We start from the raw sequence: 288,358 nt of genomic DNA on the forward strand, positions 1-288,358 counted from the left end.
TGTCACATGCCAAACTAACCATATAGTTCAGGTTTTGAAACTTGAACCGCACTAGGTGCAATACAAGACTTGTAATGTTGGGTTCAAAAATGTAACTTGAAAGGGTTAAAAATTTCTCACTCCCAAATGGAAATGATTTTAGAAAAATGAAAGGACAAGATGACAATCCAAATGAATAGACATTCCAAGGAATAAAAACACACACAAGGGCATTCAAAAATTACCTCAAATATATACCTATAGGTGCCACAAAATTAGATTTTTTTATAGAGTTATCCCATATTTTTAACAAACCTGAAACATAAGTGGACATTAAATCCTATTGAATACCACTCTCAAATCATATTGAACACCACTCTCAACTAAATCACAATTTGAACACCTAAGAAATGTCATTAGATTTACAATTAGGATTGAACTTTGCAAGTTTTATGATTTTATTAGTGATCATTTATGCTGATAGTTAAATTATGATTTAAATTCTAAGATAAAATATTAAACACACACTTTGCCATCACCAAAATTCTTTGAAAAAGTGAAACTCTATCATACCAATGCCATCATGGTTCCCATATGATACCTTAACTTTTCCCATCCTATGAATTCCACTATTAAACTAATAATAATAATAATAATAATAGAGATTCCACCTATTCCTACTTTTAAGTTAAGAGCTATATTTTACAAGACAAATTTTAATTATAGATCTATGTTTGTCATGGTGTATAATTAACTATTATTAGTTCCTGCCACGACAGGAATACTTATGCATTCATGTCATGCTAATATCATATTAACACTGACCAATCAAATCAAATAATTTAAAAGATTATATGAAACTTTAAATGTTTATATCTTTTTTTAATTTTTCATTATTTGATAAATCACATTTTTCATTCATTCTATTGGTTCATACTATTTTTGGTGGGGGAGAAAATTAATTTTCTTGGAAAAAAATACAAATATTTTCTAACAACTTCATCTTGCATTAATGAATGCATTCATTACAACTTTATCTTTGTGACAAGTTGATAAGTTTTTTTTTTTTTTTTTTTTTCAATCATTTTATCTTCCACCTCACATAACATGTCTAATCAATATTAATTCTCAAGAGCAAAATAATTTTAATATGTTATATCTTTGTATTTGAATTTCTAAATTTTTTTAAACTTTAATTTTTTAATAAAAGTAGTTAAATTATACTATTATTTTACTTTTGCAAAAAAAATTTAAATAATATTATTTTTTAATTATATTTTATAATAGTGTTTGTAATATGTATAATTGATAAGTGTTACAATTTGTAAAATATATCATATATTATTATTAATATTTTATATTTAAACAATTTATCATTTAGTTTAAATATATTTAAAACTTAAATATATATTTTAATATTAAATTAATAATTATATTTTACATAAAAAAAATACGAAAGGAAATAACCACAAAAAAGAAATAATTCAATTCTAAAAGATATGTAAATTATTATTGAATTTTTATAAACTATGTATTAAAATTAAATAGTTATATTTTATTTCTTATTTATTACATCATATTTATTCATCAACATCAAATATATATATATTACATCTATTTTTTATTTACAAATGCACATATTAAATTATATAGATATTATTTCATAATTAAAAATTACTTAATTTTATGAAAAAATTGGAAATACAAAACATTAACTAGTAAATCTTCTCTAACTGTGTAAAATTAAACAATTAGTTTTACTTATAAAATATTTTTATATTTCAATAGATTTCATTTTTTCTTATACAAATGTGAGTTTTAATATAAAAATTAAATTCTTAGTTTCATTAATTATAATATAATGTATTTTAATTTTTCATTATAACCATGATTTTATTTTGACTATTTGTTTTATTAAGAAAAATAATTATATTTAATTCTCTCTCTCTCTCACACACACACACACACTCTCTCTTTCTCTCTCTCACACACACACACACACACACACAACTTATGTTCGTATCGCTCTATCTTACTATTTTATCTCTCTTCCTCTTCCTCCTATATATTATCTATCATTTTTTCCTCTGCATATATGTTTATGTTGTTATTGTTCTATACTACTATTTATGTCTATCTAATGATTAAAAATAGTGTGACTTCCATTTGATAATTAAGATGAGAATAATACATAGTTGGGGACTTTGGCCTCTTATTATTAGGCTTAAATGCCCAAACATACAATAATATAACATTAGAACTTAACAACAAAATATGAGTCATCCTTTCAGATCACAACTGCATTTCTAGGACGAGAATTTAACAACAAAATATGAGCCATCCTATCAGATCACAAGTGCATTTCGAGGCAAAAATTAATGCATTCACAATATTAATTTAGAACTATTTAACCTTATTCTCACTCATCTACACCTCTACAACCATTATGCGTTAGGCAAGAACTATAACGCATTGGTCTCTTGTCCTAGAATCAAATTCTTGCATTGGAACACTCCTTGGCATATATTTTACTATCACTTATATTCATTAAGCTTTATTTCGATAAAATTTATGTAAAATAGGATTCTAGACGTAGACGGGCATAGCTTGTGGGGAGGGGATAGGTAAGTGTGCGTTGAATTACAAGCGTAAAGATGATAAACGTGACCGTGGCGAATGGGGTGTTCGGATTGAGACTTCAGCAAACGCACCAAATTGTTAACCAATCATGTGATGTTGAGAGCGAATTTATTAACGTCCACTACAGCAAAATGATAAACATGAAACTCCCCTCCAAATCTCACATACACATCACCATGCAGAGGGCTTAAACTGTAACAAGCGATTTAATTACAGAGGCAGCCTCGTAAATGGAGGCGCAGCTCCCGTTGCATATACCCAAATTCTACGCGTCGTTGAGTCATTGGTTATCATTTTGAATATGTGGCCACCTTACCTTGGAAATGGTAATTGCAGGTGAGGCCGAGTGAGATTGCCTATTTCGTTGTTCCTGTGCCTCTAAAACCCACTCCAATCCGGTGGAAGGATGGCAAATTTTTCAGCGCTGCAGAAGTCGATGCAATGGAGAACCAGTGTTCATGTTTCGTCGGAGCCTTCCCGCTTCTTTTGCAACACCTCTTCCAAGTTCCACGCTTCTTTCGCTTCCTTTCCCGAGGTTCTCTTTTTAGCATTTTATTTCCCCCTTTTCTCTTTACATGCGGAATATAAAACCTTGCCTTCCATTTTGCGACTTCTGTGCTGTTGACTTCTTGTTCGAAACAAGTTTGGTTAGCAACAACGGACATTCTCACCAGCATGTATTAACTGGTTGGCTTGCCGGATTTAGCAAATTTTACAGTTAGGGATGCGCAAATATTTAGAGTGTCTACGTTTTGTATCTTTTGGAAAACAAAATATTTGAACAATATTAGACAAATTCAAAAATTGTTTTGATAGTCCTTTTATTTGAATGTTACGCAGTACAGATAGTGCTTTAATATGTCTAGAGCATCAAATTAAGGGAATCAACTGTTGTGGGCCGTAACGCTTTATATGTCCTGTAAACTTGCGGGACACAGCCAATTCTTTTCATACATGTTTGTGTTTTTGGAAATCAGTAAATTACTTGTTCGCGGGATTTCTCTGGCACTTGGTGTAGAGGTAATATACTGATCATATTTGAGTTTTATAGGGTTCGTGGTAAACCATCGGTAAACCAAATCCTTCGTGATATTTATTGGAACGACAGGGCAGAATATAATGATGAAACGACTGTACACAGAAGTTAAGAAGACAAAATTGAACTCCCTTTACCTTACCTTGACAGTTAGCTGGTGCGAATCAGCCCTCAGTATAAAATATTTTTATAGATCACTTCATTTTATTTAACTTTTACTTCTAGTCTCTGCCTCTGGGAAAAAGTCTCAGGCTCAACGAAGTTATGTCATTATATGTGTGGGTTTCAATGTGCTCTCTAGTCAAACTATACTTTTATAGAAAAGTTCAGTCATATTAGAGCCTCTCACCAGTATTTAATCGAAGTGCAACTCAAAGCCCCTTTTACTTCATCATCCCATGAAGTTGACGGGCTTTAAGAAACTCGGGTTATTTAAATGCATTTTGGTTACTTTGGGGTTCTCTTGACAGTAACACTGTTTGGTAGGGCCTTTGAGCTGCCAATACATTCTGCTGCAGCCTAATAAAGTACGCTTAACATGACGGAGAAGGGACACTGTTAATTGTTATAGGCGAAGTTCATTTTTTCAACCTTATCAACATTCCGGGTTCATTGGAAACCTCTCAAAAGGAAGACTGAAGCCAAAAAATAAGAATGAAATGGCCATTGAACGTACTTTGATACTCCTTTCGAAAAAGCTGGAGTATATGTGATTGTGTTATTTGGTTTGTGCAAATCAGCTTTGGTCAAAGTTTAATTTTGAAACTCGCAAATTGGAATGCAAGGTTCTTATAATAGGAGGTGGAGCATGCCTGAATTGTTAGCAAAGCATATTCTGTATTTGTATGTCCATATTCAGGCTTTGCGGACTATATTTCCATATATTTTTTGAGGTTGATGTTCTTTCCTAATAATGTAAGGATGATTGGTCATGCCAATCCGATAGAAAATTATAGAAAATACTATTGTTTAAGAATAAAAATGAATCTTTATAATATGTTTTGAATTTTCGATATTAGCATTCCCTCGCTATTTGAAAAGTCAGAATAGTTAAGTCTAAATTTGTGAAAGCCATTGCTCAGTACCAATTGATCTATGCCGAAGTCCATAAACAGTAACATAGGCTGTGAATTTTCCATTGACTTATTCTATCACGTAATAGTATATTGTTGCCATATATTTCTGGCAGGTTCGGAATGGTTCTCTGCAGGATGTTTCAAAGAATAACAGACTTTCCACAAGTATTGTCGCGAGTGGAGGTTAGCATGTTCTTTCACATCTTAGTAAAGTTTGAAAGCTGACTAGAAGTAGAATATGAATAGCTCAATAATTGGAATATCATAAATTGTCCTAGAACAAGCACACAGAAAAGAGCTTTACTGCATGATTATAAAAGTAATTTATTATGAATCGATCTTTTTACAACAAGATATGGTAACAGCAGAAAAATGTACTTTCATCCTTTGTTACTGCCAGTCAAATGAAAGTTTTTAGCTCACAATTTCAACAAGTTTTACCTTGCAGAGTTCAGCAGAAGGTCTCGTAAGAAATCACAGCAACCAAAGACTAAGGATGCCTTTTCAAGGGACTCTCCAGGGTCCCCTATTTCTGCTCCAGCACTGGCAAAAGATTTGCAAGATCAAGATAAGGGAAAAAAGGAACAGGGCATCAGTGATACAGACTTGGATGACGTTGACAAGACGAGTCGGGAAGCTCAACAAGTGGTGGTAACTGGTGGGAAAAGGAATCTGAAGAAGAAAAGTATAAAAGGTATTGGAAGTGGCCTTATTGAAAACAGACGATCAAAACTAGGCAGTGAGGAGTCTGAAATTGAGAAATCACAAGAAATTCGTGCCGATCAACAGGTACACATGACTCAAGATGTAACGTCTGCAATAAAGAAGAAAGAAGCCGAGCTATTGGAAAAACAGAAAATAGAGAAGGAAAAAGCTGAAGCAAGGAAAAGGGATTTGGAAAAACTCGCAAAAGAGAACTCTTCTGTTCACAATAAGATATTCTTTTATCCTGTTCCTGCAAAGTCAGGGAGTGAAATTGAAATTTACTTTAATAAAAGCATAACAGCCTTATCCAATGAACCAAAGGTTTATATAATGGGAGCTTTCAATAACTGGAAATGGAATTCTTTCACGATAGAGTTGCAGGAGAGTGAAATCAGTGGAGATTGGTGGACTTGTAAACTAAGCATACCGAAGGAGGTGTACCAAATAGATTTTGTGTTCTTCAATGGAGTTGAAGTCTATGAAAATAATGACAACAGAGATTTCTCAATAGTAGTTAAAGGGGAATTTGACAAACAATCTTTTGAAGACTTTCTGCTTGAGGAAAAACGCAGGGAGTTGGAGCGACTTTCAGCAGAGGAGGCTGAGAGGGAGAGAATGGCCGCAGAGCAACAAAGGCTGGAGAACCAAAAAGCTGCAGTGGAAGCAGATAGAGCGGAAGCAAAGAAGTTAGTGGCTGAAAGGCGAGAACAAACACGGCAAGTCTTGCAGATGGCTGTAAAATCTGTCAGTGGCTTATGGTACATTGAGCCTGATGATTTTAGAGGGGGAGACAGGGTGAAAATTTATTATAATCGAGAATCTCGTCCACTCGCTTCATCTTCAGATATTTGGATTCATGGTGGCTACAACAATTGGCAAGATGCATTGTCCATAGTTCACAAACTGGCCTATGATAATGCAGAAGATGGCGACTGGTGGTCTGCGGAGGGTATGCATGTAGTCATATTACTTTTTGTTTTTGGGGGCTTAATTCTATATGATTACTATTTTGATGTTATTTTTCAAACTTAAAAAACCACCTTCTGCACAAGCTAATACAGTGGTTTTACACTTTAAGATTCTCATCATATATTAATTTTGAAGCATTAAATATTTAGTTGTCTCATTCCTTTTTATTTTCTTGACTAATTTTTCTTGTGTTACAGAAAGGAGCTAGAAACTTGGTTTTGCATTTTTTTTCCATGATTTTGTATGCTATATGTTTCTGTTGTAAGAAATTCAATAAGTTGCACAAAATTAAGGCACCAAAGGATGTCTACCAATCAAGTTTGGGATTATAAGCTGCATAAATTGTTTGGACTACCTTTGCCTCCCGAATAATTGGAAGTCAGAGGTTTCTACAAACAAGTTCACTCTTTTGAGCAGATATTGATGTCTTATTCTGAAGTTTTATCACACATTAACTCCTTTTCCTACACCCTTCTCCATAATGATTTACTTAGTACTATCATTCCATTATATTCCTAAAATAATTGGTTGATAAATAACGTCATATCAAGGTTCGTTTGTGTTAATTCTTTGTCATCCAAATTAAATATAATCACAAACAAAGCCCTTTTCTACTAGGTAAGATAGGGACACATCTTCCTCCCTATTACCATGTTTATCATCCTTGGGACAATGAGATAGTAGGGGGTGTTCTTTATTATTGGGAAATCAGGAAATATCCTTAGGATGATGTCCATGGTGACCTCTAACTTTCTTTGGACATTTGGCCATCCTTGAGATAACTAAAGATGTTTGGGATGTCCCTCGACCGTTCTAGGAATGATTAGATATCCTTTGCCAGTACATATTTTTTTTAATAAATATATTTTGAATTGAAAAACTTTAAAAAGGTGTGTGAGCCAACCACAAGCCCTTCCTGCCTCCTTGTGTAATTCTCATCAATAGACTCATGAGTAATGACAATCTCCATCTAGACATTGGAATTCTGATCTTGAATACGTGAGATTGGTTAATGACATAGTTGTGAGACTCAAATTAAATGCAAACTTGGTAAGCTGATTTTTTGACTTGGACTCAAACTTTTTTTTTGATAGGTAATTGGCCAAAGCCTAGATTATTTATAATTCATTTTATTATTATTATTAGATTACTTATTATTATGTGCTAATCTTGAGTATATTCAAACCCAAGACCTCTGCGATGAGAGGCTCGCAATTTACCGATGCATTGTAGAATCTTGCCTGACTTGGACTCAAACTTAGTGCAGACTTGGTAAGCTGATTTTTTAACTCAGACTTGGACTCGGCAAATTGTAGAACTCAAGAACTTAGTAGATTTTCAAGGATCTAAAACTTTTTCCATGCACCCTATAACATATTAACCTTAAAATCATAGTTATAGTTGAAAAACTCGTACTTGGCAACTTATCGCCAAGGGCCCAAAAAAGGCAAAAAATCAGTAATTACTGAGCAACTTCTTGGCAACTTAAAAAATTGCTTAAATTTAATTAGTAATGCATTTTTTTGCAAAATTCGATAAGGAATGCATCTAATGAGTCAATAATGAGTAACCAAAAGATATAATTAGATATATTTAAATGCAAATGAGGTACACAATGGATTCCCATGTGGAATGTTGATGGCTATCAACCTGATAGCCTGAAACAAAGTTATAATAGAAAATTGTCTTTGTAAAACTATAAGTAAATACAAGTACAACATCAAAATAGTCTACATCTTCCTCTTCCCCTTTCAACAACTCCTTTAAAAACTATGGGAGGGGTAGGGAGTCTAGTCATAGAAGTCTGTTGTGACTGCTTCTCCTTCCTTTGCATAATTGGCTATGATTTGACCTCCATCCTGTGAAGTCCAATTGTAGTAAGGATCTTTATCGTCCAAATCAAGTGGACCAGCTGGTGTTTCTTCTACCTTCCTTATGCGCAACCAAAGGTTATATTGCACAAAGACAAGGTCATTGAGGTATTTTTACACTAACTTGTTCCTCTTCTTTGTGTGGATGGCCTGAAACAAGCTTCAACTGTACTCGTCATTGGATGAACTACAAGGCTGGCATATGATTCGGAGGGCAAGTCTTTGCGAATTTGGGACATCTCTACCCCAATTTTGCCACCAAGCATTTGCAAAATAAAATATTAAAGAGTTAGCAAGGTGAAAACATATTTTAATTTTTATTACAGAGTTTCTATAAACCTAGTTGCAACAAAGAGTGATAAAATGAATAAAATAATCAAAGAAAAAATCTGAACACTTACTCATGAATCCGATTTTACTTATAAATCCTCTTCAAATGCACTAAGAATTGATCTAAATTCTTGCAAATCACCTTTAAAAACCTTGGAAGTTTTTTTGAGCTTGGAAAACAAAATACATTTGATTAAATGCAAGATGACCTTTTTAGTTGATGCCAAATCGCATTGTACCATGCATGATAAATAGTGCACTTATCACCAATTTATCAGGGGTAAGTTCCAGCTAGTGAATATGGCAATTACTCATTGATCCAACCTTATAACGACGAGTTTGCTTATTGCTGATAAGTCGGTATTTTTTCATCCGTGGACATAGTAACATCATCAAATAGAAGCTAAATTGATCATATACACAATTTAACTAAAATCTTTTGTTGTCCCATTGTTCTAATCAAATGGATGGCCTTATATGCAATAATGATACCTTCAAGAATTGATCTCTTGTGAGTAAAACCACTCCACTCCTTCAAGATTATGGCACCCAACACACACTTTAAGTGATTTGCCACCACTTTTGAAATAACCTTATAAACCACATTGCATAACAAGATCGGTCTAAAATCTTCCAAGTTATATGTTTCTTCCATTTTGGGAATAAGGGCTATGAAAGTATAATTGAAATCTTTCAAAACAAACCCATCCTTTTGTGGTTCCTCAATCACCTTTCAAAGCTCTTGGATCACCAAATCCAATTTTGTTTGGAAAGATAAAGCTTGAAAACCATTTGGCCTAGGTGCTTGTCCCTTGCCAAATCAAAAAGAGCTTTGTGACCTAATTTCAATGACACTGGCTCCATTAAAAAAATGTTTTCCACCTTAGAAATTAGCTTTGAAATGACATCAAGAACCTCACCGTTCTCCTTTATTGAACTTGAGTCTTCACTAGACCATAAAGAGGAAAAAAAGGACAATGCTCTATAAATACATTGCACTTCAAAGACTCTCTACCCATCTAAACACTTGATAGAATACATTCTATTAATTGACTGTCTTGTCTTTACAAAACTAAGGAAAAGTTCGGTTTTGCAATCACTTTCCTTACGCCAATTCCCCTGGGACTTTTGCCTCCAGTAAATCTCTTCCCATGCTAGAACTTCTGAATATTTGGCCTGCAAATCTTTTTCTGTTAGGAAGTACACCTTATCTATTCCATCACTAATAACCTTACTATTTAGATATTCCAACTGTTCTTCGATTACCCGTTTGTTTTCAAAAATATCTTTGAAGTGAGTTGTATATCATGTTTTGAGATTGGCTTTGATAAATTGTAGTTTTTTGAAAATTTTGGAACTCTTATTCCCCCAACAAGATGGGGCATTAGCCCACCAATTAGACACTATCTTTGAAACTAAATTCTCGAAACCATACTTTTTCAAATTTAAGAGAGCATCACATAGGCACTGTATCTCTTTGCAACAAATGTGTAATATTAATCTTTACCAACTCCCAAGATTTACCTTGATCTACCGTGACAACCTTCATTGATTGGGGATGACACAACACTCCTAGTCTGCCAGAGGCCTCATTTGAACTAACAAGTATGCCATCCCAAAATCTCTATCCTTTTAATTTTGTGCTATCTTGATCTTACTTCGGCTTGGTTTCCTGTAAACAGACCACATTAAGTTTCATTTGATCAAAACACCTTTTGATCAAATGATAGTTGTCAAGGGCATTGCGACCCCTTTAGCATTCCTTGTAAGGACCTTCATTTCTGCCCGAGAGAGAAAAAGGCCTTCCCAAATCTCAATGTACTTTGACCCTTCTTATTACCTGCTATCTCTAGAAGCTTTGCGTTGGTCTAGCGTCCTCTGGACTTCTTGCCTCTCACTTTGGCATTTTTTGATTTGGATTTTTTTGGTTAATAGTCCTCCTTTGAAAGGTTTTGTCCACATTCTCCAACCCAAGGATATCATCATCTTTGGTGGAGCCCATCTTCCGCATGTTGAAGCCTTGGTAGCCTTTGTAGTAGGGGACACATGAATCTCTTTGAAAATTGGTTGATCCATACTTCCTTCCAACTCACCAGAAGTCTCTTCTTCAACAAACCTCTTAAATAATTCTTGATGCTCCAGGTCCCCAAGGGAATTTACATCCACTCCTCCAACCGAGCATTTCACTAGTCAAGAGATTGAAATTGAATTGGGCATCAATTCCACTTGTTGGATTTCTCCTGTCGCAGTAAGGATTTTTACTATTTTAAGGCTCCATATTGTCAATAGGTTGAGGGCTCAACTTCCTCTCTCCTTTTACCAATGGCTCAACCCTTTGTGTATTCTCTTCTCCTTCACTCAGACATCCCGCCAAATGATTCTTCTCTCACTTATCTGAACTTTTCTGATCTCACTTCTCCGTTCGTGACCTTTCAAAACAAAGTGAACTTGTTGAACCCTCCATCAAAAAAAAAAAAAAAAAAGTCAACTTTTCTTTCATGGCATCCTGCGCCAATCCTTTCCCTTTTTATCCATGATGCATTCAGATTCCGTATGACCCCAAGTTTTACATTTTTTATACTATTCAGTAATTTCTTTTACTTTGATCTCTTTTCACCAAATCCCTTCACTAGTCCAGATTTCAATTCCACGGGGCAGAGGCAGACGCTGTTTCCATGCAATACAAACCCAAGCATACATACTGAAATCCCTCTTTTCAATAGCTTCATGAGCTTTGATAATCTTCCCAATGTTATTCCCAATAACTTGAAGAGTATCCTCATTCTAGTATTCATAAGGAAGATTATATAGATGGGCCCATATTGGGACCTCTTGAATAGGCATTTGTTTTGGATTAAAGTTCAGAGACCAGTCCTTAATGAATAAACCGATGCCTCCCATAAGGAAAGTCCCATTGTATAAAATCCATAGTTTCTCCCGAGCGCACCCACAAATGACTCGGGAAAATCCATTAGGGGGAGTTTTGAGAACTACCTGCTTACCTCAGTTCTCGCCACACCACTTGCGGAGGCATGGATACACCAGCCATCCTCCACCCATTCCATTAAAAAGACCTTTCCTTATATAGGTTCACCAAATCCTTCCATCTTTCCGATTCTATTTGAATAGAGACAACCTGGTTGTCATTTGTTACTGGTTCTCTTTTGGGGTCTGAGATGGAGAGAAAGGGCTCTTTGGCCGTCATTATGTACCCTCAACGCTTTTAAAACTACCATTATTACCACTATAAATCTGAGCAAATCCCCACCTATTTTGAGTGCAGCCAGATTTATTCACTTGGCTTGTCCTAGAGTCCACAAGGTTTAATTTTGCGCAATGGAAAAATTAATATCTTTTGAAAACGGACTGAATATTTAATTACATGAAAGTTTAAGGAAGACATTTAAATTGACCAAAAATAATAGCAAAAAAATGCTAATCTATTAATTAGAAGGTGCTAGGTAAAAATAGGAACAAACGAACTAGGTTATCATATAGACTTTAGTGTGTTCTCTTTGTGCTGTCATCTAGTTCTCAGTTATGGTTTATTATTATAAGCGCATTTCATGCATTTAAATTCTAAATAATGTTCTTGGGTAGGACATACTGTAAAAATTTGCAACCAAGCAACTGCTTGTATATTGGAGAATATAGTTTTCTATCTAGCATCTGAAGTGGCTTTTTTTGTAAATATCTATTATGTTTTTGGAAAAGTAGGATTAGAATTTTACGTAAATAGAGTTTATTGTGAAAAACAAAAATGAACTTTTTAAGCAAAACTAACTGTTTAATTTGGACATATGCAGTGGAGGTCCCAAAGCGAGCATTTATTCTTAATTGGGTCTTTGCTGACGGACCTCCAGGGAATGCTAAGGTGTATGACAATAATAATTATCAAGATTTTCACGCCACTGTACCAAAATCTATCCCTGAAGAACTCTTTTGGGCTGAAGAAGAGAACTTTCTTTTTTTGAAGCTTCAGCAGGAGAGACAAAAAATTGAGGATGCAGCTCGTAGAAAGGTTCATCCTGAAAATTAAAAAAAATAATGCTTCAATTGATAACATAGCATGTATAAATTATATTCAGGAAATGTAGTTAGGTGATGCTTTTAAATTTTCTACTGCTCTATTTCAATATTTGCATGGCAACGAAGGCATCGGGAACTCTAATGTCATTCCTATTTGATTTGAAGATAACATGTCGCTTGCACATTTTAACTTTGTTTCATAAATCTACATACGGACTTAAAATCAGTTCAAACTGCAGGCTGAGAAAATGCAACAATTAAAAGCTGAAATGAAGCAGAAAACAAAAAAACGGTTCCTGGATTCTCAAAAACACATATTCTACACAGAACCTATGGAAGTTCAAGCTGGGAAGTCTGTTACAGTCTTATACAATCCATCAAATACTGTTTTGAATGGTAAAGCTGAAGTATGGATTCGGTGCTCTTTCAATCGCTGGACACATCGACTTGGGCCTCTTCAGCCTCAGAAAATGGTCTCTGTTGATAACAGCTCCCATCTGAAAGCAAATGGTTGGTTTATTACTTTATATGTATTTCTGATTTAAAAGCCATGCAAAAGTGATGTTGAAACTCTTGGCTCATGAGATTTAAACGAAAGCTTTTAGTCTTAGAATTCTAATTATGAAGATTTGAAATTTACTGCAAGTGTAAAGTTTAAGCAGAGAATGCATAATCAGTGTATGCTGCCAAGTAGAAGAAACATTACATTTGGGATTCATGTAGGACAGGTCACAGCTGACTTTTAACTAATGAACAAGGTTCTTTTCTTCAAGCTGTTTTCAGAATGCGTGAAGGAACAACTTGGTACAGGGAACTGCTCAAATTGTTTTACCTCAGAATATTAAATTATTGTATTCCAAGGGTTGATGCATGATCAAAATTAAAATGTCATTATAGAATTATTCTCATGGTTGTCAAAGTCAGTAGTGACTTCATTGTGATCTTCCTCATATGTCAATCTATTATTATGCAAAATACAATACACAAATATAGTCTTTATGTTGAGAAAAATTTAGGCTATAAGAGTAATTTTAAAATTTCCTCTTGTAGCAATAAGACGTGTTGGGATAGTATTAAAAAAACTGATTGTTGGTTCCCAGCTACATGTCCCTGCATTTTAAAAAATGGATGACCTGGAGGACTTGGGTTCATCACATCTGCATTGATTATTCTGGAGAGCAGGAAGATCTAGGTACTAACAATAGTGGGTCTCCTCTCCACACTTAAGTTTTTTCTAGGCTTTCTGGGGCGTCCCTAATGTTCAACAAAGAATCTGCAAGTAAATTGGACCTTCTCACTGTCAGGATTCCTCATTTACTGTCACCAACATGCCCGTGAACCAGTTTTTTCTAGGCTTTCTGGGGCGTCCCTAATGTTCAACAAAGAATCTGCAAGTAAATTGGACCTTCTCACTGTCAGGATTCCTAATTTACTGTCACCAACATGCCTGTGAACCAATTTACCTTGTATTTGCTGTCAAAACCTTAATTCAGCAGAATGGAAGATTTCTAACATCACCTAAGTCATAATAGAAACCAAAAGATTTGTCAATGAATATATTCATAAATACAAGGTACCTATGCAAGATGCAGATTTACTTACTAAATTATAATTTGTTAAAGAAGATTATAATTTGTTAAAGTAGATTAACTGCTCAGTTACATTGAAACCCTTAGTAAGCAGGGAAGAGAATATTAAGATAATATCTTATACTTTCTATAACGGTCAACTACTTGTCTGTAGTCCGTCTTTCAGTCTAGATAGGAATGTTTCCTATCCCGTCTCTTTTTTCTTCAGTCCAGATAGGAATGTTTCCTATCCTGTCTCTAGTTTTGTTTCTAATTCCGTCTTTAGTTTACGTTGTTTTTTTTAGAAACAACGTCCTTGTAATTCTTTATAAGGAACACATTTGTTCCTCTGTTTATTAATGAATCATCCGGAAATCCGTTAATCTGCCAACTCTTCTTGAATCTTGTAACATGGTATCAGAGCTATTACTTAAATTTTTTCGAAAAAATTTATAATTTCTTCGTGAAATTATTTGTTTAAATTTTTTCAAAATTATTTCTGTTGAATTTCTCTAAAACCCGCTTAGGGTTTTCGGCCTAGAGAAATTCTTGAACTCGGGTCTGCCTGTGTTTGTTCAACACACTCTAGCCCCATTCGTCCATGCACATCGATCCTTGAAAAAAAATCTGCCATTTTTATCAAGAAATTTGAAGTTTTTTCAAGCCTTTTTCAGCCAGGGCCTTTTTTTTCGAAACCCTAATTTTTGGCGTCGAAAAAATATTTTGTTTGCAGATTTTTGGTGGGTTTTTTGAGAACTCAACTGGGTTGTCATCCGTTTTTTCTGGGTGCCTAGATTTTTGTGCCTTGATTTTCGAGCCAGCGGATCTAGAAAACGACAGGAGATTCCTTCTGGGTTTTTCGAGCTCTCTTCTGGGTCATTCTTTGATTCTTCTGGGTCTTTCGTATTTTTGCCTCGAAGAACGTGCCTTCACAGATTTTCACAGTTTTTCATTGAAAAACATGCCATGGCATCTCTGACAAATATTCTGCTCGAACATAATTCCAAATTCAATGGTCGCAATTATGGAACCTGGAAGCAGCGCATCATTGCAATCTTCGAATATCGAAACACCGATCAACTTGTTCTGGGTGTTAGGCAGCGTCCGACTTCTCCGAGTCCTGATCAAGGCGAAGCTGCATATTTCGCTTTCTGAATCTGTTTCTGTTTTTTATAGGTTTGTTGATTTTCTCCTCAAAAATCATTTCAAGTTGTCTGTAATACGCAAGGTTGCGTGAGATTCTGGGTTTGTTGATTTTCTCCTCAAAAATCATTTCAAGTTGTCTGTAATACGCAAGGTTGTGTGAGATTCTGGGTTTGTTGATTTTCTCCTCAAAAATCATTTCAAGTTGTCTGTAATACGCAAGGTTGTGTGAGATTCTGGGTTTTACCCTTTTTTCCACAAAAACGAAGTTTTGTAATTGCAATCTATTTTGAGTCATAGCACTCTTCTGGCAAAGCTTCTTGATTTCAACATTCTGTAGATCCAAGGAGGGTCTCAATTATCCCAGAATGTTTTGACATTCGTACGTTGACCATTAAGGGAGGGTATTAAGATAATATCTTATACTTTCAATAACGGTCAACTACTTGTCTGTAGTCCGTCATTTAGTCTAGATAGGAATGTTTCCTATCCCGTCTCTTTTTTCTCCAGTCCAGATAGGAATGTTTCCTATCCTGTCTCTAGTTTTGTTTCTAATTCTGTCTTCAGTCTACGTTGTTTTTTTTAGAAACAACGTCCTTGTAATTCTTTATAAGGAACACATTTGTTCCTCTGTTTATTAATGAATCATCCAGAAATCCGTTAATCTGCCAACTCTTCTTGAATCTTGTAACAGAGAACATGTCATCAAAGTTTGGATTAATTTGGTACTTGGCAGACAGACACAGAGATCCACTTGGCAGAGTATTATTGAAGTCGCAAGATGATCAAGAAGATTTACTACTAATATTAGGCATCACAATACATTGGATCTGTCAGGGATCTAAATTTTGGGAAGAAATTTAGAGCCCCATATAAGTTAAAAATCTTATTTGCAGCACTTGGAATCCTATGCCAAATGAGCAAAATCTTCATGTCATCATGATTGTCACTAATAAATAAATGTGTTCACTCATTTTGTACCTCCTACAGTGAGTTCAGAAGTACTATACCATATGCTGAGCACTTGGTGAAGTGTAGACTAACTTTGACTATGAAAATGCCATATTCAGAATTTAAAAATAGCTTCAGTTGCTTAACTAGTGTGCTGCTGTAGTACACCCATCCAATATGTAGCGTCTTATAACTGATTATAATACAAGCAAACTGCTAATTTTAAGATGATATACTCAGTGACCTCCATATTCCAAATTTTGTTTCAAGTCAACAAATGGATAATCCTGTAGGCAGTGCAGCTGCTTTGTGTGTAATGGGGTTTGATCCCCATTCCACTAGCCTTGCACATCAGCACTGGACGGGAAATTTGCAGCACGGGGAACTGTAACAGTCAGATATTGCTCAAATGTTGGAACAATCACAATATGGGATGAATGTTAATCAGTACAATGATCAAGGCAGCAGAGCTTTTCATCCATCTGTATCTACAGCCAGTCTCAGGGAGTTGAATTCTGAACAGCTTTCTCATCAAAATGTGTTGTCATTTGAGCAACAGTACGGTTGTCAACAGAGGATGCCTTGTGAGCAGGTATCTCGGTCAATTCATCATCAGGAAATGTCCAGTGCATATCCTGATATATTTCAAGGAGATCACAGGGTAATGCTTCTTCATGGTGCATGCAAAGGGATTTGTTACAAAGGCTTTGAAAAGCTTTTTGCAGTTGGCTGGTACATAGCCAAATCGCACAACCTTCACCAATTTCTTTCAGCCTAAATGGGAGCATTGGAATAGTTTATAAATGTCCATCGTGGCATAATAGGAGAAGATATTAATATATTATCATATTTAGAAATGTTCAAGGATGCATTCATACAAACTGTGAAATTGCAGAGAGGCCACCTATGATGTGTTTGAGAGAATTTCTCGAAGTGGCTTCGTAGAATACAATGAGCAATTCCAGAGATTTGCCTTTAAGGATCCCAAATCATCACCATTGCATGTGCTATAATGGAAGACTGCCATTCAAACATATTTATGGTGAAGTTTGAAATTATATATGAGCATATCATAGCATATTCTAATTCAAACAGGACATATGTAAACCATAAAACAAGATGAAAGGTCTTCACGATAAATGCAATGATGGCGAAAGTTAATATATACAAGTTTTGATGAACACACAGGCAACACTTATGAAAACAAACAAGTGCACCCATGATTTAGCACAAAGGCAATGTTGAAATATATAAAATGACAGAGTATGGGGTTCAAAACTCATTACAAACTGCAAATTGAAACTGCTGTAATATTAAGGAGATATGAATTGAGGAAGCTTGTTCTGCAATCACAAAGTATTTTATGAATCAACAAAAGTTTGATTAGTGTTCAGATGGAAATCATTCCCCTTTCTATGCGATGTTATGTTCGAAGATGACTAATATTAGCTGTTTTACGAGATGCTCCAAATTTTACGCCAGGTTGACCAAGACCAGAACACCATCTTCCCTGGCAGTGGTATATAGCGTATTTAAAATGGAGAGTGCAAAGCTACACATGTGTTCGCAGATTCCAGTCTATTGTGCAGCTCATTTCCAAAACGCAAATGACTATTGTTTGGAAATTGCAAATACAAGTCGAGGATAACGATTGTGGTTAAAAAGAAGATGCAACGATTGAATGATCAAGAAATATAATTAATATTAATTATTATTGAAGGAAGTTAGATTTATTTCTGAAGCGATATAACTTTTGAATTTGAAAGGTAAGATCTTTCAAATAAGGAAGATATAAATAAAGTAAGAAGAGAAGCAATAAGACATATTTGGAAAAGAAATATTATAAGTAGCATCAAAGAGATATTAAAATTTTGATAGAAGGAATAAGGATGAGGATGCACGACTTCGTAAATATAATTTCAAATATTATATTTTAATAAAAAATAAAAGCCTTTTTTGTTTTTGTTTATTTAAAAGGCAAAGATTAAAATTACAATTTGGATTTGTCCCTTATGATTAATAAAAAAACTATTAAATTATTTCCAGCAAAGCTCATCTATTAGATATGTCATCGCACTTTTTGTTCGACAATCAGGGATATTGTGAAATAAATAGGTGTTTCCTTGATTCTGTCTAATGGGACTTCCAGCCGGAGAAGTCAAATTTCTTTTGGACTAATGGAGAATTGTGTATAAGATTTGTCTTTTCTAGAGCACATGAGTAATTGATGATATATGAAAATATATTGTCTTATAAAGTTGTACATAATAATCCTTGTTGTAGTTGACTCTATTGTCTGGATAAGCAAACACACTGGTCTTTTGAAATCATTGAAATATAGTTATTGGATTTATGGTTGAACTCAGAAATCTATATACTTTTTGCAAGCATCTAATCTATTATTGATAACCTTACATAAATACTCAACCATTTCAAGCAATCACATAACTTTATATCGAGTTTGAGGATTTTATCAGCTTGAAGAACTCACTAAATCTAAATTCGCTATATAAGAGCTTTGAACCAGGTGAATTAGGTTTAAGGTGAAGATTTGACTGCCTAGGTGTAGCGAAGCCTGAAGTACAGGGGAATTTGGATTATTCCCATTCGTTGGCCAGAATTGATTGGGCGATCCTATTGGAGAGTCGACAAAGCTCTTGGATTTCCAATCTGTGGTTTTGGGAACCAACAAATTGGTGACTTTGCTGGGGAGAGTTGCTCAAGATATGTTGTGAAGTTACCTAAAAATTCAGATTTTACAGATCAGAATCAGGAGGCAGTTGTATCAATTTGTTTGGAAGTGTACTCTGCTAGAAGCAAGAACCCAAAAGATCAACAAATCAATATATTCCTCGAAAGAGGTGGCGTCTCTATTCAATTAAATTTTAGTTGGTAGCTCTGCTAAGGGAGAATACTCTAAAGGAAATGATTTGAGAAAGAAGAGATCTTGTACTATTGAGAATGTGTACTATGAACAGGAAGAGGATCTATGTTACACCATGGAGGAAGCGCACACACATCCCTTAGACGAATTTTTCAATTTGGAAAGATATGAAGGTGAATCTACAACACATTTTTTCATAAGGATAGTGAATATTTATCGGGAAATGCCTTCAAGCATCATGCCTCCACTCAAGGAATTCATAAGAAAATCTCGTGAGTTGGAAATCTCACTAGCCGACCTTGACTTGAAGTTTCTTTTTCAGATATTAGAAGAAAATAATGAAAATAGAGAAGAGGAGGCTCATGATCAAATTGAACAAAGCCTTGTGCTTGATGGCAATCTCAGTGATGACGAAGAAGATCCAAATTACATATATTCTTTGAATGCATTTTTGAACTTGGAAAAATATGAAGAAGAATCCGTAGTACAATTCTTTATAAGGATGTTTAATGTTCATCAAGAAATACCTTTGGAATGCAGACCTCCATCCTCTTATCTTTTCAATAGGAATGCATGAATTAGGTCTCTTATATGCTCATTAGTTCCTTATTTTTCTCAAACATATAGATGATGAATTGATTGCAGAAAAGAATGAATGCAAGACTGAAGTAATATATGAGTCAAGAGAGGTTTCAGAATTGAATGGAGAATGAGTCAAGAGAGGTTTCAAATTTGAATGGAGAAGACTTCTTTGGACAGTCTGAGGAAAGATCTATCCATGATGATGCTTGTATGACATCAAATATCAATGAATATGAAAATGGGGAAGAGGATCCTCTCAGCGTGGAAGAGATTTCAGCCTTGTTAGACATAGAATATCATAAACATATTGAGAAAAACGGTCCAATTTTTTTCTCAATCCACCACAATAAACAAGTTGATGGATCAACACATATTTAGGGGGTGCTAGATAAAACAGATGATGATTCTTAAAGGATATACCATTTTCTAATATTTTATATAATGGAACACCTGGTCTAGTTGAAAGCTCTCATGAAGGTATGCCTGAATTCTCTATGTTTCTGAATCCATTGTTTGAAGAGGAAGCAGAAGGAGGTATACTTGAGTTCTCTATGTTCTTGAATCCATTATGTGAGTTAGATTTTCTATGCAATCAAGTTCATCAGTATCATGATGAAGATAGTAGACCTAGTGATGGTTCTAAAGATGATGAAACTCAAGATACATGTGGAGAAGTGTATTCAAATGGTGAAACATCTTTCGGTCCATCTTATGTGCGGGAAGTGCATTAAATATATGAAGATAAGATGAAATCGTATGAGGATAGTTATGAAAATCTTCCAAGTGTCTTATCTAATTAGATCCTTGATGAAAGAGAAGGGATACTTCCTGAATTTGAGTTATCTTCAAAACCTTTTTGTGAGAAGAAAAAATAGCTGGAGTATAGAGATGGGGCGGATTGTATGCAAGACAATCAAGCAAAAGAGACTTGTTCTAATGCTCTTATAACTAGTCGAATGCATGACTCTAGAAATCCTTCTTTCAGCAAAGATTGCAATGCACCTAATGACCTCTCAAATGCTAAACAAAACTTAAGACACCAAAGATGAGATTGATGAAGCAAAAACATAGAAGCATACCATGACTAGAAGGAGGAAGTTGTTGCATAATCAGTATTAGGTATTTGATAGAGGAAAGAATTAATGTTCACTTTGGGGGGTCGGGGGGCCACTGAATTTCAGTTTGCATCAGGTTATATATGGTTTTCTTCTCGAGAGATAGCTGGATACTCATTATGCCTGAAAGAGGCATATGTCCCCAACAAGAGCCACAGTTGGGGCTCTAAATTTTGGAAAAAAACTTAAGAGCCCATACAAGTAAAAATCTTATTTGCAGTCCTCGGAATCCTATACCAAATGAGGAAAATCTTCATGTCATCATGATTGCCACTAATAAATAAATGTGTTAATTCGTTTTGAACCTCCTATAGTGCGTTCAAAAGTGTAATACCATATGTTGAGCACTTGGTCAAGTATAGACTAACTTTGACTATGAAAATGCCATATTCAGAATTTAAAAACAACTTCAGTTGCTTAACTAGTGTGCTGCTGTAGTATACCCATCCAATATGTAGCGTCTTATAACTGATTATAATACAAGCAAACTGCTAATTTTAAGAGGATATACTCAGTGACCATATTCCAAATTTTGTTTCAAGTCAACAAATGGATAATCCTATAGTCAGTGCAGCTTCTTTGTGTGTAATGGGGTTTGATCCCCATTCCACTAGCCTTGCACGTCGGCACTGGATGAGAAATCTGCAACACGAGGAAGTGTAACCAGCATTTATTGCTCAAATGTTGGAACAATCACAATATGGGATGAATGTTAATCATTACAATGATCAAGAAAACAAAGCTTTTCATCCATTTGTATCTACAACCAGTCTCTTGGAGTTGAATTCTAAACAACTTTCTCATCCAAATGTGTTGTCATATGAGAAACAATACGGTTGTTGACAAGGAATGCCTCGTGAGTAGGCATCTCAGTCAATTCATCATTAGGAAATGTCTAGTGCATATCCTGATATATTTTAAGGAGATCACAGGGCAATGCTTCTTCATAGTGCATGCAAAGGGATTTGTTAAAAAACCTTTGATTTTTTTTTTGTAGTTGGTTAGTACATAGCCAAATCACTTAACCTTCACCAATTTCTTCAGCCTAAATGAGAGCATTGGAACAATTTATAAATGTCCATGACGTAATAGAATATATTAATATATTATCATATTTAGAAATGTTCAAGGATGCGTGCATACAAAATGTGAAATTTTAGAGAGGCCGTCTATGATGTGTTTGAGAGAATTTCTCAAAGTGGCTTAGTGGAATACAATGAACAATTCCAAAGATTTGCCCTGATGGTCCCAAATCATCATCATCATTGCATGTGCCAAAATGGAAGATTGCCATTCAAACATATTTGTGGTGAAGTTTGAAATTATATATGAGCATATTCATAACATATTCTAATTGAAATAGAACATATATAAACCATAAAACAAGATGAAAGGTCTTCACGATAAATGCAATGACGACAAAAGTCAATATATAAAAGTTTCGATGAACACACATGCAACACTTATGAAAACAAACAAATACACTTGCGATTTAGCACAAAGGCAATGTTGAAATATATAAAAATGACAGAGTACGGGGTTCAAAATTCATTACAAATTGCAAATTGAAACTGCCGTAATATTAAGGGGATATGAATTGAGGAAGCCGGTTCTGCAATGACAACGCATTTTATGAAAAAATAGAGGTTTGATTAGTATTGATTTGTCTATGGATGAAGCCATGCCCAGGTGGAATTCATTCCCCTTTCTATGCGATGTTGTGTTCGAAGAGACTAGTATCAATTGTTTTACATGATACTCCAAATTTTACGGAGGGTTGACCAAGACGAGAACATCATCTTCCGTGGTGGTAGATTCAAGTCTATTCGCAACCCATTTCGAAACGCAAATGCCTATCATTTGGAAACTGCAAATACAAGTCGAGGATAACAAGTGTAGATAAAAAGAAGATGCAATGATTGAATGGTCAAAATTTAATCAATATTAATTATTATTGAAGGAAGTTAGATTTATTTTTGAAGAGATATAACTTTTGAATTTGAGAAGTTAGATCTTTCAAATAAAGAAGATATAAATAAAGTAAGAAGAGAAGCAATAAGACATATTTGTTAAAGAAATATTATCAGGAGCAATAGAGAGGTATTAAAATTTTGCCAGGAGGAATAAGGATGAGGATGCATGACTTTGTAAATATAATTTCAAATATTATATTTTAATGATAAGTAAAAGCCTTTTTTGTCTTTGTTTATTTAAAGGGAAAAGAGATTAAAATTACAATTTGGATTCGTCCCTTATGATTAATTAAAAGATTATTAAATTATTTCTAGTAAAGCTCATGTATTAGAGATGTCATTTCATTTTTTTGTTTGACAATAAGGGATATTGTGAAATAAACAGGTGTTTCATTGTCTCTATCTAATTGGATTTCCAGCCAGAGAAGTTCAATTCCTTTTGGACTAACAAAGAATTGCATATAACATTTGTCTTTTCTAGAGCACATGAGTAATTGATGATATATTAAAATATATTGTTTTATAAAGTTGCACGTATTAATGCTTCTTGTAGTTGACTTTGTTACCTGGATAAGTAGAGGCACTGGTCTTTTGAAATCATTGAAATATAGTTATTGGATTTATAGTTCAAGTTAGAAATCTATATACTTCCTTCTTGCAAGCATCTAATCTATTATTGATAACCTTACATAAACATTCAACCATTTCAAGCAATCACATAACTTTATATCGATCGAGTTTGAGGATTTTGCTCATCTGAAGAATTCACTAAATCTGAATTCGCTACATAAAAGCTTTGAACCAGGTGAACACGTATAAGGTGAAGGTTTACCCGCCTAGGTGTAGTGAAGCTTGAAGTGTAAGGGAATTTGGATTATTCCCGTTCATTGGCCATAATTGATTGGGCGATCCTATTGGAGAATTAGCAAAGCTCTTGAATTTCCAATTTGTGGTTTTGGGAACCAGCAGGATCTTCGTGAATTCAAAATGAAAATTACTAACATTTACATTAATCTTATTTTCATTTAAAAAGATTCAATCAACTATGTCAACCCTTGCATTGATCTTAGCATATGATGATGTAGACCACTTCTCACTGATAAATATGTGCTTCAAAGTAGCGTTTCATTAAAGCACAAATTGCAATGTGATAAAGTTTGTTGCAAAGTGGGTTATTCTAGGACGAGCCAACTCTTTGTTCATATATTTTCTTAGTAGGTTGAGTACCCAAGATCTGCACATGATTTGATATATAGGATATTGCTAAGATCCTCTAATACGAGGTCACGACAATGAGCAACACAAGGAATCTACAATAAGGATGGGTCCTTATCCATGAGAAATCGATGTGAAACATGATTTTCTGCATTATTTGTAACTATTTTTATAACATTTTTCTCACACACCTTAGCGAGGACCCTTACCAAATTTCACAAAGGAATTTAACATTATTTGTATTCTTGAAGCATTAATAGATTTTAGGAAAACTGTGCCACATGCGAAAGGAACAATGAAATTTTAAATGCTAATGTTGTTCAGTAAGGTAAAATTTGAAGGTCATAAATCAGAAAATCAATTGGTTTAAGTACAAGCACATGAGGAAGGAACAATAAAATTTAGTAATGTTCAATCTCTTCCATGTATCCACCCAGTGGTCATGATGGTGCAATCATTCTTTCATGTTTCACATTGTTCATTAATTGTGCCATTCATATCAACTACCTTTAGGAGCAAAATTGAAGCCTTTCAGCTCCTCATCATTAGTGGATTTGTACCTCACCCTATGAACATTACTGTCATCTATCATATGTTGCCAATAAGTAGACTTGGAACAAACAAATAAAAAAAATAGTACTAGAAAAATGAGAGTTTAAAATTTTGATCTTTCGAATACAAACCCCTAAATTCAAAAATTCAAAAAATAGAGAAATCAAATAATATATAGTTTAAACTAAAAACAATAATTAATTTACTTGGTGACATGAATGAAATGGCACAACAAATCCAGAAAGTCTCCAAATGTACTCCTTGCCACATCAGGTTTGTCCTTCCAATCCATTGTCTCAAGCGATGGTTGGGAACTTGGAATAGTTCATGGCATGATATATGAATCTAATTTATACCCTCAAACTCTAGGCCCCACACTAGCATGACCTCTACCACTCAAAGATCTAGGAAATGAATGAACTGAAGGAAAAAATTCTCTGCTGCCATTTTAGTTTCTAGCATTCTTTTGAAGTTTTTTTGTTTTGGTTCTGAAAGGTCTTTAACTGAATTTATAATTCCAGGTACAACTTCAAGAGGTGCATTTGGGGACACTTTAGCATCTCATTATGGGGACACTTTAGCACTACCTCTACCACTCAAAGATCTACAAAATGAAGGAATTGAAGGAAAAAAGTCTTGTGCTGCCATTTTAGTTTCTTGCCTTTCTAAAAAAGTTTTTCTTTTGTTTCTGAAAGGTCTTTAATCGACTTTGCACTTCACATACAACTTCACGAGGTGCATCTAATGACACTTCAGCATCTCATCATGGTATTCGAATTAATTAATGTTCCTCCAAGCTTTTTTGTTTTACAATGTACACAACTTTTCTCCTCTCATTTTGCTCTAGGATGGCATCTTTTCAAAGAGGATCTCTTATGATTGGGTGAACATTAGAACAGTTTACAAAAATAAAAATATGTTGAGATAAAAATAAGTAATTTAATATTTATGATTTAGTTAAATTAAGATGATAAACCAAGAAAAAAATAAAACTAATTATCATGCTGAGTCATAAAATAGGAAAAAAATAAAATAAAAATATAATTGGGTTTGCTCATGAAAAATTATTGCCAGTTTTTTTTTAATAATGGATCTTCTAAAAAAGGCAAATGCAAACGCGGAAGACAAATGAAATTGAGAAAAAATGATAACAACAAAAAAACTCAAAATAGAAAATTAAATTACCTTTTCAAACTTGTGATGGATGGTGGGCTGCTCCAAATTAATTATAGACTCTCTTAAATGCTCAATAGGATCCTTTAGATGCATCAAGGGCTTCTCCAAACTTGCCCAAATTTAGATCGATCACTAATTCTTGCTCAACTTGCTGTTGTTTTTTCTTCAATGGAATGTAATTTTGGCTCCAATGCTTGTTTCTCCTTCTCCTTGTGCTTGCAAATGGAATGAATGTGCTTTTAGAATGTAGAATCAAGAGATTTGGTTTGATGTTTTTTATTGGATATTTTTTAAGTTACCGGTTTGAGTTCGGTTCCAAATTTGTAGTTTGAGAACTGGTTCGCAAGTTCGTCAAAATTTTGGAAAGGGGTTTGGGTTCATTTGGGATCATTAGTTCAAAAACATATATATATATATATATATATATATATATATATATATATATATATATATGAAGCACAAGTTAAAATTAGAATGTAGCATAGTAGCATAAACACATTTAGACAAAAAAATAGAAAAGAATGTAGCATAGTAGCATAAATAGAGTTCAACAACATAAACACCATAAACTTGTAATCATAGTGATCATACCATCATATAGTTCAAGTAACAAGTTCAACATCAAAGATTTAAAACATTAAAAATAAATCACGACATCAAGTTCAAGTATCATTGTTTCACGTTCATTATTCAACTAATGGAATAAAAAACTATTAATATTTTAAGTTCTGTAATCTTCATGTTCTTCTCATATTCAACTTCTTTCTCTTCTTTTTTTCCGACATTAGTTGACTCAGCAATAGAGCTAAGGTCAATGGGATCAGCAGCAGCAACAACAAGGGTATTGGCATCAAATTCTTCAAAATCATCTAGTGTAAGCCGAGCAGTGGAAGCATCTGTGTTCATAACCTCTGCACCTACATCCCACTTCTTTGTGTTCTTTACTCTTGTGTGAAACAAGGCGCAAGTTGTATTGCATAAATACCAGGTTCTCTTCTTTTTTTGATTGCAACCTATTGTGCTTCATCGAGTGTATGAAAGAATAGGTGCTCCAATTTATTTTTGATGCAAAAGAACTAGCAACCTATGATGACAACACACGATAAACAATTAAAAACGAATTAATTCAATCTTATAAATTTTTAAAAATTACTTTCTAGTCATGATTCTTTTCAGGATAAAATGAGCTAATTTTTTAAAAATAAAACTTACTTGTGATATAACTTTGATTGCAAGAGGCTGCAATGTTCAAAATCTTTGGCCATGGAGGTATCACCAGCTAGGAGCATCCTTCTTGAACCGATAATGAAGAGCATCGTTACTTAGACCTCTAGCATTCACAAACTCTATGAACTCATCCGTGATTACATCTCTCATATCATCATTACGAAAGAGTCTTCTTAATGCTGCGTGGTACTTGTCAAACACTTCTATATCTCTATAGGGTGGCAATTGTCCTAGTAGATTATTATATTGAGAGCTATAGTATTTGGGCATCAAGGCATAAGCAAGCAAATGTAGCGGAGTGGTCATTTTGTTCCATCTTTCAACAATAATTTCTTGCAATTGTTTGAAGAAGGTCTCTTGTGGATCTTGCTCCTTGTCATTTATAATTTGCTTGATCTTCTCAAGCATTGAATCTATGCCATTATAGATCTCTCCAAGGAAAGGCCTATTCATGTTAGTGTACCTAAGCATGCTCATAATGGGCTCAGTGAACTTAAGGAGATATTCCACACATTCCCACCATGAGTCATCCAATACCCTTTTCTTTATTTTGTTTGCCCAATCAGTGTTCCTTTACTTCCATGCACCCCAATTGTGGCTGGTTGCCATACCTTGTAGTACCTCTTTCACTTGCACAAGTCGTCTCAAGACGATTATATTTGATGCAAAACGGGTCTCAGTAACCTATGACATAAATTAGAGTAAAAAAACAATTGTTAGATACATATTTTAGAAAAACATATACATTGTACAAGCAAAATATGAAAAATAAAAAATTGTCAAATATTAAAAATAAAATTACTAACTTGAGTTCAAGTTCATTTACCTTCAGTAGCTGAAATTTTGAGTTGGTTCTAAAAAGGGATTGAGGCATGTGGTGGTTTGTGACAAACATTTACTCGTCCTCAGCCTCTTCATAAACAGTTTTGATCTACTCAATTTGGTTCCCAATCTTTTGTACATAAGAGTGAGTGAATGGGACTGTACAAAGTGTCCAAAAGATATGTTGATATTGCTCTTCAACCAACAAATCAGCAGCTCTACCATTCTATACATTGTCCATTATGACTTGGACAACGTTTCTAACACCCACTTGTTCAATGGCCTCAACTAGCATATTAGCAATAAATGGCCCATCTTTTACTTGGCCTTCACAATCCACCGCTTTCAGAAACATTGGTTCTTTAGAGGACACCGCAAGAACATTGATCAAGGGATGGTTCCTGGAATCCTTCCACCCATCTGAAGCAATTGTCGCCCTTATCTCAACCCATGAATCCTTTATGGGCTTCAATTGATCTTCAATCAGTTGGACCTCTTGATCCAACAAGGTGGTGCGAACTTTCTCAAACTCAGGCCCACAATACCCTCCTGGAGCTTCATTGGCAACCCTCAACATGTCCTTCCAAAATGGAGCACGGACATTATTAAAGGACAACCCATTTGCATACATGCATCTTCCCACCTTAATGTCAACAATCTCCTGGCTCTTATTTTGAAAGGTAGTTTCTAGTAGTCCCTTTTTTTGTGTGTAAGGGGTACAGTTTCAGTCTTAGTGTCTACTCTAGTACTAAAAAAGGGGTGGTCTTGTACCATAACATTTGGGGGAGTTGCATTCCCTTTGCTCTTTTCTTACTTTTACTGCTATAGAGTTCTGTTTCCTTATGTCCTCTCTCTTCTGTTGCCTCATGCTCTTAAATATATTTTAACATGGTTTCATTTGGTATAGGGCACCTTTTTTGCTGGGGCATTTCTTGACTCCTCTTCCATTGTATACGTACAAATGACATACCACACGATAATAGGAACTATTTCCTTCTACACTACAACCTCAATCTCCAATGGAATACACCACCTCTTGGAAGGGGTTTTATAATATCTACATACTTCTATAGAGGAGAATTAGAGTGGGTTTCTATTCTTTGTTTGGTATTGCCTACTGATGCAGAGGTAGATGCCATTGCGGTTCTTTTTCCTATGGCGAGAAATTGTATACATGTTCATTTTATAATATATTGCAAGCAAATGAAAAATTCTGAAAAAAATGGAAAGATCTTACAAAGAATGAAAGGGAAATGGAAAAATAAAAAAACTAGAACAAAAACAAAAGAAAATGGAACAATAACTTATCTTTTTGAGCCATTGTAAGCTTGCAAATGTGTAGGAATGAGGCAAAACACTTGAAAAACACTCACAAACCAATCTTCAAACTCCTTGCATAACCAAGCTCTTGCTTAATCACCTATTTGCTCTTTCTTAAGACAAAATAACTTGTGTGAAAACAAAAAATGACAATGAGAGGCCACCAAAAGCATTTCATAACAACCTTTTCGAGTTGTGGACACCAAAAGCTCATTAAGTTTTGCAATCAAAACACTTGATTGCCGTCCATAGGGCTCATAAATGATGTGGCTTGAATGTGGTTCGACAATTAACGACATGGTCTGCTTGGGTCGAACCAGCTTGAACAAGCAGGGAAAATATTGCACCCTACCCGAGCCAAACATCGAACTGGACCCGAACTTCGAATCAGTTCGAGTTTTTGTTGGTTCGGGGGGTGTAGGGATGAACCATGGTAACTAAGGATTTTTTAAAATCTTTTTTTAACCTTGTTGATTGAATATCAATACTTATTAGGATTGGTAGTTTGATAGACTTGTAGGCTACTTGAGTCACAAATCCCTAAGACCCATTTTGGCTTTCCTATCTTTGGACTTGTCCAGTCTTGCCAAGTTTGATGAGTCTTCTAAAATAATTATTTTCAATGGAGTTTTGATTTTTTTCCAATGGAGTTTTGATTGATTGATGGGTTGGCCTAGTAAGGAAGTAGCTCACTCGTAAATTTTTGCAAAAATCCTTCAAAACTGACTTTTAGCACAAATGAAATCCCAAAAACATGATTTCCTTCCATACACTTGGTAGATCTTTCACTAATACAAATGCGATGACCTATGAGGGTTTATGCTTCCGGAAGCTACTCTAAACCCTGAGACTTAGCCATGCTCCTCACAAGAGGCAAAGAGGAAATAATCACAAAAACATATCTCTAAATGAGTTAAAGTTGCATTTATAAGTCTCCTATTTGTATGCCTTGCCTTGACTAGGGTTTTCTCTTTTTCCAAACACCTCTTTATGGTTTCTCACTTAAATTTGACTCAATTATTTTTAAAATTATTTTCAACTAATATGTCCTCCAAGCAAAGTGACTTTTCTTTTCTTCTGTTTTTTAAATTATAAAGTTAAATTTTTTCTCCTCAAAGGTCGCCCAACTTATAACTCTCTCTCCAAGAAAGTTGCCCAATTCATAGTTCCTCTTTCTCTCTCATATCATAAGTGCGCTTATTTGATAGAGTATTACTTAGGCTAAGCTATTGCTTTAACTTGGCAACTTAAATATCATCAAGTAGTGACTGATACCTCCCGCTTCATTTTGGCAAGCTGTCTGAAGCAAGAGTGAACCAACCAATTCATTGGTCCTTTACAATCCTGCTAGTCTATGAGGACTTGGTGGTAGACTAACTTTGATTTATTTATGCAAAGCTAAGAAGGGGATCTTACAATCCATCTCCCTAAGATTGTTTGCCCTTAAGCAATGCTAATGTAATCCAAAAAGCCACAGACTGAACCAATCTGAAACGAAGAGTGATCCTAGGGTTCCATGTTGTCCTTAAAAGGTGATCACCATTTGAGACTATTCCACTCTGATATAAAGATCGCTATGCCTAAAGTTGTGAAGCAACTCTCATGATCCCATTGAAATCGTGCACCAGTCAAGCCAATGCTAGAATCCCAAACTATTCTACATCCCACATTCTAAGTGAGGAGATAGATGTATCTCATCATACCACCAATGCCAAATGTTATTTGCACCTGTATGCTAGTCTGAATACTTGGGTCACATATCAATTTCAGATATATGGCTCCACCAATGTGCTGCACCATTTTGACAGAACTGTCATTGATTTGCAACAACCTAGGAAACATTCCATCTATCATGTGAATCTATGGATCCCAAGTGATTGTGCTATCACACTCCCTTAAATGGAAGAGATAGATGTCTCTAACCATGTCATTGCCAACTATCCATCTAACTCTAATTGAATCCGCCAAAATGTGATGAATGTCCATCAAAGGTGCAAAAGAGAACATATTAAACCATAATAGATCACTTTTATGATTCAAGACAGCATCAAACGGACTGAAATTTTTACCCCTAACGGTTTAAGAATTTGTCTACTGTTGTTTGCTGCTGGACCCTCATCACAATGCCAATATCCAACATTGGAGTAATCATTCAATCTATCCCAATAACAGCTGTCATCAAATTACAATCTGAAGCTTTTCGTAAGTAGCAATGTAGATAGCTTCCCAATTACAATGATTGAATAAAAAAACACTTTGGCTGCAATACTCTATGCTCATGATCATCTCCATAACTCGGTGCATAGATCTGCTGGAACTCACCAGTTCCAAGCATATGCCAACTCAAAGCAAGGGACTTAGTGATATTTGTGTTGAATCGTCGAGCTCTTCATACATAGCTAGAGGCCCAATCAAATCTGAATCACCCATGTCTCCATCTTTATTTTTGGACATAACACTAGTGACTGATCCCCAAGGTCAACTACCCCATCCCTGTCCATGATTTGAACCTTCAAATGACTCTTTAAAATAACTCATAATCACCATGGTGTAACGTGTGTATGCTTAGTAATTTCAGAATTATACCTTTTCTCAAGCCCATACATATCTGTAACTCCTCATATTTCAGACACACATCATCCCAAGGCTTCGGAAGCTTATCCCTCCTAAAACCACCAGGGTATTGGTTCGGGGCCTCATTGCCTCTAAAGAAACTAGATAGGCTAGCTTCATCCACCACCTTCGTAATCTTCTACCATTTCCTGCCCTTAATGTCTATGCCCGTCACCATGGCAATGGACTCCTCATTCACTTGAAACGTAATGCCATTGATAGTCACCCGCCTATCCTTCCAGCTAGCAACAAATTGTTGCAAACAATTCTTGTTGTAGCCAGCCATGGCCTGCATGTAGGGGACAAGCCCTCCTTCCTTTAACAATATCCAAGTGGCTTGCCTTTTGGAAAAATCCTCCATCTTTTTGGGCTCTAATCTATTAAGGTCCCCACCCATGGCAGCTGCCTCCTCAATGATTATCTCCTTCCTCAATCTCAGTAATTCTCATTTGCACCTAGAAAATCACCAAGGCAGGGCAAAAAATGAAGTAACCGACAGTTAAGATGCTTTCTTTCTTATGCTTCACGAAATTGCGAATTCTAGAACGTACTAACCCGTTAAAAATATCATTACAGGGAGTGCAAGAAATCCACACATAACACCTTAATGATTTGGCCTTGGAAATAATGTGAATTTTTTCTCATAATCTTGCCATAACACCGAATAATGATGGCGTTATTTTTAAAGCCGATGTTATTGCATCCCCTTTTCTGTGCCTTTTCGTGAAGCGATCCACATAGTTGATCCTTGCAAAACGTCTTGTCAAAATCAAGGTGATCTTAACTATCATAAGAATAGCAATGCTGCCAAATTCGCCCATTCTCCAAAATTGGAAGGTCATCAAACCTGATTTAGAGGAGTCTTTTCCCTACTAATGAGGGAATTTATATAGTTAGGTAACATTTCAGCACTCTTCCAGCTTTCTATGTTCTCGAAATGAAACCCCAATCCTGCCAAGGCATCTACCACCACATTGCCTTCTCTGTAAGTGTGCTATAAGTCAACGATGAGTTTAGAGTCCCCTTCTATGGTTAGTCTTCTAACCTTTAATTCCAAACAAATTTTAGCACCCAAAGTAAGGCAGTGGCCTATGCCACGTTATTGGTTCCCTAGCCCAAATGTCCCGAGTAGGCAACCAACACATCACCCTTTTCATTTTGCAACACACCTCCGGCTGCCGCCTGCCCCCCCGACACCATCAAAGGTGAGTTTGATAGTGGACCCAGTGGGGGGGATCTAATGGGTATTTTTTCTAGCTACCATTTTTTAATTGTCAAATTTCTGGAAGTCAGGGAGAATATTCTATCTCCTAGCAATATCCTCCTCCTTCTAGCTCGGGGGTTCTTGTGGCATTCTAAATTTAGCCACCATAACATTCTCCGTGATGAGCTTTCCCTAAATCTCTCCCACCACCGCCTCACCCCTTTCCTCTTCTCGAAAGACCCAGTTATTTCTCTCCTTCCAAACACCAACAAACATATGGGGGGACGAGATTCCAAGGGACTTTGAGACGTGGGTGGTAGAAGGGGCAGCTCCAGTTCTCCACAAATTGTTCCATATCTCTGTTCATGAACCAAACCAACAGGAATTTATTCTAGATGTAGGACCAAACCTTTAAAGTACAGTTTAAAGGGGCATTCCAAAAAGAGGTGAACAATACTTTCCTCTTCCTCCTTGCGGAGGTAGCATCTATTGGTGATCGGTATACCTCTCCTTTGGAGGTTATCAGTAGTAAGGATCTTGCCGTACATGACAGTCCACCAGAAGAAATTGATTTTTGGCAATAACTGACTATTCCAGATCTTACTCCACCTGATGGAGGTCTGATCTTTCTCAAAAATAAGCTGGTAGGTAGAATTAACCGAGAATTGACCATTAGTCCTCCTTTCCCAAACCACTTCATCCAACTGGGTATGCAAAGGAAGTGTATCGTGGCTGATCATGTCCTCCAGTTCTTTAATCAAAGGGTCCTCTCTATTAGGAACATCCAAAGTGGATAACCACCTTCATTTCCTTTGGTCATCAATATAGTGCTCCACCTTCATTCCAACCCTTCTTTTCAAAGGTTCTTGGAGGCCATTGAATTTGTTGTAGATGAGTGGTTTCCCCCCTATCCAGTTGTCTTCCCAAAATCTTATTTTTTTACACCTTTTCGAAGAAGGGACCTGTTTTTTAGGATGCTGTCCCAAATCTTAGAGCCACTAGGGAGATCATTATTAAGGAGATTATATCTCAAGTGAGTGTTGGCTAGGTATTTAGCCCTCATGATTCTTCCCCAACTGGTCTTATTTTCAACTAGTCTCCACCCCATTTTAGTGAGAAGTTCCTTATTCATATCAACAATTCTTCTTATTCCCAACCCCCCTTTATCTTTGGGTTTGCACACAGTCTTCCAATTGACAAGGCTCCATTTGTTTCTCTCCTCTGTGCTAGACCAAAGGAAGTTCCTTTGCAGCCTTTCAAGTTTGTCCCCCATATTCTGATTAATCTTGAATATTGAGAGGAAGTAGATTGGTATTCCCTGTAGAGCTGCCACCAAGAGTTGTAATTTTCCCGCATTGCTAAGTAATTTACCCTTCCAACCAACAAGCTTTTCTTGCATTCTCTCTAGGATTGTGTTCCAAATGGTGGTAGAGACCTTGATACTTAGGGGAAGACCAAGGTAGTTGTCTAGGAGGTTCTTCGATTGGCATCCAAGTATATTTTTAACCTTAACCTGCAAAACCTCAGGTGTATTAAAAAAATAGATCTTACCTTTTTCCAGGTTAATTTGCTGACCTGAACAATTCCCATAATTGGTGAGGAGGAACCTCTAAGCTCCAGCTTCTTGGGTGGAGGATTCTCCAAAGAGGAAAGTGTCATCAATGAATTGTTGAATAACCTCAGGTGTCAATGTGGTAGCTAGTTTGATAACTTTCAAGTTGCCTGACACAACCAATCTGCTAATCGACCTTCCTAACACTTCAGCCACCATAATAAAAAGGTAAGGGGATAGAGGGTCACCCTATCTCAGGCCTCTGCCAGCAACAAAGTTGCCCTAGGGGATCTCGTTAAGCAACACCTCAAATTGTGTCGTTTCCATCATAGTTTTAATGATATTCACATTGTCCTTATTGAAACCGACTTGTTCCAGTGCATCATAAAGGAAGGTCCAATTGACTCTGTCATAGGCCTTAGATATATCAAGTTTAAGGGCCATACCTAGTCTTCGACTTTTCTCCATGGAGTGGATGATTTCATGAGTGGTAATCACAGCGTCTAGAATTTAATGACCTGGGACAAACCCCTTCTGAGGGCTCCCAATAACCATATCCAGAAAGGGTTTAATCCTGTTGACCAGCACCTTGGAGAAGACTTTATAAATGGTCTTGCAGGGCTGATCAGCGTAAAATCTCTTATAGTTTTGGGTGTTTGGATCTTAGGCACAAGGATTGTAAAGGTTTTATTGATTCTTCTTAGCATCGTCCCTGTTCTGATCATGTCTCTAGTGGTCCAAATTAGTTCATTTTTTATCACTTCCTAGAAGTGCTGGAAAAACGCTAGCGGAAAGCCATTGGGGCTCGGAGCCTTGAAGGCTTTCATAGAGAATACAACATTCTTCACTTCCTCTTCTGAGACTTTCTCCTTTAGCTTATTATTTTTCTCATCCCCCAAGACTGTTGGGATGTTATTGAGCATACTTCTCCTGATTAAATTGTTTCTCCTCTTGTCTTCTTTTTTATAAGCATTCGTGAAAAATCCACCACATGTCTTCCCATTTTCTCCTGCTCCTTCAGGGTACTTCCTCCTTGCTCTTCCAGTGAGGTAATGGTATTACGTTTTTTGTGTTTCGAAGCAGATCTATGGAAAAGAGAGGTATTCCTATCACCTTTAGTCAGCCAGGAAATGCGAGACCTTTTCTTCCAAAAGATCTCCTCCTTGCTAATAGTATCCTTCCTCTTCTTTTTGTAGTTCTCCTCCTCTAGAGTGGTCGCCTTAGTGTCATCCCCCGCTACCATGGCTGTTTGCAGCCTTTTGAGCTCCTCCTCTATATCTTTTTTGATTTTAAACACATCCCCAAAGGATCTCTTAGCCCAATCCTTAGCATTCCTCCTTACATTATCTAGTTTCTGAGTCAGCCGAAACATAGGAGTCCCATTCACTTTGATATTTTACTATACTTCCACTTTATTCCTGAAGTCCGGATGGGATTGCCACATGATTTCATATCTAAAGGGATTGGGCCCACTCACAAGTTCATTATCCCAATTGAACAAAATCGGGGAGTGGATAGAAATAGTTCTTGAAAGATTAACTAGGGAGGAGGGATGATATGAGGCTAGTCCCTAAAACCAGGAGTTGGTCCAACCTAACTTCGATCAAGTTTTGGCCCTTCTTGTTGTTGGATCAAGTAAAGAGGTTACCTTGTAGGTCCACATCCAAGAAATCATAAGTGTTAATGAAATCTAAGAGATCTTGCATTCTTGGGTGAGGGCCCTATAGCTCGGTTGGCTAAATCTTCCCTGTTGCAGGGGGTTGGTCACGGGTTCTAGTCTCCCCCGTCCCCGTGGTACCGGTGGGCGTGTCGCGCCAGCGCTACCAGTCACGTTAAAAAGTTTACCCGGCGCCCTGCGGTTTATGGGGGGGCCGTGTTGCGCCTGATTCCTGCAGTCTAAAAAAAAAAAGAGATCTTGCATACTTTTTGAGAAGCCATTGATCCCCCCGAGCTTTTTTGAAGGGTATAGGGGGGTGTTGAAGTCCCCTATACACAAAGCTTTTGTCCTTCATATTTTCCACCTCTCTTCCAACCCTTTCCCAAACTTCACTTCTTCCAACCTTGGTATTCGAGGCGTAAATGTTCACCAGATTCCACACCATTTTGTTATTGCTGAACTCCATAGCCATGAAGTTCTCTTCTTTATGGACCTCCCTAACCATTAGGACATTGGGGTTCCACATAGATGCTAGGCCCCCTGAAGCCCCTTCTGCTTTAGAATGAAAGAAAGCAGCACCAAGTCATAACATTTTAGCCAACTTATTAAAATTTTGGTTGGTCATCTTAGTTTCTTGAATGAGGATACAGTCAATCCTTTCAATAAGGATACATTGTCTAAGAGCATACTGTTTTTGGGTGTTGTTCAACCCCCTAATATTCCAGAAGAGGAAGTTCATTTCTTACCTTTCTTAATTGTCTCTAGTGTAAGTTGTCTTCATTGGCCACCTCCCTTTCTGCTTGCTTCGTTCGATTCATTCTACTGTTAGGGCGACCCACTGTGTTAGCTACCCACACATCTAGTTTCTTGCCACCCCTAGTTTTCCTCTTAGGAAATTCCCACTCTCTTGTGATGCTTGTTTGCCTTCCCTCAGCCTCCTCAATGCTTCTCATGCCTTTGGCTCCCGCTTCCTTAGGGGACACCAATTTGAGTCTTTTCGGGGTAAAAAACCCCAAGTGACCCAACGTATCGGGTTCACCATTGTTGGAACCCCTCACCTCCATTAGTGGTAGGGAGTTCTTAACAAGAGTCACCAACACTGTGGTCTGTTTCCTAGCCAATGAACTCGGGGTCTCGAAAGGCTTCCTGGTCGAGCTCACTTGGCCCCTAGTAGAAGTGTTCCTTGTAATTTCCTCTTCCATGGGGTCACCATCGAGGGTTCTAATTTCACCTTCCTCTAGACCATGGTTCATTGAAATATCCCTAACCATAAATTTACTTGATTTCCTTTTCAACAGTATATTCAGGACTAAACATTGCAGATGTGTTACGAACACAATCAAAACAAGTAGAAATTCCAATAGATGTTTACCTAGCTTCTTCTTGAATATAACATTCAAAACTCAAACATAGGCAAATGTAATACGACACAACAATAAAACCAGAAGATTCTCCACAAGATAATAATCCATTCTTTCCAAAATAACATTGAAGATTCGAGCATATAACAATGCGTTACAAACTAGTAATATAAAAACCAACAAACTCTTATAACTTCTTAAAATATGTTATTGCATTATACAACAATATAATAATCAACACTGACAAATCCAATCTTAAATACAGTTTAATAGTTATGAAACACTTGAATTGATGTCTCCCTGGATAATGGGTTTGCATCCAGTGTCTGCTTGTACAAGGGGCTACGTCTTCACACTGGCTGAAAGCTGAAGCTTTCCGAATACTTTCGCAAGAGAGAACTGAAAACTGAATAATAATATCAAGCATGCCCAGGAATGAGCCTCTTTCCCTTTTTAATACACAAACAGAGACTCTTCGACTCCCTTTTGGCTTTCGTCTTATTCCCCTGTGACTCTAAAACTTCCCCCTGGCTCTTAATCTTATCTTTCCTTGGCCTCTTTAGCCCACTTTAAATATTAAATTGACCTTTTATAATAAAAGTCCACTCTTTCATAGTCAATTTTAATATCATGTAGATGTGTCCTTTAATATTTCTAGTGTCTCTAAAAGGGGACATTATGAATCTCCCCTTCTTGAAATTGCTTGTCCTCAAGCAATTAGTACGAGGATCCCATACGAATTTGCAGGTAGCTCTCCAGTCCAATTTGAAAATAAATCTGGTCATACTCGCGAAACAAAGTGTCACTCTGTAATCCATCCATCAACCGGATCCTTGGATCCCATAAAAATCTATGAAGTGATGTGGCACCTGTAAACTATACAACTTTAATCATCACTGCATCAAACCTAAAACTGAGTAGAACTACAACAAAGTCCTCAACAAGCCACATATAGACACGATCAACACCTGGATCGCAAACCCATGATGTACCAATCAAGCTAATACCAAGATCCTATATTACTTCATATGCATAATTTATCATCTCAACCAGCCATGTGTTGCTAACATATGTGAGAAAATTTTGAATCCAACTGAGGGCTTTACTCCAACTGAGATTACAAGCACTGCTAGAGTCAAATAGGGATGGGAACTCAACATCACACCAACCATCTCCTTGAAACAATACTGACCATGTGGCCGATCCTCCTAGGTCCCAGAAACAAAAAAAATCCCCCTCCCAAACTACCTGGAATATCCTGTCATTCCATGCTAGAAAATAGTGGAATGTCCAAAATATCAAACTGCCACCATACTAATCGTCTAACAGGTATGTTGCATCTATAACTGTATTGAAGAAGCGAGCTAGATATGGCTTCCTCCTTCACGAAGGGAAGTGTAACAAACCAAGTACCCACATTATGTTTGACATTTGTGACAGTAGAGTAACTATAGGCCCTGTTAGCAAAATCAGCATCATGTCCCTTCATCAAATGTAATAAATCAGTCACCACCTGGTTGCAATCAGTATCAATCGATGACTGTTGGTCAACAACAAAAGCTATTCCCTTCTCAAACTCAAATAAGGGATTCTCAAGTATCCAAGTAGCATCCATCTCAAAAAGTGAGTTACTATGTTCTAACCAATCAGAATTATGTTGGTTGAAGGTATTATTATCATAAGAAGAATTATCCTTAGGTTTTGCTATACATTCAGCTGATGCAAAATGATTCATCAATCTTATAGTCATCAACTAATGAACATGATGTCATAATGCATAGAGACTCCTTTGAATTCCTAGGTATCTGATCCATGGTTTTATCTTTTTCAGCCTTGTGGTCCTGCACAATACCTTTAGCTTCACCCCTGTTAAGCTGCCCATATGACTTAGTTTTGTCTTTCTCTTCATCCCTCATTATAGGCTGAAACAAATTTTCTTCCCTTTCTCCTACAATCTTGTACCTTGATAAGAATGATTTCAATTTTTGTTCACATTGTTCGACCATATTGCCGACCAACCTGTAAGCATCAAAAGAAGTGACATGTGTTTGTTTAAGTTCAGCCAATATGGTAGATAGGAAATTTCGTGAATCATCAATTATCAAGGACATAACAGACTGCATAAAGGATAAAACATCTCTCTTGACGTCCCCTTTAATAGCAGTCATGAACTGATGGAACATACCATGAATTAGGTCTTCACACTAGAGATCCAACATAACCACAGAAGCACGAAGTTTTGCTACTATTTCTAAAATATTGACTGCCTTACCAAAGGATGGATTATGGATGATACACAATTTTTGAAAGCTTTCTACAATCAATTGGAATACTTCTTTCATCACTTTATATGGATCATAGGGTGCACTTATCCTCATAACCTGAACAATAATACATTGTGCGACTGCAAGTCTTACTTCCCTGTCAGGATGTCTCAGCAATGCTGGCTTAGCCAAAGGAATCGTAGCAAGTAGGATGTTCACATGATTATTCTTTGAATCTGGTTGTTCCGTTGTGGATAAATAATTCTCCATTGCTTCCAACTTGCGAAGTAACCCATGTTTTGATTGAGGCAAACATGCAAGTTTTCTTCCTATATCGTAGAGCTTTTCTTCAAGGTTTTGATCCTTGTCCCTGATGATAAACTTGGGTAGCTGCCTAAACATGTTTGCGAAATTCAGCTGCAACTCAAGCAACTACTATTTCTGAAAATGTCCACCCTTATTCTGATGTGTTTTGAGTCTTCCACACACTAGATTAATTGTTCCCAAACCGAAGCAAATTCAACTCATGGGAGTTTCTACAAATAATTGTCTTATTGTAATAAATTGTCTTGTATGTCTAATTTAGGATGAGAGGACAGTGGTAATGATGCACTAGAGTAGTAACATCTGAACACTAAATCTCTCCAGCTTAGTCATTTACTCAGAACTTAAATGAATTCAAAGGTGAATTAACATTATCTGCAAACCTGGGTTTTTTTCCCTCAAGCACCCAATACTCAGTAATTAAGACAACTGTAACTTGATCCTGTAAATGCTCCAAATTCGATTGTCTCCTGCAGCACAAAACTCACCCAGCTATTACTTCATTCAGACAGGCATAATCTTCAACGAGATAGTCTTTACTTGTATTCCAGTTACAGCAGAAATATCATCAAGTTAAGAATGATCGTTAAGAATCAACTGTGATATAAAATGTCATTGTAAATACAAAACGTATTCCTCCAACATTCAGCTGATCATGCAGCACTAAAATCTATCAGCTTCACTTTCCCTTCCTTTGTCACCACCAAGATGGCAAGTTTGATATCACGATGTACAATACCTGTGTCATGAATTTTCTTTAATGATGTAATAATCTGTCGCATAATTTTATTAATGATAAGAGGATTTCTTCCAAGGGAATCTACGCCTTTCAAACTTTGCCTGAATATTATCTGCTCTAAATTCATGGGGAAGTTACGATCTTTCATCAAGTCTTCTAGAGCTGAGTCCCCCCGAGAGCTAGTAATTTGTATTTGTGAATATCAGATATGTCCGGAATTGGGCCAACTTCAAACGTACACCAACCATTTCCACCTTCTGTCTTATTCGGGTCAAATCTCTGCCAAAACCTTGATGTATTTGAAATCAATAATTTTGTTAATACGGCCACGTATTTTCTAATTCCCGGTAAGGTAACGCTTCGTGACAGGTGGGTTCGGAAATAGTTTTCGCAAAGAATATTTTTCGCAACTCCAAAATTAGTATTCAACGTGTTAATAGGTAATGACAACAGAGTAGTAATGTGTCCAGCTTTCCTCTTGCACTGACAATATATCAGGGAACAAATCTTGTAATGGCAATGAGTTACTTATTACAAACACGACTCATCCCTGCATACAACAATTGTCTTCTGCTTCAAAGACTCTTCATAACGCTCCAGATATTCCATGTAACCGATTTCAAATACTTAGATGATATTTGTTCTCGACATCATTGTTTACTTTTATGTGGGCTTGAAAGTTCTGACATATATGTCCAACTCTGTTCACCTGAAACGTGTTAATTTGTTCACATTATAGTGTCTGCTCATTACTGAGTGGTAGGAGATATATCATGACTCAAATTATTTTCAACTAATACTCCATCTTCTGTATCATAGTTTCAATCCTATCGATGGGGCATTGTCTTTAATGAAGTAGAAAAAACTCTTTTGTTGCTCCAACTTACTGTGCGACTTCAACAAAATGTTGCAATGTCTCTTGTATTCAACAACAAGTATAGTGTCCGGCTCCTTACTAGTCTCTGACTACAACACCCTCCTCCAAATCTCCTTCAGAAGCCGTTAATGCCAGACATTCCTCTGTCAACACTGATTGGTGAAACCTACTTGGGTGTGAATGCCTTGACCAGTTGTCTTCTTGACCCGATGTTTTTTTAGTTATCTGTGGCTGTTGGTTAGAAGAAAGGATGCTTGTGTAGCTATGTCGTGACCCACTATTAGGATATCAGACGTCTTCACTATCAACACTGTTCCTTGCATGCAGACCCTGCTATTGTTCCTTGTCGTCACTACTGGAGTGAGGATATTTAAGTGCAATGTTCATTGTGGAGGAAATCTGAGTTGTCGTCCAGCTATAATGTCCCCTTTTTGGGACATTAGAAATATTGAAGGCATTTTATATATAACTTTAGAATTGATTTGGAGAGTTTGAACTCGAAATATAAAGGGGTCAATTTAATATTACAAAGTGGACAAAAGGACAAGGAGAGATAAGACGAAATACCAAAAGGGAAGTCGAAGAGTCACAACTGGGGGGTTAAAAAGGGAAGAGACTCTTTCTTTTGGGCATGCTAGATTTATGATTCAATTTCAATTTTCTCTCTTGTGAGAGTTATTTAGAAAGCTTTAGCTTTTAGGTAGTATGAGGACGTAGCCTCTTGTGCCGGCAGATAGTGGACACAAACCTATTGTCCGAGGAGACATCAGTTCAGGTGTTTCATATACGCTTATAGGTTCTTATTCTAGTATTCCAATCCGATTGTTAATTTGTATTTAAGATTGGATTCATTAGGGTTGGTTATTGTAGTGCTGTTGTATAATGCAATAACATTGTTTTAAGGAGTTGTATGTGAGTTTATTGGTTTTACGCTGTTGGTTTGTAATGCATTCTATATAATTGAATGTTTGAATATTATTTGGACAAGAACGGGTTATTATCTTGTGGAGAATCTTTTGGTTTTATTATTGTATCGTATTACATGTGTCTATGATATTATATTCAAGAAGTAGTTGGGGTAAATTTTTGGTGGAGTTTCTACTGATTTTGTTTGGGTTTGGTAATATATCTACACATTTTAGTTTTGAATATATTGTGGATAGAGAAATCTAGTAAATATCCGGTTAGGGATATTTCAATGGTATCAGAGTTGGTTTTTTTGCCAGCCTGTCGAACATATTGGAGGAAGAAACTGAGTATTTGCATTTGAGAAATAAAAATTGCAGCATAATCAGGGTTCATTGGAGCTAGTACAAAATCTGAGAAGGCCTTGGCTAATTGTTCAAATTGAAGAAGCAAATACTCTGGAAGTTTCCCTTTACCTGGATAATTTTCATTGGGTAATGTTACAAATAACATTGAATTTTTGGACGAAATACTCTTGCCGAGCAGGTGGATAAACATGTGAGAAACTCAGAGCATCAAATTGTACACAAGCATTGATTTAAGAATTTATCAAGAACAAGTCACTAGTTGGCTGATTCATGCTTGGACGGTAGGCAGGAAGTACAATCATTCCATAGCAGAAGGATTTTGGAGGTTATTGCAAGGACATCTAAGCATCCTAACAGTGGCTCATGAAACAGTTGCACGGGTCTCCACTCTTCCAACCGATGACCATCTACAATTGTGGAATAATCGTCCGTGATCTATCCTACCTAGGTATAGGTAGTGGAGTTAATATGAAGTTGGGAGTGATAGGTTGGCCCAATGCATGAAGCGCACAACATATGCAACATGAAGGTTTCTATAGGTCCGTCAACTAGAGATCAGTAAAGCGGGTTTAGTAGCTGATACAATCACCATTTCGAAAGTAGCACCCATCCGGCATATGCATACACAACAGTGAATTCTGAAGTTTACGTAAGTGTAATCTTTGGTACAAAGACGTCGGGTGCCAAGACTAAACGACATCCCAATGGTCGTAACCATAGTTGTAGGAGAGACACACAACCTCAATCTTTCAATCATGTTGGCCTCACGAAGGGAATTCTGACTGTTCGAGTGTGACAAGCATTTGGTTAATTCTTTGAAGAGTCTTCCGACCAATTTCGAAACTTAGAAATTATTCCATTGAGGGGAGAAACCATTGTCGTGAGAAACAAGGGACCCTCGCACAAGACCGAGCAAAAATTTGTAGTCAATGTAGAGACAACATTGGCGTTGGTGCAGGGAGTCATGAAATTCGGAATATTACTTCTTGTACGCAGACAGTAGTGTGGCAACGTTTATTATGCGATATCAGTTTGGAGAATCAAGTCACAAGCGATGACGGGAAATTTGATTTCCTTTCCTCTTGGTCTAGGCAGAACGTTCATCTTCCACGGGTGTCACGTGATGCTTGAATAGTGCGCTACAATATTAGAACTATTACTGGGGGTAGGTGTCAAAAGTTTTGTAGAATGGTGAAGTGCCAGAGCTCTCCCTAGCTATCGTGTCTGGTGTTAGTGATGCATGATCCAAAAGGCAGAGATGCTTCACATTCACTTGATAATTAATGGGAATCATCGAGTCCCTTCACGGGAATACATAAAGCCATCAAAATTTTAGAGCGGAGCTCGCCAAATAAACTAGTAAAGAATTATTATGCCCAGTGTTTTGAATGGAGTGGGGAATAATTGACAAGAGTTAAATAGAAAAGGGAGCCATGTTTGACTTGTTTGCCGTATGGGGGTCCATAAGAGTAGAATGTAACCATCATTGCTGATTGGTGTTTATGTAATGTAACTAAAGGGACTATAGAAATATCCGATAGTATTGAGGTAAACATGTGCCCTCCACATTATTGGCAAGGAGCTTGGGTCATGCGATTTATGAAACGGAATTACGTGTCACTTTGAATAGAATATATATATATATATATATACTATAGTCGGGATTTTTCAAAGGTGAAGTGTTTATGAGATGGGAGTTACATAATCACACCGAACAATATCGTTTGCATTTATAGTCAGTGACAAATGAATTACTAAAAGTCATTGTGGCAATGATCACAGTGAGACTCGCCAAGGTTTGATGCCTAGAAGAAATAACAAGCACAATGAAAGAGAATGTGGACTTTAGTGGAATTGAATATCTTTCAGGTGTAAATGACAATTTGAAAACTCTTTGCAGTTAGGAAATCTTGGATCTAAATGATCACAATATGTCTATTCAGACATTTGCAAATTCTAATGTCATAAAATTGAGACACATCACAGAATGTACAAAACTGTTGGACATGTCCAGTTCATCTGAAGTTTATGCCATCAGGTCACCTATGCAAAAAAGGAATGAGCAGTAACGGAGGTCTTGGAGACTAAGTAGAGTGCCTGCAAATTAATGTTATAAAAGAAATTCCAACTACCATTGGGAAATTCTGATGCATATAAACATAGAAGGATCGTAAGACTCTCGCACCCCATGCACAATGGAATATAAGTTTGGAACCGACAATGAGACTTTATAATTCTGGGAGCAATTGCAGTTTATATCTGAAATTCTACATTTTCTATCAATACTACTTTCTAAGTAACATTAATATTTGGAACAAGGCCTAGCATGAACTCTCGTGACATTTAAAGTAACACTGCAGACATATTCTTGCAAGAAGAATCAAGACTTTATATCAGATGACCAAGTTCTAGAAGGTCATTCTTGACCCATAACTTGAGAGTTATTTTTCTAATAGCATTATTAATTGGCATCACACTAGTAGTGACAGAGCAGTTGTGTGCAAATACTCTGAATTTGGAGATCAAGAGTCTATTGGCAATTGTGTATTGATAAGTTCATCATTATTCAAAAATTATTGCAAAAAACAAATAACCAATGCCAATCTACAAAACTTAGAGGTTCAGGAACATCAAGGCAATTCTGGGACAGAATATAGCTGTTTGTCCGACTCATAGTAATGGGAGAACAACTTTTAGTAATGGGAAAAGATTTGAACAAAATCTTGAAAGGTACTATGAAACTACAAGAGCACTTAACCCAGAATTAAAAATCCGTTATAAGAGCATAAATACTCAACATTTATGGAGAGAATAAAGAACTTTGTAGTTATTCAATGATTACTTGGATTTTCATCTAGAGCAGCAAAATAAGACTGAGATGGCAAAGAGGAAGTATTTGGAATTGGTTTAGGATCTTCTTGCAAGGGTCTAGGGCAAAAATGTGTACGAGGAATTTCCAGAAAATCATGATCAGCGAAGAGAGGTTCTTGAAAAAGTAGAGCAGTCAACCACCATTGTTTTATAGCCTTCTAGTGACCATGTAGAAGATGTTACACAGGGTGCAAGATTTTATGTTGGTGAATTTGAGGCTAGTGTTGACAAATACGTTGATGAGGACGGTTGCACATGAGGTAATAGCAGATTAAAAATTTTGTGTGATGAACCATATATTTCCTACGCCCATGACAGGAATTCAGAGGAACAATCCAAGATGATGTTGAGTTGTATCAACATGATAATGAAATGCATGCATTTAGAAACCAACTGAGGGTTAACGAAGAAATGGTTGTGGCATCTTTGGTACGTTATGACAAAACTCACAAGATGGTTAAAGTTCTCTACTGGAAGGCTCAAAGGGAAGTGGAAAGAGTTTGGCTTGTTGCTGATTCGCAAGTGGTCAAAACAACTCTTGAAGCTATGAAAGTAGATTATTTATATTTGCTATTTGATAGGGATCATATTCTTAAGGTTGCTGAAATACATGCTAATCAGTCAAATAGAGAAAATAATGAGATTGAGGGTCTCAACAGGGAGCTTAAGTATGGTCGTGAGGCATTGAATGAAACTCAATTTTCTCTTCAGAAAGTAGAAAATCAGATCACGGTCATGAATCACTCTCGGGAAAATGAAGAAAAAGTGAGGCAGGAGTTTTTCCAAGAATTCATTGACGAACATGATAGTATTCAGCAGACATATGACTTGGATAGCTGCCCCAAACGATCAAGTATCAATACTTCATATCGCAACCAATTTGTAGACAACCCTTTGTTCGAGGTAAATGCTGTTTTGTTTTCTGATAACCCACTTTTTAAGGTAGAGGAGAGAGTTCCTCTTGGATTCTAGGAAGAGGATGATCTTAACTTAAGAGATTCGTATCAAGCTACAATTCTTTACGGCGAAACTAGGTCATAGGACAGGATTGGTGATTTGACTATGTTGTGCATCATTGGATTAGTTCACATAGGGTTCCTAATTTCACACCATATAGTAGTTGGTTGGATTTTATACATCAACCTTTGGGTAGTTTTTGGTATAGTATTGAGGAGAGTTAACCTTTGGGTAGTTTTTGGTATAGTATTGAGGAGAGTTATGTGTTGATCATAGGGAATGGTCTTTTAGCTTCATTCTTATTCATAGTACCTATGTACCGACAGGTTCTCCAAATTGATGATGACAGTATGGTATTTGATGCGCCTAGGGTGTTACTTTCAGTTTTTGAGCGGCTTGTGTATTTCATCATCTATTTTGGTCGAGTTGTCACCATCTACTAGGTTATGCATAGTACATTGATACATTTCTACCTTATCTTATTGACTGGTTATCACAATAGGGTTTGGGATCCGGGTGTTGACAATATTCAGCTATGGCTTATTGAGGAGTTGGTTATAATTCTGCTTAGTTTGAGATTGGATGCAAGGATAAGTAGAGTTGTATAGTCTACAGGTGTAGTGATATTTCATAGTTTTATATGGGACCCAGGGATTGGGTTGATGGATGGGTCGCAAAGTGACAACTTGCTTTGCAGTGTGTCTGAATTTGCTTTCAGTTTGGGCTACAGGTCTACTTGTAAATACATATGGGATCCTGGTACTGATTGCTTGAGGATAAGCAATTTTAAGGAGGGGAGATTTGTAATGTTCCCTTTTTGGGACATTAGAAATATTGAAGGCATTTTATATAAAACCTTAGAATTGACTTGGAGAGTTTGAAATCAAAATATAAAGGGATAAATTTAATATTACAAAGTGGACAAAAGGACAAGGAGAGATAAGACGAAATGCCAGGATGGAAGTCGAAGAGTCACAATTGTGGGGTTAAAAAGGGAAGAGACTCTTTCATTTGGGCATGCTTGAGTTATGATTCAGTTTCAATTTTTTCTCTTGTGAGAGTTATTCAGAAAGCTTTAGCTTTTAGCTAGTATGAAGACGTAGCTCCTCATGACAGCAGACGGTGGACACAAACCCATTGTCCGGGGAGACATTAGTGTAGGTGTTTCACATGTGCTTATAGGTTCTTGTTCTAATATTCCAATCCGACTATTAATTTGTATTTAAGATTGGATTCATTAGGGCTGGTTATTGTATTGCTGTTGTATAATGCAATAACGTTGTTTTAAGGAGTTGTATGTTAGTTTATTGGTTTTATATTGTTGGTTTGTAATGTATTCTATATGCTTGAATTTCTGTATATTATTTGGACAAGAACAGGTTATTATCTTGTGGAGAATCTTCTGGTTTTATTATTGTATCGTATTACATTTGTCTATGATACAATATTCAAGAAGTAGCTGGGTAAATTTCTGGAGGAGTTTCTATTGATTTTGTTTGAGTTTGGTAATATATCTGTACATTTTAGTTCTAAATATATTGTGGATAGAGAAAATCTAGTAAATATCCGGTTAGGGATATTTCACCAGTTATCCTCATTAATCCCATGCTTAGCTACTGTTGTTTTGAAGCTAGTAAAATATGACAATGTATAGCCGACACCAAAGGGAATGTATCTCACACAAGGTACTTCGTTTTGTTGTGGTATGAATGAACTCACTGTCTATGATAATAGATAGGAGTCTTACTCAGAATGTCAACCCCAACTATACATGTATAGTACTGCAAGATCTATTGTGATGTATATATTCCATTGACGGTTCTTGTTGTGTATCATGCAAGTCCTCACAATATTCTCCCAGGTCTATTCAACTTATCGTTGATATTCACGGTGGCCTTTGACTCTTAGGAATTTTTTTGAACAATCTCTTGTCGAGACTATATACACGTACACAACTTCAAGAAAGCTCCGTTAAATGCCAGAGAAATACTAGCTTCTTAGCTGCACATGCTCTTCTTCAAATGATATCGTCTAACCTTGTCAACTGTGTTATCAAAGGTTCCTATCTCAATTGAGACCAGAAATAGTAAATTTCAACCTCAAATATACTGACCATCATCATGCACTTGAAGACTGTTCTTTTAAAAATATCCTGATATTGAATGTGCCTCCTATAAAGATGTTTGTAAATAATTTATCAAGCTTCCTAGAATTTCAACGATTCTTATGTATATAATTTTTAGAATCCCTCTCATGGAGCCCACAAAATTTATCTGTAAAATATTGCGACTGAATGGCTGAGGATTCCTTCAAACTGCATAACCATATAAATTAATAACCCTACAAGCTGGTAGAATACACCAGCTTTGTTACCACTAAAATATCCCTAACCAGATATTTACTCGATTTCCTTTTCAATAGTATATTCAGGACTGAACATTGCAGATGTTTTACGAACACAATCGAAACCAGTAGAAATTCCAACAGATGTTTACCCAGCTTCTTCTTGAATATAATATTCAAAATTCAAACATAGGCAAATGTAATATGATACAACAATAAAACCAAAAGATTCTCCACAAGACAATAACCAGTTCTTTCCAAAATAACATTCAAGATTCGAACATATAACAATGCGCTACAAACTAGTAATATAAAAATCAGCAAACTCTTTTAACTCCTTAAAATATGTTATTGCATTATACAACAACAATACAATAACCAACACTAACAAATCCAATCTTAAATATAGTTTAACAGTCCGATTGAAATACTAGAATAAGAACCTGTAAGCGTATATGAAAACCTGATTTGATGTCTCCCCAGACAATGGGTTTGCGTCCACTGTCTTCCTATACAAGGGGCTACGTCCTCACACTCGATGAAAGCTGAAGCTTTCTAAATATTCTCACAAGAGAGAACTGGAAATTGAATAATAAAATCAAGTATGCCCAGGAATGAGCCTCTCTCCCTTTTTAATACACAAATGGAGACTCTTCGACTCCCCTTTGGCTTTCGTCTTATTCTCCTATGACTCTTCAACTTCCCTCTGACTTTTCCTCTTATCTACTTTGAATATTAAATTGACCTTTTATAATAAAAGTCCATGCTTTCATAGTCAATTTTAATATCATGCAGATGCATCCTTTAATATTTCTAATGTCCCTGGGGACATTACACTAATAGTAGCCTCTCCCACCACTAGGGAATTCAGTAGATCATCTATCTCCTTCCTAAACGGGTATTCCTCCATATCCGTCCCGTTCTTTGCTTCCACACTTGCCACCTTAGTCAACTTTTCAACTTCCTTAACCTTGCTTTTCTCTTTGCTTTCCTCTGAAGACTAACCACCAGGGCTGTCCTCCTTACTTTCAACTTCTAGTCCCGTAGGAGTAGTCGATGGTTCCCCTAACATAGTAGAGTCCTTAACGATGCCTAGCAAGCCCACCTTTTGTTTGTCCTTCAGAGACGGGGAATTGCAAGCCGACAACACATTGCCAAAATACCCACATTTTTGGCAATACAGGCTGACATTCTCATGTTATATCGGTTGGACCTTTTTCCCCCACTTAGTGGACAATGTGACTGTGGTCGGAAGAGTCCTATTACTAGTAACGTTCACACAAAATCTAGCGAAGATAGGTCTAGATTTAAGCAGAGTTACCTGGTCTGTAGCAAAAAAATGTCCAAAAGTGTTCCCAATGCATCTTAGAAACTTTTCATCCCAAAACTCTAGCGGTAGTCCTGGCAAACGGATCCAAATTGGGGCCAGGCTTTGGAGCTCCAAGCTGGCATCAAAGCCAGGGTGCCATTTCGCCAGGGCCAGACAATGCCTACCATAGTGTCAAGTCCCAGAAAGGATAGGCACCAGGTCCTCAGCCGCTGTGAAGTGGAAGCAGAAGAGGCCACTGGTTATGGCTGAGACACAAACACTACCCTTCACGAACCTTTTTTGTACCACCCACTTCTTGGTCATCTCAGTCAATGGCTTGAATGAAATAAAATGACCCACAACCCAATTTTTGAGGGAGGCAGCAGCAGTGTCCACAACACTATTTGGGAATGAAATTTCCAGTTCGGTAATACCGTGGGTGACTTTGGGACCCAGAAGCTTGGTGTTCCCCTCCTTACCCCCCACAAGAACATTTTTCTACCCTCCCTTGTGGGTGGGGCAAGAATTAGTGGATCCAACCACAAATCGAGCAGAGTCAACTCCGAAAACCGACAAAGGGGGCTCAAAAGTGCTGGTCTGACCCAACACATTACCTGACAAAGAGGGAGAACCTTCTTTGTGTAGGTCCAACACCATGTGTTTTTAAATGCAATGATCTCTTTAATTTATATGAAGAATAAACAAAGAAGAGACATGTCTTATGAAGGGACATCTCTATTCATTAATATAATGATAATTTAATTCCAGTTATAGTTATATATAAATTTTTCTATTATCATTATATTAATTTCTCTAATATAATAATACTTAGATATATAATGAACATATATACAAATTATATCTCATAATAAATACACGCACACACACACACACACACACACATTAGTATTGTCTTATATGTTTATCCAATTGAAGCTATCAAACAATAACAACTCCCAGTCGATGCCAGTAAAAGGTTTTTGATAGAGGCAAGAATAAGAAGATTTGTATTCCTAATCTGGTCGGTACTGTCTGTCTTGAATTCTGAAATGAATAATCAGCTGAATAGCCCTGCTTAGCTTATACAATTGCAATCTGATTGTCAACAAACTCCTCTCGCTCAGCTAGTTTGTATCATGGCTCTCATTTTGGACCGATAACCTAAACTATTCTGCCAATACAAAACAATTCCTAGACTTAAATCTGACAAGAAAATCCTTCGAACACGGCTACCATATGATTCTTCGATAGTGAAGTCTTAACAAAAATTGATTTGCACCAAGAGAGGACTCACACCAATGAAATAACCAAAGTCCCAAATGCTTCCTTTGCACGACCAATATCAAACAATATTCCTTCCGACTATGTCAATGGTGAATACATTCATACTTCAATGGTCATAGGTAAAAGTTTTCTCCCAATTACAATCTTTAAGAAACACAACTTGGCACAACAATACATGGCATATTTTTTTGTTTTTGAAAATAACTTCTTCTCAATGAAGTCGCATCAATAGTATTGTTCTCTGCTAACGAATATAATCAGATTTTAGTGTTCTACTAATTTGTGATATAGCTCTGTTAAGTTGTTAAAGAATTTACAATATTTTAAATCTTTTTAGTTAGAGGCACAATTACACCATGCAACTTGATTCTGGGATCTAAGATATCCTCAAATTCAACCCAAATCAAATTCCAAAGAGAAAATACAACTTGATATTCCAAGAGTCAACAAACACCTGGAAAAAATTGGAAAAATATGGAAACGCAAAAATACTCCTGACAACAATAAATTGCAAGCTTCATACACTGGTTCCTGTTCACTAGGAGTCTCACACAAACTTGGTATTTCTTTGTTCTGAGATAATAATCACGTTGTAAGAAATATTTCAATTGCATCACCAAATATTTCAATTGCACTTTATCATGCAACCTTTCATGACAATCTCAAGTATGGAGACATTTAGGACAAATATTTCCAAGCGAACTATACATTAGATTCAATTATATGAGAAATGACTCCATAAAGATTGTCACTGGAGAGTATCCAAGCCATTTGATACTTTGTTCGACAGTATATAAAGTTATAAACCTTCTCATGAATAATAGTGATTGTCACTGGAGGGTATCCAAGCCATTTGATACTTTGTTCGATAGTATATAAAGTTATAAACCTTCTCATGAATAATAGTGTAATGACCCCTTTTTGGGGCATTAGAAATATTTAGGGCATAATTTATAAAACCTTAGAATTGACTTGGAGAGTTTGAACTCAAAATATAAAGGTTCAATTTAATATTACAAAGTGGACAAAAGGACAAGGAGAGATAAGACAAAATGCCAGGAGGGAAGTCGAAGGGTCACAATTGTGGTGTTAAAAGGAGAAGAGACTCTTTCTTTTGGCTATGCTTGGATTTATTATTTAGATTTTAGTTCTCTCGCGGTAGAGTAATCGGAAAGCTTCAGCTTTCAGCTGGTATGAGGACGTAGCCCCTCGTGCCGATAGACAGTGAACGCAAACCCATTGTCCTCGAAGACGTCACATCAGATGTATCATATGTGCTTACAGGTTGTTTTCTTAAGTTCTCCAATCTGACTATGAAACTGTATTTAGGATTGGATTTTGGAAGCTAGTTATTGTATTGCTGTTGTGTAATGCAATAACGTTATTTTAAGAGTTTTTATGAGAGTTTACTGGTTTTATTTTATGGTCTTACGAGAGTTTATTGGTCTTCTGTCTAGTTTTGTTTCTTTTCTGACACCGTTTTGGTGTTTCTGGTGTGGTCAACTCTTTTGTTTGTATGCTCGGTCCCATAAACCTTTTTGGTTTTTTGTTGAACATTAATATTATTATCTTATCTTATCCTATCTCATGGGTCTGTAATGCATGTTTATATGCTTGAATCCCAAATCACGTTTTGAGAAAGAGAAGTATCTATTGGAGGATATATTGGGTTTTATTGTGTTTCGTGATGCATCTACCTATGTTTAAGTGTTGAATATCCATTTTGTTTCTAGTGGGGTTATCTCCTAGGATTTATATTACTGGTTTTACAATGCAACTTCATATGTTTATGTTTTGAATGTTAATAGGGGAAGAAATCAGTTAAATATTTGGTTTGGGACATTTTAGTGGTATTAGAGCTGTTGAACCTACCATCCTCAAAAGCAAGTTTACCAGAGAGATTAGCAAATTTTTGAATAGTGTTGAAATCTTCTCAGTGTTTCCATGCAAGTCTTGAAAGATTATCTTGAAATTGGATTCTGAAGTTTATGCATCAAGAGCAGTGAGTGGACAATACTACTATTACTGTGTGAAGTAATTGTAGAGATAGAATATCTACAGATCATAGTCCTTTTCTCTAAGGATTTGGTATAAGGGTTGGAAATTTATTTACACATTCCCATGAGACGATGATAGCTTTGGGCTTTAATGTTTCAAATCCATAATGGAAGTTAGAAGTGACACTTTGAATCAGTATCGAAGCTATGAGCTTAGATGACAGATAGCAAAGTTTAGGCAATCAAAGTGAAAGTTTTATGGTTTGTTTGTGGATTGAATCTTGGTACATGGGTATCAATACAACAGATAGGAGATTGGGACGATAGACAGAGGAGACAGTCAACCTTCAAGCAACTTGGCAGAAGTTAATGCTAAAACTTTATTGTGGTATTGCGTGAGTGATTTGTGCTGAAGTGGTATCCACTTCCTAAGGTCGGGACCAGTTAGCAGAGTAGCGTTGGATATTAAATGTGTAGAGCTGAGTGGGAGAGTAACAGGCACATCCCCGTAACCTTCCCCAACTTTTTGTGAGTTGCACTGACTCTAGCACAGACGTCTATAGGCCAGGGCCTATACGGACATGGTTTGGTAGTATTGTTTGAGCAATGTTGAGAACAAGACAATACAGGGAGTTGACACAAATTGCTACTATCAGGAGTGCTACCGGTGTCAAGAAGGAGCCATTTTTAGTAGTGTGTGGTGGACAAGATGGTGCTTTAGAATGCTTTGACCTGAGATAGAGAACTGCTGTTGGGAGAATTAATATTGTTGCTTCACTGGGAGATTCTGAGTAGAAAGTCACAACAATATGATTTGATCAAACGGAAGGATTGCGTGTTTCAGTTGGAACAAATTCAGGATAGGTTATCTCAACATCTAATATTGTGGAAAAACAATACGATAGTCGGGGAGTTCCTTTCATATCCTCTAGTACTTAATGTCTGCCTTTATAAGGTAGCACAATATGCGTTGAAAATAATTTATTCTTGAAGCTTATGTTGCCAATTTAATATCATCAGGCTTTAGAATATTTTATTCCTTAGACTATATGTGAGGAAATTTTTGTGTACTGAATCTTTTCATTGTGGTTCTTATCTTGTAACTCAAAGAATCGCGGGACCGATAGGAGCATCATTGTTCCTCAACAAAAGAAAATGAAATGCAAGTGTGGAGTGTTTTTACACGATTGGGGAGAAGTGGTAATTCCAAGAGTTAGCATCAGTGTTATTGAAGGAAAGTTGTACAGGTGTATCCTTACTTTTCAGAAATTGCTGGAGGAATATTAATCGATGTCGTTTGAGGAGGTAAACAGTTGTCATTGGCATATATTGTAAGAACCCTGATAGTTGGGAATACTGGTGGGTAAGCTGGAGTAGGTCAGTTACAATTCGATTGCAAATACAGAGAATAAAATTTCGCCAAGTTGGGTTAAAAACAGAGTGGTACGTGTTGAAGAATAAGAAGTTCGAAGCCTTCAAATAAGACAAAATTGGTCAATTTTACCTGTTGGGAATGATAAATATAGCAGGTATTATTAGTTGAGGAAAAGCTTTCATATTATTAGACAAAAGTACGAATTGTATTTGCGCTGTCCATAGGATGCCCATGCAGAATCTTATCGGAATGCTTGCAGGAAGCTAAAGCAAAGGAAGGAGTACGGATATGCATATTGACGTACAAGGAGGTTGCTCTTGCATTAAAGATTAACATTATCTACAACAAACACTGTCTTATTAGCATTCACAAGAATATGAAGGAGGCCTGGATTTATGTTTTGGCCGATATGACACCTCGATCATATAGTGACTCTTCTCGTCATCCTTCTTTGTAACTGTTTGAAGTTGGAGTCGGAATCAATCTTGAGATATGTGTTGTTGTTTGGATTTCGGTGATTAGATTGCAAGTATACAAGCTTCAATAGAACGAATTGAAAGGAAACAATTGGAAATAGAGACAGAGTTCATAAGAACTAAAAAAAGGAGCCTGAGGAATGGCAAAAAAGGCAGCGGAAGTTGAGTTGAAGGCATCTCAAGCAAAACAGGATCTACAGAGTTTTGAAGAAAAGATTGCTAGTGTCAATCATGAGAAGCAAGTGTTTAGGCAACAATCTATAGCAATTTCACTGAACAGTGGCCTCAAAAATATTAAAATATTTGAACTTCATTAGCTCTCAAATGAGGATCAGAGATCTCGTTTGATTCACCCATGTCCTCTCAGACTTTTAGAGAGTTTAGTTGCGCGCCATTGGAATCTAGACGCTCTAGATTACTAGTAGAAAGACAATAGGAAAATCAAGTTCTTCTGAAGTGTATTTCTAAAAATTTGGGTTCTAGCCATCATAAACATGTTGCTTGTGCTTTCTTCATAGGCATACATTTGAGGCTTAAAGGACAATTATGTTTGATCATTTGATTTAGATTGCTTCTTGTAGAAAAGAGTGCATCAGGAAATATTGGGAAATACGTAACCCTAATAGAAAGGAAAGAGAATATTTTATTATCAATTTTCAAGATTTTTGTGTATGTACGTCTTGTGCGAAGTCGGCTTGAGGAATGCCAAACACTGTTGATATTGTCAATTGATAAAGAAATCAAGAAAGTTTGACTACTTGAAAAAGGCAATTTTGGGGCAGAATGTAGCTGTTTGTCAGGCTTACACTAATAGGATAACAAGTTCAGCAATGGGAAAGATTGGGATTAGATTAGGAAAGGTACTATGAAGCTACAAGAGCAGTCAGCCCAGATTTTTGACATAAGAGCAGAGATATTCGACATTTATAGGGAATATAAAAAACCTTCTAACCAAGTTCAGAATGACTTACCATTCATCGATTACATGGAGCATCATCTAGAGCAGCAAGATAAGACGGATATGGCAAAAAGAAAGTACTTTGAATTGGTTTAGGATCTCCTTGGAAAGGACTAGCGCAAAAATTTGTATGAAGAATTTCCAGAGGGCCAAAATCATTTAATTGAGGATCTTGAAAAAGAAGAATAGTCAACCACCATTGTTTTGCAGTCTTCCCGTGATCACGCAAAGCTTGTTACACAGGGTGCAAATTTCTTCGTTGGTGAATTGGAGGTTAGCCTTAACAAGAAAATTGATAAAGTTGGTTGCACACAGGGTAATAGCATGAGAAGGCCTTGGTATGATGAGCCTTCATTTACAAATGATAACATGGTGACATTCGGGTCTTTGCATACAAATCAAGAGAATCGGGGAAAGAAGGCCTATGATTTTGAGGGATGTGACGAACCACATATTTCTGATGTCCATGACATGAATTTGGAGGAACAACCTAAGATGACATTGCAAGACGATGAACCATTCCAACATGACTATAATAAAGTGCATACATTAAAGAACCAACTGAAGGTTAGTGAAGACATGGTTGTGGCGTCTTTGGTACGTTATGATAGCACTCACAAGATGGTTGAGGATTTCTACACGAAGGTTCAAAAGGGAGTGAAAGAAGAATGGCTTGTTTTTGATTTGCAAGTGAGCAAAACAACTCTTGAAACTATGAAATCACATTATTTCTATTTGCTTTCCGACAGGGATAACATTCTTAAGGTTGCTGAAATACATGTTGATCAGCTGAATAAAGAAAGAAATGTGATTATGGAGGTCAATAGAGAGCCTAAGGATACTCATGAGGCATTAGATGATGCTTGGGTTTCCCTTCAGGAAGCAAAAAATGAGATTCATAGCACAAATCATTTTAGGAAACATGAGGATACAGAGAGGAATTTTTCCTAAAGGTAATTGATGAACTTGCTAGTATTCAGTAGACATATGATTTGGATAGATGCCCCAAGCGACCAAGTTCCAAAACTTCAGATCACATTTAGCTTATTGATAACCTCGTGTTTGATATAGATGTTGATTGGATTTCCAATAATCCCCTTTTCGAGATGAACAAGGACTCTCCTTTTGATTATCATGAAAAAGATGATTTTGATTTTAGGATATGGAATCCTGGTATGATTCCTAGCAATGAATATGGGTCACAGGATGGAAGTGATGAATTGACTACGGTTGTTCATCATTGGATCAATCCTAGTAGGGTTCCCTATTTCACGCCATATAGGAGTTGGTTGGATTACATACATCAGCCTTTGGATAGATTTTGGTGTAGTATTGATGGGAGTTATGTTTCAATCTCAAGGAACAAGTTTTCAGCTTCATTCTTATTCATAATACTTATGTACCCGAAGGTTCTCCAAATTGATGATGACAGTATGATATTTGACGCACGCAGGGTGTTACTTTTAGTTTTTAAGCGGTTTGTTTATTACGCCATCTATTTAGGTCGAGTTGTCACCATCTACTGGGTTATGCATAGTTCATTGATACATTTCTACCTTATCATATCAGCTGGTTATGGCAATAGGGGTTGGGATCTGGGTGTTGACAATATTTAGCTATGGCTTGTTGAGGAGTTGGTTATAATTTTGCTAAGTTTGCGATTGGATGCGAGGATAAGCAGAGTTGTACAGTCTACAAGTGCAGTGGTATTTCATAATTTTATATGGGACCCAAGGATCGGGTTGATGGATGGGTCGCAAAGTGAGACTTTGTTTCATAGTGTGTCTAGATTTGCTTTCAGTTTGGGCTACAAGTCTACTTGCCGATATGTATGGGATCTTGGTACTGATTGCTTGAGGACAAACAATTTTAAGAAGGGGAGATTTGTAATGTCCCCTTTTTGGGACATTAGAAAAATTGAAGGCATATTATATGTAACCTTAGAATTGACTTGGAGAGTTTGACCTCAAAATATAAAGGGTCAATTTAATATTACAAAGTGGACAAAAGGACAAGGAGAGATAAGATGAAATTCCAAGAGGGAAGTGGAAGGGTCACAGTTGTGGGGTTAAAAGGAGAAGAGACTCTTTCTTTCGGGTATGCTTGGATTTATTATTCAGATTTCAGTTCTCTCGTGGGAGAGTAATAAAAAATCTTCAACTTTTAGCTAGTATTAGGACGTAGCTCCTCGTGTTGACAGACAGTGAACGCAAACCCATTGTCCTCGAAGACATCACATCATGTGTCTGACATGTGCTTATAGGTTGTTTTCTTAAGTTTTCCAATCTGACTGTGAAATTGTATTTAGAATTGGATTTTGGAAGCTAGTTATTGTATTGTTGTTGTATAATACAATAATGTTATTTTAAGGAGTTTTATGAGAGTTTACTGGTTTTATTTGATGGGTTTGTAATGCATATTTATATGCTTGAAGTAGTTATATGCTTGAATCCTGAATCACATTTTGAGAAAGAAGAGTAGTATCTATTGGAGGATCTATTGTGTTGTATTGTGTTTTCGTGATGCATCTACCTATGTTTAAGTGCCGAATATCCATTTTATATCTAGTGGGGTTATCTCCTAGGATTTATATTACTGGTTATACAATGCAACTTCATATGTTTATGTTCTGAATGTTAATTGGGGAAGAAATCAGTTAAATATCTGGTTTGGGACATTTCAAATAGATTACAATGTCGAACCATTGGGTCTTCACATAGTCTGTAGGATCGACCCAGTTACCATATACAAAGTCAATAACAGTTACAAGAATGAGCCTTTACATTTTGTGATTACCTCGCCTGATACTTAATTATGTAAATAGTGAAATTCAAATTACTGCAGTTTCTGTGTAATATTTGTTCAAAACGGAAGTGTTGGAAATGGTATTTGCTTGCTCTATATGATTGTCGATGCAGAAAGAAACCCCCATAACTTTATCGTCAGGTCACTTGAATGGAATGTTTTAGTTCATTGGGACACCTGTTGAAATAAGTAAACAAATGGAAGCATCGAATATCCAACTGCTGTACTGACAGTCTACAGGAAATGAATTAATGTAACGCCCTTCTATGGAAGGGATTAACTTAACACCTCCAGAAAAACAGATTCCTCTATGCAGAATCGATAAAAATGTGTAGTCCTTTGGCCAATAAGGGAGTCCCATTTTCAAATATTTCCTCTCCAATACAGTTTGGCATCAACATTATATTGGATGTATATAGTCTACCAAATTTATATACTCTTTCTTGTCCACGTGGATAATTCAACACATAAGAAAACGGTTTATTTTCATACACTAATCTTTACCAATAGCACCTGACTTACTTAAAACTGCAATTCATTCAATTAAAATTTGCACCGGACGTCTTAATTGACCATAGTTTAAGGCAAATATTATTCCTAAGCTGCTATGAAAATGTTCAATGCCACTCTTTTATTTGTCAGAATTATCAAATATCCCCTCCGAATAATGGTTCCAGCACAAATTAGGCAACTTTATGCAAATATCACTCATTCTAACCAGTCAAACCGCTATAATCAGCTTAATCCAATTTGTAAAGTATTCTTGTCAAATTGCAGTGTAAAGTTTCTGCAAATTCTATGACTGAATATAGGCTAGATTTGATCTTCTTCCTCTCCTTTGCTTTTGCTAAGAATAACTTCAAAGTATTGCCTTCAATTGAATTAGAGATATAATTCATGATTTTGTCTTTTAATTCTGCAATTCGAATGTGGGCAGTATTGACTAAGTAGCAGACTTGTCTTTTTTCTTGTGTGCCCTTAGACTTCAACCTTACCCTCTATAAACAAAGAAATCAAGGGACATCTCCTTTCTTCTTCCTCTCCTTTGCTTTTGCTGAGAATAACTTCAGAGTATTGCCTTTAATTGAATTAGAGATATAATTCAGAATTCTGTCTTTTAATTCTGCAATTTGAATGTGCGCAGTATTGACTAAGGAGCAGACTTGTCTTTTTTCTTGTGTGCTCTTAGACTTCAACCTTACCCTCTATAAATAAAGAAATCAAGGGACATGTCCTTAGAAAGGACATGTCTCTTCCAAAATCCATTTATGCCTAACCTCTAGAAGTCGGCAACTTTCCAAGGATTAAATGAGTTTAACACAAACATAAACTAAGGAGTTTAAATTAGTCTTAAACTATTACACAAGGATAGACGCCGATGTCTTAAGGAGAACAAGGCAATGATTTAAATCAATATTTATTCATGCTATATCAGATCAAATCGATCTGTTATCAGATTAGTATGGTTACAATTACAAAATTTAACACTTCCTCTTAACTTGATAATCATATTGAGAGATATCATATCTAGAAACTTCAATAAAGATGAACAAGAAAGAATTGATACTCTATATCTATCTGAATCCTTTTAGCATGTGATATCATAGAACACATGATACAATGTCATATTACTAAATCTGTAATATGACAAATCACTGCTACTAGTGATAATAGTATTGCAAAGAATACAATGTACAAGATAAATCTGAAGAGTTATTTAAGTTCTTCATTTCTCTAAGTTATGACTCATAGATACTGGTATTCCTATATCACAACATGACCCTGAGTTTAAGATCTACCAGAATATAGGATAAACCTCGGAGAAAAATTCTTCTTTTATCCAATTTGTGACTTATAGATATAACAATGTCTACATCACAATACGATCTTGAACTCACCTAGATCTTACAGTAGAACTCTACTGTTCAGCACATTATCTAATAGATCGTCATCTCTCATAATGTCTTTTATACAAGTGTTCATTATCTCAGAGATCGTCACCTCTTAAATAATGAACACAAATGGTGGAGCCCATAATAGTCAATAGCCTGACAAAAAAATTATTTTATTAATAATTTAAAGAATACAAATGGATTACAATTCAACCATACCAAGTCTTCTTCTGAAGTGGTCTATCTTCACTCTAGATAGAGGTTTGGTGAGTATGTCTATTGTTTGATCTGTAGTGCAAATGTATTCTAATTTTACAGAATTTTTGTCTACCATATCTATTACATAATGGTAAGGAATTTCAATATGCTTAGACCTGTCATGAAAAACTGGATTCACCAAAATTTTGATGGAACTTTGATTATCACAATGAATAATCGTAGGATTCATAGCTTGCCCAAATAATTCCACAAGTAACTTCTTTAGCCAAACTGCTTCTTGAGAGGCCATTGCTGCTGCAATGTATTCGGCTTCTGTGGAGCTCTGAGAAGATTGCTTTTTGCATATCCAAGATATCATTGCTGATCCTAAACTGAAACAGCATCTTGAAGAACTTTTTCTATTTTTAACACTTCCATCTCAATTTGAGTCGGTGAATTCATGCAAATCTAAATCAACTTTCTCATATTTGAGTCCAAAATTAAGAGTGCCTTGTAAGTATCTCATTTAACTGCAACTAGGTGAATCTCCTTTGGCCCACACATAAACTGGCTGAAGGCATTAACAACATAGCAAATAGCAAATAGCAAACATGTCTCTTCCCATTTGTGCCTAACCTCTAGAAGTCGGCGACTTTCCAAGGATTAAATGAGTTTAACACAAACATAAACTAAGGAGTTTAAATTAGTCTTAAACTATTACACAAGGATAGATGCCGATGTCTTAAGGAGAACAAGGCAAGGATTTAAATCAATATTTATTCATGCTATATCAGATCAAATCGCTCTGTTATCAGATTAGTATGGTTACAAGTTACAGAATTTAACATGCAGCACATGGCCCTTCTAATACCGCACCCGAGCTGCCACAATTTCTAACACCAGCCAAAAGATCAAAAGTCCGTTGCTAGGGAAAGAGTAAACACCCAGCTAGGTATTCATGCACAAAGACACATACCAATCTGCCTTAGGGGTGTAGAATGAAGACCACTAAATTATTAATCTTAGTGACTTCTTCTACCATAATTCCCACAAATTTCGATCATGCAAATAACTGAATCAATGGTGACGTGTGAACTGACCTTTACATGAAAGGGCATACTTGTTGATATTCAAAAATTTCCAACGCAAAACATGCCATTAGACTCCTTGTAGTTATAGATGGCACCCTATATGAATTCTACATGTGTAACTATCTATAGAAAATATCCATTCAAGCACCATCAACTTCATTAAAGTTCTGAGAGTAATATTCAGAATATAAAACCTTAGATAAAAACAATATTAAATTCTTTAGTAATATCTCTCAATCAAACCAGCTCCTTACAAATTTGTCTGTTTGATAAAACCTTACCAAACTCAGAGCTTCTATATTTATTTCTTAACCTCACAAGTTGGCAGGTTTGATGCTCTGATACCACTGGAATATTCCAAATGGATATTTTCCCCAAAGTGTCTTTCATAGTAATTTGCAAAATACAAACAGATAGTTCATGCAATAAAATATCAGATTTAAACAGCAAATGCTCATATAGAAAACTTCAGAAGTTTCTATTGTATAATAAAATTCCGCAATACAATAGTATGACCAGAAAAGCTCATATAAACTCTTCAGAATATGTTATTGCATTATACATCTACAATACAATAACCAACTATCAAAAATCCAATCTTCAACATAGTGTTACAATCAGATTGGAAAACTAAGAAAGAACCCGTAAGCACACACGAGAAACCTAGTGTGATGTTTCCATAGACAATGGGGTTGCGTCCACTATCTACCGGCACGAGGGTTTTCATCTTTAGGCTGGATGAAAGATGAAGCTTTCCAAATAACTCTCCAAGAGAGAAACTGAAATGTGAATCATAAACCAAGCATGCCTAAGATGAATGAGACTTCCTCTTTTAATGCTTAAGAGTGACTCCTCAAATTACCGTTCTGTCTTTCCTCTTATTTCCCCTTTCTCACATTTTTCCTCTTTTAATTAAAAGAGACTTTTTAAATAGTTTTAATTTTAAAAGTCACTATTAATCCTTTTATAAGTTGGGCTGGTAATTTTCTAATGTCCCATTAAAGGGAAATTCAATTTTCCTCAAAGGGCACCCAACTCATATCTCTTTCACTCTCCAAGAAAGGCAGCCAACTCATAGCTTGTCTCTCTCTCTCTCTCATATCGTAAATGTACATTTTTGAGATTGTATTACTTAGGCTAAAGTATTGTTTTAGCTTGGCAGCTTAAAACATCACAGAGTAGTGACTGATACTTCCTATTTTGTTCTGGCAAGCTGTCTGAAGCAAGAAGGAACCAACCAATTCATTGATCCTCTATCGATATTGTGAGTTTGAGGACCTGGTGATAGACTTACCCCAATTAACTGATGGTAGGTAAGAAGGGGACATTACACACATGAAAATCAGGGTACAGTATTTATCTCAATCTTTCTGTCACATCCAACAGTGTGAAAACTCTTTGTTATTAAAGTAGGTCTTCCAATTATTTAAAATTACAATCATACTTGAGTATCATTTTTTTTTGTGCTAGCTGTTTTGAAGGTTCTTTTGAAAATAAGGCATGATCGTGTTTCAAAAATAGGAAGGAAAAGGGATAGCCCAATATGCTTTTTGATAGGTTAGTAGGTCTTTTATTTTAATTATTTATCTGTCAATTTTATTGCAGTAATTAGTACTTTGGACTTTTTTCATGGGTACTATCATGTTGCGTGAATTAATCTTTAAAAATAATTTATACCACAATTTCCGATTTTTTGTATCAGAATATATTTTTGAGATGAGTTCCATCGTAGATTAAGTGATTCTCTAGATGGAATGATTCGTAGATGCAATTAGATTTTGACTACTACAAACTATAGATGACTTTATTCAAACTTCAAATATCTAATGATATGGTTCCAAGGTTGAGAAATATTTTGACAGGACTGAGCTGGAACAGTAATTGGATTTTGGGAACTGATAGTTGTTTGACATTAATGAATACATTGTTTTAATTTTATTTTGGTATGCTTATTTAGGAAACCTGACAAAAATAGTTTTCTTTTGCAGTTAAGGTTCCTCTAGATGCATATATGATGGATTTTGTATTTTCTGAAAGAGGTGATGAGCATGGTGGCTTATATGACAATAGAAATGGGATGGACTATCATGTTCCTGTTGTTGGAGGAGTTCTGAGGGAGCCACCGATGCACATTGTGCATGTAACAGTAGAGATGGCACCTATTGCAAAGGTTATTTTGAACTGTATGTCAATTTTGAAAAGTTAATGAGAAATCAAACAAAATTAAAATGATGTCCATGAATGTTTTCTCTGTCCACGATTATTCTGTTTCAAATATTTTCCCCTCTCTTTCTTGTTAGATAGTATATTACAACATTGCATTAGACGAGTAGAGATCCTCTTTTTTTTGTTTCTATCCATGATTAGTGTGCTTATTATTAATGTTTAACAGGCTTTCTAGATTCTCAGTGTTGGAACATTGCTCCTTGATATATTTCAGAATAGTGCTGCTCGATGATATATTTCCATGGATTTTTCGATCTACTATATTTCAAACTGGTTTATTAAGTGTTGGTTTTACATACTATTGTAGTGAGTGATGAGCATCCAGGTCCACAAACAATCCTACATCATGAAAATCCTTGGCAAATGTTTCTTTTAACTGCTTGCATTTTCAGTGTGTTTGCTGTTTGCTGCCTTGATCAACTAGCTTCATGGGAAGATCTACAGAAAGCTTAAAGTTTATATTTGAGAAATCTCTCACAGAGGACTGTGCACTTTAAATGATTGCCTTGGTGGTCAGATGTGATATGAAATATAAGGGATGGTATGTACTATGGATATTAATGTAAATTTATATGTTGTTCTGATATGATAAAACAATTATTATGATTTTATGCAATATAATTGTTTATAAATGGATATTTTCTATCTCGTAAAGCTGTCATCTATCTCATTTAACGGAAGCTTTTATTATAATTTTCAAGATTTGAAGACATAAGTTGATCTGTCACAATTGGCTATAGCAATGTGCTCAATGTTCAGAAATTATTTCCCTATGATTCAAGGCAGCTAGTTTTCATTCCTCTTAGCAATAGATTTTTGAAGTCATATTAATTGACAAAATTCTAGCTGTCTTTTATATTTCCTTTAGATTGAGGGTGATTCATCTTGTACCTACTTGGATCAATTTCTTGGTTCTTAGGCTACATTGGTCAGTCTCTGACAGTAAGGTGGCATTTCATCTTTTTTCTGATTGCTCATTCATTTCTTAAATGGAATTATACTCTCTTTGTCCACATACTCTTTTGGCAAGCAACGGATTATACATTTTCTTGCTCTAATGGGCATCAATTTGTTCATCCATCCTCTTCATTCTTGCTAGCTATTTTTTTGGGTGTTAGACCTACTTTTTGTGCAATTTATTATTTGAGGTATGTGTGTCTATCAATTTTTCTAGACATTTCTTCTTTGTCCACATGGGTAATCAATGCACTTGTTTTGGTTGTGCTTTCATTTTGAGAATGATGTTTTAGCTGAATTCCTCTTATTGGCCAGTGATAGGATTTTACAACTCTTTCTTGGCCAGGCTGCCATTGCTATACATTATTTAAATTGTTGGCTATGAGGTCATAGGGCTAAGCAAGAGAGAAGAGTAACTTTGTCAATAAAATAAGAAGGTATGCTTGGCACAAGAGAAGAGAATAAAACTTTGCTGAGCAGAACTGAAGATTCCTTGAGGGTGAGGGATGTGTTGAAACTTGAAGCCTTAAATTGAAAGTGAGATAGAGGTGACAAAAATTTGTAGCGCAATATAGCATAATGTATTTGAATGCAAGTTGCAATCAGCTAGAGGTAGCTAGTAAGTTTTTAGTACTGCAATTAATTGCATCTGTTGTGCATGGTGTGTGGGGCCTACCAGATTGGGTAGTCCTTCATTGGATCCCTTCATCTAGACTCCATCATGTAGTTTTGTATTACTAACTTTCAACTTAATGTTGACAAGGACTAGGCTTTGTTTGTCTCTTTGGATGAAGAGTTGAAAGATTCCTTCCAAGAATCTTTGAAGAATTGATGTGTTTGTAAACTTGGCTTTGATCAGAGAAGAGGTATTTGTTTATGGTTTTGTCTGTATTCTGATTTTTCTTTTTGTTGTTTAAATTTCAATTTTTATTTTTTTTATTTTTGCAATATCAATGACAATGAATACTAAATTGAATGCACTGAACAAGAAGGCTGGAATACTATGATGATTCAATGAAAGTACTTTCAACTTCAAGAACTCAATGCTGAAAGAATACAATAACAATTCTAATTTCAACTTTCTCAGATCTACGCCCTACAATGACTTATAGAAGTCGTATCAGGTAGAGGAAGTGAGTGTGCAGGCTGAAAGATGTATTGATCATCCAATTAAGGCTTAAGACCAGAAATGATGAATTCTGGCAGATTCGAATGATAGTTCTGTAGTGCTGCTGCTCGAGGAATGACATTAAGACTGGTTTTCTTTCTTGGCAGCTGAACAATACGACAGACCTCTGCAGCACTAACAGCAGCTCGTAATGCCTGAGATAAATTATAATTGGGCTGCTTCTTCTTAAATCGAACCACAGAACAAGATCAGCATGCAGACCCACTACTGCTTGGCCTTTTGAAGGCTGAATGGATACTATAAGATCACTGACCTGCTACCAATCTGCTGTAGTTTGTACACCCAATCTGAATTATATAATTTCCCTTCTATCTGTTGTCTTTACCTTCTACAGGAAGAAGATATGATCTATGAGAAACCCACAAATGATACACTGTTAACTCAACTCCCCAGATCTGCACTTTGAGAACAAATTTCCCCTTTGTTGCAGCCCAATCTGTTTTTAAGATGATGCCGACCCTTTACAAAGCTGAATGGTGTGATTCTTTGGAGAAATACGGCCCAGCCGTGAATAATATTACCTTCAATTTCTCCATGTGCTTCTTAGATTGCATGTTACCCCTTGGTCTACGTCTGCAAATCTGCAATTCCTTAACAATTTTGTACTATAAATACTCTCCAAGCTGGAATGACAATTGAGATTTCAAAATCTGTGAATAAACCAGGCGTGTGTCTAACCTATCTCCTTCAAGATATTTCGTTATTGAAGGGCAATTCTACTGCAACTCTGCAAACAGGGCCTTGCCTTCAATCTCAGATGAAAATATTATCAACTGGATGTTTAAAATGGCCTTCCAAATGCCCTTTTAAAAGGCTCAAATCCCTAGGTTGTAACTTTTAGGTCCATGATTTCACCTAATTATTTTTAATAAGATAGAAGCCTTCACATAAAATTTGATCCCTTAGGTATTATATATTATCATTATAATGTTTTCCTCTTCTTATTAGAACATTTTATGCCTCAAAACCCTAGGAAAAGGGGACCGACTTATTATAAGTTATTTTATTATATCACTTCAATTTTTATTTATGTTCACAACTTGAGAAATATAATATATTTCCTTATTTATTAATAAAATCCAAGGAGCTCTGAATCAAAATCCATTTGAAATGCAATGATCAGCTCTTCTATTTGAATTTTGAACCCCTACAAGCAAACTGACTATTCTTCCTAGAAAATAGGAACTCGCCCAAAAATTTAGGAGCTTCACCCAATGTACCAAAACTATCCAAGGGGTCCCTAGTTAACTTCTGTGCCCCCTGGTTGGTGAACCCGTTAACTGCCAGTTCTCCTTCAAATCTAGGGATGCTCATTAACTGAAGAGAAATGATCCTATCAACCCTAAACTGAGATTGTGTGAATCTCCTCCACTACAACTACCCTTGGAGCCACTACCACTGAACTAAGAGTTCCTCAAAATAGGAAGTGCATCCAATGTCTTCAAAATGTCCCCCATGGCCTTTGGACGTCTCCTATACAACTACCAATCAATCCCTAAAAAATAGGGATTGCTCCTAAATTTTAGGAACATGTCATCAACTGCTTCAAACTTACTGAAAAAGATTGTGTCTTGCTCTCTATGCCTAGAATGAGTCCCCTTCACACTCTGTTGGCCTATGGTAACTCCAATAATAGGTGATGCAGGGGAGGTAGTACTTAACCAATTCTTACTACCAACCGAGATCATGACATTCACTAGGAACCATTCTTGGTATTCCTACAACCAAGCCTACTCCCCTTAAACTTGTTTTAGTCCACCTCCTAGTGGCCCTTTCAACCAAATAAATCAACTTTACTTAGTGGATTCTTCATTGTCCACAATCTCTATTCCACAATCCTAGGTTACCAAGTACCTCTCCTTGCAATTCAGGATCTTCCCTTGATTTCACCACTAAGGCATGAAAAGTTGTTACTTGACCTTCTTATACTTCAATTAGAACAATTAGACTCCTTGATTCCAACCCTAACTCCATATTCCTTATTTTGCATAGATTGGTCTAGTTAGAGACCTACTAGTAATTAGAGGCCTCCTAAATCCTAGGTTACTAAGTACCCCTCCTTGCAATTCAAGATCTTCCCTTGATTTCAACACCAAGACTTGAAAACTTGTTCCTTGACCTTCTTACACTTCAATCAAAACAATTGGACTCCTTGATTCCAACCCTAACTCCATAATCCTTATTTTGTACAAATTGGTCAAGTTAGAGACCTACTAGGAATTGGGCCTCCTAATTGGTATTTTTGGAAACCTCTCCAAATCCACCTACACAACATCCTAAACAAATTACTCTTTTGGACACTATTTTTCTCAAACTCTCAGATTACAAACTTTTGCATTTGGGTTCTTCCTCTTTGATATCAAACCACAGAACCCTCATCAATGATACCCTAGTAGGCCTAATTGCTTGATTTACAAAGCAATCCCTTCTTGCTTTGGTTATCTAGGCCAACCAATGGCACATAAAGTTCTTTATACTCAATAGGATACCCAATCCACCTTCAGATTGATTGTCATCCGAGTACAATCTCCTATGTACTCCAATTTGCAGATATTTTAGGCTAGCCACAAAGATGTCTACCCTCAAATCCCTCCAAAATTCCAAGTGCACAAACCAATCGATCCAAAGCCAACAAAATATCTATTGCTACTTGACAACCCTTCATTTTACTAAAGAGCAGAATTTTGTAGCGGTGAAATGAAGAAATATGCATTATCCTCCTCAAAACCCTGGGTGATTAGGGTTTCAGACCTGTCAACACCAATCGGGTAATCACTTCTTGTATCCTTCACCAAATTCGATGAAACTGGACTTAAAAGAAAGGTAATTCAAACCACTAACATCTCCAATAGGTTGTAAGACAAGTTCAATGCATATATGATCAGTGCAATCACTGAAACACAGAAATACACGTTTGGCAAATGAATCAATTGCTCCATTCAATGCTTCTCCAACAATAACCTGTTTCTTACAAGTTCAATTGGCCATATAGGCCTTCCCTCAACTGTCCAATACCAACCCCAACTGGCCCAAACAGAATTTCAAACCATACGGCCAATGGTTACAAAGTGACAAAATGTTGTCAATGTTGCTAAGGCAACCTTTCCCTACACCTAAGGAAACCTTTCCCTTACTCTATTAGTTTTGTAACAAGACCCGCTATATTGGATTGCTCAAGAGGAAATTCTTCTTCACAATAGCCACTTATATTCAACACTTCCAATCTCTGATCACCATCCAACAAGACAACATGAATACCAACTCTTCATAGCCCTGAGTGTGCAACATTAGCCATTCCAAAACCCTTCACTTTCCAAACAACAAACTAACATTACTTAGCCATGTCAGTAACATTCAGCAACATCTGAACCATTACCCATTGTCCATATTCAAACAAGATCAACAACCTGATTAAAACTCTTCAAAACATGAATGGACCCATCAACCACATTCAACACATCAATCATCAAATTACTTTTGTGATCAAATCCCACGAGAGATCAAAGACTTAAGATTGACTGTCAATACTTGACAGCTATGATAGTGCTGCACTTTGTTGCTTGTAACTTTCAAACCAGACAATATTATGGAAATCGTTCTAGTGAGGATTTGAAAAACTAGGCTTCTAACAACATATGAAAAATTAAGCAAGATCCAATCGTTAGAAATCGAGTTATGACCTCTGCACAAACTTTTTTGACTGTCTTAAAAAAACAATAATTCTGTATGGTCAGTCTGCCTAGGCATCCAATTTCTCCCACATGCCAACATCATTTGACACAAAACCAAATACATTTGAAAAGTTGATGAATCTACTTCAGAATCGCCAATTTGTAGATTTTTTGGACGGTTAAAACTAGAGAAACAATCAAACCCTTGTTAACTACTCTTTTGTGTTTGGGTTTCAGACCTGCAGTTACCAAAAAGGACACAAATTTCTTAAATCAACATGTCATGTCCCCATTTTTGGAGGCAATTTGATTTAATTAATTTAATTAATTAGGTTGTCCAAAATAATGAATATTTTATGAGGATGACTAATTAATTATTTTAATTAATTAAATAAGTGGTATTAAGTTAATTATTTATAAAGTTATCAAATAAATAAATATTAAAAGGTAACTTTATATCTAATTAATTTAATAAAGTGACTTGAATTATAAAATATTTTATAAAGTCACTAAATAGATAAAATAAAATAATGTTCTAGAAGCTTCTGGAGAAAGTGGAGAAAAAAGAATAAATAGGCACCCTGGGCTTCATTCTAATCATCCAATTGTTTACTTCTCTCTTGATATCAAATTGTGATTCAATCACATAGTCTATTGTGGAGCCAAGTGGTTTCAGGTAGTCAATTGATCTTTGGGAACGAAAACTCCCCTGGATTAGCATAACTGAGGAAGTGAAATATCTTTTGAAGGGTTGCACATTTGGAGGTGATCTTTGGGAACGAAAACTCCCTTGGATTAGCATAACTGAGGAAGTGAAATATCTTCTGAAGGGTTGCACATTTGGAGGTGATACTTCAGTCACTTCAGCTAGGGCATCATTGGGCCTAAGGCCATTTTCAGCATTTCAGCATTTCGAGAGGTTTTTAAGCAGGCCGAAAAAATAGACCCGAAAAAGCAGGCGGAAAAAGCAGTCCGAAAAAAAGCAGGCCGAAAAAGCAGACCCGAAAAAGCAAGCAGAAAAAGCAGTTCGGAAAAAAGCAGGCCGAAAAAGCAGATCCGAAAAAGCAGGTGGAAAAAGTAGTCCGAAAAAAGCAATCCGAAAAAAGCAATCCGAAAAAGCAAAACGAAAAAAGCAAATTCTGGAAAAAAAAGCAAGCAACAAGGGTAGCAGCTAGAGAGGCACGACTTGGGCACTTGAGGAGGTTATTTTCTGTTCAGTGGTATTGCAATTCATCTATTTTCTAAGGCAACTTCATATACCAGGTGTGATGTGTATTTTTCATAGTTGCCTTTCACTATAGGGTGCTGTTGTAATTGTCATTTTATATCAGACCTATCATTCATTAATAGACACATCATTCATTGTTGCATTTCTCACAATGGTATCAGCAATCCATGGCTTTAGTTATATTTAATCATGCATGTGATTAGTGTACTGCTGTAGGGGAGTATTGAAGTTAGATATTTAGTTTTGCATTAGTTTTCATTGGGAGCTGTAGGTGCATATTACTTACCCGCAATCAACATATTTTGATATCTTTGTAAATGCCAAGAGTCTTGGCTAACTTAGTATGAATATTATATTGGATACTCATTCTCAATCAAGGAGATACAATTGTTGGTCATTAATAGTTGTCTTTGAGCATTGATATATCATTTCTTATCAGCCAGTTAGTTGCATACCAACTGTTTGTTAAAATACCAGTTGGCTGTAGGTGGTCATTTCCATGATTAGAACTCATATATGCATTCACCCAAAATTAGTTGCATATTTATGTTAGGTCATTGATTAGACAATTTGGAATCTTTTGTAAGCATTCTCTTTGAGGCAAATCCAAACAAGAATCGCTGCAGCAATCTGAAAAGTTATATCAGTCAGATGACCCTTGCTTGCAAAGTGTTTGACGAAATGTCAAACAACTGAAGTATAAAGATTTTTTGGTGTTGGAAGGAGTTATAACCTGTTGGGGTTATTACACAACATGAAATGGACCCAAATCAGTTGCAAATGAAAGCAGACTCACCAATCTTTCCATCCATATAACTTTTATAACGTAAGAAATTCATAAAAATCCGTACCAATTGCTGCAACATGACTGTTGTAAGAAAATTTGGAAGTTTCACCGACCAAAATCAACATTACTTATAAAACTTCATGAAAATGATTGAAACAAAGACCAAAAGGAAGTATACTCTTGAAAATTTAATTTCTAGCATGTTTCATGTCGAATCCAATCAGTGGAGGAGAATAATGGATGATAAGAAAATTAGACAAGAAATTTACATTAAAATCAACATTTCCATTAAAGATCTTCCCTCAAAATTCATCCTCTGCCTTACCTCCGACTCAAAGAGGGGTTTTAAGCTCTGACAACAAGTTTTTAACATTTCCAACTTACCTCAAATCAACCATGAAGTTGGTTGATGAGTTTTGTCTACATAATTGCTAGAAAACATGGATCAGTTTCCACAAATGTAATTACACTGCCATTGCTATGGGTGTGTTCCAAATGCAGATTTGGATCTCATATAAATATGAAAGGAGGAAACATGTCTCATGAAGAGACATGTCTCTAAGGTTTAATCATCATTTAATTAATATATTTAATAATAATTTGTATTATATATATATGTATGATTTATATTTGTATTATATATAATATAATACATGTTATTATTGCATGAATATGTATATATAGGAAATGATGATTTACCAATAACAATAATGTATATCGAATCAATCTGATTGAAGTTACAACTTTAACACTCCCTCTTAGTTAGGAAGGATTTGTAGAACACATTATGTTCTCAAGTATATGAAGAGATGTCATCTCAGTATGATATTCAATTCACTGTAAGGCTAAATTTCTCAACACTCTCTCTTTAGCAAAAAAAAAGAACTGAAGCAATTATAAATCAAATTTGAACACTACTTTAAGTGTGGTCTATGATAGATTTAAGTTATGGTGTTTGGCAAGATCAGGTCCAAAGATCCATAACAATTCATTTTCATGGTGTCTGGCAAAATCCGGCCCGAAGAACCATGAGAAGTTGGTTATCAAGGTGTCTGGCAAAATCAGGCCGGAAGAACCATGATAACACTTGCTCTAACACATTTTGGTGTTAGGAGATAGATCAACTATTGATAAACTCGTCACCTTACAATAGTTACCTTCTGGTTGATACGTTCATTATCATGACTTCCAACACTCTAGGACAACAATTTAATGAAGTCTGTCATGATAATAGATCTACCATTTATAAGATTGTCACCTTTCAATGATTACCTTCTATTTATATATGTCAATGAAAGATCGTCACCTTTGATTACATGTCATATGTGAAATAGTAACCACCATGAACCCAGTCAAAGGGTGGTACAAAGGCTTTCACCTCAATTCTCTTTCACAGAGAAAAAAAAATGCATTACAAGGAATTTCACTTAGAACTTCTCCTTATAGGGAAGATATTATTTAGAAAGGATTGCATCTCAAAATTCTCCCTCTAAACAATGGTCTTGGAAAGTCAGGTCCTTTAGTTACTCCCTTAGAGTCTCTCTTCCCCCAAGGATTCTTGTCAGACTTACTCTGAATTTGATATTAATCTTTCGATTTTCTAGTGATAAGTTAAATCTAGAGGCCATAAATACATGGTGATAAATAGCAATAAGGAGCCAAAACTGAACCAAAAAACACTAGAAATATCCTGGGAAAACCCTTCGAGAAGGAAGGGAAAAACCCAACCACACAACAAAAATATATCTTTATTCATAATGAAATGTTCAAGTGTACAATGCCTATCGCTTAATACGATATAAATAACTTAAGGAGAGACTCTTCACATTCCAACCGAAGGTCTCTCCAAAATCCCAAAACGAGACTCTCTATTACAAATACAATAACAACTCTTTGAGTTTCCATGCCTCAATGCATGTCAAATGACACATGTCATTATATTTAATATTACAATTTAAACATAAGTGTCCTTTTCAGCTGAATGTAACAATAATGGTAATAACATTTATATTTCTAGAGATAAAGATCTTTGTCACAGCTACCATCTTCAACACTCCCTCTTAGCCAGAGAGAGATCTTTAGTTGAACAATCACACAAGACTGCAACCAAAATGGTAACTATAAAATCTCATCCCATATATCTTATAAGATTCATGAAAATTTGTAACAATCAATCATATTCATGGAATCACTCAACATGAAATCCTATAACAATTACTCATATTCATGGAATCACTCAACATGCAACCCTATAACAATTACTCATATTCATGGAATCACTCAACATGAAAAGATTTGCAAGACTCGCAGCTAAGCCTTTATTCATACTCTCTCAACGTGAACAGTCATGGAATCTCTAAACATGACATCCAACTCCCATCACGGAGTCTTTCAACGCGATGACATCATGGACTCTCTCAACATGATGTTCATTATCACATAGTGAAAGAGTTGTCATAGCTGATGTTACAATCTTTTTTATTCACACAAGAATAGAAATATGCATAACAAAATAAGACTTAGTTCCATTTAAGTAAAATTTTACACATACCATAAGCATTACAAGCATATATGAGAATGATGGAGATTTCGTAGGTACTCCCTCTTAACTCTCACAAGAAGATAGCTTATGAAGCCTCCCTCTGAAGCTGAGCCTCTCCCTCTAAATTCAAAGCAACCTCATGTCATTGCTTCATCTTGTAACAAAGAGAGATCAACCCAATATATAAAGATGCAAATACCAGTTTATGATCAATTAAAAAATAAATAAAATACTTATCTTCATGATGATGCCAAATCATAATCCATTAAACAACCTTTGCAATCATATCTCCTACCATCATTGGAATCTCAAGAGCCAAATGTTTCCCCCTTTTCTATTAGCTTGCTTCCTTAGAGATGCCTCGATGCACACAAGATCACTATAGAAGGAAAAGATGTATTATGAGTAGGATAATACTAGCTCTTTTGGCATTTGATTACTCCTTTCTAAAATAACTGGCGCCACTATCTTTGATCTCCAAAACATGAAAACCAACCCAGTTGATTTGATCTTGATTTATTTATCTCCATATCACAATTTTATTTACCAAGAAGAAGAGGGCGAGGACAATTTCCAAGGCATTGAAGCCAATAGATAAGACTAACGTAGCATACAAGTATGATATGACACAAAAAAAAAAACCCATCAAAATTGATGTGATAACATGAGCTATAGATATACCACCGAAATGATTTACGTTTCAAGACTGGGAGATGAAGAAGCTTTCTTTGCTTGCCGATATTCTTTTTACCAGGACAAGGTAAGACCACCTATTAACATGAAAAAAAAATCCCGTGTACTATAATAACCTCGCTTCTTCCTTTGATGAAAAATATGACACTTCTTAATCCCTTCTTATCATATTCTTTACAATGAGTGTATACACAATTACAATCACCAGAGTTTTTCAATGGTTATAGGAATAATCTATGATGACTAACCACTATCTTCTTTCATCATGTGGGTCAAGGAGTTTCTTTTGAACTACCTCAGATTGGGCATGATTATGTGGTGAATTGAAGTATGAAACACTCATCTCACTTATTACTGGTTGCTTTGCAAGCACACCCAACTAAACATGGAATGATGGTTCCAAAACAAATGAGAGTTTTTGAAAATGTTTACTTGGGGGCATCCAACATTCAGACTTACACGACTAAAATTGCACATACATTGCAGTCACTGCTATCTTCTAGCTAATAATCACAGATGATATAATCTCGATACACAGAGCTATCTAAGGGATGAGAACGAAGCAATAGCCGAGAAGCTTTGAGTGATGACAATCTTTGCCCTTTCGTTTGTGAAGGTGATAAAGAACGATACTCTTGAGACCCTTGATCAATTATGCAATCTCTTTAACCAACATATTATTAGAAGGATAATCCGCAGAAGGTGCATTCATGAGACTATTTCATCTTGACTTGAAAAACCCATGCATGCGTTGCAAAGGAGGTGTTGGTTCCTCGATACTCATGCAAAAGCATTTCACAATGAATACATCAGTGAATAAATGCATAACAGATAATAAGCATATTGAATATAATAAAAGAGTCGATTCTTTTGTCAAATCAATCAAGGATGAAGCTATGTCTGACAAAAAAAATTTACCTATGAAATGTCTCCATATAATATTAGGGTTACCTGTCTTGATCATAGCCTATACAATTCATAATGAGAGAAAACTATCTCATAAGATTCAAAACAACTCGATACGCATTTCTTGATGACGGTTCCTCTTGAGAGGCTGAAAAAAAAAAATGTGATCTCCAATGTTGTAGGGCAATGTTAATTTTCCTTTTCCTTGACGATCGTCTCTAGAGGAAGAAACTCCTTTAAAAACTCAAGGAGCTCTCTAACAACGCAATCCAATATTTAGTGAAGCTCTTTCACTTTACTCATAAAATCATCGATGTACAACCTTCACTGTAGGTACAACCACGATGATTTTGGTTTGCTACTTCCACAGTCCGAAATAGATACTCACACCAAGAAATAAGACAGATAACTTTATTGCTATTAATATAAACTTAAAAATTTAGCTCTAACACCATGTTAAATCTAGAGCCCAAAAATCAAGGTGATAAACAAGGAGCCAAAACTGAACCAAAAAACACCATAAATATCCTGGGAAAACCCAGCCACACAACAAAAATATATCTTTATTGATAATGAAATGTTCAAGTGTACATTGCCTATTGCTTAATGCGATATAAATAACTTAAGGAGAGACTCTTCACATTCCAACCAAAGGTAAACAATTGAGGAAAAATCATAGATAATAGATAAACAATAATAGATAATGCATCTATCTTTTTGATGATGTGCTTGAGCTAGGTAAACATTTGAGGAAAAATCATTGGTACAGAGTTACAGATAACAATGATTTAGCAATTTCAAAACCTTAAGGACAGTTGCAATAATTTTAAATAAAAATTAGGAATGATGCATAGGAGACTGATAGATATCTAAAGTATACCAACATTATTCATGGATAGTGGAATTCAGAGTAAAACAGTGCTGCTGTAATTCAGAAACTATACAGGAAATCAAAGAGAATGGGGATATCACAGAAACAATACTTTAAGTCAACGCTATCAACAAAGACTTTTATTGCCAATATTGATGTCACCAATCTGAATCTAATCCGTATAGGACTGAGTGTATTGATATTGTAATTCCTAAATAAAAGAGTACAGAAGTTCATTACCAGTTATAAGAGTCTTTATCGTTGTTTCCAAGTCAAGGTATTCAATCCAAAGATCTCTGGTCAATTCAAACGTTCGCCTATAGTTCTCTTTCAAATTTCTTCACTATAATCTCTTTCAAGAATTTCCAGTGTTCACTCACATTTTTCAAATGGAACGAGAGGATATACTTATAACCCATGTCAACGAAGGTGTGTGCTGGAGTTAAAAGGATCGACAACGAAATATGTGAAACAGTGATTTTGATGGGTTTTCGATAGCAAGCAAAATAAAGGCCATGATGCATAGCCAGAAGATAATCACGCCTCACCTTCGAGACCTTCGATCTAATCATATAAGATGTTTGCGGACATCATATGGTAGGTTGATTCAAAATACTTTGTAGGTGCTCAATATTTGTAGAAGGCATGCAATACACGGGAATATAATTCATGGAGAAGTTACATATCGAGAGCGTTGCTTCAAACCAAAGTATAGATGAATATTTGAACCCTAATATTGCTTGAATATTACTCAGTGGATAGATTGAAATTTCACAAAAGACGACATTCAGTCAAAGCTCTAGCAGTTTCATAAGCGTCTATCTTGCTAAGACAAGGATGCTGTCAAGAATATGTTATTATCTAAACAGAGCTCTATCACCATGTGCACAAGTGTATGAATCAAGAATACAAAATATAGTGGATGATATAAATGATTATGAAACAGAGAAGGTGATGTGATTAAAAGTCTATAGATGATTATCGTGGCAAATTATTTGTTCCATCCATAGCGAAGACAAGAGTACTGTCAGATATTCATCTTAATAAAAGTAATGTCTGTCAAGTGTATTACAAAACTATGAAGATATAATTCAAATACAAGTTTCTAAAGCCAAGCTACACTGGAAAGTAGGCTTTGGTAATAGTTACGATTTATATGCATTTCAAAAAGAATCAAAGTCCAGGTCATAACCAATGTAAAGAATAATAAAAGACAAAGGCCCACTTCAGATTATGTTATGAAGGAAAGTATTTTAATTACCATCCCCAATAAAAAAAACAATAAACAAAAATAAAAGGATGTAGTTAATTAAAAGTAGTTTATATTTTAAGAGACATGACGATTCATCTTGAAAAGTCCATTTCCTTCATCAAATAAAGATATAAAGGAGAGTTATTTCATTTTAGAACAAGATCCAAGACATATTCGAACAACCATATTTTGAAGAAGCATTTTATATTACTTGTAGGGAGGGATAAGGAGTTTAATATAACTTTGTAATATAATTTCAATTATTTTATTTTAATAATAAAATAAAAAGTCCTTTGTTTATTTCTAAATGGCATGGAGAATTAAATTGCAAATGAATCATTCTTTGTAATTATTTTTTGGAATTCTATATACAATTTAAATATCGGATAAGCGAACATGGTCATTTAGCATTTAAAATTTGATCATCACAGATATTGTGAAATATCAAATTATTTCCGTATTTGTATCTAGCTTGTCTCCCTACCAAAGGAGTTAAAACTCAATCTGGACTAATTTAGGATTGCATAATATTTGGTCTGTTGCATCTTGATTATTTAATTGTTGGCAGTTCAAGTGCATAAGAACTTTATAAAGTTGTACGTAAAAATTCATTGAAGTTGACTCTATTGCTCGGATGAGCAGAGACATTGGTCTTTCTATTATTGAAGTCAGAAAATCTATAACTTCCTCCCTAGAAGAATCAAATTTATTAGTATTCAATTATACAAAACATCCAACCATTATTTAGTATTCAGTTTCAGTTTCATTGAGTTCAAGGACCTTGCAAGCCAAAGAAATCCAAAGCTTAAATTCGCTTTAGAAAAGCTCTCAACCAAATGATCAAGTTCGAGGAGAAGGTCTACCTGCCTAGGTGTAGCGGACCCTGAAGTGCAGGGGTACCAAGGTGATTCTCATTCATTGGCCAAAACTGATTGAGAGATCCTATTGGAGAAGTGGTGGGCTCTTGGATTTCCAATTTGTGGTTTTGGGAACCAACACACTCAAGAGTAGGCCCATCAAAATCATGCAATCGCATACATGTATTTCTAGATTCCCTTTGAGTATCAATCTTCTAAGCTCTTGCATTGCCTTTGAAGAGGTGTCATACTCCCTCTTAATGTGGAAGTATACTCATAATCTCAATTGTCAAAGATGTTTGCTTCAAGAGCCTCACAACTTCTTTCGAGCTACTGTCATAAGATTGAGTCTACACAATATTTGGTAGCATGTGTATGGTACCAACCATCTTTTCCTGCAAGAACATCCTCAGACATAAAAGGAAAAGATCAAGGAACAAGAGTACATCAAGGTACATGACTTATTATTCATACATATAAGCAAGAAATTACAATAAAAAATAAGTGTAATACTCAAAGATAATAAATACTTATCTGTACATCAACATCAAAACAGGAATGGAACATTGCTTATTATTCCCCCCACAATGTAAAATTCCCTCTTAGTCCATTTTATGCATTTGCAAGACCAAAAACTTCACGTCTGATCAACAAACAATGAAATGTCTCAAATAATAGATGCGGTTCTTCCATTCATAACATTCAAGACCTTTTTGATGAGACTCCTCATGGGTATCATCCCCAAAGACACCCAATTGACAGTGTTATCCCACTTTGAGGAAATGCTAAGATAAAAGCTCTCAAATGAAAGAATCAAGCTTAGGGAAGCATAGATGGAACAGGGCCAAATCAGAGAAGTAAAGACTCGTTGTGGTTGCATGTCCAAAAACATTACCACTGTAGATTAATGATTCGATATCTCTTTCTATTGTCAGATACACTAATGATACATCGTTTCACTACACCTCAGAAAATGATGTTTTGTTGTGTCTCATCAATCTCAAATAGATGTCCCGCCATATTTCTCGCATCAATAATAATTTCTGCCAGCAACTCCTGGACGTCGACGTAGTCTTTCCTTGTCCTTGTTTATTGGCATGATAGCCTTGTCATGTCTTTATTGATATTTTCCTTTGAAGTACGTGGATGCCGTGATTTCTCAGCGAACGGATTATTTATCTGCCTTCTTAATATCTGCTACTTTGGATCACATGTCGTAGTTCCTATCTTTTCATATCCTCCTATCATATCAGGTTTGTGATGTTAACAAATTCTCCAACAACTACCTGCAGCATTTCCTCCTCCAACTTGGATAGTCATGTGAGCTACCTTTGGAAGTACAAATGCCAATGCCGTAAAACTGTCATGCGACTCTACGCTTATGAATGTTGTATCTCCTGTACATACACCCTCAACTAATGAACTTCACCACACCACTAGTTCAAAGGTTTTCTAAATAAAAATCTGTTAGCATTTGAGTTAAGAGATGTGGCATATGGAAAGCTATTTTAGTGATTTTCATTTCAAGATTAAAGCTCGTAGGATAAAACTCCCTTATATTTCTGTAATTATATGTTATTCATTCATATTTCCCATCAATATATAATAAATCTGTATGCTCGATGTTCGATATATTTTCCTAATTCCTCTTTCCAATCACTGGCTTGCTATGGTTGTCAAATATCACCTTGATATTACTCTTGTTAATACCTGCTGGAGATATATATCCTTTTAATAATTGACAGATAACTAATATGAAGATTTATGTCATGATGATAATGAATTGAAGGTAAAAGAAAATGATTTAAGTGATCAATCTTTGATGCTCATATTCTGTTCAATCTGAGATTACAACTCATATTGATTATACTCTTCCAAGTTATAGTGATGTCTGAGTTTGATTGTATTTCCAATATTGAGTGATTATAATAATCTTAATAAACCATCCTCTAACTCTCATGTTAGAATACTTATGGATAGCACTAATTTGGTGATGGTGTTTGTCCATTTCCATCTATCTCTTAATTCCTTATTTATGTTCTCTTGAAATTAATAACCAATCTATTTATTTCTCATCTATACCTTGGTTATGGTTCTGATTTGATACTTTATTGTTTTGTATGTGGGGGTTCTCTCTCTTTGAGTCTCTGAGTTTGATTGTATTGCCAATATTGAGTGATTATAATAATCTTAATAAACCATCCTCTAACTCTCATGTTAGAATACTTATGGATAGCACTAATTTGGTGATGGTGTTTGTCCATTTCCATCTATCTCTTAATTCTTTATTTATGTTCTCTTGAAATTAATAACCAATCTATTTATTTCTCATCTATACCTTGGTTATGGTTCTGATTTGATACTTTATTGTTTTGTATGTGGGGGTTCTCTCTCTTTGAGTCTCTGAGTTTGATTGTATTGCCAATATTGAGTGATTATAATAATCTTAATAAACCATCCTCTAACTCTCATGTTAGAATACTTATGGATAGCACTAATTTGGTGATGGTGTTTGTCCATTTCCATCTATCTCTTAATTCTTTATTTATGTTCTCTTGAAATTAATAACCAATCTATTTATTTCTCATCTATACCTTGGTTATGGTTCTAATTTGATACTTTATTGTTTTGTATGTGGGGGTTCTCTCTCTTTGAGTCTCTGAGTTTGATACCATACCCAACGGTACCCACCAATTCTAAATGAAGGAAAACCAACCTTTTCTCCGTGCTCTATCTGTCATCTTTATTATTCCTTGTGCCATATCTTAGATATGTTTTATTAATTGTTCACTGGTCTCTATTCGATAACTATCCAAGTTCATCAGATGTTGATTTTTATATGGAATGGTGATGCAAATCTGCTACGTAGACATGATCAAATCATCTATCTGGTTGGTGATGTCCTTATAAGATCATTGTGTGCTACGGATGAACCTTTATATAAGAGTGGCTCCCTCATTGCTATTCTTAATCTATATCAATCTTGTCAGTAATCTGTGCTGCATATGATGGCTTGAAATAACAATCAATCTGAAATCTATATCACTGTCTTTGCTATGATTATGATGGCTTATGTAATAGTGTATCTGCATAATAATATGTTCCCTCATATGGACTGCGCTCTTTCTCTATAGACTGAAAACTGAGATAACTTTGTTTATCGGATGTTTCAATGTTGGTAAGTAATTGTAGGAATTTGATAATCCTTTATTAATATAATCCTTTATTGATCCAGTGACTATGTATGCTGTATTGCTGGTAATCCCATCGTCTCCAAAATGTCTTGCTAAATATATAGGTTGATTGTTTTTAATCCACAGCATAGTCTTTTGTCCATATCACTCCTGATATGTGTATCCTGCAATGGATGTTTATTTATTCCCTGCTCTCTTGATTCTATTTTTACACTTGCAGTCTAGCTCTGATACTCATGTTAGAAAACATGGATCAGTTTCTGCAAATGTAATTACACTGCAATTGTTATAGGTGTGTTCGAAATGCAGATTTGGATCTCATATAAATATGAGAAGAGGAAACATGTCTCGTGAAGAGACATGTCTTTAAGGTTTAATCATCATTTAATTAATATATTTAATAACAATAATTTGTATATATATAGGAAATGATGATTTACCAATAACATTATTAGTGCAAAGTTGTAAATTGGCACTTAATGCAATTTCTTTTCAAATAACTGTCCATGACCACAAAACTTTGCCAATATATCAAAAATGGCGAACAAACATGACCTGAATCATTTTATATTCCCTTGGACTTGTTATACCTATTTTGACCACCTTTGACCAATCTAGGGCCTTATAGGCCAAATGATTATAGAGCGGCTCATTGGGGCTTACATAATGACTTCATTTGACTATATTTGATAGGTAAAAGTTGTAGAAGACCTTATTAGATGATTTGATTTTGCATAACTAGATACAATATTAATCATAGGTTGTTTGACCCAAGGGTGCTCTTGCACCAACAGGCCAACCCTCAACTCCAGTTCTTGTTGCCTAGGAAGGGGATATTATAGTCCTCCCTTCTTGGAGATGGCTCAAGCAATGAACCACCATACCACCACAATCCTGAAAAACCCGGATAAAAAGCATTGATTTCTTCTTCAGCTCTACTCTAATATGATTGATGATATTTGATGCTAACCTACACACAACACCACTACATCGGAAATGGTGAAGCAATCCCATGGGATGCATCCAACCTATAATGCTAACCTTGTCACCACTTGGATCCCATAATAAATGAAACTCACATTCATCCATCACAAGGATGTACGAATATATGTAAGCATCCGCTACTCTAGATCTCACACTACACTGCCAATATCCCATGGATGTGAGATCCCATCATAGCATCATGCCTATTGAAATAGTGGCCTTCCTTTATCTAAGCATCTTTGAATAATAACAATGACATAGGAGTAGCAATCTTTGTTGAGTACCTGATCAAATGATGGGATACCAAAGACTGAACCTGTGAGTGCTTATCTACAAACAATTGAAACAGATATTTGTAACCTCTAATCCTGACTTCTATAGACGGAAAATATCCTCTCAACAAAGGATGGTGTAATCTCAAAGCCAATGCACATTGATGCATAATCAAGTTCTACACACTTGGATTGAAATAAAAACAATGAACACTCCTCACTATGTAATTATAGTAGAAGGCTCCAACCTCAACCAATGGCTCATCACTGATAACTTGAGAATCGAGAGATGGATCCAATCTCTGACCTCAAACAACTGATGGGGTAGGGGCTCTGGTAACCCTTTCTACAAATCCAACCATAAAATATCTATGAGGAAGCATTGTAGTTAGAGTATCTATAATGTTTCCCACCAAACGCTGACCACTATGAGAATCTTAGATGAGAGTGTCCCCCGTGACTCCATTTGGACCCTCATGAAATTCTAGACACTCAAATAGGTGCTCAATAAACAAGTCTCTATTGTAAAAACAATAAGAGGCAAAACCAACCTTCTCTTTTCAACCTTAATATGACCACCCTGATTCTGTAACACGAGAAGTTGGTGTCCAAAATTGCTTGGGATGAAGCAACAAACTTTCTTCTAGGAGAGGGAAACAAATCTACTTGAGATCCATTATCCCAACCAGATGACACTCCCCATGTCCCCTCAAAATACGATGGAAGTGTTGTAAAGTGACACAACTTTTTGGAGGATCCATCATAGCCACACAAGAGCTATCAATAATCTGACCAACATCATCTATCATAGTACTAAACTCGGCAAAACGTGATGTACAAGTGGTTTATTGCTGCTCTCAACCAAAATACTCATCCTATCAAAGACCATTGTGCCTGTATCTGTAATGGATGTAGTTGCATTCTCAATACATCCATCACCACAATCCGTGGCTATACGATCACCACCAACTGTCACTGTAGAAGTCTATATTGCATCCGTAGTTGGTGAAGATTGTACCAAAATCAACTCCACATTGAGCTCCCCAATCCATGACCAAGACTCCCAAAGGGCCAACTGTGCGCTCGCCAAGGAATCCATAGTCACCTCAGCTCTTGAGTGAGCTCATCTTCTTCCTTCTCCTTTCTCCTCAGTGCATCATAGTAGTGCAATCGCACTTGAGAAGATAATTCCTATCGGCAACTAGCTATAAGTAGTTACGTTTCATTATTCCAATAGCTTCTTGAAGTGTGCGGAACTTTCCTAGGGAAAGGCCACTATCACTATGCTTATCTATCAAAGGAGTACTCCAACATTAGGTAGCTAACTAATGCAGTCTAGAAAATACACTCCAAAAAATGATAGCAGAGACCAAAAGACTCACAGAAAAAGAACTCAAATAAAACAGTTGGATGTAAAACAACAACTTTATTTACATTATGGTTTACCATACACTACTTATCATTCTTGCAAGCTGCACTGAGGCTTATTTTATACTATAAAATAGGCTAAGTTAAGCTTGAAACTAATCTAATGACATCCCTATAATGTCTCAACTTCCTATTACATAATTGGAACTAATCTATTCCAAGGTTTGTGAGAGCCTCACCACCTCAGATTATTTATCTAGAAGTTTCTTGATTAACAAACAAGCTTAAAATAAAGATTGCGCCTGCATCAGACTCCCAAGAAACAAAAGATTTGTTCATGAACTCCTGTCCATGAGGTCTTCAATATTTGTACCATGCTTGGATAGTTCTGAAGTTGTCATCCATGTGGCATCCTCAAGTGGATGGCCCTTCCATTTGACTAGGTATTGAAAATATTCTTTGTCTCTGGTTTTCTTGACCACTTTCTTGTCCACAATTTCCTCGGGTTGCTTGGGTGTTTCTTTGGGTAATTGTTGTTTCCACTCAACAATCTGTCCTTTATCTTTTCCAGTTGCTTTAATTGTTTGTTTTCAGCTTTGAAAGGGTATAAATCTGCAACATTAAATATAGGAGAAATCACAATTCCTGGTGGAAGTTCTATTTCATATGCATTACTAGAAAACTTTCTTAAGATCTTGCAAGGGCCAATTTTCTTAGCCTTTAGCTTATTATACTCACTCTTTGGAAATCTCTCTTTTCTAAGATGAGTTAGAACAAGGTCACCAATATTAAAGTTGACTTCTTTTCTTTTCTGATCAGCTCTCATTTTGTACTTGATGGCACTTTCTTCAAGTTTCCTTTTTACCCGTTCATGCAAATCTTGCATTGCTCTTGCAAAGTCTTCACCATTGGCACTTCTTGTTTCCAATTTACCCAAATTCCTTAACTCATATACTCCTCTAGGATGCATACCATACAAAATCTGAAATGGACTCATACTCGTGCTTCTGTTAGGTGAGTCATTGTATGCGAACTCTGCTTGTGCAAGTACCAAGTCCCACTGTTTGGGATGCATATTGATCAAACTTCTCAAGATGTTCCCAAGGCTTCTGTTGACTACTTCTGTTTGACCATCTGTTTGAGGATGATAAGCTGAGCTAAAGCTTAAATTTGTACCCAACTTTTTCCATAGAGTCCTCCAGAAGTGTCCTACAAATTTAGTGTCCCGATCAGAGACAATGCTTTTAGGCAGTCCATGTAACCGAACTATCTCCTTGAAGAACAAATTGGCAATATTTGTAGCATCACTTGTCTTTCTACATGGAATAAAATGAGCCATTTTGGAAAAGCGATCAACTACTACAAAGATTGAATCATGCCCCTTTTGAGTTCTTGGTAAACCAAGTACAAAGTCCATACTTACTGAATGCCATGGCCTATTGGGAATTGGCAATGGCTGATATAAACCTGCATTTTGACCACCTCCTTTGGCATGTTGACACACTTTACATCTTTCTACAAACTTCTTAACATCTTTGCTCATACCTGGCCAGTAATAGTGTGCACTCAACTGAGCTAGTGTCTTGTTTTGCCCGAAGTGTCATGCTAAACTACCACTATGTTTTTCTTTCACCAAGTTCTCTCTCATGGAACTTCTTGGGATGCAAAGCTGACTTCCCTTGAATAGAAGACCTTCTTGTATCATGAAATCCATCCAAGGACTTCTATCCTTACTAAGAGGATTCACACATGCTTCATATGCTTCTTTGAAGTCTATGTCTTCCTTGTACATCTCCTTTAGATCATTAAAACCCATTATGCTTATTTCAGCGCTCTGCATGATCAAACTTTTTTTGCTCAAAGCATCTGCAACTTTGTTAGTTTGACCACTTTTATGCTTGATAACAAAGGTGAAATTTTGAAGAAATTCAATCCATTTTACATGCCTTTGATTTATTTTGGTTTGGTTACTAATAAACTTTAAAGCATGGTTATCAGTATACAACACAAATTCTTTGGGCATTAAATAATGCCTCCACTTTTTCAGAGCTTGAACAAGAGCATAAAATTCTTTGTCATATGAAGAATATTTCTTCCTTGTATCATTTAGTTTTTCACTATAGTAAGCAATTGGCTTACCTTCTTGACTTAAAACAGCACCTACAACCATTCCACTAGCATCACATTCAACTTGGAAGAGTTTATCAAAATCAGGTAAGGCTAGAATAGGTTGTTCAGTAATCTTTTTCTTCAGTAACTGAAAACTTGTTTCTGCTTCTTTAGTCCATTGGAAAAATTGTTTATTTCCCTTGATTGTTTCAACAATTGGAGCACAAATACCACTGAAGTTTCTAATGAACTTCCTGTAAAAACTAGCTAGTCCATGAAAACTTCTGACTTCAAAAACATTTCTTGGAGTAGGCCAATCTATTATGGCTTTAACCTTTTTAGGATCCATTTTCAATCCATCTTTAGATATTACAAAACCCAAATAAATTAACTCATCCTTCAAAAATATGCACTTCTTAAGATTGATTAAAAGTTTTTCTTGCTTCAACTTACTTAAAACCAATCTTAAGTGTCGAAGGTGCTCTTCCTTTGATTGACTATAGATTAAAATATCATCAAGATAGACTATTACAAATTTTCCTATGAATTCCTTAAGCACTTCATTCATTAATATCATAAAAGTGCTTGGAGCATTTGTTAAACCAAATGGCATTACTAACCATTCATAAAGCCCATCATTAGTTTTAAATGCCGTTTTCCATTCATCACCTTCCCTTATTCTAATCTGATGATATCCACTTTTAAAATCTATTTTAGAAAAATACTTAGCACCACTTAGACAATCCATTAAATCATCCATACGAGGCAAAGGAAATCTATACCTGATGTTGATTTTGTTTATGGCTCTAGAATCTGTGCACATTCTCCATCGTCCATCTTTTTTTGGACTCAATACTGTAGGAACGGCACAGGGACTTAGACTTTCTCTAACCAACCCTTTGTCAAGCAAATCTCGTACTTGGGCTTTGATCTCTTCATTCTCTCTTGGAGTCATTCTATAGGCTGCTTTGTTTGGCAAGTTAGCTCCAGGGATAAGATCAATATGATGGCTGATACTTCTTATTGGTGGTAACTCATTAGGCAAATCATCCACAACAATATCAATAAATTCATCTAACATATTTTGAATTTCCAAAGGTAAATCAACCAATTTTGTACTTGTAAGAATTACCTTTGGTTTCCCAATTAGAGCAAAATTTACCTCCTCCTCCTTGATTTGATGCAAAAATTCTTTCCCACTTACCATTAATACCTTAGGATTGACCTCTTCAACTACATTTTCATCCTTAAGAGGTATTAGTGTGTGTTTATGTCCATCTTTTTCAAAAGTATACGTGTTACATCTTCCATCATGGATTGCCTTCCTGTCGAATTGCCAAGGTCTACCTAAGAGAATATGACAGACATCCATAGGCATAACATCACATATTACTTTATCTTTATAACTCCCTATTTGAAATTCTATTTGACACTGTTCCGTTACCAATGCCTGATGTCCTTTTTGCAGCCAAGACACCTTATATGGGGTTGGATGAGTTGTCCTTTTCAAGCCTAACTTATTAACCATTTCAGTGGATTCAAGGTTCTCAGTACTCCCGCTATCAATTATAACTTTACAACATTTACCTTTGGCTTTGCAGGTAGTTTTGAATAATGCTTTCCTTTGTACTGGCTCTTGAATTTCTTTGGTCGGCTTAAGTAGGACTCGTTTCATGAGCAGTGATTCTCCAACCTCAGGTACATCTGTATGAACAAGTGAGTCTGCAATCTCCTCCTCAGCTTGAGCAATATGTGCACTTTTTTGGCTTGTCACAGAGTTCTCTGGACACTCATAAGATCTATGTCCATACTTATTACATTTAAAACATTTGCCAACAAATCCTCTACCTCTACCTCTTGAATAGGGTCTTCTGATTCTAAAGGAATCATTACTTGGGGAAGATTGTTCCTGGTGATGTGAACTACTAGCTTCTTCCCTATGAGCTTGCCATTGGTTTCTACCACTTGATGATCCTCTTCCTCTATAGCTCCTACTTTTCCCTCTCGAGCTTTTCGCTTGTTTTCTAGACAGCTTCTCCTCTGTTTTGAGAGCATACTGGTATGCTTCTTCCACTGTTCTTGGACATAAAAGATTAATTTCATTTTGAATATTATATCTCAATCCATTGAGATATCGAGCCACTTTTTCTGTATCATCTTCAATATGACCAGCTCTAATGGTCAACTTATAAAATTCCTCTGTATAATCTTTAACTGACACTTCCTTTTGCTTAAGATTTTGTAATTTCTTAAAAAGATTAACCTGGTAATCTTTAGGTAGGAATTTACCTTTTAGCTTTGCTATCATCCGATCCCAACTCTTGATCTTTAATTTCCCTTTTTGTCTTCTTTCATCTTGTACTCCATCCCACCAGAGGGATTCATGACCTTCTAGTCTTGTTACTGCAAATTTTACTTTCTTGTCATCGGCGACACTTTCATACTCGAAGTATTTCTCCATTGCACTGATCCAATCGATCAATTTCTCAGCATCCAGGCTACCTTCATACATAGGCACTTCCAACTTGGGTTTGGAAGTCGCAAATCCTTCTTCCTCAGGGTCTACCTCTACCTCCTGAGCTTCTTCTTTGTCACTGATCTCTTCCATAGTAATACCTCCTCTTTGTGCAAGTTCCATAGCTTGCAATCGTGCTTGCATGCGTCTCATCTCTTCTAGGATTTCTACATTTGCAGCTGCTCCTCCTCGACCCCCTCCTTGACCTCCTCTTCTTCCACGAACTCTGAATGCCATCTCTAGGCGAAGGTCTTCTTTCACACTCGCTGGGACTTCTTTATTTTCAGACAATAATGGCAGGTGGCTGAAGAATAATCTTTTTCTCATACAATTTTTAAAAAAAATTCTTACTAAGATCAAAATGTCCTCCTTTATAAAATGGATCACTTAGAAAAGAGATTTCAAATATGCAAACAGTATTAAATTTAAATTCATAAAACTTACTCCTATATATTGTAGTAAAATCTGTCACCTTGTGATGAAAGTTGCTCATTCGCTGAAATGAATTATTCAAAATAATTTCTGGGTTTGATGCTCCTCTCTCCCAGCTTTCCAAAACAGTTTGAATTTCTGAATTTCGTTGGAAAACAAGAAACTTATGAGCATTTTACCGGGACTGATCTTTTATGTCTGCACTTTCACAGTGATGCCAGATAACTTAACATTTCTCTTTTTTTTCTTGCACTGATCTCTGCGTTGGGTCCTTATAAAAAATTTTCCATACTGCAAAGACTTCCTTCTGTATGCTATTCACGTGGCTGTGAATGTATTCCTCACCCAGCAGCTGTATCAGACTTGCTCTGATACCAAACAACAAGCGGTGACTTCAACGACAATCTGACTTTGAATCAGCACCTTATGATCTCCTTAACTTGGCATCTTCAACAATCAAAATTATAAGTCCAAGAAGATTTCCTTCTATTGAACAATGGTTATACTTTATTCACAATGTGACCTCATGTAACAGTCTAGCAAACACTTTGACTAGTGTGATCAGCTGCAGCCTGGAGTAGATTACTACGCAATCGTCTAATCTCATCAGAAGCTATTGATAGGCTCTGATACCAACTAATGCAGTCTAGAAAATACACTCCAAAAAATGATAGCAGAGACCAAAAGACTCACAGAAAAAGAACTCGAATAAAATAGTCGGATGTAAAACAACAGCTTTATTTACATTATGGTTTAACATACACTACTTATCATTCTTGCAAGCTGCACTGAGGCTTATTTTATACTATAAAATAGGCTAAGTTAAGCTTGAAACTAATCTAATGACATCCCTATAATGTCTCAACTTCCTATTACATAATTGGAACTAATCTATTCCAAGGTTTGTGAGAGCCTCACCACCTCAGATTATTTATCTAGAAGTTTCTTGATTAACAAACAAGCTTAAAATAAAGATTGCGCTTGCATCACTAACATTTGACAAGCAACATCAAAATGCTTTATGGCTGTGGCAATTATTTTGTCATCAACCTTAAGCTGCCCAACCAAATGACGAGGTCTCTGTAAATTGTAACTCCCATGCAAGTGTTCTACCCCAGAACCTGCATTGTGGTATGACACTGTGTCTTCATCGCTCTCCTCATGATCAATTGTTGCATATGTGCTGTCATCAGTGGAGTCATCATCATCCAATGGCATGCTGCTAAGAACATCAATGAATGGCTCATCCATTAAGGCAAAAGCTGCTGATATGATAGAATTTTCACGAACCTTTACTTCACAAGATGCTGCATTCCAATCCAACACGCGATCTTGGGATTCAGTGCCACTAATTGAACTTTCTAATTTGTTTTCTAGGGTCTGATTTGAGAAATCAGACTCATCAAGACATGATTCATCAACATATGAAGCATCATTGATAGCCAATTTTCAAGTGCCTTCATGTGACATCCCACTGGTACCATCCCGCATGTGAGTAAACACTAATATCTCAAGCTGATGCAAAATTTTATCACTACTTTGTGTCATGCTTTTAACATTCCTAAGTGGCTGCCCCTCTTCTTGTGCAAGTAGTTCAAGTGCTATGCTGTGATATTGTTGTTATGCCAAATCAGTCTTGTATACTCTTGGATGTAAGTCCACATAAGTAATGAAGGATAGTTCTCTAAGAACATATATGTGAAGAGTATCGTATTCCTAAAAAATGGTGAGTATTTCTTCTCTTTATCTTGTTGTGCTCTCACAAGATCCTTCATGAACTTTGTCATACTAGGTGTCCTACCCAAAAATGATCTAACCTGCTGTTCACAACCAAAAGCTTAGGTCAGTTGAAATGGAAACCACTGCCTGTATCCCTACAGTTTGGCAAGATCGTGCTTTGATACTACTGAAAGATCTTGTCCAACAATCTTTGAAGAATTGATGTGTTTGTAAATTTGACTTTGACCAGCGAAGAGGTATTTGTCTAAGTTGTCGAATAGAGTGCAAATGCAGATGTGGATGTGAGAATCGGGTTCACAAATGCATGATTTTTGTTGGGTTTTGGATGTGCATATATATAAGCAGAGAAATGCAATAAATATACAAAATTAAATAATTTGATAATATGATACTTCATCATTGATCAAGATATCTAGTAGCTCACAAATATTCAAATCAAATAACTAGTAAGCCATATATACATCTATGTTCACAATTCCAATTCAAATCAGAAAATCATTACCATTACAAAATCAAAATATAGTTCATGATTCAATGTTCATTAGTCCAAATCAGAATCATATTGATTTGCAAAAAACTCCTCATCATCTCCAACTCCTCCAATTACTGTATTTTTAAGTTCATTTGATCCTCAAATGATTCCACTTGTGCTAGATGCATTGTGTCATGATGTTAGCACCATCATCATCCATGATTGTAGTAAGATCTTGAATCATTGCCTCCAAGCTTGCACACTTTGGTTCTACATCCCAAACCTTGGCTGCCGCTTCTATATAGTGATTCTTGTTACGTGACAAAAGATGCAAGTTGGTATAATTGTAAACCAAGTCATTGGTGTTTTTAGAGTCCACCTGATCCAGGAATAATAATGTTTTCTCATAAATAAAATCCATTTTCCAAGAGGTCCATTAGAAATAACTCTTCAGCACTTTTAATATGTATTGTTAGTCTACTACACTTAGTCGTCACATGTATTAATTCCAACTTTACACAACTTAAAAGATAGTTAAATAACTCAATACTATAACCAAGTTGCAAAAAGCGTCCAAAAGATATAATTTTGCGATTCTGGTTATACCAGTGTGATATTGAAGATTAGTGATGATGATTGGAGTCAATTTCTAAAAATAGCTTGTTCCTCCAAGAATTTTGGAGAGCACCCAAAATCGCAAATTTCACAAGCATCAAAGGGCTCCATCTAACCAATTGAACTCAAACTCAAGAACATGCTGGAGGTCTCCACAATGCAACTAGAGGCTTGTGAAAAAACCTGGAAACTAGTCAAACACACAAGGAACAACATTTTGTAAAAATGGGGACATTACTAATACAGACCATTGTGGATACAAAAGAAATGAGCTCTATATGTAGAATTTTGAATGTCTCGTGTTCTTTTTTCTTTACTATTTACGAAATTGATTTTCCTTTCCACCTATAAATGACAGGTCAGAAGTTCCTTGTAACCTTTCTACATTGATCGACACAATAGAAATAAGATGTGATCCAAGAAAGTGGAGTAGATAGTAAATGTTGTGAGGAATGTTGGGTTGTTTATAATTTTTTGTTGATGTCACTATGTTTGCATCCAAGGAAGAAAATGTTAAAAAAACCACTGAGAAAAGATGCTGAGCTCATTAAGTTCAGCATAATCAATTGTAACCCACTCACCACTAGCTTGAGCAAGAAGGGAAAGACTAGCTTTAGGTGAAGCTTAATGGCATGGAGCATTTAAGAGATTTATAGTAGAAAGGTTAGTGGAGCTAGGCCGATAATTAAAATCCTTAGTTAGCTTGGTTCATTGGTATGGCCTCCAGACCAGGTCCGAGTTCAAACCAATACCTAGTTTGGGTCCAAATCACCAAAAATTTGACCAAGGTTCAGTTTTTGCTAACATGGTTAGAACTGGTCCCAAGTAAAAATGAACCCGAGCGAATTGGTCACAAACATATTGAATTTGCAGCAAACAATGTCAAACTAGGCCCTGTGAATGACATTTAAGTCATTTTTGGGACATATTTTATAATTTTTTGAGTGCCTAAACCCTAAAAAGTGAATTTTTTTGGACTATTATTGCTGCTGCTGATCCCATTGGCCTTAGCTTTACTAATGCTGAAGAACTAGGAGGGGAGAAGAAGAAGAAGAAGATTAATATTAATACATTTTTAATCCATTAGTTGAAACTTGAACTTGAAACAATGATACATCTTGCTGTTATGATTCATGAATCGTGATTTAATTTTAATGTTTGAATCTTTGATGTTGAACTTGAAATATGTGATGGTATGATAACGATTCATCATGTAATAACCCCAATAGGTTATAACTTCTTCAAACACCAAAAAATTTTATACTTCAGTTGTTTGACATTTCGTTAACCACTTTGCAAGCAAGCTCTGATACCACTGTAATGACCCTCCTCAAATCTGCTCTCAAAAATGCTGATAAAAGCTCAAGGAATTTCATCAAACAATTCACATGCATGGGACATATGACTGATATAGTATTTCAGCTTGCTTTAAATGACTTTTTCTTCAATTTGCATCAATGAGAATCTTGTGCTAGAAGACTCAAAATGGACTACACAATGACCTAACATGAATGTGCAACTTATTCTGACAATATTCAATGCATATATGTGATTGAAACTACTTGCAATATGCAGCTACAGCAACTAGATTTTTTGACAGACACTTGGGATGTAAAATTATAACATTATTTATGCCAAAAAGAGAACCTACAGCCAATTGACATTTTGTCAAACAATTGGCATGCAAACTAATAAGCTGATCATGAATGAAATGAACACCTACAGCCAATTGGCATTTCTGCAAATAGTTGGTATGCAAACTAACTAGCTGATAAATAATAATAGTGAATTGCTCAAATGACACCAACAACTATTATCTTCTTAATTTGCAATGAAATTTCTAATACAATGCTCATGAAATATGGCCAAGACTTTCAGCATTTACATGGATTACAAAATGATAATGCTGGTATAATGCACACTTATAGCTGAAACTTATAACACCCTAAAAAAACAATACTAATAAAGGAACCTGGTTGTAGATGGCTGTAATAATTTTCTTCAATGCTGCCCCTTCTGCTTTGTTTTTCCGATTTTCTTTTTCGAACTGTTTTTTCGGACTGCTTTTTCAGTTCTGCTTTTTCGGCCTGCTTTTTCGATTCCGCTTTTTCGGACTGCTTTTTCGGCCTGCTTTTTCGGACTGCTTTTTCGGCCTGCTTTTTCGGTTCCATTTTTTCGGACTGCTTTTTTCGTATCTGCTTTTTTCAGACTGCCACCCTATTGAATCTCAAGACCATATCTTTCAATGGCGTCAAGATTTCCAGCTTGAAGGGATTTCGTCCTTCAAACTATTGAGACATAATCTTCAAAAAATTTTTCAATTTTTTTGATATTTCCAACCATGCATAAAAGAAGCTCTTCCATTTCTTTTATAGTGTTCTCACAAGAGCTCCATCTTTTGTTTTCTCAATGTGGGATAAAACATAACTCCCTTTATGTAACTTATGTCTCCAATGTGTTATAAAATAAAGGAAACTTTTAATTTAAATATTTCCCACAAACTATAATCTATGCATTAATAAAGTTAAATATTTAGATTTAACTTTATAAAATAGCTTTATCAATGCATAACAAATCTTGTCAATGATAAACACATCTTCTTGTCGATTTTAAACAATTACCATCGACATACCGTTGCCACTGGATGTCCACCCATGCGCAAGATGACTTACTATAAATAGTAAGTATGCTCAAAGTTGCCTCAAAACCCCTTAGAAAGACCTGCAACTGAAACTATCTAGGCCAAATGGCCTCTAAGCCCTTTTAATGTCCTGGTTAGCCTACGGGACCGTGGGGAAATAGGGTAATGACAACATCATGCTATGAATGCTAAAAAAGGGGACATTGCAGTCCGCCCTTCCCAAAATTGCTTGTCCCCAAGCAATGGCCGAACAACAACCCAATCAATCCACCTGGATCCCAAATGTAGTCATGAACTATACTGCTGTCAGTCAACATAGGCTCTTGCAACAACCTCTGAAAATTAAGCAAGAGGAATCCATAATCAAATTGGCGAATACAACTCACCCAAACTCCAAAGTCAGGAACCCATGAGAAACAAGCTCTTGAAATATCAGAACCCAAGTAGAGTACATAACCCAAACTGCCAACACAGTAAATACCATCAACGCATCCCACTGGTCTATATGGAATGTACAATCCAACTCTGCAACAATGGTGACCACTCCCACATGAAAATGCACCAAATACAAAGAATCCACACACTGTACATCTACTGCAGTTAACACAACTCTGTAGATTACGGGCCACTGTCTCATAACCATAACTCCCATGCACCGCTGATGGTGAAAAGACATCACAAGATAAACAACAAGAAATGGAACCCAAACCAAATCTGCCTTCCACCAACTCCTCAACACAAGGATCAAATGCTAACTGATGTACATACCCTGTAGTATAATGCTGATAAAAAGAACCAACCCCAGTCAACAGCTCACCATGAACAAGTGATACAACCCACTGTGACTGATCACCAGCTAAGTCAGGAGATGTCATAGCCAAAGGAGTAGAATCAATAACAACAACCGCTGAAGCATCACTCCCAAAATCCTGCTCTTAAGTCATGTATTATCAAGCTATCAACCGCAAAACCTATTGCTATGTCATGCCCATCACAACTCTCATCCTGTGGCGTCAAACCATCCCATAACTAATGACAAGCACTAGGAATCAAAGTATATCTCCATATCATCATCTCATCAACATGGTCATCAAAGGTAAATTGATGAGCATATCTCACAGTGTAATGCCGATAGAATGCGCCGATCTTAGTCAGTGGCTCAGATTGCAACCCAGATGAAACTAACTGCAATCGATCACTAACCAAGCTGGAACTGACTACTACCTCTGAAGACATCGCCAAGGGAGTAGTATCACTAGCAGGAACCATGCCAACTGCCGGCTCACCAACATCACACATGATCTTTGATACAACATCTCTAGTCTCTGAGCCATCATTACTAGAGGCCACCACCAAGTCAGGCATACCACAACAATCTGCTATAGCACCCAACTCAACTGAACCTGACTCTAGTAGGAATGGAACCGATATGCCAATGTTAGTATCAAGAGTGGATGCATTCCCATCTCCACTGTCTCTGACAATCTCGACCATGGACATCCTCGGATCACTAGACACCACAGCTTGTGACTGTATAGAATCTGGTAAAGACTGCAGTCGCTCTAACTCCATGGTCACCTTAGCCAAATGAAACTGTGACTCCTCGAAAGCCAATTGTGCACTCTCAAGAATCTTAGAAGTCACCTCGAGCTGCTGAGTAAGCTCACTCACGTCATATTCCTTGGCCAATAATGCATCGTATGCTGTACTCCCCCACTCCATAAGATAATCTCTGTCGGCTACCAACTGCATATAATCCTGTCTTAGAATCTGAATAGCCTCCCATAAAGAGTGGATCTCTGTCAAGGAAAGATAACTACCTCCCTGCTCATCACTAGTAGGACAACCCCATCCATAAACTGCTAACAACTGACGAGTAGCGTCGAAATGCTGGCAAGCGATAGAAATGTCTCGCTCACTAACTCTCAACTGACTAGACACATGATGGCACTGGCTAGACTGTCTCCTACAAACCTCCTCTGACGCACTATCTAAAGGAGCATCCTCAAAATTACTGGTCTCTAGACTATTACCATCCATATCCTGCAAATCAACTCCAAAGCTCATATCAACATATGTAGTATCAAAAACTGTAGCATCGCTGTCCAACCCCTCCGTACCATAAGAAACTGTTGAGGAAACTAAGTCCTCAAAACTATCAACAACATCCCCCTGGGTGTCGTCTGTAATAATTAGATCCTGGGACTCTCCTGTAAACTCTGTCATGTTTGAGAAATCATCAACATGTGACCTGACTGTAAAAGAAAACTGAGTCCCTGCTATAAGCGCTAACTCCCGAACTAAGCTCACCTCAAGACAAAGCTCGTCCACATGTCTCTCAGAATCCTGGAGAGCCAACTGAATACACACCAAGGAATTCCGAGTATCCTCTAGCTCATGAGAAAGCTGGTCAACCTCCTCCTCCTTCTTCTTCAATGCATCTAAATAGATCCCTGCAAGATTAAGGAGATGATCGCGATCTGAAAGTCGGTGTATGTAACTTACCTTCATTGCCTCCATGCCTTCCTTGATCTGCTGTAAGTCGTTAGAAGAACCTGTTGTGACTCCTTTCTGTCTCTCCTGCAGTTGAATCATCCAAATGTGATTCTCAATCAATCCATACATCCTGTCATGATGAGATAAAGCCACGACAATATCCTTGTCCCTTGTCTTCAGCTGGCTTGCCAAACCAAGTGAAGAGCTACTAGCCTCTATCTCATGTGAAGAAGCATCCAACTGTGCTTGATACTCATTTTCTGCAAAGTCCTGAATGCTCACTTTCTAATCAACTGTACTATCCTCAAACATGACAGTATCCTCAATTGCTGTAACTTCATCCAGCCCAACTATACTGGAATCACTATTTGTGTCAATCATGCAATCCGGTGTGCCTATGATATCACCTTCTGATGCAACTGGCTCAACCTGCACAACATTTGAAACCCCTTCTGCCTGTGAAGATGATGCAGATAAACCATTACCTGAAGATGTGCTGAAGTCTCCCTGTATCGAATCTGCATGTCTGTTAAACTCCTCATACAAGTTTCTGTTTGTCATAGGGAAGGTATGATCCTTAGGCCTATCAAAGCGTTCAATCAGTCTCTCCGAAAACTCCACATATGAGGTAATGTGTGTATGACCCATAGTGACCATACCATGATGCCACCACTTGTGTGCTAACCCATCCAGGTGAATTGCTGCATACTTAATAGCTTCTTTCTCAGGCATAGGGTTCATTTGAAAGTATGTGTCAAGCTTTTGAACCCAAGCTCTTGCTGTAGACTTTCTCGAGCCATCATAATATGGTAACTGAAGTTTCCCTACTTTCTTCTGTAGCTCATAGCTCTGGTTCTTGTCATGTCCACGTGGCATATGCTTCATCCGCACATCTATATACTCCCTAAAGGTAATTGCAGCAATAAAATCTGGACCTCCGGCTTCCCAATCTCTCCTCAGCTGGTCCTGTATATCAGTGATCTGGGGCTCTGGTACGGGCTGCTTTGGAGCTCTAGGAGGAAATATGGGAATCATGGGCCACGAACTCACTGTCCTAGTTTGCTGGGGTGCATGACCGAAATTGTTCCCAAGTTGTTCACCTCCATTATGTGCCCCATCCTGATTATTACCATTCTGATTATTTCCTCCACCCACATTAGCATTCAACCCCATTTGACAAGCCATCATCTGCATCATAAGCTCAAATCTCTAACTCTGTTCCTGTGCTCTTTGATCTGCTGATCGCTGTCCTTGTGCTAAGGTGTCTAATAATTGTAAGAATCTTTCCTTTCCCTGATCTGGACTGGCATTCATTTTGTCAAACATTTTTCTCTTTATCTGGCTATTCCAAATTCCCTATAAGACCTCCACAGGATGACTGGACTTATAGCTCTGATACCACTGTAATAACCCCAATAGGTTATAACTTCTTCAAACACCAAAAATTTTTATACTTCAGTTGTTTGACATTTCGTCAAACACTTTGCAAGCAAGCTCTGATACCACTGTAATGGCCCTCCTCAAATCTGCTCTCAAAAATGCTGATAAAAGCTCAAGGAATTTCATCAAACAATTCACATGCATGGGACATATGACTGATATAGTATTTCAGCTTGCTTTAAATGACTTTTTCTTCAATTTGCATCAATGAGAATCTTGTGCTAGAAGACTCAAAATGGACTACACAATGACCTAACATGAATGTGCAACTTATTCTGACAATATTCAATGCATATATGTGACTGAAACTACTTGCAATATGCAGCTACAACAACTAGTTTTTTTGACAAACACTTGGGATGTAAAATTATAACATTATTTATGCCAAAAAGAGAACCTACAGCCAATTGACATTTTGTCAAACAATTGGCATGCAAACTAATAAGCTGATCATGAATGAAATGAACACCTACAACCAACTGTCATTTCTACAAACAGTTGGTATGCAAACTAACTAGCTGATAAATAATAATAGTGAATTGCTCAAATGACACCAGCAACTATTATCTTCTTAATTTGCAATGAAATTTCTAATACAATGCTCATGAAATACGGCCAAGACTTTCAGCATTTACATGGATTACAAAATGATAATGCTGGTATAATGCACACTTACAGCTGAAACTTATAACACCCTAAAAAAACAATACTAATAAAGGAACCTGGTTGTAGATGGCTGTAATAATTTTCTTCAATGCTGCCCCTTCTGCTTTGTTTTTCCGATTTGCTTTTCCGAATTGCTTTTTCGGACTGCTTTTTCGGCCTGCTTTTTCGGTTCTGCTTTTTCGGCCTGCTTTTTCGATTCCGCTTTTCCGGACTGCTTTTTCGGCCTGCTTTTTCGGTTCCGCTTTTTCGGCCTGCTTTTTCGGTTCCGCTTTTTCGGACTGCTTTTTTCGTATCTGCTTTTTTCAGACTGCTAGCTTGTTGAATCTCAAGACCATATCTTTCAATGGCGTCAAGATTTCTAGCTTGAAGGGATTTCGTCCTTCAAACTATTGAGACATAATCTCCAAAAAAAATTTCAATTTCTTTGATATTTCCAACCATGCATAAAAGAAGCTCTTCCATTTCTTCTATAGTGTTCTCACAAGAGCTCCATCCTTTGTTTTCTCAATGTGGGATAAAACATAACTCCCTTTATGTAACTTATGTCTCCAATGTGTTATAAAATAAAGGGGACTTTTAATTTAAATATTTCGCACAAACTATAGTCTATGCATTAATAAAGTTAAATATTTAGATTTAACTTTATAAAATAGCTTTATCAATGCATAACAAATCTTGTCAATGATAAACAAGTCTTCTTGTCGATTTTAAACAATTACCATCGACATACCGTTGCCACTAGATGTCCACCCATGCGCAAGATGACCTACTGTAAATAGTAAGTATGCTCAAAGTTGCCTCAAAACCCCTCAAAAAGACCTGCAACTGAAACTATCTAGGCCAAATGGCCTCTAAGCCCCTTTAATGTCCTGGTTAGCCTACGGGACCGTGGGGAAATAGGCTAATGACAACATCATGCTATGAATGCTAAGAAAGGGGACATTACACATGAAGCTATGATTACACGTTTAAAGTTTATGCCTATGGTGTTTTTGTTGTTTAAATGATTAAATCATATGATTTTATTATATACCGTGACATTCTAATTTGAACTTATGCTTCTAGGCTTCATAAATATGTATATATATAATTTTTAATATATTTACATGTTTTTTTACGAATGAACCCAAACCCCTTTTCAAACATTTTCTGTACCAGCGAACCAGTTCTTCAAATCAAACTCAAACCGGTAACTAAGCCTGAAGCCCATGGTCTCCTTGTGGATCGTTTTGTTATTGGAAGTGTTTAGAAAGTTTTTAATACCTTAGTTTAAAGAAAGATAATTACTTGTAAAGACATTATTTATGAAATGCCTTTGTTGTTTCATCCATAATAAGTAAAATCCCTTTAAAGTCAAACAGGTATCTTTGGAAGCTTTGAGCTGGTGTGCAAGTAGCTGGCATAAGTAAAAATTTCATTTGATTCGTACTGTGCCTTATTCCTCTAGAGAATGGATTGATGAAATATCAAATAGTACCAATACTAATTAGAGAAGACTTTTCAATTTTCAATTTCTCATACTAGCATAATGAGATCCTTTTCATGATGGAGCTGTGTAATATGTTTCCAATGGCAGCTTTAAATTGTTCATTGTAATTTACTCTATGACTGAATTTTCTTGAATTCTGATGAAAGAAGGAATGTTTGAGTTAACAAAGAAGGACATTTTGTAATATCCACAATAGGATATTTTTCTAAATGTCTGGTTCACTGCAAATTTCTGATCTTTTGCTTCTACTTAGTTGCTAAGGAATAATGTCAAACAGTTTGCTTACAATGAATGGTTCTAGAATTGAATCAAAACAGTTTACTTGTGCTCTTAATTTATAGATTGAATTCTGATTGGCTTACAAGTTCAACATGAAGTACTTTTCTTAATATCAGCACACGAAGACACTTGATGAAGAAATCAAAATCAAACTTCAATCAATGTTAAATAAACAGTTTCAGATTTAAATGAATTTCTGACCATTCAAGCAACTCAACCAGAAATGACAATCGCAACACCCTTCAAACATATGGAAGGGATCAAAATTATACTGCACCTGGTATTGAAACCAATTGCTAACATATATTTAACGTACAGTCTGACATTCACACTGGCAACAAGTAACTACCTCAGCCTCCAAGAATGAACATATTGTTTGGCAATGACAAGCAGGACACCTAATAATGTTCTCCGAACTCAAGCTACAACTTGGAATTAATTAAACCTGATACCTCTCTTTCCAACAGAAAAGCAAGAACTCACAACAGGGGCGGAAGGAACCGGATAAGAGCACAATGCATGAAACCACAGTATGCCATTTCAAAGCTCAACATATGAAAACACAGTATGCCATTTCAGATTTCTGGAAATCAAAAGTTAGAGGAAATTTCATCCAGTGATGCTCATACACCAACGATTAGAGACATGAATATTTGCCAAGCCTCCTGTGCTTGTGATCAAAACCCAGAAATTCTTCCTTTCTCTGCCACAGTGCCCGTCAGTAGTAAAGAAACAATGCAGATGTTTAAGTCTGGGTGTGTGAATGGCTGGAGTCAATAGGAAGGTTCGATTTAAACAAATATTGCTTCGAATGTAGTCTCTTTTCAAATATTATGACAATTTTTGTTTTCTTCTTTATGGCACTTTGGCAAGGCTGCATCAATGTCTTTTTTTAATAATTTCCACCTCAGGCAACAATAATATTTTCAGCGGCAGAATATAAACTTTGCCCCCCTATGATAATCACAAAGTACTTCTCTTTCATAGAATTAGAACATTATTAAATAAGTACTGGGTCCATATTTTGCGAGGCAATGCTCAGAAAATATGAAATAATTCCATGACTTTCTACAGATGCCCATCAATCATATAAACCTCAGTTTTCAAATATAAGGTAAAATCATAAATTTATACAAATAGCCGATGTCATTCACAGTAAAATAATAATATTTTCCAAAACCTGATTTAAGATACTTAGTAGTGCAAAAATACCTTTCTTTTCTGTAATTTTTTCCTAATATAAAGACTTCACATATTTGGCACAACTGTGATTTCCATTGCAAATCCACTCCCAAGAAACGATTTGGGTTTTCATACAATCTGCTGAGAAAATCCCAAGGGTTTCTATCCTCAGGTGACTGGAACTGTAACAAGAAGCTCCCATAGCTCTGATCAAGCATGAACAAACTGAAGCTCATGCCGTCTTTTTATAATCCTTTACTGAAGATTCCAGGAAACTCTTGAAACTCCCTTTATTTGTCTTTACATTTTCCCTCTTTTAACTTTTAATTGAACTTTAAGGAAAAATATGTATAAAGCGACTCTCAATAATATTTTATTATTTTACTTTAACTTAATTAAACTCATTAATACTATATTATTAAGTCATCATTTATATATTTCATTTATTTGTGACAACTCTATAAAAATTAAAATAATTGTCACTTTAATAAATTGGGGACACTACACATTACAGTGTGGCACATACATTTAATTTCTTATAGAGGTTCTTCAATTGTATATTTTAATTGAATTGTTTTCGTACATGAAGTTTGATAACAACACATCAAATGAGTTAGCAATCTTTTTGTGTTTTTTTATATTTTTTTAAAATGTATATTTTGATTGAATTACTTAATTCATAAGTTTTATAACAGCTCATGCAATGAGTTGGTAATCTTTTTGTATTTTGTGTTCTGCTTTTTTGAATTTATTGGTCATTTGGGATTTTTGTTTTGCTTAGTAGATGTGAAAAGATCAGTGCATGTCATTTTCTGTTTGTGAAAAGTTTATGAACTATTCATGACCATGATGAGTAATGTTATTTAATCTGATTCAACATCTGCTATGTATAGATATTTGATTTGTGTACAATACTATGATCCAGGTAGGAGGCTTGGGTGATGTGGTTACAAGTCTTTCTCGTGCAGTTGAAGACTTGGGACATAGTGTTGAGGTTATTTGTCCCAAGTATGACTGTCTTAATTATAGCCATGTAAGAATTAACTTCTCTCCCTTTTCTGACTAGGGTATTTTAGATTCATTATAAGGATTCTTTTATCTAAGATTTATTGATAAGATTATGCATTAACAATTCTCAATGTAAGTGTACATATCAGTAACTAGCTGTTTCTTGACTTCTTGCCGTTGAAGCTGAAAGGTGTCAGGCCAGGGTGAAAACTGGAAAGCAAAACAGAATGGAATTCTTTATTATTATCAAATGAAGCTTTGCAATCTTATTTATAGGCAGTACAAAACAGTTCAACTGGCACAAATAACGTGAAAAAAGAAAACTACAAAATTCACACAACTGAATGCCTCACTCTCCACCTTAATTGTAGTGGCTTTGGCTAAAATAAGCATTCCTCTGAACTTCTCAAACCTATTTTGTCCAAGTGCTTTGTTGAGAATATCCAGTGGCTGGTTTGGAGTTGGACATACTTAAATGACACTGCTGTCTTTCACAACTGATTTTGATTCAAATGAAACTTTGTCTTAATGTGTTTGGTTTGTTCATCAAACCTTTTTTTCCCATTGTGTTTACAAATGCATTTTCAATTCGGAAAAGTGTGGAATAAACTTGTTCTTGAAAATGTCAAGAATCCCTTTGAGCCATAATATTTCCCTAAATGCTTCAGAAGCTGCCATATGTTTTGATTTTGGTGAGAGAATTGACATTCACTGCCTGGTTATTTCCAAGAAATGACTGACAACCTTAAATGGATTGAGAAACCTCAAGTAGTTTTCTCATCTTCAATGTCACTTACATAGTTGGAATTTGAATTTCCAATTAATGCGAAATCTGTTGCTCTGGGTATTTCAGTGCACAGGTTTGAGTTCCCTTGAAATACTCAAGAGCTCTCTCTTTGTTGCTACTCAATGATTTTCAGTAAGCTATTATATGAATCCAGAGAGGAATCCAACAACAAATGAAAGTTTGGTCTTGTTGCGCTGCCTAGTCTTGACTTAAAACTAGCTTTTTGTCCTTAGTAACATTAACAAAATGAACATTTTCATCTGATTTCAGTTTCAAACTTTTATCCACAGGGTTAAAGTGTTTTGCAGTTTGATATTTAGAATTCTCCCTTTATATTTTTGTTGGTTGATGAAAATATATTTGGGTTTTTTGAATCACTTCAATACCCAGATAGTAATGAACATACCCCAAGTCAGTTGTTTCAAACCCTTTCTTCAATTCTTCTTTCATACTTGTAATTCACTTTTCATTGTTACAGCTTCAAATAAGTGATCCACATAAAAAACAGGGTATACAGCCATCATGCCAACCTTTTTGAAAAAAGAGTCCGATCATCAAATTCAAAGTGCTTCAATCCATTTTTATGAGGTGCTTGGAGAGTCTTTATACCACTTTCTTGGAGCTTTCTTCAAATCACACAGCAATTATATAAGCTTGCACACTTTTCTTGACTTTTGACTGCATATTCTTTTTCTTATCTCATATCATTGTTTCCTTGAGATTACCATTTGACAATGCAGTTTTGATGTTCATTTGATGAAACAGTCCATCCATTTTTTGCTAACTGGGCTAACAAAGCATGATTGGTAGTCCACTACATTGTATGTGCAAAGATTTCTTCATAATTATTTGCCTTCTTTTGGGCACATCTCCTCATGACAAGGATTGATGGATGTTTGTCAAGTGATCCATTTTCTTTGTACTTGTTTCAAAAGATTCACATACAACCAAACAGGTTTAAAATATGGAGGATCATGTTTAAACGGTGAGCACATAACAGGGGAAAATAAATTGGATCATTTATATTCAATTGAGATTTCATTTAGGATTTTAACAAGATAGATATTGCATGACATTTTCAATGGCGTTTGAAAGCCTTAACTTTTTCTTTATGAAAACTATCTACGGGAATATCTTCCCAGACTAATGTACTTACTATTAATGTAAAACTAAACTAATTATTGTAAGTCAACATTCACCCCCTTATTACATTAATTTAAACGAGTGGAACATCAAAAGGGTTTTAAACCCAACCCTTCTAGAGACTTTGATGAAATGCCTTCACCAGGCCTCCTTGCTTATGTATAAAATATTGAACTGATTGCATTAGTGGATCTCTTGACTGTAGAATCTAAAACCATTTGCACAACATGAGAGAATATAAAGTGTTTCCTACACCCATGCACAATGAGCCTTTCCCTCTGAAATTCCTCATCTCCTCCGAGTGTGTCTAATGCCTCCTCTAGTGCTGCACATGGGACACCTTTCCTTTGAGAGTCTGCATCTCATCCACGTGTGTCTAATGCTTCCTCAAGTTCTGTGGACATAATCCATGAGTTGTTTTCACATAAAACATATGTATACACTTGGAATTTACTCCAAATCCTCCTTCATATGCTCTTGCAGTGTGCATATAATGTCTTACAGGCCAAGACAGCATATGAAAGGGTTTTAGGAAGTCAACATGTGAAGAATTTAAAATGCCACAATCCCTGTTTTGGATGCTGATGAAACTGTTACTTGGTGCAGCTAAGAATTGTGTAATTACCTTGTTGGTTACAAAAATGTCTCATTTTGGAACTGGCGGTTGTGTAATCATTTCCTATTAGAATTGTCCGTCTCTCAGAAAGGCCAGAAACACTTATATGTTCTGCCCAAGAATCTCTGCCTCCTTGATAAAATGTGTCCTACAAGCTGTGCTCCATGTTGTCATGGATTCAGATTGCAACTCAATTTCTGATCTGTTTTCAGATCATGTGTTGAGTGAGTAGCCATTTTCCCACTAGCTATAATCATGTATGTAGATATGTCTTTCATACCATTTGATAGTTTTGTTCTATTGAAAGCAGTCGATATTTTTTTCTTGTTCTTTTAGACAAAATTTCTCTGCCCCTTGAAACTAACTGCATAGGGGTATTCTAGAGTATAATATGATCTTTAATTAATTCAGTCAGGTGGTTGAATGAACTAAATTTTGTGTTTCTTTGATAATGATCTGATGGATGTGTGCGCTATAATAATCAATATTTTTACCTATTGAGCTGCATTAGATCTTCTATTACACTGTTCTGCTGTATGGTTTAATTCTTTTGGTAATTTCATGCTTGAGAATGGCCACATATTAAACACATTATTTGGAAACATGAAGCATTAGCAAAACTCATGCAAAAAAGTGATAAAATTCTGAGTATTTATCTTGATAGAATAGTCTAATGCAAGTGTAAATCATATATGAAAAGTTATTGTCTCTTAAATCAGCGTACAATCATATATATAGAAATTTCTTAACCATAGCTTGGTTGCTGATACAAGGATTCTTCCATCATTGTGTAGGTGCGTGACTTGCAGTTTAGGCAAGAATTTTCTTTGGGAGGTACTCAAATCAAAGTCTGGCATGGAAAGGTGGAAGGTTTATCTGTATATTTTATTGAACCAAATAATGGGTAATTTGCATTTTCCTTTTCATTTAACTTGCCTTCTCCTTTCTTATTGTTTTAGTATAAATATTAGACTTTATTTGAAAAGCCACAGCAATATTGAACTTCTTTTGGGCTACAAATATGTAATTCATATCTGAAGTAATGATTGAAGGAAAATATTTATTTTCCTTTTGATGTAGAAATATTAGTTAACAGCAAAACTTAACTTTCAAAAATGGTTGCGTCACAGTTCAAATATATTAAGATCAATAACATGTCTCTACAGTTATACTAAAAGAGCATTCTGTTAAACAATGAAGGATCTCTGCAAATGTAATATATCTCTGATGGTGATAATCAATATAGAAGGGATATGAGTTAATTCAATACTGAAAACTGTTTGCCATGTCTGAAAATATAATTCGATCACTGATTGGAAGTGCCAATCTGAAGAGATATAATCATTTATGAATTTTCAATGATCTATCTCTTGTGATCGGTCAGAATCATTTATGAATTTTCGATGATCTATCTCTTGTGATCGAATTAATCTATTCAGAATTATTTGCTAAGCCAATTTCAACATTAAGGCCTTTGAGCTGAATATAGAGGATCATAACTCGATCCCATATGATTGTCATTCAATCAATGTTGATCAGGGATTTACTGCCTGATCCAAGAGATCGATATAATCTGATTGCTCAGATTTTTGTACTTAGTTTGATAATGATAATATCAGTTCAATACAAGGATGATCTCGGCAAGATAATCTTAATGTATATGCTTATGTGTGTGTATGCATGTATATCATTCACATGGTGAACTCATATACATACATGCACACACATGTGCACATAGTCGCCATGCTGGTATATCCTTGAATGTTGACCAACGATATCATATCTTAACACATTCTCTCAAAACTTAATTTCATAGAACATGTCTTCATTTCTGTGTTTGTTTTTGCAAAATTGAATTAGTAACTATATGAAACATTACTTTGAACTGTTATAGCATTCTATAATATGCAAACTTAAAGGAAATTGATTTTTCGTCTTAATATGCTTTTCAAACGAGGGATGACAGTGGGTGTGTGGTGATGGGAGGATGGGGTATTAATTGTTTAGTTTACATTGGATTGGAACAGTAGGTAACTGAATTCTTCATTTCGTGTGGATTTAATGTAGATTAGAACTATATTGGATTAGCATGGAACATGCCAATTCATGGTTGTAGCCTGTGTTGGGATGCTAAAAATCCTCAACTATTTGAAGGTGGCAATAACACAAATTTAGTGGAGATCCTTTCTTTGCCACCACAATTTCCAATTCTTTTCCCTTTCATTAAAAATCAAGCCAAAAGTTTTGAGTCATTGTATACTTTTTCGTCACCATGTAAGCGTTGGATAACAGATGATATGTCTAGTAATGTGTATAATTGCTGGCAGTTCATACCTTGATGTCGCCAGTGGTGATAGTTTGCATGGCAATTGGCATGGCAATTGACATCATTTCTTGTACCATATAATGTTGACAACTCATCATGTGTAAGGTTTTTTTGGGTGATCAAGTTGTGGAAATTTTCTTTAAGTCAATCATATGAGGGATTGCTAGTCTATGTGGCTCGATTAATAAACCCTATGTAATGTCCTTTGATTGGGTCTAGTCCAAATTAACATAGATTGGGGACAATACTATCCATGATCATTGCATTCATGCTAACCTTATTATTATTTAACTTTAAGGATGTTTGGATGTAATCAGGTTGCTTAGACACCAATCGTCAATAGGCTTTCCCTCAAAGTTTACATATCCAAGCCCTTAAGCCTTTCTTAGTACAATGCCTCCAAAGTGCTCAGGGTCGTTGATCCCCACCCTATTTTGGGAATAACCAATTGATTGGAATTTACACTAGCCTCTCCCTGAATGCATCGTTGGTTACCTTCTCCGATACTAAATAATAAATAACCTTTAGCATGTGTATCTTATGGTATATTAATTATGGTTTTTCCTAAGTTGTTGGATTCGGACCCTGGAGCTCGGGTCCGGGTCCGCATTCATCCGGGTCTGGATTCGAGCTTGGGTCTGCGACGGGTCCGGCCAAGGTCCATATTTTGCCCTGTGGGTCCAGGCGGACCCGTAGGGCAAAATACAGACCCGTCGTGGATTCGGGCTCGAATTCGGGTGGACTCGTGGCAGTGGGACCAAAAAGTGGCCCAAAAAAGCATTAAAATTATATATATATATATATATATATATTTTTGCCAAACCCTAAAGTAAGGCCTATTAGACGCATTTCATTCATCTAATCTCTTATTTGCTTTGTCATTTCGCTCTCTCATTTTGGTGTGGCCATTTTGCAAGTTTGAAGAGAAGGTTGTGGAGATTGTTTGTGGAGTCTCAAATCCTTCAAATAATCAATGCTGAGTGTTCCAGGTATGCATTTGATCCTTCCTTTTGCTTCTTTCATAGTTTGTTTTTAGTTTTTTTTTAATATTCTAAATTTTTATCAAGTTTTGTATAAGTTTTGAAATATTTTTTGAAATTTGTTTTTATAGATTACAAGAATCCAAGAATGAGTAGTTAGGGTTTAGTGGGTGGGGTTGGATCCCAAAGATTTAAAATTGATAGAGACTCTCCTTTGTGGAAGTATACAACAAGAATTGAGCAATCTGTTGGAGGGGGAGGGTATATATGGAAATGCAATTTTTGCCAAAACCAATATAGAAGCTCCTATAACCGGGTTAAACATCATTTGATAGGTCCACCAGGTCAAGGGATTTCCATGTGTGAGGGCCCTCTAGAGGGAGGTAAAAAAGGGTTGCCGGCTCGTCAAATAGCAGGTATGTTAAAAGAACAACAAGAGGCTGATAGGTTAGTGTCAAAGGCAAAAAAAGATAAGTCAAAGCAAAAACCACCAACACTGCCCTCTCAAACAACCAGTAGACCACATCCCTTCCTACCTACCCCATTTGTGGATGAAGATGAAATAGAAACACCCCCATCCCGCAAGAGACGCCCATTATGTACGGCATTTGAAAATGACAAGAGAGAAATTGCTAACATAAAGATTGGGCGTTGCCTCATTACAAATGGTGTTTCATTCAATCTAGTGAGATCGCCTTATTGGAGAGAGATGGTGAAAGCAATAAATGATGCACCTCATGGTTACCAATCCCCTGGATATGAAAAGTTGAGAACCACCATATTGCATAAGGAGAGAAAGAATGTAGAAAACCTCCTCAAACCAATAAGAGATTCTTGGATCCAAACGGGGGTGAGCATTGTCTCTGATGGATGGAAAGATTGCAAAAACCGTCCATTAATAACTGTGATTGCTGTTTGCACTGAGGGGGCAATGTTTTTGAAGGCGGTTGATTGTGAAGGGCAAGTAAAGGATGCAAATTTTATTGCCCAACTTCTCATTGAATCCATAGAGTCCGTGGGAGCTAACAATGTTGTCCAAGTAATAATGGACAATGCTAAAGTTTGTAAGGCTACAGGTGCTTTGGTAGAAGCACGATATGAGCATATCTTTTGGACACCATGCACTATCCACACCTTGAACTTGGTGATGAAACCAATTGGCAGCCAAATTGAATGGATGAAAAATGTGTATGAGGAGGGTGAGCAGATCCAAATGTTTGTGACAAACCACCATATGTCGAGCAATTTTTGGAATTTTCTCCCGCTTGGAATTATTGAAGGTAATTTTAAAACTTTATTTAGCTTCATTTATCATTTTAATTTTTGTGTCATACTTTACAAAAATTAATACATATTCTTAAATTTATTTGTTATCAACTTATCATATTAACTTACAATTTGAATTAACATGGTAATAGGTTGTTGAAATAAGGTTTGCTTCACACATAATCGTCCTTAGACGACTTGTGTCAAATGGTTATTAGCAACAAATGGGGTGGATCTAAGCAAGTTGATACAGAAAAGGCCAAAATTGTAAAGGATTTGATTTTGAGTGATGATTTTTGGAATAGGGTGGAATATGCATTAGAACTCATCGAGCCTATCATGTCTATGCTTCGGTATGCCGACACAGATGAGCGTTGTTTGGGGAACATATATGATGCCATGGACTCCATGCTAGAAAGAATGAAATCTGTAAGTTTAAATTTTTATACAATACTTTATCCTTATTTATTGAGAGATTTTGATTTTTGATTTTAATTAAGTTATTAACACTACATCAAGATAACTTACATGTACATCATTTGACATCCCAGGTCATTTAGAGGAGAGAGTAGGATCCTGATACATTGTACAATAAGGTGGAGAAAATTGTTCTACATCGTTGGAACAAGATGACTACACCTTTATACCTCTTGGCATATACACTTTCTCCTAGATATTATAGCAATGAGATACTTGCTATTCTTGGTAGAGTGGCACCATATAGAGATCCTGAAGTTGCTGCTGGGTATAAGAGGGCACTTAACAGGCTCTTTAGTGAACCTGATGTGGCATCAAATGTTAGGAGAGAGTTTGTAGATTTTGTCTCAAGCAAAAATGCAGAACCTGATGCAATCAATGACCAAAGTAGATTGGATGCCATTGGATGGTGGTACTTATATGGGGAAAGTTACATGTACCTCCAACCTCTTGCCATTAAGATCTTGGCACAAGTATGTATTTAAGTTTTTTACCTTTTCTTATGGCCACTTAGCTTGTTGAATTAGCACTCTTAAATTCCTATTGTATTGTAAAATTACTTAGCTAATTTTTTAAAATTTGTTGGTTGTCTCTCTAGGTTGCGAGCTCTTCTGCTGCTAAGTGGAATTGGAGTACATACTCCTTTATCCACTCAATGAAGCGTAACCGGTTGGGTTCGAAGAAAGCAGAGGACTTGGTATTTGTTCACAACAAGTGGCGCCTCCTATCATGCAAGGATCTAGGATATAAGAAGGGACTAGAGAAGTTGTGGGATGAACTACCTGAGACTTCTGACTTGGATATGACTGTTCAAGATATATCTAGAATTTCCTTGCTAGATGTTGAGGAGGACAAGGAGGAGGATGTGGCTGCATCTGGGGCTAGTGGAACCGGTTTGGATTCCAATGATGGGGAAAATGTCAATGATATAGATGAGGATTAAGCTATTGATCCCTCATATTTTGATGACCCATTTGACCCTTGAAGGGCATTTGCATCTTTGATAAACCATGTTTAAACATTTGTCATTGAGTCATTGAGTCATTTATGATTTATTACCATGGTTCAAACTTTATTAAGTCATAATTTATTATCTATCAATCTAATGAAGTAGTCTATGTTTTGAAATTCCATTTTTGCATTTTAGTAATTCAATGTATGATTTTATTTACAACATTAACATAGATTAATGAGTGAGTATTTAATGTTTATCTTTGACATTTGGCATTGATCAATAATCAAGTAACATTGATATATTCATACTATGGAATGACTTAGTTTTACTTTTACAACTATGTGAGTTTTTTTTTTTTTTGCACACACACATATATATATATACACACACACACACACACACTCACGAACCCACCCACAAACCCAAATGGGGAAATTTTTTTTTGCCCGAACCCACGAACTCAAACCCTGAACCCAAATCCGTCCCCGAACCTGAATCGGCAACTTAGGTTTTTTCTTATTTATTTGACACGAGTTTAAGGTCTATATATACCTGATATGGATTTATATATATTAATATATATTTATAAACACATGGCTTGTGCTCTGTTTTATACTGTGGACACCTGAGAAAGGAAAATATATATATTTTTATACATGTTCTTTAGTTTACTGAATCTCTATACTATTGTATAGTACTTGAAGAGATATGGGATGTAAGAGTGGTGCCTTTGTTGGGTGTTGAAATATTTTTATAGCAAAAAGGGATTAGGATCTTGCTAGTCAACAAGAAATTTCTTTTGGAACCTAGGAGTGTAAATAGAAAGAAAGTAGAGTAGACAAAAATATGTGACAATTTGTGAAATCACTTTGTTTAATATGGTTAAATAGTTTTCTCATTTGCATATGCACCTTCTTGCTTGAAATTTAGATAATATCATGTTGCTCTTTGGTTCCTTTGACTATTCTTCCTTGGAGAAACCTCTATATTCTTGAATCTCTTGATTATATGAATCTCATAGTTAAAAGATTCAAAGTTTTTATCCTTCCATATTTTCACCATATCTTGCAAAAATACTTTTTTTTTGGCTCTACGAGCCAGCTTAGGTTCTTTTAGGCACATAAACACATTTTTCATATCCAAATGCCCTAAGATGTGAAACAATAGGATTTTTATCTTAGTTACCAAGTATGCCCTTAAGGCATTCCCCATCCGTCTTGGGCACACCCGTGTATATAGGAATCTTGATATGCTGAGCTATGTACCTAGATGTACCCATAGGGATGAAGCACCAAAAAGTAACAAAAGAAGACATCTCAACTCCAAACACCCTCGCACCCATAAATGCTTTATTTTGCCCAATACAAAGTTTTATCCTTGGGTTTTTTCACACCTCTAACACCTTGTGCAACTTATCATTGTTGCCTCTCAAGCCCATTAGGATCTCTATTAGTAATCTTCAAATTTAAAACAGTAAAATACTAGCAAATAATAGCATCAACAAACAAAATGATTTCATTCTACTTTTCAAAAGTAGCATAAATATTCAGCAGTAATATGATTTCCCAAAATGAATATTACAATCAAATTCTTTAGTACAATAATATTCAGCTCCAATCATAAATTAAAAAACTAACAATTAGATTGGAGAATAAGAGATAAAATTGAAGCACAAGTGAGACACTTGATATGATGTCTCTCACAGACAATGGGTTTTTGTCCATTTTCCTCCTGCTCAAGGGTTTTCGACCTCAAACTGTTTGAAGTTGAGCTTCCAATTCTTGAAGAAAAGGAATCTGAAATCCAATCCATATCTAAACATATGCTGAAATGAATTAAGCTTTCTTCTTTTAATGTCCAAAGCAATGACTCTTCTTTTTCCCCTGCTCGTGTCTTCATCTTTTATTCCTTTATTAAAATGCTTGTTTTCCACTTAGGAGAATAAATGGTCCTATAAAGAGTAAAGTGACATTAATATGTACCTTAATTAAATAGTCACTTTGTTAAATAACCATTGGTGTTTTGGTATTAAAGTAAATAGCCAATCGAACACTGAACGACATGTGTGATAGCTCATTAGAAAGGTCTTGGCGAGTTGCACCAAGTCCAATATTGAAATGCCAAAATGTAGAACCCTATTGACTTACTATAGATAGTAAGTATCTTGGAAACCTTGCTAAATCACCCTGATTGGCTTGAAACTGAAAATGCTTAGGCCAAAACTCACATTAATCCTTGTAAAGTCCTGGATAACTGGCAAGACCATGGTGAAGAGGGCTAACAATGCATCATGAAGTCATGGCCTAGAAACGGGGACATTACATAGTCCATACTCATGTACTTGTGTCATACCCGTATTGACAACTTAGAATCTTTTTGGTCAATATGTAACAGCTGGTTTTTCTACAATCTAATTCCATCATTATACTAACTAAATCTGAGTATCTTTTTCACATGAAAAAGATTTAAAATCTCTAAAAACTGATTATACAATCTATAATACTTTCCTATTAAAACAAGTTTATCGTTAACTATTAAATTGTCAAAATTAGCTGAATTAAACCTAAACTAATTTCTGAAATGAAAGTACAATTACTATGCTTATGAATAACTAACTAACTTTAAAGATAACATCCATCTTTTCCGTAAAATAAATCTTTCAACTGGAAAGGAAAATACTATCTAAAAGTTAAGAAGAACATACTAATTTAAATTAAAGTTTGTCCAAATTGGTTGTTCAAGCTTTGACTTTGGTGAGAGGAGAAGCATTATCATAGGCTTAACCTCCCAACCGCGGACCTTTTAACTTATCCCAACAAGTTCTAAATTAATAGAACGTCTCTCCTACCCCGAGGTCGGGCATGGGACGTTCATTGACCTAGTCATCGGAGTATTCAGGTGGGTTGAGGTCTCAACAACTATTCAGAAGAATAATTGAAGCATCCGGACAACAACGCGATCTATTTGTTGTGGCAAGTTTGCCTAATTACCACCCTGGCCAAGGATTTCGATTGTGGGTTTATAACCCGATCACCACTCAGCTTGACAGCTAATTTCAAAAGAGGAATTGGCATGAGCTAAATGTATTAGATTTTATTTTCAAAAAGAATAAGATTACTGATTTCTTGTATTTTCTCTTTACAGGTTCATCAACACCTTATCACCATTTTTCAGGCCATCAGGCCGGTGATTCACTGGTGCCTGAACATTTATCTTTACAGTTTTACTTGCAGCTTCATCACCTTGTTCTGTTATTATCCAGATGATATCTTGGGTGCCTTCATTACTGTTTATCAGATTATTACCATCTTCTATGGATTAAAGAAAATAAAAGTTAAATAAAAGAAAAAAAACATCTTCAGAGAATATTTATGAGACTCTGTCCTCTCATGACTCTAGATTGTTTTTGAATTATGGTATTGGGTACCATATATGTCAATCTAAGATCAAGTTACACTGCAGTATTACATGGTCAAATTCATAGATTTATTGATAACTTTTATAACAATTTTCAGAGCACATAATATTTGGCTAAGGTTTACTATCTACAGGCTTTCATGAAATATATTACAGACTATTGTTGGTTTTCTTATCAATTTCAAGCAAATGATAGATGGCTTAGATTTTATTACTAGCTGCATTATTACATGAAATAAACACAGTCTTATTGATGATTTACATCTATGTCTGACTATATATAAGACGGTTTGACAATGATTGGAAGAATACATAGTTCGAACCTCAGAGTCGACTCAGCTTAGCGGGTGAAATAAAGAAGAGAAACAAAATATACAAACTCATTCTTACATGGCTCACAGTTATGCAGTCGATTTGGCTAATTCTTTGACTCAGTCGTCTTCTTCGGGTTTCCACAGATTGCCCTTTTGAATGAGACAAACATAAGATTTCGTAGAACCTTGGTACAAAGGACTTGTAGCAGAGCACGGGAATACAGGGAGTAATTTGCTAGACGATAAAGAAGTTTGAATTCTCAGATGAGCCGAGAAAACGACAAGACCAACATATAAAGATTTTAAGATGACTATTCGGCTTCCTGCCATTACAAGATCCTTAATCGACTTCTACTTTAATCGGTTTGAAAAAGTTGAATAAAAGAAGAGGGAAATATTGAACGGAAGAAGGATAAATGAAAAATTTATTAAATAATATTATTTTATATTGTTTCATATTCTTGGTTAAGCTTATAAATACGTAATTGCAAAGTGGCATCATTGGATTATTAATTCTAATGTAATGGTGCCACTTTGTAGTTATTTAATTATAATCTTGATCGAGAGTGTAAAATAATATTAAATATTATTATTTGATAAATTTAATTAAGGTAAAAATTTGTTTATTTTTAATATTCATATATATATATTTTTAAATTTAAATTTAAATTTTAGCTCATGCGGATTCCACCAAGAAATCAATTGTCAAGTCCTAATAAACTTGCCAGGGTGATTTTTAAGTCAAACTTGTCACTCCCAAAGACTGAATCTTATGACCATCCCATTCCGATGACCTCGCTTCGTAATGCTTCCCCTCTCTCTTTCTATTCTTCATCCTGCAACCTTAAAACCACATTCTCGACAAAACATCAATTCATGATTCATAATTTGTTAAATAAAATCGTTAGGAATTTCATTATAATACTAACTCATTCATCATAAACGATCAATGACTAAATTTAACTGACTTAATTTCACATGATCACAATGGCTAGATTTAACTGACTTAGTTTCATTTGATAATCAAATCGATGCAATGGCTATAATTAACTGATTCAATTTCACATGAACATGAAGAATTAAATAACGAATATAACTAACATGATATAACAACGGTTAGAAAAAATTAACTGTTTCAATTTCACATGATCATGAACAAATGAACGGTTATAACTACCTTGATATAACAACGACTCATTATAAACTAATTTCACTTGAGTATGAAAGATTATCTTGGTTTAACGACTACATTTAGCTTTACAATTTTAGGGCAAAAATTGGGATGTAACACAATATTTCATATGTTGTTTTATTTTTAACCACTTTTTCCGGATCTTAATTAACAGCTATCATATCAAAGAAATATAGTTATTACTTCATTTCCATAGGAAGACAGTCATATCAGTTATGATCATATGAATGAGATTTAACAATTACAATTACTTAAAGGGAAAAATCATAACTAACATCTGAAAACGCCATCGATAAACTTACTATGGAAGTTAAAATCTACATACCATGGAATTCAAAACCGAAATCAATCTAGGGTTGCTCTTGCAAACACCCAGGTTAGTCCACAAATACCACTATATCAAACTCAAATGTTGATTACCATCAAATACCACTATATCAATTAGGGCATCACATACCTCTGTATTAATTAGGGCATCTATCATCATTAGATCATTTAGGGCATCGCATACCTCTGTGCTAATTAGGGCATCAATTACCTTTGTATCGTTTAGGGCATTAGATACCATTGTATCGTTTGGGGAGTCAATACCACTGTATCATTTAGTGCTTCAGATACCACTGTATCATTTAGAGCATCAATTACCATTGGATCATTTAGGACATTAGATACCACTATATCATTTAGGGCTTCAGATACCACTGTATCACTCCTTTCCTTTCAATTTGCTTAATTGTGGCAATAACATAAGATTAGAAAATATGCTTATAATCATTATTCTTATAAATGAAAGACTGAAATAATATTCCATCAAATAAATCTATCTCTCGCAAATAAATATATTCCACATTCAGTTAGATGATCAACCGATCTAACCGGCTTCCATTTATATTGACGATAAGAGTTGCTTTCATTTAAAGAAATAATTGTAATCATGGTACAACTCAATTAGTCTTACCTTCTATTGAATATACATCATAAAAGTAAAAAACCCTGTCTTTGACAATTGTTTGAATTGCTCAACTTATCTTTATCTGATGCGGGTTTGACATCTTGTGGAGAGGGGAAACATTGTCAAGGGTTTAACCACCCAACCTCAGACCATAACTTATCCCCACACAATCTTTAACGAGAAAGACCCTCCCTACTCGAAATAGACATGGAACACCTCTTCATCAACTGAGCGTCCTAGTTTCTAATCACACTGCTCGACTTAGTAGCAGGAGAATACAATAAACATGATCAAGCATGAGCTATTAAGTAAGATTATATAATTTATTTAATCATATCTGATTTCCACTTTTGTATTCTTGCAAGTTTCATCTCACGTCTTCACCTTTACATGGCTATACAGTTGGTGAGTCCCTAGTGTTTGGAACTTCTGAGCAATCTGCTCTATGCATAAATTTTAAAAGGATTCATTGATTAGTAAATCATATCACAAACTGTGACTTGGAAGAATATGTTCTTGAGACCAGTTGAAAATATTATTAAATTCTGATTTCCAAACAAAATATTTCATTTAGGTTTTATTGCATTTAGAAAGCTCTCTCTTAAGAGGTTCTATTCGACTTTATCTATGATGATTTTGGCTGTTATGAAAGTTAAAATAAATCAATAGCAAATGACAAGGAACATTCAGCAAAGCTTATAACATAACATGAGTGAAATCTGAAAAGGGAAGAAGTCTTTGAGCCTAGCTGGCCGCTATGGAAATTGATTTAAAACATTGGAATAACACAATCTGGAATGATTAACACATGACCTGATATAAATTGGAACTGTCTGAAGTTTGCAAGTCGATTTGTAATCAGCTCCTCTCCAGTTACTTGTAGACATCACCACAATGTATAAAAACTTATATCCTCAGCAAGAAGACCATATACGACAGAAAGTATAGAATGGCGCTGCCATGATCAAGGTTCTTAATCAGGTATTTGCTAGGTCTATTGCAGAGAATTGATTGGGAAAATGAATCGAATAAACAAGGAAGAATTGCAATATTAAAAGGAAGATGCGGAAATGAGTGCTCTCTTGCCACTTTGTCTCTCCCGACTCAAGTAATAAAAAAAAGTCTAAGGAGACTCTTTGGCTTCCGTAACTTAAAGAATATTAGCCAATATAAAACGCTAAGTGTTCAATCGGTTTCAAATAAGGAAAAGAATAAAAGATGGGAAAAGAGTTGGAAGGTTATAATTCGAAAATTATTATGATTTATATTTATATACGTGCATGTAAATATATTGGTGAGGTGGCATCATTTGATTGTAAGAAAATAACATGATGATGTCACTGCATTTTTATATGTATGTGTATGTACATAGGTATAAATTAAAATAATATTGAGAAAGATCAATTAAACCTTTAAGGTACGTATTATACTTGAATTAATTTATTTTATGTTTTAAATTGTTTATTTAATAGCTCATGCGTTTTCATCGATTGTATCTTGATGTTCAAGTCGCTAGGTCCTCAACCTATTTGCCCAATGATGATGATGCTCATATGCCTAATTCTTTTTTGACAATGCTTCCACCCCTTCAACGTGCTTCCTACAAAGAAATTCTCCGCAGTTAAATCATATTACCAATGAAGTTATTTAATCATAAATAATCATAATGGCTAACTACTTTTTCAATTTCACGAATTCATAATAAATAATCAATTGGCATGTTGTCTTCACATGAAATTATAACGACTAACCATCTTACCATTTCGCAGTATTTTAACCAATTAAATTGTCAACTGATTTCATGTGAACCTCAACGGCTATATGAACATTTTAAATTAGGTCAAAAATTGTGATGTAACATATTTTCAAGGTTAGAAGTAGAAGACATGTTTATTAATTAGCAAATAGCACTAACAACTTAGTTTTTTGTTTGTAATGTCCTCATTTTATGCCATTTTTTCTACAAGGATTAGCCAATTATCAAGGCTTTTCATACATTTCTAGATGTGCTAAGAATCCAATGCCTCAGGTGATCTCTGTCTCAATTTCGGTGGGTTTCAATAGTAATTTCTATTTTTAGTAAGATAAGCTCACTCAAGCTTTTGGGTTGAGGACAGTAACAATAAGAGATGTTTTTGGTATGGTTGTACTTTTAAGGCGTTTTGATTTTTTAGGTATGATAGGGGATAAATGTCAAAATAGGGAAATCTTTAACAATAGAGAAATTTCAAATTTTCATATCAAAAAATTGATAAAGAACTTATGATAAACATTATAGAAGCTTAATACAATAGCATTAGATTTGAATTTTAATTTCTCATAAGAATCGACAAACAAATCAACAAAATTCAAATGCTTTTTGTTGGGTGGATATTTTTCCAAGTTACCAGATTCTCTTCAGCAAGCCTCAAAGTCTGGTTCAATTCTATACAAAACCTGGTCCTTGTCAAATTCCTCCCAAGTTCGCTTATAGAGCCATAGATTTGTTGCAAGTTCTGTTAGAGGATCCCGCATAGAATTTTGAACAAATTTTGAAGAATTTTCTTCCTTGCAGCTAGACCCGAGCCGAACATGGTCTCAAACCATTTTAATTTAATTTTTAAAACTTTTCTTTTGTCTAATTTGGTCTATTTGATCCCTCCAACCTTAAAAGTGACCACTATAAAGGCCAAAAAAGATGATTTATATATGTGATTTATGCGTTTGTGAATGAAAATAAAACTTGCTTATAGAGGAAATCCAAATTGACAATAGGTGAAATTCAAATTGATGATTATAGAGGAATATCTTGAAAAAAGCAACGATATCTTTGAATCCAGGGATTAAAATTTGAGTCTCAACTTTTGATCTAGCCTGGTTGAAATCCTAAAAGCAATACAAAATAAAAAATAAAAATTTAGATAGTTGCACTTATCTTTTGATGATTACTTTCATTCTCAAACTGTCCCCTTCATAAAGAAATATGCCACATGCACGTGGCCAAGCAAGTGCATCATGTTTTATGTATGGCTAAATGATCCATTTAATATCCTATTGAATTGAAACATAGATATGGTGGTGTATTTTGCGATGTTGCTTTACTATTAGCAGAATGGTTTATGGAATTATTTGTTGTTGCATATACATAGACATATTTATTAAAAACATATTTTTGTATGGATGAACCAAAAATGAATCTCATCCCAAACCAAAAAAAAATCTGGATGAATTTCGAACCTAAATCTCGAACTCGCATCCATACCAGAATTTGAACCAACAACTTAGATATTTTGCAACTGATAGTTTTAAGCATAGTTCAAAAAATTGGCGTTGTATCGCCTAACTTGCAATATATCACAAAAAAAAGAAGCTCAAGATATAATCTTTGAATATTTGGGCAACAGTTTTAATCAAATATCGCTGCGATGTTTCCCATAAATCTTGCCGATAAAGTTAAAAAATCGCCAAAAAAATCGTTGGCAAAGTCTGAAGAAACCTGTTTAGGGTTTTAATAAATATTTTAGTAGCAATTTGTCTTCATATCATCGTTGCAAGATACCTTATTCCAAGACGAATTGCCAAAATTTAACAACTCCTGCTCGCTCACTGTTCTTGCTCGTTGCTAGCTGCTCCGCTTGCTGTTAAGAAGTTTGATTCATTTTCAATAAATAAAAATTGTAAATGTAAATATATTTCATAAGATTGTAAAATAAAGTTGGGAATATATTTTAGAACTCTTAGTAAAATATATGTAAATATAAATCGTGGTTCTTATGTAAATGTGCTTAAAAAACTTGTTTGTAAAATAAAATATATTTATTAATATATTTACTAATATATTTTAGTATCTTTGCAAATTGTAGAAATTGTAAATGTAGTTATATATGGAAATTATATGTAAATGTATTTACTAATTTAGTATTTTAATACTTTTGGATAATCTAATTTTATTTACTACAAAATAAATTAGTTATCATTAGTATTTTGATTCATCAAATAAATTTTATGTAGCTGACAAATGTATTTACTAATTATATGTAAATAAAATACAAATGAAAAACAAACTGATTTATTTAGGACAAAATAAATTACTAATAATGAATATAACTCAATCTTGATTAGTATTATGATGGAAATCGCAAATTAGTATATATGCTACAAATTTGATGTTATATGTTTGTGGTTTCTAATAATTATATATTTTCAAATGTTCGATAAAAGTGCCGATTTATTGCCGTTTTTTCGCTGAGTTTTTGGCGATTTCGAGTTTTTCAAAATATTTGGGTCGGCCGAGTTATTGCTGAGAATGAGTTTTTCAACTATGGTTTTAAGAATCAAGTGCAAAAGAGTCGTTTTAGCCACAATGTGTGAGATTGAGTCTCTCCTAATTATAAGGGAAGGCTCCTCCTTGTTGCTACCAGAATCAACAAACACTTAACTATGATTTATCGTAAGCTAAATCATGGTGGGACATCCATCCTATTCTCTTATTTGAGAGTAAATGTTACTATTACCATGCAATCCTCTATAAATGGTGTATTTTTCTTACAAAGTAAATATTGGAGCAATAATCTTGATAAACAGAAGATTAGACGTAAGAATAACCTTTAGTGTACCATCAACTTCTAGTAATTTAGGAGTTCACAAAAGCTCAAAGACTTCACTCTTATGTGATTATGTGAATTAGAGTGGAAGACATGCACAACTTAAAGTTTCCAACACATATTTCACCTTGCATGCACAATGAAAAAAAAAGCAACACAACGTGGAAAAAAAGATAAAATGAGAATGTCAAAGCACGAACATCTTTGAAAATTTAGAGAAATTCTGAATATTTATATCATAACATTGACAAAGAATCCGTGATAGACATTGTAGAAGCTTAATACATAGCATTAAACTAGAATTGAGATTTCTCATAAGAATTGAAAAAAAAATTAACAAAATTCAAATGCTTTTTGTTGGGTGGATATTTGGTAAGAGACAGTTTTAAGGATCAATTACAAAATAATGGTTCTAGCCATAGTGTGTGAGACAATCTCTCCTTATTATAAGGGAAGGCTTCCCCTTCTTGTTGCTACTAGAATCAACAAAACACTTCTATTTATCGCAAGCTGAACTAGGGCAGGGCATTCATCTTATTCTCTTATTTAAGAATAGGTGTTACTATTACAATACAATCTCTAATCAATGGTGTATTTTGCCTACTAGCATTTGTTGCAGCAATAATCTTGATAAATTGACTTCAAGAATTTGACCATTGACAAAGATCACTTAAAATTTGCAGTTGTAGATTGAGCAATAACTGAAATTCTTCGTGTCAGCTTGTTGAAATGAGCAACAAATTCATGCATAGGCATGCGAGAGGCCTTCTTCAACTGGGTGAGTTGAGCCAATGCATTGGCATCTTCAAGAGGCTTGAACCTTTCTTCAAACCTGGTTATTAGAGGAGCCTAGTTTGTGATAATTCGTGGTGCAAGATAGTATAACCAAACAACAACCATTCCTTGGAGAGTTTCCACAAGCAACCTCACAAACACGTCGTCATGGTCAACACCATGAACATTTGCAATGTAAAAAACAACAATATGTTCAATGGCCATTTGAGTCTTCAAAGCATTCTATGCTCTCAACCATTTTATCACTTTTCCATCTCCTTGTGTTGCTTCGTTTTGTTCGTTTGTGTATGCAAGGTGAAATACGTGTTGGAGACTTTGAGTTGTACATGTGTTTCATTCTTATTCTCATAATCTCATAAGGGGTCATTGAAAGACTTTGAGCTTTTGTAATTCCTAAGTTAATAGAAGTTGCTAGTGCATTGAAGGTTATTCTTACACCTAATAATCTGTTTATTAGGATTATTGCTCCAACAAATACATTGTAAGTAAAATATACCATTGATTTAAGATTGTATTGTAATAGTAACATCTATTTTGAAATAAGAGAATATGATGAATGTCCCTTCTTGATTTAGCGTAGTGTAAATAGGAGTTAAGTGTTTTGTATAAGAAGAAGGGTGAGCTTGCCCTCACGATTAGGAGAGATTGTGTCTCATGAACACATTGTGGCTGGAACCATTGTTTTGCAATTGATCCTCAAAACTGTCGATTGCAAAATATCCACACAACAATTTTTTGGCAACTTTGCTAGCAACACAATATGCATGCTAAAGGCTCACGCTTTCGTTTCATGTATACACATGTCTTATTCATTATATTTTCCAAGCTTTCACCAACGACATTAATGGCTGCCCAAAGTCCTTGGACAAATTCTTTTGGTTTGTTGAATTTTAGTCTACCTCTACATGCTCTTCCTGTGAAGAGCACACGATTATATTGAGAGGGGGGCGGATGGGTGTATTAGAATTTAATTTTTTTATCAAAACAGTTAACTTTAATAACTGAAATAAACAATTATGCATATGGACACAATGACACAATGTTTATGTAGAAACCCAATGTGGGACAAAACCACAACAAATAATCACTTTTTATATTAACTTGTTCCTTTTAAATTATTTGTAGGCACCAACCTACTAGAGGCTACAACCTCAATGTTAATGAGCACCAATTCACGGGAAGCTTCCAACTTCCACACTTTGCATGCATCGACCTACTGAAAGCGCCAACCCCCACTATTTTTCTCTGTTAGCACCAACCCGCTGCAGAAAAATTGTTTTCCAACCTGACTATGTTGCTTGCATCTTTGTTTCCATTGTTGTAACCTCTTCTTAGAATCATTGTTGTAACCTCTGCTCTGAATCATTTTTGTTTGTATTATTTTAATTGCTGCCTTACTTTCAAACATATTAATTGCTGACGCATCCACTTGTGTATGATTTGGCACCTTTTGCGTCATACACTGACTTATTGTTATCGGGCCTTCACAAATATATCACGAGCATATTTTACTCTATTCTTCTTTGTCGGCTCTCTTCTCTTTAAACATACATGCATTCGAATATGTAGTCATTGCTTCAAAGATTACTGACCTGTGATCTATATATATATCATCAACATATTGCTTTCAAATAAATGTTGGGGTTTGTGCCTTCAGGAGATCACAATCACATCTTCTCTCTGTTGCCATAGAATGGTCTTAAGCGCAAATTGCTGTAGTGTAATATCGCACATCTTATATGATTCTGTATATGAATCATAAATAGTTCTCATAACCATTCTTTTCGTAGTTTTATTTTGAGATTGAGGATTCCGGTCTTCTTTGTTTATGTTTTTCCATCTATTCATCTTTGTGTTGTCATTATAGTTAACTCTTAATCAATGGTATGCCACCTCTAAGTTGATCATTATAGTTCCTTCGTTAATCAATGTTATGCCCAAGACTCTTTGGGGCATGACTTTAACTTTTCGTCCCTTTTGACATTAATGATACTAACACTTATGATCTTGCTCATGCTTTCGACATCAATACAATGCTTCCGTCATCCTGATGGCTCATGGGAGAATTTCCCAAGCTTTTAGTGATGGACAGCAACATCTTAATGAACATATTGCTTCATTTTACATTGCACACAATGTTCATGGTGTTGAACATGAGGATGTGTTTGTGAGGTTGTTTGTGGAAACTCTCCAAAGTGTAGCTACCGGTTAGTTTTACCATCTTGAACCACAAACCATCACAATCTGGGCCACTCTAAAAGCTGAGTTCGAAGAAAGATTCAAGCCTCCTACAAATGCTCATGCTTTGTTGGCTCAACTCACCGAGTTGAAGAAGGCATCTCAGATGCCCATGTGTGAATTTGTTGCTCATTTCAACAAGTTGACATAGAATTCTAGTTGCTAATCAACCTACAACTGCAAATTTGAAGTGTTTCTTTGTCAATACTTAAATTCTTCAAGTCAGTTTTTTGTTAAGAAGAGTATCCTTAGCTACTCTTTCAGCCGCACAAACTTTGGTAATTGAAAGCAAGGATGATGTTATTCTTTCTGAGCAAATAAGAATAGAAGCAAGTGGGTTTGAAGAATTTTCTTTTTCTTTGGAATCATTTTCTTCCATTACAAGGACAAATCCTACGGTGCAAAGTTCAGAAAATGAATTTGATTGCCCTCAAAAAAAAAAAAAAGCTCAAGGTATGTTCTTTGCTCCTCATTAGGATGTAGAAAGGAGGCCTCTCTCAAATTTTTCTCGTAGTTTTGCTGATAAGAATCAACATAAGTTAGCTTCATCACCAAAGAAGCTTGCTATTGAGGCACCATCCGTGAAGGCAACAATAAAGCATCTTGAATTTGAAGCTAGCGATCTTGCTATTCTCTTCCAAGAAAAGGAAGCAAACATAGTTGACGACTTCCAATTTTGGTTTTTGCATTCTGAGAAAGTCGTTGATGAAAAAAAAGATGGCATTCATTTTTCCAAGGTTCAAGTAAATGAAGACAATGATGCCATTAGATGTGAAAAGATGGACATGGATAAAAGTCCTAGTCAAGCTGAAAATAATGTATCTTCCTTTCAAGATCATGAACTTCAAACAAGTGATGCATGAACGTACTACCCCAAAGCTTGAGGACAACCTTGTCGTAAATATTTCAGATTTTCTGAAGTCTGAATTTTGTGGACAATGTGCTAAGGTATGCAGTGTGGTCGTGTTTTCATTTGAATCGCATGAAGGAAATTATTTGATCATCCTGAGGTGATGTGATTGATGGACTAATCATCAATCAAGTTTGTATCTGTCAAGAAAAGATCAGTGTTTGTTCAATCAAGGGGATGTCCAATTAGACATCTTTCTTGGTTAGAAGTTAATAGAAAGGCATATATTCCACTTGTACCTGAGCATGAAGGTACAATTGAAGAAGAGACAAAACATGCATTTATAGTTCAGCAAGCACAGTTTGAATCCATGGATTCATCTTTGGGCAGAAATACATTTGCTTCAGGATGCATTTGTTCATCTTTTCGACAAAGTGTTGCATCAAGCTTTGGTATCATATCTCCAACTATTCATTTTTCATGTTTACAAAGTTGTTTGTAAACATGCAAGGTACTGCAAGCTGCTGAAAAAGGTAGCTATTTTGTTGAGTTGGTGAATGGTTATGTCAAAAAGGTTTCATTGTTGGCTAGTTAAAATTGGGTGGGTTTTCTCTTTTAAATAAGTGTGTTTGCACAAGTTTTTGTTTTGTTAGAAGTAGTTTTTCTTTGTGTCAATTGCATCACCTGTTTCGTTTTTTGTCATTTTGGTTGCTTGACTCTATATCCCAATGGAGTAGATAAAGGTACTTAGAGATTTGCATTCTATCATTCTTGTTGTTTCCAAGCTCAAATGAGCTACCATCCCCAGTCAGAGCCAATTGTCCGTAATTTTTACATTTCAAGATTAAGACAACACTATAAAATCTTTTTAAAATTTGTAGTTTTCCTTTCTAAGATAGGCATTTTGAGATTAATTCTCAATTACAATGAGTCATACCACCCTTCCTACACGTCACTTCAACACTTAAATTGCCTATTAGTACGCCATAAGAAGCGTCTCCACATCTCCCAACACAAAAATTCCTCCCTTGCCTCCCTCGACTATTCTCCCAAGCTCTTCTGGCATACCCTCTTCCCTCCCCATACCCCCTGTAACAAACAGTTTTTCATATCGAAAACAAAGATGATTTAAACAAAGAATTTCCAACATTCATAAATAGATAACTGAATTCCTTTTCCTATGACATTAATTGTTCTTAGCAATTAATTGAAATAACCATAACCATATCAATGTTCATCTGAAATTAACTTGTTTAATGATTAACTAAAGATAACTGTATCCATAATCATCTGAAATAACTAGGTTAATGATTAACTAAACTTAATTGTATTGTTGAGCAACTGAAATAAATAATTTAACGATCAACTGGAAACAACTGTATTTATGATCAACTGTAAAAACTAATTAAACGATCAACTGGAAGTAACTGTACTTATGATCAACTATAATAACTAATTAAACTATCAATTGGAAATAATTGTATTTATAATCAACTGTAATAACTAATTAAATGATCAACTGAAAATGACTGTGTTTATGATCAATTGAAATAATAAGATCGAGCATCCTTTCTTCATACAAGTAAGTAATGCTTAACAAGGAAAGAAGGAAAGAACATACAAGATTCATTCGGAGGGTCTTTAGCTGGTTGTGCAAGTCTCGGCTTTGGTGAGAGGAGAAGCATTGACATAGGCTTAACCTCCCAACCTCGGACCATATTTATCCCCACACATTTTATTAAATTAGAATGATCCTCCCTACTTTTGGATCAGGCTTGGGATGTTCTTAGTCCAGCCACCTAAGCATCTTGGTGTTTAGAATGTTCACATAGTTATGAAATGAACATGCTTGCATAACTGACACTACTGACATCAGGTGATCATTAGATGGCAACCATGCTTTAAACTACGTTGGCCAAGGATTTCAGATGGGTTCATTGACCCGATCACCACCGCTCGACTTGACAACAGGTTTCATTATAGGGATGAGCATGAGCTATTAAGTAAGATTTATTTATTTTATTTTGAAATATCAAGTCTGATTTTTATTCTCTTTATCCTTGCAAGATTTCATCTCACCTCTTCACCTTTTCCATGGCTAAACAACCGTTGAGTCCTAGGTGGTCGGGATTCTTAGAGCAATCGGCTCTATTATTAATTTATGGCAATTCCAACATTTTACATTTCTATGATTAAATACTTACAAAAATTCTTTGTATTTTAACTTCCATTGGCTAAATATTTTATGATTCGATGACTTGGTACTTTACTATGAATCATAACAATGTTTTACTATGATTATTCAAGATTGAATATAGCTTGCAATCTATTGTTATGGAATTGGAAAGCTTTACTGATTATGAAGGAAATAAATTTAGCAACATGGAAAGACTGATCATTCACATGACTTGGTATATTATCTGAAGTTGCCTGAGCTTTGTTGGACACTAGATATCTACCCTTCTTCAATCGTTCTCTTAGAGTATAAAGGCAGCTTCACTTCCAAAGAAAGAAATATGTGCGGAAGCATGCACAAAAATGTCAACACTTATATTTATAGAAGGTTCCGAGTTGATAGTATTTCGAAGGTTATGAAAATCGGAGCTAAGAGCATGGAGAATATATGACAGAATGAGGAAAGGAGTTGGGTTATGGCATTCGAGTGTATAGGCGGAATGTTATCACACCACAACAAGACAGTCGGGTGCTGAGGGTGGTAGAGAGAATAAGAAACGTAGCCGAGTGTATGGAAAAATATGATCCCGACTCCTCGCACAACTTCCATATAAAGGAACAAGCCTTGACTTCTTCTTCCACTGGTTTAAAAGATTATATGCCAATTCAAATTGCCAAGTGTTAAATCGATTGAAAAGAAAGGAAAAAAATAAAAGGTTAGAAGAAAGAGTTGGAAAAATTATAATTCAATTATTATTATAATATATATTTACATATGTTCATGTAAGTATATCAATGGGGTGACATCATTTTATTAAGTTATTATAATATAATGGTGCCATTTAATTTTTTATATTTATATGTACGTATATGTATATATATATATATATTATATTAGTATGATGAAAGATCAATTAAAATCTCTTGAAGTATGTTTTTTATATTTTAATTAGATTATTTTATGCTTTCTTAGATTATATTCTTAATGGCTCATGCGGGTCCCACAAATGTATCCTGTGTTCAAGTCATTGTGTCCTTTCCAAAGAAGTTTAAGGTCAGACCTGCTGATTTTGATGATTGAACTAAGCTAGCATCCCATTCCGATGATCTCGTTTAGCAATGCTTCCCCCCTTTACATCTTCTCCTACAATCACCCATGAAAACACTTCCGCCATAATAACAATTCTATAATAATTTCATATGAACATTTTAAAAGACTTTATATTATTAGTCATAATTTCAAATGAAGCAACTGCTAATCATCTAATAACAATTAATGGTTAACGACCATCTTCATTAACAGTTAATACAACATATATAAATAGCTACCTATTTCACATGATCATGAAAGAATAATCCGATAATTCCAACGGTTATGAACAAGTTTTAAAATTAAGTCAAATTTTTGGGATGTAACACCCTTACCCCCTACTCTTGATCATAGTCGGTTGGTCTCTCACACCTTTGAGCTTTACAATATCCCCAATGAACCAGCTTTCTAGGTTACACTCACCTCCCCTTGTCACCTCTTCACCTACAACACGATTAGGGAGGTAGTTAGAATCATGCATACTAGCAAAGTTGTTGATGAGGAGGGTTTTTGGGCCAAGTTCTTCAAACACATCACAATTTCAGGGTCCTACTTGGTTGATCTCTTCATCCTGGTTGTTCGCATGGGCTTCCCCCCTTTTGGTCACACCAAATCATTCATTTGATCCATAAGGCGGGTCCTACAATGGATCCCAATAATTTTAGGACCATCATGGTGTGGCAGGCCTTTTCTACGTTATATCCACGACTCTTCATATTCTTATCTCAAGGGAACTAGATCAACATCATATCTGTGCCAAGAAACAAGCTAGTGTCAGATAGAATTATCAAACCATGTATCACATCTTCACTCTCTAAAGTATTATCAAGGGGATACACCATCGCTCCATAAAGGTGTAGTGTTGCTTTGTGAATTTTTGTAAGGCCTTTTACTCTACCCCTTGAACGACCCATTTTTGGAGGCTTTAGGATATAAGGATCTCTCAAATTCTTCTGGTGGCTATCATGAGGCTCTATAATATGGTCTTGGGCTGACCTAAAACCCCTTCTGGGTTCTCAAACTTTATCAGGAGCACCATCGGGGTCAAGCAAGGCTTCCCCTTGTTGCCTACCCTTTTTGGTATCTACATTGATGAGCTTGAGAGGTATCTTTTGGGCCACACTCTTCTCAAGGATTGTTGTCTTTTTCACCAAGCTATGATATCTATTCTACTCTTTGCGAATGATGTTATTCTTTTGGGTTCATCTACAGAGGGTTCATAATGCTAGTTGGACAGTCTTGCTCCTTTTTGTGAGGAATGACATTTGACAGTTAATCTAGGGAAGGCTAAGGTGGCAGTCTTTAATGCGCTGAAGACTTCTCAATTTCATTTCATCTTTACGGGCTTGGAGGTGGAGATCTCGTCCTCTTATACATACTCAGGTGTTAGGTTTTTGGGACCTTGCTTTGCTATGAGACCCACTTTCTAGCTACAGATGAATAAGGGTTATGGTTCGTTGGCCCTCCTAGAGAGATAGTGTTTCTGACACCATTTTTAGGAAACTCTATAGAAGATGACACTTATAGATACAGTTATTAGATCTAGGGTCCTCTATGGTTTAGTTCTACAGGGTCCTTTGCTAGACCATTATTGGGTCTTTGTCGAGTGGACTTAGATTCTTCTACTTCGAGACATTATTTGGTTCAAATAGTCCATCCTACTCAACATAATTCTTATTGAGTTTGGGGCTCATCCCTTTAGGCTTGAGGCCATCTTTGATCTTCTTTTGTACCTTTACAGCCTTTGAGGCTTTTTGATTCATTGAAAGGTCATTACAGATATCCATTCTTAGCCTATTGCTCATCAAAGCTTATTGCTGCTACTGCCTTCCCCCCTAGGCAAGCTTGCAGTTGGTTTGTGGAGGCTTCGACCCTTCTTGGCTCTATTGGGATTGAGATTGATTGCCTCCCCCTTCTAGCATTCTGGCGATGCACCCCTTCATCTTCTTCCTCCCGACCAGGAGGTGAACAGGTGCATTAGAAACGACATTTACAAGGTGTTCATTTATACTATATGGGTTAACCAGCACGAGGAGCACTTTCTGGAGTTAAAGGATGGTCTCATTGTCCATCCTTCCTAACTTTCCCTTCACTGGTTACAATTCCTTAGGATCTCGCTTCTCTCCTTTAGTGGAGGTTCCCACAAACTCTGTTGTAAGACAGATCACCGTTTGGAAATAGAGCACAAGATTTGTTAGCTTTGCAGCATGGGGGCAGCAGAGTCCTAGGAGCATTTTATATTTCACTTCTCCCTATACTATGATATCAGCGAGGGTTTCTATTTTCTCTTCAGGGAAGCACAATCCCTTTGCACTTTCTTCATATATATAGATCAGAGGTGCCTTGTCTTGTATATCCAAGAAGCCCTTAGGCTTCAGGACCACACACTCTAGCATCGTCGTACTTTGACATCTCCACCTTGTCAGCTCATTACTTAATTCTTCACAGGGACTCACTCAGTGCAAGGTACCAATCATTTGCTCACTACCGTCCCTTTTTCTAGATCTATGAGACCCAAAATGAAGTCCCATTTGCGAAAGACTTCCTCTCCCAAGATAACCTAGAAATGACCCGAAGTTATGTCTAGCCCAATTACTTATCCTTTGGTTTGGAGATTCTTTGAAATTGCTACTTGGAACCCTTAAGTGGGCATGGAGGATTCTTTCTTTCCCCCGCTTTTGTTTCTTTTCTTGCTTTAGTTTTTTATGTTGTTGTTGTTGTTTCTCTTCTTTTTCGGATACCATTTGGTATCCTTGCTGCGGGTTGGCACCCTTTTTGTAGTTCTTGGTAGTCCCTTTGACACTTTGTGGTCTCTTGTTGGACAATAATAAATTTATCTTATTCTATCTAGAACCAGTAAGGGCTGAAATAAATTGATTGGAAATGTACGCTCATTCTTGTTTTGCTAGCATATTAGATATTCCCTCACATACTTTTGAATTTCATTCGTAAGTCTCTTCCATGTGAACCTCTCCCAGATCTGCCTGTATGTTTTGAAGAATCTTGGATAACTGACTGATGAAGCATCATGGAATGTCCTTAAAATCACTTATATGAAGTGGGAAGAAAGCACAAAGTAGATTGTGTCTTTATAGAATCATAGGTTACCAATCATTATATACCTTTCATCCCAAATTGTACCCTCAATCAAACTTGCTGCTCATGAATCCTTGGCATATTCTGCTACAATTTTTCGTTCCACCTAGCAGATATCTCCATTAAAGAGCATATATGTAGCCTTTGTGAGAGTGCATACAACAGTACATTTTCTTTCCTTCGACATATTCTTATCAAAGTCACAGGCTTGCAATTTAGTTACCCACCAATGTTGCCTATTGTCTCTGGGCCATGAAATACTTAATTCCATTATGATCTGTTCTAGTTTTAATTATAAATCCACCTCTTACATTATAAGACCTGAATTTGGTCAACACATGCAAGATGGCCAACATCTTCCGATCACAGATAGAATAGCTCTCTTCCACCCTACTCCACTTCTTGCCCTCTTATGCTATGGGGTGTTTTTCCAGCATCAAATTTACACCAATACACATCTCCTGAAGCATCACACTGTAGTTCAAATAATTTGGTGAAATCAAGAAGAGCTAATACTGGGCAAGATGACATCACTTGCTTGAAATGCTCAAACCATTGTTGTGCTATCTTTGACCACTCAAAGGGTCTCATCATCGTAAGATTTGTCAATAGAGCTATTCTTCAGGAAAACTTACGTACAACTGTCCTGAAGAAGCCACACAATCCAAGGAATGTCATGTGCAATTATTTAGAGTTGGCCAACAAATATGACTCTAATCTTCTCTACATCCAACTTCACTCCATCTACACCAATGATATGTCCACGTTATGAGAATTGTGCCATGCCAAATCACATTTTGATTCCTTGGCAAGTAGTGACTCATTCTCTAGTATTTTTAAGACCTCTGAATGCTGCAAGTGCTCCTCCCATGTCCTACTAAAACTAAGGATATAAGCAAACAAGCCTAATACAAATTTCTAGAATTGCTTTTGCAACACTCGATTCTCAAAGTGGTCGTTTTGAGAGTTGTCCTCATTATGTCCTCAACTGTCATCTTGATTTCGTGATAACTTGACCATAATCTTGGTGAAATAACTGACTCCATGCAACTCATTACCAAGCTCATCTATTTGTGGTATTGGGTATCCTTTCTTGATAGTTCTTTTATTCAATGCCCTATAGTCTATGCACATGCACATAGTTCCATCTTTTTGCTTTACCAAAGCTATTGCTGATACAAAGGAATTCTTCCACATAGTTCATTCTTTTTGCTTTACCAAAGCTATTGCTGATACAAAGGGATTCTTGTTGGGCTTAATGTGTCTCATCTCCAACAACTTCTCAATCTTATCCTTGTGCTTCTTTGGATGCCTGTGTGGAGCAGTGATCACTGGTTTCATCCCCTCCTAGAACTCAATCACATGTTCAATTTTCCTCTCTAAAGCTCTTATGCCTATCAAGTCTTATATGAGGATTCAGATAATAGGTGGTGTCATATGCACTATCCCTAAATGACATCATGTTAAAGCCAATCATCACTTAAAGATTTTAATAAGTGATGGCTGGTATTCTAATATATCAGTCTCTTTTATATTATAGCTTCCTTTCACTTGAATATAACTTAAGAGATTTATAATGTTGAAATACTTTTGCTCGAGTCTTGTGCCCATGATAGATTCAATGTGCTTCTCTCTTTGGAAAGAGTAGAATTTTGTGGAAGGAGTATAGTAACTTAAATTATTATGTAGTAAGATTATACTGTTACATGTATGCACTTGAAATTCTTCCATGAATCTTCAAAGTCATATTGATTCAAGATCTATTTTCATACTTCACCCTTTTGATTTATGGAAAAAATGAAAGGTATCCTTTTTATATAAGTATTACAGCATCCATGTAATCGCAAAGGCATAATCTAAAATAGTATAACCCAAATAGTCCATAACATAGTAATTAATGTAACTTGATTTTTGGTCGAGAGAAAAAAACAAAGTATTGTACATTTGTCATTTCCCAAAGATTCTGTAGTATTGGATGGTTGAAAACTTGCCCTCCAACAATGAAAGGTATCCATTTTATATAAGTATTGCAGCATCCATGTAATCGCGAAGGCATAATCTAAAATAGTATAACCCAAATAGTCCATAACATAGTAATTAATGTAACTTGATTTTTGGTCGAGAGAAAAAAACAAAGTATGTACATTTGTCATTTCCCAAATATCATGTAGTATTGGATGGTTAAAAACTTGCCCTCCAACACTCAGTCAATTATATGACATTCTCTTAAATTTTAAGTTAATAACCATTAATGTTTTTTTTGCCACTAATTGTTCTTCCTTCCATTGTATTTGGTGTATGTTAAACATCTTTCCTTTTCAAGTTGACTCAATATATGTCAAAATTTCCAATCCTCTATGTTTACCTTTGATTTCTATTGTTCATAATTTTGTCAACAAAAATGAGCTTGAGATTGCTATGAACTTTCATAATGATATCTCGTTCTAGAACCTTAAATTAATATATAATTTTTATGGATGCAGAATGTTTTGGGTTGGTTCTATTTATGGACGTAAGGATGATGGACAACGATTTGGATTTTTTTGCCATGCAGCTCTTGAATTCTTACTTAAAAGTGGATCAAATCCGGTAAGCAATTGAAGTTGAGAGGTGCAACATTCTTATACTTTAGTTCTGTTATAAAACTAACAATAGCTGGTCAACAACATGGAATTGGGGTTCACTTATCCTGATAGAAAAATAACATTAGACATATTTAATCCTAGAAAAGAGATCATAAAAAATCAAAGATCTTTTTGTTGTATATGCTTAATTATTTCATCCTCTTGCATGTGGGTAATCAGGAATATTTGGAGATTTAATAAGCATTTAATCTGTTTTTCATACATTTCACCTTATTTTCTTTCTAAACAACGAGCCACATTAGTTTGTATGTATCCTGAAAGTGTTGAATTCTTCATTTAAAAAAATGCAAATTGATAATGGTGCTAAATTTAAAGGCTCTGTTTTGCAGAGGAATTCCTTTTCATTGGTGTCATGGACTCCATTTGCTAATATCATTCTTACATGGATACTTTTGTTTGTAGATGTTGTTTGACAACATATTGCTGTAAACTTGTATATAAAGATGTTCAATATATGCACCTGTCTAATATTCATACACTATACAATTAGGGACTTGTATACCAAAAATGATTTACATATTTTTTTGTATATTAAATCACATGGCTTCGCTAATTGTCAGATTGCAAAGTTCTAATGTCAAGTGTATCTTCTCCAAGCTATACCTTCGCAAGATTTGAAGGCTATGTTTCCATTTACCAAGGAAATTAGTTTGGATTCACCACAAGTTTTATGAGAATGCAATATGAATGCATTTTTCTAAAATTGTTTTCAATTGAAAGCATCTCTTGCAATGAAGGATTATAGGCCCTCATTTTCAAATGTAAAATATACTGTTAGTAATTTTTGCTCCCATTGCAAATATAATTTTATGGATGTTGTAAGCAATTCAAACAAGTAGTCTCCATCACATTTGGAATCTTATTGAATAGATAGAGGATTGAGCCTGGAATGAATAATCAATTTCATATAGATTTCAATGGAGGTTAACTGCTAAGTTCTAGGAAGAAGGCACATGAATTGAAAGGTCTTTAAATAAAATCAAAGAAACGAATGTATTTGACATTCAACTTACTGATTGAGAAAACTCATAAGGGTTGATATTGATAGTTATCTTCCAAGAGAATAACATGTGTAGGCCTTCTAACATTCTTTGATGTTTTTCTTCGCTAGATACTGCCCTTTATTTGTGTGGGCAACTAGGGATAGCACTTGCCCCTAGCCTAGATGTGGTAGCCTTTGAAGGATGGGTCTTTGAGCATTTCAATGTTTTTATAAGTATATGGCACCCCATAAATAGGGAGTCTGGCAGGCGTTAGACCACCTTCTCACAAAGTGAGATTCGTTTTTTCATCACTCAACTTTGAAATTACATTACGACACAATGAAGAGGTGCTACTTTTGTTGAACTCACATTTAATAGGCACACTTATAGTCCGTTTGGTTCGTGGAATTGTAGAAATCATGATTTCCACAAATCTTGATTTAGCCAAATCAAAGATTTGCAAATCTTGAAAATGATTTTTGCAATTTTAGTAGAACCGTTTGGTTCACCTGGAAGATGAGTGAGAAGATACATTTTTTGCGTTTGGTTCCTCAAATTAGAATTGAAATTAGGTTCCAGCATAGAGAAAAAGTCACGTGACCTCCAATATATTTCAACCCCCAATCTTGACAGGACGTTACTATTATGCTAAGGCAGAATATTCAATTTCTATGTCCTGTGACCTCCAACACTCGGGCACTCTCTAAACTTTGCATTTTCTTCCTCGTTCGATACTCATGATGCTTACATCAACGACACCCACAATGTCATCCATTCTCTACCACAGTCAATTGGTTGTCTCGAGTTCATAATCTCCATAATGTCGTATAACATTTATACAACATCACTTTGAAATGGACAAAACTCTCTTGATTTGGTCTCCACCTTCCTATCCCAACCATATAGATCAATCTATATACACTAATCCCCTTTTCATGGCATGGGCGAGCCTTGCACAATCAGCAATAATACCATTAATTAATCAGTTTTTGGTCGTGCTCGTACCAACACTCTGAACTGCTACATTTTGGATATTTTGAAAATCGCTCAAACTGGGAGTGAGTTCATTTCAATATACAAAGAGATTATTCCCCAATAAGTATATCATTTAATAATTCACATGCTTAATTATCTTCAGCTCTGTGCATCAACTGTCAAACATTCAAACAAATTGACCCAGCATTGCTTTTGTAGTCTTCAGATTGTTCAGGAATCAGGACTCACCTTGTAGTGTTTTGTACACCAATTGTTCAAGAATGCAGCAAACTGTTCTGATTTGGATCTTAGGCTTTCTTTATGGAGTGTGACATTGATTGATGAGGTCCAAGGACGTAATTGTTGAGCACTGAACCATGGTATCATCACGTTTTTTGTGTGCTTCAAGTACGAGCGGACTATAAAAAAGAGTAGATTATAATTTTTACACTCCTCAAAAAAGTTTAACCAGGTTTTGATTTTCAATTCCAGGTAGCTAGTAGGAAGTCTGATAACCTGATTTTGAGGTAAAATTAGATTTCTACAATTCTAATTCCATTTTGAAATTTTGGACACAAACTCAAAATTTCCAAATCTTGTTTTTGTAAAAGCCAATTCCGGTCTAATTCCACAAACCAAAAGGACCCTTAGGGTCAGTTTGGCTGCGGGAATAGAAAAATGGGAATTGGAATTGTTATTCTGGAATAGAAAATGGGGATACATATTCCTATTCTTGTTTGGTTCAGTCAGAATTTGATGAGGAATTCACAGACCCAAAAATTTATGTTTTCTAAAATAAATAAAATAGGAATATGAATACGTATTCCAGTTCCACCTATTTAGGTGGAATTGAAAATGCTCATTTTTGGGCCAAAACTGAACTATGTATTCCTATTCGCAATTCCGATTTGGTGCACCCAAATGGAGAATTCAAAATTTTAAGAATTTACATATGCCTATTCCACTCATATTACTGCTGCCAAACAGACCCTTAATGAATACCTCTTCATAAAAAAGTCTATAAGATGTTCAATTTGTATTTTGCCAACCTGTTGCTTGTTAAAGCAAAATTTTGTGGTCTAAAATATGTTGCCTCCTGATGTGCATGGGATGATTTTACCTTGTTTTCCAAACATCTCATTATCTCACAAGCAAGAAAACACATATTAAAAAAATGTAACGTTAAAAGCCAAGAAGATGCATAAAATGGGCCATAATTTTAAAGTCAAAAGAAAGATAAAATGTCCCTTATTTTAGTGGTACCACATAGCTGAATCTAAAATCACCTAGAGAATATATGAGCTATCTTCTTGTTAAATGAGAAAGTAGAAGATTTTTTGATATTGTCATCTATTATGTTATGTAAAAGGCAAGAAAGGTTCTGAGGGCATCTGACAACTACATACAGGAATATCTGAACCATTTGCCATATTTGGTTACTGCCAATAATAGAGGAAAACAAATTTTATCATTTTGTTGGTTCAATATGTAGACATAAATAGCATAACAATTTCTATTTGCAGACCATGTAACCTCAAAGCTTTAGTAAAACTTCCAAAAGAGAACATATAAATTGCAGTAGGGTAGAAGATACATAAGAAGCCATCTAGAATTGAATTCACAGAAATTAGAAATACCTGGTTTGGCTTGGCAGACCCCAAATTTAAAGAACTGGTGAAAATCTGCACAAAGCTCAGTAAAATTCTTTAGCTTAAGTGATTAGTGAATACCCAAATTGAGAACAGCGCAACACTTGGCCAAAACTCATCATTTATGAATTTCTTCTAAAAACCCATTGAGTACCAGCCATGAGTTCGGTGCTACAACCTGAGTTGAACTTGTGGAAACTTGCAAGGCAAAAACAAATCATGAGTACTCGGTTACTTTTTGAGTGCAGTATAGTTGTCTAAGCTGGTTTAGCTGAAAAGATAAATATAACATATTTAATGGGAAGAAAATTCTGTTATTCAAGGTAGAAACAATGAAATGTTTAATTGTGGAATAATTAGATATATGTTGAATAAAAGTCAGAAGTAAAAAGTTAGTGAAATTGTACAACAAAATACAGATTCTGAGTGTAGCAAATAAGTTCATACACCACTTAGTTCACAAATACACAAATAACATAAAACCACCTTTTTCGTCTTTTTAGTGATCACTTTAGGGCTGGAGGGTTGAAAAGACCTAATTTGGAAAAAGACTTAGAAAAAGTCAACAAAAGGTGTTTTTGGACCAAATTTGCTTAAAATTCTGTCTGGATTCTTCCACTTGAAACAAAAGTTGCCCAAAATTTGTCTAACTTCTGCCCAGTTTCCTCTGCAAGAATTTCCAGAGAATTTCATTCTTTGAGGCAGAATTATGACCGAATCTAACAAGGACCAGACCTTGGAGGAACTGAATTGGGAATTCCTAGGTCCAGGAGCGAATCTGGTAACATAATTATTTTCATAAAAAGAGTTGTTTGGAGCTAAATGGAATTAATATTAATAAAGTGAATTTAAACTGGGCTTTCTAGAAATTTGTTGAGAAAATGTATAAAAGAGAATTGAGAGGCTAATTTGACATTGTGTAGATTATGATACTCTCTAGTGAAATCCTTGGGGTTTTGATGGAGGTTGGAAACCTTCTCAAAGATCATCTATGGTGGTGAAGTATCCACACTGATTGATGCCATGAGATTTAGATGGGATCTTAGCAACCAGCTCTCAAATCCATGGGATTCAGGTGTTTTTGGCACCTAAATATGATGAAGAACCAATTTGGGATGAATTCTCTTTTCAACTAAGTGCTTTCCTAACTGTTGAGCCTAAATCATGTGAAGATGATATTGTAGTAAGTTGATGTTGAGTGGCATAATATCACAGGCAAATCAGGAAATTTAATGCATGGATCTGATTTTGATCTAAGGCTTCATGAATCACATAGTTTGAAGGATCATCTACCATTAATCAAAGAAGAAAAATACAATTCCAAAGACCAATAATACATTCAAGACCTGGGTAAAGCCATGGAGACAATTGCTGTTAGGTATGAAGCAAATTCTACTTCTTGCATATATGATAATAATAGCTCATTAACCTTGTATGATCTTGAGGAAAGTTGGAGGAAAAAATAAATATAGTAGCTGGAAATGAAGTGCAAATGCTATCCAAGTTCGATGACATGAAGAATCTTGTTGATAAATTTCATCCATAAGATACCAAGAAATTGTCGTGCACTACGAAAAACTTATTTTCCCTCACCAATTTGCAAATTATTAAGAGCACAATGGAGGAAATAAAATCAGCATAATTGCACATGATCCATGATAGAGATATTTCCACCAAGCTTGCAAACTAAATTTTATTTGTATCCGAGAAATAAAGGCTAAGGTTGATGAACTTAACTTTTAGCTAAGGTTCTATGAGGGGGAGTTGCCTTATTTTCTTGCGCTGCAAATTAGGCAAACAGCTGATGGCATTTTTATTTCACAAGCAAAATATGTTAGAGAGTTGCGTAAAAGATTTAAAATGGAGGACTGCAATCCGTTCAACACTCCTATTGAAACTGGATGCAAACTAAGTAAGGATGATGTTTCTCCCTTTGTTAATAAAACATTCTACAGGTCAATGGTAGGTAGTCTGTTGTTTGTTACAGCCACTAGACCTAATATTATGCAAGCTCTTGCTTATGTTGCAAGGTTTCATTCATCAGCAAAACAAAGTCGTGTTAATGTTGTTAAGAGGATTTTTAAATATTTAAAAGGAACTGTGGAAAATGGTCTCTGGTTTACCAAGAGTTTTGGTTTCTTTCTTACAGTCTATATAGATGCAGATTAGGGTGGCTCGGTGGATGACAAGAAGAGCACAAGTAGCTGTGTTTTCTTTCTAGGTAGCTGTTGGGTTTCAGGGCTCAGCAAGAAATAGTCGTGCATTTCCTTATCTACTGCTGAAGCGGAGTATATTGCAGCAGTTTCATGTTGCACTTAGGTAATTTGGATGCAGAATGCCTTGATTGATTACAAGATACACTTTGATAATCCCATCTGCATAAATTGTGATAATACGAGTGCCATTGATATTTCTAAGAATCCTGTTATGTATTCCCGCACCAAGCACATTCCTTTTTAAGTATTACTATCTGAAAGAGCAAGTTGCTAACAACGTGGTCAAGCTAGAACATGTTTGTTCAAAGGAACAAGTTGATGGAAATATTGTCATTGATGTTGAAGGCACTCTGGAGATTGTGATAGACTGTCATAAATATTAGTCCAAAAAGTCAAACATACAGTCCTCATCTCAATATCTCAATATCTACTTAGACAAAGGTTTATGGTCAAGATATTGAACATTTATACAAGCATTCACAAGTAAAAATGATAGCAACAAGATTTTAGGAGTTCGCTGTGCCATGAGAAAGATATTGATACAACAAAGTGATATACAGTTTCTCTAGCATAAAGGGACAAATACAATAAATTTGCATAAGCAATCAATGAGGTCAAGAATTCATCTGCATAAAGCGGTGATATATTCTTTTGAGAAGCATCATTTGACTGCAATATAAAAGAGAAGACATTATTGTATTAAGTATATGTTACGCACAACAATACTTATACCTGTTTTAATAGCAAGTATACCAAAGGTAGTGTGACAACAACATAGACAAGATCAATGCATTGCAAAGTAGTAAGGAATCAATATATGAAACATTGGAGCTGCATCCTACAGGAACATAACATCTACTCAGCCATAATGAAGGAGTCTTTCTATAAAGCTACAACCTTAACAGGAATCATTGTATGAGTTCAATATACAAAAGGAAAATAGAGAACAGAGCAGTGTTAATTACATAGAAATAATCTGTATAACAGCGACTACATATATAGATATGAATACAACTGATGGAGCGCAGTCATATCGGGAGGTGTTTGTGCCTGATGATGCCTTTTGTAAGTTTGAAAGTTCAAATAACAAGTGATAAAGTCTCAGCGATGATAATATGCCCCATAGACCAATTTATAAAGAATAGATTATGATTTAAGCACTTTACGACAGATAAAAAAGATACTTGTCCTATATGAAGACAAGATAGCAATAATGATTTTGGAAGATCGATAAAAAAAAGTTTAATATCTTTATTATGGACCTCAAACATTAGTAGAAGTTTCAAAGACATTAAAAATGATCAGATGTAATATATACAAGAAATAATTATGTATAGCAAATGGTAAGACTCGTTGAAGAGGAGCCACCTGTTTTTTGAAGGGAACAAATCTATACTTTTTTAGCGATATATCTGAGGGATCATATATATGCCGTCAGCTCTTAGAAATAACAGAACCATTTGAAGACTCGTATGCAGCGACAATCCTTGATATACAAGGATGGTGATGGAATCATCACACAAAATTATGTAATAAATAACAGGTCAAAAATATTGTACAATATCTCAAATTCTAACCGATGCCAAAAATCAGTATGTGGCATGATCAAACAATTGAGGTCAGATATATCCAGAAGTGGAAGATGTTTTATTAATATACAAAATAATGTTACAGTATCATAACCAATGAAGCCAAAAGATGGAGCATACGAGGCACCATGATATAATACAAGCTACCAATAGACATACGAATGACGCAAGGCTCGATGAACAAACAGTGACAATCAGATAAATAAATACGAATCAAGGGGCTCTATGTCAGCGTAGAGAACTACACAAAAATATTGAGCAGTTGACATCTATGACTATGTAAATGCCGTATCATATGCCAATGATAATATGAAGACAAAGATTTTGAAATATACATAGTCCAAAGTGTTCTATGGTTAGAAGATTTGAAATATATCTTCAAATATTCAAACAACTTCTCAATGACCTTTTGCACTAGCTCGTGCACATTCTTAAGCTCATTTGCAGACCTCATAGAGCTTTCTATAAAAAACTCTAAGGATTGTTTCCAATGAAATAGTGACTCCTTTCCCGTCTTGAGGATCCCATGAGTAATGACCACATTTGTCTTTATGTCATGACCTCTTGCAGAAGGGCCAACTGCTATGTCAGCTTGTCTTATGCCTTTTGTATGGTGGTTTGATGATTTGAAGGTGCTTCCTTGAGCTTATGAGCATCCAACACTAGGCTTCCTAGGTTTTAAACTAATGGGGGGACCTTGAGTGCTAGAACATGTGGACCTTGAGCTAGTTGTTGAATCCACCAATGAAATGTTCTAGTCTTCCCAAGTTTTCAACTAATGGGGGGACCTTGAGCTAGTTGTTGAATCCGTAGCCAGTGCAACAATCCTCTTCTGCTTCTTTGTCTTCTTTGATGGTTGAGACAGTGTGACTTGTGTGATCAAGTCCTTCAATGGAGCTGCTTCCTCATATCTCCTCTTCTTCCTATCAATGGTCTCTTCGAGCCATGACTATAGAGAGCACATTGATAGCAGATTGCAAGGCAATGGGATGGGATAGCTTCCTTGAAATTAAGGGAGTTTGCTTGCTCTGAGAAGCAATAGCAGATTGCAAGGCAATGGGATGGGATAGCTTCCTTGAAATTAAGGGAGTTTGCTTGCTCTGAGAAGCAATAGGGAAAGCAACGACTTCAGTCACCGAGAGGGCTAAGGTATCCCCTTGCTTGGAGGCATCTTGTTCCTGGCCATCCATGGGGTTGGTATTGCCATCCAAATTGATGACTTGGACAGGGGAAGATGGCTTGGCCATTGCCATTGATTTTTCTTGCTCTTTTCCATTATCCTTGTCATCCTCCTTCTCCCCAACTTTCCCGGTGTTTAGAAGATAGCCAACTCCACAAGTAAGAGTGATTGGCACATTCTTCTCTGGAGGTTGGTCTCCACCTTGACCAATGGACTATGATGGCCCTGCAGATGTTGATCGGGTGGCTGCAGTGGATACTCCACCGGTAGAACCAGTGCTCCCTGTTCTCTTCTTCCTTGCTCGAGTCCACTCCACCCATTTATCTGTTCTTTTGATTATCCCTTGCATAAGAACCTCCATAGTATCAATGATTGGACCTGTAGGTGGGGCAGACAAAATTGGGGTGCCTTTGATCTTCTCGTAGGATGTGGGATGCATGTAGGCTCCATCATCGGCAAGCTCAGAAACATCAATAAAATCGTTATACAATTTAATTTCATTAATTGTTAGCCGCAACCAAAACCTCTCCCAAGTTTGGTACTCATTGAGTCACTCGGACCAAAAGTCTTCAATATCCGGAACATGCTTGTATGCATATCCCAACTTTAAGTGATCTCTTACAAAGTTGATTGGATCATATTGAGGCCTGAGTACCTCATAGTCTACCAGTTTGATTTTGCTCTCAAAGCTCTTCGCCATATTCCTAGCATCAGATTTAGAAGCACATGAATACGGTCCAACCACTATAGGGAAAGGAATCTTGACTATCTCCTTCACATTAGAACACAAGGTGTTCACTTCAAGGATCTGTCAACACAATTCCACTAGAACCACTGTGTCTTCTGGATACCTTGGGAGCCTCTTAGGAAAGCCGAGGTTAGCTCCTATCTATAAATAAGAGAAGCTCAAAAATTGGATGAATGAGCATCTGAATTGGCTGATGGCTGAAATTGTCTTCGGTGAAAATCTTCTTTCAGGGCATCCTTGCGATTCTCGACATAGCCTCATTGTGAAGGCATCATTTTCAGCCACATACTCCTTAAAACTTATTTGCAACTATAGATGTGGGTAGAATTTATATACTTTGGTGTGCTCATCATACTTCGGGATGCTAGGGAGGCCGGGCCACAAGTGGCGATTTGCTAGGGCATACATCAAATACGAGGACATGTAAAATTGCTTGAATCCTCTAGCCGAATTCAACTATGAGGTGAGCTCATCACAGATGATCTGTGCCCAGTCAATTTGCATATCCTCAGCACATATTTCTTGTACTAGGAAGAAATGGTGCTCGATGAACTCCAAAATCTTCTCTTTTCCTTTTAGTTTGAGGAGTGCAAGGATATCCACTATATCTCTTTTCAAATTTGTGCTAAACAGGAATTCGGTATTTTGCTCTTTTTTGAGCAAGTAGTCTAGAACCATGTCCTCTACATATCTTCTTGTCTGAGGGTCTTCTTCTCATTGAACATAGATGCGAAAGAGCTGAAATCAACTTCACAATATTGCTCCTTCGTGGAAATGCCAAACACGGATTGCATCAGTGCCTTGTTGATTGAGATGAGGATAGATTGGTCAAGAAATAAAATTTGCTTTGTTTCTGGGTCGTATCTCTCAATGCATTCTCTCACAAGCTTAGGTGCATGAACTGTGATTGGAAAACCAACTGCTTCAACTAGTCCACTCTCCTTAAGCTTTTGAGTGATTAGGTGAATGGGTTGAGAATTGAGTCTTCTATGAAGATCCCCCCAATTCATAGAATTTGAAAGATGTGTCTGTTAGCTCTTTTAATTCACTATCTGAGCCAATTAACTTATTGTAACCAGCACAACTCTGATTGCCATTCGCTATGATTGCATAAGATACATTTTTCGATAAATAGCTGTTTTAATATACTTGAAGAAACCAATTGTAGGTAATTCCGATGAAATAGGTATAGGAATTAGAACGTTGGCACCAGATGAACGAAATTAAGTTCGGCCAACAATTATAATGGTAGGATTTGCATTTAATTCCATGATCAATGGCTATTTAAACTTTTCGTTCATTTGCATGTAAAATATTAAATTTCCGAAAGCTCTATTACTTTACTTAAAGTAAAGTGATATGACTAAGAATCACTTAACAACACAAAATGCTTTAGCTTTACAAGAAGTGCCTTACTTTGCTTCAAAATTCGGAATAAAGATATACTTGATAATGTTAACATATGCGGGAGAGAGAGAAACTTAGCTTTTTCGCAAACCCATTTTCCTTCTATTCGGGATTGCAACACAGGGAGTAATCCTTAGATGGCTTGCACACTTTATCCTTGCACTTTCTACACTAGGCATGCAACACTTGTTTTCCTTGTGTTGGGGTCGCATTTTCATCACTAACTTTTCCGGAAGTATCTTTTGGGCATCTCCAAAGGGTATTCACATTTTAGAGTAACTTGACTTTCTATTTTCATAGGCTTCAGAGAAGTGGCCTTGTGTGTCACCTAGAGGCGGAAAACCCTTTTTTGAACAACATTTCCTGGAAAGAAGTGAATCAATAGCACTCAACCTTTTGATCACAATCTGATGGCTGCGAAGTTAGATTTCGAGCATCCCTTATTGATTACGAGTCCAAAATGATTCATTCAACATTGTGTTCACACTATTTGATCATTGAGAATGGGATTTGGCTCAAGTTATTACAGCTTCGGAAGCAAAACAAAACAACTTCATTTCTATGAGTAAGCAACAAAAAACCCATAGATCCATGTTCCCTCGTAGCACTTGATTTTATCTCCACATATTTGAATGGGATTTATTCTAACTTTGATCCACAACTCCGTAGGCTTTCCAACATCACATAATCACTTTCACGACTTCATCTTTCAGATACGCACTCGATATAGTTTGCTCAAGGGAAAATCAGCTCGAAAGCTCAGAATCCATAAAGAAAGGAATGCTGAGGCAAGACAACAGATTGTGAAACATGAATCACTTACTTCTCATTTGGAAGACGCCATAAGACATCCCAACCATGCCTAGATTACCTAGATCCCTTGCACGCCAAAAAAATAGAACACTTGCACAGCATGATTAGGAGACCTGGAAAGCAAAGAAAGTGAGGTACTCCGGAAAGATGAGAAGTAACCTAAAGGATACTTAGACATTAGACTTGAACAGAAACTCACTTAAATACCAATAACTTCAAGCTTGTAAGGGTAAAACTAAAACTTGGCAACACGATGTCCGCGTAAAATCTAGTGTCCATTGTTCCAATGTACCTTTGCTTTAATGCTTATCTTTTGGTGGTGCACTTTTGTGCTTCAATTGAAAGATCTTAAGTAGTAGTGGAGTATGTTAAGTGTTTACTAGTAGTTGGAAAAGTCTTTATGAGTGTGGAATAACTCATTCATCCCCCCTTCTTAGTTATTCGTCTTGTTCAATAGTGTGCACTTGAATGTAGACAGAGTATAAAGCATATAGAATACTCATAAGGCATAAGTATATATGTAAATATACATAATGCATAAGCAAGAGTTCACATAAGTCATAAAGCATACATATGAATACATGTAGTGTATAAAGCACAAAGTATACACATGAATCCACTTAAATCGTGAAGCATACATATAGTGCATGAAGTATATAGATGAATTCACTTAAGTAATTAAGCATACATGCATCACACAAAACATGAAGTATACACTAGAATACATGTATGAATCATACAAAAGTTGTGGAGTTGTCATAAATGCACATAAGGCATGAAACAATAAATACATGTCAAACATGCAAAATATGAAGCAGTACACTTAAATACACATCAATTATGTAAGGCATGGAGCAATACATAAACACAATCTGACATGCAAGGCATACACATCATACATGTAAGGCATGAAACAATACATAAATACACATTAAACATGCGACGCATGAAACAAAATACACGTTAGACATATTGAGGCATGAAGCAGTACACACAAAAGCACAAAGTATAGGTAAGGAATGCTCTTATGTAGTAAACATGTTGAAGTGAATTAGTCATGAAATCAACATAATGCATATATGCGAAGAGCATGCGTATGGAGAAAGAATGTTTATATTAGACTTGAAGTAGTTAAAGTATATAGAATTTGAATGTTGACCCATTTGATTTTTAGTTCTGACCTATTTAAGGAAAGGGTTAAACTGTTAATCCTAATTTGACGGTGGTTGAATTAGGTTTTGTTTTGCAGGCTGGCAGGATTATGCTTTGATACCATTTGTAGTGTCCCCTTCCAAATTTACTCTAGAAGTTTCCCTAGAATCACAATTGCAACAAATTAGGGTTACATCTCTAGCAAGTAAAATATCTCCTTAAACAACATGATCTTGGATTTGAATCTAACACTAAATAGATATTTCGCTCTCAATTGTTAGGTTTAGACAAGAACACATAAGACTCATATAACATCTATAATATTATATAAACACATTAGGGGTTGGATGAAGAAATCTGAGGTGGCCTCTTAGTGGGATTTTTGTGCCTACTTCTCTTATCAATGCTTCAGTCCCCTAAAACCAAGAGGCATCTTTGTAGAGTTGAATGTAGGTTGTGAAGGGGTTTCATGGCTCTTTCCTCTTAAGTCCAAGAGCAGATTGATGACAGAACCCTCTTAGCCCTAGGAGTTATACAGTCATCTCTAGGGTGGCTGGCTTAATAATCCCACTTTAAGCCCTCCTCTTAGATCCCCAATCCTTCCTACAAGATAGGTTTCAGATAATCAAGCATATTTTATATTCCATCATATAGATATACACATAAGATATAAGCATTATCTATTTATGTATAAACTATATGTGTGTGTATGTGTGTTTATAAACACTACGAAGGGCAGATCTGGAATAATATCAGATATTTTTTTAAGCCTGATCTGATTATCAGTTACTTTGATGTGTTTTCTGATTGAGGAATAGAGGTTCTATCTGAAATTCTTTACTTTATCAGAATTGCTTCTTGCTGATCTGCTAAATGTCTTCTTGACATGATTGTACTTGTGTGATTTCTTGATTATATTCTTAGATGTGATTGTGTGTGCTTGATCTGCTTGATTGTTTGTCTTCTTCGATGCCCCTCTCCTCAACTGTAGATCTATCTTATATAGCCTTCAAGAGGAGGTGTAGAGTTGTCTCTCTCTCCAAGGACATCTTTCTTCTTAAGGAGGTGTCTCTTCGACTTTCGATTGCTTTCTCTTTAACACATGGCTGCCTGGAACCAATTTATTAAGTCTAATTTATAATTTGTTAACATTCATTTGTTTAGGATTAACATCTCTTGGCTTCCCAAGTTGCCAAATATGATAAAAACCTTTTTTAAAGGAAAAGAGTACGTATTGAATTTCCCTTGATAAGTATTCCCGAGAATTGATGCATGTTTGAATTATTTTCTTTCTAGGATACATGGGAGGAGTTATCACGGCGGGTCTAATTATTTCTGCTTCTAATATTTGATCTCTGTATGATAAATGGTTGTTTCTATTAATCACTGTTCCTTAAGTGATTACCTCTGCTAATTTGTCTGATCACTCATTCTAAGAAAATCATCAGGTCTTAGAGATAAGAGAATATTCTAGGGCATTGATTTCTCCTTCATTTGTGGGAGCATGACAAACTCTCTCCCATGTATCACATCCTTTTGTCATGAGAAAACTTGTATTTTGTGATGAAGTTTAGCATCTCCTTTGCACCATGTAAACTCTGTTTTAGCATTTGCCAACTTGGGTCATAGTACAACTTGAAAACATACAAACAGTCAAGGATCGAGTGTACAAAGCTGCAAACTCTGATAGTCTCTTTATTTCTAATTAATATATCCTCAATCTTGTAAATTGTGAGATGTGACTTAGTTTGGTTAGTGAAATGGTCAGATATCACTTTCAACTCATGGGCTCAAAATATTTTGATATAAATTATGAAAGTGGCTGATCCCATCTATCAATTCTTTCAATAATTAAAAAACGTGCAAGATTATTACTATAACCAACAGTGAGTTTAATATCAAAGGAGCTCATCATAATAAATGTTCCATCAGTTTCTATCTGTTTTTAACAAAGTTTGTTTGCTAATCAGAATGAAGCTATAAGAAAGTACAACAGTGGTTTCTGAAATTTATCTAGTTCAATTTACAGATAAGAGTGTTTAAAATGGAAAAAGAAATATAAAACTCTGACTATAAAATTGGCAGATGACTTTTCAATTTTCTCCATTGTAAAATAAATATCTTGAGGATTTTAGTGGATTTTTTTCATTCTATTCCATTCTATTCTTTTAAACTACTTGAACAGAACATCAAGAAGAATTTGGTATTTTTCTGAGCATATTTTTTTTAACATTGTGAATTTGACAGGACATTATACATTGCCATGACTGGACAAGTGCGCCAGTTGCCCGGTTGTTTCAAGAACAATACAAGCATTATGCCCTAGCAAATGCCCGTATTGTTTTTACAATTCATAATCTAGAATTTGGTGCTCCGCTGATTGGAAGGGCAATGGCACATGCTCACAAAGCAACCACGGTAAATAAGGCCGACTATTCCTTGGTAGTTTTAATCTTGGGACTGCTAATTGTGAAGTCCTTTTCCTTTTATTGATTTTTTTTTCCATTGTTTCGAGCGAATGTACTAGAAAATACTCTCCTCTGTTTTGCCTCAAACAATATATATAATCTGTGTTTTTGGCACAGTGCTGATTTGTTTGAAAATCAAGTACGTCATACAATCACATTGTTGTTCTGTTATAAAATTATTCCCAATAGCAGTTCTGTATTTCTCTTTTTCTTGTTCTCGACAATGTTATTATTCAATACATGCATGTTTGTGTGTACCATGCATAAAGTCAAGTTTGTAATAGAGCTTGATGTGCTGGCGGCCAATAACTGTTGTGGCACATTTGTAAACAATATAGACTTTATCTTAGGAAATGAGCAATGAGCACAAAACCCAATAACACAATAACATATTGAAAAGTTGGATTGAGTATTACAAGGAATTCAGTTCCCTACATAGAGTTCGAAAGATATGACTATCAAAAGCATGATGCTTGTCCACAACCTTAAATCTAATAATAATATAATAAATAGCATTAATACACACCACTAAAATCACTAGGGTGACCTTTTCTACAATGGTTAAGTCTTATATTCTAACACCTCCTTTAAGTCTTGCAGAACTAAAAGCGTAACATACCAAAGAAAAAATATGCTGACTGAAAACTAAATCAATACACCCAAATAGAAATATGAATTCTTTAAAACTATTTTCTGAGAGCAATTATTTGACCAAGTAGAACACCATCAAGTTGCCTCATAACTTCCATAAGTTGTAGTTCCTATCTTCCTAGATTACATCATGCCAACTTGTAAAACATCAATCTCTTGAGTTATTGGACAACTATCCATTTTAGCTACATAAACCCATCAAGATATATCATGACCCTTGTTAGGATATAATTACCAAGATGCTCAAAAGTCCTCAAATTATTTGAATAGCCATTCATATCGAGTTTCATCCACTATATCTTTTTTCGTCTCCAAAGAGTGGGCTTCTTGAAATATGAAAACTTCTTCTCTACTAAGGTAATCATATGTATATAAAGACACATATTCGTTAGAACTCTCTCTCTCTCTCTCTCTCTCTCTCTCTCTCTCTCTCTCTCTCCCCCATTATCCTCCACAACTGGTCACTGGTCTGTTGTCCCTTTGTCTGTGTACTGGAGATGCTATGGAACATACGTTTTTGTTTGAGAGTTGCACTTGGCATTTTATTTTGCAACTGTAGAAATTAATGCTAAAATATTCTGCTAATGGTATTCCTATTCTCCAAAAAAGAACTAGAAAAATATAGATTTGACTTCAAAGAATTTCAAACCCTTTGAGATTTTTGAGATTAAAAAAAAATGTTTTTAAATGCAGATATGAATATTAGCAATTACACTTCTGATAGACAAGAATGACAACCAGGGTTTTCAAGCAGCAAACTTCCCACCTAAAGATCAAAGCATCCTTCAAACTTAACAAAAATTCCATGAACTTATTTTTTTACCTACCTAGTCTGATGTCTCCTGCCTAATTTCCCTAGAATTTGCATCACAATTGCAACAAATTAGGGTTAGGGCTATATCTAACTGGATATATCTTTCCTTCATAATACAATCTTGAATTTGATGGATCCTACAATCACAACATGAAAGACTCTAGGTTAATACACACTAAGTTGCCTATTCGGTTTGGTGTTTGAGTTTCGGGTTTGAAATTTGTTTAAAATAACTTTTGGGCAGTTTAAAGTTTGTTATGGGTTTATCCATACAAAAATACGTGTTAATATATATATATGTATGTATGTATGTATGTATGAAGCAGCAAATAAGTTAATACACAACTTTGCTAATATTAAAGCAACATTGCAAAATACACCACCATATCAACGTTTCAGTTCAAAAATAATAAATTCAACATTTGCAATCAGCCATTACTGATCAAATATCTTAAAAAATCATCAAACATATCATCATCATCCGACTGTGGCAAATTAAAAGCACAAATCTCTATTGGCATTGGTATTAGAAATGTTAGCCTCGACAGTTGCCTCAGTATCACTAGGTAGCTTATGATTCTCATTATCAACTATAAGTGCATGAAGGTGGGTAATCAAACCTCCCAACTCTACACACTTTGGTTCAACATACCAATGGTTTGCCTCCTTTTTTTTGTAGGTATTTTCTTTGAGTGTTATGAGCCCCAAGTTTGAATGCACATAGACCAAGTCTTTTGCCTTCTTGGATTGTAGAAATTAGAATGTTGCATTTTATTGAGTGGATGGAGTATGTGCTCTAGTTCCTCTCAGATGATAATGAACTAGCAACCTATCAAGACTTCCAATTTTAAAAATATAAATTTAGTATCTATCAACAAGAATTTAGAAGTTAGAATCATAAGAGTTGAGAACTTACCTGTGGTAAAATTTTGATGGCAATGGGCTTTAGGTGCTAGCACATTTCTCCACGAAAGTACGACCGTTTAGGAGCATCAACATTGTTCTTGCCTTCAAGAGCCTCATGACCACAATTGTTGGTGCTTGCTAGATTCATGAATTCAACCCTCATTGTAGGCCATATGTGATTGGGATAGAGTCTACAGACTGCTGCCTTGTACCCATCAACAACTTCACAATCTCTACCTGGGGAAACTCGTGTACTCTCCTTGAGGACCAACTGACTATAGTACTTGGGGCTCAATGCAAAGACAAGGAGATTCAAAGGCATAGTCATTTCGTTCCATCTCTCTACCATGATTTTCTATAGTTAATTGAAGAGTTGTTTTTAGGATCTTGCTCTTTCTCATTTATGATTTTTTAAATATCCTCAATCATAGAGTCTATGCCATCATATACCTCACCCAGAAAAGGCCTATCCATGTTAGTGTATTGGATCATGCTTAATATAGACTCACTGAATCTTAAGAGGTACTCAACATGATCCCACCAAGAGTCATCTATTATCATTGCCTTAATGTCAGCTGCCCTTGTACTACTGGATTGTCTCCATATGCTCCAATTAGCGTTGATTGCGGTTATAGACAATGCCTCTTTAACCTCCACAAAGCATCACAAAACAATAGCGTTGTGGGCAAAATGGATCTCAAAAACCTATTTCAAAATCAAAACAATGATAAATTAAAATTAAAATTAAAAATAAATTTTTTTAAACATAGAAAGTTTACTGAAGTCTAAAAATATTTAAATTTCAAATGATTTGACTTACCTTCAAGAGCTCTAATCTTGAGAATTGTTTAAATATGGCTTACATCATTAAATAGCTCGTGACAAACATTTGGATCTCCTAGTGTAATGTCCCCATTTTTGGCAAGTCTGTGCAGTTAATGGAGTTAACTCATCATAGTGACCCTTGTGAGCTGACAGGGTGATTTGGGGGTCTTAGTTGTGGGCTTACTATTTTTAGTAAGTCTATTTTTGGTAGTTGTCATTTTGGCAGTGTAGTGGGTGGCTCTAGCAATTGGTCGTCACCTGCAAAGGATGTGGTTATTTGTTGATGAGCTCATATTTATTAATTAATTATTAAAGTCACATTATTATAATGATCTTTTATTATAATAATGTTATTAAGAGATATTAATTAAAAGGAGTTCAATTGTGTTGGTAAAGTTTCTGGGTTGAGTTCTCTTGGGTAATGATTGCCAATAAGGGATTATAAGTACAAGCCCTCGTCATTGGAAAAAGAATCCGATTGAATATTATTTGCTTTTGTTGTCTCAGTGACATTTTTGAGTTTGTGAATCTGATGCCCTTGCTGAGATATATGGGTTTGGAGTTTAAGTTCTGCATTGATCCCACAACTGAAGTATTGTGGATCAACTTCTGAGTATTGCATCTTCCATCTTTGTTATTTCTGTTACTTTGGAAGAAGCTTTGGCTAGGAGGCATTCTGAGAGCTGACTATTTGATTTGGTATTTTGGAAATTTCGCATTTATTATGTTCTATGGAAGGTTTGAATTGGGCCTGAATTGCAAAGCCTGGAATAAATTATCCTCTATGAAAAGGAAAGAGATTGAATTCAGTAATTTATATTTGTGTCTGGGGGTAGATTTCAAATTATTTTTTTGGGAATAAGCTGTGACTGTGAAAGTGTTTTGGGAGGCAGTTTGGTGACTGAGAATTGCAATAAAACCCCATGGTGTTTCCCTTGTGTGGCGTCCAGATGCTGAAAGAGTGTCATCACCTAATTGGGCAGCATTTGGAGATTTCTTGAGGCCTGCATTAACCAGTTGTGGCCTGTGCTTGTTTGTTTCTGAGTTGTGTTCTGACTCGGAAATCACAGTGGCATTTATTAAGGTTCTTGTCCATATATATAACAGCAGCGTTTGCAATTAGAGAAATCGCACCAATTGAAGGAGGACAACGTGACTGCATCTAGGGATGGCGGTGTATATATGGGCTGCATTTAATTAACCCCTGCTTGTTGTTAACTCCCAGAGGCCTGCATTATATGCTGGAGGGGCTGCAAATTTCTTTCAGGGCCAACATCTGTTCATGAGGCTTACAAATTGCTCAGTTTGGACCTGTGACATTGGTACAGGTTCTGCAATTAATTTGGAGGACCGTGGGAATCCAATGTGGCCTGCTTTTGTGAAGAAGGGACATCTTTTCAAGCCTGCGATTGAAACTGGATAATTTCCAGAGTGTTGCGATTCCAATTTCAGTTATTAAGGATCAAGAACATCTCTTCAATTTCTTCATTTTAGGTTTTAACTAATTATTTCAAATTACTTCCAATTGTATTTGAATTGTAGTGTATACTGAAAAATTCAGAGGTCAATAAAATTCTAATTCTGCATTTTGTCTCTTTCAGTATTTGGCTTATGGTTGTGAGTTATCCATTCATCTGTCAGCATTTCATTTCATTAAAACGTATTGGAGAACAATTCAAAAAAGGTCTCAAGTATAAACAATAAAGAATGAGCATACTTTTGGCTATATCAAAGAGCATTTAAAATATCTGCAATTCCAATTTACTTTGTTGGAGGATATGTTTGCCAAATGTTTGACAAAATGTCAAATCATTGCTTTGTGGGAAAAAATTGATATTGGATTAAGCTATCACTAGTTGAGGTTATTTCAGTGGTATTAGAGCGGTTTCTTGCCAACTTGCAAGATTTGGGTTTAGAATTATTGATCAGTGGTTTGTGCAAGAGTTGTTAGTATTTGTTTTGCATTCAGTATCATGGGAGATGATAGATGATTTGTGTTGGGTATGCACTGTACCTGTATAGGTTGTACCACTCCACCTAGGGAAGGTGAGCTTGAGATACAGTTTGGGTCTATTAGTAGTCTGGGTGGTTCAGCCGGATCAAGAGTTAGAGACATTGACGCAGAGGTCGACAAAGCGGCTATATAGACATTTAGGAACTTGGTAGTCGAACAACAACATATGACAGGGGTGCTATAGCAGCTTTCTAACACTCTACAACAGATAGCTCTTCCGCGAGAATGGAGTATGGAGTGGGCTTGAGATGGTTCTGTTGGTTCTAATGGATTTCAAGGCGAGGATATAACTTGAGATGGTAACAAATATAGAGATGCAGATTGGGTTCGAGTTGAGGATCGAGTAGGGTTAGCTAACAGAGCTGATGGACATACTGACACTCATGATAGGTTGTATAGGCCCACATTTCTGAGACTCGAGATGGATGTGGTCAGTGTTGAGTCTGAGGCCGCTCCTTTTGTTGATGACATGGTAATACACTTTGCGGAGTGGGATGCTTTATCATAGCTGATTGAAGAGTATCTAGATTTTGATAGGTTCCTAACTCAGAAGTTGGAGCATTCCAAGGCAAGGCCAACACCTAAGAGTCAAATGCCTCGACAAACAGAGTTACAACAAGTGGCTAGTAAGATGACATTGGAACACTTTGATGGTAGTGGGAGAGTTAGCGTTTGAGCTTGGATGCATAAGCTTGACATGTGTTTGGCTTGGTGTCCTATATCTGAGGTGGATGCTATCAAGTTTCGAGTGTTGGATTTGGATGGAGCTGCCCATGACTAGTGGTATCATGGGTTAGTTTCTCTATGGGATGATCAGATCACTTCCTATCAAGAGTTTGTGGATCACTTGATCGAGAGATTTGATAGGAAGGACCCAGAGGTATACATCCGTGAGTTGGCTCGGCTAAAGCTGTTTGGTGGATTAGAGTTAGAGTTACATCAATGAGTTCTAGAGGCTTTTAGCCATGGTTTATGATATTTGAGAGCGTAAACAAGTGATGTTACTTATGTTGGGACTGACTAAGCCACTTCGTGGATGGGTGAAGTCATTGGACCCATCTTCTTTATAGGTAGCAATGAGGAAGGCATGGGACTTAGAGACATCTTCTCGAGGCAAGGTTTCTTCAAAACCTTTTGTTCCTCTGCTATTTGATGAGGAGTCCCCACCAATTGTTGAGTACAACGACAAGGCGATAGGGAGGTCTGATGATGCTTCTAGAGAGGATCCGAGGAGCTGACAACTCTTCTATTGGTGCAAGGGCCTTTCTCTAAAGGTCATACTTACACGCTGAGCTTGGAAGGGGTAGCAAACTGTAGCATGTGGGTTTACAGTAACGTGATTGAGGATGACACATCACAACAACATGAGGATGATCATGGGGATGATCATGGTGGTAGTAGAGTTTATACTGTGATGAGTGTGTACAGTCTTATGTTTGACTCACATGTTTAGGATTTGCGTTGGGTGCAGAGTTGGTCTATGCCTAAGTTGGATTGTTTGCAAAATGATTGGGTAGTTAGAGTGAAGAAGAATGTGTTGAGATCTCCCGTGGACTTGTCTTCTAGTGATGTCCTAACTTTTGCATCATCAGTGCAGGTTTTGGGTTACAAATCATGTTATTGGCTATGATGATGGTTTTGGATATAGTTGGTTTAGTGATGGTAGGGATGTCACACGCTTCTTATGGGATCTTTGTCGAGGTTTCAATGTGATGCTAGATTGCTTGGGGACAAGCAATCTCGGGGAGGGAGGACTTTAATGTCCATGTTTTTGGCAGGTTTGTGTAGTTAATGGAGTTAGCTCATCATAGTGACCCTTGTGGGCTGATAGGGTGATTTGGGGGTCTAAGTTATGAACTTACTATTTTTATTAAGTCTATTTTTGGCAGTTAACATTATTTGCAGTGCAGTGGGTGGCTTTGGCAGTTGGTTGTCATTTGCAGAGGATGTGGTTATTGATTGCATGAGATCATATTAACTAATTAACTAATTATTAAATTCACATTATTATAATGCTATTTTATTATAATAATGTTATTGAAAGATATTAATTAAAAGGAGTTTAGTTGTATTAGTAAAGTTTCTGGAGTTGAGTTCTTTTGGGAAACTTTTCCCAATAAGGGATTATAAATACGAGCTCATGTTATTGAAAAAAGCATCCGATTGAATATTATTTGCTTTCGTTGTCTTGGTGACATTTCTGAGTTTTTGAATTCTGATGCCCTTGCTGAGGTATAAGGGTTTGGAGTTTGAGTTGTGCATTGATCACGCAGCTGAATTATTGTGGATCAACTTCTGAGTGTTGTAACTTCCATCTCTGTTATTTTTATTTCTTTGGGAGAAACCTTGGCTGGGAGGTATTCTGAGAGCTGAGTATTTGATTTGTTATTCTGGAAATTGTGCATTTATTAGGTTCTATGGAAGGTTCAAATTGTGTCTGAATTGCAAAGTAAGCCTGGAATAAATTATCCTCTGTGAAAAGGAAAGAGTTTTAATTCAGTTATTTATATCTGTGTCTGGGAGTGGATTTTGAATGTTTTTCTGGGAATAAGCTGTGACTGTAAAAGTGTTTTGGGAGGCAGTTCGGTGACTGGGAATTGCAATAAAACCCCATGATATTTCCCTTGTGTGGCGTCCAGATGCTGAATGGGCGTCATCACCTAATTAGGCAACATTTGGTCTTGAGGCTTGTGTTAACCAGCTGTGGCGTGTGCTTGTTTGTTTCTGACGTACTTCTGACTAGGAAATCACATTGGCATTTGTTAAGGCTTTTGTCCATATATATAACAGCAACATTCACAATTAGGGAAATCACACCAATTGAAGGAGTGCAGTGTGATTGCATCTAGGGCTGGCAGTGCATATTTGAGCTGCAATTAATTAATCTAGGCCTGGCATTAATTCCCAAGGGAGTGCATTATTTGCTGGAGGACTGTGAATTGCTTTCAGGGTCCAGCTTCTGTTCACAGGGCTTGCAAATTGCCCAGTTTGGACCTGCGACATTGGAATAGGGTCTGCAATTAATTAGGAGGACCTTGGGAATCTAATGTGGCCTGTGTTTGTGAACAAGGGACATCTTTTCAAGCTTGCAATTGCAACTGGATTATTTCCAGAATGCTGCAATTCGTATTTCAGTTATTAAGGATCAAGATCATCTTTTCAATTGCACAATTCTAGGTTCTAATTAATTATTTCAAATTACTTGCAATTGTATTTGAATTGTAGTGCATACTGGAAAACTTAGAGGTTAATAAAATTCCAATTCTGCAATTTGATTCTCTTTCAGTATTTGGCTTATGTTTGTGAGTTATCCATTCATCTGTCATTATTTCATTTCATTAATATGTATTGGACAATGCATTCTTTTGGCTAGATCAAAGAGCATTTAAAATATTTGCAATTCCAATTACTTTGTTGGAGAATTTGTTTGCCAAATTTTTGACTAAATGTCAAATCATTGCTTTATGGGGAAAAATTGGTATTTGATTAAGCTATCACCAGTTAGGGTTATTTCACCTAGACACCTTCCTACATTTTTTTGATCCACTCAATGTTATTGCTAATTTTTTGCAGGATTAGGTTAAGTGAGTGGAGCACAAGGTGCTCAAAAAATGTGTTTGAAGCATTCCTCAACCAATAACCCAACAACCCTACAAGTTTGGTATTGTCAGTTATCACATGAACAACATTTTCAGGGCCAACTTGCTCAATAGCTTGGATGGAAATGTTTGTAGTGAATGGATCGTCCTTCATTTCCCCTCCACAATCCACAACTCTCAAAAACATTGCACCTATCATAGACACTACAATAACTTTGATCAAAGAGTGATTTATTGCATCTCTCCATCCATCAAATACTATGGACACCTGTTTTTATCCACTCATTCTTGATGGGTTGTATGGAATCTTCTACACATTTCACCTCTATGTCCAATAAAGTGGTGTGTACCTTCTCATAACCCGGGCCCTGGAATCCCCTTGGAGCCTAATTTATTGATGTCAACATTTTTAGCCACTATGGTGAATGAACAACATTAAATCCCATAGCATTTGCATAGGTGTGTCTCACTTTGTCTTGTTTGACAATGTCTTTAGCCTCATTCTGAAATGAAATTTCCAAGAGGGGCCCTTTCATCTCTTATTTATCACTGGTTCTTGAGGAAAACACAAGAATGGATGTAGGTATTTCGTTTGAAGTCAAAACTGAAGCCAGAAATAATTTTTTAGTTTCACTTCTAGACTTTTGCAAAGGATGAGCATTTGCATTCCCAGCTGCTTTGTCTGCTTGTTTTTTCTCTTGAATATATTTGTTCACACTATTGTTTGCAGGAAGAGTTTTAGGTGGTTTCCAATCAATTCTTGTTTTCCCTGTGCAAAACTTAATGCTTTTTTAAGGGATATATCACCAGTGTGCTTTTACTCTACTATAAGAGATACTATGTTCCTCTTTGCAATGACTACAAATCCAAATGTAACGTCCTCCACTTGGCATTTGGTGAATCGTTTCCACATATTTTCATAGAGGAGAGCTTGGGTCTTTTTGAACCACTTGGTTCTAGAAGCACTTGCCATTCTATGAACCTACAAAAAACATCCAAAACCGCAAACCAAAATGAAAAAAGAAAGTAAAATTAGAGAACTCAATTCCTTTTGTTAAAAAAAATGTAAAGAAAACTTTAAAAAACGAACAAAACAAACAAATTCAACAAAACCCTACCTCTTTTGTTGAAGACTTCCTCTTCAATGTCATTGAGAAGTTCTCCACATTTGCAGCCACGTAGGAATAACTCCCAAACAAGCTTAGAGCATGCAATAATCACTTTTCAACACTCTTTGAGCAATGCCAACGAAAAAAGAAAGTTTAGCAATGGAGGCAAGGAGTTTTCTTCATTCACAAATTGAACAAATGACATATAAAACATCCATTTCTCCTTTTAAGTGGTCTTTTTCAGGGTTGGAGGGTTGAATACATAAAATTAGTAGGAAAAAACTTTTAAAAAGTAAAATAGACATGTTTATAGCCAAAAGTCAGTTTGGGTCCATCTAATGGACCTTCGGATGAATTTGTGGGCTTAAGGCAAAATTTGACACGAATGTACATTTTCAGTGAATCAAACCGAACTTTGCAATGGTGAGGCAAATCTAGTAAAATAGTATATACATACCTACATACACAGACACACAAATATATATATATATATTCATTAGCGTTAGTCAATTTTCATTATATTCATAAACACATTGGCAAAAGAGATATGATGGATCTGCACAAAGCCATTTGTAAACCAAGCCTATATTGGATGCCTATCGTAACCCTCTTGTTTGTGGCTTGTACCTACTTTCTGCAACCATGCCTTGTCTCCTTCAAGACAATTACCATCTTGTGGAGTTGGGTAGAGGTTGTAAGGGGTTATTTGATTGTGTAAGGCCCCTCTTTGACCTAGGCTGTAATAGTCTTTCTAGGATGACCTACTTAAAAGTTTACTCACCACCCTTATACTTTTAGCCCTCTCTCTTGCAAGGTGGATTTCAAATAGTATGCATATCTATTCTCTATCATAAAGGCATACCTTTAAGCATTAATCTCACGTGCAAAGATGCAAATATGTATTTATTAGCCAATAGGCTATTATACTGCAGACTTTGATCAAAAAGTGTGATGTCTTCCCTGGAAATTGTGTGAGTGGTGAAAAGTTTGTCAAAAAGTTTTGAATTCCCCAGTTGTCATTCACGTGCCAGGTCTAAGGTCCATGTTGACATCACTGTTGTCAATTTCATATTGGATGTTGATGGGTTACTTTATTAATTTCTTAAACCAAAAAATGTTTAGCTTGAGTAATTTATAAAGCGACGAATGATAATAGCAAAGAATGCAAAAGTGATTTGCACTGTCATTGTGATTTTAACAAAGATTTTGTATATTCAGGCTTATTTAAACAAATTAAGCTCACACTCGAGAAAAAAGTCGTCCAAATTTTACCATAGGAAAAAAATTGTTCATGACAATTTTTGCATTGTTGGAAAAGGTTATATTCAGTTATTGAAGGAAAACGTTAATGGCTAATATTTGCCAATTGGCTAATCTCACTCATCAAGGACTCCAAATTTGGCTAATTGTTTTGCACTTTTGAGGTGGCCACATCGACAACACTTTACAAAAATTGGGTCCCACGCTTAGGCCAATAGCTAATAATAATACAAAAGTATTTGTATTTTAGTGATGACTTTGCCAATGGAATCTAATTTTTCTATGGTAAATTACATATTTTCGCCTACAATTTCCAAGGCTTGCCTTAATCAATGGTCATAATTGCCAATTTCTGTAAAAATTTAAGTTAGGTTATAAGGTTAAGTATGTAGATTTGACTTGTGTTTCTATTCGAGAGATTCCAAAAATAGATTTGATTGGGAACATGTGTCTTTATTTTTGGGTATTGTTTCAAAACTTGGTATCCTTTTAAAAGTTTGGCCCAAAATAGGATTTAGGCCATTGATTTAGGATTGTCCAAAAGTTATAAATAACAGGGGCGCTGCCTCCAAATCCACATTCAATAACTTGGAGTGAAACTATACAATAATAAAACCGAACTAAATTTAACCTTCAACTTTGATAATTAATTATGCTCCATATAATAATAATAAAATTATGGTTTCTAGGTATGTGTACTTTTGTCCAATAATGAAAGATTCGCCTGGATTTTAAATAATTTTCATACGATTGAAAATAATCATCGATAAAATAAAAAAACTCCTCAAAAAAAAAAATTTGCCAGTGGAAGTTAATTTTTTTTCTCTTGAACTAATTTCTAATTTGCCAAAATTTTATACTTTTTTTCAATGGGAGGTTTCTTAAAGATATCCTTGGGACTCAAAATGTAAGCAAACACGATAAATGTGTTGTTGTACATAAAAAGATCAGAAATGATTCTGTTTGTAGTTAAAAGACAAACACACTATAAATGCCTAGAGTCTTAGATAAGCTAGAATCACACTACACCGCCATAAATCTGAGCAAAAATGAGGATGGAAGTAAAATAAATGTGGGGAAGAATGAGTAACTAGGATTTGCTAGCAACACTCTGTTTTGGTTGCAGTTAGTAATTTATATAATGTTTCACTCCATCCACACATATTGATCAACTTAGTCCATCCAATCAATACTTATATAAAAATATAGATCAGTATTGTAAATATATATTTACAAAGTCCGATCTTTGATTCTTTTAAAATTATCCACTCAATTTGTAAAATGGATTTCCTTAAAAATTAATTAAACCCCTGTTAAAACACAATTTGGAACGAATTAGGAATCTCAGAAAAAAATTCTCCTCAATTTCAAGACTTAAATTTTGAATTTTTGGCTTTAAAAAATATCTCAATGCTACAAATTATATACTATAAAAATAAATGAAAAAAAATATTACAATGGTTCAATTGCTTCAATTTAAAATTAAAAACATGTTTGCCAGCTTTTCAATATAACCACCGAAATTCTTTACAGAATTAACATTTAATTTAATTTTTTAAATTTTAATTTCAAGTTTTATAATAGTTAATAATTAATTACTTTTTCAACTTTAAAAATTATATATGTAAGCACAAAATCATTTATATTTGCTTTCTTCAATTTTTAGAAACTAATAAATATAATGATAATTTAAAATCCTTTAATTTACAGTATATTAATATATCTTATAACATTTTAAAGATAATCATATTTCCAATTTAAAATAGTTATTTAAAAAATATTTTTTAGATCAATAATATTTATTATAAATCACATATTAAATAAAGTTCTCATTTAAATTTCAAATATTTTATGGAATTCCTTTTACTTTAATTTCTTATTATGAATTTAAGAACAATTTTTTGCTTTAAAAAATAAGTTGATTGAAAGTAGTAATTGATTTAAAATTCAATATATGAATGCTATTACTTTTTAAAGATAAACTCATGCATAATTATATTATATATTTTCTATTGATTATAAAATATATAAAATTATTTTACTACTTACCATCATTTGAAGTAGGTTGCTCACTCTAATGTAAATTTTTAATTTTATACATAAAAATTAATTAATATATATCATCTTTCAATGCTATTAGGGCAAGAGTTGGTTATGTTAATTGGTTAAAAAAGGGTTTCCATTTTAAGATAGATAAGATTAGAGTTACCATTACCGTTAAGTTAGAGTTAATTATTATACTATACATATATGTTAGAAAATGTTAAAAATATTAAATTAAAAAATATAAATTATGGTTTCAATAATTTTTGGACAAATATCATTTACCATCGTCATAAAAGAAATAAAATTTATTAATTTGACCACAAGATATTATGATGATTTATATTTAGAAATATTTGATAACATTTAAATTGCTATTTAGTTTAATGTTAAAGAGGAGGGCACAAAGATATAGTATAAAAAGGAAAAATGAGGAGGAGAAAAAAAAAGGAAAGGAGGAGGAAAGAGAAAAACAGAACGTGAAGACATTGAAGGAGAAGGAGGAGGCAACAAATGAGAAGATCAAAGAGGAGGGAAAGGGGAACATGACATGGATGAAGAAGAAGAATTGGAACCAGAAGGAGAAGAAAAATGAGGAGGGGATGGACGCATGAAAGAAGGGGTAAGGAGGAGGAGGAGGACAAGAAGAATAAGAAGGGGAAAGAGAAGAAGGAAAAGAAGAAGAAGAATGTAAAGAATAAAAAAGGAGGAGAAAAAGAAAGATTTAAGGTAGGATGAAGAAGAAGACACAAAACAAGAAGCGAAAAAAGGGCAAGGAGAAAGAGAAGGAGAATAAGGAGTCAAAGGAGAAGGAGACAAACTAGAAGAAGAAGAAATAGGAGCAGCAGAAGAAGAAAGTGAATACACTTGGTTTTGCCTCTCTTCAGCTCCATAATATATTAAACAAGATATATCTTTCTACCAGCGTAACAATTGCACCTCTTTTAGGTGCAAATGCTAGTATTTAGAAATGATAAATTTGATGTGAGTTTTATTTGTGCCATGATGTTGAATGCATAGTTAGATAGCAATTCCTCAACTGCTATTTATTGATGGACCATATAATCTTGTCTAAAATGAAGTTTGCAAATCCTGATGAAGCCCAAATTTTTGGGCCCCCATTTGAGCATTTCTCAGTTTTTTTGACTTGAATTAATGTTATAAATTAATGTCTTCACAGATTTGTTTTCTTCAGTCTAATATGAAGGTGGAACTAACAATCACTCCAGATTTTCAGTGGGATGAGAAAATTCATGGATATGTTTTGCCTTTCTAGATTATAATGGAAGAAAATGATGCTGAATTTATACTTCATCACGAATATTTTATGCAATATGTGAAGGATGATTATAACCTTAGCTTCACTGTCCCAATAAATGAACCTCTCACACCCCAATATTTTATTTTTGTTGTCTTAAACAAATGGCTAGGATCACAGATTGTTTTGCCAGTTTCATTTAGACATCTTATTCTGCTAGAGAAATCCACCTCCAACTGAATTACTAGATTCACAACCACTTCATGTATCTGCATTCAGAGATCCTTCATATGAAGCTTTGTACCAGCAGTTCAGGCACTTCAATCCTATTCAAACATAGGTGGAAAGAGTACATTTCGATCTCTTTACATTGCACCTGTAGCTGCACTTCCAAAAGAAAATGTTGTGAATGCAAGCAGAAGTTTGGGAAAGGTCTTGCATGGAAAGTAGTTGAATTGACAGATGGAAACAAAGTAAGCAGGACGTTGTTGACTATCTGACTTGGACATTCTTCTATCGAAGACACACACATAATCCAAATTACTATAATCTTCAGGGTGTCAGCCAAAGGCATTTGTCGGATCACTTTTCTGAGCTTGCAAAAAAGTTAACTGCGTAGGTACCTGCGTGTGTGGCAAGTCCAATTACAAAATGAGGTTCTGAGCATGAAATAATTATGGTAGAGGTCGATATGAACCATTCAAAATACCAATAATTATTCAGATATAAAGGTTCTCTTATGAACATATTGCAGAAAAACAGTGAATTCATGTTAAAAATTTAAAAAGACACCTTCTTTGAACAAACTGTTTTGATAAGCATACATACAGACAACAGAGGATATTTGACAGAGACAGAGATTCCATATCACCTTGAAGAAACGCTGTCTCCTATTAAAGTAGAGATATGGGAGAAAAAACAGTCTATGAGAAGAATTGACACCTATGATAGTTTAAGCGATTATATGATAACATGGTTGCAATGATCATAAGTCAACTTCATTATTTAAGGATCTGTTTTGTATCCAAGCACTCCAAATGATATATGCAATAGTTGCAAAAACTAAAATATGTAAGTATTGATAGTGGAGATTTATAGCTGGAGAGATTCGATGACATAATCTTCCTGTCTCGCACATATATTTGAAGAATACGATACATATTGTAAAAGAAAATATTCAGAAGTCTTCTGAATAAACAAAAATAAAGTGAGAACAGTGAGATTGATGGAGCCTGCTGTAAGACTAAGACACAGGAAATGGGAGATGTTAGAAGTCAAATCGGCTACCATGGCATCATCCAGCCAAGTGTGATGGCCTGGTTCGCACTAACCTGGTAGAATACACAATTGATGACAAGGATTTTTTTAAAGAGTTATTGTGACCAAACGACTCAAAATGGTCATATCCAGCACTCAAATCTTCAAGCCAACCATATGAAGGAGTTGTACGATAGAGAATAATGACAATTATATCAAGACACCGCAAATTGATGCAAGCATCCTGCGGTTAGGAGAGACAAGAATGTCGTCTGTTGATGAAAGGTCACCACGCAGCCTTCTACAAAAAGATTTTCATTGTCGAATTTTTGGAACACAATGGTTTTCATCATCCAAGTGAAATTGAAAGAGCTTTGAGAGGTTTGACAATGACAGTTAATCATACGAAGACAAATTTATGTTCATCACAATGCAATGAGAGTTGGGAAATGCCATGTATTCCTGTGCCGAGGGTGAGTTGTTTCACAAAATTGAAAGCCGCAATCCTCTTTCCCTTCAAGAGCCAATGGAGATGGCAAGTGGATTGTTCCCAAACAAGGAACCCCTCTTTGTTTCGCAGCACAAGGTGACAATATAAATCGAAATAGAACAAGTATACTGAGTACACATGATTTCTACAAGGATGATGCTTTACTATCTAAAACACAAAAAATTAAAACGAAAGGCATCATCATCATAGCATGATCAATGGCAGTAATATAAGTATGAATCGCAGATTTAATATTCAGGAAACTAGCAATGACATTCAGCAGGAAATAGCGACTCAAAGAACAAACAAAACACATCAACAAGAAAAATCATATAAGACTAATTGGATTAAGATGTGAGTAGAAGGCGGCCACTCACTTTAAAGATCAACATATTGTCCCAAAACCTTTACAAAAGAGGAAGATGATTCCGATTGGCAAAGTTTTAATGACACAAGAAAACCATGCTACTTTCCAAAACTCTCTTTTGCGGCTGTCTAGGGTTTCGGGAAACCATCCCGAGTTTGATAAACAACATGTCATGGACAAGGATAATCTTGTTCTTACTATCATTAAAGCACTGAAGGAGTGTAAAAGATCTAGGGCCACAAGAGAAGCCAAGAACACTTTTCCGGCCAATCTGTGGTTTGATGAGGAATGCAAAACAGCAAAAAGAAATTGGAAAAAGAACATAAATAAAGAAAGTAGAAAGGAGTATGATCAGCTGATTAAAAAGAAGAAAGGAGAGTGTGTAAACAAGAGAAGAATCGAGTTGATTAATCTTGGTAAAAACAACCCTAGAAAATTTTGGAAAGAACTTTAGCAGAGAAAAACTAAGATAGAGAACAACATAACAGGAACCAAATGGCTGGAATATGCCAAGACTCTCTACGAGTGTGATCTAGGAGAACGTAGAAACATGGAAACAGAGACTATAGGGGAGTTATTCAGTGAAAAGGATATTATCCAAAGCATAAGAAGGTTAGCTGCCGGTAAAGCGCAAGATATAGATGGGCTTCAAGCTGAATACTTAAAATGGGGTGCTGAAACCCTTACATCACACATCACTAAAATTTTCAACAGTGTCAATAGAGATGGTTTCCCTGTAAAATGGACAAGTGTGGTGATCCCACTCCACAAAAGTGGAGATATAAATAATCCTTCTAATTACCGAACCATCATGATCAATCCACTATTTGGCAAGTTATTTGACAGCTTGGTAGAACAAAAAATTAGCAACTGGGCTGAAACAGAAGGCAAACGTGCAATAGGGCAAGCAAGCTTTAGACCGAAACACTCTACTATAGATTATGGCATCACTCTTAGACACTTGATTGAGAAAGTTTGGGACACTCTAGGGAACGAGGCTTTTTGTTGTTTCGTGGACTTTAAAAAAGCATTCAACACAGTGCCACGTAATAAATTATGGGATAGAATGAAAGAGTTGGAAGTTTCTAAAGAACTTAGGTCAACGGTTTATAGATTATATGAGCAGGTCAAAGCTAAAATCAAAACGACAGAAGGGCTATCAGAAAATTTTGACAGCAACATCGGGGTTAAGCAAGGGTGTTCGCTATCTCCAACATTATTCGAGCTCTATATTGACAAGTTAGAAGAGTGGATAAACAAGACCAATGGTGAGGGGGTGCAGCTGGCCCACTTTGTGATAAGATTGCTCTTATATGCAGATGGTCTCATAATTCTTGCTAGAACAGCTAAAGGTTTGAAAGAGCACTTGACAGCACTAGAAATTTTTTGTCATGAAGTAGGAATGCAAGTTAACACTAGCAAAACCAAAATTATGATCTTGTCGCCGAAAAAGAATAGAGGCATACAAGACGAGTTTCTATTTCAAAATAGCCCACTTGAGATTGTGGAAGAGTACAAATACTTGGGCATCGATTCTCATAACAAACTCAATTGGGATACTTGCAGATCAAAAAGGATCCAAGGGGGCTGGAAGGCGTTATACTCTTTACAAACAAGTGCAGGAACGCAGAATTATGGGATTGGACGATCATGAAAACTCTTTTTGGTTTGCTGGTCACTCCGGTTATTCTATACGGATGTGAAGTGTAGGGAGGTAGTATGTCCAAACAGAAATGGTGGCAAGTAGAAAGAATTCAAAAACACTTCATCACATGCAATCTTAAAGTCAAGACCACAGTTCCGTATGAGATCCTTTTGGTGGAGGTGGGTTCCTTTCCATTAGAAGCCGTTGCTTTGGTCCGGATGATAAGCTACTTAAAGAAAACCCAAGGTCTGGAAACACATCGTTGGCGCAAGTTGATCATAGAGGAAAAACTTGTGAGGCGGAAAAGCACATGGATGAAGCAAAATGACAAATGGATGCGAAAATGGGATATCAACATCCAAACTTGCCCGAATAACATTACAGAAATAAAAAAGTTTGTCAATGAAAAATTTTGCAATATTCTATGGACACGACGCATAGGGCAGAAAAAATCTTATTACATTAAAGAATTTAATCCCACTTCTAGTCATGATGAAAAGGCCTATATAAGAGCACCTATTAACTGGAAAGCAAAAATGTTGATGGCACAACTTAGAACTAGTTCACATCAGCTGCGATGCGAAACTGGTCGGTGGCAAGTTCCAAAGGAAGAGTGGGCAGACAGAACATGTTTATTTTGTAATATGGGAATAGTTGAGACAGAGCAACACTTTGTCAAGGACTGCCTGGCTTACAATGACATCAGATCTGGTTATACAAAAATACTGTAAAACAAGGACTTCAACTATTTATTCGAAGAAGATCAAGTGAAGAGAGCAACGGATTTGATTATCAAACTTCAAAGAAGGAGAGACAAGTTAACCAAAACTTTACAACTGACTAGTTCCGCTCCTGACTCAGGAGGGTGATTGCATGGGTCCCATAACTACTTTAGTCTCGTGGACCTCATTAAAATCTATCATATCATATCATATCATATCAATCGTGGACAAATTAGATACATGTCATCGAGCAACAAGCATTGAGGGTCACGATGAAGAAGCAATCACTTGACAGCGATAAACATAAAGGTTTGTTAAAATTATATGCTGGTAAAATACCATATTCTTTGATGAAATCCAAGCTATCGGCTTTATGCATAAAATTATTATTTGAAAATAATAAGTTGTTAAGTGTAATAAAGCGCTGCTATTAAAAGAAGAAATATGTCTTGAAAAAACAACCATATACAAGTATCATAGAAAGGATCAATCATTTAGGACAAAATGATATATAGAAAATAACGAGACATATTCGACAAAAGCATTTGAAGAAGAAATATTTTATTTTTACTTGTAAGGAGGAATAAGGAGTGAAAAGATGATTTTTTAATGTAAATTTATTTATTATATTTTAATGATAAATAAAAGCCTTTTGCTTTTTGATTATTTAAGAGGCAAGGAAATTTAAATTGCAGTTGATTCGTCCTTTATAATCATTTTTAAATTCTGTAAATAATTTAAATGTCAGATAAGTGGACATGGTCATTTAACATCTTAAATGTGATCATCGTAGATATAGTGAAATATCGAATTGTTTCCATATTTGTGTCCAATTTGTCTCCCTACCATTGGAGTCAAAGTTCAATTTGGACTAATTTAAGGTTGTCATAGATGTTTTTTTCAGTCGCATCTTGATTATTAAATTGTTGGCAGCATAAGTGTGTAGAACTTTATAAAGTTGTACACGAAAATCTTCATTGTAATTGACTTTGTTGCTCAAATAAGAAAAGGCACTAGTCTTTTGAATCATTGAGGCATTATTATTGGGTTTATATTTGAAGTCATAAAATCTATATCTTCCTTCTTACAAGCATCAAACCAATTGTTTAGAACCATATACAAAACATTCAGTTATTTCAAGCAAACATTCAACTTTATTCTGATCAAGTTCAAGGATTTTGCCCATCGAAGAACTCACAAGGCTTCAATTCGCTATAGAAAAGCCTTGAATCAAGCAGTCAATGTTTTGAGGCAAAGGTTTACCCGCCTAGGTGTAGTGATGCCTAAAGTGCAGGGGAATCAAGGTCATTCCTGTTCGTTAGCCAAAACTGTTTGTGGAATCCTGTTGGAGAATTGGCAAGCTCTTGGATCAAATCTTTGGTTTTTGGAACTAACAGATTGGCAACTCTACTAGGGAGAGTTGCTCACAATATATATTGTGAAGTTACCTAGAATTTCAAAGCGCGCAGATCAAAATCAAAAAGCAGTTCTATCAGTTTGATTGGAAGTGTACTCTATTGGATGTGAGAACCCGGAAAAATCAACAAAATCAATAAAAAAATTGAAAGAGGTAGTGACTCTATTCAATAAAGTTTTCGTTGGCAGCTGTGCTAAGGGAGAAGACTCAGAAGGAAATGGTAGATAGTTTTTCAAATTTATCGAACATTTGAAAGAAAGCCTTTTATTCCAGATGGCATCAGGCCATTGGATTTCAGCAATTTTGATTATGAACCTAGCAAGTTATCCGCAAAACTTTCACAGCTTGTACCATAGTTCCATGTAGAATGGGATGAATCAGCACTTCGGCATTTGGACGAGTTTTACACATTTGTAGAGGATTATGAAATTTGTGCAGAAGATCAGGTGATGAGGCTATTTGCCACGACATTGAAAGACAATGCAAGACAGGCATATGAATTGCTAGCTACACAAAGTATCTCATCTTGGAAAGAGTTTGAACAATGGTTCATATATGAATTTAATGATGCAAGGAAGGAAGATGAGTTGTGTTATGAACAATATGAAGATCAAAATTGCAGCATGGAAGAAGATCTTGACATGTCTCCACTTGATGCTTTTTTTAGTTTAGAGACATTTTAAGGGGAGTCTTCAGCGCATTTTTACATGAGGATGACAAACATTTATCATGAGATACCATCAGACATCATGCCCCCATATGTGGAATTCATAAAGAAATTTTTTGAGTTCGGAGTCTCACCAAATGACCTCAATTTGAAGTTTCTTTTTCAGATTTTGGAAGAAGGTGATGGAAATGTAGAAAGATATACCGAAGTGCTACAAGAACGTAATGATCATTCAGATTTGAATGGAGAAGTTTTGGTCAGTTTGAAGGAGAATCTACCCATGATGATACTCATATGCCAATAGATGACAGTGAATTAAAAAATGAGGAAGAGGATTCTCTCAGTGTGGAAAAAATTTCAGCCATGTTAGACAGAGTATCAAAAACATTGAGAAAAATGGTCCGAATTTTTTTCAATCCATCACAATGAACAAGTTAATGGATCACTACATATTCAGGGGGTACTAGATGAAGGAGATGATAAATTTAAGGAATCGAATAGTGGAGATGGAATATAACAGCATATAGCATATGAACTGGAGGAAGTTTCAGATGAAAGCTCTCGTGATAGTGTGCCTGAATTTTCTATGTTACTGAATCCATTGTTTGGAGAGAATTTGGATGAAGATATCTCCTAGTTATCCATGTTCTGGAATCCATTATTTGAAGAGGATTTTCCATGCAATCAAGCCCATCAGCATCATAATGAGGATAACAGGCCTAATAATTATGATTTTGAAGTTGATAAAACTCATGATATGCATTCAGAAGGTGAGACATCTTTATTTCATCTGATGAGCAGGAAGTAGAACAAATGTGTGAGAATGAGATTAAATAAAATAAACATTGTTCTGAAAATTTCCGAAGCATCCTAGCTAATCAGACTCTTGGTGGAAGAGAGGAAATGCTTCTTGAATATAACCCATTCTCAAAGCCTTTTTGCGAGAACAATATCCGAAGGAAACAAAGAAAATAGTGTGCAAGAAAACAACCAAATGAAGATGACTCATTCCAATGCTTATATGACTGATCATATGCAAAACTATAGGGATCCTCCACCTCCATTCAGCAAAAAATTTAGTGCACCAAATGAATGCTCAAAGGCTAACTATAAGTCGGCTATTGAGGACCACATTAATCAATTGGAACCAATAAATATTTTCCATGAGGATGATGCGTCCAATGCAGCGAGGTTCAAAGTGTTACATGATCAAAGTCGGGTGTTTGATAGAGGAAAGAGGAGTGTTCATGTTTGGGGGGCCTTGGGCCACCCAATTCTACCTTTTTGCATCATGTGAAGTATAGATGCTCGGTCTGCTTCTCCAGAGATAGTTGGAGTCTTATTATGCCTAGAAGGGGCATGAATCCCCAGTGAGAGCCACTGCTGGGGCCCAAATTTTTGGGCCTCCACTTGAGCAGTTTCTTATTTTTTGACTTGAATTAATGTTATAAATTAATGTCTTCACTGATTTGTTTTCTTCAGTTTAATATGAAGGTGGAACTAAAAATCACTCCAGATTTTCAGTGGGATGAGAAAATTCATGGATATATTGAGCTTTTCTAGATTATAATGGAAGACAATGATGATGAATTTATACTTCATCATGAATATTTATGCAATATGTGGAGAATGATCATAACCTTAGCTTCACTGTTCCAATACATGAACCTTTCCCACCCCAATATTTTATTTGTGGTGTCTTAAGCAAATGGCTAGGATCACAGATTGTTTTGCCAGTTTCATTTAGACATCTTATTCTGCTAGAGAAATCCACCTCCAACTGAATTACTAGATTTGCAGCCACTTCATGTATCTGCGTTCAGAGATCCTTCATGTGAAGCTCTGTATCAGCAGTTCAGGCACTTCAATCCTATTCAAACATAGGTGGAAAGAGTACATTTTGATCTCTTTACATTGCACCTGTAGCTGCACTTGCAAAAGAAAATGTTGTGAGTGCGAGCAGAAGTTTGGGAAAGGTCTTGGATGGAAAGTAGTTGAACTGACAGATGGAAACAAAGTAAGCAGGACACTGTTGACTATCTTACTTGGACATTTTTCTATCGAAGACACGCACAATCCAAATTACTATAATCTTCAGGGTGTCAGCCAAAGGCATTTGTTGGATCACTTTTCTGAGCTTGCAAAAACGACAACCGCGTAGGTACCTACGTGTGTGGCAAGTCCAATTACAAAATGAGGTTCTAAGCATGAAATAATTATGGTAGAGGTCGATATGAACCATTCAAAGTACCAATAATCATTCAGATATAAAGGTTCTGTTATGAACATATTGCAGAAAAGCAGTGATTCATATTAAAAATTTAAAAAGATACCTCTTTGAAACAAACATTTTTGATAAAGATACATACAAACAATGGAGGATATTTGACAAAGACAGAGATTCCATATCACATTGAAGAAGCGCAGTCTTCTATTAAGGTAGAGATACGGTAGAAAAAACAGTCTATGAGCAGAATTGACACCTATGACAGTTTCAGTGATTATATGATGACATGGTTGCAATAGTCATAAGTCAACTTCATTATTTAAGGATTGGTTTTGTATCCAAGCACTCCAAATGATATACCCAATGGTTGCAGCAACTAAAATATTTAAGTATCGATTGTGGAGATTTATAGCTGGAGAGATTTGATGACATAGTCTTCTTGTCTTGCGCATATATTTGAAGAATACGATACATATTATAAAAGAAAATATTCAGAAGTCTTCTGAATTAAAAAAAAAAGGTGAGAATGGTGAGATTGATGGAGCCCACTGTAAGACTAAGACACAGGAAATGAGAGATGTTTGAAGTCGAATCTGCTACCATGGCATCATCCAGTCAAGCCTGATGGCCCAATTTGCACTAGCCTAGGGGAATACACGATTGATGACAAGGATTTTCGAAAAGAGTTATTGTGATCAGGCGACTCAAAATGATCATATCCAACACCTGAAATCTTCAAGCCGACCATATGAAGGAGATGTGTGATAGAGAATAATGACAATTATATCAAGACACCAAAAATTGATGCAAGCAACCTGCGATTTGGAGAAACAAGAAAGTCGTATGTTGATAAAAGGTAGCCATGCAACCTTCTACAAAAAGATTTTCATTGTCAAATGTTTTTTAACATAATGGTTTTCATCATCCAATTGAAATTGAAAGAGCACTAAGAGATTTGACAATGACCATTAATCATACAAAGACAAGTTTTATGTTTGTTAGGATGCAATGAGAGTTGGGAGACGAACGTATTCCTATGCCAAGGGTGAGTTGTTTCACAAAATTGAAAAGTGTGATCCTCTTTCCCGTCCGGAGCCAATGGAGATGATAAATGGATTGTTCCAAAACAAGGAACCCATCTTCGTTTTGCAGCGCAATGTAACGATATAAATTGAAACAGAACAAGTATACGGAGTACACATGATGTCTATATGGATGATGCTTTACTATCTAAAACAAAAAATCATAGAACGAAGGGTATCATCATCATAGCATGATCAACAATAGTAATATATGTATGAATGACAGAGTTAATATTCAGGAAACTGGCAATGACATATTCAATAGGAAATAATGACTCAAAGAACAAACAAGACACGTCAACGAGAAAATTCATATAAGACTAATTGGATTAAGATGCGAGTAGAAGAAGGCCAAATCGTGGACAAATTCGATACACATGTCATCGAGCATCAAGCATTGAGGGTCATGATGAAGAAGCAGTCACATGACAACGATAAACATAAAGGTTTGTTAAAATTATTTGCCTATAAAATACCATATTTCTCGATGAAATCAAGGCTATCAGCTCTATGAATAAAATTATTATTTGAAAATAATAACTCATTAAGTGTAATAAAGAGGTGTTATTAAAAGAGGAAATGTCTTGAAAAGACATACCCGTATGTGGTTATAATATAAAGGATAAATCATTTAGGACAAAAAGATATATAGAAAATAACAAGACATGTTCAACAAAAGCAGTTGAAGAAGAAATTTTTTATTTTTACTTGCAAGGAGGATTAAGGAGTGAAAAGATGATTTTTTAATGTAAATTTATTTACTATATTTTAATGATAATTAAAAGTCTTTTTCTTTTTTATTATTTAAACGGCATGGAGATTTTAATTGCAATTGATTTGTCCTTTATAAACATTTTAAAATTTTGTAAACAATTTAAATGTCAAATAAGTTGACGCGGTCATTTAGCATCTTAAATGTTATTATCATAGATATAGTGAAATATTGAATTGTTTCCATGTGTGTCTTGTTTATCTCCCTACCATAGGAGTTAAAGTTCAATCTAGACTAATTTAAGAGTTCATATATATTTCATCTATCGCATCCTAATTATTAAATTGTTGACAGTATAAGTGCATAGAACTTTATAAAGTTGTATGTGAAAATCTTCATTTTAGTTGACTTTGTTGCATGAATAAACAAAGGCATTGGTCTTTTGAATCATTGAAATATTATTATTGGGTTTACATTTAAAGACATAAAATCTATATCTTCCTTCTTACAAGCATCAAACCAATTGTTAAGAACCATATACAAAATTTTCAATTATTTCAAGCAAATATTCAACTCTATTTTGATCAAGTTCAAGGATTTTGCCAGCCAAAGAAATCACAAGACTTGAATTCGTTATAGAAAAGCCTTGAACCAAGCTGTTAGCATTTGAGGTGAAGGTTTACCTGCCTATGTAATCTCCCCATTTTTCCCAGCATTGGAGTTTCAGGGTTAGCCTATTATTGTGATCCTCGCAGGCTAATGATTGTGGATAGAGGGTCTCCTGTGGTAGTGGGTTAGCTTGGGAGGGTCTTGTCTTCTCCATATCTTAGTAAGCTACAGGTTGGTCTTCATTTGGGCTTAGCTTTGTGTATTTACTATTTGTGGTCAGTTGGTGTTGATCTAGATGGACCCTTTCTATTTTTGGAAAGCGCATTTGATCACATGGAGAAATAATAGGTATGGCTCCTATTTTAGACGACATATTTAAATGATGAGTATTTTGGGAGTCATTATATTTTTAGTGGCCAAATTATTATTATTTATTAAATGGCTTAAAAGTTATAATTTTACTTTATAATTTTACTTGAGTTGAGAGTTGAGTTATCATTTGAAAGTGTCATTTATAAATTAGTTAAGCCAAGTCAAGTGAGAGAATCTAATGGAAGCTTCTAATTAATGTTGTGTGGTGAAGCTTCTTGAATGAAGATACATTTTGGCAACAAAAGAGAATCTGGAGGTTATAAATACAAACCCATTTGTTAAGGAAAGCATGCTTGAATACATATTTTCTTTTATTGCCCTTGTGGCTCCTTCCTAAGTTATAAATCCTTCGCCCTTGCTATGGTATAAGGGTTAATTCTGAGAAGTGGCAATTCACAGCTAAGGTATTTTGAATTAGATTTCTGAGAATTATTAATCTTCCATTTCTATGTTACTGTTGCTTTGGAAGAAGTCTTTGTGCTGGGAGTTCTGGTAGATTAAATTCTGAAAATTGTGAAGCTTGGGATTGTTGGAGTCTTCCTACTGTTGACCTATGGCTAGAAGACATCTATTGTGGGAAATTTAATTACATAACCGCCTGCAAGTTGTAAGTGTTTGATCTGAAATTATTGTGAGGAGTTTTGTTGTGTATATCGATGTGATTGGAAATAGAAGTTGATACAAATCACATTTGATACTTGCGTTTTATAGACTAAAAGTGTAACAACCACTCTTCTCGAGTCTTAACTAACAATTAACATGTCAAAGAAATACAGTTATTACTTCATTTCATAGGAAGACAGTTATATCAGTTACGTTCATGTGAATGAGATTAATAGCTACAATCAGTTAAATGGAAATTCATAACTAACAATTGAAAACACCATTTATGAATTTACTATGGAAATTAAAATCTACATACCATGGAATTCGAAACTAAAATCAATCTAGGGATGTTTTTGCAAACACCCAGGTTAGTCCACAAATACCACTTAGGATCAAATGACGATTACATCCAATACCCACTATATCAAAATTAAATGACGATTACCATCAAATACCACTATATCAATTAGGACATCGATTACCATTGGATCATTTAGGGCATCAGATACCACTGTATCATTTGGGGCGTTAGATACCACTGTATCATTTAGGGTATCAGATACCATTGTATCAATTGGGGCATCGATTACCATTGGATCATTTAAGGCATCAAATACCATTGTATCATTTAGGGTGTCAGGATACCTCTGTTTCATTCTTTTTCTTCCTATTGCTAACTGTGGCAATAACATAAGATAAGATGATATGCTCATAATCATTATTCTTATTAATGAAAGACTGAAATGACAATCCAATAGATATATTCCATATTCAATTGGAAGGTCAACCGATCTAACTGTTTACCAATTACATTGACAAGAAAGGTTGCTTTCATCAAGGGAAATAATTGAATTCAATGATATAAATTAATCCATCATATCTTCTACTTGTATAAATATCATAAAAATAAAAATACCTGTTACCAATAAATGTTTGAATGCTCAACTTTTCCTTGTTTGATGCACGTCCGGACATCTTGTGGATAGGAGAAACATTGTCAGGCGCTTAACCTCCCAACCATGGACCTGTCATGTCCTCTCTTTAGTTGTGTCTAGCAGTGACATGACAATTAGCCTATTATGGAGTCTTGTAGGCTAGTAGTGGTGATTAAGGACTCAGTCAGGGTGTTCAGTTCCGAATTTGGTATTTCAAGCAATAGTAGATTAGTTGAGAGCAATTTCTTGATTTTACGAGGAGGTTATGATGTTTTCTAGAGTTGAGGTTCTATGAGATCACCCCTAGTCTCAATTTCAGCAAATTTGGGTGTGTTCCTTATTTGTTAGGAGTATCCCTAGATTTGAGGGTGAGACTGCCAGTTGGCCCAGGTTGTCTGGCATCAGTCATAGGCCGATGACAATCGCAATTTCATGTTATGGAGGTGTTTGGGTTGTTCCTTGGCTACTTGGAAAATATTGTAATATATTTTAATAGTCTCCTAATTTGGCATTTTAATAATTTAAATAAGGCTAAGTGTTTAGCCATTTTGGAGTAATAAGGAGTTTTTTGGCTCCATTTGGATCGATTTGCCTATGTGTGATAGCTTGTTGGAAAGAGCTCAGTCTCTACTATTTGATTATCACTTGTCAAAACTTACTTGACGCTTGGAGCTATTTGTCATTAATAAAGTAATGATTTCTCTCTATTTGGGCGCTTTTATTTTGAAAATAATGTTATATTATAAAATTCAAATGAAATCCACTTTAGGGTTCTTTTAGGGTTTGATTTGCCTTGGAGAGGGGATATAAGGAGATGGTAACCTAAAAGTGAGTATCTTTTATCATTTTGTCAACTTGTCTTGGACTATAAAGAACCTTTGTTCACTTCTGCCAACCTAAGTCGGCCAAAGACAAATTTCTCTCTTTTTTTGAAATGTATAAACTTTTTCAAATTATATAAAGGATGAGAGGTAACATTAAAATTTAACAACTCAGAAATTGCTTTGCATTTAACAATTAAGTAAAGTCAAGAATTTATTCAATTCCACAACCTAATCTTTTATTTATCAAAGAACCTAATTTTTGTTGTGGTCCCAAACAACTATTGTTGATTTTAAGGGTGCTCAAAATAATTTGATGATGGCCCCACACACAACGCCTGCTGCTCCCAGTTCAAACGCCAATTCCCAACCACCAAAATTCCAATGTTGAATAGATAACTCCAATACTGATTAACACAAGCAAGCTGAATGATAGACGTCTGAAGAAAAATCAGACTTGGCAGGAAGCTCACGTGGATGGCAAAATGTTATTATTGACCCTACTAGCCATATGCAATTACCCAACTGGTTGGGACGATTTTGGATGAACAAATTGAACCTTATTGCCTCACGTGTTTTTCAGATTTGCTTCCACAGCTGAAACTAAAGACAATCAACTTCCTCCAATTATTAAACAATTTGATTTCAGCAGCAATTGAATTACTTTCAGAATGCCAATCTCCTTAACCACAATAGTTACAGTCGGAGATTATAACAACTGTATACCTTAGCACAATTGTTTATAAAAATCTCAGAAAAATACTTCCAAACCGTCGCCATATTATCAAGAGATAAAATATATGATATTCAAGATGGTCTTCTCTCCGAATGAAATCATATTTATAAGATTTTCTGTAACTTGGCTTCACTTTGACACTTCTCAATTAAATAACTATTTATATTATAAAATCCACTTACTTTATAATATAAAGCTCATTAAATAATCATTAAATCTCGAATTAATCGCAATAACCATGACATTATCTAATTAATTCGTCCAAAGCCCGAACGCAGAGTGATAAGTACCCAATATTGTCAGAACTACTTTTACAAAAATAGAAACTAGTCAGAAGTGACTTACTAAAAATAGTAAGTCCAAAAATAGCAAAACCATATCAAGGACCCCCAAAACCGAACGTCAACTCACGGGATCGTGCTAATGAGATGACAAATCAAAAATCCAAGAACTTGCTATATCGGGGACATTACATGGACGCCATTGCTATAGAAGAGCATTCCTCACCTATGATGCAAACCCTAATGCTTAGAGCAAATTTGTTGGGACGTAGCCCTAAACAAGATCAGATTCAAAGGTTCTTATGCATACAGTTTGATCAAGGCAGAGGATCGATTTCTATATTGCAATCACACTTTGCAGGCAGTGGATTTCTAGGGAGGGCGGGAGCTTTGGTTCAGCTTGGCATTTCATTATAGCAGCTCACCTGGATCCCATTTTCAGCTGGTGTCAACCTTGTTTGAAGCACATTTGTAATGGCACTATTCTGAAATAAATTAGACTCTGTTGGTATGGTTTTAGAATCATTTCCAGATTAGTTTGTATTGCTGCATATGATTTCTATCACTTCTATTTTATCAATTATTATTATTTATTCATTGTAATACCTATATTCTGAAAAATACAAAAAGAAACTACATTCTTCTGCAACTTTTGTCTAGCTCTATAAGATCAAAGAAAAATCTACAAGAAAATATAATTTATATAATCACAAAAAGAAACTACATTCTTCTCCAACTTTTGCTTAGCTCTATAAGATCAAAGAAAAATCTACAAGAAAATATAATTTATATAATTTATATAATCACACATTTTAGCAGCAACAGATCAAATATCCATTTGGGATATTTCAGTGGTATCAAAGCTAAATCTTGCCAGCCTGTGGATTTGATTACAAATCTATGTATCCAAGAGTTGAGATACACATATTTTACACGCGCAAGAGAGCTCAACTTGACCAAGGTTTTGGAATTGAATAGGGAAACACTATGGCATATGAACAGAGAGGAAACAGACTGTTACATCCCGATTTTTGACCTAATTTAAAATGTTCATATAGCCGTTGAGGTTCACATGAATTCAGTTGACAGTTAAATTTGTTATAATCCTGCGAAATGGTAAGATGGTTAGTTGTTATAATTTCATGTGAAGATAACATGCTAGTTGGTTATTTATCACGAATTCATGGAATTGAAAAGACAATTAGCTGTTATGATTATTTATGATTTAATAACTTGTTATGTTAATATGATTTAACTGTCGAGAATTTCCTTGTAGGAAGCACGACGAAGGGGTGGAAGCATTGTCAGAAAAGAATTGGGCACAAGAGCATCACAATCATCATTTGATTTTGAGATAATGGTATTGGATGGTAATCGTCATTTGATCCTAAGTGGTATTTGTGGACTAACTTGGGTGTTTGCAGAAGCATCCTAGATTGATTTTAGTTTCGAATTCCATGGTATGTAGATTTTAATTTCCATAGTAAATTCATTGATGGTGTTTTCATTTCTTAGTTATGGAATTTCGTTTAAATGATTGTAATCGTTAATATCGTTCACTTGAACATAACTGATATAATCGTCTTCCTATGAAAATGAAGTAATAACTGTATTTTTTTGATATGTTAGTTTTTAGTTAAGACCCATAAAAAGTGGATGTTCCATATGGTATCAGAGCGTTGGGTTCAATGGTGAAACCTTGGGCCCAACTCCTGTTTTTGAGAAACTAAGAATGTAATGTTGAAACGGTATATTTTATGTAATTGGATATTTTACAATCAAGATGGAAAAAAAATTACATTGTAAAATTATCCAGAATAGCTAGGGAAGGGTTGACATGATGGTGTGGTCTATATGAAATGGACATATGAATATACTGCAATATCATAAAGATGAATCAGAACTCAGAAAATGACATGATCGGCAAGTCGAGCAATGGTGATCGGGTTGTTCGTTTGCCCATTTAAATCCTTGACCAAGGTAGATTAAAGGCATGTTTGCCTAAAATAGATCACTAAGAGGTCGGTAGTGCCGATAGAAACAAGGGTTGGTGGAGGTATCTTCAACTTTGACTGTTGTTGAGTGGACACTCTAACACCAGGATGCTCAGGTGGCAGGACCAAAATGGTACATGTGCCTTATCCTAGGAGGGAGGGTCATTCTCAGTAGAGAATGAAAAAATTAAATTGGGTCCAAATGCCAAGGCTTGCACAATACAAACCAATTGCTATAACCTCAATAAGATGTTATCTAAACTTTGATGGTGACTAAATATTTCTTTTCAGTTGAATGTTCCCAGCATTTACTTTATACAATTATATTCTTGTTCATATGAAATGATAGTAATATTTTGTTATCTATTTTGAACTTAACATGAAGGAAAAACAAAATTGTGAACCGTGATTTTGAATAGTAATCCTTTCTAATGGCGATTAAACAACAAGGTTATTTTGTGCTCCAGTATGGTGAAAACACATTTGTATAATTGAAACTATCAATGCTTATTTACAAATATAAACTTTTGTTTGACTTGATTTTTTCCTTGAAACATTACACTGACAAGATGGGCATGAAAGCCTAAGCCACACAAATGGAAAAGATAAATTTCCAAATATTTACAGCTGAATGATGAGTTACTCGATAAGAACCCTATGTAAATTTGCTTCTGATGCTTATGATTAATCCATGACCCAAGGGTGGGTTAAGCTATATATATATATGTATATATATGTATATATATGTATATTTCAGAATGAAAGGTAGAGTTCTATAGAAATGTAAGAGTTTTGTGGACTCAGAGTCTAAACCACAAACAAAATATGGTAGACAAAACATTCAACCTGCACCCCATCTCAAAAATTGTGTGTGGGCATTTGGATACATATAGTGTGTTACCATGTTGAACATAACCTCTATGATCTTGATTAGATGTATGATGATCTTTCATACTATATCATGTTTTTACCCTTTAACACACTACTACACATGTATAATACACATGCATTACTGACTTTATATGATAATGAAATAACAAGCCATACTAAGCTGTTTATATTGTTTAGAGATGAAGTATGTGTTCTATCATGAGATGATTATTCTAATGAGATGTTATTGTGATAAGATGGGCATGAAGGCCAAGGTTACATAAATGGAAAAACATGGATCCACTAATCCTTTTCAGGTGATCTGTGAAGGATGATTTACTAATTAATGAGTACCATATGCCAGATGGTATGTATGAGTGACTTAAAATATATGATCCAGCTATGATCTAGAACATGTTAGTTGGGGGTTTATAAAATTTGAATACTTATCTTACTCTCAGATATTGAACACTGAAAACTCTTTTATATATATATATATATATATATATATATATATATGTATGTATGTATGTATGTATGTATGTATGTACGTACATGAGTATGACAAGAATATGAAATAGAATATCCTACAACATAATCAACTCAAGTGATGTTGAGGTGACCACAAGTACAGTAAGGTGAACTTAGGTGAATATGTGTTTAATTTTATGATATCATGCAAGAATCTTTTTGGAAACTTTGAAGTAAAAATAGACTTGAGTTTTGATCATGATTTAGATTTTGATCCAATTTTGAAAAGAAATGATATCATGATACTATATATACATCTTGTATTTGGAATATTCTTTTAGTGTCTAAAATTGTAGAGATCATCAAGGACGATGAAATACAAAGGGGAATGGTACATTATATTCCAATTTTAAATGCTCCTTTTTAATGTTCGTTACAATTTCAAGCTCATCGAGGACAATGACGCACAAGGGGAATGGTATATTACATCCCAATTTTTGACCTAATTTAAAATGTTCATATAACCGTTGAGGTTCACATGAAGTCACTTGATAATTAAATTTGTTATAATCCTATGAAATGGTAAGATGGTTAGTCATAATTTAATGTAAAGATTACATGTTAGTTGGTTATTTATCATGAGTTAATGGAATTGAAAAGGCGGTTAGCCATTATGATTATTTATGATTATATAACTTGTTATGCTAATGTGATTAACTGAGGAGAATTTTCTTGTAGGAAGCACGACGAAGGAGTGGAAGCATTTTCAGAAAAGAATTGGGCACAAGAGCATCACTATCACTGAACAAATGAGTATGAATCATGAATCACCATGGTTGAGGACCTAGTGACTTGAACATCAGGATACAATTGATGGAACAATATGAGCTATTAAATAAACAATTTAAAACGTAAATTAACTTAATTAAAATATAATGTGTACCTCAAAGGTCTTTGATTGATCTTTTCCACCACATCATTTTAATACATATTTATGTACGTACACAGATATAAATTAAAGATGACATCATAGTATTATTTTATACAAGATTTTATCTATTTAATACGTACATTTAGATGCATGTACAAGAAGATAAAATAAATCTTCCAAGATGAAACATGTACGACCTTGGATAAACATTTAATATGTGCCATCTCAATATTTTACCTGCAAGTAAATAAATATGTTTATATTATTCTTTTGATTTGTAACCTTTCAAATTCTTTTCCTTATCTATTCAATTCTTTATTTAAAACCGATTGAAACACTTGGCATATTTATTTGGAGTCCAAGAGCCAAGACACTTCTTCTATGTTACAACGTCTTGGAAGCCAAAGAGACATACTATCTCTTTTTATTAAGAAGTCGAGAGAGGCGGGAGACATCCATATTTTCTAGCATCTGATTCCTTCTTCACCTATGAACCAAGTACTTCTGCATTCTTTTACACGTTATTCTTGCTATATACCGCCTTATTTCTAATGCATTTTCCTTGCAACAAATGGTTTTTTTATTGATTTTCACTTAAGATGTGATTGTGATTTACATTGGAAATCGCAGCTAAAGATTCATTCCGTGGAAAACTTGATTATTAGCGCCTAGCAAGACTCCATCTTATTCCAGATTTCTACCAAGTTATGTGGATGTCCAAATCCCAAGTATTGCAATATGTTTTATAACAGTTTTTGCTGCAATCTGATTTTTATAGCAGTTAGATACAAATCCAGATTATGAAGCAATCATCCTTGTTTATAATATCATTGGTTAAGATGAATAAAAGCCAAGTATCCATGACATGATTTCATATTTATTTATATCGTTGGAAGACATAATTAAATGATATTATTCTGCAATGCTTATAGCCATTATTTCTTAGATCACATAAATGTGATAAGCTAGAGACATATAATATTCTTTTATCAGGTGAGGATCAATAGAAGCGGGTTGCTCTGAGATTCAAACACCTGGGACTCACTCGGCTGTATAGCCAAGGAAAAGGGTGAAGAGGTGAGAGAAAGAAATCTGCAATAACATTAAATAGAATAAGATGTGACATAACAATGTTTTTCATTTTTAAAAAGAATCATTTAATAGCTCATGCATGATCATATTTATTGTTTTTCTCCTGTTGTCAAGTCGAGTGGTGTGATTATCTACTAGGATACTCAGTGGCTGACAAGGTGTTCCAAGTCTATTCCAAATAGAGAGGGCTTTTCTAATTAAAGAAAGTGTGGGGATAAGTTTAAGGTTGGTGGTTGGGTGGTTAAGCACTGACAATGTTTCCCCTCTCCACAAGATGACAGGATGTGCATCAAATAAAGATAAGTTGAGTATTCAAACATTTATTGGTAATAGGTATTTTTACTTTTATGATATTTATACAATTAGAAGTTATGATGGATTAATTTATATTGTTGAATTTGGTTATTTCCTTTGATGAAAGAATCCTTTTTCGTCAATGTAATTGGTAATCATTTAGATTGATTGACCTTCCAACTAAATATTGAATATATCTATTGGATTGTTATTTCAGTCTTTTCATTTATAAGAATAATGATTATGAGCATAACTTCTAATCTTATCATATTGTCACAGTTAGCAATAGGAAGAAGAGGAATGAAACCAAGGTATCTGATGCCCCAAATGATACAATGGTATTTAATGTCCTAAACGATACAGTGGTATCTGATGCCCTAAATGATACAGTGGTATCTGATGCCCTAAATGATACAGTGGTATCTAACGTCCCAAATGATACTATGGTATGTGATGCCCTAAATGATCCAATGGTAATTGATGCCCTAATTAACATGGTGGTATGTGATGCCCTAAATGATCCAAAGGAAATTGATGCCGTATTTGATATAGTGGTATTTGATGGTAATCATCATTTGATTTTGATATAATGGTATTAGATGGTAATCGTTATTTGATCCTAAGTGGTATTTGTGGGCTAACCTGGGTGTTTGCAAAAACATCCCTGGATTGATTTCGGTTTCAAATTTCATGGTATGTAGATTTTAATTTCCATAGTAAATTCATTGATGGTGTTTGCATTTCTTAGTTATGGAATTTCGTTTAATTGACTATAACCGTTAATATCATTCACTTGAACATAACTGATATAATTGTTTTCCTATGAAAATGAAGTAATAACTGCATTTCTTTGATATATTAGTTGTTAGTTAAAACTCGAAAAAAGTGGATGTTATACAAACAGAACACCATTGATGAGGATGGAAGAGAATTGATGAGGACTCTCATCAATACTTAGCCTATAATAGTCCAGACGCTTGAGAGGTTATAGGGAAATTTGGATCGGATGGAGTTGGATAGGTGGAGAGGCAAACAGGGACGTAGCAGATCTTTGTCAGTTGTTGGAAGTCATAGATCCCATGCATCGGTTGGGAGCTCCCTTCATTCCCAAAGATAAGAACGACCTCATATACTTGCTACAGATAGACCCTTGCTTCCACAGTTTTTACCTGGTGAGTGGCCAGCGCAAATTGATCCACCTGCGTTGGGATTCTAGGAATCCGTCATGACAGCCACAGTTGAGTGGAGAGCTCTACCCCCAGAGGTTAGGAATGTTTTCCCTCTTCCCCGGTATTGTTCACAACGCAGGGATACTACTAGGTTCAGAGGAGACAGAGGCAATAGGCCACAACAGAACAATGATCTTAGTAGAGCTACTAGGAAGATTTCATTGGCTACTTATGATGGTACTAGTGATTCGAGTGCACGAGCTTGGGTACACAACCTGGACATTTATTTATCCTTACGATCCATGTTAGAGAGAGAGGCTATACATCTTGTCGTATTGCATTTAGATGGGGTTGCCTATGACTGGTGCCACCATGGTTTGGTTACCCAGGATCATGCCTTAATTCATTCCTATGCTAAGTTCACTGAGCGGCTAATTACCCTGTTTGACCAAAAGGACACCGAACTCTACTATAGGGAGTTGGCGCATCTTAGACAGACTAGACATGCAGAGGCATATGTTAATGAATTCCAATGCATTGCAATTATGGTACCTAATATGCCCTAGAAGCATAGTGTGATGCTATTCATTGAGGGATTGCAGGACAGGCTTAAGGGATTGGTTTGCGCTTTCCAACCAGCCACTCTTAAGGATGCTATTGATGTGACATTGAGACAGGACACCACTCCTACTTATCCATTGGATAAAAGGCCATTTAGAGATTCACGACCTCCACAAAAGACCAACATCTCACAACTTAGGGATGGTTAGTCAGCTAGACCTCCTAGGATGGACCCAGAGACACGGAATGATTTGAGGAAGAAACTATGCTTCTCATGCAAAGAACATTGGGAGCTTGGGCACCGTTGTGTGGGGAAGGGCAAGGTTCATTTGATTGAGCTGACATCTGAGTATGGTGATGAGGAGATACTTGACACTGACACTGAGGATAGTGCCAAGGAGACTCATCAGGAGCAATCTTAGTTGGAGTTGGACATGCCAAAGTCATTGGTGATAGCCAAAGTGACTATGGCTACCTTATCTGGTTATCCCAGATTCCATGCCTTTCGACTGAAAGGTACATTACAGGGCCAGCGAATCATGAGCTTGGTCGATACAAGAGCTACACATAACTTTATTGAGCAGAAATTGGTTGAGAAATGCGGGCTGCATTTTGAAATATTTGAGGGTTTTGGAGTAAAAGTTGTAGATGGTGCAATTTTGGGCTACATTAAGAGGATCTCACAGCTTAGTATTCAAATCGAGGATTTTACTTTGACAGATGACTTCTATATTCTACCCTTGGAGGATTATAATGTTGTTTTGGGTATGCAGTGGCTACAAGGTATCGAAAGGTATATTATTAATCACCACCGCATGCAGTTAGAGTTTCTGTCTGGTGGGAAGAAGGTGATCTTGAGAGCAACTTCAAACGGTGGACCTAAGGAGGTGGCTTCTCGTAGGATGGAGTCTATTATTAGACATGATGATATGATTTGGGCTACACGTTTTGTGAAGTCCAAAACACATACTCCTTAGGATGACAAAACATTTCATGTTGATATTCAATCAATAATAGACCGACATGGCAGAGTTTTTGGTGACATACCCCTTGGTGCACCTCCAGATAGAGGGTTTGAGTATGGGATAGAAAATGGAGGATGGAGCTAAACTAGTGATCACCACCCTATATTGTCATCCTAGGGCATACAAGGATGAGATTGAGAAGACCATTCATGAGTTGTTGGACGTGGGCTTCATAAGCCCTAGCTCTAGACCCTTTGCTTCTTCTGTGGTACTTTTCAAGAAGGATGGGACCTTGTGGATGTGTATAGATTACAGAGTACTGAACGAAAAGACAATCAAGAACAGATATCTAATCCCATGCATTGATGAGTTGTTAGAAAAGCTTCATGGGGCTATCTACTTCTCTAAGATTGATCTTAGTTTAGGTTATCATTAGATTTGTGTACGATCAAAGGATGTACACAAGACTGCTTTCTGCTGCCACTACGAACATTATGAGTTCTTGGTGATGCCTTTTGGCCTTACCAATGCACCAGCCACCTTCCAATCATGCATGAAACACATCTTCAACAAGCAGTTGAGGAAATCAATGTTGGTATTCTTTGATGATATTTTGATTTATAGCCGTACTTGGGAGGACCATCTCAAATAGGTGGAGGAGGTACTTAGTATCATGGAGAGTCGGTCTCTATTTGCTAAGTTATCCAAATGTGAGTTTGGACTTAGAGACGTTTTATATTTAGGACATGTGATCATTGTTGTTGGAGTGAAGGTGCATGAGGAGAATATTCAAGCAATTTGTGACTGGCCCTACCCTCATAACATTATTGAGTTGCGTGGATTCCTTGGTTTGTGTGCTTATTATTGGAGAGTTGAGGAGTTTCTCTTAGTTGGCAGCACCACTGAGAGACCTCACAAAGAAAAGAGCTTTCAGATGGATAGAACAAGCATAGGGGGTCTTTGACAAACTCAAGGAGGTTATGAGTACTTGTCCAATTTAGGCACTTCTCGATTTCTCGTAGCCATTTGTGCTGAGTGTGACGCTTCAGGCATGGGCATAGGAGCAATTTTTATGCAGAACAGGCACTCCATCGCCTATGAGAGTAGGAAGTTGCGAGATAATGAGAGGTTGTATTCCACATATGACAAGAAAATGTTGGCTATCATGCATGCATTAGTCAAGTTCAGATAGTATATTGTTGGTAGTAAATTCATGGTAAGAACAGACCACAATAGTCTGAAATACTTCCTTGATCAAACGGAACTCAATGATAGACAACAAAAATTAGTGAGCAAGATCCAAGCTTATGACTTTGACATTGAGTTCATTAAGGGCAAAAACAATACAGTTGCTGATGCACTTTCCAGGAAACCCTCAGTTACCACCCTATGTTCATTGAGTGAGATTTCAACAAATTGGAAGGCTCAACTTTTAGTTGAGTACTCCAAAGATCAGCATGCTTGTGAGGTCATGGATGGATTAGTTTCAAATGATAGGTATAGTATGGTAGATGATGTCATCTATTACAAAAGCAGAGTCTTCCTTGATCCTAGTTCTCAATTGAAGAAACAGATTTTGTAGGCCTACCATGATACTCCTTTAGCAAGGCACCCAGGGCATAGTAAGACTTACAGGGCAATTCTAGAGAGATTCTCTTGGAAGGGTCTCAAGGATGACATTCTACATCATGTTCGGGAGTGTATGACCTGCCAGCAGAATAAGTCTAAGCATACTCACCCTTCTGGTTTATTGCAGCCCTTACCCATACCGAAACAAAAGTGGACAGGAATCTTCATGGATTTCATTACAGGTCTCCCTTGAGTACAAGGAAAAGACTACGTATATGTGGTAGTTGATAGGTTGACTAAATACACCCACTTCTTTTCTATTGTGGTTGACTTCACAGCATCTCAGGTGGCTGAGTTATTTTTCAGAGGTGTTTAGGCCACATGGTCTTCCCAAGACCATAGTGAGTGACAGGGATAGTAGGTACATGAGTTCTTTTTGGCAATAACTTTTCAAGCTCACAGGTACAAAATTGACAACTAGTACCAGCTACCACCCACAGACAAATGGGCAAGATTGAGATTGTTAATAAATGGGTTGAAGGGTATTTACGCAGTTATGTGTCAGGGCAGCAAAGGACATGGGTGCGTTGGTTGCACTTGGGCGACTATTGTTATAATATTACGTACCATATGTCAATTCTTATGACTCCATTTAGAGCCCTCTATGGTTATGATGCTCTATCTTTTGTTGATCTGGCGGTTAGTGACAGTAGGGTTCCTCTAGTACAGGATTGGGTGCAGGAGAACGAGGATATCATGAGATCTCTCAGAGAGAATCTTTAGCAAGCACAGAATCAACAAAAGGTCTATGCTGATCGAAACAGGATTGAAAGGATATATGAGGTGGGGGATATGGTTTACCTACGATTGCAACCTTACCGACAGAGCACCCTTAAAGGGGTTGGAGTTGAGAAGCTCAAGCCTCGATTTTATGGACCATACAAGATTATCAAGTGTGTTGGAGAGGTTGCACATGAGATTGAGTTACCATCTAGCAGTAGGATTCATAATGTAACATGAGGCATTGAGACAACATATTATACCATCTCTAGTTCTACCTCCATTGGATGAGGAAGGTAAGCTGGCATTTGTTTCTGAGGAGATCTTGGAAGAGAGGGAATGCCAGCTGAGAAGCAAGGTGATTCGAGAGTATCTGATTTGCTAGAGAGGTCTCCCTATAAAGGATGCCACTTGGGAGGGCGAGACTATTTTACAACATCCAGCTTTGCAGTTGCTTGTGGGCAAGAATCTTCGAGAGGGAAGGACTGTCATGTCCCCTCTTTAGCTTTGTCTAGCAGTAACATGAGAGTTAGCCTATTATAAAGTCCCGTAGGCTAGCAGTGGTGATCAAGGACTCGATCAGGGTTTTCAGTGTTCAAATTTGGTATTTCAGGCAGTAGTAGATTAGTTGAGAGCAGTTCCTTGATTTTAGGAGGAGATTCCTACCTTTTAGGAGGTTATGACCTTTTCCAAAGTTGAGGTTCTATGAGATGACCTCTGATCTCAATTTCAGCAGATTTGGGTGTGTTCCCTATTTTTTAGGAGTATCCCTAGATTTGAAAGTGAGACTACCAATTGGCCTAGGTTGTTTGGCATCAATCACAGGCAGGTGACAAACTCAATTTCATGTTTTGGAGGTGTTTGGGTTGTTCCTTGGCTACTTGGGAAATATTTTAATATATTTAAATATTCTCCTAAGTTAGCATTTTAATAAAATAAATAAGGCCGAGTGTTTAGCCATTTTGGAGTAATAAGGAGTTTTTTGGCTCCATTTGAATCGATTTGCCTGTGTGTGATAGCTCATTGGAAAGAGCTCGGTCTCTACTATTTGATTATCACTTGTTGGGACTTATTTGATGCTTGGAGCTATTTGTTATTAGTAAAGTAATGATTTCTCTCTATTTGGATGCCTTTATTTGGGAAATAATGTTGTATTATAAAGTTCAAATGAAATCCACTTTAGGGTTCTTTCAGGGTTCGATTTGCCTTGGAGAGGGGATATAAGGAGATGGTAACCTAAAAGTGAGTATCTTTTATCATTTTATCAACCTATTTTGGACACCATTGCTCTGGAAGAGCATTCCTCACCTAGGACACAAACACTAGTGCTGAGTAGATTTGTTGGGACATACCCTTGAATAAGATCAAATTTGAAAGTTCTTATGCATACAATTTGATCAAGGCAGGGGATCAATTTCTAGTATTGCTGTCACACTTTGCAAGTAGTGGATTTTTAGAGAAGGCAGCCATTTTGGTTCAACTTGGCATTTCTTTATAGGAGCTCACCTAGATCCCATTTTCAGCTGGCATCAACCTTGTTTGAAGCACATCTGTATTGATACTATTCTGAAATAAATTAGACTTTGTCAGTATGGTTTTAGAATCATTTCCAGAGTAGTATGTAATGCTGCATATGATTTCTATCACTTCTATTTTATAAGTTACTGTTATTTATTTATTGTAATACCTATATTCGGAAAAATACAAAAAGAAACAACATCCTTTTGCAACTTCTATCTACAGGAAAATATAATTTATATAATTACACATTATAGTAGCAACAAAGCAAATATTTATTTGAGATATTTCAGTTAAACTTATCCCCACACTTTCTCTAACTAGAAAGGCCCTCCCTACCCAGAATAGACATGGAACACCTTGTCAACCATTAAGCATCCTGATACTTAATCACACCACTCGACTTGATAACAAAAAATGAATTGGACATTGAAAGATCCCCGATGGATCTCTTCCGCTAATCTGCCGTAATTTTATATTTTTAAATCTGTTTTCTTGTTTATTTATGTTTTCTTGCAAAACTAGATAGAAGTGCAGAAAGGTTTGTTTGTTTTTTATGGTTTTATAACATAGAAAGGAATAGGGAACAACAACCATGAAACAAGACTGAAATAAATAAGGTATTCAGTAAAAATCAAAGTTATTGCAAATCGTACCAGGGAGATTTGTCTGAATTATAGAGCCAAACAATAAATCCAATGCATTTCCCAAAGCTCACATACAAATTTGATGTCAAACTAGAAGGTGAAGATTGTTTTTGAATCCAGCATATATTTGGAGGTGAATACAAGCAATACTCTATACACCACGTGGTGTATCTACTGCAAATGGCATCCCATAGGCTGCAATGAACTACTTCCCAACTGGAAAGATGATATGCCACGCTGAAACCTCAATGAGAATTGATGCCTTTGTCCTTAATCACCACGCACAATGCCTAAGAGATTCGGTGCCAAAGATTGCTGAGGGCTATGTCCCAGCGAATCACTAACCTAGGGTTTGCGTCCCAAACTAGAAATTGCCCATTCAGAGAAAATTCATAAACAAGTTGTCAAATATGCAAAAGATGATCTTAGAATGAAACTTCTATCTCTTTATAACCTCTCTCAATTCCAAATCAAACCCTAAGTGTTTCCAAGTGGTGTTGGGTAGTGAAAGTGTTATAATTTCTTATTTTAAAGTGGTCATGTTACTAGAAAATGACCTTTTTCCTCATAGACAGAAATCTGTTCACTGAATTGCCCCGAGACCAAAGAGAAAGATTTAGAGAATTTTGAGACCTTTCCAACGAGCTATTACAGCATAGGATGCGCATCCAGATGAGGCCAAAAACCCCATATTACTCCAAAATGTCTAATAACTTAGCCTTATTTAATTATTAAACGCTAACTTAGGAAATATTAAAAATATAACCCAAATAGCCACAAAATGCCCAACTGACATCACAAACCATAAAATCATCCTGTCACCTGTCTATCAAGGATCCACTAGCAGTCCCATCCCAAAAATCTAAGGATGCTCCTAAAATTTAGGAAACAAGCCCTATCCCTCTGAAATTGAACCCAAAGAGTAATCTCATGGAGACCCAACCCTGGGCAAGATCATACCTCCTGAAAAGTAGGAACTGACTCCTTAAAACAAGGAACGTCTCCCAACTGATCAATAACTACCAAAACATCAAGTCCCCAATACTGAATAACCATACTGGGTCTCTATCCAACCCTATTAGCCTACAAGACCCCATAATAAGTTGACTCACATGTCTCTGCTAGACTGAGCTAAAAGAGGGGACATGACAGACATGCATTAGCTATCATATGATTCCTTTTAAATTATATAATTTGTTTTGTCACATCTAATTCTGTTTTCATGTTGTTGTAGACTCCTTTTTCACCTCTTCACCCTTTTTCTTGGCCATATAGCCGAGTGAGTCCTAGGTGGTTTAAATCTTAGAGTAATCCAACTCATTTGTTGGGCCCTGCTGGGGTAAGAATATTGCAATTTTCAGAATATCAATATCAGAGAAAAGATCTTAATGAGCTTGCAAGGAAATACATTTTGATTCGGATATACTTCAACAAAACAGAGATGTATGAACATATCATGCACATTTGGTCTTGATTCAACAACATAGAGAGATTGGACTATCAAATATCCATTTGATTGTAATTCGGAAGTAATGTACAAAATTTTCATGACACATTCCTTCATGCTGCAAATACAAAAATAGCTTAAGAAAGACATACAACAATACGAATATGAAAGTCTGACCACATAACCTGGTCTGAAAATTGAAGACGTGAGCCTTGGCTTGGTTTCAATTAACCGGTTCCTTAGTCGTGAGTAATTCCGAATGGAAAACTTAGAATAGATATGGACTACGTCTGGTTTGAATTACATGCAATATACAGGTAAAAGAAAAATGTAAAGAGCAGGGTGAAATCGGGGAAGGAGAATCTATCAATGGCCTCACTCGATTTCCATAAATAAGAAGGCATTTGAAATACCAAAGGCTTCCAAGAAGCCGTAACTCATAAAGAGTTAAAAGATTTGTCTTCTTGAATCACCAATATCATTTGCCAACTGTACATTTCGTCCTCTAGAAGAAAATAAAATAAATATGGAAAAGAACTTGAAGGATATAAATCAAAAGGATAATTTATAAGCATATTTATTTACTTACATGTAAATATATTTTATTGATATGGCATCATATTAAATGTTTATCCAAGGTCGTACTTTTTAAATATGTATATCTAAATACATGTTTCATTTGGAAGATTATTTTATCTTGTACACGCATTTAAATGTACCTATTAAATAGATAAAATCTTGTATAAAAATAATGCTATGGTGTCACCTTTATTTTTATATTTTTATGGACGTACATAAATATTTATTATCATGAAGTGGTAAAAATGTCAACCATAATCTAATAAAGATATGCACTTTAATTAAGTTAAAATCATTAATGTTTTTAAATGTTTATCTAATAGCTCATGCATGTCTATTGGGTATATCCTGTTATGTAGTCACTAGGTCCTCAATCATGGTGATTCACGATTCATACGCATTTGCTCAGCGATAGTGATGCTCCCGTGCCCAATTCTTTTCTGACAATGCTTCCACCCCTTTGGCATGCTCCCTATAGGGAAATTCGTCGAAGTTAAATCATATTATCATAACAAGTTATTAATCATGAATAATCATAACAACTGCCTTTTCAATTCCATGAATTCATGATAAATAATCAACTAACATGTTATCTTCATATGAAATTATAACGACTAACCATCTTACCATTTCACAGGATTATAACAAGTTTAATTGTCAATTGACTTCATGTGAATTTCAATGGCTATATGAACATTTTAATTTGGGTCGAAAATTGGGATGTAACAAAAAGCTAATCTGAATTTGTGACTGCGAAATTTGCATTTTGGTGCCATATTTATGCATGTTGTTGGTGTCTATTATAGCTTTGTCCTAGAGCATACAGCTTTTGTTCTTGGCATCAAGATGAAGGGTTTTTTTGAAGACATTGATCGATGTTCGAAGGTGATCGGGAAATATGTTGTTGCTTCCCACTAGTGGCGTTGGGTATTCTTGTTTGCATTTGTCAATTACTACAGGGTGGGCAGCATTTAACATTGAGTCTGTAATTAATAACAAGCTGTGAGGGGTTTCCTTTATCAGTCGCGGGTGAATTTCCAAGATAGGTGACCATCATTTTGTACTTGGGATCTACATATTGGATTAGCGAAATGCTTGTTCTGATCAGCATCCAATTGCTACCACCTGTGATTTGACATCAAGCAAAGAATATTGCATGATTAGCGTTAATATGGAGCAAAGGGGTGACTGAATATTTCATTCAAAATTGTATTCTGCAAATTGGAAGATTAGATCGAGAATCTGGACTGGAGAACAATGTTATTCAGTTTGAAAGATCTATTGTCTTGCCCTTAGAAATCAGGTTATAAGTGTTGCATTTTTGCTACCATTATTTTATGCAATTAGATTAAGCAATCATTCTGACTTTCAAATAAGAGAAACATTGCTCAGTTCAATCAGCTTTTGGATAGAGACAAATTCAGAATTCAGTAAATTGGTTTGTCTTCATCGTGGTTATCTAGAAAATTGCCTCTATCTTTTAATATTTAGGGTGTGTTACTTTGGAATTGAGAAAATTGTGAATTGACAAACATTTGGAGTTCCTTAATATTGTTTGCTAAGTGTTTGACTAAATGTCAAATCTCTGATTAGTAAGGAAAGTTAATAATTGTTTAAGCCATAACCGACAAGGGTGTCTACAGTGGTATCAAAGCAGTTTCATGCCAGCTTGCAGGAATTGGGCTCAGTTATTATTTTGATTAGTTCTTACTTCATAGATTGTCAAATTGATTTTACGATTTGGTTTTCTATGTTATGGATGGTGACAGGAGGTTTGGTACTCATTATGCTCGCAGAAGGCATACTTCTAGGGATGGAGAATTAGAGATACGAGGTATTGTGAAACTGTTGGATGTGCTAGTGAATGAGCTAAATCAAAATCACAAACAGATGACCCAACTGATTTCAAATCTGAGATTTAAGCAAAGCATGATATCACTTTTTCAAAGAGCGAAATGTGATGATATAGTTACGGCTACAGATGTGTAGGACACTTCTTATGAGTCACCGTATGAGCTGGGCACAGTTGAGATGGAATGTGATGAGAATTCATGTCATGTTGGGTTAGATGATGCAGTTGTTGGCATGAATTCCCAGGATCATGTATTTGATAGTGATGCAATGATAATGGGAGTAGGAGCATGCGATGATACAGTCATATCGGCTTTGGCAGCTACTTCTGCACCAATTGAGCCATCTATGGAGGAATTTAGTGATATGCATGCAGTTGTTGATTTGTGTTCTGATGATGGTCCACATGTTGATGATTATGAGTTTTCATCAACTGCAGATTTGGTTTAGTTTTCTGTTGCAGCAGTTAGTGTTGTTCTTGTTTAATGTGGCTACACCTATTGTTGACACAACTGGCATGAGTGCATATGGTTCGCCTGCAGCTACATCTTTTTCAACGAATGTTTGTGATGATTAGGACTCCAGCTCAATATATATTATGTGGGTGGATACAGGGAAGAAGAGGTTGCATAGATCTTCTACGGAGTTGCCTTTTGGTGACCTTCTGACTTCTACATCATCTGCACAAGTATTGGGTTTTAGGTTGCAAGACATTCGTTTGATCCTAGTGATGTTGGTGTGTAGTTGGTTTAGTGTTGATGAGGATGTCACACACTTCTTCATTTGGGATCCAGGTGGAGGTTGGAGTTCACTATGTTACCGGATTGCTCAAGGACAAGCAATCTCGGGGAGGGAGGACTGTATTGTCCTCATTTTTCCCAGCATTGGAGTTTCAAGGATTAACCTATTACTGTGATCCTCGTAGGCTAATTATTGTGGATAGAGGGTCTTCTGTGGCAATGGCTTGGCTTGGGAGGGTCTTATATTCTCCACCTCTCAATAAGCTACAGGTTGGTCTTTGTTTTGCTTAGTTTTGTGTACTTACTATTTGTGGTAAGTTAATTTTGATCGAGATAAACCCTTTCTATCTTTGCAAAGTACATTTGGTCACATGGAGAAATAATAGTTATGACTCCTATTTCAGATGACATATTTAAATGATTGAGTATTTTGGGAGTTATTATATTTTTAGTGGCCAAAAAAAAAATTTATTAAATGGCTTATTATAAAATTATAATTCAACTTTATAATTTCACTTAAGAGACTTGAGTTATCATTGGAAAGTGTCATTTATTAATTAGTTAAGCCAAGTCAAGTGAGAGAATCTAATGGAAGCTTTTGTAATGTTTCCATCATAAAATAAATCATTCATCAAACTTTTGTAACGGGCCGATTGATTTAATGTATCTCGGACCCATTTTTATTTTTGTTTCTGTAGTTTGTGTCACCGTTGGCTATCTTTATACACCCTCGGAAAGTTTCCCGACGGGTATTTAAGCATGGCTTGCAGGTAATCTTTAATCATGCTTTTGAATTATTTTCTATGTACTACAAATTCCTATTGGAGTTCTGGATTGTTTGCCATTTCGGAAGTGAAAGATCTTCTCTATTTGGGCTTGCGATTTCGGTGGGATTCATTCCTCACCCTATTCCGTGTTGCATGTAACTCTTCGCTCGAACTTGGCAAATCAGACCACCATCTTTCAACAATTATTATTCGCATTCAAGTTTCTATTATTGTGTGGATTTTATCAAGATCTATTGTGTTTTGTGTATGAACCAGATTGTAATCGGTACTGGGTTCAGATACCTAACCGTGTGGCCTCTCGTCATTTCCGTACTACTTCTTAGACATTGTTGTACATTGTCTTGTCGCTCATCCACACCAAGTACGACCTGCCATACAGACGTCCAGCCTCCACCGTACATCCTCCTCTCTTCCCCCACCATACTCCTACAGCCATCCGCATAGCATTCACAAGCCAACCGTACGGCCTATACAAACCTGTTCGTATAGTCCTTCCTGAGCCATCATACGACATATCTACTACTCTCCAGCATACTGTACGAATTATCTTGTACGGTCCTCCAATTGTTCGTACGATGGCCATTGCCAACCGTACACCATCCCAACTCTCTCAGTATTAGCACCAAATCATTGTACGAACTCCATTTGGTCGCCAACGTTGCCTGGAGAGCAATTTTCTTATTCATATACGGGAGCGGGTCATTACAGTGGTATCAGAGCTCTTTGATCCGGCCAACCTGTGGACAATAAAAGAGTTTATAGCCGGAAGAGGACACATTTCGTTAATCGAATGGTTGTCGAACTGGAACCAAAAACTGCCGAACTTGTGGCACTACTAAGGGAACTTGCCAGGAACCAGGCACAAATCACGGATACGCAGCGACTCATGGAAGAGACTCTCAAGAAGTTGGCGGACAATAAAATATCTGGAGAACAAAATGGTTACAGCACGGACTCAGTGTCGGAAAAATCAAACTCTCATCTAGCATGCTCTTGACCTTCCATGCCAACTTTTCCTTCACAGACAGAGACACAACACGGAGGGAAACAGCAAACCTTTGAAGAGATGCAAGAACAACTGAGAGAAGACTAGAAGAATGCAAATTTTGAGGAAGATATATCCTACAAAGATTACGCGGATCTAAGAATGAGATATTCAGGAGGCAAAAACAGAGGATATTTTAACTATGATCTCAGAAGAAAGTTGAGTAAAGTAAATCTGTCTCCATTTGACAGATCCAGTTCCATATTTGCACTAGCATGGGTAATGAAGGCCGATACTTACTTCCAGCTGAATCCAATGCCAGAAGAAGAAACAATCAAATTTGCGGCACTACACTTGGAAGGAGTTGCGCATGAATGGTGGCATCATGACACATCACATTAGGGCATGATCAAATAAATAGTTATGCGGAATTCACGGAGAGATTGATAGAGCGATTTGATGGTAATGATCCAGAACTCAATTTCAAAGATTTGGCACAACTAGGACAAACTGGATCGGTTGATCAGTTCATTGTAGAATTTTAGAAGCTCTTTGTTTTGGTCACGGACATTTTCAAAAGAAGACGGGTAGTGCTCTTCATGGACTGACTGACAAAACCTCTGAAAGGTTGCGTGAAGGGGTTCAATCCTGCCACCCTGTTGGAGGCAATCAATAAAGCGCGGAGTATGGCATTGTCATCGGCATCCTCTCAAAGTTACTCACATTCCAAACCACCTGTGTTTCTGAGGGAATATAAACCTCCGCCCAAGAAGTCGTCGTTGGACGAAGCTACCAGACAGGAACTCCGAAGGAAGAAACTGTGTTTCAATTGCAAGGGACCTTGGGAGCCTAGCCACAAATGCCTCGCAAAAGGGAAGATCCATTACATTGAGGTCGTGTCCGATGATGAGGACGAATAGAAAAAAATGCCTGCCGAAGACAACCAACCTTGCGACAACACCAGCATGGTCAGTTTAAACCGTAGGGAAAGAATTCCAGCTTTGGTACAGCGCAAAGGAACCATTGCCCTAGCCGGAAGCTCGAGGTGTACAGTTTTTCGTGTATGGGGAACCCTCCAAGGACAACGGGTTATAGTGATGCTGGATAGCGGAGCCACTCTAAATTTCATAAACTCATCCTTAGTGAAGTGAAGAAGTCTACCTACGGAGATGCATGCTAGCTTTCAGGTCAAGTTTGTTGGAGGGACTCTTTTACCCTATACACACCTTGTTCCTCAGCTAAGTATCACAATGGCAAATCACACAGTGACTGAGAATTTCTTCATAGTGGACCTGGATGACATGGAAGTTATTCTAGGCATATAGTGGATTGTGACACTTGATGAATACACTCAGAGTTTCAAACGAATGGACTTCACTTTTTTTGTCAATGGAAAGAAGGTTGTCCTCCGTGGAATGGCAAATGAAGGTCCAAAGGAAGTTTATGTGCATCGGATGGAGGCAATTTTTTGGCATAATGACGTTGCGTGAGCTGCGCATTGTTTTATCTCGGCAGAACCTATAAAAGGGCGTTGAACACCTCCACAGGATGATGAACTCCAGAATATTTTGAGTAAACATGATAAAGTTTTCATTGTCATTCCTCCTAGCATACCACCTCATCGAGGGTTTGAGCATACTATCGAGTTGGAAGCAGGAGCCAAGCTGGTGATATAACCACACCATACCGCCATCCGAAGAAATTTAAAGATGAGATTGGAAAAACGATTCAAGAACTGCTAGAGAAAGGATGGATCCGACCTAGTTCCAACCCTTTTGCATCATCTGTGGTTTTGGTCAAAAAGAAGGATGGGATGATGTGCATGTGTATGGACTACTGTGCATTGAACAAAAAAATAACAAAAACTAGATATCACATTCCAAGGATAGATGAGTTGCATGGCACAGTCTATTTTTCGAAAATAGATCTCTGTTCCGGATACCATCAGATTTGCATGAGGGAGGAAGACATAGAAAAGACAACCTTCCATTGCCACTACGGACATTATGAGTTTCTGGTCATGCTGTTCGGATTGACAAACGCACCTGCTACATTCCAATCATGCATGAATTGCATTTTCAACAAACAACTGTGTAAGTACTTATTGGTATTTTTTGATGATCTTATTTATAGCAGGACATGGGAGGAGCACCTAAAGCATTTGAATGAAGTCGTAAAGATCATGGCGGAGCAATCTTTGTTCGCCAAGCAATCCAAATGTGAATTCGGCATGACAGAAATATTGTACTTGGGGCATGTCGTTAGTAAATACGGAGTTCAAGTGCATCAGGAGAAGATTCAGGCTATCCTTGATTGGCCTCCCCCAAAATCACTCACAAATTTGTGAGGATTTTTTGGGCTATGTAGTTATTATCAGAGGTTCGTCAAAGGATTCTCTCAACTGAGCTCATCTCTGGCGAATCTGACAAAGAAGAGGTCTTTCCAGTGGAGCGAAAAGGCACAACTCACTTTTGATAAACTGAAAGAGGCAATGAGCACTTGTCTTTTACTTGCATTACCTGACTTCACCCAACCATTTATTTTGGAGTGCGACGCGTCCGAAGAAGGCATTGGCACAGTACTGATGTAGGATAGACACCCCATAGCTTATGAGAGCAGGAAGCTTATGTAGACAGAATGCCTCTATTCCATCTACGACAAAGAGATGTTGGCCATCGTACATGCACTAACCAAGTTTTGATAGTATCTGGTAGGTGCCAAGTTTGTCATATGCATTGATCACAATAATTTGAGATATTTTTTGGAGCAATGGGATTTGAATGAGAAGCAATAGAAATGGATAAGCAAGGTTCAGGCCTTTGATTTTGACATTGAATATGTAAAAGGAAAGAACAATGTGGTTGCAGATGCTTTGTCCAAAAAGCCTGCCTTCTGCTTACTAACCTAGATTTCAGCTGATTGGAAAGCACAATTGTTGGTAGAATATTCCAAAAACACATTTGCCTATGAGTTAATGGATGGCATCGCCAAGGATGACAAGCACAAAGTAGTAGATGACATCATTTACTATAAGAGTCGGATATTCCTAGTACCTGAATCTTAATTGAAGCAGAAAATCCTGAAGGGGTTACACGACTCACCCTTGGCAAGACACCCAGGATTCCTCAAAATGTACAGAAGTCTATGGGAGAGGTTTTCATGGAAAGGATTAAGAGAGAAAGTGTTGCAGTATGTAAGAGAGTGTGTGGTCTGTGAGCAGAACAAATCTGAACATGCTCTGCCTGTCAAGTTACTGCGATCGCTGCCAATTCCAAAACATAAGTGGGAAAGTATCTCGATGGATTTCATAACAAGGCTCCCCAAGGTGAACGGGAAGGATTGTATTTTCATGGTGGTTGACAAGTTGACAAAGTACACACATTTCTTCGCCATCCCCTCAAAATTTTAGGCTGCACAAGTTGTCGAGCTGTTTTTTAGAGAAGTTTTTCGTTTGCACAGGTCAGCCCAAAACATTGTCAGTGATTGAGATGGGCAATTCATCAGTATCTTCTAGACAAAACTGTTTTGGATGGCAGGGACAGAATTGTCACCAAGCACTAGTTACCACTTGCAGAGAGACGGACAAACGGAGATTGTGAACAAATGGCTCAAAGGTTACCTCCGGAACTACATTTCGGCACAACAACGAGCATGGGTCAAATGGATCCATCTGAGGGAATATTGCTACAATACCATGTACCACATGTCCATCGGAATGGCACCATTGTAATGTCCCCTCTTTAGTTCGACATGACATTGATCATGGATTTTGCCTATTCCAGACTCTCGTAGGCAAATGTTGTGGAGAGAGAGTCAATTCTGCGGATCAGATGGTCATATCTTGCTCTTGAAGAAGTGTTAAGAGGTTATATTTTATTATTATGTGTTATTGGGGCCTACATGTTATAATTTTAAGTTGAGTTGCACTTTTTATTTTATAAAATTACTTTATTATAAAAAGTGCATTATAATGAGATTTTATAAAGGATGTTTCTAGAAGTTCTAGCAACTTCTTAGAAAAGTGAATAAATAGAGGGCTGGGCCTCTCATTTTGGACATGCTTGGATTTGAGATTTCTTCTACTTCTTCCATTGTGGAGCAAATTTGTAGTCTCTTGGGTCTGCAAATTATTTGATCTTTGGGAACGAATCACTCCCTTGGATTGGCGACTTTGAGGGTGTGAAATATCACCTGAATTGTTGCATTTGAAGAGTTGGTAATTCAGCCATCTCATTTGGACTTCATTGAGATTCAGTTATAAGGGTTTACTTTGGTTGGAATAAGGGTTTCAGTTGTGCCCTAGCATTTGTGGATTGATTAACAAGGTTTGTAGACATAGTTGTGCATTGTTTTCGGACTGCCAGTCCAGGGTTTGGACCAAAGAAACGTGAATCGGAATCGGATCGGAATCGGCAAGGTCGAATCGAATCGTGAATCGGCAATGAATCGGCAATGAATCGGCAAATTTGAAAAAACCCGTTAAATTTAAAGATTTTAACAATTTAAAACTTATTTCATGCACCCTTTATTGAATATAACTTAAGCACACTATAACATCATCAAATAGAAGTTAAAACTTAACATACATAAACATGAAACATAAAATCCATCACATACGTAACTATGTTATCTAAGATTCTAAAATGTAAATTGTAGGCTAGCTGAAGTAAATAGAAATCAAATGATCATAATGATTTAAATCATAGAATGTATGGAAGATGATCCATAAGACATCAAATCATAAATTTATGTAAGAATCTAAGATGAAGATCCATGAAAGTTTGAAACTTTGAAACATATGTCTATCAATGATTCAGTATCAATATCTGTAAACAAAATATAAAAACAAGGCTCCAACTCAAGCCTCAGGCTCATAGTCATCATCATCCTCAACATCATCCTCAAGCTCGGCTACAGCCTCAGCCTCAGCCTCTGAGTATCCAGTCTGCCTAGTAGCAAGGCGTCTAATGTAGGTCCTAGAGGACTGTCGAGCCATATCTCCCGCATATAAGATGGGCTCACGAATGTCGCTAGGGCCTGTGTCTGTGCGTGCACGTGTGCGTCTACCAATGCCTGAAGAACGTGCTCTAGCTGCCTCAGCCTCTATATCCACCTGGTCAATCCACGCACGGTCTTCCTCAGTGAAGACTGGATCTTCAACCTCTGTGAGCCACTCTGATTCTGGATCAATCTCCTCCAGAATGATCGGAGAGGAGTCAATGCCCAAAATCTGTCTGATCCTAAGACGGAGGTTGTAATGAACGAAGACAAGATCATTCAACCTCTGCACTGTCAACCTGTTTCTCCTCTTCGAGTGGATGTGCTCGAACATGGACCAATTGCGCTCACATCCAGAAGCGCTGCTTGGCTGACTCAGAATACGAATGGCAATTTTTTGAAGTTTTGGGGTTGTGGCCCCAAACATTTGCCACCATCTATCTGAAATAAGGGAAAATAAAAATAATTAGTCTCATTTACAAATTACAAATTACAAGTTAACTCTAAAATTACATAATCAACTTTAAGTTTAGAATCTAGATTCATGAACATTGAATATATTATTTAATTTTTACCTGGCTGTATTGTTTCCCGAGCATCTATGGCTACCCTGCTAGAGAAAAGTGGCCCTTCTTTATTATTGAACTTATCAAGCTCAATAATTGCAGCACTGCTATCCTCATCAGTACTCAACCTCTGGATCACTGTATATAATCCGGTGAGAACCTCCTCATCCGCCTTGAAGTCAGGACGGAAACGAAATGCCGAATTCAAAAAGTAAGCTGCTGCATGGATGGGTCTGTGGAGCTGATTCTGCCATCTCCTATCAATGATGTCCCAAATAGGGGCATACTTCTCCTGCACTCCTGCATACTGAGCTTTAATGGCCTCCTTGGCCCTATCCATGCCCTCATATATGTAGCCCATAGAGGGCTTCTCCCCATCAGCAGTTCGTAGGAGAGATACAAGAGGCTCAGTGGCCTACATATAAAGTAAAACAAAAATTTGAGTCAAAACTTAAACATAGAATAATTCAATAATATAAGGTAAAACTAAATCATTAAACAATTAGCATAGTAAACTGTAAAATATTAAATGTTAAATTGCAATAAAATTACCTTAAGTATTTCTCTAGCAGGTTTCCAAAAACCATCATCATCAAATATGCAATCCACCACATCTATCCCTGCAGTGATCGTAGCATAGGAAGATGAAATCCACTCCCGCCCAACAAACATGCTCCTCAAATCATCCCTTGATGTCAACAAGGACTGCAAGGTGATGAAATTCGAGGCAAACCTCGTGATCCCTGGACGAGCTAACTCTTTGTCTCCTGTGTACTTCCTCATTGTGCTAAGGACAAATGAATGATTATAAATAAACTTACATATGTTTTTTGCCCTTTCCACACATGACTTGACCCACTCAAGTTTGCCAATTTCCTCCAACATGAGGTCAAGGCAGTGTGCTGCACAAGGGGACCAAAATATGGTGGGGTGCCTCTCCATCAAAAGTTTGCCTACAACAATTTTAAGATAATTAGAAATTCAAATTTCAAACATGTTAGAACTTAGAACTTAGGAAACTTAGAAATTCTAAGTTAGAATTAGAAAAAGTTCAAAATTCAAATAAATTTATTTTCAAAACTTAAAAAGTTAAAAGTTTACCTGCAGCAACATAACTTGCTGCATTATCCGTCACCACTTGCACCACATGTTGTTCCCCCACCTCTGCTATAACTTCCTCAATAACCTCACATAAGTATGTGGCGTTTTTTACATGAGCAGAAGCATCAATGGATTTGAGGAACATGGTATATCCTACAAGTAACAAAACAACGAATTATAATTACTATTAGCAATCAACAAATCAAAATTTGAAATAGTCAATCACGATTCAAAATTATGTATGTAGGAAAGTAGAATGATCAATCACCTCCACAGGATACAAGAAAATTGAGGAGTGTTCTTCCCCTCCTATCTGTCCAACCATCAGTCATGATGGTGCAACCCTTTTCGATCCACTCCTTTCGGTTGTCCTCAAGCTCATGCCTCATATCCTCAACCATTTCCTCCAGGAGGTATCCACTCAACTCAGCCTCAGTTGGGGCTTTAAACCCCGGACCACAAATGGCAACTGCATCTATCATGTTCTGCCAATAAGGAGTCCTGTCACAAATAGATAATGATATTGATTAGAAATCTAGATGTCAAAAACTAAAATCATAAAACAAGTAGATATAATTAAAGTTTTACTTTTACTTTTAACTTTAACTTTGAAGATAACAAAGAAAAAAGAATCAATTACCTGGCTGCAATAAATGGAATGTTGCAAAAGTACCAGAATTTGCAAATCTCTTTTCTGGCAGCATCATGAATCTCCTTGTTCAAACCCATGCCCTCAAGCGTGGGTTGGGAGCCAGGAGTAGTGCGGGGCACAAAGTAACTATCCATTCTGCTTTTCCGCACTCTAGGCCGCAATAGGTTGGTGTTGGACTCTGTCTCAGTATGAGACCGACTACCACTAACACTCACATGAGCACTAGCACTAGGATGAAAAGGAGGCCTAGAAGAACCCTCCCCAACACAACCTACGGATGCGGAAGCTGATGCAGATGCACTTGCAGATGTAGATGCGGTTGCGGATGTGGGAACACGGGAGCCAATACCTCTTAACCCTTCAAGTTGCATTTTCTTAGTCAACTTGTCTTGTTCAATTTTTTCTAATGCCACTAAACAAGAGCGTTTTGCCTCAGCGGTTTGTTGAGTGCAAACTGTGACATCATGGCCAGGTATGCCAGCAATGTGGTATTTCAATCTATAGATACCTCTCGAATTTATTTTTTCTTTGCAAAATATACATTTTGTTTGATATTTGGTTCTCCCAGGAAACTCTTCATTATATTTCCAGCATTCATCTTTTTTACCCATTGTGGAAATTGGAAAATGAAAGCAAAGGGCTGCTGCAATAAAAAAATTCATGTAAAAAATCAAAGTTTGCAACTAATAAACAAAAACTACAAAACAACAAACCCTAGTTTGCAATTTAGTAAAACTAAAAATAAAAAACATTCAAGATTTGCAAATGAACACTAAAAAAATTTAACAAAAAATGCATACTACACTAACATGCAAAAAAAAAACCAACACTTACCTCTTGCAAATGAGTTGAGGAGTGTTGATATTGACTCCTTAATGCTCCCAATGCAATTTATGGCCTCCCCAAATGGACTTCTGATCTCTTTGGTGCTCTTCCTTCTTGCCGGTTGGAAACCTATGGATTCTCTTTTCTCTTCTTCTCTCTCACTCTTCCTCTCTTCTACTCATACTAAGCAAATAGAAGGCTCTTTAGGGTTATAACAAAGAGGAAAGTCAACTTAGAAAGCAAATAAAACATGTGTTTTTTTTAAAAAATTGAACTTTCTATCCTTGCTGCCGCGGCCGATTTCTGGCGATACCCGATGGCGATTCTGGCGATTTTTTCCATGAATCGCCGATTTTGGCGATTCAGGCGATTCATGCGAAAAAATCGCCACCAGCAATTTCCAATTCCAAAAAAATCGGGAGCCATGAATCTTATCGCGATTTCGGCGATTTCGGCGATTTCATGGCGATTTTTGGAACTATGGTTTGGACCCACGTTTTTGCTCATAACTCCTAATTGGCTTGACGGATGAATTTCATATTTTAGGGGGTTATTCAGCAACCCTAGGCGCCCAGATTTATTGCTTTTGGAGTGACAAAAAACGCTGCAATATTTTTATCTAGCAGCCGTACCAGGCCGTACCTGTACGGCCCTGTCAGTTAGGCAGTAGCAGCAATTTTGTGAGTTGGTTTGGGGCAGATTGTGAGGTCTTCGTGTGGCATTAATTCAGCATTCATATCCGGCAAAATTGGAGCTATTCCAGGTGCACAAACTGAAGTTTTGATTGCCAAAATATTGCATGTTCTGGATTAGAACAGTCAGCACTGTCATTGCATAAATAGTTATTTCCAGTCATTAATAACTGTTGTAAAAGTTTCGTCATTTGCATTCCAAATCTGAACTGGGTTATTGTTCATGTCATAACATTGCATTGTCAAGAGCTTGATGTGTTAGAAGTGCATAGTTGTGACAGTCTCTCATTGTAATCAGTTCTATTTGCTGTCATAAAATCAGAATTGCATTGGACTTCATATTTGAGTTTCATATTGTCATCTATCTCTTAGATTGGTAGTGTTATAATCTGGAATTGTTGTTCATACATTATTGGCATCATATATTGAGGTTTTGTTGTACAACAATTAGTAATATTGTAGCCTTATTCGATTACATGCCAACTGTTTGACAAAATTCCTAAGTCCAGTTTGAGGGTTTCAGTGGCCTTTATAGTAAGGGTCATTACAACCATTCAAAGCTCTGTACAAGTACGAACCCCTTTCCTTCATCGAAATAGTTCTGGGAGACAATCGAGCACCAAGGGTGAGGGACTGGCTTCAGGAGGGACAAGACATTTTGAGATGCTTGAAGGACAATCTACAAAGGGCACAAAATCAACAGAAGATGTACGCCGACAGACACAAAATGGAGAGGAGTTTCGAAGTAGGGGATTTGGTCTATGTTCGGCTCCAGCCCTATCAACAATCCTCATTGAAGGAGAAAGGAAAAGAAAAATTGAAACCCTGATTCTATGGCCCCTATCGTGTAACTCGTCGCATTGGGGAAGTTGCATATGAACTAGAACTTCCAAAGGGTAGTTGTATTCATAATGTCTTCCATGTTTCTTGTCTAAAGAAAGCTATAGGGCAAAATGTCACAGTTGCTACCGACCTCCCACCACTCAATGAAGAAGGCAAATTCATATTGGAACCGGCCGAGATCATCAAAGTTCGTGAGAAGACTCTGTGGAACTGCACTGTGAAGTAATATTTGGTGCATTGGAAACACTTGCCATTGGACAACGCGACATGGGAGGGCGAGCACACTCTCCAACACCCGGCATTGCATTTGGTTGAGGACAAGCAAATTTTGAGATGGGAGGACTGTAATGTTCTTGTTATAAAAATAAATCATTCATCAAACTTTTGTAACGAGTTGATTGATTTAATGTATCTCGAACTCATTTTTATTTTTGTTTTTGTAGTTTGTGTCGCCATCAGCTATCTTTGTACACCCTCAGAAAGTTTTCCGACGAGAATTTAGGCACGGCTTGCAGGTAGTCTTTAATCATGCTTTTGAATTATTTTCTATGTACTGTGAATTCCTGTTGGAGTTCTGGATTGTTTGCCATTTTGGAAGTGAAAGATCTTCCCTATTTGGTCTTGCAGTTTCGGTGGGATTCATTCCTCACCCTATTCCGTGTTGCATGTAACTCTTCGCTTGGACCTAGCAAATCGGAGCACCATCTTTCAGCAATTATTATTTGCATTCATGTCTCTATTATTGTGTGGATTTTATCAAGATCTATTGTGTTTTGTGTATGAACCAGATTGTAATCGGTACTGGGTTCAGATACCTAACCATGTGGCCTTCCGTCATTTCTGTACTGCTTCTTACACATTGCCATGCATTGTCCTGTCGCTCATCCACACCAAGTACGGCCTGCCATACAGACGTCTAGCGTCCATCATACATCCTCCTCTCTTCCCCCACCATGCTCCTTCTACAGCCATCCGTACGACATTCACAAGCCAACCATACGGCTTGTACAAACATGTCCGTGCAGTCCTTCTTGAGCCATCGTACGACATATCTACTACCCTCTAGAATACCGTATGGACTATCCTATACGGTCCTCCAATTGTCCATGTGTTGGTCATTGCCAACCGTACACCATCCCAACTCCCTTAGTACTAGTACCAAATCACCATACGAACTCCATCTGGTTGCCAACATTGCCTGGAGAGCAATTTTCTAATTCGTATACGAGAATGGGTCATTACAGCTTCTAATTAATGTTGTGTGGTGAAGCTTCTTGAGTGAAGTTACATTTTGGCAACAAAAGGAAATCTGGAGGTGATAAATACAAGCCCATTTTTTGAGGAAAGCACACTTGAATACATATTTGCTTTTGTAGCCTTTGTAACTTCTTCCTGAGTTCTTATTTCTTCGCCCTTGCTGTGGAATAAGGGTTAATTCTGAGAAGTGACAATTCACAGCTGAGGTATTGTGAATTATATTTCTGAGAATTATTAGTCTTCCATTTCTATGTTACTATTGCTTTGGAATAAGTCTTTGTGCTGGGAGTTGTGGCGGATTAAATTCTGAAAATTGTGAAGCTTGAGATTGTTGGAGTCTTCCCTACTGTATGACCAGTAGCTGGAAGACATCTATTGTGGGAAACTTAATTACATAACTGTATGCAAGTTGTAAGTGTTTGATCTGAAATTATTGTGAGGAGTTCTGTTGTGCATATCAATGTGATTGGAAATAGAAGTTGATACAAATCACATTCGATACCTACGTTTTATAGACTAAAAGATTAATCTGAATTTGTGACTGCTAAATTTGCATTTGGGTGCCATATTTCTGCATCTTGTTGGTGTCTATTATAGCTTTGTCCTGGAGCATACAGCTTCTGTTCTTGGCATCAAGCTGAAGGGGTTTTTTGAAGACATCGATTGATCTTTGAAGGTGATTGGGAAATATGCTGTTGCTTCCCACTAATGGCATTGGGTATTCTTGTTTGCATTTGTCAATTACTACAGGGCCGGGCAGCATTTTATATTGAGTCTGTAATTAATAACAAGCTGTGAGGGGTTTCCTTTATCAGCCGCAGGTGAATTTGCAACACAGGCAACCATCATTTTGTACTTGCAATCTACATATTGCATGAGCGAACTGCCTGTTCTGATCAGCGTCTAGTTGCTACCACCTGCAATTTGACATCAAGGAAAGAATATTGCATGATTGGCATTAATGTGGAGCAAAGGGGTGACTGAATATTTCATTCAAAATTGTATTCTACAAATTTGAAGATCAGATCAAGAATCTGGACTGGAGAACATTGTTATTCAGTTTGAAAGATCTATTGTCTTGCCCTTACATGTCAGGTTCTAATTGTTGCATTTTTGCTACCAGTATTTTATGCAATTAGATTAAGCAATCATTTTGACTGTCAAATAAGAGAAACATTGTTCAGTTCAATCAGCTTTTGGATAGAGACAAATTCAGAATTCAGTAAATTGGTTTGTCTTCATCGTGGTTATCTAGAAAATTGCCTCTATCTTATAATATTTAGGGTGTGTTACTTTGGAATTGAGAAAATTGCAAATTGAGAAACATTTGGAGTTCCTTAATATTGTTTGCTAAGTGTATGACTAAATGTCAAATCTCTGATTAGTAAGGAAAGTTGATGTTTGTTTAAGCCATAACCAATAAGGGTTTCTACAGCCTAGGTGTAGTGAAGCCTAAAGTGCAGAGGAATCAAGGTCATTTCCGTTCGTTGGCCAAAACTGCTTGTGGAATCCTGTTGGAGAACCGGCAAGCTCTTGGATTTCCAATCTGTGGTTTTGGGAACCAACAGATCCAACTCCTATATTTCCACAGATGTAGTGACCTTCTGAGTATGTTCAAAGGGTTGGAATTTTGTTGATGCGATGGACTGCTGTGTGCATCTAATTGTTGGCTGATAGGGACTACTGACCGTATTTTGTTGCCTGAGTGATTTTATTCTCTTGTTCGATGATCCCTTCTGAAAGGTCGGTGTGCTCCATATATATCCCTATGACATGAATGGGAGACTATGTCTCTCCAAGCGGTCACAGTTCTTGCAACAGTAGTGGCCCTTTGTAAATAATCAAGTGCTGTTATATCATATGTGACCCCATATTAAATGCATGTATTACTTCTTTATAATGATCACTGTCTGTAATCTTTAATTAGTATCAAACTATTTATCAAGTGGATCACTGCCCTTCACTGGATCATTGTTCATCAAGCACATTTGATACATTGTTCTCTAAGTTAATCACTACTGTATATTGTTAGTGGTAGTCTACTCACATAACTCACTGTCCACTTGATACTGGTAATAATTATTTTAATCGTTGCTCTTATTTGTGTTTATTATTATAAACACGAGCTTTTGTACTTGTGATGAAATAAGAACATAATAAGGAATAATGTGATGCAGGACATGTGATTTCCTTTGGGTATATATAATATGTGAAGTCCATTCTATTGGGTTACAGTATTATCTGCAATCTGAATCAATGTTATTAAAATTTATTTTTCTTTTATTGCGAGTAAGAGGCATTGTCAATCACATGAGATTTTATGTTTCCTTTCAAACTCTTTGTCAGTCCATTAGCTAAGAGGTTGTTTTTCTATTTAAAGTAACATGGGTTCCTTTGCAGGTTTCATATACATATGCACATGAAGTCTCAGGACATTCAGCTATTGCTCCACACCGATATAAGTTCCATGGCATTTTGAATGGGATAGATCCTGATATTTGGGATCCTCTTAATGATCAATATATACCTGTAAGTAATTTACCTTTGGATCATTGATATAATAATTAGAATGATGTTGGATAGGGCATCCTCTAATAGTGCATCCTGCTATTTTTTCTCTATTAATTGGGCATTATGGATCTATTTTATGTGCATTTATTCCTTGTGTGGTCTGCAGGCATTTACAAAATGAGATGTGTCTTCTAGTTATTATTTTCCTATGGGTAAATGATGACCGTTGAAATTGTGTCCATTATATTATAAGATTAAGTTATAACCAAAGTAAGTGGCTTCTTTGTATCAGTCATGGGCAATTTCAAAAGGCTCAGATGTCTTGACTCTCTACTACTGGGGAAAAAAACAAAAACACATGTTCTGAACCATTCCTTCACATTTCAAAGTGTTTAAAATGTTGATAATAGAAAGAGACCATATTGAACAAACTGTGAGATAGAGAAGACCATAAAGGAAAGTGCTGAGCCATGAAATAAACCCCATTTCTTGTTTAAGAAAGTTAGAGCCTGCAGATTTCTTTTGCTCAGAAATAAAAGTGCTAAGCCATGAAATACATTTGTGACAATAAACCCCATTTCTTGTTTAAGTTGGTGTCTGCAGATTTCTTTTGCTGCTTGCAAACCTTGTTTTTAAGAAGTCTAGGATCCACCACCATTTTTTATTAGTAAAGTCCCATTCAATGGTAATATTATACAACTATTAGCAGCTACCAGAATTACATTGTACAATCCTCCTAGAAATTGACACTTTATCAATGTTACCTGAAGTTTCTGGGTGGGAGCAGCAGGGGACAGGGGGATAAGTTTCTGGTACAACATTTCTTTTTGTGAAGTTTGGGGATGACAAGGGGACTTCACAGGGACAGCTATATAAATATAGGGAAATTTGCATACATACATTACAATCATATGAAAACATGGATAAAGCATACCATTTAAACATCATACAACCTTACATTTCTATAGTCAAACTCAATACTCTATGCATTTATAATTTGGAATTCATTGTCAATATGCATGTAATATTAAAATAATAACATACAAAATTGAAATACACTCTGTTGGTTCCAAAAACAACAGATTGGAAATCCAAGAGCTTTGCCAATTCTCTAATAGGATTACTTAATCAATTTTGGCCAACGAACGGGAATAACCTCCTGATCCAATTCCCCTGCACTTGAAGCTTCGCTAAACCTAGGCAGGTTGACCTTCACCTCAAACCCTAATCACTTGGTTTAAAGCTTTTTATAGTGAATTTAAACTTTGTGAGTTCTTAAGTTGACAAAAATCCTTAAACTCAATCAAAATAAAAGTTATATGAATGCTTTGAGATATGTGTTTTTGAAATGAATATTAAATGAAAGCAATAGTGTTTATGAGTTATGGATATGGCAAAATATTGAACTTCAAGGTCTCAGATATCAACCCACTTCCACAAAATAAATTGCAGACCAGTTCCTTATCCAACCTTGGGTAAATATAGTCAAACTTTCTCTATGTCCTTATATATAACCCTGAGAGAGAGTGCTATGCCATCCACTACTTTATAGACTAAAGCTTCAATTGGCAACACGACCCCTAGTCTAATTGGATAAAATTTCTTTGGGAAAACCAATTAGATCAAATTCACATAGACAACATTTCATAGTCAGATTTTGATAATCAAAGACTTGTATTGAAATCAACTTCTTCACCATTAGAATCAATTAATTTTAAAATCAATAATCACAGGGGATATATCTGAACAAAATACTTTGAACTTCGATTTTCAAGATGAATAAGAAAAATCAGGGCTCTTGAGTTAATTTTGAAAATGATTACAATACATCTGTGCTTCAGTTGCACTATCCTATCTACCAGAAATCGCATTTCTTCTTCTTATCTCTCCATCTCTATATTTCTTTTCTTTATTCACTGCTCTCTTTTTTCATGACCACCAGAATCCTTTGGTGATAGACTTGATATAATATTGGTGAGTGAATATGTCTGTCAAGTACTTCTATGTCTCAGTATGTGTTGCCAAACATCATTTTAACATATTAAAACTTGAATTACAGACCTTTGCATATTTCTATGATATTTTTTGGCTTCTTTGCTCTGATTATTTTTTTCTTGCCACCTTTCATCTTGTGTTATGATTTGTATATGTTCAATTTGAATTATAATATGCTATGAATTTGCTCATATATAATTTTAAACTTCACCATAAATATGTTTGAATGACAGCCTTCCATTAAGGTAGATTAGTGTTCTTCTGTCATTTTTTGTACAGGAGTATGTTGTATATTGCTGTATAGTTCTCGTTTACTCTTCCTTGTAACCATTTTACTAATACTGCTATATGTATCATTGCTAAAACTTCACTACTTTCTGTATATTTTAAATGACATCAATGACAACTTTTCATCATGAATCTCCAATATTATTCCAGAAATGGAGGCCCTAATTTTTGCAAAAATTAGGGCTCCATCACACTTCCCCTTACGAACCATTGCAATGGTTTGTCTGATAAGTTATTTAAGAAAACTCAGGGTATGAAAGTCATCATTGGCCTAAGTTAATCACAAAGGTAAGGATTGATTGGAGGAAAGGCCCGCGGATGAGGCAAAACAACAAGTGGATGGAAAAATGGGAACATTCAATAGTGCTCGATTGGTAATAAAGAATCAAGAAAGTTTGTTTATGAAAAGTTTTGAAGTACCATATGGACTAGACACAATGGGTGGAAAAAATCCTATTATATCTAGGAGTTTAACCCCACAACAAGTCATGAGGAAAAAGCGTATATAGGAGCAAATATTAAATGGAGATCACAGATGCTCATAGCTCGGATTAGAATGGGCTCCCATTAACTAAGATGTGAAACAAGTAGATGGGAGGCTCCAAAAGAGGAATGGGAAAATAGGACTTGCCTATTTTGTGACATGGAGGTTGTTGAGATAGAGCACCACTTTATCTTGGACTATTCAGTGTTGATGTTAGTGTAGTTTCAGTTGGATAGAACTCACTAAAGATTATTTATTTATTTTAATTCAAAAAAAGGGTTTTGAAGGGCCCTTGAAATCCTGTACATTAAGATTCAAAGATATAACATCAAGCCCAATAGACAAAACAGAGAAAAGAAGAACAGAGCCAGCAACTGAACAAAGGCCAGCTACTTACATAGTGCAAGGCAAGAGAACCTCCAAAGGAGATGTCCTAGCCCCCAGCAAATAACCACGCAGCAGAATATAAATAATAACACAGAGATTTAGGTCCAAAGCACTGCCAATCTCATAATAGAATCATAAGATTCACATCAAACATGCCCGGCTGTAAGGCCTTACAGGTTACGGCCAAATACGACGTAATTACAATAACAGTTCTGTAAGACCTCACAAGATCCAAACTCCTAGCTAGCCTAGATCCACAACTTGATAGAGAACTCCAAGAAGAATCTAAACGTGTGTTCATAGGCCACCAAGCAACTTTCTTGTTTCCCAAGCCCACACTTAGCTACTAGCTTTGCTAAACTTTGCTACTCCGTGCTGAAGGAATATCACTCTAGACTTCACATGACCCTCTACTTATGCTAACCAAGCCACAAGTCGACTTAGCAACCCTTACATTAAATAAAAACTCACATTAAATATACCCTCTAACCACAAGTCGTATTGGCAACAGACATTAAATACATAAAATAACAAAATACTTAGGACAGGCCCCAAGTTTACGATGCATAACTAACTCATAAGACCAAATAACCATACACGCCCTTAAGCATAGGTCCACATGCCATCCAACTATACAAATTCTACATGCATATATGGTTTGTAGGAGTGTTGGGAGTAGTACAGATGGTGAGCGATATTTAAGAAAGGTGCTTTGCAAGCATATGAAAGATAATACACTCTAGCTTGTGGATAGAGTAGAAAAACCCTTTGACTTAGGGTCCCAAGAGATTTGCCAGCTCTATGATTTTGCCATTTGTCATTGGCAAGCCATAGTTTCTATCAGGTTTAAATTTGCCTTATTTTTCCCATCCACCCTATTCATTTGTGTACCTTTGGGAGAAAACAGAAACATTGCACACTCTATCCATACAAAATTGCATGCTTGCAGAGATTAATTGGACATCTGCATGTGTTGGGCAGTGTATCCAATAAAGTTGGGTATTGAATGGAGCCATTACCCAAACCATCTCTAATCTACCCAGTGATGACTCATCTCATGTTGATTTCAATTCCTAATAGACAGTGGCCCACCCATCTTTATTATAGATCCACTGATCAAGATAGGATCAGTCATCAAGAAACAGATTTGGTTTATTTTTTGCTAACTGGAGTCCTAGATTTTATCAAGTATGGTCTAATCGTGAGAGATGATATTTGCACAGTTTATATTAGTGATTAAGATTGCTTGCAGATCATAGCTGTGAAAGCATTCATCAAATCATTTCAGACAGACCATTTCAATGCACTAAATATGTACACACACACATTTTAAAACAAAAAATGGAAGATAATTAGTTACAAAATGCCTTCCCACTGCATGAGCACACATCATTTTGATGAACAGATGAAGTTTAGATATGGCCCTTGAGTTCTTTGCACGTTTGTATTATTTTTTTCTTTTTGCTTCAGTCACTCCCAAACCACAGTTCAGGGGTTTGGTACTTTGGGTGATGAGAGATAGTAAGTGGTAAACAATTATTTCATAATCTGGATGATTTTGAATCTTGATCCTTACAAGGGTAAGATATTTTGGTTTTCCTTTTGCAGATGGCTTACACTAAAGAAAATGTGGTTGAAGGTAAGAGGGCTGCGAAAGAGGAATTGCAACGCCGCCTAGGTTTGAAGCAAGTTGACCGCCCTTTAGTTGGAATTATAACTCGACTGACCGCTCAAAAGGGTGTCCATCTCATCAAGCATGCCATTGGGCGTACACTTGACCGCAGTGGTCAGGTAATCACTGTTTATGTTATTCTGTAGCTTATTATTTTTAATTTGAAGCCAAAGGGGAACAAAGCAAGTTCTCTTACAGTAATAAAATCATGATAAAGGAGGCTTCCAAGGGTGATATGCAAATCAACGGCGATTAACATTTTGATTAATTCATTTGAACTTTGGTTGTATCTTTCAAAGATTTTGGAAGACCTGTAATTCTGAAACACTTTGGGCAGGTAGTGTTGCTTGGTTCAGCTCCGGATCCACGCATACAAAATGACTTTAATAATTTAGCAAAACATCTACACAATACAAACGGTGATATGGCTCGACTTTGCTTGACCTATGATGAACCTCTTTCACATTTGGTAAGAATTTATCTTCCATTAGAATCGTCACCCTTAAATAGTAGCACACCCAACTTATTGTGTTCAATTTCTTGGTCATAATGATACTTCAGTGTGAGAAACACATCTTATTTTGGACATTTTTTAGATATATGCAGGTGCAGATTTTATTCTTGTGCCATCAATATTTGAGCCATGTGGCTTAACCCAGTTGACAGCAATGCGCTATGGATCTATACCTGTTGTCCGTAAAACTGGAGGTGGGTTCTTGTAGTGAAGTTCAGCTTTAGACTATTTAATATCCTATATGTGTTGATTATTCATCACAACTGGAAGAGGAATCGGTACAATTTAGATTCTCGTGAGGAGATTGTTTTTCTAATAGAAAAATATATTTATCTCTTACAAACAATCAAATTAGACATGGCCAAAGGCAGAAGTCATTAAACAAACCCAATTCAACAATGATACTCTAATTTCTGCTGATCTTTATAACATAAACTGCAACAAGATTACATGCTAGCTCTGAACTTTCCATGTTTCAAGGGGCTAGTTTGTGTGCAACTATTTCAATTAGTTGTCTTACAGTTTAAATAGAAGGCAGAACCTGGAAGGAAATAGCACTGCTCAATTTATTTGTAACATAGAATAGTTGTTGGGATGCTTTATCTAATTTGTTAGTGTAACCAGTTAAAAAAAATTATATTTTCAATTTTGAATTCTTCAATATCTATTGCAAAGTTTGTCCATGAAAACTGTCTTTGTATCTGTTTCTTTGTTCTATTTTGGAGTGTTTACAAAATTTTCTAATACGTGCTCTTATTTCTTTATTCTCAATTAAGGATGTCATCTGGTGAAATGTAAAGTAAAATTGGCTTCTACTATTGTTTCTTTATGACAAGTGTGAATATGATATATCTTTATGCTAGAAAGTTAAATGATTTGAAATATTCATTTTACTGATAATAACATTTTAATAAAACTTGCATATACAAAATAAAAATTTAGATCAGAAAATAAAAAGGCCCTGGCTATAGTTACAAATTTGTTCCTGTTTCAATGGATTACTCTTCACTATTCAGCCCTTGTGTTTTCTAGAAGTTGCCAGAATATATGGATTTTGTTAATATGCATTGCGTGGTAATAATTAGTTGTATGCATTTTTGGCCCTTATCAGAGTAAACATTCTTTATCACTTATTTGGTATCAGATTTAATGCTAAATCATTTTACCTTGCACCAATGTATGGCTTTATCGTATAAGTCATAGTTTGACACCTTAGTGAGTGCTTGGTAAATCATCAATTACTCGCCAATTTTTCATCTTCAGAGGTTCTGTTGCATTTACTTGCCAAGTTCAAACAGGTTCCAGTTTCTTAGCAAAATTACTTAGCAAATTTTTCGCCTATGGAGTTTCTGTAGGATTTATTTCCATGTTCAAACAGGTTTTATGCAACAAAAGAAATGTCAACTGCTTGCCTAGACTGTCTCTGCCACCTATTCCACATTCTAGACATGGGATAACTAATAAATGCATCGAAAACAAAACTTAGATACTAAAAATCGCATTTTGGTTGCTTTAGAAGCTCTATTTGCTGATGTTCGATAAAGACACTTTGTCCCAAATTTAGGATCTAGAAGATATATGATTTGAGAAATTTTAATTAAAGATTGAAACTTATTAAAATAAACTTCCACCATTTATCGGCAAGCATAATGAGGGAAGCTCCTAATGTCACTTAATGCAAAAGATAAATATTCCTTGACTTGAATTTGTTTTATAAATGATCATCACCAATAAATAATACCATGTATGTCCATCATATTAAAGGTAATAAGTATTATGTCAAAGGACTGCCTATTCTATTACCAGTTTCATAATCGATAAATGTGGCCAAGTATGGTGTGATCAGATTGAAGAAATATTCATGAAGGGATATTGGCTAAGGCATAAATAGTGTATCCTATCAATGGATGTTAACAATGATAGCCAAGATTGATGCAGTCACGGTAGGAGTATCCCCAATAAGAACAATCCAAGTCATGTAGCGACAGTCAGACAATGGAAACAACAAGGAACAAAGAGAATGCAAGGTCAGATGTTCGCAATATACTGAAAGAAACAGAGAAATTGAACTAACTTGAACAATTGAGAACAAATTTGTTTTTTGGTTGATACAGGATTGCCAAGAACCAAGGATGCTTCTGTATCAAAGATTGATATCAAACAAAAAAGTATGATGAACGCTAAAAAACAATTATATCTGATGCATTAAAACCACCAACTTGAAGACAATCAGTAATGGCAACTATGAAGAAATGATAGTAAGCCAAATCAGCAATTTGCGATATTGACTAAGTGTGGATGACTGGGCCAAATATAGAGTTAACAATGAATATTTTGAACACTGAATGATATCGTGGAAGAAGACATAGCACCTCAACAATCAGTTCCCTGTGTTTACCAAGTGGTCCAATACAATAAGTTTGAACATAACAGAAGGGAGCAGTTAAGAATCAATGAATAGCCACATAAGCTACATCTCGGCATGAAGAATACACAATGATGGGAAGCTATTGATTTTGAAGACAACATGTCCAAGGATGGTCAAAGACAAATAGAGCTCAATTCTTCTGCCATCATCAGAAATAATAATTGTCTTTAATCACCAGATCCACAACGAAGCATACCGTGGTCTAAGAAATATTCAAAGTGCAGAAGACCAAGGAAGATATTTAACTAACATCAATTATATTATTTGATAAGAGGGGAGCGGTAATTTGATTTTGATTTGTGATATGACTAATTGTATAGTATAACACACCATTATATGTGATTAAGATGAGTAATACAGCTGACAATATCAATGATGAAGGAAGCAATAAGTTTTTTAATATGAAGAAGCACAATCATAAGGATTTAGCAATCAAGGCAGTGATCCTATTGTGAAGGGGTGAATAATGACATTTTGTAAGATAAAGACAACAATTGGAATGACTATTTGTGATAACAGCTATAATTAAAAGTCATAATTGGTTAGTAAAGGACGTGGCTCTTATTCATTCAAGAGTTGCTACCAATGGATGGTCAAGGTATAAGAAGGTCTAAGACTGTGATTTCCCCAATTCAGCAGGTTTCAGGAGTATGGTTATGTTAGCTCATCATTGCAACCCTCATGAGCTAACAATTTGGCTTGAGGTTATCTGTTTGGTCAACTTGTTATTTATATTAAGTCAGTTGAGCTAGTTTCTGTTTTTAGCAGTGCATTTGGAGATGCCTTTGGAAGAGCAATATCTGCATCTGGAAGAAAACTTTTACAAGTTCATGTGTTTGGAATATAAAGAGCTGTTATTTAGGTTTTACTTAACTAATTACTTATGAGATTAAGTCATTACAAAAGTGCAAGGATTTATTATACTTAAAGTTGCATTATGCTTCCTAATGCAAAATCATAATCTAAGTGAAAAGTGTAATGATGAATCCTTTTTAAGTGAAAGATGTGAGCAATAAGCTTCTATCCATTGGGTATGATTGAGAAGCTTTGAATTAAATGTTATAAATTGAGCTCCTTGCAAAAGTTTGATTCATCTCATTACGCATTTTATGTATGTTGAAATTGTGAGTTGTGAGCATTCAAGGGTTGCTGCTGGAGAACGTTTTCTCTTGGCAACAAGAGCACTTTGGATTGGCAAATTTTTCCAATGAATTGTGCAACATTTCGATATTACACTGCTGAAGTGATGTGCCGTTTTGACAAGTCTGTGACAGATTGGCAATTTGTTGGGCATCCCTATTGCTTAATGTCAAGTCTGAAAGGGGCTGCAACCAGTTCTGGGCATTCAGGGTTATGGGCTGCAATTAGATTTACACAAGGCATCGTGGGTGCAAGGGAGTCTAGAGACCTTTATACCAGGCCCGCATTTCATCTGCTGAAGGGTCTTCATCACTGCTGGTAGTTATATGATAGTTAGCAGCCAATTTTGGAAACCCACATTGCATACCAACATTACCAGTTTCCTCTAATTTTTGTAAAATCTCAAATATGCATCATTAATCAATTGTCATTGTAAATATTTGCAAGTATTCTTGTAGCAAATAAAGTTGATGTGCAAGTTGTGATAGCTTTCCAATTTATGTGCATTCTTATCTTATATTCTGAAAAAATTACAAAAAAAATCACATATTGAAAAACTCCAAAAAAATACAAAACTTTTCAAAAAGAAAAGGACAATTCTTTGGCATAGATAGATAGAGAACCAGCAGTGCTCATTACAAAGACATTCATTTTTCAGTCATCGATAAACCTTTTATATATAATCCATTTGGATCTGCTCATATTGAGAAATTGTCTTCTCAGGCATTAACCGGTTACAAGCACATAAATCCATATCAGAATAGCACCATATATATCACATACGGCATCGGACTATTGTTGCAAGGTTATAAATCCACAGTAGAGACAGCAACTATATCACTGTTAAGGGATATTATTGGACATTGCAAGTATTGAAGATTCACATTTGAGACAACAATATCATCTCTCTTAAGTGATATGTCAGTCATCATTGCATATAATACAAAGATCAGATCAGAGATAGTCATCTATTTAAGTTTTCCTATACCAAAATGAAGGGAAATACTGCTTTGCTGCAGAATGACAAGTAGCAAGCCTCTACGATTTTAAAAACACATCTTGATCTAAGAGTAGATGGTCACCAGTAATTTCTGCTGTTGAAATATGTGGAGTCATTAATAATGCTAAAAAAGACTACATCTTTAACCTGGGAAGAAAATCTCAAGAAAGCAGACACTTTACAAGCTGTTTTTGTGTCTGCAGGACTCAATGATACAGTATTTGATGTAGATCATGACAAAGGTCGAGCTGAAGCAGAAGGGCTCAAGCCAAATGGATTCAGCTTTGAAATGCCAGATGCTGCCGGACTTGATTATGCTCTCAATAGGTAAGCAAATCTTACTCTCTTGTACTCTATGTTTTACAATGGTTTGTCTAACAAAAGCTTTGAACAGAATGAAACATGATTTTCGTGATTTATTTGGACATCATTTATGATATTTCCTAAATGCGTGTCTAATTTGAATGTAAGAATAAGTAAGCCTGTAAGCAATTGTTGAGTCTATTTTTAAAGATGAGGAAAAAGAATTTAGGCATATTCAGAAAATATTACAAAATAATCCCATAATATATATGTTCAATAATATGTAAATCTTTTTGCACTTAATTCTATTTTATACCAGTTTCGTGTGACTGTTGAGATAATTGTTTGACACTTTTTATTTAGATTTATCTCCATGTTGGATTTTAACTGTCACACCACGCCATGCACCAGTCTTGGTGCAAGTTGAGGTCAAACATAACTTGAGAGAACCTTTTTTATCTTCTCCCTCCCTCACTGGCTCCATATATTTTTCAGTAGAGGGCATTGAGGCTTCTTAGTGTTTGAGCTTAATTTAGACTTGTAATCATTAACAGGGTTTTGATGCAATTATTTTGCTATTGCAAATTTGCAACCTTGAAATACCTTTGAATATCAATTTTCTCATATTCACTTTGTTGTACCCCTGCAAAAAATTGTGTAGTGGAGTAATTTTGCATGATTTAAACCGAAGTTGCCAATCCTGGTTCTGATTCAGATGCTGCTTTGGACTCGGGTTCCTGGATTCGGCAATTTTTTCCTTCGATAGGTTCTGATACTGCAGGTCTATATGTAATAAGTTGCTGATCCTGGTTCTGATTCAGATTTGGGTTCGGACTTAGCAAAGAAAAATACATTTGGGCAGGTTTTGGTACTGTGGGTATATATAGACATTTTCAATAAGTGTTTGTGCACATCTATGTATGTATATTCATAGATTCATACATGTTCTATATTCTATGTTCATAATTGGCTCAAAAATTTCTAAAATATAATGATAAGAAATAGAAATGCAATACTCATAAATCCATATTCGCCAATAAAATTATAAATGAAATACCTCATATATCATATTCATACTTTGTAAAAAGTTTCAATATGTCATTACACAATGAAAATTTAAATTACAATCCATATTTTACATTTAATATCCAAATTAATCTTCATTATCTTCATAGGAATCAAGGTCAACATTTTGTCAAAATTAGGGGTCTAGATGCTTTTTAGGTTTTTTTTAATGGCACATGGGGCCCATTTTTTGGTGCCCACAGCCTTGGGTGCTTGTGGGTTTTTCTGGATTTCAACAAGATTCTGATCAGGCATTTGGATTCCCTCAACAGAACCCATACAAAATCTAGATGCATGTTATGCCTTGCATGCCTGTCCCTACACTTTCCCCCAAGAAAATGTTGGGTCCCCTCTTTTGCTTTTCCTTTCTTTTTCCTTGCTTTGTTTCATTTTGCTCCAAGGTTTGCAATCTTGGAGTCCACTCTCCTTTTATCTCAATTTTAGTTGGGCTTTGAGTTCCCAATTTTTCGAGGGCTTTCTTTAGCACAATGAAGATCAGATCCCCAACACTTGGAATGCAAAGCCTTAGTTGCCTAAAAACATACAAGGCATTAAATGCATTGCCCCCTCGAGGCTATAAAAGAGCTACAAGTCATTTTTACTAACCAATTGATAAAAAACCTTTTTCCAAAGCGCTGTTACAACTAAGTCTTCAAACCATAGTAACATGGGGACGCATTCCCCCTTTTTGCCCCACACACCGTGGACTTGGGGATACCGTTCCCCCCTCCCCAACAGCGCCACCAAATTTCACCATCTCCACTGAGAATTGGGGGACATCTCAATGTTAACTATTTGCTGATTTGACTATTTATGTTCAATGTTCAATGTTCCAATTCAATGCAATGTTCAAGTATTTACTCTTTTACATCTTTATATCTTATATTGCAATACATCTTTTCATAACTAGCATTTTAAGTACCATATGTATAGTATATATAAACCCCCCTACTCCCCTACTGTCGTCCCCCTGCGTCCTCCTGCCGTCCCCAAATTAAGGCCCCTTTGTCCCCCCGTCCCAGAAACTTGTTCCCTAGGGCAGTGCAACTATGCTTCAAACCTACAATTCAAGTGCTTTTGAGAGGATTTGGTTGCAAGCAAATTATTTTTGAGAAATCCCTTGGCCAATATATCTGACATTTTGTTCAAGTAGGTTGCTTTTCACATTTTTGTCAGTTAAGTTAAGGCTTTCTTTTTCCATTTTTTGTTTGTTTGTCTTGCTTTTCATCGCTTAGGTTTTTGCCATAAGATAGTAAATAAAGGGTTTTTTCGTACAAATTCCCTAACTCTTAACTCTATCTAGGGCTAAGTTACCGGTTCGAATTTGGTTCCAAGTTTGAAGTTTGAGAACAAATTTGCAAGTTCGTTAAAATTTTGGGAAGGGGTTTGGGTTTGTAGTACAAAACTGAAAAATATGTAAAATTTATATATAAATACATATTTATGAAGCATGAGTTAAAATTAGAATATAGCATAGCAGCATAAATACATTTAAACAACAAAAACACCATAAACTTGTAATCATAGTGATCATACCAGCATATAGTTCAACATCAAAAATTCAAAACATTAAAAATAAATTAAAGCATCAAGTTCAAGTTCCATTGTTTCATGTTCATTGTTCAACCAATGAAATAAAAATCTATGAATATTCTAAGTTCTTCAATCTTCATCTTCTTCTCTGACATTAGTTGACTTAGCAATAGAGCTAAGGCCAATGGGATCAGTAGCAGCAACAATGGTATCAGCATCAAATTCTTCAAAAAATGACAATGACGATGAGAGGCCACCAAAAGCATTTCATAACAACCTTTTAGGGTTGTGGATGCTAATAACTTTGCAAAAAAAGCACTTTATTGTCATCCGTGGGGACCAAAAAGCATGTGGTTCAAACTGCATTTGAACTTGGTTTGAACCAGATTGAACCAGTAGGAAAAAATTGGAACCCTACCCGAACTGGACCCGAAATTTGAACCAATTCGAACTTCTACAGGTGTAGGGGGTAAGTTAGATGTAGAGGTTGTAACTTTTGTGTTTTGGGGTTCTTTTGGGCCTTAGTTATAGGTGTCGAGCATTTGACATCTCTACCTTGGTGACTGTACAATTAGTGCTTTTGAATTTTGTCAATTTTGTGCCCTAGGTTATTAATTTTGAAACATTTTGTGAGTTGCATTGTCGTCTCAGTGTCAAATCAGGGCCTGTCATGGTTTGTAGCCATCCCCTACCCTATTCTGGCCTAATATGTGGGCCACATGCCAAACTCTTATGTCTCAAATCTCTAGCTTGTCCCCCTCCCCTTCTTTTTGTCCAAGTATTCACTATTGGCAGACTAGTTGTTGGCCTTCACGGCTCGGAGTTTTGGCTCCCACATTAGTCACTCTCTTGGCAAGAATTCAAATTTCTATTGAGATTAGCATAAGTGATGTTCATTTTTGTTACCAATCGTTCTTCAAAACCTGTACTTTAGGGTTGTAGCTAACTCCCCAAAATTCTTTATGGTAGAAATGTTGAAAATCACTAAGTAAGCTTCAGACTTTGTGTCTTGAGATTCCTTTATACTATCTACCACCAAAAATTGGGAGATCATGTGCTAAATCGGTGAGTTATTATTCACAATTTCTATTCCTCATAAAGCCTTTAATCAAGTTGTCAACTTCAGACTTTGGGTCCAAGAAACCTTATGCTTCCCTTCACAAAGGAAATCAACACATGGATATCTGGTACTTGGTCCCCAGGATATGTTTTGTTGTTTGAAATGTTAATTGTATTGCACATGAATTAATTAAGTTTCTTGATTTTTTAGATAAATATGTTGAAAGCAATGACATCATCCTCGTCAGTTCAAGAAGTTGAGGTAAGGCTCACTACTTGTGGTCTCATCCAAAAGGAAAACCGAAGAAGACAAGGAGCCAAAAAAGACACCCACTTGTCGTCGGTAAATATTGTGTAGCCAGTGTAACGAGACTCGGACTCGGCTCGGACTCGGCAAGGGTAACTTGACTCGTGACCCGGCTCAGCGGTGACTCGGCAAAGTGAAAAAACCTCGAAATTTTGAGATTTTTTAGGATTTAAAGAACATTCCATGCACCCATTATTGAATAAAGCATAAAGACACAATAACATCATTAAATAGAAGATTAACATCGATTACATATGTACAATACTACAAACTACAAAGTTTCAAACTTACAAAGGTAAATTGCTAAAAGTAAATACTATATTACTAGTAATTAAAGTCAAACTAAGATAAATCCATGCAAACCATCAAAATGTATATGTATTATCATTTATGCATTATGAAATCCAACAGATCAAGATTCAATAGTCATCATCAAATTCAAATGTTCCAAATGCTGATCATATATTAAGTTACTGTTAAACTGTTAAACAAAAAGTTAAAACAAGACTATAAGTCTACAGCTATGGCTCCTAGTCGGAGTCCTCATCATCATCGTCATCCTCATCGTCATCGTCATCCTCATCCTCATCCCCAACCTCAGCCTCAACCTCAGGCTCAGTATAATCTACAAAATGCCTCTTAGTAAGGCGTCTAAGGTAGGTCTTGGATGTCTCAGTAGCCATAGCATCAGCTTGTGAGGTGCCTCTAGGATCAACTGTACTCTCTGCCTCTGGCTCTGCCAATCTCTGTGAGCTGCCACTAGGAACAACTGGAGCTCTCTGGTCCTCTGCTGCCATAGCCACAGCCTCAGCCTGGCCCTCTCTGTCTGCTTGGTCAAGCCACTGTAGGTCCTCATCATCAAAGACAGGATCAGTAGCCTCAGTGATCCAATCAGACTCTGGATCAACCTCCTCTAGAGTAATCGGAGAGGTGTCACTATCCAAAATCTCCTTAATCCTAATGCCCAGGTTGTAGTGCACAAAGACTAGACTATTCATTTTTTGCACAGACAACCTGTTACGCCTCTTCGAGTGGATGTGCTCTAACATGCTCCAATTGCGCTCACATCCAGAAGCGCTACTTGGCTGGCTCAAAATGCGGATGGCGATTTGTTGAAGGTTTTTGGTTGAAGGCCCAAACATTTGCCACCATCTATCTGAATTTTGGAAAAAAGAAAACAAAAAAATATTAGTCTCATTTCAAAATTTGAGCTTTAAGTTTAAAGCTAGAAATTTATAAACTAGATTGTATAAGGCTTAAGCTGCAATCTTTACCTGGCTGCAATTTTGTACGACCTTTTTTGCAAATTTGACTTGAAAAAATGGGCCCTGATGCATTATTATAGGCATCCATCTCAAGCAATATATTTGTGGAATTAGGAGACATCTTCGATACCACTGTGTATAGGGCACTAAGAACCTCCTCATTTGCCTTGAAATCATCAAGGAAACGGTATGCCGGATTGAGGTAATAGGCTGCTGCGTGGATGGGCTTATGAAGCTGATTTTGCCATCTCCTACCAATTATGTCCCAAATAGGGCCATAGTTTTCCTCAACTCCTACATATTTGGCCTTAATAGTCTCCTTGACCCTATCCATGCCCTCATAAATGTAGCCCATAGAGGGCTTCTCGCCATCAGCAACTCATAGGAGGGCTACAAGGGGCTCAGTGATCTACAAAACAATTAAACAAAAAAACAATTTAGTGAATGATGAAACTTTGCAAAGTTGCACAATGAATATAAATCAAAAATATTTATGAAACAAATTAATTTATAAAATTTTAAGACTTAAGCTTTTAAAATTTTAATTTTAAATTTTAAATTACCTCCACAATCTTCGAACATGGCTCTCAAAAATCATCATCATCATAAATGCATTTTGTTGCATCTATCCCTGCAGAGCTGCTCGCAAAGGAGGAGGAACTCCATTCTGGACCAACAAACATGCACCTCAACTCTAACGTTGAACTCAACAAGGATTTTAGTGTGATAAAGTTAGAGGCAAACCTTGTGATACCAGGACGAGCCAACTCCTTTCCCTTCGTGTATTTCCTCATAGTGCTAAGGACCAAGGCATGATTATAGATGAACTTAGAAAGATTTTTGGCCTTGGTAACACATGATTTCACCCATACAAGCTTGCCAATATCCTCTAACATGAGGTCAATGCAATGGGCCGCACATGGAGTCCAAAAGATTTTTGGGTGTCTCTCCATCAATAGTTTTCCTACAACAATTTTAAATTAGTTAGTAAATAATGAAAAAAATTTATGTATTAAAAAAATTTTAATTTTCAAAATTTAATGAAAAACTAAAACAATTCTTTTAGAAGTAGAACTTAGAAAGTTAGAAGTTCAAATTTTACCTGCAGCAACATAATTAGCTGCATTATCTTTCACCACTTGGACAACATTGTCTTCCCCCACCTCCCTTATGACCTCCTCAATAGTCTCACATAAGAATTTTGCATTTTTCACACATGAGGAAGCATCTATGGACCTCAAAACCATGGTGGATCCTGAAAGTGAAAATTAAACAAAATAATTATCATTCAAGAATGAAGAATCAATACTTAATAAAACAAAATTTTCGTTATTCAATAATAGTATACATTAAATTTTAGACTTCAAGAAGTAGAGCATGATGAATTACTTCCGCTAGAAACAAGAAAATTTAGGAGGGTTCTGGACCTCCTATCTGTCCATCCATCTGTCATGATGGTACACCCCTTTTGGCTCCAAATCTTTTTGTGGTCCTCCAACTCAAGTTTCATCTCCTCAACCATATCTAGCAAGAGGGGGCTACTCAACTCATCTTCAGTGGAGGCTTTGAACCTTGCACCACAGATGGAAACTGCATCAATCATCCCCTGCCAATAAGGAGTCCTATTACATTTATAAAAACATTTTAATTAACATATTTCAAATTTTCAACATCAAGTTAAAAGTATAAAATTGAATATAAATTTTAAAACTTAAAACGTAAAACAATCAAATATAAATGAAGTTGAAAACTTGAAGTACCTGGCTGCTATAAATGGAATGTCGCAGAAAAATCAAAATTTGCAAATTGCTCTTACTCCAGCTTCATGTATCTCCCTATTCCAGCCCATGCTCTCAAGTGAGGGTTGCGCACCAAGAGTGGTACGCGGTACAAAAAAGTTGTCCAACTTACTAGATTTTCTGACTCTAGGACAAAGAAGAGCAGCACTACTAGAAGGGGCAGCAGCAGTAGCATCACTAGAAGTGCAAGGAATAGATGTAGAAGAAGCACGAGCAACAGAAGCACTAGGACGATAGGGGGGACGAGAAGAACCTTCTCCAACACAGCCTACTGACTCAGAAACATTTGCAGATGAGCATGGAAGGGAACTAGAACCAATCAAAGCTAACTCTTCTAATTTTATTTTTTTTAATTCTTTTTCTTGTTCATATTTTTCCAAGGCTACATAACAAAAACGTTGAGCCTCAACAGATGCAGCTCCACAAGGCTCAATATCATGACCACGTAAGCCAGCAATATGGTATTTTAATCTATTTATCCCCCCACTATTAATGGTTTTGCAAAATAGGCATTTTGTTTGAGTTCTCTTTCTACCCGGAAATTCTATGGTGAACTTCCAACACTCATCTTGTTTGTTGCCTTTAGAGAGCTTGGGTTTTTTACCTCCAGAAGCCATTATGACTTAATTAAGGAACAATTAAGGAACAATGTAAAGGTTGCTGCAATAAGACATTTTAGACCAAATATTACCATTTCAGCATTGCATTTTATGAAGATCTAAAGTTAAAAAAAACTCATAAACAAACAAAAAAAATTCATGCAAAAAACCCATAAGCATAGACAAAAAAATCATCAAAATCTAAACAATCAAGTTTTACCTCTTTCAAATGCTTTGGGAAGTGTTGAGAAGAGCTCCTATAAACTCCTTGATGATCTAAATGCAAGCTCCAATGTCACAAATGCAAGTTTTTCTCCTCCTCCTTTTAGCTGGTTGCAAAACAAGAAACCTCTATTTCTCTTCTACCTCTCTCTTTCTTCTTTTCACTATAGACTGTTATGGGAGCCCTTTTAGGGTTATATGAGTGAGATATGTAAAAAAAAAAATGCAAAAAATTATATTTTTATGGCCCAGTTTCTTGCCCGTCGCGGCCGAGTCAAGAAGGCCGGGTCACGCGAGTCACCGAGTGACTCGCGAGTCACTCCTCGTGACTTGCCGCTCGCGAGTCACAAGTCATTGTGACTTGGCGAGGTCAGCGCGGCTCGCTGACTCACTTGACTCACGTGACTCGCCACGAGTCACGTTACCCTGCCTAGAGCTGTTGCAGGCATAGTGTGCCAGAGTTAGAGAGAGCACTAGAGAAAGCCTTTCAAGAGGGGTGATACGCTTTGAGGCACTTGGAGTAGGTGTTGGACGCGAAGCTGTCTTGATGGATGCATAGAGAGCTAGGGAGGAGCTGATCATCCAATTGAAGGCAGCTCAGCGACACTTGGCTCAGGGTACCCAGGAGTTGGAAGCAGAGAAAGCAACATAGGTGGCTATCAAGGTCAGCTTGATTAAGGGACAGTATTGTGTTAGCAGAGGCTACAAATGCAATGTGGTTTGGAGACCAGTTTGGTGCAGGCACGGGACGAACGTGAAAGTGGTGTGACAAAAATAGATCTATTTTGTTGTAGTTAGTCAGTTAATGTATCCCGTTTTGTTAATCTGTCTCAAATATTTTGTAATTATCGTCCAGAGACGACTTTTTCTTTTGGGGGGGATGATGTCGTTAAATATTGTGTAGCCGACAGGTTGATGCCGTTGGTAAGAATTGTGTAGCCGACGGGCCCCTTCGAGAAGGTTCTTGTTATGTAGCTGACGAACCCCTTCGAGAAGGTTCTTCGGAAAGTATATATACACCCTCTAGGATCATTGTAATCATCATCATAAGCATAATGTAATGTCTTCGGCATATGCAAATAATAAAAGGAGTACTACTATTCTTGTCTATCGTCTATGTGCATTAATCTATTTACCCCATGTGGTAAACATCACCATAAAGTACATATATGAGGGTCAACCTAGAATTTTTGAGTTAGAAATTAGAGTAAGGAACATAACAAATATAGACATTGGTGGTTGTGACTTACAAGGAATAAGGACCTCGGTAGAATTTGTGCAACTTTTACAAGATCAAACATGCCATTGACTTGTTGGATTTGGATTAATGCTAGTTGATTGCTACTCGCTACAACTTCAGGTGGAGAAGTTCCCCTAGGCATTTTGCATTGTAAATGATGCTTTTGTATATAATAGGAAAATAAGGCTCACATGCAATGTAGGATATCATTTGTCAAGTGCAGAAATGAACCTGATCAAGCCATAAGAATGTTAGTTTTTGCAATTTTACCAACACACCTACATTTGCACATCTGAGTTTTCCAAGGGCCCATACCTCCTGCAATGTTGTAGTAGTTGGATGATTCTGCTTGAGTTTTGTACGCAAATTTTGGAGACAACTCCAATGAGCCAAAAGCATAAAACAATGGTTAGATTCCCTTTTTCATGCAAGGATTACAAATGCACCATCACCAACACTAAAGAGGTTGAGAACAAGTTGAAGAGTCTACACTTAGAGAAATTTGATCTAGCATGGTCACAGTGTGATTCACAAAAGCAATATAAGGGTTTTAGGCATAATTATTCCAATGTTGGGTAGGCATAATTATTCCAATGTAGCATATGTAGACCCATATAAAAATCTCCCAATATTGTGGACTTAAAAAAAAATCTTTCTTTCTTTCTAGTTCTAATGAGCCAATTGCCGATTTAGATGCTCTTGGTGAAAAGAAATGTGATAGTGTGTTCATGTAATTCTTTTGTGTAATAATGACCACATAAAGTCACAAATTTTGAGTTCATGCTCGAGTCCAGTATGAAAAAAAATTGAAAAATTTCGTCAACTAACAAAATTGGAGAAAAAAATTGGGATTAAGTTCAACTAATTTTTTTTTAAATGAATATAATTTAATTACATGGATTATTATAAATATAAAATGTTATAATTCCTATATCTTATTTTAAAATTCATGATCTTAGAGGAGTTGGGGAATAGTACAGAATATAGAGATAGGTATTGGTGCATTTTATAAAAAATATTGAGTATGGAGACCAAAAACAAATTCAATATAATAGTTCCTAAACTCAGCAGTTCAATCTCGTATTTGATTGATCTTGGGAAAGACTCGCCAAGTCTGAGTGAGTTTGGATGCTTAAACTTGACAAAAACTAACTATTTTCCGTTTAAGTTTCAAAATTTTAATGTTTTTTTGGTTTATGATTCCAAAATATACATGAAATGTAAAATTAAACTCTCCATCTCTCTCTTCAAATCAGATTCATTCTCTTCATTTCAGTATGATGTATACATGAAATATAACATTTATCATTTAAGTCACATTTGAATATGTGTTTTTCCTTTCTTATATTTCTAACTTATATTTTATGTATATATTGTCAAGATGTTTGAGGGTCCTTTAAGATCTCTGTGAGTTACAATGCAAATTCTAGGTTTTTAAAAATCTTATAACTAATCAAATTTCAGTAATCAGCAAGCTCATATCAGCATTCTCTAGCTTGCTTTATTTGACTCTCTTTATCTACTTTGAAGCCTAGACCTCTCTCTCTCTCCCTATCACTCTTCCTCTATCCCCTCTCTCAACCTCTCTTTATCTTCCTTGTCAAATCTCTCCTCCAAGATCTAGACCTATCCCTCTACCTCTTTCTCTCACTGTCAAACCTCTCTGCAAGGGGTACTACCTTCAACCTTGCTATGGTGTTCCATCAAAACCTCCTCAAACTATAAGCGAGAAAAAGGTTAGTGTTATATCATGATCATAAAATTCCACATAATACACTAAGTCACAAGGTTTGAATTCGAGTTTGTCAATCATAAAATTCAGATTAAATTTGGCAAGGGTAAAAGGAAAAAATCAACATTAAATTTACCTTATATAAATTTATTTATTTTTAAACATAAGAAATTTATTTACAAATTATCAAAATAGTTTGACATTGCTAAATAATTCAACTAAATAACTCATTTTTTTTTCTTTTTTTTTAGTTTTTTGATCGTTAAAACCTAAAAGGTCAAGGTCAAATAATTTTTATTAATCAAATTAAATTATACAGAGTCTTCATTCAGTGTAGGCACTAGTAGGAAAGAACGGACAAGAAAACCTCCAGTCTTACCTGAGACAGTGTCTTGAATCCATACAAGGCTTAAGGAGGCATACCTCTTTTTATAGAAATTCATAAGGGCATACCCTTATTTATGAAAGCTATCTCAATATTTCAATTTAGTCATATTACATTGTTCGTGCCCAGTCCATTCATTTGATAGAATTGTACCGCTTCAATGTGAATGAGTCCTTCCCCTACCCTATCTGTAAGTATGACGATTGTAGCTACAAAACTCAACACATCTTGACCAAGATCATAGTTAGACAAAATACATATAATATTCAGATAAAGGAAAAACATGTCTATTTTAGACGATTCAACAAAGGATGTTAGATAAATTCCTTTGGTGCTTATATTAATTATTGTTTTCATTAGTTGAGAGTAAGTTATTAGTTATTTGGAAATCATTTTTGTAATAGTGAGATATGTTAAGTAAACATTTAGTATTTTGGTTGTAGTAGAGTTACTTAACGGATATATAAAATTATGATTCTATACTCATAATAAATGTATTTATGTTTTTATAGTCAAAATTTGACCCTCTAACATTCCCTATCACAATTATATGGCTCTATTGATAAAAAAATATAAATAACGTCTATCTAGGAATAATTTACATTATTCTTAAATCTAATAATGTTTTGTTATTAAGATCTAATAGTTAGCAATTTGGATATCATATACTATTTATTAAAATTGAATTTGCAGACTGCTTCAATAGGGTTAGTCATCTTCTGACTCTGAGTCATCCATTTCTTAAAAAAATCTATTTGTCATCTCTTCTCCAATATTACCTCTTCACTATTTACATCTTCTAATTTAGAATCAAAATCCTCAAAAAGATCGTCAACTAAGACCCCATCATCGAAAGAAGATTTTGAAGCTAAATCAAAGATGAGTTCAAAGTTTATACTATAATTTTTATCTGACTTGTCTATCTTATCATAGTTACTTATAGTGGTCTTGATCTCAACTTGACAGATGTCTAGGGATCTATCCGGAGAATTTAATCGTAGATCTATTGACTTTTTAGTGGTTTGATTTGAAGAATTAAATTTTTTAACAAAATCTACCTGACTAACTATGGAAAGAGTAGAAAAGAAGGATAGGGGATTGGAGGTTGAAGACGGAAGATTTGGAGAAGGAGTCGGGCTGGGATTCTGAATCATATTCTAAGGGTGAGAGGATGGGGATGAAAGAGTAGAAAGCGGATAGGAGGCAGAGGCAATAATGAACTTGCTAAAAGGAGAGGGGGAGCCGGAAGTGAAAGGAGGACGAACAACATGAGAGATAGAAGGTAGTTTAAGTCGGAGAGGAGGGGAGGCAAGATGGGGGATCTCGGTGGAAGGGAACGGAAGCGCAGTTGAAGGGGATGAAACAGAGATCATAGGTTTTGGCATTTGAATCCAGAGGGAAAGCAACATGCCGATCCAATAGTGACAAGGGGTTGGATAGGCTACTAACAGTGGTTTGAGAAAAGTCGCCAATTGTCTCAGATTTAGAACCTTTATCCTTCTTAGAGGCTTCTTTGGGTAGAACCAACTTGGAGTTAAACTGGATCAATTTAGTAGGACTCTTCACTGAGGGGATAGAGAGGAAGATGCATGACTGGTTAAGGAAGAGAGACACTAAGAACGAGCATTCATAGATGGCCTAGGGTTGGATTCTTGAGAAAGGATGGGAATGGGATGAGCACACAAGGGGATAGAGGGACTCGGGATTTCCCCCTTCTTTAGGATCGAAGGGAATAAGAAACTAAGCGAAGCCTATGTTATCTAAGAATTTGAAATGAATATCCTTATTGACTGGAATCTTACCCCTATTTAATGGCTTGTAAAATGCTTCTATGAGATTAGAATCCATAAAAGAGATTTTAGATTGTACACAACCCTTGAAGAAGTTAAGAGCGCAAAACATAAATGGAATTAATAGTAATAATCTTGACAGGCTTAAGGGATTTGTTCATAGGAAAATCTGCCAGAATTTTCATTGAGTCGAAGGCTAAGAAATTCTTTGTTAATCCTCCAAAGCCCCCAAACTTATCTCCATTTTTTTCCAGAATGGAAATATTCATGAGTTCCACTAGAAAGTTGCGAAATTCAATCCATTGATAGATAGAGGGTAATGGAATTTTTGATAAATCCATGTTTGTTTTCCATTCACAAAAAGTAATTGTGAATCCTTTAGCAAATACAATGTTAACATTTAAAACAATTCCTTAAACAATTTGAATTAAGCATTTTGCAAAACCAAAATTATTCTAGAGTTTAGTTGTAATTACCTCGCCTTTGAAGGAAGAAGAAAATCATAGGGCAAAATCGAAATCCAAAATGAAGCTTCTGCCCCAAAACGCAACCAAGCCAAAATTGTGACATTCAGTCCAAGGATGAGTAGAGGTCAAATTGTTGATAATTAGGTGATCGTCCCAATTCAATTGGTTATGACACTGATCTGCGTTCAATGTGAAAAACCTTGAATTCCTTTTGTTCGTTCTAAATAATCCTTCTCGCTAATTATTAATTAAAAAATCCTTCATGCAAGGGGATGAGGAAGCATATTGCATTGGCTTCCTATCAAGGGCTTGTATGGAAATCGAATTTCTTATTTCTGACAAATCGTTTATAAAGTACTTGGTTCTGTGAAAGTATGGACCTGAGGATGAATATGGAACTGTGTTATTGCTAAATTTCTTGATTTGGCTTCATCCCAAACCCTTACCTGTACCATACCATTACTTGTTATTTCATCCAATTCTCTTTCGATTGCATATAGTAGTCCATCCGATCTCCGGGTTTGGAGTAATAATCCTTGGGCATTCTATGTCTGATGGCTGTTGGAAATGCCATGAGTGATATGAACTTCCTTTCTAGTCATTTTCACCGATTAGGGCATCTAAGTTATTAGCCACTAGCATAGAATACTTAGTTTTGAAGAAACAATTCGTGTCACTTCTTTTGCTTCTCTATTTTTTGCAATCCATCCCACATGATAGAAAATAAATAATCTTAAATAACTCAATATTATTTTAAAATAAAATAATATATTAAATAGCAATGTTATACTCAATATCATAAAATTTGGATGAAGTAGGAAATGGTAAAAGTTTGGTAAAATTCAAATCTCATCAATGAAATTTGATGTATCTTTTGACTTAGATAATACATATCCCTTGTTGTCTTTTCATATTCGTAGTTTAAAAAAATAGTATGGCTGCTATATCACCCAAGACCTAAGTTAGATGCCTTTGTAGGAAGCATTCTTGCTCCTTTGAGTGGTTGAGCCATAGATGTTGTTTTTGTTTCGATATTTGTTTGGAACATTTGATGCCATGAATTTCATAGTCCATGAGTTTTTTATATATTTGAGAATATTATATATCAGTTGTGTTATTTCTTGAAGCTACATTTTATTGTTTATAGTTATACTAATATGATTGATGCAAACTTGTTTATGTAATCAAATTAGCTTCTATTTGATGATATTAGTGTGCTTTAAAGGTTTATTTAATAAAGAGTGCATAAGACAAGTTTAAATCCTTAAAAATCTCTAAGTTTCTTGGGGTTTTTTTTTTCACTCTGTTGAGCTTTACCGAGTCCCTATCCGAGTCTCGAGTTGGGGTTAGCCTTACCAATTTCACACCGAGTCAAGGCCTAGGAACTGTGCAAAATACATGTAAAGTTTAAATTTAGAAAAAAACCATTATGTAGTGGCATAGCAACTTAAATAAATGTAACATGTTTAAAAATACAAAAGCTTTAAATCTGAAGTATTGAGATAACTGTCAATAAGAGCAAAGATTAAATAATAATGATTTTTTGAAGAACAATTTACAGATGTGGATCTTGCATCTGTATTCAACACCCAATGCAGCATTTGCAAAAGTTATGTACACTGTATTATTGGGGAAGAGCTTCTTTCCCCAATGGCTCGATGTCTCATTCTTTTGAGTCAACTGCTTGTCATCTTTGTGTCCAATGCTGCTGATTTGTTACAATTCCTAATAAATGATTTAGAAGAAATTGTTGCTAAATGTGTGTCCAGGGGTTGTTCATTCTGATGAATTGTTCAAGGCTGTTTAAAATTATAATTTATGGAATGGGGAGGCATTCATAGGGGGTCTTTTTTCAAGAAATGTTATTCAAAACGAACCAGCTATGGTCTCTATTTTTTATAACATTAAATTAGCTCTGGAAACTAGGGCTTCTACGTTTGTCAACAACTTTCTGCATAGGCGTCAAGGGCTTTTAGGCATACCATTGTTAAATCATATTAGGGCGAAAGCTAGTGCCCTGTTTGTTCTTCTATTCCAGCACACGGATGATCATATTCCCATGGACCAGAATTTACAAGCACTGGATAATATTCACGATGATGAGGATGCACATGGCAGGGCTATCCAGGTACCTGATGTAAAAGCAGACGCGGTTCAAGGTGAGGATGGAGGAAACATGGTTGCAGCTGAACAGGAATGGTATGATTCCCCTGTTCGAATGGAAGAATAGCATGGCCAGAAATGGCAGTAAATCAAGTTTTGACTGTTATGCTCATCCATCATATGCACCTGACATAGACCTATATGGGGTTTTTTGATATGGGATTGGTGTTTCTCAGTTTTATGCGTCACTCAAGTCAAGCTTCCCATAGATTAAGTTACCAAAGTGAATAATTCAGAAGCAAAGTAACTGTTGTCAAGCCACTCATCAGGAATTTTAAAAAAATTCAAGAATATAAGTATCTTCCAAATTAATGGTTACGCCGATGTTGTAATGACAGTTAATTGGATTAACTATCTAGACTTTTTATGTGATTGTACAAACATTATCAGGCTGATCGAAGCCTTGTGCCAAAAATAAAATAAACTAATAATGAGATTTGATTGTCTGAAATCATCATGATCACATAAACAGTAAAAATTCAAATAAAATAAGACTGGTTGTACACTTAATTGTGGGTATATTTATGTATTTTATGAAACACTTTATTCTATCTAAATAACACCAAATTGTGTTCTAAAAGAATATAAAAGATATAGATAACTATTTTAACACTTCAATTTTCTGGAATCACCTTATTGTTACATTGTAATTATCATGGCAGGCTATTCATTAGTCTCACTGCAAGTTGAGGTTAACTTGAAATAGTATAAATGTTTTTGCCATCTTTTCCACTTAACCACCTCATTCATTTATATAAAACAAGGCAGTGTCGTTTCATGGTTTATTGAACTGGAAGGGTGGACTTGCAAATCATTGTAACATTTATGTTCTACCGAATTCCAAGTTAGCTCTTGTGGGCTAATCTTGTTGAGTTCAATTATTGTGTCCCTGTGCTGAATCTTGTGTCTTGAGCTCATTTTGTTAGGTTCTAATTCTAGTGCAACTGTAGGCAGTCTAGTGCATTTCAAAATAAGAAGGAAATAGAAGTCTCAAAATTAGTAAAATTATAAAAGTAGATGGCAGAAGGCTGCATTATATGACACCATCTAGTGATCACTAGATTGCATATAATGGATGGATGGTTATGTCCTCAAGTATTTCTATTGTTCCCTGGGTAGCTTATGTTCTAGAATACTAGACATTACACAAAAGAAGTGCAGAACATTTTCTTTAGTGTGATTTCATGTTATGCAAACTGTTAGCCTAGACAGATTCACACATGATACTGTACTGACCCTTTATCCTACTTTTCAGGGCATTGTCTGCATGGTATGAGAAACGTGATTGGTTTAATTTACTGTGCAAGCAAGTAATGGAGCAAGACTGGTCCTGGAATAGACCAGCACTGGACTATATGGAACTTTACTACAGTGCAAGGAAATGATATACAAAAATTATGAATGTATTTCAAGTGTATACGCTCTCCTAAAGTATGTTGTGAAACAATTGATGCTGAGTATTTTTAAAGGCGTATTTTCATTTAATCATCCAGTTTTGCATTCTGCAACTATTCGCGAAAGCATTCTTGACCCTTACATCAGTGTTAAATATTTCCTGCTTTTCTTCAGGAGGTATGTTGACAACCTCGTATATGATAGCAGTACCTGGTAAAATGAAGTTTCAAAACCTTCAATTAATGATTAACCAAAAGCCAGCTTTGATTGCAGCCTATTAATGGAAGGTTTTTGCCAAGGACAGAGAAAAGAAGAAAAGCTCTTCAATCAATAAGTAAACAACAAAAAATTAAGAATAAAATTGTTTAGCTGTTTATGATGGAGTGACAATAAAAAATTGTATAATGTAGTCCAATATATTAAAGATATATTTGTCATCTTTCAGCCTTCAGATAACAAGTTTGTGAAATCAGATCAGTGCTCTGTTATGTGAACTTTGTTTGGGAAGAAGCTCTCAAATCAATGTTTTTTATGAGTTGGTGGGTTGACCATCTTATCTCTGTATGTAAGTCCTGTCTATGTCAGACTATTGGAAAGCTAGAATGTAATCCAAGTTTACTCATCCCACCAAATCGGGTTTGTGTATTATATCATCTCCCAATTTATTAATCCTATTCTCTTTGCTACAATTAATGGCGTACTCCAAGTTGATTGTCTCCACTCCATCTGATTAATGATATATTTTTTGGTAACAGATTGGCTTGACCACATGTATAAATGTCTCCTGCAGTAATGGATCTTTCCTTTCATTCTTGCAATCCACAAGGGCAACTAATCACTACACCCAACAGTAATTGAATAAAGTCATGGAAAGCAGAGATGCAAGCACTGTTCAGATTCAGTTTGTTTTATTGATTGCACCCAAAAAACCATTAATAAGAAAACGTATTATTGTTATAGTGTGTTAAATCAGATTCTCTTTGCTACAAAGTAATAACACATTCCAAGTTGATCGTCTTCTCTCAATCATCCGATTAATGCATATATTTTTTTGTAACAGATTGACCTGTCCCCATGTATGTGTTGCCTCCTCCAGTAATGGAGCTTTTCTTTCGTTTTTGATGAAGGGCAGTTAATCTCTAAACTCAACTTTATTGAATAAAAGCATGGAAAGTAGAGATAAAAAGTATTGTTCTTTCGTTTTTTTTTTCTCGAACGAGCACACAAAACCATTTATTAAGATCTAAAATTTTCATTATCATTCTCGTGTTTTCTTCAGTTTCATAAAGATGTAAGACATACAATAAGGCCCCGTTTGTTTGCTGGAATTAACTTGGAATAGGGAAACGGGAATAGGAAAATTGGAATAAATCTATTTCAATTTTGGCCCAAAATGAGAATAAATCGAATTCTAATTTTTTTTGGAATTCGATTTATTCTCATTTTGGGCCAAAATTGAAATAGATTTATTCCAATTTTCCTATTCCCGTTTCCCTATTCCCGTTTCCCTATTCCAGGTTAATTCCAGCAAACAAACAAAGCATTGGCCCATGTTGAAAAATAGTGTTATTGATGGCAAAAGGCGGAGTTAGTTTGTGCAGCACAAGTGGCAAGTTATATATATTTATTTGCATAATTATTTTTGCATGTGCTGACCCAAGTTTTGGTGCAATTAAGGATTAAAATGAGAGGTAAATAAAAAAAAAATTCATGACCCTCACATTTGGGCCGACCTCTTTTGTAGAGGCAAAGAAAATTATTTAACTACCACGTGCAACTCAAAGATGTGCAAGGGGTGCATCAATAGATCTAAGCTTAAAGGAGAGATTTCAAATTGATAATATAGAATTAATTTTTTTATATAGAATAGAGGTATATACACATGACTAACCTCTTTGAAGGTTCAAGACATTGTACAACTTTAATACTTATTTTTTTGTACCTATAAATGTGATTAATCTTGATTTCACTAAACATTCTATAAGTCCAATAATCTTCCTAGTTTAGAGTTAATTTTTTCAATTCAGAGTTTTTATAGTCCTTAGTCTTCTAGAATATTAGCTAACCCAATACAAATTAAATTCTAATAAAATAATATAACACGCAATGCATAAAAGTCAAGTAACATTGTTGCATATTTGTAATAGTAGCAAGAAGTATTAAAAGAATGAATCTCCCTTGCTAATCAATTCAAAGGTATTTAGCAAGTTTAAAGAAAGTACAAAACTTTAAGTAAATAAATATCTATGTAGTTAGTACACTTATTCTACTACAAACTCTATTCAACATTTTCTCATTTAGACAAAGAGAGAAAAATTAGTTTCAAGTAGAAACAATTGATTTTTAATTGTAATTTATTTATACTATAGTGTTTTACTTGTAATGTTTATATTGTATCATACAAAAGTTTCAATTTAATAATATGTTTATCATTTATTCTAAATAAGTAAATTTATAATTTTAAAAATATAATTATATCTTTTATGATTATAAATTTTTAGTATAGTAATAAATAAATCCTCTTAAATTTGGATACATGAAAAAAAAATTAAAAAATTGAAGAATGAAATAAAAAGAAGTCAATTACACATCATAATTAATTAGAAAATACTTGGTTAAATATAAATACAGTCTAAACATATAAATCAAATTAATTAATAATAGATTTTGCAATTTAAATTATATTGACAAATATTGTTTTTCAAATCAAGTATGTGAAATTCTCTAGTATCAATGATCTATCCTCTGGAGAATATTAAGCACAAGAAAACTAAATTTGATGAACATAACACTTGCACATTGGCTTCTTAATAATAACATACCATATGCAAATGGTTTCAAATAAAGTTTTTTTTTTTTTAAAACAGAAAGCCAAAATGGTGAAATGGTTTTGCGCCCAACCCTTTAATTACTTTCTAAATAAAAGTCAGACCTCAATTGTTGACATGGAACCTTTTAGTTTTGGAGATTTATTAAGATTCTAGGGGCTAACTATATGTTCTTCCCATAGTTTAAGATCTACACAGTCAGGCATTTTGTCATTGGAATAAGGAAACCCACTTTCATACAAAGATGTAACCAAATCAGTGCCATACATAACTTCCACCTCTCTCCACCTTTCCTTAGTACTTGATCATTCTACAATTTTCTAGAAGAAATCTTCAATTTGACCATGACTGGCACTGTTAGTAGCTATTCCAAAGCATTAATGCTCAAACTTTTCGGTGAAATCTCAAAAATAGAGGTGAGAATAGAGGTCTCCTTAAGTGAAGCCAAAGATATTGGATTTTAGATTGAGGCAATCGAAGCAAAGTACCAAATCCCCTGTGGCGCATCCTTCAATGATGGCCATGGACAATACACATCTCATCCCCAGTCACACTTATCACACATAAGCATCTATTTGTGTTGCCTGCTTGCATATCTGATCTGTTGCCTTCACTTTTGTAATCTGAACTCCTCTTAGTTTGTGGCAAGTTCAAACATGTTTCCCCTCCCCTTCCTTCCCTTTCTCCTACTTTGTCTTTGCACTTGCCTCTCCTCATCCTTCCACTCTCACTTGGAAACAATCTTCCAATCACCATATCATAAATTGATTTGAGTAAGGGGCCTTCCAACAACAAAGGTAGTGGCTTCGCTCATATCATATGCACCCACTTTGCAGATGAAGCACAACCAAAAGGAGCTCATAAAGGCCATATAAACCTTTACTAGGTACTTATGGTATAGATAGATATTGATGGTATAAATAAATGGTGTGTATGAGAAGACAGATTAGATGTTAATGCTAAACTATGATCAGATAAATTATGATGAAAAACAAAAAAAATGGTCAGAAAATTGTTTATCAACAGTAGTTATTGAGAATGAGACAATTTTCGGTTGGAGGCAACTTTAGAAGGAAAGCCTATTGAGCTAAAAATTGCTTGCATAAAACATAAAAGGAAGAAAGGAATACTCAAATAAAGATTGTACACTTAAAGATGCAAATATATGCCACGCATAGCTTCGATGAGTTGAGGTTCTTGTGGGTAATACAAATACGAATAGGATAGGTGAAATATGAATAGAAATTGATCAGTATTTAAAGATCCACTATGCAACCCAAACAGTTATCTGAATGCAAAGTTGTTAAATCATGGATGGATTCATTAAGATCAGATGTGTCTATCATTACTACTTCAAATTGAAGAATGTATCTTTGTTGAATTAACTCTTCAAGTACAAATTCAATGCATGTAGTTCATGTAGCTCTATTCAACCAAACCTATCAACTCTCCTTTTACATTAATAAACAGGTAGACAAAAAAATGGTCAAATGAAATCTTATTGGAGATCGAACACAATCTCTAAATTCAAGTTTAAACGTAAACGATGAAAGATTTAGTTAAAACTAAATCTTTCTTCAAATCATTCTAGGGTTATTAGAATTCAAATTGAACAAGATAACAAGTTTTAACATAAATGATGAAAGATTTAGTTAAAACTAAATCTTTATTCAAATCATTATAGGGGCAATAGAATTAGAATTAAACACGATAACAATCATGATGACAAATTGTGGTTAAAAAAATCTACTTTTAATCATTCAACACAATTAAGATTACATAGCTTGAAACCATTTATGCGTGAGTCAAAAGCCATTTATCAACAGTCATTTTCTCGTATGAGTCGAATTTTGATTGCAAGCAACCTCATAGGAAAAGCCCATCGGCTAATAAAAAGTATAAGTTGTTGGCACACCTAGTCGAGGGTGTTGAAAATGATAGCTTTGGTCCAATATCATTTCATCTTATTTGAGAATCCAATTATCATCCATAAGACAAATCAAATTATCATTTATTTTGTACCAAGTATAATTTGGATTTTTTGGTCTACATCATTATCGATATTGATTGAACATTATCATTACAATATGTAAGTGCCAATGTCAAATTGATAGAGACAAACATAGCATTGACCAATAATCAAATTTGAATCTGATTAGCACTATGATAATGTCGACAAACTATCAGACTTAATAGAAATGGTTATCTATTTTGAAATGGTGCATATTTACCACCAATAATGGAAGAGTATGTTTATTAGTGGATAGACATGGGTATCCACTAATGCATCTCTCCATACATACATACATACATAATACTCTATTAGTACAAGTCAAAGCATTTGATTTATATATTTAGAAATTGTTCATCAATCTAACATAACTAAAGTGTCATCAGATCAAAAGTAATTGTATTGTGAAAACCTTGTTGCATTCCCATTATGATTATAACCTACATAAGAAATTTAGTCAGTAAGCATATTGTTCAAGAGACAAAGAAAATTAAAAGATATACATATTATAATCTTCCATAAGTCTAATCAACATTAAAACAGTATTAAAGCCAAGTTAAGGAAGATCCAATTAGATTTGAGAGTACAAATTACTTAAATTATAATTTTTTCTTGAAAATACAATCACACTCCAATCTTATTATGTCAAGTGTAATCACATTTGAGGATCATCTTAAAGGAGCATCCAACTTTATATCATGAAAGTTTAGAGTTATGATGATATTGAAAGAAAATGAACTAGGTTTTTTTTTAAAGGAAACACATCTGAACCACAAAATGATCATGAGAAAGCTCAATGGATCAAGAACAATGAAAAGGTTATGAAAATATTTGTGGATGCAATTAGGAACCATATAGTTCCTATTCTATCAAAGTGTGATACTACATATCAAATGTTTAAATCTTTAGAAAATACATATGAAATAAACAATCCTAGCAAAATTCTCGCACTGAAAAAACAACTTCACCATGAGAAGATGAATAAGGGATAGAATATCATAACATACTTTATGAGGATCACTGAATTGAGAGATCAACTTTCGACAATTGGTAATCAGATTGATAGGAAAGATTTAACATTGATAGCTCTAGGTGGTCTCCCAATATCATGGGAATCATTTATTCAAGGAAAGCATGCACAGTCAAAACTCTCTAAATTTGATAGGTTAAAAGCATAGCTTACAAGAAGAATCCAAACTAGTCACCACATGAAACAACCAAAATGCCATAAATGAAGATATTCAAGTATTAAACTCTAACCCTCATAAGATAAGATAAGATAATATTAATTTCCAACAAGAGACCACAATATGGGTCTATGGGACTAGGAGATTACAACCAAGAAGATATCACCAAACGATGCCAATAAAAGAGCAAGTACAAAACCTAAAATAGAAGATGAAGAAGAGAGAGTCACCTCCAACAAGATTAGGGTTTAGGGATCCTTCCTCAAAGGGAAGGACAACAATGAATGAGAAGGATAGGGGCGACTAGGGGCTTTGTTATGTTGTTGAGTGTTGTGGGAGGAGTGTCGCTAGTAGAGAGGAACACTACGAGTTTTCACTAATCTAGAGTAGCCAGTGTCAGGGAAACTATACAATCGCTTCATATCTTGGGTGGGAGATGAGGGCGACAAGAAGGACGTGATAAGTTGTACATGGGTCCAACCTATGGGAAAAGATAGTTGCAGAGTGTGGTCGCAAAGCTATATGGCTTCACAAAGATAGAGTGCAAGGCAAAGTTGATTTGTATACCTAAAGAAGTCTAAGAGGGATCTGCACTCTCTAAACAAACAATATAATCTCCCTATAATCTCATTGTATATGGGGCATCTAAAAAGGAAATGGGTCTTAGATTTTGCCTCTACCATGGTACAAAGTCTACAAACCCGATCCTCTCTATGTATATATGGTGGTCAACTTGAACCTAGAGTTGGTGAGAGCCCACCCTTAAGGAGTCAAGAGAGATACATAGGGCATGGATCCACTATCTATGTAAATAGTCCAGGCACCAAATGATCCCGTCTCAAATATCCAAGAAGTGTTTAACATAGAATGCCATCCTCGGGCATAAACCCCTTAGAGGATTGACCTAGGTCCGGATAATATATTGTCTGTAGATGTCAAATCTAATATATCTGTTAAGCTCATGTCGAGAGGGAAGGAGGTGAGATAGAGCGTCTAGTGAGAACTAGTAGGGAGGGAGAGGGTTGATGTTTATCCTGACCAATGTTAGTAGGATAGTAGCCTAAGTGTACCAACAATAGGCCCTAGATGCGGGATCAAAGTCTGTAATAGCAACTGAAGAGAAATATGCTAAGTGAGGGTATCTGTGTCAGCCTTCAACATAGTTTGTAAAGCCACAAAGGTGGTGGAGGAACCAGATTAGACCAAAAAATGTCACCAATCTGAAAGGGTGGGCACCAAACTCAGCCAAAATAACACTGTGGGGGTGGATCTATGGCATCTAATAATCTGGTGGAGGAGCAAAATCTAGATACGCTCAATCGTAGCCCAATCTAAGTCCAAAAGGGAAGGCCCCCATACAACCGAACCATAGAGAACTGTAGGTCTAACCAAGGAATTTGGGAACTTAGTCGAGGTGTCCTAGAAGTGATGTGTAAAGCACTGTCTCTCAAGCATGGCAAGGGAACTTAATGCTTTTCAAATCCAAGGCTGAATGGTTGGTCACAAGTTGAAGCGAGGCCCAAAGAACTTAACCCCAAGGTATGTGTAAGATGAAGCAATCTCAACTTCCCAACCTCGGAGGTGGAAATGGAGATGTGAGGTCTTCATACCATTGAAGAACATAACACGGGTCTTCTCCAGGGTTACAACCAGTTGTCTCAATTCACAAAAAGATGCAAGTCTATCAAGGAGCCTTTGAAGCCCCTCAGGAGAAGAAGCTAAAAGAGCCACATCATTAGCAAAAAGGAGGATGAAGGTCAGTACCTCGTGTAAATGGCAATCATCACTTGGGGAAGAGGAGTCACTAAGAAAGATCTCGAGCTCATCAATGTAAATCTCGAACAAGGGGGGTGAGAGTGGGTAACCCTACTTCACCACAGTGGTGTTCCGAATAGGATCAAAGAGGCCCTCGAGGGTCTTGAGTCTACCAACCACCTTCTCATATAACCTCATGATTTTTGTTAGTAGGATCTCGAAAATACCAATATCTCTAAGCCTCTGAAAAAGGGTCGCATGGGGGATGGAGTTGAAAGCCTTACGAAAGTCCACAAAATAGTAGTAGACTTTCATCTTGCAGTGGTTGGCCTCCTCAATAATAGCTTTCAAGTGTGAAGATATGGCCCATGGTCTGGTAGTCTTCCTAAAAGTCTTCCTAACCCTTGTCCTTGCACCCTCTCATGTCTAGCTTTCTAGGTACAATGGTACCCAAAGTTGTGGCATATAGTTTGGCAAAGGTATGCCCAATCATGATGATCCTGTAGTTGCCAAGGTTTGTAATCAACCCCTACTTATGGAATGGGTGGATAGTGTGCATCGACCAAGAGTATGGATACCCATTACAAACCACTCTATTAAAGAGTATAGAGAGGAAAGGAACCACGATCGAGGCACCGAACTTGAAGAGCTAAGTGTGAAAACCCTCCTCATCAACTACCCTACTGCATCTCATAAGTCTGTTGGCCTCATAAATGTTGGGGGTGGAGAACATGTGACAATGGGGAGGCAGGATGGGATGTGGAGCAAGCTAACCATGGATGTCATAAAGTATGGAAATGTGGGAAGCAAGAGAGTGAAGGTCTAGGGTGGATGGGGTTGGGAGCAATGAGGGAACATGATGTACCAAAACAACTTGGGACAATGAGTAAGCATGTCACAGAGGGACCTACACTACGACGTAATGAATAACCACTTCTTATGGTGAAGAAAGTGATAGTAAGAGAGTTGTAAGTCTGTGAAAGTGGGGGAATGAGCATAGAGAAGAGAGGGGCGATGGGGGATAGAGAGGAGAGCTAACTCCCAAATCATGAAGGCAAGCATATGGAACATGGTGGACACCTAGTTGTGATCAGTAAAACTATCAAAGCAGAGCAATCATCTCAGATGGAGGATGAAAAGGTCTTGGTCACTCTCATAGAAGCAGAAACAAGTAGGGGGGTGGAGCAAAGAAGTGGGGGAGTGAGAAATGGGAGGTAGAGGGTGCGAAGAAGAAGACATGAATTGAGAGGCTAAGGAGAGCCTGATCAACCCGGGGGAGGTAGGAGATGGTAAAGTTGTGGATGAGAGGGATGAAGGATGCAAAACTAAGAATGTATTCAACCTCACTCGCACCTCCACTATGAGGCCAACAAGTCAAAGTCTCTGAGCTCAGGAAATAAGATAAGTCATTCAAGGTCACTAGGTCAGAGAACTTGCAAAGATGGAGAAGGTCGCGACTGTGGTAGGAAAGAGGCCCACTATCATCCTTAGATAAGCATTGAAGCCCCATACTGGTAAGATCTCTCTCTGAAATACAAGTCAATCAAAACTATGGTTGTTGTGAGGAGTCTGAAGACCTCTACTCCACGCATTGAAGTCCCTTAAGATGATGATGTTTCCTATAGCCCCAAACTTGGAGATGAAGTCATATAAGTCAGTAAAAAGGTACCCATCCTCCACATTGTGCAAGGCGCAAGGCGAGGAAACTAGCAAGAAGTAACAAGCAATAATGAAAATATCTTTGTGGTGGTGATTGGTGTGACCAATGTGAATCCACATAAATCCAGTAAGTATTAGAATGAACCACCAATGTAGTGTTGAATAGATCACATCTAATCAAACAGGAAATTCCACTAGAGCCCTGTACACCTCGGAATCACAGACCTCCTCCCTACAAACTAAAAGCCACTAATATCTAGCGTAACCTAGAAGAGGAGGAACAAGACAACCAAGATATCTATAGAACCAACAACATCATGGAGGAGACCCAAGAGGGACAATAGAGAGCTAGTACCATTCCAGAAGTTGATAAGAAGGGAGTCAGGGGAGGGTCCATCCTTCACCAACTTCTTTTGAGGGCGTCATGCGACCTTGGGAGCCTGTCTCGATTCCTAGCCACTAGGGGGAATCCTGTATAACTGCCCTGAGGTTGCAGATAACCGTCCACTTACCATTGCGCCTCACCTCAACCATAAGGCTCCTGGAATGCTTCAACTCTGCCAACTAGGATTCCATGAGATCCTTATCTAAGTAAATCTTAGGGGAAAGAGGGAATAACTTCCTCTTCACCCTAAAAGCTTGCAACCTATCAAAGAGGGACATAAAGCGGATAAATAGAGTGTCATCCGGGCCTAACTAGCATCTGTCAAGTGTGATGTCTGAGACGCCAAGCTAGTCCTTAAGGAAGGAGTACTCAACCACTGAGGGGTTAGCATTGGAGGGGAGACTACGAACCCTTAGGAAAGAAAATAAGAAAGGAAAGAAAATAATTTCAAAAGGAAGAAAACTGTCTATGGAAAAGGTTCTTCCAAGAAAAGGAGTTACATATCTCAAATGCAATGTTTTTTATGTGATCAATATGGACATTATGCAATAAAGTACCCTAGTAGAACAAAACAACAAGCCTTCTTTCCCAAAGTCAAAAAAGCTAACATAGAAAAAAATTCAAAGAAATTTGTTTTCTATTCAGTGTTATCAAGCCAAGTTTCAAATAAACTCAACACTTAGGTGATAGATAGTGGATCTTCATGACAGATTACAGGATTTTGAGAACATCTAGACACTTTGGTAGAAAATTATGAAGTAACTATTGGGCATGACTCTAACTACCTAGTAAAGGGAATTGGAACTTGCACCATTAATTTGAAACTAGGCATACGCCTTCAACTCACTGGAGTATTTGCTTGGGATAAAAAAGAAACCTAATCTTTGTTTTTTCTCTTGAAGATGGAGGGTATAGAATAAACTTTATAGATGGAAAATTTATGTTATGGCTAAAGAATTCCACTATAAAGAAAGCACATAGTATAAGAATAAGACAAGGATGTGTTTAGAAACTTTGCACTGATTCAAATCAAGCCCTAATCCATGAGACTTCTAACTCAAATGCAATTTGACACAAAAGTCTTGGGCATCTTCATTTTCGTGCTCTACCTTCAATAGACAAAATAGTGTCTAGGTTGCCCAAACTAAATCAATCCAATGAAGGAGCATTCAAAGGTTGTGCTTTAGGAAAGTATACAAAGGGGACCTTTCAAAAATAGTATTAGTAAAACTAAAAATATACTAGAACTAGTCCATTTTAATTCATGCAGACCCGTGTTTGTAACCTCTATGGGAGGATTCCTTTACAATATCATTTATGTAGATGCTCTAAGAAAACTTGGATATACTTTCTTAAGTGTGAAGAGTCTAAATAAATCCTTTAAAAGTTCAAGGAATTCAAAGCTTTTGCAGAAAACATGTCTGGTAAGAAAATTAAAACATTGAGAATAGATAATGGGAGAGAATACACTTCAGAAATTTTTTTAACAATTTTGTGTGAATATTGGGATTAAGAGGGAGTTTATTGTACCTTATAATCCACAACAAAATGGAGTTGTGGAAAGAAAGATTAGGATCATTGTAAAATTTGCTAGAGTCGTGTTTTACAATCAAAACATAGAAATTTCATTTTGGGTCGAAGCCTCTAGGATAATTGTCTACATGCAAAATAGATGTCTTCATTCACTCCTAGACAACAAAACTTTTGAAGAAGCAACCATTGGTGTCAAACCTAGCATAATTCATCGAAGAATCTTTGGGTGTCCTTTCTACATTCATGTGCCTAAAGAAAAGAGGTCTAAGTTAGAACCCTCAAGAAATAAAAGAATATTGTGAGCTATAGTGAAACATCCAAATCCTACAAAATATTGATTAGACTTAGTAGAGATGTCATCTTTGAACGAGACATTTTTTTGAGGAGATCCAAGAGCTCACGTGAGATAGAATTTCAAAATTCTCGTCAAGATATGGAGGAGGATCATGCTAGTGAGGTTAAGAGGGAGTCTCCTAAAGTGACTATAAATGAAAACTAGACTACTCTGATAGATAAACCAAACAATAACAAAAGGAGACCACTTTGGGCTAGAAAGATTATTCAGGAAGTCCAAAATTATGCAAACCCCAAAGAAACTTTTAGCGACAGTGGCAGATGCCATAGATTCTCTAGTTATGTTTCCTTGATGAGTGAGATCATAAAATCATAACCAACTTGTGTTGAAGAATCTTGGAAACATCAATTATAGAAAGATGCTACGTTAGAAGAGTATCAATCCATTGTAAAGAATGATGTGTGGGACATAGTACCAAGACTGAAAGGGAAATCTTTTGTTACTTCAAAATGGTTCTTCAAGATCACATATGTTGTAGATGTTAATATTGAGAAACACAAAGCCTGGTCTATTGCCAGAGGTTTCTCATAGAAAGAGGGTATTTATTATGTAGAGACTTTGCACATGTTGCTTGTTACACCTTAGTTAGAGTAGTGATAGCTATTGTAGCATCTAAAGAATGAAAGATCCATCAAATGGATGTAAAAATTGCATTTTTGAATGGGACAATTGAAGAAGTCTGTTTAGAGCAACCTGAAGGCTTTTTCATACATAACACTAAATCAGATGTATACAAATTAAAGAAGGCTTTATATGGCTTAAATAGACCCCTAGAGTTTGGTATGAGAGGATTGATCACTTCTTGTGGGACTAGGGTTTTCCAGGAATAATGTGAATCAAAACCTCTACTTTAAGGTAATTAATGGTGATATGTTAGTACTTATTTTATATGTTGATGACTTGCTAATCATGGGAGCATATCACCTAATCTCTCAATATAAGAGGGGTCTAGCCTCATAATTTGACATGAAGGACTTGGACATTTTACATTATTTTCTTGGTTTAGAAGTCTGGTAGAAATCAAATGGCATCACTCTTAATCAAGGAAAGTATACTATTGACATTTGGAAGAGGTTTGGAATGTTGGACTATTGACCCATGTCTACACCCATGGAAACTAATTTGCACAAATTGAAGGAAGTAGCAACAAATCAAGATTTATATATCTCACTTTCTATAGATAGATAATTGGATCACTTATGTATTACGTCAACACAAGGCTAAATAGCTATTATGTTGTGAATGCTCTTAGCCAATTTATGTGTGAACCAAAGGATATACATATTGTTGTTGCAAAACATATCTTGAGATACCTTTGAGGTACAATTGAATAAGATCTTAAATTCAAAAACATAGACCTAGATCTACATGGATACTTTGACTTAGATTGGGTTGGAAGTGTAATTAATCAGAAAAGCACATTGGAATGTTTCTTCAATTTAGGATCCGCAATGATCTCATGGATCAACAGGAAATAGTCATCAATTTCTCAAAGCTCTACAGAAGTCGAATGCATTACAACCTCTATGGGAGCAAGAGAATGGCTCAAGAAAATTCTTGTGGGATTATTTGGTGAGCCCCTAAATCCTACCATTATCTACTATGTTAATCAGAGTTGCATCAAGCTTTCAATGAATCCAATGTTCCATGGTAGATCAAAGCACATTCATATTGCCTTATGACTATGTTAGAGACATGTTAGAAAGGAATGTGATTTAGTTAGAGTATATCAATACAAGTGATCTGACTACAAACATTCTCATCAAACCTCTATCTAAGTTAAAAGTTGAACACTTTCGAACTAAACTTGGTATGGTTAAAAATATCAGTCAAACTTTAAATTGTCTTAAATTATTATTTATTTGTACTAGCATATAAAAGATGTTTAATGTGTAAACTCTTTTGTTGCCATGTGTGTCACTCTGTGACTTTATGGTCATGTGTAGACATTATTGAAAGGTGACATTTTTTCAAATAATGAACACTTGTAATTGACATTGTAACTTGATGAATTTATAGTGATTTGCTTCAGTATCATGATGAATATCATGTGACTTGATATATGTGGACATGTTATGATAGTTAAATCTGTTGGACATTTTGATAGATATCATGATATCAATATCATGAAGATCATTATGATCTTTAAGAGATAATCATGGTGGATAATGTATCCATGGATATACCATGATTTATTATGGTAGACATCATGAGACTTAATGTTAGTGCACATATCATAATATGGATATTTGCATTACGAAGAATGTCATGTGACTTGATATTCTTAGGCATATCATATCTTCTGATATCACAAGTAAAGTGATTTTTTTTTATTAAGTAAAATAGGTTTTAACAAGTGTCTGAAACTCAACAGTAAACTAAAGATACCGACATTAAGTCTGGAGCAAGAAGCTAAACAACAAAGAAACAACAGGCCATAGAAGGTAAGGAGAACATGACAAAAGAAAACACCACCTCTAAAAGAGTAGAAAAGCCTAACAAATGAAAACCCAAAGGGAAATCAAAAAAGAAAGGAGAACCAATCAGGGCACCGTATTTTGTACTAGCTCAACAACCTTGAGCTCCAACATTTCCATTGTCTCAACCACTTCACTAATCAACTATATGTCATCGAGACAGTCTTCCATGTCCCTCTTCTTCTTGTTCATCCTCATTCTACTACTCGGGCTCTCATCTAGGGGGTTGACATCATCTTTTGTTTCCTTGTTGTCCTCATTTTCCATGTCATCTTTGGTCCCTGTGCTAACCTCCATCATTAGTATGTAGTTGTCTGATTTTATCATTTACGGTTGATAATATTGAAGCTTTGGTTTGCAGTGTTGTGGAGAAAGCTCTCCATCTTTCTATTTTTTTTCCACCTCAATAACCCTATTATTCAAGTTGTCGATTCTGTCATTCCTGTCTTCCCCTCCTTCCTTTCCAGACCCTACAACCTATTCTTTATCTCCTTAGTTTCATGAAAAATCCACTTGATAGATTGGAAGTTGTCCACCATGTTGTTCCAAGTATTGTTAAGGAGATTCATCTCCACTTCCCTAGCATTATCACTAAGAATCACCATAGGTGGATCAATAAGTTCCTCCAGATGAATTCTGCCATCATTTCCCTCCAAGACCTCGAGTTGGATATTTTCTCTCGCAATGCCCATTTTCACAGTCTGAGTTTAAAAATTTCTCCAAACCATTTTCCAGCCCTTAGATTCAAAAGTACAAGTAGTTTTTCCATGTCATAATCCTCATTTCTCTCATCCAAGGCATGCAGGGGGGTTTCCTGTCCCTTACCAGAATCTTGATCTATGTCCATTTTTTTGCCCCTTCTACTTTTGGCTGGGCTTTCCACCTTCCTACAAATAGGGATCTTGCTATTACCCTCCTCTTTCACATTATTCTCCTCCTCCCTATCCATACCTAATCCTCCTCTTTATAGTCCTCAAAAAAATTGACCTCAGACTTAATAATTTTATCCGCTAAGCCTTTCCCAACCTTGATTATATTATTTTTGGGTTCACTTTTCTTCTTCTTTTTTCCCAAATCCTTTATAATCTTGGCTACCTCATCTTCATCATCCGAATGAAGCCCAACACTATCCTTAGTGTCCGACAAAAGATAGGAGTTTTCCATGTCCTCCAAGGACTCCACTTTTTGGGCTAGGGATCTACCGCAAGTTTGAGCCTTAAAGTGCTCATAAATCAATAACAACAAGCCCTCATGGAAAGGAGGGTTGGCATAAGATTTTTGTTAGAAATGGAAAAAGAAATATGTAAATAAGAAATGCCAGGAAAGAATCTAAGCGAGTTAATGCATGAAAAGTTATTACCATATGATAAGAGAGAGAAAGCTTCAAGATCCAACTCCATGAGACAAGATATTTGAAAAGGGGAAAGCAAAGAAAACCCCTTGTGACATTATGAATGAGGCATGAAAAGCCTAAGAAGAGAGAGAGAAAGAAAGAGAGAGAGAGCAATCGCTCATACAATAATTGAGAAGAGGAAGAAACCTCATTAGAAATGAGAGAGGAGGGTCATCTCTTAAATAGAGATGAGAGAGAGGAGTTAGAATGTAACTCCCATGTCTATGAATGCCACCATTCATAAGTGTGTGAGGCCAAGTGTGAGATTCCTCTTAAGGAGGAATAATCTAAATTACAAATTACAATAAATATTTGTCCTCACATATTCCACTAGAGGACAAAATAAGATGTAGTGGAAAAAGGACAAAAAAGAAATATATTAGGATACCTTGGCTTATATCCTAATATATTATAACAATAACGAAAGGATGTCTAACCTTGGTTTATAAACACACCAAGGAAAGATTACAACGTCTAACACCCCCCTTTAATCTTTACTTGGGGTAATTATATGAAGGGGTATTAAACCCATAATTTACAACAATCTGCAACTTAATCTTCAATATGAAGTAATTTGATTGTCTTCAAGCCATATGGTACATTTGTAGATCCAAGAGAAGTATATGAGTCTTTTGAATTTGATCAAGTGGAAGCATAGACACATCTTCATATGTGAAAAAATGAGAAGGTTCCTTGATGGATCACCTGGAAAAAAAAGGCAGAGAACAAAAAACAAGACAACTATCCACAAATAGAATTGCATCTTATATTCAAATTAGAAAGTCTTTTTGAGTAAGGATAGTAAAACTCTCATAGAGAAACAATGAGGAGAATAAAACATGTTACCACAAAACAATGGAGATAACCTAATATCAAGATAAAGTAAATGCTCAAAATATTATCAACAAGGAAAAAAAATGTTGATCAATGTTCTCAAGAAAAGTATATTATACTAATGTACTAATGACCACATACAAGGCCAACTAATGATACTTCTATCAACATTGCATCAATCACAGGGATATAGACAATCCACTTAATGAATCATCTCACTGCAAGTTAATGGGGGCGTCTCTCCATAACATGCATGACTCATGATCTAAGCAATAAAGTATGCAAACCATTATCACATTAATATGAAAATAAAGTAAAAAGAGAGACATGCTGATCAAATTAGTATTATCATGATTTTTGTTATGATACTAAAAGGAATGGATTATGAGGATTTAACAACATATTGCCTTCAAAATTGGATCAAATCATCTGAATTTGGAGGGAAAACTCCAATAATAATATCCTCTTCATTGAGGAACAAAATGGAACAACATGGAGGGAAACTCCATAAATATCAACCTTTCAAAGTGGAACCAATAGAACCAAATGGAGGGAAACTCCATATAAAATGAGTGCACACCAATATAGGATGGAGGGATACTCCATGGGCCAGATAAGGAAACTATGTATCAGTTTTACTAAGGGGACCTACATAGTTAACCTTGAAAAAAAAAAAATTGGCTCCCTATGCAACTCAAAAAAAAGAATATCATATAAATCATGTAAATCAATGGTATAAAACCATAAAGTGCCACCATGGGCATAGAATGATGCTATAAAAGCATGCAAATGCACAACCTAGGTGCAAATCAATAGATCATAGTACAATTGAAGGCAATAGTGTAAGATAAGTCATAATCCAAACAAAATTGAGGTAAATGCTGGTATCCAAAGAAGATCAATGAGAAATAAACAATATATGGATATCAGGTATAAAACTCCATTGAGGGTAACACGGGTACTTAATTCATTGTAAATTTGAACATGTTCATTTGAGACAAGAATATACAAGAGACTTTAATAATCATTGCAGTCACAATAGTTTGTATATTTATCTAGGTATATACGTGTGCACCCATATATACTTGAATAAATATACTTGAAACATCATGGTATGAAATCTCATAATTAAAATAATGGAAAATAGGGTCATAGCTAACTTGCATGAAAGCCAAATGGCCGATGGAACATAAATACTTTACATAAAGTAAATACATTGGAAGAGTTAGAAAAAATTGTAAAATTTTGAAATAAATAGATCCCCTCTTTAGGCACCAAAGATATATGAAAAGTAACTTTTAATAAAGTGAGACAACTAAAATTGAGTATAAGACAAGATAATTTATCCTAATAGTAATAATTATACTATAGGCTTTAACTCATGTCATGCAAAAGATCACCTTATCTCACCTTAAAGCATTTTTTAATTTGGAATAGACTATCTTAGAGAGAACTAAAGCAATTTAGTATCACCATCAATAAGCATGAATTTAATCAAAAAATAAACATATAGTCTTAAATGAAAATATAATAAACATTATTACTCAAACAAAGATATATATATAAATGATTACTCTAATTTTTTTTTTATTGAAATAGTATCCAAATCAAATTATAAATTACAATATTTTTAAGTAAAAAAAAATAGTTAATATTTGTTATTCAAATATAATGAAAATCATTACCAACGTAGTAAGTAATAAAAAATGGTTAATGTGATAACTTCCAGGGTGACACATGTGGAGCGAACTAATAATTTAAAAAGTTTGTTAAGATTGTCCAGTGATAATGTATATGAAATGCATAGGATGAATTAAAGAAAATAAACATAATTACCTTTTTCAGTTGTGGAATTCTTCCAAAAAAAAACAAAATATCATAATATCAAAGAATATGAGAATGTCACAATATCATAAGATTTTTTAAAAATACTACATTTTCTTACTATTAAAGAATAATAATATGTTAAAAACAAACATACAAAATAGTATAATTATAGTTGGTGGCCACGATTATAACAAAAGAATAATTGAAATCTAGAAAAAAGGTTCTGACAACTATAATGATGGAAAATGACTAAAAAAGGAGGATTACGGGCCAAACCAAAAAATGAAAGCTGAACCTATCTCTAGCTGTCGATTCTGACATGTAATATAGGTTAAGTAAAAAAAAATGTACAGCCAGTCGAAGAATCTCGTGCTTAGAAAACTGCCACAGGGCACACCTCAGAGCCAAAGCAACAGCACAGAGCTATGATTAAGAGTCTGAAAAAAAAAATGATAATATCTTGCAAAATAAAACATTAGAATAATGATTTAAATTGAAACAAAAAGATAGAATCCTGTCAGCAGATGTAAGAAATAATTATGAATTTTATTAATAAATCAAAAGGTTTGGAGAGAAATAATACTTTGATTCACTAGATGATGTGCCCAATTATATTCGTTCTATGTAAGACAAATGCCTGACATAAAGATGATTGACTGAGCATACTTACCTGGGAATGTGCAATAGCTCAGCGATGGAGTGGCTCATTCGCTTTAGGTCACTTTGCACTGTAAATGATTAATTTTGTCTTGACTTCTTTTATTTGGTCTGGAAAGCTCTTGGACATTGGTGTTTCTGAACATGGATCCGGAAGCTGGAATTGATCAGCTTAAGGAAAATAAGAAGCAATCTTGGGAGACTGATTTGTTCCTAGCTTATCAAAGCCTACACAAATTAGAGCAAATAGAATTTAATCGGATTTGGCAGTAAACCAGCCAAACCCCAAAAAAAATCAATTTCTTCCAACTTAAGAAGATTAAAAAAGAAATTAGTAAAATCTCTCTCAAGAGTCTCCTTCGAATCGTACCTTCATGCAAACACTCAAAAAACAAAGATTAAACTACTCTGATACCATGTTAGAAATGAAAAAAGAAATATGTAAATAAGCAATACCAGGAAAGAATCTAAGCGATTTAATGCATGAAAAGATATTACCATAAGATAGGAGAGAGAAAGCTTCAAGATCCAACTCCATGAGACAAGATATTTGAAAAGGGGAAAGCAAAGAAAACCCCTTGTGACATTATGAATGAGGCATGAAAAGCCTAAGAAGAGAGAGAGAGAGAGAGAGAGAGAGAGAGAGAGAGAGAGAGAGCAATCGCTCATACAATAATTGAGAAGAGGAAGAAACCTCATTAGAAATGAGAGAGGAGGGTCATCTCTTAAATAGAGATGAGAGAGAGGAGTTAGAATGTAACTCCCATGTCTATGAATGCCACCATTCATAAGTTTGTGAGGCCAAGTGTGAGATTCCTCTTAAGGAGGAATAATCTAAATTACAAATTACAATAAATATTTGTCCTCACATATTCCACTAGAGGACAAATAAGATGTAGTGGAAAAAGGACAAAAAAGAAATATATTAGGATACCTTGGCTTATATCCTAATATATTATAACAATAACGAAAGGATGTCTAACCTTGGTTTATAAACACACCAAGGAAAGATTACAACGTCTAACAATTTCTTTTTATATCCCATGATATTCTTATTAATAGAGAAGAAGAGGTAGCAGGGGATGGAGATCTTAGTGCCATACCTAAAGTGGTTAAGGATGACAAAGTGATGGGTGCAGACTCTATCATACCGTGTGTCCAGCGTAATGTACGAGATGATCGCCCTAAGAATGAACCTCTAGAGTTTTTTTATTGAGTTTGGTTCATAGTACGCTCCTGCCTTCATCTTCTTAGCATTCTTGGCAAAATCTTAGATAGCATTGAGGGAAACCTTCTTATCCCTAAAGAATTTGATGCTCTTGAAAGGGTAGTTAGTGACCTCCGCAATAACACTTTCATTAACCTGAAAATCAATTTCATCAATTTTAACTTTCCCTTCTCTCTAAGACATGACCATAAGTTCATTCACTTCTAGGTTCCAACCATGCAATTTCTCAATGTAATTTGAAATGCCACCTTCCCTCAACTTCTCCCAGACCTTCAACCTCCATTTCCATTTCATCGCTTCATCCTCTGGCTCTCTGTGATGCCTTTCTCCCACCATAGTGTTGTTAAGAGTTGGGATGGTTCTCTACAAACTCCAGAAGAAAAGAACAAACCTTTGATATTTCTCAAAACTAAGCTTGCTTTTGTCCTCAGGAATACAAGAGAAATTTCTATTACAAAACACCAAGAAAGCGTGCCAATAAGCCACCAAAATAATTTTCCCCATGTTTGATCCATGCTTAGCTTTCATTAAATGATATGTGGAACTGTCAACATTACTTTTCATCATTACTTTCTATACTACCCGTCCTTCCCAAGATTCTTTCTTTCTCAATCATGCTTTTAATTGTTGTCAAGAGTATGTAACCATTAATCCACCTAGTTGATGTGTCCCTTTTGACCGCCTCATTAGCCATCCAATCAGCTATCAAATTTGCCTCTCTATATTAATGTGACACATAGACCCTCTCAAATGTAAGCAAGATCTATTTAGTTTCTTTCACCACATTCTCAATAGACCAAGAAGGAGAATATTCACCTTTAAGGCACTTGATGATGTTATTAGAATCCCCCTCAAGCTAGAGGCATCTAACGCCAATTTATTTTGCAAGCTTAGTAGTGTGAAGGGTAGCACAAGCCTCAGCAAAGTGGTTAATTTGGTGCCCCAGAGAGAAGGTGATAGTCTATGCAATAACCAAAGAAATTTCTGATCATCCCACTACTTCCAACTTCTTTCAGATTACCTTTTTTCGCCCCATCAAAATTCGCTTTGTGCTACCCATTTGGGGGCAACAACCATTGGCATTATTTTCTTCTTTTATGTGTGTCATTACTTCTTCTGTTGTCTCCTGCAAACGGGTAAGATCCTTTGCAAAAAGGATAATTTTCCATAAGGGCATTAAGAAGATCCTTGAAGATACAATTATTGTGTTCTTTCCATATTCCCCAACTAAAATGGGGAAGAGCCCATTTGCTAATGGAATAAACACTAGTTCCATTGCCTAAAGAATTTCGTAGTCGAGGTTGGGGCACACCAATCCAAACCAAAACCTTGACTAAAACTAGACCACACCTCTCTCGTAAAAGTGCAATGAATGAACAAATGATCCTCTAATTGTGCCTGGTATTTGCATAGAACAAATTTGTTAGGGATATAGAGTTCCCTTTTGCAAAGATTATCAATAGTTAGAACCCTATTCTAGAGGAAAAGAGAAAAGAAGACGTTGATTTTAGGAATAAGGTCAAGGTACCAAGCATTCACCCATACTGGTTTGGAATCTTGCTTCATTAGAGCTTGGTACCTAGTAGCCACTGAGTAAATGCCACTAGAGGTTTTCTCCCATACCAACTTGTCCTAATCGTTGTTCAAAATCACAGAGTGGAGAATAGTCATCAGAGGTTTGAAATCCTCAAAGATAGAAGATAGGTCTCTCCACTCTTGGCCTAATTTGTAGTCACTAACTTCAATACCAAACCTCTGAATGCAAGTATTAGCCCATCTGTCAAAAGCAAGAAAATTTATGAGAGGCCCTTAGAACAACCAATTGTCCTGCCATAAAAGAATGTCATTACCATTTCCCACTCTCCACTTTGCATTGCTTTTGGCAGTATCTCTAGCTCTGAGCATGCCATTCCATATATTTGAGCCATTAAGAATGATTTCTTCATTGAATAGGTATCGAATGGAAGGTCTCTGAAGATATTTGTCCTCCATGATATCTCTCCAATCCTCTTTGCTAGAAAAGATTCTCCAAATCTATTTAGCTTGAAGAGCTTTATTGAAAGGTCTCAATTTTTTGATACCCAAACCACCATAGTGGTTGGGGAGGCACACATTGTCCCAAGCAATGAGAGAAAATATCTTGTGATCTTCCAAACCAGACCATAGAAAATTCCTCTAGATCTTCTCCATAAGGTCGAAAAACTTGTTGGGAATCCCAAAGAGGCTCAACGCATAGGTTGGAAGATTTTGAAGGGTGGACTTGAGCAACTAAATTTTGTATGCTTGGCTTAGGGTGATATCCTTCCAGCCAGCCAATTTCTTGTTAAACCTATCAATAAGATTGATCCAGAAAGAATCAGGGTGTTTGAGGCCCATAGGGAGACCCAAATAAGTAGAGGGAAGGCTACCTATGCCACATCCCAAAATATCGGTCATCTTCCTCTATCTCACAGTTGAAGTATTGATGAAAAAAATAGAACTCTTGTTCCAATTGATATGCTGCCCCGTTCCCCTAGTGTAAGAGATCAAAATCTTTTTGACCACCCTAGCTTCCCCAACCGAAGCTTCACCCACCATAATTGTGTCATCTATGAATTGTGGTGAGAGAAGACCAGCAGACCAAAAGAAGGTTTGATTCCTTTCAAAGCCCCTAAAATTTTGTTAGCTGAAATCTTCCTTCCCAAGCACTCTGCCAGAATGATAAAGAGAACGAGCGATAGAGTAAGGTGATATTGTTGTGATATATGCTTGGATAGATTTTATCTTCCCTAAGCTAAAAGGGTGTTCAAAATGATAGCTTCGGCCGGATAATTATGGATGATAAATTATCAATAAAATGATATATGTATGTATGTATGTATGTATGTATGTATGTATGTATGTATGTATGCATGTGTGCAAGTGTGTTTGTGTATGTGTATTTATAATTAATATATACATTGTGTGTATTGATATATATACATATTTTAATGTTTAAACTGTTAGAGTAAATAATTAATAATTAATTATTTATTCTATTACTTAAGCTTACTTAGGTTAATGCATATTTAGTATTTAATGCATGTAGTGGTTGTTGTTGACAACTCGGGAGTTTTCTCCTTTTTTAGCATATTCCACTTTTTGAGGATATGTGCTGAGTTGTCGTTTTTGTCCTCTACCTCCTTCCAGCTTGTTCTACAAGCTTCCATGAGGCCTTTTTAAACGGTCTCTCTCTCATTGTAAATCATTCCATTCACATAGCAATCTCATTTTCCTATTGTGAAATATTTCCTCTTGCATTGTTTGCTTCATGCTCTTGCTCTTTCGGTTTCTCTTCAGCAAGCTATTTGCATGTAGGTGATCTTGGCGACTGCGGAGTTGGATTTCATCAACTCCTACATGGTATCAGAGCCTCCCTGCTGCTTCTTGTTTGAAGGATTTGTGAAGCCGTGATTCGAAGTCACAAACCCTAGTTTGTTTGTGCATTTTTTCTTCAAATCAGGGCTAGAGCGAATTTTTGGAGCACTTTCAGCCCAAACGGGCATCACCATTGGATCCGGAAGGCCGTTTGCAGTCAGGATTCATATAAAGCTTTTCGTTTTTGGAGACAGGGCAATTTTGGCGATTTTTTGAGGATCCCGGGTTCGCTGCCGTACGGATCGTACGGACGCAGCGCAAATTTTTTTAAAAAAAAAAAAAAAAAAAATTTTCGGGCGCCGCCGCCTCGCCACCCGCGCGCCGCCCGCGCTCTGCCGCGGCTCCTCCCGGCTCCGCCGCTGCCCGGCCTCCTCCTGTCCGCCGCCCGAGCGCAGCAGCCTCCGCCACCGTAGACAGCGGCGCCGCCGGGTTTTCCTCCCGGGCGCCACCGCCACCGCCACCGGCGGTTTCCGCTGCTCCGCCGCCCTGCGGCCTCTCCAACCACCGACCGCCACGTGGCTGCTAATCGATGTGCTGACGTCATATTCCGGTGCGCTGACGTCACTTTCTCGGCATATGACATCACCTTGCCGGTAATCGGATTTTTTTTCCGGCGACTGGTCTGTGACGGGCATACGGCCGTCAAATTTATGCCAGTATCTGTAATTTTCCTGCAAGTGTATTTTTGGAGCAGCAGTCAGTTTTTTGGCTATAACTTGAGCATACGGAGGTCTTTTTCCGATCCGAAAGAAGCGTCGGAAAGCTGACTCAGAGACGGACACATTGGTGCTAGTTTCGCACGATTTTGAGTTCGTTTGAGCTTCCATTTTTTGTGTCAAAGTAGAGGCTTCTGTTTCCTATTCTGCATCAACAAATCCAGGTTCCTTTCCAGTTTTTGCTTTCCTTAGTTGTTTTTTTGTGGTATTTGGGAGATATTTTTGTACGTTTGTGGGGGGGTGTCTTTCTTTTCTGTAATTTACTTCAGTTAAGACCCTTCTACTTCCGTCTTCTTCTTTCTCTCAATGGCGGATCCATCTATATCCCGTCTCACACCACACAACTACCACACATGGAAGGCACAAATGACTAGACTTCTAATGTCAAGAGGTCTATGGTCTTGTCTGGATGAGCATCAGCCTAATCTCCAACGACCTTTTGAGATTCTACAACACAGGAACAAGATGGATGAAGCCATGGGGCTTATTGCACTCAACATTTCAGACAGCTTGTTGTTTCACTTGGATGGTTTGACTACTCCACGGGCTTATTGGCTAAGATTTCAGACTTTGTTTGGACAAGTAAATGAGTTTCGAGCACTTCAGCTAGATGCAGAATTGACTTCTTTGACACCTGATCACTTTCCCACCATTGAGGACTTCTTGATGAAGTTCAAATCTCTACGTACACTTTTGCAGGGATGTGGGAAGAACAAAACAGATGATGAGTGTATCTTTTTGGTACTCTCAAAGTTAAAGGGACAGTATCAGATCTTCTCTTCCACTTTCTACTCCACTATGGATGCCTTGGGTGATAGACATAGGATGCCTTCATTTGAGATATTTTGTAATCGGTTAACCCGTGAACAATCGAAGATTACTCAAATGGATTCACTTTCAAGTTCTCAGTCACAGGTATTGCTTTCCAAGGTTACACAGGAACAGAAGTTGAAGCAGCTATCAGATCCCTCTTCTACTAGTTCATCATCTTCTAACAAGAAGGAGAAAAAGAAGACCGCAACTCCTACCTGTTCCTATTGTGGGAAAGGATCTCATGATGAGGCACGTTGTTTTCAGAAGAGATGTGATGGCTATGAGAAACAGATTGCTGATTTGCACGCTCTCCTTCAGAAGAGCACTATTTCCTCTCCATCCTCTTCTACCTCACAAGGGTCTTCTTTTCAGGCTTCTTCCACCTCTTCAACATCTACATCAGATCTTGGAAAGGGTCATGCATTACAGGCTTCTATTGCATCTTCCTCACAGGTTCCTTGGATACTGGATTCAGGTGCTTCTCACCATATGACATCTTCTCAAGGTGTCTTCTCCACTCTTGAGGCTTCTCCTATTCCTCACATTCTCATGGGGAATAACACTGCATTACCAGTCTGTGGGAAAGGTTCAGTTCACATCCAAGATGGTATATTCAATGATGTATTGTATGTTCCATCTTTGTCTGCCAACCTTCTCTCAATTTCTCAGATTACACGCAGTGGATCAGGGAAGACAGTTGAGTTCACTACTGATTCAGTATTCATTCGAGATCGTGCTACAGGAGATCTTATTGCTACAGGGGCAGTTGATCCTTCCACTCATCTCTATACCTTCTCACACTTTGGTCCACCATCTCCTTCGCAGGAGCATCGTGTGGTGCAGTCAGGACACTTGAACCTTTGTATTGTTCCTGAGATCCCTACTTTGACTGCCACACCACAACCAGATGAGGGCTTTTCCTCTCTACAAGATTCTCCTTCCGATCTACCTGATCTTCCAACTTCATTTATTGAGACTCCAGGTACACTTGTTGCAGATACTTCAGTGGACATTCATGACAATGTCATCGCACCTGCCTTGGGGATTCCCTTTTCGGTTCCTCATACATTCTCTTCTGGACATCAGCTAGGCTTTCCAATTGCTCCTCTCACGCAGGGATTTCCTTGTTTCGTGCCTTTGTTCCTTTCGAATTGGAGTTTCATTGGTTCGATCATTTCTACAGGAGCTCCATCATTATGGGGGGGGCTTGGTGTCTATTCTCATGGGGGGGCTGGTTGTACTTATGGTTTTGAGAGAGTCTCTTGAAACATTTCTGGCGGAAGTTGTCCTTGGGGGGATTGGTTGAGGCCTTCCTTCCTTCACTTCATGTTTTTTTTAGCATGTTGTTTTTACCTCTTTTTTGGAGGAGGGTTTTTCCCATAGGGTTTTCCCTCTTTCTCCGTTTTACAGAGGTTGCATTGTACATGGGTACCTAACATGGCCTCGTTGCCGGGACCCATTATGCATTTCATCTTAGTTTTAGGAGCTTAAGGCATTCCCCTAAGTTGCACTTAAGGGGGGGTGTTAGAGTAAATAATTAATAATTAATTATTTATTCTATTACTTAAGCTTACTTAGGTTAATGCATATTTAGTATTTAATGCATGTAGTGGTTGTTGTTGACAACTCGGGAGTTTTCTCCTTTTTTAGCATATTCCACTTTTTGAGGATATGTGCTGAGTTGTCGTTTTTGTCCTCTACCTCCTTCCAGCTTGTTCTACAAGCTTCCATGAGGCCTTTTTAAACGGTCTCTCTCTCATTGTAAATCATTCCATTCACATAGCAATCTCATTTTCCTATTGTGAAATATTTCCTCTTGCATTGTTTGCTTCATGCTCTTGCTCTTTCGGTTTCTCTTCAGCAAGCTATTTGCATGTAGGTGATCTTGGCGACTGCGGAGTTGGATTTCATCAACTCCTACATAAACTAATATCATTATATTCATCTTATTTGAGAATCCAATTATCATCCATAAAATAGGTTGAACTATCATTTATTTTGTTCCAAGTGTAATTTGGATTTTTCAATCTGCACCATGATTGATATTCAGTGAACATTATCATTGCAATATATAAGTATCCATGTTAAATCGATAGAGATAAACATAGCATTGACCAACAATCAGATTCAAAACTGATTAGCATTATGATAATGCTGATAAGCTATTAGGCTTAAGAGAAATGGCTCTCTCTTTTTGAAACGGTGCATATTTACCAGCGATACTAGAAGAGTATGTTTATTAGTGGAGAGACATGGCTATCCACCAATACATCTATTCATTCATATATACACATTGCAAATCAAATGAAGATATGGAGAGACGTGTCTATCCACCAATACATCTATCCATTCATATATATACATTGTGAATCGAATGAAGATGTGGAGAGACATGTCTATCCACCAATACATCTCTCCATTCATATATATACATTGCAAATCGAATGAAGATATGGAGAGACGTGTCTATCCACCAATACGTCTCTCCTTTCATATATATACATTGAGAATTGAATGAAGACAAGTATCAAAATTCATTAGTGCAACTCAAAGCGTTTGATTTATAAATTCAGAAAATTATCCATCAATCTAACATATCTAAAATGTCATTAGATCAAAAATATTTGTATTGGTGAGCATATTGTTCAAGAGACAGAAAATAAAAGACATACATATTCTAATCTGACATAAGTCTAATCAACACTGATAACAAGAGGTAGTTAAATTTTATTTAAATTATTTTTTTGGGTGCCCCTTAAAAGAGTGGATCCCCCTTGAGTGAGCACCCATTTGGGCTAAAGCTTTCTAAAGAGATAAAAATAAATATATTCTAAGTCTTGGTGACCTGTTTTAGGACGATTTTATTTTGGGTAAGGTGTGCCTTTTGGAAGATATAAATAAAGACTTCATTCACTCACTGAAGATATTTCCTGTCAAGAGTAGAGATATAAAGTAGAAAAGGAGCAGATTTATTAATAATAATCAGACACGTGTGAACAGATATGAGCTTAAATCAATCTCATGTTGAGGCGAATTCATGCAAGTTATGTGACAGTGAGTGTATGTAATACACACCCTGGATGTGTTTTTTTGCCAAATCTGATTTTCTTACAACATTCCTTTTTTTCGGTTTTTTGAGCTTTTTTGCTCTGTGTTTTTTGGAATATGCAGAATACAATGCGAACAAATAAAAGCAATGCTTGAAACATGTACTCCTAAAGCTGATTATGAAAAAACACTGATGTTATTTAGTTCCCAGAGCAGTACAATATATGTACTAGGCCCTTATCTCAGAACAATTGATGACAAGTTTTTCCAGCATTACCTTCTACCCTTATGATCTGCTGATAGGAGCTATTTCTGATTCCTCAGTGGACATCTACAGAAATTGGTTGCACTTTCCCAAGAAGCCAATAATGGTACAGTTGTAGCAACTGAAGTGAATTCCTTTGCCATCTAACCCTGATCTGAGAAGTTCCTTCCAAATTCTGATCCAAAAAGGCAATACCAATTGCAAAGACTTGTCACTAGGAATTGGGGCTACGTCCAAGAGACTTCGTTCCTGAAAGGTAAACATGGTTCAAACCCTCATGGAGGATCAAAACCAAAATGCTACTCTGAAAAATAATAATTCTGATAAGCCCAAAATGCCTCTTAAAACCCTTTTATTCGATTTGTTTTCCCTCCTAATTGGTCGGCTTCAACCATTATTTTATTTTCTAGCTTTTTGCAAAGTTTTATTTTCACCTTCTTCGAAGTTGACCATTAGGAGGGTTAACTATATATGAAAAGTGACCATCTTTTAAGTTATTCTAATCACCACCTAGAGGCTTGCCATGAGCCCCTATTTTTGCTAAATAAGGGGTTGAAGTTGAAAGCTTTGTATTAAAATGTGATAAAAATAATATAGTTTATAGCTATATAGTTTCTATATAAGTTCAAAAAACACATAAAGAAATATATTCTAACTGAAAAGAAACTAACGTAAGTTTCAAAATTGATTCTACTTGTCTAAAACTTGATCTTGATCTAGAGATAGATCAAACACTAGAAGCTACAAGATCCTTTTTGCAAAAATCTAGACAAAATAGAGTATGGAGATTTTTATTTGTTGCTCTTCAATTTGAGGAAGATAGATCCTTTTTCCACCTCATCTTGTTGTGAGCTCAATCCTTTGGAGTCATCTTGTTTTTCCTCTTCTTCCTCTTCATCTTTTGCCTCGTCTTTTGCATCCTCCTTGGACTTTGTTATTTCTTGTTCCCTATCTGCCTCTTCCTCTTCCTACTAATTGTTTTCCTTTGCATGTGCATCTTCCTCCACTAGTTCGTCTTCTTCCTCATTCTCATCCAAATTGTCACCATAAGGGGAATCTCTCCCATACATTAGTCCCAAAAAAAACTTTTAGAAAAGCAAGAGCCCTCCTAATCATATGTCTCCTTAAATCTTGGTATTCTCATTATCATCCCCATAAAATGAAAAATGTACATGGGGACTTCCATAAGCATTTCTTCTTGGTATGTTCCTCAAACTTGGGAAAGGACCACCAACTCTCATCACGGTTGCAAAGTCAAAGGGGAACAAAATGGTGAGATCTTCATCAATATTCATTATTGTGTCATGAAGACCCACTAAGTACTTTCCTTTATACAACCTCATAGAGTGACAAATTTTGCATCCCCTACTACGAGAATGAAAGCCAAAAAAATACACATATATTTGAGTGGACTCTACTTTGATGATTGGTATCGAGAAAATTAAAGTTTGACTCTTTTTTTCTATTAAATATCATTTACAAATTGTGTGTTCATTCAAACAACAACATGATATTGGGAGACTTCGATAGGCACAACTTAGAACACCACAAAGATGTCCCTCCTAGGATTTGAATCAAGGTCTCCACAATGAGAATACATTACTTCAACCAACTATGCTAAACCCTTTGGACAAATCTGAGAGTCTTCTCATTATAACTAGCTATTATATTTTAAAGTGATTGTAATAATTACTTTTATTATTATTTTATTAACATCAAACTTTGGAAATAATTAAATTATTTCTCAATTATTCATAGCTCACTCATTGGAGTCCAAACAGAGTTTTGTCTAATGACACATATCCATTGATAGTGCTTGGTCATTGCGAGCTAAATGACAACCTTCTACTAAACTTTAGGAACTCTCCTAAAAAAAATAGGAATTGTGCCAAAAGTCTTCAAATTGATCTTGAAGATCTCTTCGTGCATCATGGTCAACTTCCAATCAATCCTTAAATATAGGGATTCCTCCTATAATCTAGGAGATTGGTCCAAATTGGCCCATAAAGCCATGAAATGTATCCACAAGCTCATGAATGGGTCCTTGTGCAATCTACTAATCTATGACAATTTGTATAATAGACCAATCTTGTTAGAAAAAATGATACTAAGGAAGCTGCAAAAATAGTGACATTATAATCCACCCTCCTCAAATATTGCTTCTTCTGAAGCAATGCCAAAATAATCTCCAACCAACAAAATGATCCAAATTGAAATAAAATAAAAATCAAAGGTCCCACAATAATCTTGGAAGGAGTCCATCGTGCTAATATTGCACCACTTTGATCATAACTAAAAAACTAGTGTGCCAATATTGCACTCTCCCTTCCTTGAATTCTCCATAAATCTAAAATATTTAAGAGGATTGTTGGTGTCATGGAATCTCTCATGCCAAAGCATCCCAAAAGATATCACAACCACCACCTCACTTCTTATCACATTCTTGGGCACCCACAAAAACACAATGTCCATCCATACAACATTGCCCCAATCATCGCTCCACATAACATACTTTAAATGACAATCAATCACCAGCATGACCTTATAATCAACCAACCAAGGGGTGTCTCTAGAGTCTCTGGTTGCAAGGATGATACCTTCTTTTAATTTCCAAGTGACAAAAGCAACACCACAAAAGTTGAAATTGACCCTACTTAATATGCTCATCCAAACATCCTCTAGGATGTGTGGCTCCATCCAACTAGGAATAAGCTCCCATGGATACGAAAAAGGACCATTATGAGTACATAATCAATCGTATGTATCCACAAAATATAGTTGTTACAAACTAGAATAATTAAGGCATGGAATAGGAAAAAATGGTGATGGAGAAAAAAAAGGGGAGGATAGAGATAGAGATATATTATGTAGAGATAAATGGTAATTAAGGTGAATAAACCATGGAGAGAGGAGGTGGAGAAGGGTACATGAAGTAAAGATAGATGGTAATTAGGAAGAAGATATGGTGAGAGGGTGTAAAAATGGAGAACATGAGAAACTCAAACAAAGAAGGGGGAGACAAATGAGATAGATTTTGAGAAGGAAGAAAATTAGGGATCAAAATAGATAGAAATGTTGATGGGGGAAGAGAGAGAGGGGAGCAGAGATTGAGACATAATGAAGAGTTAGATGGTAATTATAGGGATTTAAAGGTCAAAAGGGGGGATGAGTGAGATAAGGTAGATAGAGGAAGATAATAATTAAGGAGGAGAGAGAGAGAGAGAGAGAGAGAGAGAGAGAGAGAGAGAGAGAGAGAGAGAGAGAGAGGTTTCCAATTGTAATTATAGGGATTTAAAGGTCAAAAGGGGGGATGAGTGAGATAAGGTAGATAGAGGAAGATAATAATTAAGGAGGGAGGGAGGGAGAGAGAGAGAGAGAGAGAGAGAGGTTTCCAATTGTCAAGATCCACATATAAAGAGATGAGAGAAGAACCAAATAGATAATGAGATTCAAACATATATTTGGTTTCCAATAGGGAAAGAGATAGGTAGAGATTGGGAGGTAGAATTAGGTAGAGGGAAAAAAAGTCAAAATAGAGGAGAGAGAAGAAGAAGAAGAAGAAGAAGAAGAGAAATGTAGAAAGAGAGAATTATAGTTAAACATCATGGTAAATGAAGTAATGCATAAAGAGAGAGGTGATATATGTATATATAGATAGAGACACAAATATAGTAATGATAGAAATGGGAATTTATAGATAGAATAGGAAAGAGAGATAAAAACAAGATGGTTATGAGTAATAGATAAATATAGAGGAGATATGTAGGGAGATAGAAGCATACAAATTTATGAATATATGTATGAGATAGATAAATAAATAGAGAGATAAAGAAGATGTGGAACATAACATCTATTCCAATTATCTTACATACCTTTCATAGTTCGGTTATCTAACCTTTCAACATTATCAGCATCAATATCAGTTGGGTAATAATCTCCCCCTTTGGATAATCTCACAATTGCTCAGTCATCCTCCATCATACTTCTTTTCTTCATGTTCTCTTCTTGATTGTATCATCTTATTTCTCTCCCTTTGACAACAAACCATTTCTTGTATGCTTCACTCCCCCTTTGAGATTAGACTGTATATTTCATATTCTTCTATCTTCATTCTCTCCCCCTTTGACAATAATGCCAAAGGTATCTATAAACCTTACTTTCCCTGTAGATGTACCTTGTGTGTTGTTTGTACTAATTTCTTTTGTTTCCTCATCACCTTCTTCATCACTTTAGGCTAGTTCTAAAGAGTTAACATCTGCATCGACTCACGAGTAGATATTCTGATAAAATATGAATTGATGTAACATTCATCTTCCTCTAATGAATATTAGATAGGGGAATGACCCCTATTTTATCTCTTAGGTACTCAAAAGTATCCTTAGGTGATGGCTTTGTGAAAATATCAGGAATCTGCTCCATGGATTTCACATATTCAAACTGTACTTATTTTCCTAAACTTGTTCTCTCAAATGGGGATACTTGATTGATATATGCTTTGTTTTGGAATGCATCATAGGGTTCTTTTAAATGTTTATAGAACTTGTATTTTCACAATAGATTTTTATGGGACCATCTACTTCTTCGTGTATTCTTTTAAGTAATTGTTTAATCCACACAATGTTAGAACAATTGATTGTAGCAACAATATATTTTGCATCAGAAATTTATTGTGAAATACAACCATACTTTTTGCTTATCCATGTCACTAATATTTCTCCTAATAAGAAAATTCATCCACTTGTTCTTTTCATGTCGTCCACATTTCCTACCTAATCAACATCAATATAAACTTTCAATAGAAAATCTCCATTCTTCTTGTACCATAAACCATAGTCCTCGGTTCCTTTTAGATATATAAAGATTCTTTTCACGGAATTCATATGTGCCTCCTTAGGATTAGAATAAAAATCTTGCCAGAATTCCAATAGCATAAGAGATAGTAGGTCTATTATGTACCACATATTGTAGTTTTCCAATCATTGATATGTATAATGTTTCATAAACCTCGGTAGAGTTATCTTCTTTTGACAATTTGCAACTAGTTGTCATCAATGTTCCAATTGGTCTTGAGTCTTCCATCCCAAAACTTTTCAGGATATCTTTGATGTATTTTGATTGTGTTATGTATATTCCATCCTTTATTTGTAGAACTTGCAATCTAATGAAATTTATGATCTCTATTCATTGACATTTCAAATTCCTTCATCATTTCATCAACAAATCTACACATTACCTCATTTCCTCTGAATATGATATCATAAACAAATATTTCAGCAATTAATACCTGATCCTCATATTTGTAGAAGTTGATGAAAGCCAACTTCACAGCTCTCCAAGATCACCTGCATGCAAATAACTTGCTGAAGAGAAACCAAAGAAGGAAAGGTAGGGCTTGGAGAATCTCAACGCTGTGACAAAAATTATATTGCAACAATGAAAAATGAAATTGTTGTACAATATGATATGATATTACATTAGGAGAGCCTGCTTATAAAGGCCTCTAGGAAGCTTCTAGAAAAAGCTAGAAAGAATTAGGAGATAAGGTTGACAACTAAGCATATGTCCACAAAAGGTGGATTATCCTCCATGTAGGTGAGAAGATAAGTACAACTAGATAGGAACAAACTCCTATTTTGTCAACAACTCCTAGATGACAACTAATAACTAAATGAATTTATCTAAGTAAAATTAAGTAAAGCATAAATAATAATTATTTACTCTAACACCCCCCCTTAAGTGCAACTTAGGGGAATGCACTTAAGCTTACAAAAGCTAAGATGAAATGCGGAATGGGTCCCGGCAACTAGGCCATGTTAGGTACCCATATACAAATGCAAAGAAATGCAACCTCTAAAAATGGGGAAAGAGGGAAAACCTCATGGGAAAAACCCTCCCCCAAAAAGTGGTAGGAAAAAAATATGCTGAAAAAACATGATCACTCTTCAAATATAGCTTACAGTTGTCACTTGTCCTAATGAAACCTATTTTTATCAAATAATAGTGGAGTATTTCATACCATGCCCAGGGTGCCTGTTTCAAACCATACATTGCCTTGTAGAATTTGCATACCATATCTTTATGATCTTTGTCAACAAATCCTCCTAGTTGTTCAATGTATACTTCTTCTAGTATTCCATTCAAAAATGCAAATTTTACATATATTTGATAAAATTTGAAACCTTTGCGAGTTGCACATGCAAGTAGAACTCTCACACCTTCTAGTCTAGCAACATGAGTAAATGTCTCACCATAATCAATGCCTTCTTCCTAAGAATAACCTTTGCAAACTAATATTTATTTATTCCTTGTCATATCTCCATTCTCATTCATCTTATTCCTAAAGATCCACTTTTTGCAATAACATTTTTCTTCTCAGGTCTTAGTAACAATGTCCATGTGTTGCTCTTTTCAATTTGATATATCTCTTCTTTCATTACAGCAACCTAGTCTTCATTTTCAAATGCATACTTGATTATTCAAGGTGCAAATGTAAAAATCAAACATGCATTTTCCCTTAACTTGCTTCTTTTCATGACTCATGCATCTTTATTTCTAATTATTTGGTTAGGTGAATGGTTCCTTCTAACATACTTTGCTAAGACAAGCATGATTCTTTGTTCAACAATTTCTTCACACAATGGGGGTTCAATAGGTTCCTCAGTGTTTTCTTGTCATTTCTCGAGTATGGTGTCAGGTACTCCTTCCTAAGCATAAATAAATCTTTGATAATCTTCAAGTTCCTTGTACTTATCTCCTTCATTCTTATCTGCAAACTCATCAATCCTTATATGTGCACTTTCCACAATCTTGTTGGAAGTCTTATTCAAACATGTGCCTCTCATATCTCCATGTTGTATGATATCTCGGGTTAGCTCGCTCCCCTTCCCAGCCCACTCCCCCATTAGCACTTATTCTCCACCTCCAGCATTTACGAGGCCATCAAACTTATGAGATGCAGTAGGGTAGCTGATGAGGAGGGTTTCCAGGTTGAGCTCTTCAAGCTCAGCACCACAATCCTGGGCCCTTATCTCTCTACACTCTTTAATAGAGTGGTTTGTTTTGGTTTTCTGAACTCTTGGTTGAGACACATTATTCACCTGATCCATAAGTCTGGGCTAACCCCCAATCCCAAAAACTATAGGACCATCATGATTGGGCATACATTTTCCAAAATTTATGCTACAACATTGAATACTATTTTATCCAGTGAGCTTGACAAGAGGAATTGTAGGGCTAAGGGTCAAGCAGGATTCAGGGTAGACTACTAGACCATGAATCATATCTTTACACTATGGGCTATTATTGAGGAGGCTCAACACCACTCGAAGAAAATCTATTGTTGTTTTGTGGATTTCCATAAGGCTTTTGATTCCATCCCCAAAGTGGCCCTTTTTTAGAGACTGAGAGATATTGGTATTTATGAGATCTTACAGTGATTGGTAGACTCAGGACCATAAAGGGCCTCTCCAACACTATCCATAGCACCATTGGGGTGAAGTAGAGATACACTCTCTTGCCCACCTTGTTCAAGATCTACATTGATGAGATCGAGGATTTTCTTAGTGACTCCTCGCTTCTAGGGGATGGTTGTCATCTAAACCAGGTATTGATCTCCATCCTTCTCTTTGTTGATGATATGGTTCTTCTTTCTTCTTCTCTTGAGGGTCTTCAAAAGATTTTGGATAGACTTGCACCTTTTTGTAACATGATACATTGGTTTGTTGGAAGATTGGCAAGAATGGAAGATTGGTTTGATGATGATATGTTACATTCATGATTGAGTTTTTCAATGATGTCAACATAGCATGTTTGATGTCTTCTATGGTATTTGACAAAAGAACAACGGAAAGATTAAGTTGGTACAGATAGTTAGTTGATCATGATAAACACCCAAGGTTATGGGAGATACTTCTGAGTATCTAGTATATGCAGTTAACGTTGAAAGTAGAAAGTACAAGTCTAGAAGAAGTTATGTAAGTTTTGGTGATGTCTATTCTAAGATAGAGTTTACAGAGGCATGTTCTAGTAAACTTGTTATATCTCCTAGCAGAGTTGATATCATGAGAATCAAGGTTGAGGACATGAAGAAGACATGGTGAGGATGATGTGGCTAAGCTCACTTATCATAATATTGTGTGTACAAAAAGTTATTCAAGTTGCAAAGCGGAAAATTAAGGTTATCGCTAAGTGTAACATGTTCTTAGTGAGGTCCTATAATAATTAATTGAGAAGGACTAACAGTCGACTCAGGGAATTATTTTATGGACTCAGTATAAAGGAAGGACATTTTCCTTTATCGTGTGGTGTGTTGACATGAGTAAATGATCGATAATAAGTAGTAAAGAATGCAAAGTTGAGAAAAACAGTGCGAAAGTGAAGGAAACTTCATTGCCAAGGATTTTTTGAGTGATCTGAGGTTTAATTTTTGGATCCAAGGTTCGTTAATTCATCTACAAGGTCTGACAGTGATTGGTCCAGTTGACAGGACAAAGGAAAGAATAGAGGAAAGAAGAGGATACCCGTAAATTACTTGTTTGAGTAGTGAGCTCTTCTTGTAGTTGAAATTGCATGTTTGGGAAGTGGGCTCTTCTTGCATACATTGTACCACAACTCCTAAAAGGTTGGAATCTCCTTGTAGGGATTCAAAGTCTCCTAACAGGGACTCATTGTAGTAAATATTGTAACAAACTCCTAATAGGGTTTATCCTCTAACAAGGAATATTTATATTAGTACATCATCTTGTGAGCATCATTCCCACTGGAGTTTTCCCTCTAATCAAGGGTTCCCCTAGTCAACATATCTGGTGTAATTATCTATGTGCATCTTTGTATGGTTGTTCTTTACTTTGGTTGAATGGTTAAGTTTTTTTAATGAAGATAAGCGTTTTAATTTTTGGATAACTGATTCACCCCCATCCCTCTCGGTTATCTAGGTGGACTGTTGTTTCTAACAATTGGTATCAAAGCATCAGTTCCTTGAAGAAAAATTTTAATAGCTTTGGGAGATCATGGAAAGAGTAGATAGGCCTAAGTCATTGGAAATTTTGACACAGAAGATAGAGAATCTTGGTGAGTTGTCTGAAGAAGACATGAAGATCAAGGAAGGTATTGATCTAGTTATGAAAAGACAAGAAGAAGGTATGGAAATTTTTTCTTGTTGGATATGTAATGAGTTTGGTCATTATGAATCTACATGCCCTAAGAGAGTAAGGAAAACTAGAAAGAGTTCTCTTTCTAATGAAGATGAAGAATTTAAAGCAAGTATGGAAAGGTTCCTAAATGATTGTGATAAGGTTAGGAAAGAGGAAGTATTAGAAGAGATATCTTTGGTAACTATTGTTGATCTACAGGCTAACCATGAAAATGTGGAAGTTATCATTAACAATGATTTGCAGAATGAGAATCAGATTGAAGAGAAGATATAAGATCCTAGAGCATAAGAAAGAGTTGAGTTGAAAACCCCTAAATAGAATATCATTGCAGAGAGAAGGAACAAGTCTGTTACAAAAGTTGCAATAGCTATGTTAATAGAGAATGATGTATCCAAGACACTTTGGAGAGAAGCAGTGAATATAGCAGTCTACACTATAAATAGAGTTCAAGTCAAGAAGGACACAAACAAGGCACCTTATGAACTATGGTTTGGTCACTCACCTATAGTTAAGTACATTAGAATATATGGAAGTAAGTATTACATAAAAAGAGATGATGACATTGGTAAGTTGGATGCTAGAAGTGATGAAAGTATGTTTCTTGGTTATTCATTAAAAAGCAAGGCTTATAGATGTTATAATCAGAGAATTAAGACTATTATGGAAAGTGCTAATGTGAGAATTGATGAGAAATTCAGAGTACAAGAGAGAATGGTTGATTACAATTCAGATGATGATGTTGTTGTTACTAAGCCAAGAAACGATGAGGTATTTCTTGAAACTAACAATGATTTGCAAAATGAAGGAGAGCAAAGGCAGGAACAAAGGTCACAACCTTTAGTAGTGCCAAGAGTTGAGATTACAACTCCTAGTTCAGGGAAGAACATGATAAAGAATCACCCATCCAAATAGATCATCAAAAGAAAAGACAAAGGTTTGATGACAAGAAGCAGAGTTAATGAAGAACTATGCTTGATATCTCAAGTTGAGCCGAACAATGCAGATGTAGCATGTAAAGATGACTATTGGAAGCAAGTAATGAAAGAGGAATTCGATCAGATAGTAAAAAGTGAGACATGGGAATTGGTCCCTAGACCAGCAGATAAGAATGTGATAGGAACTAAATGGGTATTCAAGAACAAGATGAATGAGCAAGGAGAAGTTGTAACAAACAAAGCAAGATTGGTATGTAAAGGTTACTCACAACAAGAAGGAATAAACTATGAGGAGACTTATGCTCCAGTGGCTAGAATAGAAGTAGTAAGATTATTCTTAGCCTATGCAACACAGAAGTAACTCAAAGTATATCAAATGGATGTCAAGTCAACATTTCTAAATGGAGAACTTGAAGAAGAGGTATACATTGAGAAACTTGAAGGATGCCCTTTGACAGATGACAAGGACATAGTATGCAAACTGAGGAAAGCACTATATGGATTGAAGCAAGCACCCAGAACCTTATATGCAAGGATGGACAAGCATTTGACAAAGCTCAGATATAGCAAAGGTATGGTAGATAGTAATCTGTATTGGAAAGAAACTAATGATGATTTGATGATCTTGGTAATATTTGTTGATGATATCATATTTGGAGGAAATGATGAAGAAAGTAAGAAGTTTGTAGAAGAAATGAAGAAAGAATTTGAAATGAGTATGATAGGAGAGATGAAATATTTCCTAGGACTGCAGATAGTATAGAATAAAATAAGAAAATTTATTTCTCGGACTAAGTACTTGAAGGATTTACTGAAAAGGTTTGGTTTGGAAACATGTAAACCTATTGGAACACCTATGGTAACTAGACACAAGTTATCTACTAAGGATGAGACACCTAATGTTGAGCAGAAGAAGTACAGATCTATGATCAGAGGTTTGCAATATCTGACTCACACAAGGCCAAATATAGCAAATGCAGTTGGAATTGTTGCAAGATTCTAGATTGATCCCAGAGAAGTACATTATGCAATAGTGAAAAGGATATTTAGATATCTGAAATGAATTTCAGAATTTGGATTATGGTATGATAGATCTAATGATTTTACTCTAAGTGCTTATACTGATGCAAACTAGGCAAGTAGTATGGATGACAGAAAGAGTACTAGTGGAGGAGCTTTCTTTATTAGAGGAAGATTAGTTTCTTGGTTAAGCAAGAAGTAGGATTGCACATCTCAAAATATAGCAGAAGCAGAGCATGCTGCAGTAGCAAATAATTGCAATTAAGTTATCTGGATGAAGCAGATACTGAAGGATATAAGGATAGAAATTAGTGAACCTTTTGTTATACATTATGACAACACAAGCATGGTAAATATTTCTAAGAATCTAGTATTGCATTCAAGGACGAAGCACATTTCTATTAAGTATCATATGTTGAGAGAAAAAGTTGTAGAAAAGGAAATCAGATTGGAGTATGTGAGCACTAAAGAACAAATTGTAGATATATTCACTAAGCCTTTTCCCAAAGAGACTTTTGAGTATTTGCGAGGTATGCTTGAGGTTATGCCCCTTCCTACATTAGAGTAGAAGATGCAAGAGTGCATCAATCCAGGGTAACAAGGCACCATTGTTTGTCTGGACTAGATTTTGGTGCTTCCTATATGGGGGTATTTGTGATGGACAAAGTCATTCAGGACTCTTATTGATGTTATCAATGTTGTTTTGAATAGTGTCTTTTGACACTCAATTTGAGTAAGTATCAATTGTTGCAAAGTTTGATGCAGAGATTTTGGCTGTAGGAACCTTTGACATTGACGTCAATGGGGGAGAAGTGTGGCATGAAAAACATTCTACTATGGGGGAGAAGTATTGCAATGGGGGAGAAGTATTGTAGGAAAGTATTATAGTAAAGGAGAAGTTTGGCATGAATTTGTAATAACAGTTTGGTACTGAGCACATTGAGGTATATCAATGGAGGAGTATGATATGATTGATGCAGAGGATTTGAAGATTGTCTGTCTTTTGTTGGTATTCTTGGAACTAGATGTTTTTCATCTATGATGCCATCAATGCCAAAGGGGGAGATTGTTGGAAGATTGGCAACATTAGAAGATTGGTTTGGTGATGACATGTTACATTCATTGATGTCAATATAGCATGTTTGATGTCTTTTGTGGTATCTGATAGAAGAACAACGAAAAGATTAAGTTGGTACCGACAACTAGTTGAGCATGATAATCACCCGAGGTTATGGGAGATACTTCTGATTATCTGGTATATGCAGTTAACATTGGAAGCAGAAAAGACAAGTCTACAAGAAGTTATGTAAGTTTTGGTGATGTATGTTCTAAGATAGAGTGTACAGAGGCATGTTCTAGTAAACTTGTTATATCTCCTAGAAGATTTGATATCTTGAGGATCGAGGTTGAGGACATGAAGAAGACATGGTGAGGATGACATGGTTAAGCTTGCTCATCATAATATTGCATGTATGAAAAGTTATTCAAGTTACAAAGTGAAAGATTAAGGTTATCGCTAAGTGTAACATGTTCTTAGTAAGGTCCTATAATAATTAATTGAGGACTAACAGCCAAATCAGCGAATTGTTTTATGGACTCAGTATAAAGGAAGGACATTTTCCTTTATCATGTAGTGTGTTGACATGATTAAATGATCGATGATAAGTAGCAGAGAATGCAAAGTTGAGCAGAGTAGTACGAAAATGAAGGAAACTTCATTGTCAAGATTTTTTTGAGTGATCTAAGGTTTGATATTTGGATCCAAGGTTCGTGACCTAGTCTACAAGGTCTAACAATGATTGGTCTAGTTGATAGGACAAAGGAATGAATAGAGGAAAGAAGAAGATACCAGTAAATTACTTATTTGAGCAGTGAGCTCTTCTTATAGTTGAAATTACATGTTTGGGCTATGGACTCTTCTTGCATAGATTGTACCACAACTTCTAATAGGGTTGGAATCTCCTAGCATGCATTCAAAGTCTCCTAACAGGGACTCGTTATACTAAATGTTGTAAAAAATTTCTAATAGGGTCTATCCTCTAACAAGGAATATTTATATTAGTACATCATCTTGTGGGTTTTCCCTCTGATCAAGGGTTTCCCTAATCAACATAACTGTTGTAATTGTCTATGTGCATCTGTGTATGGTTGTTCTTTACTTTCATTGAATGGTTAAGTTTGTTTAATGAAGATAAGTGTTTTAATTGTTGGATAACTAATTCACCTCCCCCCCCCCACCCCACCCCCCCGCCCCCCTCTCAGTTATCTTGGTGGACTATTGTTTCTAACATGGTGGTGAACCTTGAGAAGACTCGTGTTATGGTCTTCAACGGTTTAAAGACCTCACATCTCCATTTTCACTTGCAGGGTCAGGAAGTTGAGATTACATCATCTTACACATACCTTGGGGTTAAGTTTTTCAAATCTCATTTCAGCTTGAGATTAGCCATTTAGCCTCAGATCAGTAAAGGTTTGGGTACCTTTTCCATGCTCAAGAGATAGTGCTTCAGACACCACTTTTAGGACAGGTCATCTAAGCCATCCCTCTTGGATTCCTTAGTAAAACCCATAGTGCTCTATGGTTCGATGGTTTGGGGTCCTTCCCTTTTATACTCAGATTGGCCATGATCGAGCATACCTAGACTTTGTTCCTCCGTCAAATTATCAGATGTCACAGATCTACCCCCATAATATTATTTTGGCTAAGTTTGGAGCTCACCCATTCAGGCTTGCAGCCATTTTTCACCTAATTTGATTTCTCCACCGTCTTCGTGGTTTTGCAAACTTGGCTAAAGGCCAACACAGATACCCTTGCTTAGCCTATTGCTCCTCAGTTGCTATTGCATACTCCAATCTAGCTACTAGAGCCTGTTGTTGGTATACTTAGGCTACTATCCTATTGAGTTTAGTTGGGATTGATATCAACCATCGCCCTGAATACCAATTCTCATTAGATGCTCCTTCTCATCTACTCCCCTCTTGACAGGAGTTGAACAAGCATCGCAGACTTGACATTTACAAGCAATATATCATACGGACCTGGGTGGATCCTCCAGGGGACTACATCCAAGGATGGCTTTCTACACCGAGCACTTCTTAGATATTCAGGATGGGATTATTGTTCGCCCTGAGTACTTACACGGATATTGGACACATGCCCTATGTATCTCCCTTGGCTCCTTCAGGGTGGGCTCACACAGACTCCAGATCCAGGTTGATCACCATATTGCTAAAGAGGATCGAGTGTGCACACTTTGTACCTTAACAGAGGCAGAATCTAAGACTCATTTTCTTTTCAGATGCCCCATATATTACAAGATTAGAGAGAGATTTTACTGTCTGTTTAGAGATTGTAGCTTTCTCTCATATTTTTTTAGGTACATCGATCAGCATTACATTGCACTCTATCTTTGTGAGTCATTGCAGCTTTGTGATTATACTTTACAGCTTTCATTTCCCAGGAGTTAGGCCCAGGCATAATTTATTATGACCTTCTTCTCACCCTTAACTTCAGTTTAGGGTGTGAAGAGTTTGTACAGTTTCCCTAATACGAGCCATTCCAGATCTATGAGACCCCGCAAGGGACCTCTTTGCCAGCAACACTCCTCTCGTGGCACTCAACTTCTTCACAAGGCCTCTAGTAGCTGCACTAATTAGTCACTGTTGGACTTTTTCCCTATGAGGATGGATATCTAATCTTTTTCGTGATGTCCCCTACTTTCTTCTTCTTTTGTTGTGCTTGTTCTTTTGTGGACATTGTTTGGTGCTTTGTTTGTCTGCTATTTTCTTAGTGTAAGCTTCCAGTCCCATAGACCCTCGTTGTGGTCTTTTGTTGGACATTAATAATATTATCTTATCTTATCTTATCTTATCTTTGTGGAGTATCCTAGAAATATACATTCATCTCCTTTAGAATCAAACTTTCTATTCCTAGCATCTTTTACTTCCAAATATTTTAAAGTAGCTAACATTAGGTGTATGCCCATAGTAGAGTTCAAAAGGAGTTTTTTTTTGTACCTTTCTTTAGTTGTACTTGGTTGAGGGTGTAATAGTAGTACTTATGACCTCTCTTCATAATGTTTATGCAACTTCCTTCTCAATTAGCAGTGTTCTTGCATAATCAATTATTGAATTATTCCTTCTTTTAGCTATGCCAGTCTACTGTAGAGTTCTCAATGCAGATAGTTGTCTTTTTATTCCATATTCATTGCAAAAGATAGTAAATTCATTAGAGATAAATTTACCCCCTCTATCAAATCTTAAGAACTTTAGTTGCTTACATGTTTCCTTATTAAATCTTGCCTTATACCATTTAAACATTTGAAATGCATTAAAAATTTCTTTTAGAAATATAAATGGCATCATCCTTGAGTAGCCATCAACAAACAAAATAAAATATTAATCACCATAATAGTTGTGTACTCTCATAGGACCACAAAGATCAGTATGAACCAACTCCAATATAACATTAGATGAGTAAGACTTGCTTGAAAAACTTGACTTAGTCATCTTACCAATTTGACATTCCTTACACATAGCTTTATTTGGCTTGTTTAATCTCAATAAACCTTTTACTCTTTTCTTCTTACTGACCTTGAACAAGTTATAAAAACCCACATGACAAAACCTTTTGTTTGATAACCAAACATCAACATTTGTTCCAATCAGACATCTACTTACAGAATTTAGATAGAATAAGTTTCCTTTAGATTCATCATCGGTTCTAATTAAATCTCTAGTAGCATCATATATCTTCACCTTTCAGTTTTGAAATCCCAGATGGTAACGTGAGTTATTTAATTGTGTAACACTCAACAAATTGTACTTTAGTCCTTGAACCTAATAAGCATTATCACATTAAATATATTTTTTACACAATAGATCCTTTTCCTCTTACAGAACATGGGGCATCATTACCAAGTCTAACAAATCCTGCATCATACTCTTCCAAGTTTTCAAAGTTTCTAATATCACTAGTCATATGATGTGAACAACCACTATCAATAATCCATGTAATAGTTTTATCAATTTGAGAAACAAGGGCTTTTTAATCTTCATACCTTTCTTCTTATGAATCGTCTTTCATAGAAACATAAAATACTTCTTCACCTTATTCTAAATCATCATATTCTTCATCAGTTTGGCCTTCCTCGACTAGGTAACATGACTTCTTTCCTTTATCCTTGTTGTCTCTAAATCTTCGGTATCTACTCTCCTTCTTGTCCTCTCGGTAGTCTCTTTGCCAGTAGTGCTTCTAATTCCTCTAGTTCTTTCTCCTTAGATAGTAAACTATCATAATCACTTGCACATGTACTAGAGTGGCTATCTCTTTCTCTTTTTTTCCTTGAACTACCAATGGTTAGTGAAGATTTTAAAGCAGTCTCTGTCTTCGCTAAACTATTATCAAAGTTATTAAGTTCAAATGCAATCAACCTACCAATCAAAGCATCAAGGGTTTTAATATTGCCACATATGGATCTCAATACTTGAATAGAAAATACTCTAATAGCATATATAGGTAAGAGAGTTCTAAGAACTTTTCTCACCACATCTTCTTCACTAATGATTCCACCATCTCCTTTAATATGATTGACTACCTCCTTGATTTTTTTACTGCATTTTACAATGTTCTCACCTTCTTGCATTCTCATGTCATCTATATTCCTATAAGACTCTCGGCCTTTACACTTAGTACATTTTGGTCACCTCCAAAAATAAGTGCAAGTTTTTCCACGTCTCTTTTATAGTAGCATAGTACTTAACATCATCATATTCAACATCAGTTAGAGAAGTAACTATCTCAATCATTAAGGTGTTGTTTTCTTTCTTTTCCCTCATCTATTCAACTATCATATGTCCAAGTGGCAAAGAGGTATAGTGATTATCTAAGTAGTACAATGCATAATCTCCAATTCCAAATAAGTATAACCTCATCCTTCTTTGCCATGAAGGGAAGTGTTCCTTTCTCAAATTGGGTACCTCTCTCTTATACATCTTTAGATTTTTAGCTCAGTTCTTTTAAACTTATCCTCTAAGCACAAATAGCTTTGATATCAATTTTTGGATAGCTAGGGGGTGAATCATTTATCTCAGATCTCTCAAATAATTTTTACCTTTTTAAACTTATGAACAATTAACTCGGTAAAGCATTCAACTAACTAATCAACAATACATAATGGTATGCACATGATTTAGTAAATAACATGCAAAACACTTATAAATACATCAATACTAAATTTTAACGTGGAGACCCAATTTAGCTAAAAACCACTATGTGAATTATCACCCACAAATCAATTCACTCTTTTAAAGTGAGCTCAGCTAAGGACCATCCCTATTAAGGCTTACAAAACACATTTTCTAAATGTAACCTTGTTAAGGGATTTCACCAAAGATCAGTTAGATCTATCAACCTCTTCATGAGTGGCCTAATTATAGGTCTTTGTACATTTGTTAGAATGCCACTTAATAAAGGATTTACAAATAGGAAAATTAAATTCACTTGATTGGAATATTTTCTCGCTACAATGGTTAGAAAGTAACAGTGAAATAATCTCTATGAAATAGCACTACCTTTGCTTGTTCAGATCTCCCTTCTACTCTAATCTCTTCTTCAAACTCTTCCTTGATGGTTGATCAATACACATTCTACATAACATTACTTTCCTTCTTCTAATTTGTATTTTAGCCCAACTCTAGTCTGCTCAGTGACTCTTCTATCTTCGTTCAACTATCAACAATAATCTCATTCTTGTTCATCCCTTATATAGACAATTGTTGCCACTTGATCACATTCATTAGAGATTCCTTAAATTTCTCTCATCTTTTTTATCACTTCTCAGCTTACATTCGTTGAATTTGTCACTAAGTAGAATGTTTTATGCATTGTGTTAGTTGTAATTCACCTTGGAACTTGAAATTTTCTTGTATCATGAACCTTTCCTTTAATCTTCTCCATGTGATCTTACCTAACCAATTTCATCCATATATTTCACTAACAGACTTATTTCCTTCCTTAGAATCTTCTAGATAAATCCAGATTCTTGCTTGATGTCATCCCACAATTGATTTTACCAAAATTGTTCAACTTTATTGATTGGTATTCTTCCTTTACCAAATAACCTCATCAGTTCGGTTAACAGTGTTCACTCGATTAATACTATTTTCTCCATAAAACTTGCTTACTCGGTGTGCACACATCCTCAGTTTACTAACACCTATTTGATAATCATTACATTGAACAATAACCTTTACTTACCAACAAATATTTCCAACTCAGTAGCACACACTAATTCCTTGTCTTTTCACTTCACAACTTTCTTCCTTTATTACCAACCAATGTAACATCCTTGTGCATCATCTTAATACTTAATAAGATCATGTAAAACAATTAAAGCAGTATTGTCTCATTAAAGACTAAATCATCAATTTCTCATTTAAGCTCTCACATTTAACGTCACTTCTTCATTTCATCTACTATCTTTACTTAATCATTTCTTCACTTAACATCTCATACTTCAAATGATATGGAAACTTATATAAATCAGTATTTCAATAAGCTTGACATCAATGACAATATAACAATTGATCCAATTCTCCTACATACCTTTCATAGCTCAGTTATCTAACCTTTCAACATTATCAGCATCAATATCAGTTGGGTGACACTAGTTGACTAGCTCCTCAAAGGAATTGATGCTAGGTGGTAGTTTTGAAAACAAATCCATATCTTGCCCTCCCAATCTTCTAGGAAATAATATCATCAAGGAATATTTTTCATGGATGAATG

At 35.9% G+C, this 288,358-nt stretch overlaps 2 protein-coding genes across 5 annotated transcripts; one reads left to right on the plus strand and one right to left on the minus strand.

The window, feature by feature from the left end:
- The first annotated feature begins 2,783 nt into the window (after positions 1–2,783).
- SS3 (starch synthase 3) lies at positions 2,784–241,784 on the plus strand. Of its 3 annotated transcripts, XM_089825568.1 has the most exons (17): positions 2,784–3,154; positions 4,845–4,914; positions 5,180–6,385; positions 12,413–12,627; positions 12,875–13,145; positions 64,573–64,754; positions 104,583–104,690; positions 108,006–108,115; positions 136,401–136,506; positions 151,522–151,692; positions 213,753–213,881; positions 218,626–218,808; positions 219,027–219,158; positions 219,286–219,397; positions 223,975–224,098; positions 240,956–241,131; positions 241,270–241,784. In XM_089825568.1, exons 1-16 carry the CDS (start codon positions 3,026–3,028, stop codon positions 241,083–241,085), a joined length of 3,378 nt encoding a protein of 1,125 aa, XP_089681694.1. In that variant the 5' UTR covers positions 2,784–3,025; the 3' UTR covers positions 241,086–241,131; positions 241,270–241,784. The 3 variants fall into 3 exon arrangements, with proteins under 3 accessions (XP_089681694.1, XP_089681693.1, XP_089681695.1); XM_089825567.1 differs by having other exon boundaries at positions 240,956–241,784; XM_089825569.1 differs by lacking the exons at positions 213,753–213,881; positions 218,626–218,808; positions 219,027–219,158; ... (2 more) ...; positions 240,956–241,131; positions 241,270–241,784 and adding an exon at positions 182,444–182,623.
- LOC149562028 (uncharacterized) lies at positions 205,147–209,907 on the minus strand. 2 transcript variants are annotated; one of them, XM_089825571.1, is made up of 7 exons: positions 208,570–209,907; positions 207,724–208,378; positions 207,352–207,584; positions 207,084–207,236; positions 206,535–206,935; positions 205,992–206,397; positions 205,147–205,857 (listed from the first exon to the last, which is right to left on the minus strand). In XM_089825571.1, the coding sequence occupies exons 2-7, from the start codon at positions 208,344–208,346 to the stop codon at positions 205,277–205,279; spliced, it is 2,397 nt and encodes a 798-aa protein (XP_089681697.1). In that variant the 5' UTR covers positions 208,347–208,378; positions 208,570–209,907; the 3' UTR covers positions 205,147–205,276. The 2 variants fall into 2 exon arrangements, with proteins under 2 accessions (XP_089681697.1, XP_089681696.1); XM_089825570.1 differs by having other exon boundaries at positions 207,724–209,907.
- Positions 241,785–288,358: the final 46,574 nt, after the last annotated feature.

The sequence above is a fragment of the Cupressus sempervirens genome, chromosome 4 (genome assembly GCF_028749045.1).
Source record: "Cupressus sempervirens isolate cs-2001-9-10 chromosome 4, ASM2874904v1, whole genome shotgun sequence".
NCBI lineage: Eukaryota > Viridiplantae > Streptophyta > Pinopsida > Cupressales > Cupressaceae > Cupressus > Cupressus sempervirens.

Excerpts from the sequence above, each read along its gene's own strand:
- SS3 (XM_089825567.1), top strand. The coding sequence starts at position 3,026 with ATGGCAAATTTTTCAGCGCTGCAGAAGTCGATGCAATGGAGAACCAGT. Across the intron at positions 13,146-64,572 it reads CTCCCATCTGAAAGCAAATG|TTAAGGTTCCTCTAGATGCA; the intron begins GTTGGTTTATTA and ends TTTCTTTTGCAG. Across the intron at positions 218,809-219,026 it reads CACTTGACCGCAGTGGTCAG|GTAGTGTTGCTTGGTTCAGC; the intron begins GTAATCACTGTT and ends CACTTTGGGCAG.
- LOC149562028 (XM_089825570.1), bottom strand. The coding sequence starts at position 208,397 with ATGAATTTTTTTATTGCAGCAGCCCTTTGCTTTCATTTTCCAATTTCC. Across the intron at positions 207,237-207,351 it reads TTTTCTTGTATCCTGTGGAG|GATATACCATGTTCCTCAAA; the intron begins GTGATTGATCAT and ends TGTTACTTGTAG. Across the intron at positions 205,858-205,991 it reads TCGGGAAACAATACAGCCAG|ATAGATGGTGGCAAATGTTT; the intron begins GTAAAAATTAAA and ends CCCTTATTTCAG.